This window comes from Macrotis lagotis, chromosome 1, assembly GCF_037893015.1.
Source record: "Macrotis lagotis isolate mMagLag1 chromosome 1, bilby.v1.9.chrom.fasta, whole genome shotgun sequence".
NCBI classification, from domain to species: Eukaryota; Metazoa; Chordata; class Mammalia; order Peramelemorphia; family Peramelidae; genus Macrotis; species Macrotis lagotis.
Window position 1 is genome coordinate 243,768,952 of NC_133658.1, and position 266,410 is coordinate 244,035,361.

Consider the following 266,410-nt stretch of genomic DNA (forward strand, 5'->3'; position numbering starts at 1 on the left):
TATTTGAAGAATTTTACATGGTTATTGATACATTGTATTTCTTCCTTTTAAAGTTGCCTATTCATATCCTTTAACCATTTATTAATTGGGTATTACTATACCCAATTTGATAAATACCTTTGCTTTGAGCTAATTGTGCCTTCTGGTTGACTGTTGACTGTTCAATGGGGAATTATGAGTTATAGTTTCAGGAGTGCAGACCCATAAAATATATGGAAACTGGGATAGTCAAACCCCACCTACCCACCCACCCAACTTTGAAGGGGTAGGGTTGTCCTCGGGTGAACTGTGTATGTTCATTTGAATGTATATGTAGATACACATCCCACCTCCCCCACAGATGTGATGGGAACATGAAAAGATCCTGCTATAATGCAAGTCTTATTTTTTACCTGTGGGTTCCTGAAGGAAATAAAAGGCCTAATTGTTGAGGAGAGAAAAACTTTCAAGCAAGATATCAAAGTTTCATGTTTATTAGTATTACCATATAGGAGAAATTCGTTCAATGTAACCTTTATGGAAAGACATATTAATGACTGCTTGCAAATTCACTTATGATTAGAAATTTTATAATTCTTGTATGATATAAACAGTACAGGCAGTAAATCCCTCTTTTTTTAAAATAAGGATTTAATAAGGGATTTCCAATTCAAAGGGAACCTTAAATTCATGGAATATGTATTCCAACTACTCTGGATTTGGATTCCAAGACCTCTCTAAACCTAGCCCTTTACTGCAATTCAGGCATATATCATCACCCCTAATTAACATCAGTCCATCAAGTTACATCCTTCCTATAGACCAAGTTCATCAAATCAATCAAGAAAGTTTTATTAAACAACTGATACACATTACCCACTGGGATGCAAGTATAAAGAATAAAAAAATTTCTATTTACCAGACATTTAACTTCCAATAGTGGGGTGGAGGAGGCAATAAGTAAATATTTAAATACAAACTAGTTAGTTAATCAACAAGCATATATTAATATTTAATATGTGCCAGTCATTAAATTAAGCTAGAGAGATATAGAGTTGCTTTAAAAAAAGACCTGTCCCCAATAAGCATTCTTTGTAATGGGAGAGACAATATGTGAATGCCTAGTGGTGTGTGTGTGTGTGTGTGATAAATGGAAGGCAATCTCAAAGGGGAAGCATTAATATCTGGAAAGACCAGGAAGGACCTCTCTTGGTGGCTTTGAACTGATCTTAAAGGAAGCCAAGGTATTAGTACAAAGTAATTGAATACAAAATAGTTTAAGAGATAGAGCAGGGGCATTTGGGAAATCAGGAATGATGTCACATTGAAGGTGATTCTTGAACTTCATTTGGTAAGAAGAGTGGGATTCTGAGGTAGGGGTGAGGGGGGGGAGTACATTTTATTTGTAATAAAGGATTAGCCAATGAGTCCAGGCTTTACAGACATGCACAGAATAATACTGATGGAATTCTTCTCATGGAAGAGACCGGGGAACCTGTATAGGAAGAGTTGGAAAGATTTTTAACCAGGTGCAGACATTTTATAACCAATTCCAATCTGCTAATCATGTGGTATATAGAAGGTTTTTTGATTGGCCACAGAGGAATTAAAAAAGGTTGTCCTCTACTCCATTCTCATTTTTTCCTGGTAGGCTTCTTCCCAGTAGAGTGTCCAGTGAGAGTCAATGCTGTCAAAGAAGTGATCTTGGGTATGCTCCCCACTTAGATATGTAGCCTATGAACACAGGTTTTGGGTTCTTCGACATTTTTTGTTTTTATTTTTATTTTAGGGCAAGTAGATTAATTTGTAATCTGTGACTTCATGAGTTTCAAGAGGACCAGATTTTGTAGCCAATCTAGCATAAATATTTGAGAAGTAAGCTTTAGGATTGAGTCTATCAGTGGCTGAGATAAGGATTCATCTATCAGTGATACCATATTTGGACATAAACTTGGTGGGATTAATGTTATATAGGAACTGTGATAAATCTAAGTCAACTCTCCCCAGGGATTGAGGTAGTATAGGAGAAGGTCACCCCCCAAAAGTCTTAAGAGCAAGTATTTGTTCTTCTCTTCTTATTATAATGCTAAAATAAATATCCCTTTGTAAAAATTAATTGATGTGAAGTGGTTAAATGGAATTGGGGTGCTAGTCACTGCTAGAGAACAATGTGAAGAGTATACTTGGATAGGAGACTTAAATTGACATTAGAAAAAGTTCCCTCAACCCCTCATTTAAACACTTCATATTTATTTGTATTCATTTAAAAATATTTATTCAGTTAATACATAATATAATATAAATATAATATACAATAATATATAATATATTATATATAATATATAGAAATTATATATACAAATATATATACATATATTATATATATACATACATACATATATATATATATATATATATATATATATAAACATCATGTTATATCTATATTTACTTTTGGTCTCCCCTGTAATTGTTAGATACTACCTCACACCTATCAGATTGGCCAATATGACTAAAAAGAAAAATGATCAATGTTGGAGGGGATATGGGAAAATTAGGACACTAATATATTGTTGATGGAGATGTGAACTGATCCAACCTTTCTGGAGAGCAATTTGAAATTATCCTCAAAGGGCAATAAAACTGTACATACTTTGATCCATCAATAGGATAGTTAGGTCTGTATTCTGAAGAGATCACAAAAAAAAGGATAAAAGCCCTATATGTACCAAAATACTTATAGCAGTTCTTTTGGTAGTGGTAAAGAATTGGAAACTGAAGGAATGCCCATCAGTTGGGGAATGGCTGAACAAATTGTGGTGTATGAATATGATGGAACACTATTGTTCTATAAGAAATCATGAGGGAATGGGACTTCAGAATAGCCTGAACAGAAACAGAAGAACATTGTACACACTAACAGCACTGGGTGATGATCAACTGCGATGGACTTGTTTAATTCAGCAATACAATTTCAAAGACAATTCTAAAAGACCTGCAATGGAAAATACCATCCATATCAAGAGAAGGAACTCTATCTTCAATTTTTAAAGTTGTCTGGGGTGGCTAGGTGGTGTAGTGGATAAAGCACTGGCCTTGGAGTCAGGAGTACCTGGGTTCAAATCCGGTCTCAGACACTTAATAATTACCTAGCTGTGTGGCATTGGGCAAGCCACGTAACCCCATTTGCCTTGCAAAAACCTAAAAAAAATTTTTAAAGTTGTCTTATGTATTACATTTTGTGGGTTGCATTTTTATTTCGATTTGGTTCTTCTTTCACAGCATGATTAATATGGATTTATGTTTAACATAGTTATCCATGTATAAACTATATTAAATTGCTTTCTGTCAAGGGGAGGGGAAGAAAGGGAGGGAGGGAGAAAAAGGTGAAACAACCCCAAACTTTGCAAAAAATGTTTATTGAAAGCTATTGTTGTGCATGTAGTTGGAAAAATAAAAATATTTTTAAAAAAGATCAAGATTGTTCCATTCTTTGTCTTTGCAGTGCCAGTGTCTTGCACACAGTAAGTGTATAATTAATGGTTGATAATCTCTTTTTGATAAAACTGGGACTAAGAGAATTAATTTAATGAACTTGCCCAGGGCCATATAATTAGTGTCTGAGGCAGGATGCAAACTCATTATTCCTGAATTCAAGCTCAAACCTCTGTACAATGTCTTCTAAAATAGAGGTGATAATTGAAGCCATATAAGGGAATGAAATCGGGAAAGGAAAGAGTATAGAAGACCAAGCCTTAAGAAACACCTAGAGATCAGAGGTCGAAGACAAGATGAGCCAATGAGAGGCGACAGAGAAGTATTAATCAGACAAGGAGAAAGACCAAGACAAGCAGTGTTAAAGAAGTAGAGTATCAAGGAGACAGTGGGTGGGTGGGGGGGACTTCCAGCCAAGATAGCAGAGAGAAGACAGGCACAGTTCTAAAGTCTCCTGATCTTTCCCCATCAATGATATGAAACAAACCTTTTAACAGAAATATGACCCACAAAACCTAGAAAGAAAAGCCAGGAGAGAGAACCCACAGAGGGACCCAGTGAGGCAGTTCTCCTACTCAAGGTAACCTGGAAAAGAACAGAAAGGCTCTGCTCCCCAGGGTCAGAGGGGCGGCCACCAGAGGGATGGCCCACCAGAGCAAAAGAACTTCAGCCTCCTGGAGGCAGCCCCAGGGTGCTGGGAGCCAGGTCCCACAACAGCGGGGGAGTCTCCTGAGCAATGCCCCGGGGAGCACCAGGCACAAAGTGGGGGAACGACAGGGACCTCTGACAAGCAAGCATATGGAGCCCAGCCATCAGGGCGCACAGCAGCCCAGATCCCAGAACAGAAGCAGGTGAAGAGGGTAAGCAGGAGCCCCCAACCCATTGAACCTAAGGAGGAGAGTGAAGAGAGAGAGACTCAGTCTGAAGATGAGGAAGCACAAGCTCCTGCATCTAAAGACTCCAAGAAAAACAGAAATTGGGTTCAGGATATGACAAAGCTCAAAAAAGACTTTGAAAATCAAATGAGGGAGTTAGAAGAAAAACTGGGAAAAGAAAGGAGAGAGATGCAGGAAAAACATGAAAATGAAGTCAGCAGCCTAGTCAAGGAAATCCAAAAAAATGCTGAAGAAAATAGCATGCTAAAAACCAGCTTAAGTCAAATGGATAAAACAGTTCAAAAAGTTATGGAGGATTAGTGGGGGTGGAGCCAAGATGGCAATATGAAGGGATCAAGTCTTAGGAGCTCTCTGATAAAAACTCATAAACTAAGGACTCTAACTAAACTTTCGAGAGACAGAACCCACAAAGGGACCCAGTGAGGCAGTTCTCCTACTCAAGGTAACCTGGAAAAGAGCAGAAAGGCTCTGCTCCCCAGGGTCGGAGGGGTGATCCACTGGAGGGGTGGCCCAAGCAAAGAACTTCAGCCTCCCGGAGGCAGCCCCAGAGCGCTGGGAGCCAAGGCTCACAGCAGCAGGGGAGTCTCCTGAGCTGCACCCCAGGAAGCACCGGGCACAAAGTTGGGGAACAGCGGGGGACCTCTGTCAGAGTGAGCATGTGGAGCTCAGCCCTCAGGGCACACAGTGAGCAAGTGGTCTTTCCGAAGCCCAGATCCAGGAAACAGAAGCAGGCGGAGCCAGTAAGCAGGAGCCCCCAGGGCATGGACCCATTGAGCTGAGGGAGGGGAGTGAAGAGAGAGAGACTGCAGAGCTCTGTCCTCTGCCCCTGAAACAGGACTCTGGGGCTCTGACCACATTCAGATCCTGATCCCAGTCTAGGCCTCCCCATAGAACAACAGGGCCCCCCCACCTTGGCCCTGTGGCAGAGGGGGGCACTTATGGTCATTCACAGACCAGGAAGGAGGACAGAACCTCACACACTGAGACCCTTGTGGGAGTGTCCCAAAAGCTCAGGAAGCACCCCCAAAAAACAGGCTTAGGCTGGGAAAATGAAAAACCAAAGAAACAAGAGGAAGACCATTAAGAAATATTTTGCAAATGAGCCCAAGAAGGATCAAAATACTCAGTCTGAAGATGAGGAAGCACAAGCTCCTGCATCTAAAGACTCCAAGAAAAACAGAAATTGGGCTCAGGCTATGACAGAGCTCAAAAAAGACTTTGAAAATCAAATGAGGGAGTTAGAAGAAAAACTGGGAAAATAAATGAGAGAGATGCAGGAAAAGCATGAAAATGAAGTCAGCAGCCTAGTCAAGGAAATCCAAAAAAATGCTGAAGAAAATAGCATGCTAAAAACCAGCTTAGGTCAAATGGATAAAACAGTTCAAAAAGTTATTGAGGAGAAGAATGCTTTAAAAAGCAAAATTTGCCAGATGGAAAAAGACATAAGAAAACTCTGTGAGGAGAACAAATCCTTCAGACAAAGAACAGAATTCAGGGAGATTGATGAATTTACCAGAAATCAGGAATCAATACTTCAAAACCAAAAAGATGAAAAATTAGAAGAAAATGTGAAATATCTCATTGAAAAAACAACTGATATGGAAAACAGACTTAGGAAAGATAATTTAAAAATTATTGGAATGATCAGGAAAAGAGCCTTGACATCATTTTCAAAGAATTACTACAGAACAATTGCCCTGATATTCTAGAAGCAGAGGGCAAAATAGAAATGGAGAGAATCCACCGATCCCCCTGAGAAAGAGATCCCAAAAAACCAACCCCCAGGAATATTATAGCCAAGTTCCAGAACTCCCAAGTCAAAGAGAAAATATTACAAGCAGCCAGAACGACACAGTTCAAATATCATGGAGCTGCAGTCAGGCTCACACAGGACTTAGCAGCAACTACATTGGAAGCTCATAGGGCTTGGAATACAATATACCGGAAGGAAAAAGAGCTTAGAATTCAGCCAAGAATGAACTACCCAGCAAGGCTGAATGTCCTCTTCCAGGGAAAAAGATGGACTTTCAATGAACCAGGGGAATTTCAAATGTTCCTTTTGGAATGGACAGAGTTAAACAGAAGGTTTGATCTTCAGATACAGGGTTCGGGGGGAGCATGGAGATTGGAGGAGGGGGGGGAATATGAGGGACTTAATGAGGATGAACTGCATGTATTCCTGTATAGAAAAATGACATGGATAATACTCATATGAACCTTCTCAGTTAATAGAGTACGTAGAGGGAGCTTTTATAGTTGAAGCACAGGAGAAAGCTGAATTCGAAGATAAAATATGGTGTAAAAATGGAGTCAATAGAAAAAAAGGGAAATTTAATGGAAGAAAGAAAAAGGAGAGGGGGAGTAGGCTAAGATACTTCATATAATTAGATTTTTCTTTATTACAATGAGCTATTACAATATTATGGAAGGGGGGAAGGCAAGGGGGAATGAGGGAAACCTTGTTCTCATCAGAGGTGGTTAGGAGAGGAAACAGCATATATAATCAATGGGGTATAGGCATCTGGAGTAAGAAGGGGGGGCAGGGGGAAGGGGGTGATGTGAGTGATGGAGGAGAGGATGGACCATGGGGGGAGAGTGGTCAGTTATAACACATTTTCTTTTTTACTTCTTGCAAGGGTCTGGGATTGGATGGCCTGTCCAGGACCAGATGGATGCTAGGCCTAAGGGGTGGTATGGGGGCTCAGGGCTTCTTGGCCCCAGGACCAGGGATCTGTCTGCTGCACCACTCAGCAACCCTACAGCAGAGTCAGAGTGAAAGGAGAGAGAAAATATAGTACATGGTAGTGGAGAAATACAAAAGGAGGGACTTGTGATCAGCAATGGCAAAGTTGGAAAAATATAGAAGTAACTTTTGCGATGGACTTTTCATAAAGAATGTGATCCACCCACGACAAAGTTGTTGGTGTTGGAACAAAGACTCAAGCACATTTTTTTATTATTATTTGGGGGGGGTGCAGGGCAAATGGGGCTGGGTGGCCTGCCTGGTGCCATATAGCAGGGAGATTGTTGGGTGTCTGAGGCCAGATTTGGACCCGGGTGTTCCTGGCTCAAGGGCCAATACTTTGTCTGCCACCCAGCCACCCAGCCACCCCTACTATTATTACTATTTTATTTTATTTTGGGTCTTTTTTTTCTTTTGTTTGGTTTTTGCAGGGCAGTGGGGTTCGGGTGACTTGCATGTCACACAGCTGGGTGATTGTTGGGTGTACGGGCCGGATGTGGGCTCTGGTGCTGGTGGTTCCAGGGCTGGTGCTCTATCCATTGTTCCACCTGGCCATACCTACTATTATTACTATTATTTTTTTTAATTTTAATTTTTTTCTCTCCCCTTTACTTCATCGCTCAAGCAAGTCTATATTTATTGGGGGTAGGGGGTATTTCATTTACTCTTAAACAAGAATATTTTATTAATATAAAAAACATTATTTGTACAAAATGAGAATAAATATTAAAAAAAAAAGAAAAGGAAAGCCAGGAGAAAGAACATCTACCTCAGGATTTGTCTTCTGCAGCCGTGGGTGAGTCTGGGTGCAAAGGGCAGATCAGCAGGGGATCAGCCTGATAAGGGGCTGGATTGGGGCCTGAATGCAGGACCTTCTTGATCAGTGATGGCTAGACTGTGAGGGCTTGGGTCTACTAGGGAGCAGAGACACTTGGTGTTAGTCCTGACCCTTTGGAGCTTGCAGACCGGTCTGGGGGGAGAGTTCCGGTGCAGAAGAGTTGAGGACACCATCCCTGGGCTCTTCGGGTCTGAGGAACTCTGAGTTCAAGTCTCCATTGCAGCTGAAGACTCTTTCCAGAACAAACACAATTACAGACTACTTTTGCCCCAGGCATAGGTGTGTGAGCAGAAGAACCAGCCCAACTGACAATAGGAAAAGGGATGGCCTCATCCCAGGGTAAAGCCTCCATTGATTGAAGGCAAAAGTATTCAACAGCTGCAATTGCTTCCTTCAGGCTAAGGGAGTAGGCCTCAGTCAAGGTCACAGACACTCCAGAGAAAGCAACCAGCACCTCCTACTGGCTAGAGGGAGTAATTGCACTCAGTGAGTAAAGCCCCTAGGGATCCCAACACCAAACCTCTGTGAATCAGCTCCTCCTCAACTCAGGGTCTTAGCAAAATGAAGAAAGGTCAGCGGAAAGGTGGATCCATAGAAAAATTCTTGGAAGGAAAAGACCCTAACTCAAAGAGACCTAGAACTTCTGAGGAGAATATGATCTGGTCTCCAGCACAGAAAGCCTTCCTTGAAGAAATAAGGAAGGAGTTTAAAAATCAATTGGAAGGGGCGACTAGGTGGCACAGTGGATAAAGCACTGGCCCTGGAGTCAGGAGTACCTGGGTTCAAATCAGGTCTCAGATACTTAATAATTACCTAGCTATGTGGACTTGGGCAAGCCCCGTAACCCCATTTGCCTTGCAAAAAACCTAAAAAAAATCAATTGGAAAATTTGGGAAAAGAAACCCAAGAGAAGATTAACACCTTGCAACAAGAAAACAAATCATTGGAAAATACAATTGGACAAATACAAAATGTGACTAAATCTCTCAGATCCTCAATTGAGCAAATTAAAAAAAGAAAATAATTCTCTCAAAACCTCAACTGGTCAAATGGAAAGCTCTTTCAAAAGTAGAATTGACAAAGTGGAAAAGGAGTTGCAAAAGGTAAATGAAGAAATTCCTCCCTAAAAAAAAGAATGGAGTCTGCAGAAACTAATGACTTCATGAGACAGCAAGAGTCTGTTAAACAAACCCTAACCCTAACCCTAATTTAAAAAATAGAAAATTAGAAGAAAATGTAAAATACCTTAGCAGCAAAACCACTGACCTCAAGAATAGATTGAGGAGTGGTAACCTGAGAATTATTGGATTTCCTGAAAACATTGAAGAGAAAAAAAAAAGCCTGGCCTCAATATTACAGGATCTAGTGATGGAAAATTGCCCTGATATCATGGAACCAGAGGGCAAAGTAGTTATTGAAAGAATATATTGATCCCCTCCAGAAAGAGATCCTAAAATGAAAACACCAAAGAATGTTGTGGCCAAATTCCAGAACTATTAGATAAAAGAGAAAATCCTGTAAGCAGCCAGAAGGAAACAATTTAAATATCAAGGAGTCACAGTAAAGATTATGCAGGACCTGGCTGAATCAACATTAAGGGATCAAAGGGCCTGGAATGAGATATTTTGAAGAGCAAGGGAGCTTTAAATGCAGCCAAGAATCCACTAACCCGCAAAGCTGAGCCTTCTTTTTCAGGGGAAAAGATGGACATTTAACAAAATGGAAGTATTCCAAAAATTCCTGATGAAAAGACAAGAGCTAAATAGAAAATTTGGACATCAAACAGGAGGTTCAAGAGACACATGAAAAGGTAAAAAAAAAAAAGGTGGGGTAAAGAAAAAAAAACTGCTATCCAGTAAGTTGAAACTGGCTATATCCCAGCATGGGGAAAAAGTTTCTCATAACTCTTGAGAATTGTAACTCTAACAGAGAGAATAAATACCTAGCCAGAAGTGATGGACACTTATGACTTCTCCATGAGACTGCTATCCAATGGGATGAAACTGGCTATAACCCCACTTGGGAGAAAGACTCTAATAACTCTCCAGAATTGTAACTCTATTAGATAGAATGTACCTAGCTAGATGATGGATACTCAGAATTTTCAATGACTCAAAATGATTTCAAAAACACTACCTCCTTAAAAAGGGGGACAGAAAGAAGACAGGAGGAGGGAGGGGATTGGAGTAAATTTCATTACCCTAAGAGGTACAAAATACCGATGGTAATAGAGGGGAAGAAGGGAGGAGATGAGAAACACCTGAATCTTCTCATCACACTTGGCTTAAAGTCAATTTACACACATAGTTAACTTAAAAAAAATCTAACCTTTCAAGTATTAAAAGGGGAAAAGGGGAGGGGACAGAGAAAGGGGGGAGAAAAAAGGGGGAACTAACAAAAAGAAGGGAAGGGAAAAGGGAAAAAGCGAAAGGGGAAAGAAAGGGGAGAGGGTGGATATAGGAGGACAAACACACTGAAGGGGGTGATATTCAGAAACAAAATACTGGGGAATACGGATAAAGTGAGGGGAGAAAGGGGAAAAACACAAACAGAGGGAAGATAGCATGGAGAGCAATAAAGAATTAGTAATCATAATTTTGAATGTGAATGGGATGAACTCTCCCTTAAAATGTAAGCAAATTGCAAAGTAGATTAAAAACCAGAATCCTACAATATGCTCTCTCATCACACTCAGTTTGGACCAATGTACAACATGGAAACAAAGTAAAGACTGACAAATTGCTTTTTGTGGGGGTTGGGGAAGTAAGATGGGGGAAAAATTGTAAAACTCAAAAATAAATAAAATCTTTAATAAAACAAACAAAAAAGAGACAGTAACCAATAGCTTGAGCTGCTTTAGAAAGACTAAACTTGATAAGGAAAATAAATCATTGAATATGGCAAATGAGATTATTGGTGACCTTTCAAAGAAGAGTTTTGAAAAGTGGGTTGGAAGCCATATTGCAAAAAATGACATGACTGGTGATGAAGAAATAGGACATTTTTTTTAATGGCAGGGAAAAACTGAGCATGTGTATAACCAGAATGAAAGGAGGTAGTGAAAAGGGAGATAGAAGGATCAATGAATTAAGAAAGGAAAATGGATGAAGCATTTATTAAGTGCTTACTATATACAAAGAAAGAACCATCCCCGCTGGGTGTACATTGTCAAAATATTTTGTAGATACCCTCTTTCCCAGAACTAAGGCCCAGCAAGCATCTGTGCACTAGGAATAACCTCATCCTCTTGCAAAGTGTTTTGCTTGGACCAGCACCAGGTGTTAACTGAGGCTGACAGTTGGTGAGGATGGCTGGCCTATTTTTCACAGGAGATTTGCAAAGCACTCAATTATTTTAACTGCTTTAGTCTTCATAATCATCCTATAAGGTTAAGTCCTATTATTATCCCATTTTATAGATTTGAATGTAGTGAGATGTTCCTAATGGTTCTTGTCTCCTGCTTCACACCCTGGAAGTGCGGACTGGGAAGGAGACAGGTGATATACTGGGGAACTGATGTGGTCACCATTAGTCCAAACACAATTGTTATAAGTGGTTGCTAGGAAGAACAAAAATAATTAAGGAATGCACTGGAAATACACAGGGTGAATGAACTGAGGAAGATTCAATTTGCATCAAGGCCAGCTATATATCATTTAGAGGCCATTGAAACAAAGCAAAGGACTTGCTTTAGTGCAGTCAGGTGACATAATGGATAGATCTCAGGGTTTGGAGTCAGGAAGATCTAAGTTCAAATCTGGCATCAAACATTTATTAGCTTTGTGACCTTGGGCAAGTTACTTAACCTGTTTGCCTCAGTATTCTCATCTCTAAAATGGGGATAATAATAGCACCTACCACCATTTGCAATGATCAAATGAAATAATAATTGTAAAGGGATTATCATAGGAAAAAATAAACAGTACACAGCAGAGAACAGAAGAAAACCTACAAGGAAGCAAAGAAAAGATGGACAATTTTGAACAAAGTGTTTAATATTTATTATATGGACTTTCTTGAAATCAAAATTTACTGATTTATATTATGAATCTTCTCTTATGTTTCACTATGCACATGACAATTTTTTTATTTTGCAAAATAAAATATAAATTAAAAACCTAAAAAAAAGGTGGCCCTTCCAGAGTGTTCCCTGAGATTATACTATAATTGAAGATTGTTTAAGAAAATAAATTATAATAAAAAAATATTTTTAATTTGTGGTTTTCTATGTCTATATGCCATTTGTGGAGATTCTTTGAGTTTGACACCACTTATCTATATCACAATGTAATATTTTCCTAGACCATCCCTTCAATAAAGATATATTTAGAAAAAAAGAGCTTATTCTTGGCATGTAACAAGCACTTATAAGTGTTAGTTATGATGATAATGATGATTACTTCACACTGATTCAAGGGCAGTGAAAAATAAAAAATAAAACTTGTTAATAGCCTGGAACAAAACCATTCCATTGGGAAGATAAAAGATCAGGGCAGCAGAGGACAAAATAAGCTGGTTTAAAATATCATCAGCAGAGATTTAAAAAAAATCTGTTACTACTCTGGCCTGGCCTGGATGGACATATAAATAATGGATGTACTTGAGAGAAGAATGCAGAGTTCATATGTCAGAAGCTACATTCTAGATAACAGGTTTGGGAAGTAGAATGAAAGGAATGAAAGATTACCCTGATCCTCCAAAACAGTGAATCTGATTTCATCAGTTGTAATGGGTATGTTTCATCTTGACTTCTTGTAGAAGTAAAAGTGGAAATAAAAAGTATATATGCACATCTACATTTGAGTGGCCTCAAGTGAGCATGGTGTGACAATTATATTACATATTTCTGTGGTTAACAGAAGCTAAGGGAAAGAAAGGGTACAGACAGTTGGCACAGTTTGAAGCCATTGGTTCACTAAAGAAATTAGCAGCAGCAGGAATAGATAACATAAAAAGAGGTATAGGGGCATGAGAGGTTATCCGCAAGTGGGTTGATCTCCCAAAGGAAAATGAACCAGACCAATCATTTTTAAAGGAAACATGGAAAAAAATACTTTTATAACCTCTGGGAGGATTAGGACTCCAGGGTTTTAGTGACAAGGATTATGCATATTTGGGATATATCAGAATAAGCCTGAAATTTCCAACAGAAGTTATCATTTTGACTTTGGTTTTGTTTAGCCCCACCAATTATCTCTGGAGTATAAGCTTTGACTGGAAGCAACTCTAATCTATTCAAGGTATTAGCTGGATATTGAAAGAAAAAGCTGGAACTTGATACCTATATAATTTAATCATTCAAGCCTCCTGAAGAGACAGTTCTAGGAAGATGGGAACAGATTGTGATAAAAACACTTTAAGAGCACGGGTTCTTCCAACTTAGAGCTGGACCCAAAGAATTTTAATGTTTGTGCCTGTGTACCTGAAGAGTGGACAGACCAGTTGAGTGAGAAGCTGGACAAGAGGATAGCAGCATTTTCTATCTTTTAAAAAAAATCTTTTTTTATTGATATATTTTGTTTTTTTATATATAATGTTAATTTCTGAATATATTCTTATGTGTTCTTTACCTTAAAGAAAGGGTGGTTTCTCTACTACTAAAGAACGGAGAAAGGAATGAATGAAGGAAGCATTTATATAACACTTATCATGTATCAGAAACTGTGCTAAGGACTTTACTAATATTATCTTATTTGAGCCTTACAACAAACTTGGGTTATTGCTCAAGTCTTTCATTTGCCTGACTCTTCATGGTCCCACATTTGGGATTTTTTGGACAGAGATAATAGAGTGGTTCACCATTTCCTTCTCCAACTCATATTACAGATGAAGAAACTGAGGCAAACAGGGTTGAGTTACTTATCCACAGTCACTCAGTTAGTAAGTGCCTGAGGTTGGATTTTGGATTTTGAACTCAGGTCTTCCTAACTCCAGGCCCAGCACACTATCCATTGTGCCACCTAGCTGGCCCATAGCCCTAGGCAGGTACTATTACTAAGTCATATTGTTAAGGAAAGAATAAAGAAATAAAGAAAAAAAGAAAACAGTTCAACAAGACTAGCACCTCATCTTTCTGACCATATATATATATATATATATATATATATATATATATATATATATATAACATTTTGCTCCATAATTCACCACCTTTACAATGAAAGGAAGGGAATATATTTTCTCAATTCTTCTCTAGAGTCAAATGTGCTCATTATTTTTACATAACATTCAGAGTTTTAACTTCCCCTCCCCCTTGTTGTTCCTTTCATTTACATTGTTGTAATTATTATGTATATTGTTTTCCTGAATCTGCTTAATCCAATCTTCCTCACTTCTCTGAATCCTTCATGTTTGTAATTCCTTCTGGCACAGTAGCATTCCATTACATTCTTGTAGCACAGTTTGTTTTACTATTCCCCAACTGGGGATGGGGATCTACTCTTTTTCCCCCTAGTTTTTTTTGCTAACAGAAAAAGTGTTGCAATGATTATTTTGATACATACAACTTCTTTCTTTGCCCTTTGACCACTTTGTGTGTGTGTGTGTGTGTGTGTGTGTGTGTGTGTGTATATAAAATCTAACTGCACAATCTCTAGATTAGAACATTGGTGGTCTAGTGACTCAAACTTACCATATATCTAAAGATGAACATGTTGTCTCCAATCTTGAGGGCAGGAATGTTTTCCACTTCTTGTTTTTGTATTCCCAGTGCTTCACCCATGGTAGGAGTTTAATAAATGTTTGTTGATTGACTGATTCTATCTGGGAGATGATTTTTCAATTTTTATAACAGGTTTGATTATAAGTTCCTCTCATTCAATCAGTCAGTTAGCAAACATTCATTAGGTGCTTACTATGTGTCAGACACTGTGTGAGGGGCTGAAGATGCAATAAAGAGCAAAAGTATAGTGTTTGCTTTCCACTAGTGGAAATGACATGTAAATAAATTGTTACATGCAAAATATAAACAGAGTAGATAGAAGGGAGCTTTATAAGAGAAGGCACTGGAAGCTGGGGCAATGTTCATGTTCTAATTTCCAAGACTGTAAAATAGGGAAAAGTAGTCCTTGCTTTCTTTTATTTAGGCAGAATTGAAACTGGAGATGAGGTTGGTACAAGTAACTGGACTTACTCTGGTGGACAATTTAGAGGGTGATAGCAAACTCCCCCTGGGACACACCACCTTATTCCTTCTGGTATTTCTATTCTAGGAGTTTCATATACAGATGGAAGCACATATTTGGTTATAAAAAAGGGACCATGGACAATTCTCAGTCCTCTAGACTTTGTTTACTCATCTGTAAAATAGGAATAATTTTTGTTCTATTATCCCATCAGTCAATCAAGTATTTATTAAGTGACTAATATATGCTAGGCATTGGGCTAGGCACTAGGAATACAAAGATAAAAGTTCAAACAATTCCTGTCCTCCAGGAGCCTATGGTCTAGTTAAGAGTAATGCCAGGTAAGTGTTTTTTGTTGTTATTGAGTTGTTGACTTGTTTCAATTGTGCCCAACTCTGTAGGATTCTATTTGGGGTTTTCTTGGCAGAGATACTGGAGTGGTTTGCCATTCTCTTCTTCAACTCATTTTATAGATAAGGAACTGAGGCATACCAGGTTAAATGACTTGGACAAGGTAGTATAGCCGGTAAGTATCTTGAGACCAGATCTGAACTCAGGAAGATGTCTTCCTAATTTCAAACCCATTGCACTATCTGCTGCTACTATCGAGGTACCCAGGCACATGCATAGTTACATGTAAAACTTTTCATAGGGAAGGTTCTAGCAATTTGAAGGAACAAGAAAGGCCTCATGCAAAAAGTGGTGCTTGAGTTGTACATTGATGGAAATTAAGAATTTTGAGAGATGGAGGTGAGGAGAAAATACATTTCAGGAATGGGGGATAGCCAGTGAAAAGAAATGGAAGCAGGAGATGAAGGGCTGTGTATAAGAAAAAATAAGTCAGCCTATTCCCTCTCTCCCATTATTGGGGAGGAGGGGAGCAGGATCCCAAACTTTATATTTAAGGCTTCACTTCCTTCCTACCATATATTAGTACCACAATGAATACACATAGCATTTACTTAGTCAAGAAACTCATTTAACCAAATCAGTAGCAAAACAGAAACCAGAAAATCTACATATGAGAATATATAGCAAACAATGTAGAGTGAAGGAACTTTCTCATTGAAAGCTAGATAACTCAATTCAACTCAATCAAGGAGTGCTGGATCCTACCCAAGGAGAAGTTTGGTGGTCTCCAATACAGCAAGCTGGAGATAGGGATGTGATAAAAATGCCAGCTCCTCTCCTGCTGACTTTTTTCCAGAGTGTTTTTCTTTAGCAGCCTGAAGTAGAGCTAGAATATTCCTTTTTTTTCAAAGTTAGAAGACAGATTTATCTAAAGCCCAAAGAGATGCAGTGACTAGAAGAGAATTTAGAGAAAACTGAAGAGACTGGAGCTCTCCTACTCTTACTAACTCTGCTCTGTTCCTTACTTACACAGGTGCAGGGCATTGATCTCTACCAATTGGGAGAAATTCTCATATCAATGGGCTTTGGACTGGGTTACATTTACATTTTGTTTCCAAAGTGGGAGGAAGGGAGTATAAAGATAATCAATGTACAATGTAAATCAGGTATAGTACAGCTATTTATTTATTAAATACAAAGAAATATTTGAAGACAAGTGTTCATTGATAGAAAAACTTAAACAAAGAGCAATAATAACCTATTAGTACCACTATACTTTTCTAAGAGATACTTAACTTGAAGCATTTTGTGGGACTGCCAAATAAACATTTCACATTTCACCTAAACTGCATTGTGCTTGCTCCTTCAAAGTACATATCTTCTAGTAAGCCAGACCAGATGTTGAGCTCATCTTTCTGCCATCTTCTTCAAGTTCTTAGATAGTTGCCTCTTCCCACAGTTCAACTAGCTACAGGTAGAGAACCTGAGTCAGACACTGCCCAGGAGGTTCTTATTAGTATCACCATTTAGTCACCTACAATTAGACATGGAAAGAAACATATGAAGTGGTCAGAGACCCAGGATAAAGCCTGTCTAACTGAGTTCCTGTTTCAATTTCCATGAAGAAGAAGTTATCACACTGCTGTAGTGGGCAAAGGGCAGTCAAGAGAGGCTTTAAAAATAATGACTCAGTTGCTTGATGGGAAAAAAAGACAAGGTTGACCCACACTTTCTCATCAACTATATCTATGGACCAACAGAATGAAAGAGATAACTAGTTAATCAGATTCCCTGCTGGGAATTGAGCCTGTGGTCCCCATTATCATAGATTTAGAATTCACTTTTTAATGTAGACTGCATTGGGTCAATCTACTTGGCTTAGGGGTCAATGGCTCTGACATGATTTTGACATGCCATCAAAGTCCCCTGATATGGGGATGATACCACCTTCCTTCAGCTATCACGGTGGCGAAGGACAGAGGAAGACTAAGCCTTTCCTGCCTTAATCTAAACCACAATTCTCACTGGTGAAACATATGTTTCCCTCTAAGTGGTTCTGGGTGGACTGACTCCATTCCAACCCCTGCTACCTAAGTCTTTGACTCACCACCCCTACTAAAATATAACCTCCTTGAGAACTTGGATTATGTCCTGATATTTCTTTGCAACTCCCTCCAGCAGCTGGCCGGGTACATTTTCATTTGCTATAGATATTCAATGAATATTAGGTGAATGAGTGACAATATTAATCTGGAGTTCCCTTTATTCTGGCATCTTAAAATTCTAAGAGCTGAATTAAATTAGAAGGCAGATATAGGGTCAAGAAGATAGCAGTACTTGAAATTATGACTTGCTAGCTTAATTGGTAGATAGAATCATTGTTCAGTAGAAGAGACTATATTTTGAGTCAGAGGATCTAGGTTTGAATACCAGCTCTGCTAGCAGTACTGTGTTTGACTGTGAGCAAGTTTCTTTGAAACTTATTTTCTTCATCTATAAAATGGGGAGAATGATATTTGGACTACTTGACTGAAATAGTTGCTGTGCAGCTTTACAATCCTTGAAGTAAAAGTCTGAGAAATATGATACTTTCCCTCCTTAATAAACACCAGTGGCTCCCTATCATTTCTAGAACAGAGGTGAGGAACATCTGACCCATGGACCATTTAAGACCCTCAAAATCATTTGGTCTGGTGTTGCCATGATAACTGTAGGAGGGACTCAAAATTCAATAAATCTAGGAACTTTTAAAGGGTGAATTAATTAACAATTTGACCAAATATAGGCCATGAATGATGTTATAAATATCTAAATGATCCTTGGTAGAAAAAAAGGTTCCCCAGCTCTGCTCTAGAATAAAATCTTTGTTATTTATAGTCCTGTCTCTTTTCTACCTTTCTAGTTTTCTTAAACCTCACTCTCCTCCACTCACTCTTCATGCCAGACAAAACTGATCTATTTTTTTTATTTTGCACAGAGAATACTGCTTTCCATCTCTTTGCTTTTGTACTAGCAGTCCTCTATGTCTTTAAATGCACTCCCTTAATGACACCTGTACTCTAGCCTCCTACTCATGCTCTTCCTACTGAAACTGGACTCCCAATCACTGGGACCTAGGCTCAGAAAGGTGAACTTTTGGCTTACTTTTCCTTAATCCCTGGCTTTTCACACCACTTCCTTGGCCAAACAGACCACCAAGCTTGGGTCAGCTTCCATGCCCTGTCCTTGTTTATTCTTGCTCCCCTAAAAGTGCTGTTTTCCCCAATTAGAATATAATCTTGAGAGAAGGGACTGTCTTACTTGTAACTGTAACCCCAGCTCTTAATGGTGCATCTGGCATGCATTAAGTGATTAATAAATGCTGTTTTTTTCCTTTTATTTCCCCACCTCTGTCTTTTGGAATCCCTAGTTTCCTTCAAGATCTGATGTCCTCCAAGATCCCTTTCAGCTCCTAATCTAGGATCCCATGTCCTGTGACTCAGCCCATTCTCTACTATCTACTCAGAACCTTTCCTCATCCTCCTAAGTCACACTGGTGCTTCTCTAGTACTACCTTATATACATTTTGTATATATTGAGGAAACTGAAGGAATTGAGAGATTAGTACAAAAACTAGTATGGGAATTTAATGAACCTCACCCTGACTCCATCAGTTCTGGAGCTAGTTCAGTTTGCTTTTTAAAAAATTATAGGTCTATTTCAAATTCTCTCCTGTGAGAAAACTTTATTCATTTGTGTGGAATGGGGGAAAAAAACCTTTCTTGCATTGTTTGAACCCAGCATTGTGTAACTGGGAAACTGGCCATCCTTTCCTTGCTGCTTAGAGACCCTTAACCAAGGACCTCAGTTATGCTGACCAGATCCAGTCAGATCCAAAGAATGATACAAGGAATTTTCTCATAGTTGTAAATCTTAAGTAAATCTAAAACTAGTCTCATACTGATCAATTACTTGTTGTTTTCATGTTACTTTGATTGTTCATGGACCCTTTGAAATGGAGTATGATACCACTTTTTCTGAATTCAGAGAATTTCCCTGATTTACTCTCCCCCTCCCAACTTGGAAAGTACAAAATTAGATCATTAGAAATTAGATCACCTAATGTTGTATTTCTTTTCTTTTTATTAATCAAGCTTATTTGAATAATTGTTTTTAATGTATAAAAGTTGGTCTCCCCCAGAGCTTGGGGTCCAGGCCTAAGTTGAGTTGGCAATTGCTTCACTTGCTAAATAAATTGATATATTCAGAAGATCAAACCTTTCTTTCCTCAGTCATTTCATCTTTCATCTATCAAAATACTATGTACTTATAATATGGATATAATACTATATGCATAGTCATCCATCATAATATACTTATATGTGTCAGTCAGTGAACAGTTATTGAGTATTTACCATGGGCCAGGCATTGCCTATGCTGGGCAGGCATACGTGTACCTGTAGATTGGTCCCATAATTAGAATATGAGCTCTTTAATGGCAAGAACTGCTCACTTTTGTCTTTGTATCCTGAACTTTTAGCCTACAGCTATAATGGCATACTACTAAACACTTATCAAAAATATCAAAACTTGATTAATGTGGGTGGGAGACAACTCTAACCAGAGTCCATTGTTAAAATTTCAGCATGAGCTATAAAGAATAATTCTTTTGTTGAGTGTCTAGACTTAAGAAAGTGATGAAAAAATTGCTGATGAAACTTATTACTTTATTTATTTATTAGATTTACATTCTTATTTATTTATACATTACTAAAATAATCCTGTAAGAATAAACATAATCCCCCTCACCCACAAAAATAAAAAGCCTCATGAGAAATAAAGTGAAAGAAAGAGGAAAAAAAATCTGTGTTCTGATACCATCAGCTCTGTCTCTGGGGTGCATAGTTTTTCCCATAGTCACTATTGCTGATTGTAATTCCTTCCATCCATTCCTTCCCAGCCCCCATTTATTCTATTTTCTCTCTCCTTTCACACTATCCCTCTTCAAAAGTGTGCTATGTGGCAGTGGAGTGGTGCAGTGGACAGAGCACTGGCCCTGGGGCCAGGAGGCCCCAAGCCTACATCCTACTCCAGAGACCCAGCAACTACCCAGCTGTGTGGTCCTGGGCAGGCTACCCAATCCCACCATCTTGCAAAAAACAAAAAAAATGTGTTGTATATGACTCCTTCCTCTCTCCCATCCCCTTGCCCCATCCCTTTCCTCTCCTTTTTCCTCTAGGGTAAAAGATTTCTATACCCTATTAAGTGTGTTTGTTATTTCCTCTCTGAGTCACTTATGATGAAAATGAAGGCTAACTCATTTCCCCTCACTTCCCCCCTTCCACTCCATTACAAAAGCTTTTTCTTGACACTTTTACATGAAATATCTTATCCCATTCTACCTCTCCTTTCCCTTCCTCCCAGTACCTTCCTTTTTCAGCTATTGACTCCATCTTTACAATATATTATACCTTCATATTCAGCTCCCTCCTGTTCCTTGCTAAATATGCTCCTTCTAACTACTCTATTAAGCGAGAAAGTTCACGTGAGTAATATTAGGAATATATGCAGTTCAACATCATTAAATCCCTCATAATTCGCCCTTCCCATCTACCCTCTCTATGCTTTACCTGAGTCCTGTACTTGAAAATCAAACTTTCAGTTCAGTTTTGGCTATTTCAACAGGAACATTTGAAATTCCCCTATTTCATTGAATGTACATCTTTTCCCCTGGAAGAGAAAGTTCAGTTTTCTGTGTAGTCGATTCTTTGCTGCATTCCAAGTTCTTTTGCCTTCTGGAATATTCTATTCCAAGCCCTATGAGCCCTTAATGTAGATGCTGCAAAATCTTGTGCAATCCTGATTGTCACTCCATGATATTTGAATTGTTTCTTTCTGGCTGCTTGTAATAGTTTCTCTTTGAAGTAGGAGTTCTAGAATTTGGCAATAATATTCCTGGGGGTTATTTTTTGGAGGATCTCTTTCAAGAGGAGAATGGTGGATTCTCTCAATTTCTATTTTACCCTCTGCTTCTAGGATATCAGGACAATTTTCCTGTAGAAATTCTTTAAAAATGAAGTCAAGGCTCTCTTTCTTGTCATGACTTTCAGGTAGCCCAATAATTTTTAAAGTGACTCTTTTGGGTCTGTTCTCCAGGTCAGTTGTTTTTCCAATTAGATATTTCATGTTTTCTTCTAAAGTTTTTCATTCTTTTGGTATTATTTTATGGTTTCTTTATTCCTCACAAAGTCATCAGCTTTCTTTAGCTCCATTTTGAAAGAGTTGTTGTCTTCAGAAAGCTTTCTTATCTCCTTTTCCATCTGGTCATTTCTGGTTTTTAAGGTATTCTTCTCATTAACTTTTTGGACTGCTTTTGTCCATTTGACCTAAGCTGATTTTAACATGTGGTTTTCTTCAGCACTTTTTTTGTATCACCTTGACTAAGCTGCTGACTTGGTTTTCATGTTTTTCCTGCATTGCCTCTCATTTCTCTTCCCAATTTTTCCTCTACCTTCCTTACTTGATTTTCAAAATCTCTTTTTGAGCTCTACCATAGCCTGAGCCCAACTCCTATTTTTCTTGCAGGTTTTAGATGTGGAAGTTTGGACTTTGTCATCTTCTGAGTGTGTGTTTTGATCCCCCAAGGAACCAAAATAATTGTCTATGGTTAGGTTCCTTTTATTCTGTTTACTCATTTCCTCAGTCTGTGCCCTGGTTTTGAGGTGCTTCCTGAGGTTTTGAGTTGTTATTGGGGCACCCCTGTAAGGACCCCAGTTCTTTCAATGTCTTATGAGAGGCTATGACTGCTCTCCTGACCTGTGCTTTGATCTGTGGATGACTCCAAGCACACCCCTGTTCCCTGGAACTGTGAGGGGGGGTCCCTGCTCACAAGAGGGTATACTATGGTAGTATGGGGGCCCAGACTGTGACCTATATGGACAAAGCACAAGAGTCCTGTCCCAGGGAAAGAGAAGAGACTTTGACAATCTCCCACCACTTTCTTATCTTCCATGGGCTGAGTGCTCCAGGAGCATCTGCCAGGTGACTCCCTGTTGGGCAGTTCTGTGGGCCTGCTTCCCTTTCCCAGGACCCAGGCTGCATGGAGGGCCATGTCTGTGTGGAGAGCCATGTTGGTCTGGGCTCTGCACTCTGGCAGAGGTTTCCTTGCTAATTTTCCAAGTTGTGCTTAGTGTTCCCTGGTTGGCAGGTCAGGAAACTGCTTCTGCTGCCACTAGCCAGTGCTCCCAGGTGCCTTACAGGCTGTTCCTGGAAGGCTGGAGCTCCTTTGCTCTGATGTGGTTATCCTGACTGCACTGTCGCCCACTCCAACCCCATGGAACAGATCATGATCTTCCACGTTACTTTGGGCTGGAGAATTGCCTCACTGGATCTTTATATGGGTTCTGTCTCTTGACAGTTAGAGTCATAATTTTAAGGTTTTTGGGATATTTTGGAAGAGAGCTCCTGGGAAATCCTGTCCTCATGTTGCCATCTTGGCTCCACCCCTTTCATCCTCTCCAGATAAACTTAAAAGTATATTAGGTACACATTTTTTCAGAGGCATTTGTTAAACATTTATCAGCATATTGGAGACCATAAAGCACTGCATTATTAATCATTATTTATATTAATAATGTATGTAATATGGAATATTATTAATATTAATGATATTATAAGTGCCATTATTAATAAATGTTATTAATTGTAATTGTTATAATTACTTATGAAGTGTGAATCAAACTGTGATGTAGTACAGGGATCTGTATTTAAATCATATCTCTTGCACTTACTTATGTGACCTTGAGCAAGACACTTAACGTGCCTTAGTCTCATATACGAAATGAGGGAGTTGATCTAGATGATTTCTGAGACTGCTTTCAGTTCTAAATCCATGCCTGATGGATGACTCTAGGTCTAGTCCTCCTTTGTTTACCTTGCTCACTGTCTCTTGAATGGAAGCTATTAGTCACTAGGTGGAGCTGATGATGAGAAAGTGTGACTGGATGAAAACAAATCCATTGCTTACCTGGAAATCTTGCTCAGTAATTTCGCCTTCAGATATTACAAAAGTATCATTGAGCACTTACTAATATTGCCTCTCAAGGTGCCATCTTGTGGTCCCTAAAGAAACTACCACAGTCATATGGGGAAGTCTACCCAGATAGATTTCAGACCCATTCCATTCATCCCATTCCAAGCTATGCCTGCATATTTTGTTTTTGTGCTAGCATATCATTGACCCTCCTCCCCCCCTTTAGTGTTCCCTGGTTGGCAGGTCAGGAAACTGCTTCTGCTGCCACTAGCCAGTGCTCCCAGGTGCCTTACAGGCTGTTCCTGGAAGGCTGGAGCTCCTTTGCTCTGATGTGGTTATCCTGACTGCACTGTCGCCCACTCCAACCCCATGGAACAGATCATGATCTTCCACGTTACTTTACAATCTCTAACTCTGTCCAGTGGTACCTGTCCTCAAGGAGTTTACTCCAAGTAGTCCTTTGGTATTGAAGAGCACTACACCAACCAACCAAATGATTGGAGGTGTGAGTCAAATAATTATATTTATTATTGTGAGGGGTGTGTTGTGCAAGATATCCTTCTCACTTGCCTTTACCAGAATCATTCCACCTGTGGCCTGATTGATAGGAAGCAGGACTATTGGAGATGGTTTGGCTGCTATGGAATTTTCTTGGCCTTGAATTAGTTTCATTTCCTTCCATATCAGTGAGGCACCATGGTGTATCATCAACATTGGGTAAGCACCAGAAGATAGCATCTGGTGACAGAATGTGACAACCCAAATTATTCAAACCTGTCTCTTGATGTTCAGAACTGCCTTTCGCTTCTCTTCCTCCCATATCAGTGAGGCATCACAGCACACCACCAACCCTGGGTAAACATCAGCATATGACATCTGGCAACAAAATGCAACTATCAGGCACATTCCAACCTGCCTCTTGGTGGGCTAATCATTAGGACTGTCTTTCCATTCAAACCTTCCATCTTTGAATTGTCAAAGGGCTGGAGGGGGCCCTGGAGTCACTTAATCCAACTCCCTTATTTTATAGATAAGAAACATGGGTTTAGATATGCCAAGTAATTGACTTCAGGACACACAGCTAGTAAGCAACAGGACCCTCTTGTAGGGGCAAGGTTAGAAGGTTCTAAATGCATATGAGAGGTCCAACAGAGAGGACTGAAAGATTTGGGAGAAAGGGAGGAATAGATTATTTCAACTAATGGGGCAGGAACAGGGAAGACTTTAAGGAGAAGGTGGCTGGAACCTGAGCAGAGTCTTCAAGGAAAAAGGAAATTTCAATGGGTGGAGATGTGGATGGAAGCCATTCTAATTAGGGGGGGCAGTCTGAGTAAATGCTTTAAGGTAGCAGAAAGCAGGTTGAGTATGGAAGCAGGACTTGTAGTTTTGTAAGGATAGATTATGTGAAGGGGTAAAAGGCAGTTTGAAGCCAGATTATTGAGAATCTTGTGCGCCAAGATAAGGAGTTTGTGTTTTACACTGTAGGTAATGAGGAACTACTGAAAATTTGTGAGGCCCCTATTGAACTTATACACTAGGCAGGCTATTTTGACAGAAGGGTGGAAGATGTACATCATGGTATAATAGAAGTGTAGAATTAGCAGACTGCAATCCTAACTGCAATTTACTACTTGCATGACCCTGGGCAAGTCATTAAATTCCCACTTTATAAATATTTCAGTGAATTAATGAATGAATGAATGAATGGTTTTCCTCAGTACCTTAAGGACTAAATACTACCCCAATATGCTTTTGCTCTGATGGTAGCAGTGGCTATAAGGCATGGGTATAGGGAATGCAAGGTTCCAGGTTTGTGGAGAATGGGTTTAGAAAATTGAGATTATTCTACACTTTGCATTTTTAGTTCCAGTTCCCAGAATAGTATTTGGTACCTAATAGTCACTTACTAAATGTTTGTGGATTGATTGATGGGGACGGGGGTTATATTGGTGACTGGGGAGGGTGGCTGCTGTAATGATCCTGCCTCCTTGACTTGTATACTGCCATTTGAGTTGTATTTCTTTGGCGGGAGGGACTGACTGGCTAAGGGACGTGTGCTGCAAGCATGTCAAAGGATGTTATCAGCACCTCATTCCATTAGGAAAAACTTCTCCCTCCTTCCCACCCACCTAAGCTTTAAATATCTCAATCTCCTGGGAGAACTGAACACTCACATCTAAGTGGGGTGGCAGAGCCTGAATTCTGGAAGCTCTCTTCAAAAAAAGAAGAAATCTGAGTTGAGGTTTCCAGGCACTTGGGGGAAAGATGTCATGAGCAGGAAGAAATTGTTACTTTCTAACTTGTCCCCCTGCCTTGTTGCTGCCAGAACCCAACCCCTCTCATTAAGCAACTCATAGAATAGAATAAAATGTTAGACCTGAAGGGAATGCCAGCGATTAGCATCCAAGTGCAATACATTCATTTTACAGATGAGGAAACTGGGTCTTCAGAGAGGTTTCCCAAGATAACATAGCTAATCATCAGGTTCTGAGCAGGGACTAGACCCCCATTACTTTGGTCTCCTAATTCTTCCTTCTTTTATTGTATCTGGTTGGTGTCGAAAGAAAGAGAGAGGGCTCTAAGAGGAGCAAATTTTGCTGTCTTTTGAAGGGGAATGAAAACTGGCCCCAAAGGGATCTCCAAAGAGTATTGAATTAGTTGGGAGCCAGAGGAGCTGTGTTCAAACCTGAATATTTTCTTATCTCTGTGACCATGGGTAAGTCATTTAACCAATCTGTGCCTTAGTTTCATTATTTGAAAGTAGAGACTAGATTGTCTGTGAGGTTCTTTTCAGTTGTAAAGCAATGTTATTATGGAAATAAAAACAAGGGCACAGAGGGGGAAATGGGGGTGGGAGGGTTTAGAACCCAGGAGTCTGCCATTCCAGTTTCTGATTTGAAATGTAAAGCGTGGTGATAGCATGAATCCAATTTGGAAAGTGGGTTTTGCAGAGATCAGAAGTGTGGGGTAGAGGAATAGAGGATAGCATGGTGAGAGCTAGGGGGCCTGCTCACAAAGAAGGAAAACTTCCGAGTTTCCCCTCCTTTTGAGTGAGTGGCAGTGGCAGAATTTCCCTTCAGGTCGCCGTTAGCAACTCAGGATTCGATAGCAGCTTCTATTTCAGAGTTTATGGTAAGTGGCTGGTGCAGTCACACACTCACACTCACACACACACAAACACATACAACACACCCAACCCTTTAAGGAAGTGGGTAGCAGAGCAGCAGGGGTGTGGTTAGCAACTCAGAGGAGGAAGGGGGGGACCTGTCAGCCCTCCTCTCACTCTGCAAAGGCAGCTACCCGCTGAAGCAACTAACTGCTCAGCCCTTACCTGTCCTGCCAGCATCCCCCACCTGACCAACTCCAGCTTAGACGAGAGCCCACGAAGAAGCAGACTCTGCTACTTCTGCCTTCCACGTGAGTCTCCCCTCTCTCAATTCCAGTAGGTGAGAGGGGGTGCTGGTTGGCGGGGAGAGGTGGGGTTGGGAAAAGTTGTCTGCTTTGCCTCAGTGGGCTGGGCTGGCCTGTGGCTCTGGCTCCCTGACTGGGGCTGAAAGGGGGGTGCAGTGCAGAGGAACTGGGAGTTCCTAGGAGGAGGAGGATCAGGAATTCTGAACTGAAAGGTACTGGGTGTGTGTGTGTGTGTGTGTGTGTGTGTGTGTGTGTGTGTGTGTGTGTGTGTGTCTGGGGGTGGGGGCTCTATGTGTATGTGTGCCTGCATCTGGGTGCTCCTGAGGTGTGCTCCACAAGGGAAAGGTGAGTCTATTTTGGGAGGGGAGTTGAGACTGTGAGGTTAGATATCTTTTTGGGCCATTTGACACACATGGAAGGAGAAAAAAGGCAATATATATATATATATATATATATATATATATATATATATGTATGTATGTATATTGTTGAAGGCTCAGAGACCCCCATGAGTCTATAGAAGTTTGGTTTGAGAGATGGTTAAATTCTGTCAGGGATTTTCAGGGCTCTATCTCACCAGCTTCTCTAATCATTAATGCTCCCTTTTTCTCACTCTCAAATCCCTTTGGTTTTCTTAAAAAGCTTTCTAGCTGTATTTTCTACCCCACTCCCCCCCCCCCCCCCCCCACAGCTTCCGTCCCCATAGCTTACAGCTCCTTGTTTCTTGTTGGCCTTTGACAGGGAACCTTATAAATATGGTATCATAAAGCAGGTAGTATCTAAGGGGCTTGATCTTTTTGATGGGGAACAAAGTTAACACTTGATGGGCCAGTACTTTTCTCATTCCTTCTGGTAGTTGTTAAAGGGTTAAGTTCTGAGCTCCCATCTCTTCTGGCTGTCAGGCTGTGCGTGGGCAAAGCCCAGGGCTGCAGCCTCCTGGTGGGGGAATGCAGAACATATGGGTGATATTCCATGCCCACCGAATTCTACCACCTGCCCTAGCCCTCCATCATATGACATGAAGATCCCTTACCTCCTGGTCTCTCTCAGAGAGAAGATGGGCTTTTGACACACCTGGGATCCCTCAAGGTGTTGGAGTACAGACTGGAGCCAGAAGGATGGCACACTATGCATGCTGGGTCAGCATCAGGATGTGGATATAACATTTGTTATCTCCTTGACCAGAGGAGTGATGACTTAAAAAAACAAAACAGTTATACTAGGCACAGTAGTTTAGGGGGAATAAAGAGCTTCCCCCCCTTCTAACTTCTTAACAAGTCCAGGAAGACTATTCTGATCTAGAAGCCAGAACTGATTCATATTGCTGTTAATACTTTGGCCAGGGTGAACATATGATACTCGAAGCTCTAGTTTGAAGAATCAGAATCTCAAAGCTACAGAACTGGAAGGGACATGTAGTGGTTCTTTAGACCAAACCTTTCATTTCACAGAAGAGAAAACTGAGACCCAGAGATGTTCAGTGACTTGGCCAAGGCAACACAGACAGGATTCACTCCTTTCCCTGTTACTCCTAATGTGACAGTACCAGGACATTTTGTACCAGATCCAGGTATATTCTGTTTCTAAGAATAGCTATTCATTCAGGGTAATAATGTGGTCAATTCAAGGAAAGAGATTCCAGGAGAGAATTAAATCCCCTAAATTCTTCTTTAAGCTATATCTTTGATTTTCCATATGATCTTTGATAAGATACCACTGGGACTGGACTTCAGTTAACCCATGTAAACTATTATGAGGATCCTTTAGGGTTGGAGAAAAGACCATAGGGTGATGGACCTATAGAATGTCATGGCAACATCGTGTTCCTGTCTCCCAAGGAGGAGATGACTAAAATAATAAGTACCAAAAAGTGCTTAGAGTGCTTTAAATATAATTCATACATACCTTTCAGAGGATTAATGACTCTTTACTAGGCACATGTACTAGGCACATATTACAATATTATTGTTCCCCTTTGAGTAGTGGGCTGAGCCTTGACTGAGGAGAGGATAGGTTATGTTGAAATCTGGAGGCAAGAATTCTTTCTTCTCTTCTCACTCTGCTTCAGTTCAAAAGATTCATCCCAGGCTCTTTTTTGGAGGGGATTAGGTGTGGGTGGGACCAGCAGGAGGGAAGAGGAAGCTTATGGTTCATTGGAAGAAGGTTGAGACAGTGTTTAATTATACAGAGGTTATTATACCTTGTGGAACTATTCTTAATTTTGAATATATAACTTGTGATCCAGTACCAAAGGTTTTTGCATTTATCCAGACTGAGCTCAGTCTTGGTGGCTGCCAAGGATTTCTTGGTTCATTTTGCCCTTACCTTGATTTGAGTCTTGGAAATCTTAAAATATAAAGTGTATCTTGTTTAGGTTTGCACAAATGTGGGTAAAAGAGTTTTCAACTTTTATATAAACACTCAAGGTAATGATTCATAACAAGAATAGGACAGCCTTTATTTCACTCCATAGTAAAAGTGGAAAACACATAAAGGATGTATAGTTATACAATTATTCCTCTTTCATTAGTGAATTCCAATCTTATATAGTTCCCCTTGATATATAATGCCCCTATCTTTGCCATGGATTCTCTTTGGAAAGGCAGTAAACTTGGAAATCCTAGGGAGGCAAGTTCCCAACATTCTGATGAATTCTATTCCTCAGAGATACATAACAGTTTCATGGTATAAAGACCTATGATTTTGATTCTTTATAGGATGTTTTTTAACAGATAAACTTGGAAAGGGTCTATTGATCTTATAAGAAGAGCCAGAAGAAATTAAACATCATCATCATCATTTTTGTCTCTGGGGGTTTTCCTTTCTTTGAGATTGTTGTTTTTCGGTTGTTTCAGTCATGTTCAACTCTTCATGGCTACATTTGGGGTTTTCTTTTTTTATATAACTTTTTTTTTAGGTTTTTGCAAGGCAAATGGGGTTAAGTGACTTGTCCAAGGCCACACAGTTAAATAATTATTAAGTGTCTGAGGTTAGATTTAAACTCAGGTATGCCTGACTCCAGGGCTGGTGCTCTATTCACTGCGCCACCTAGCTGCCCCCCATTTGGGGTTTTCTTGACAAAGACACTGGAGTAGTTTGCTATTTTCTTCTCCTATTCATTTTATAGATGAGGAAACTGAGGAAAACAGGGTTAAGTGACTTGCCCAGGGTCATATAGTCAGTATCTGAGTCTGAATTTGAACCCAGGTCTTTCAGACTCCAGGCTTGGCATTCTAACTACTTCAATACTTAGCAAAGAAATTAAAGAACTTTACCTCTAAATACCCTATTATTCCTTCTCTTTATAAAAATGCCATGAACATGAATATTTACATTCCTTTCTAATTCTATCTATTCATGCCCTTAGTTGTTTTGTAATTTTATTTTTGTTACTTCTTTTTAGGTTTGAAAGGGGTATGTTGAGAGCACTAACTACTATATCTTTGCTGTCCCTGAAGTTAAATTAGTTTTCCTTTCAAGTACTTAGGTCTATATTCAGTGCATATATATTAATTATTGATATTATTTCATTATTGATAGTACATTAAAGTAAATATATTATCCCTATTTATTTTAATGCTCCTTATTTTTTAATTATTGCCTTATTTGAGAAGAAATTGAGCACTCCTTATGATTGCTATACTTTCTGTTTTCAATTTTTCTTGAAACATAATGAATTCTATCCCTACCCTTCTGGGTAGGGATCTTAGAGACTATCACTGAACTCCAGATAGATTATACCTCACTTATTCTTCATATTTTTTTCTGTTAGGAAATTCTTTCTGGTGTCTACCCACATGCCTTTGTAATGTAGTTTGACATTAGTTTATTCATTCATTCCTTCAATAAGCATTTATCAGATACCTTATTTTGTGGAAGACATGACAATTTACCTCTTATTCAGAGGAAACAAAGAATGAATACCCAAAATCCTGACCCTTGGGAGGACATTATAACTTCTAGCCTTTCAGTCCATCAAAGTGGGGACTATGGCTCCATTGTATACTGTGTTGAGTATTGTGTACCCACTGAGGACTATGAGTGGACTGCAAGAATGGGAGAAGGTAGAAGAGCCTTATATGATCACTTCCATTTGTGACTGAGCCAGTGCCACTTTTGAAAGTAGAAATGGATAGCCCCCCTCCCACCCCAAACTGAGTTTTCCATGAAGGTTATGTGATCATTTAATTTATGCCTTACATACTAGTGAGGGCTATTTCATGATCACAAAGGGTGATTAGAAATCCAGAATGATTATTGTCATTACTATTAAATATTTTACAAATATTGATCCATTTTATCTGCACAACAGTCCTTAGAGTCATATTTTATTATTAAGCTAGAATTTATTTTACTAATTTACTACTTTATAGATGAGAGAACTGAAGCTGAGAAGGATTAAGTGACTTATCAGGAGTCATATACTATGTTTTAAAGCAGGATTCAAGTTCAAGTGTTTCTAACTCCAATTCAGCCATTCCAGTCATTACACAGTCAACCATAATTAATGCAAAAGTACTCAAGGTTGACAATACAGAGTTAAACCAAGCCCAGTAGAAAGAGCACTTTGGCTTTGTAGTCCAAGGTTTTGTTGTTTGTCGATTCAGTTGTATCTGATTCTTTATGACCTCATTTGGAGTTTTCTTTTAAAAGATATTGAAGTAGTTTACCATTTACTTTGCCGTATTTTGCATATTTTGCAGCTGAGGAAACTGAGACAAATAGGATGAAGTGACTTGTCCAGGGCCTTCCTAACTTCAAGTCTGGCACTGTTTCTACTGCACCACCTAGCTGTCCAGGAGTCAATTCAAACCCCATGTATAGTGTTCTGTTATCTATTTGACATTGGGGAGGCTACTTAACTTTCCAGGGCTTTCAGTGTCCTCATCTATAAAATGAAGGGGTTGAACAAAATGGCCTCCATGGTCCTCCCAGATTAAGATTCTTTTTGTTTGTTTGTTTGTTTGTTTGTTGCAAGGCAATGTGGTTAAGTGGCTTGCCCAAGGCCACACAGCCAGGAAATTATTAAGTGTCTGAGGCCAGATTTGAACTCAGGTACTCCTGACTCCAGGGCCGGTGCTCTATCCACTGCACCACCTAGCCACCCCCAGATTAAGATTCTTAATTGTCACAATGGCAGGTTTGAGAGGAGAAATTTTGTGTCTTTGTGTGTGTGTGTGTGTGTGTGTGTGTGTGTGTGTGTGTGTGTGTGACAGATGACAGATAGACAGAGGGAGGGAGGGAGAGAGAGAGAGAGAGAGAGAGAGAGAGAGAGAGAGAGAGAGAGAAAGAGAGCTTGCCCAGTGGCTAAAACAGGTGTTCCTAGAACAGAGGATCAGAAACATGAGGAAAAAGTGGAGTTTCTTCCTCTGAGGCTCAGAATGGTCTGCCTTAACCAAGGCTGTCCATTGTCCTTTAGAAGAAATTGAGCAATCCTTATGCCCTTTCAAACTCATTGGCCTACTGTTATTAGTAGTAATACCTTGACTTATTCTCTTCTCCTCCCCAAGCCCCCATCCCCACCTTCACTCTCATAAGGAGCTTTTCCCATTGATGGGAACAATCCTTTGAGTTCTGCAAGGCAGAGAAGATGGTAGCTGTACCTTTGTGGCTTTGTTCTGGTGGCTGCTCTCAGGGAGAGGTCTGAGGGGGTGGAAGTGGGGGATGGGGCAGCCTTTTGAGTCACTCAGTTGTTTCCCATGGTATAATTATTAGTCAGATGGCAGTTTGATTAAGAGAACAGAGCCTTAATATGAGTTTTCACTATTTTTTTTCTTCCAGAGTACACTTTTTATTATCAATTATGGCGCAGAGGGATATTCAGAGGAAAGCAGATTTCTTGGGTTTCGGGAACAGGGAGTTAGTGTGGTAAAAGTAGAATAGGGTAGTGGCTCAGGTTCATGTTCTGGTCCTTAGGCATGTCACTTAATATGCCTGGGTCTCAGTTTCCCCAAGTCTAAGAAGAGGGGTTTAGACCAGTTGATCCAGGAAATTTTTGCCAACTTTAAATGTTTTCCTTTGTAGCAAAACTTGTAGCAAAATGGGATCCTGGAAATTCAGTATTTTTTTTTAATATCTGGGACTTCTCTAACTTGTCCTTTTCTCTCATAAGAGCCCCTTGATTTGTTGTTGCCACCAACTAGCAAACTATAGGAGGATTCTCTCTCTGTCCTCTTTTTGATCATCGGATTCATGTGAAGCTCTCTCTCTCTCTCTCTCTCTCTCTCTCCTCTTTCCTCTGCCCCCACCTTTTCTTTTCCTCTTCTGTGTAGATGATGGTAAAATGGTGGGTAAAAGAATGTATTCCCAGTAGAATTTAGCTTCTTCAAGAACAAGAACTATTTCCTTTTTGTGTATGTATCTTTGTCATCTAATACAGGATCTGGCTTTATAAATGTCTTTTGAATGAATGAATTAGGAATTCTGATTCTGTTCTGCCTTCTGTCATGTGTCTCTGAGCTATTTGTAGGCATGTTCTCTTGAATATTCCTACCTTTAATCAGTCAACAAGAACAGATTATGTGTCTATTATGTTGCAGGCATTATGTTAGATTAAGGATTTAAAAAGAAAATGAAATAATCACTGCCCTCAAGGGGCTTATCTTCTAATGGAAGGACCATCATTTGTGCTATTCTGCTCCCTGCCCAATATTATTCTCCTTCTTAAAGATCCAGGTGACTCACTAATACTGGGAAACAGATAGGAAATGGATAACAATAGGAACTGGAAGGGACCCCAGGTCATCTAATCCAAGACCTTCACTTTACAGATGAGGAAACTGGTGCCCAAGCTAGTTGTGACTTCCCAAGATCATATGCTATTAAGCATCAGAGACAGTATTTGAACCCAGGTTTTCGTTTTCTAAAGCTAGTGCTCTTCCCATTGTAGCTCCTAAACCATCCCCACCTCCCTTCCTGTCTCATTCTAGATTAAAATAACCTTCTTTAGGACTCTTAGAAGTTCTGGACCTAAGAAAATTCATTTAACCTCTCTTTACCTCAGTTTCCTCACCTGTGTGAAATGGGGACAATAATATTTGGAGAATTTTCCTCACAGGGTTATTGTGAGTCTCAAATGGGCTCTATCAGCCTATAGGAATTTCAGATGTTATTATAAATAACAATGTTATAATTTTTCTTGTTTTTTTTCAAGGTTTCTTCTCCTTTTTTTTTTTGCAAGGCAATGGAGTTGAGTGATTTGTCCAAAGTCACACAGCTAGGCAATTATTAAGTGTTTGAGGCTGGATTTGAACTCAGGTCCTCCTGACCTCAGGGCTGCTGCTCTAGCCACCACACTTCCTAGCTGCCCCTTGCTCTTTTCCCTTGTTCTCAAGTCTCAGTTAATGTTGTTTGCCTCCACCATTGAGGTTTTGAGCTCTCAATACATTTTCAGTTCCTAATTTTGTGGTTTTGGGGCCTTTGTTCTCTAGAGTGCTTCTCTTTAACCATTACTTAATAGACTTGATAGAGGCTTGGTACTTAATAGTTTTCAAAGAAGCCTTTAAAGGTCTTTCCCCAGGTTTATACATAGTCAAAATCCCTCCAATTTAGGGAACAAGGGGATAGCTCATCAGAACCTCATTCCTAACGTCCTTCAAGGCTCAGATCAATTGGGTTCTCTGGATTCTCACAGTTGGGTTCCTAGTTCTTTCTCTTCCCTTCTCCCATATTACTTTGTGTTTTCTTTTTTTTTTTAATTTATTTTTATGGGAAAATGTACGAACAATATAAAGAGGAAATACATATATATCACAAAGTAATTATGGACAAATATGTATATACTTTGTAGTAGATATGTATGTGTATTATATATAGTAGTATATATAAAACACAATATAACATGTAAAGAGAATGATTCTCTATTTATACATACACACACACATACAAACAGAACTGAAACATTCCTCAGACTTTTCTCTTTCCTTGAGTTGTGGCCCCACCCCTCTGGGACACATGCAAGTTTATATATGTACACAACAAATAGTTATGTTTGTGTAAATATATGCACACACATACATACACATGCTTCTTATATACATGCTTCTTGAGGACACAGATTATTTTTTAAAAATTAGAATAATAATGTGATATAATTCAGGTAGCAAAGGATTGTGCCATGGATCAAACCGAGCCTGGTGATCATTTGTTTTTAGCATCTTAATCTTGGTGATTCTCCCCCTTCTCCACCTCCTCCTCTAGCTCTTTATTATGCAGATCAAGGAAAATGGAGTTGGGAGAGTAGCCAGTCATGACTCATAATACCAGGTCCCACAGGATCTCCCTGGTGAAAACACAATAGATAATGTAGAATTATTATCTTCCTATCTCAAGCATCATACACAGGTAGATTCTTTTTTTAAAATTTTATTTAAGGCTTAAGTGACTTGCCTAAGGTCAGTGCTCTATGCACTGTCATGCCTAACTGTACCCACAGGTAGATTCTTCATTAAGTGTTCTTTTCAGTGAATTGAATGAATGAATGAATAACCTTTTGACCTTTTAGACAGGCTTCTAGCACAAGGTAATAACTTCAGTTGATTACCTTTGGAAAGAATGGTAGGGTTATCATCTATGTCGTGGATGCTTCAATGGATAGAGTACTGAGTCTAGAGTCAGAACATCTGAGTTTGAGATTGTCTCAGGCATTTACTACCTGTAGGACCCTGGGTAAGGCACTTAACCTGTTTTTCATCATTTTCCTCATCTGCAAAATGAATATCATAACATCTACTTTAAGGGGCTGTCATAAGAATCAAATGAGATAATATTTGCAAACACACCACAGTAGGACTTAGTAGGTGCTTAATAAATTCAGGTTCACTAAACATTCCATTCCTTCCTTCACCATGAAGTATAATGGAACAGGCACCAAATCTTTTACCTTCCTCTGCCTCTACATTAATAGTGAGTTCCTTTAAATCAGGGAGTTATCTTTTGCTTCTTTTTGTATCTCTAGCAGTTAGCACAGTGACAGGAACACAGTAGGAAGTTAATATATGTTTATTGACTGACTCCATTTTTTTTTTGACATTGTATATGCAATTATCCTCATCAATTCATTCCTTTGGGTAAAAAAAACCCTAAAACTTTATTTCCAAGGAGACTCTGTTAAAATGCAGAGGTTCAGGGGTGGCTAGGTGGCGCAGTAGATAGAGCACCAGCCTTGGAGTCAGGAGTACCTGGGTTCAAATCCATCCTCAGACACTTAATAATTACCTAGCCGTGTGGCCTTGGGCAAGCCACTTAACCCCATTGCCTTGCAAAATCTAAAAAAAAAAAATGCAGAGATTCAGAAAATTGTGGTGTAATTCAGGTAGCAAAAGATTCTATCATTGACCAAATAAAGCCTGGTGATCAGTTGTTTTTAGCATTTTAATCTTGGTTATTCTCTGTCCCCCTTCTCCACCTCCTCCCCTAGCTCTTTATTATGCAGATCGTGCAAAATGGAGTTGAGAGAGTAGCCATGACTCATAATACCAAGTCCCACACGATCTCCCTGGTGAAACTGGGATTCAGATTCTGAGACCTGAGGTTTCATTCTGTTTTTTGTTTTCTGGATTTCTCTGGAATTTTTGACTGAATTTTAAAGGTTAGCATGTTAGATTCCAGTAGAAAGAATGGCACAGCAAGAAATAGGATTCTTAGTCACTTTTATGCCATTGACTTTTTTTTTTTTAGTTTTTGCAAGGCAAATGGAGTTAAGTGGCTTGCCCAAGGCCACACGGCTAGGTAATTATTGTCTTAGGCCAGATTTGAACTCAGGTACTCCTGACTCCAGGGCTGGTGCTCTATCCACTGTGCCACCTAGCCGCCCCTGCCATTGACTTTCTATGAGACATTATGAGGCATTTAATTCTCAGCCTTTGGCAAAAACAGAAGAAAAAAAATAATAATCAATATTTGTATATACCCATAAACATGTATGTGTGTATGTATATTATGCATATATATTTATCATTTTAAATTATACAGGGCAATTTGTCTATATTATCTCATTTGATCCTCCATAATGGCTTTGTGAGATAGGCACCAAAGGTCTGCTATTTTTATTTTACAGATGAGGAAACTGAGATTCAGAGAGATCAGACAGCCAATAGTGGAGGAGGAAAAATTCAAATTTAGGTCTCTCTTGGCTCCAATTTCAGGATTTATCATAGTAAGTGAGGGGAGGATAGGGAGGAAAAAACTGAGACAATATAATTTTTTTCCCTAGCTCTAAAGCTTTACTTTTTTGCTTTTTAAAAAATGTTTAAGGCCAAAGAACAATGTAACTTAGCAGCAACGTATGAGTCAGGGTGTTCTAGGTTAAAGTTTGACCTCTGACATAGGATGACTGTGTGACTCTAAGCAAGTCACTTACCACTCAGGAAACTTTCTAGGATTACAAATTGCAGAGAAGATTCTAGTTTGCCCTGGCACAGAAAGTTCTTAAGTCACTCCCTTCCCCCAAAAGATTGAGGTTAGGTACTGATTTCTAGGAACACAGACATAAAATCCTGTCCTTGCCTTCAAAGACTTATATCTCCATGAGAGGTTGTTAGATTATGAAAGGTATGTTGTTTTGTTTGATAGAATTTTTTAATTTTTTAAAGGAAAGGAGTTAAAGAATTAAACTATATAGCCTGAATCTCAAAGCCAGTTGGTGTGGGACTCTCTTCTCATCCGCAGCAATAAGCCTTTGTAAGGGACAAGGCAGACTTGGTGAAATCAGGATAGAGAAGAGAGCCAGGCTCTTCCAATATCTTTGTCTTTTAGAGTCACTTCAGGTGTTTCTCACTTCCAGCTTTGAGCAAGAAGATCACTTCAGGTTACTGAAGGAAAAATAGGATTCTTGGAAGAAGCTGATATGGGAGGCACTAACATCTCCATCATGTCCCTATCCTCAGCTTGCTACACTAAAGACTTGGGGAAGTTTCTTTTGGTTGAGATTTAGAATTTCTCTCTTGGTTGAATAGAGCTATTTCACTTTCAGTGCAAGAACTCCTTCATTCTGTATTATCTAGTTTATATTTTCCTACATATATTTTCTCTGATATTTGATTTACTATCACTTGGTTAATGGATTTCTTGGTTGTTTATGTGTAATCATTATGGAACTGGCATTTAGTGAGAATGGAGCTTGGATATAAAGCTTGGGATCCTGCTTCCCCCAATGAACAGTGATCAAAAGTTTAACTTGAACCTGAAAACCACATCCCCTAGACTGAGGAAAGCATAGTGACTAGACTTCTGAAGCCAATCTCTTGCTTTTCCTCTTGGCTAGAAATAAAATCTTTCCACCACTGGTAAAGGTTGGGGGAGAAGAAACTAGAAATATCTACTCTGCCTCCCTTTAAACCACAAAACAAAATTCCATGCTCTTTGTGGGTGATGGCATTTGCTACAAAAATATTCTGTGATAAATGTTGTAGAGTAACCCCAATATAGAAGAAATGGAAAGCATAGACTTTAAGTCCTTGGAGAGTTGACTTGTTTAGGAGATAAACACTAATTTTAAACATTTTCTTGTTGGTCAATTATTTAATTTGGGATTTTTCTACTGGGTGGGAAGAAATTGGAATACATCTATTGGCTGAGGTAGGGGCATGAAGAAGGGTTTGGGTCACCATTTTCTATGTTCAGTGGACTATTAACTTGGAGAAGGGATTTGAGGTCACTATTGATGTAATATAGGATTTGTGGGTGGGGGTAGGAAAGATTGTTTAAGTTATATAAGAAATTTTCCTCTACCTCCCCTTTCCCACCCTGCTCTCCTCTTTCTCTTCTTGGTTAATAAAGTTTTTCTCCAAATAATTTACATTTCAATTTTGTTTCCTCTATGCCATCCTATCTTTGTCATGTATGCATTGAAAGTCAGTGTTTGTGGTCTATTACAGGAAGAAGATCTGAGACTTTTAGTGCATTGTGAGTTTAATGAGTCAGTTAAAACACGGCATCATAATGATTAAAAGGTGATAATCCTGTTATGCTATGCCTTGTTCTGTTAGAACATATCTGCAGTATTTTAATCAATTCTGAGTATCATATTTTAGGAATAACATAAGAAATGTGAGAGATGAATATCCTTAAGAGGGCGACCAGGATGGTGCCTTGAAAGTAGGCCATATGCAATGCAAAAATGCAGAAGGAGCTGAGAATGACTAGCCCAAGAAGGAAAAAAATGTAGGGGAAAAGACTTTAGACTACCTCTATTTAAACACAGAGGGAACAATTAGGGACAATGAGTAGAAATTGCAAAGAACTGCAATGCTCAAACTTGAATTTGGCTAAGAAGGAAAAGTAGAATTAACCCTGAATGGGGTTGGCTGCTTTTTTGATCAAGTAACTTTCCCCTCTTAGGAGAGCTTCAAGTGAAGGCTTGATGGCCACTCATCTACAGGGGATTCCTGTCCAGATATAGGTTGGAATAAATGAGGTCCCATATGACTCTGACATGATGTGATTATATAGGTTCATTTAGTGCTGTAAGATGGACTTCTACCATTCTGATTTGCATTCCTTATTTTTTTTCCCTTTCCATATATGTCTTCAGAGAACTTGCTACTATGAAGATGACTTTTCCATGTATGGTTTTAGTTTAGGCCTCTCTCCCAAACTCTGCTCTCAAAATTTCAATAACAAGAACAACATCAATTACAGTCAGCATTTGTTTTGTGCTTTAAGGTTTGCAAAACACTATACATGTCTTGTGACTCATTTGATCCTTACAACAACCCTATGAAATGGGTGCTATTATTATCTTCATTTTATAGAAGAGGAAGCTGAGGCTGAAAGAAATTAAATGACTTGCTTAGAGTCACTGGTGTCTGGCAGGATTTGCAGTTAGGTTGTCTGAACTCCAAATCAAATCTCAATTCATAGTTCTACCTAATTGACTCAAGTAGTTTGTCTTTTGAATGCCTGACATTTCTTTTTGAGTGACCCAGTGTGGCTTCTCCTTTTGAACACTCAAATTCAACCTATCTAAAAACCAACTTGGCATTTTCCATAACCCAATCACCAAGACAGTCTTCTTGCGATCATACCCATTCCACTGTCCTCAGCCAATCAATCATTAAAGGTTATATTATTTTTAATGATATATTTGGCCATCTCTTCATTTCCCATTCCCATCCACACTCCTCTAGATTAGACCCCTATTTCAAATGTCTCTGGTCTCTCTGCCTTGAATTTTGTCTATCTCAAATTCATCCTGTACTTAGGAATGCCAACAGATTTGTGGTCTCCTGATGGGGGTTTTCCCTCCAACAGTGCAGATCATAGCCCATCTTTTTCTGCCCATCCTGTGCAACCTTTATCCATGCCTCCTTATATTTACATTTACCTCATGGGATCCACCCAATGTGCTGGGGACTTTATTGGTTTCCTATTGACCTTATGAGGGAACCTGTGGAACACCTTGATTATCCTCACCATATGTTACTCTGGTTTTTGTTACATGGGTTACCCTTTCTTTTTTGCATAAAAGGTGCTTTGATGACATCCTTTCCTCAACTTCTTGTTTGGAATGTATTACCACTTGCTCACACCAATCCTGAGCCTTTCCACTGCCCTCTGGGTAACCATATCAACTCTGAGCCTCTTTCCATTATGCTCTGGGTGATTTCTCATGTGATTCCAATATTCTTTGATTTACAGAAACCATTCAACATCAGGAGAAGAATATTAACATCAAAAAGAATGACCTTTTGTCAAGAAGTTCATAGTCTTTAGAGGAACTTTTTCCACTTTTCCCAAAGCAATCTAGCCCTTCCTCCTCCTTCTGCTCAATTCTGGACCCAACTCACTATTTTCTCAGTCTGTTCAAGATATGACTACTGTTGGGGGAATTCTAAAACACTCAATCCAGCTAACTCCAGAAATCAACCACAAATGAATCTTCTTTAAACACTGCTTTTTTCTAATCATTCCTCTGCTTTAAAACCTTCACTGGGGTCTCTTCTTTGCAGTATGAAATCCAAAATCCAGGGCCTTCTACAATTTTCCTTTATCCTTTCCTTCCTGGTTGATCACTCACAATCAAACTTCTGTCCTAGTTAGCTTTGTCTAGTTATCATCCTCTGACAATGACTTTGATATTCTTACCTCAGTCAATTAACAAGCACCTAATGAGGGTCATCTAGGCTAGATGGCATAGAAGATAAATCTCTGGACTTGGAATCAGAGCAACCCAAGTTCAAATGTAGTCACTGTCTCAGTTATTTCTTCTATAAAATGGATATAATAATAATAATAATAATAATAATGATGATGCCTACCTCTCATGATTGTTGTGAAGATCAAATGAGATACTATTCATAAAGTACTTTGTAAACCTTTAAATTCTCATATAAATGCTTCTTTCTCTCTTCCTTCTCCTCCTCCTCTTTTTCTTTTTCTTCATCTTCTTTGACAAAGGAAAGCAATTCCTACCTTCAAGGAACTTATATTCTAAGGCCAGAACCATTGAAGAATAGGTAGCAGAATGGTACCTGCTACCTGACTAAATCTTACCTATTCTTTAAAGACTAACTCAAGTTCTTCCTTTTCTGTGACCCAATGTGGCTTCTCCTTCTTTTGAATTCTTAAATTTATATATATATATATATATATTATTAGCTGTGTATATATATATATATATATATATATATATATATATATATATATGTATAGCCTGCAGCACCCTGCATTTCCGGGTTTATGTCCTATGTCATCAATTAAAGTGTAATCTCCTCTTGGGCCAGGATTGTATTAAAAGGCAAACAAGTAGCAACAGACCTCTGCCCTATGTCACTCTAGACCCTGGTCAGATAGGGGACAAACAGTTCTTGCCCACTCCCCCCCACCCCAATTTAACTCCATGAAGTGCTGGGAAAGTGTGACTTAATATTTTATAGTCATGCACTACTCCCTCAGTCCAGACACTCCTCATTCCCCAGACTTAAGAGTCATGTGAACTAGTTACTGGAAGTGGAAGATCATGGATTAGAACCCAGGCCTCCAGGCCTCCAGATTCCTAACTCCCCTAGGTTATAAACTGCCTTCCCAAGAAAGCAACAGTTTAGATGATAAAAGACAAAGGAAAGGAACCAGTGATTCCTCAAGGATCAACCTACTCATTTACTCCATTAATCCTGCTGAATTCTCTTTCCTTTCCTTTCTGTCAGTCTTCCATATTACCTGCTGCCTGACAAGTCTGGGCTGGGCTGGAGAGCAAAAGAAAGGCAATATGGGGGTGGGGGAGAGATGGTTGGCATAAAGAATCTCTGGCGTGGATAGTGACACACAGTTTGGGCAGAGGGAGAAGGAGGAGGCCTTTACTGAGTCCCAGAGCTTAAATTTTTTCAATAACTTGGACTTTGTCCCAACAATTAAAGATTTAGTTGGTGATAGTTTTTGTTTAGGGAGTGGACTTTGAGCTAAATTTCTGCTCTTCCGGAATCTATTAACTCCTTCAGTCCTGTAGTGTCATAGGGAGGTAAATGGCCCTAACTGCACTCCTTTTAAAGCTACTTACTGCCCCCTGATCTATTCCTAGCCCTGTTATCTTCTTCTCCAATTATTCCTGAGTCATTATTGTTGTTTAGTCATTTTCAGTTGTGTCCAATTTTCTGTGACCTCTTTGGAATTTTCTTGGCAATTATACTGGAGAGGTTTGCCATTTCCTTACCTAGCTTGTTTTATAGAAGTGGAAACTGAGGCAAGTAGGGTTAAAACACTTGGCCTGGATCACACAGCTAATAAGTTTCTGGAGTTGAATCTAAATCCCCATCTGGCCCCCTAGTCAATGCAACACCTAGCTGCCCCTGAATATCTTTGTCTTTGTTGCAGTCTCCACCATTTTTGCCATCATCTAAATTCCTGACTTGGGAGTCTTTCTTACTCTTCTTTCTTCCTTTCCCTCCCCTTCTAGGGCCAATCTTTTAACAAGGCTTGTTACTTTTACCTTTGCAGCATCTCTTGCATCCTTCCCCATCTTTCCATTCATGCTGCCAGTGTGTGCACTGTCCCCTCCCCCATTGTTAAATTTTCACTGTGTATCTGCAAGCGCTACAAATCCAAGCTTGATTTATTGTTTTGTTGATTTTTAGGCAAGAAAATGGTGGGAAAACCTTAATAATGCAGGTTAAATTTAAAGTAAGTCTTGGAAACATTACTCCCACCCTGCCCACCCTCAAAAGTCATTTGTTAAACATTTCTTGGCACACTCCTGCCACCACCTTAGTTTAGGCTCTCATCACCTCTGTCTTGGACTGCTGCAACAATCTCCTAAGCCTAATGTCTGCTGTACATTTCTCCTGTATAATTAATCTTCTACACAGTGATCAAATTGATATTGTAGCATCATGCAGGTCTGATCATATCACTCTTCTAGGCAAGAAGTTTCTTTTTTTAAAAAAACATTTTACTTGTTTCCCAATAATATACAATAGTAGTTTCTACACATCATTTCCTGTAAGGATTTGAATTTTACTGTCTTTCCTCTACCCTCCCTTCCCTCCCCCATCCCCCACAGAAGGCAGTGTGGTAATCTTTACATTGTTTCCTTGGTATATATTGAACGAAATTGAATGTATTGGCATTTTCTTTTTTACTTTTTTGCAAGATACTAGGATTGGGTGGTCTGTCTGGGCTACAGGGCTGGGTGGTTGCTGGGTGTCTGGGGTGGGATGTAGGTTTGGGGCCTCTTGGCCCCAGGGCTGGTGCTCTGTCTGTTGTGCCACTCCACTGCTCCATGGCATATTTTTGAAGAGGGACAGAGTGAAAGGAGAGAGAAAATATAATAGATGGTTGTGGGAAGGAATGGATGGAGGGAATGACAGTCAGCAACAGCAACTGTGGAAAAATATGGAAGTAACTACTACTATGGACTTATGATAAAGAAAGTGATCCACCCGAGACACAGCTGATGGCATCAGAACAGACTAAAACACATTTTTTTAATCTTTCTTTTACTTTATTTCTCATGAGGTTTTATATTTTTGTGGGGAAGGGGGGTATTATGTTTACTCTTAAACAAGAAATTTTAGTAATGTGCAAATAAATTAAATAAAAAAATAATGCTAAAAATTGTCTTGACAGGTAATTGGGAAAAAATAAAATACTATAAAAATTATATATATGTATATGTATACATATATATATATATATATATATATATATATATATATATAAATTGAATGTGTTGGTGAGAAATCATATCCTCGAGGAGAAAATAAAATATTAGAGATAGCAAAATTAATTCTACTAGGACAATAGTGTTCCATAACATACATATGGCACAATTTGTTGAGCCATTCCCCAATCGAAGGACACTCACTTGATTTCCAATTCTTTGCTACCACAAACAGGGCTGCTATGAAATATTTTTGTACAAGTGATGTTATTACCCTTTTGCATGATCTTTTCAGGGTATAGATCCTGGATCAAAGGGTATGCACATTGTTATTGCCTTTTGGCAATAAATCTGGATTCCTTTTCTGAAAGGTTGAGTTTGGATGAGTTTGCAACTCCACCAACAATGCATTAGTGTCCCAGATTTCCCACATCCCTTCCAACATTGAACATTGACCTTTCTGGTCATATTGGCCAATCTGATAGGCATGAGATGGTACCTCAGAGCTGCTTTAATTTGCATTTCTCTAATCAGTAATGATTTAGAGCAATTTTTCATATGACTATGGATAGCTTTGATTTCTTCATCTGTAAATTGTCTCTGCATATCATTTGACCATTTGTCAACTGGGGAATGGTTTTTTTTATAAATTTGACTCAGTTCTCTATATATTTTAGAAATAAATCATTTGTCAGAAATACTAGTTGTAAAAATTATTTCCCAATTTACTACATTTCTTTTGATCTTAGTTACAGTGGTTTTGTTTGTGCAAAAGTTTTTTAATTTAATATAATCAAAATTATCTAATTTGTTTTTAATGATGTTCTCCATCTCTTCCTTAGTCATAAACTGCTTCCCTTTCCATAGATCTGACAAGTAAACTATTCCTTGATCTCCTGGTTTGCTTATAATATTGTCTTTTATGTCTAAATCCTTTACCCATTTTGATCTTATCTTGGACAAGGATGTGAGATGTTGGTCTAATCCAAGTTTCTGCCATACTAAATTCCAATTTTCCAAAAAGTTTTTATTGAAGAGAGAGTTCTTATCCCAGAAGCTAAACACTTTGGGTTTATCAAAAAGCAATTACTGTAATTGTTTCCTGCTGTCTCTTTTGCACCTAATCTATTCCACTGATCCACCACTCTATTTCTTAGCCAATACTAGACAGTTTTGATGACTGATGCTTTATATTATAATTTTAGAGCTGGTATAGCTAGGTCACCTTCTTCTGCACTTTTTTTTACCCATTAAATCCCTGGATCTTCTTGACTTTTTGTTTCTCTATATGAATTTAGTTACAATTTCTTCTAGCTCATTAAAGTAATTTTTTGAAAGTTTGATTGGTAGGGTATTAAATAAGTAGATTAATCTAGATAGAATTGTCATTTTTTATTACATTAGCTTGGCATATCCATGAGCAGTTGATACTTGCCCAGTTACTTAAATCTGATTTTATTTGTGTGAAGAGTGTTTTATAATTGTTTTCATAGAGTTTCTGAGTCTCCCTTGGCAGGTAGACTCCCAAGTATTTTATATTGTCTGAAGTTACTTTAAATGGAATTTCTTTTTCTAGCTCTTGCTGCTGTATCTTGCTATTAATGTATAGAAATGCTGAGGATTTATGAAGATTTATTTTATATGCTGCAACTTTGCTAAAGTTGCTAATTGTTTCTAGTAATTTTTTAGATGACTTTTTAGGATTCTTTAGGTATACATCATGTTATCTGCAAAGAGTGAAAGCTTTGTTTCTTCCTTCCCAATTCTAATTTTTTTCTTTTTAGGTTTTTGCAAGGCAAATGGGGTTAAGTGGCTCACCCAAGGCCACAAACTCGGTAATTATTAAGTATCTGAGACTGGATTTGAACCCAGGTACTCCTGACTCCAAGGCCGGTGCTTTATCCACTGAGCCACCTAGCCACCCCTGAAGCTAACATTTCTAATACAGTATTGAATAGTAGTGGTGATATTGGGCATTCTTGTTTCACCCCTGATCTTTTTGGGAATACCTTGGGAATAATGCTTGTTGATGGTTTCAGATAGATACTGCTACTCATTCTAAGGAACAATCCATTTATTCCTATGCTCTCTAGTGTTTTTTAGTAGGAATGGGTGCTGTATTTTGTCAAAGTCTTCTCCAGCATCTATTGAGATAATCATATGATTTCTGTTAGGTTTGTTATTGATATAGTAAATTGAACCAACCCTGCCTTCCTGGGATAAATCCTGTCTGGTCATAGTGTATTATCCTAGTGATACCTTGCTGTAATCACTTTGCTAAGATTTTATTTAAGATTTTTAGGCAAGAAGTTTCAAGGGATCTCTATTACCTCTAGTATGAAATATAAATTTGTTTGTTTGGCATTTAAAGTACTTCATGATCTGGACCCAGCTTGTCTTTCCAGACTGCACATCACTCTCCTTCATAGACTCAACCTTCTGGCTTAACCGCATTCCATCTCCCACCTTAGGTCTGTAGCTGTGGGAAACATCTAACCAAATTAACTTCCCCTTTCCCTAGAGAAACATCTCCCCAGACCTCCCAAGTTCCCATCTGAGATCCATTCACAAAGAAATCTTGAAAGGATATAACCACAAAAGTGCCCCACCCCCATCAAATCACAGGTGGTATGGTAAATAAAGTGCTGGACCTTGTGTCAGAATGGCCTGAATTCACATCCAGTCTTAGAATCTTTTTAGCTGTGTGATTCTGATTATGTCACAACCCCTACTTCTCTTTGAAGCCCTGCTGAAGATGGCAGCATGACATAAATGCTTTAGTTTGATGGATACTTGCTCTGCAAGTATAGAACCAAAGCCACCCATACCCTCAAATGTTGTGAGAGTATTATGTATGTCTTTTTAGAAACCTGCTATAGGAGATTTCCAAAAACAGTCAAGGCCACCTTCAGGATTTTTTCATGTTTTGGGAGTATTGGTACAGTTCTCAGACAGACAGCAATTACTTTGAGTCAGTCAATGTGTTAAAGGGATAGGGATATAAGAAAGTCAACCCCTGCCTTCAAGGAGTTCATTTTCTGATAAGGGAGACAACATCAAAATAACTATGTACCTACAAGTCAGGATATTGTTCAGTCATGTCTCACTCTTCATACCATTTTGCATTTTCTTAGCCATTTCCTTTTCCTGCTCATTTCACAGATGAGGATACTGAGACAGGGTTAAGTGACTTGCCCAGAGTTATATAGCTAGCAAGTGTCCAAAACCAGATTTCAACTTAGGAACATGATTCTTTTTTTTTTTTTCGGCAAGGCAACGGGGTTAAGTGTCTTGCCCAAGGCCACACAGCTAGGTAATTATTAAGTGTCTGAGACCGGATTTGAACCCAGGTACTCCTGACTCCAAGGCCGGTGCTTTATCCACTATGCCACCTAGCCACCCCAGGAACATGATTCTTCCTGATTTCCAGCCCAGTGCTCTATCGATTTATACCATCTAGATGGCTACATACAATATATATATATATATATATATATATATATATATATATATATATATATATATATATAGTTGTAAATGGAAAGTAATTTCCAGGAAAAGACAATAGAAATTGGGGGCAACAACAGAGGGGACAGAGATGATGTCCTGCAGAACATAGGCTTTGGGATGAGTCTCTCTAAGGAAGCCAGGGAAACCAAGAAGCAGGTTTAGGAGGGAAAGCTTTCTAAAATTGGAGGCCCACCAGTCAATACAAATCATGAAGTAGGGAGATGTTTGAGGAATGACAAATTGGTCAGTATTGATGGATAATAGAATTCATGGAGGGCTGTAAAATATAAGAAGATTAGAAAAGTAGGAAGGTCTCAGATTGTAAAGAGCTTTAAATTCCAAATCAATGATTTTATATTTTATCTTGGAGGTAATAGGGAGTCATTGGAATTTATTGAGTAGGAAAGTGACAGATCTGTCTTTTAGAAAAATATTAGAATTTCTCATAAACTACGGACAGTTATCAGTGGTAATTTGATCTAACACAAGACAAAAGTATTTAACAGGATAGAATTATAACCAAAAGCTTTTAATTATGAAGATTAATTTGATATCTCTTTTTCCACTCAACCAATCCTAACATATCATTTTCTTATCCTCAAATTTATTCTTTGCATCTCAAGTCACATCATCCTCAAAATCCCTATTTCTTCCTTTTAAGGACATCTTCCTTTAAACCCTTTCACAAATTTTCTCTTCTATACCCTTTATAATCTGTTTTTTTTTTAAATAATGCTGAAGCTTTTGATTCTTTTATATTGCTATTCCTTCCTAATGCCTCTATCCCATAGAATCCTCCCTTGTAACAGAGAAATACAGTTAAATAAAAGACCCAACACATTGGCCACATCTGACAATAAATGCCTCATTCTGCACCTATAGACTACCACATACCAGCTAAACATATCTTTTGCTTTTAGTATTCTAAAGTCAGTATTAGATCCTGACATTGATCAGAGTTCTATGAGGGCCTTATTTCTTTTTTTTTAGGTTTTTGCAAGGCAAATGGGGTTAAATGGCTTGCCCAAGGCCACAAAGCTAGGTAATTATTAAGTGTCTGAGACCAGATTTGAACTCAGGTACTCCTGACTCCAGGACCAGTGCTCTATTCACTGTGCCATTTAGCTGCCCCTAAGGGACTTATTTCTTTGTTTTTTTTTTAAATGTTATTTTCCTTTGCTTTGTTGTGGCCTTTGCCTTGTTTCTTCTCTTGGTTCTATTCTGTACATTCCTATACCTATCGTTAGTCTCCCTATGGCTTATTTCTTCTGAGATTTTTCTGGTTTGCTATCATAGGGAATTGCCAGGAAAATTATTGGTATTAAAAGGGCTAGACCTTTCTGGCAATGATCAATCTGAGACCCCTCACTATCTTATTGCTGACTATGAAGTACCAGTACTAACTAGGTACCTCTCCACTACAAGCCTGCTAGATCTCTTCCTTCTATTTTTTTCTGGACCCATTTTTCATGCACTTGGTTCTTCCAGCTAAGATTATTCAGCCAACCTCTTTTCAAGACCAGTTAATTGAAGGAAGCATTGTAGGACACTTGAGCTGGAATCCAGCAGCACAATGTCATTCATAAAAAGGAGTATGCACAGAATCTCTTCTGTCAGTAGATCACTTTTCTATTTGAACAGCTCTTTGAGATAATCGTGAATACTGTTGGTGAATATCTGTCTGCCTATTGGATCCTTGAAGTCACTTCTGCCTGTGGTTGCAACTGTCACAGAATCTTGGGCAATCTTTTCATATATATACAGGAGACATTATGTTTGAAAATAGCCTTCAAAGCTGTACTTTTGTCTATGGAGTTCAATTCCGCCCCTACCTCAATAAGCATACAATAGATACAGTGAGATTTTGTAATTACAAAGTCTTTCAGTCAGTTGTGTGATTAGGAAGATGTGATCAGAATCATGAAATCATAGGATTGTAAATTTAAAGCTGGAAGCAATCTTAGGGGCCATCTAGTCCAAATCCTTTATTTTACAGATGAAGAAACTGAGACTCTGAAATCATAGGATCATAAACTTAGCTGTAAGGGTCCTTAGAATCTGTCTAGCGCAACCCATCCATTTTACAGATGAGAAAACTGACTATTAGGTTAAGTGGTTTACACAAGATCACACAGGTAGTAAATAGCAGAAACTACTTATGAACCACTAACTTCAAAAACTATTATTTCTACTCTAAGCAGAGTTATCATGGCAGCCTTTTCTAGAACCAAATCATTCTCTCTTCTCAGACCTCTTAAAAAAAATTCTCATGAGCTGGAGAGGAAGATAGTGGAGTTTTCTGTCTATATTCTGTGTATACCTGTTAGCGTACAAATTATTTCTTCCATTAGAATGAAAATTCCTTGAGGGCAAGGATTGTTTTTGCTTTTTCATTGTCTCTGGTACTTAGTAAAAGGACTGAGACATAACAGGCATTTAATAAATGCTTGCTTATTGATAGCAAGAGGTGTGCATTTAGTTCTGAATGTCACTGATTACGCAGGGTAACTTGGACAAGGGGCAGTTAGGTAGCACAGTGGGTAGAGTCAGGAAGAGTCATGTTCCTGAGTTCAAATCTGGCCTCAGAGACTTACTAGCTGTGTGATCCTGAGCAAATCACTTAATCCTCTTTTCCTCAGTTTTCTTCACTATAAAATGAGCTGCAGAAAGAAATGACAAAGTACTTCAGTATCCTTGTCAAAAAAATCCCAAATGAGGTCATGAAGAGTCAGACATGACTGAAAATAGCTAACAACAAAAATAACTTGCACAAGTCTTTCCCCATTGCTTTATAGTTTAATTTCCTCATATATAAAGTGAAAGTGTTAAGCTAGATAAATCTAGAGATCATACAGGTCCCTTCTAATACTAGCATCCAATAAATCTAGGATAAGATGGATTTGGAGCAATGAGGTAAAAGAAAAAAGAAAGTGATGTATTGAACTTAAAAGTCACAGGACCTGAATTCAATTCTCAGCTCTGTTGCTTTCCATGGTGCTTGTGTGTTCTTTGTCAAATTATTTAATCTCTATGGGTCTCAGTTTCCTCATCAATAAAATGAAGGTATTGGACTAGATGGTTTCTCAGTTTCAGGTCAATTTTATGATCCAAGAAGATATAAAAAGAGAGAATGAGATAGCTAAGGCAAGAAGCAGTAGGGGAAGAAGCAGTCTCAGGGAAGGAAACTAGAGGGGATGTTATTTCAAGTTTCTCGCTCTAGGAAAGGGGAAGGAGAGAGAGAAAAGAAGAAGTTAAAAACACATTCGCCAATGAGTCAAACAATAGGTTAGGCCAGTGGTAGTCAGAGCAAAGGCTCATGGGAAATTTATCTCTGAACTGTGACAAAAAAAAATAGACTGAGAGCTTTATGTCACTCCTGATGGAAATCATTATTTAGTGGTTGGAATATTAGAAGTGAAATAGACAGACTCAGGTTTCCATACCCACCTCTAGAGTTGACTTCATTCTTAGACTTTAACACTCTAAGTCTGGAAGGGAAATTTTAGAATGCTTTAAACCTGCATTCAAATCTCATATCTACCATTTGTTAAATTGTATAACACTGGGCAGAGTGACTCCACTTCTCCAGGATGAATTCTAATGTTCTTTCTAGCTTTAAACCTATGGTCCCATCATTCTATGATCTTTTCATGATATCTCCTTATAAACAAGACTCTATTAATAGAGGCCCAGGGTCCAGATCTTTAGAGGTCATTGACTGTGTTTTAATTTTTGGCTTGGTTCTAGATATCATGTTTTAGGAAGGATATTGACAAACTTTGCTGTGTCTAAAGTAGGGAAATCAGAATTGTGAGGATACTGGAAACCATGTTAGGAATTTGGGAATATATAACTTGGAGAAGAGAAGAGTTAGGTAGAATGGGGATCAGGATGGGGATAGACATAATAACCATCTGCTAGTCACTAAAGATCTCAAATGGTTGGTCACAGAGATCAGAGGTAGGAAGATTGGTTTGAAGTCACAGAAAGATTTTGTGTGAACATAAGGAAAAGCATCCTAATCACTAGATCTGTCCAAAAGTAGATGAAGATTCTCCAGAAAGTAACTTTTCATTATAGCTTTTCAAGTAAAAGCTGTGGTTAGAGGGAATTTTTATTTGACTAAATGTCAAAGTCTAGAATTTAACTAGATGTCTTCTGAGGTCCTTTTTTATTTAAGTTTTTGTTAGGCAATGGGGTTAAGTGACTTGCCCAAGGCCACACAGCTAGGTCATTATTAAGTGTCTGAGGCCAGATTTGAACTCAGGTACTCCTGACTCTAGGGCTGGTGCTCTATCCACTGTGCCACCTAGCTGCCCCATTGAGGTCCTTTTCAATTCCTTAATTCTATCATTCTGTGGCAGATTCTAAACCAACTAACTGAGGAATTAATGTCATCCAATTTGAAATATTTCCAAGGTATACAATTCCATAGCTTCCCTTGGAGAGCCATTGCATATTTCCTCTTTTAGATTAGCAATCCGGTGGCTTTTATGTACTTTTTCTGTGGTCTTGATTGCCAGAAATAATGACATGACTGAAGGAAGTTGCTAGAAATATAAGGGGAACAATTTGCAGCATTCCTGATGCCATCCATATGGTCACAGTTTTCTGGCGAGAAGAGATGGTCATAGCCTACTTTCTGAGTCTCATTTCATGTTGCTCTCTCTTATGAACTCCATGTTCCAGTCAAAATGGCATATTTGCTATTTCCTGAATATGGCATTCACTCTTCCTCATGCCCAGAATGCACTTCCTCCTAATATGAATTTTAGAATGCCAGCTTTCTCAGGAACTCTTTCTAAGAGGAAGCCTTTCCTGATTTCTTTCCTTTACCCAGTTATTAATGTTTTTTTCCTTCCTCAATTTATCATGCATTTATTTATCTGTTTACATGTTACATCTATCCCAGTAAAAGGTAAGATTAAAGGACAATTTTTCATTTTGTCTTTATATACTCAGTACCTAACACAGTGTCTGATATATAGCAAATATTTAATAAATGCTTTTGGATTAGATTAGGGATGGTATTACCCCAAAAAGGAGAGCCCCTGCTTCCCCAGCCCTTGTTGATTAAAGGGGGGTCTTTGAGTTGGGCCAAAGTCACCTACTCTTAGGAATGAGGATGGCTTGAGGTCTGGGGGCACAAAAGATCTTTGAAGTAGATCTTCACACTACTGAAGGGGGGGTGTCTGTCTTCTGGATAATAGATGGAATAATAGAATCACAGAAGTTGAGTTGTAAGGAACTTTAATGACATCTAGTCTAAGTCATGCATCAAATATATCTATATACATATATATATATATATATACCTAATTCGACAAGTGGTTTGTCTAGCTTTTGCTAGAAGACATCCTATAATAAGGAGCTCATTTTTATGTAGGTTTTTAAAATTTGAAAAATACTTTACATAATTGTCTTTTCTTATCCTTACTACAATTCTGGGAGGTAGATACTACAATTATCATTATCTTCTTTTTACAGATTATGAAACCAAGGTACAGAGTATCTAAGTAGCTTGTCCAGGGTTGGAAGTGGAATTTAAACCTAGCTCTTTTCTAACTCCAAAGTCAGGGTACTTACTACTTGGACAAATAATCACCTTTCATAGACTATTAAGGAAAAATGTTTCCTATCCTGGGAACTGTAGACTCCTAGGATCCATGGAAGGGTTCCTGTGACTAAGCATTTTAGTAAAATAAATAAATAATCAAACATACCTTCTTTGAGCTGAACAAATGATATGTTTTACATTCATATATGTGATTGATAAAATATGAATTCAGGTAGAAAGCATGTTCCTTGAGGTCAGGGACTGTTTCATTTTTGTCTTTGGCAGCACAGCAGAGTGCACAGAGAACTGACCTCAAAGCCAGGAACATGTGGGTTTAAAATTTGCCTCTAACAGAGGTCAGCAAACTGTGGCCAAACAAGTCATGCCTGTCTCCGTTTTTGTACAGTCTCTGCAAAGTTTATATTATAACAAAACTTTATTTAAAATTGTAAATGTTGAGTGCTGTACAAAAACAGGAACATGCTAGAGTTTGCCAACCCCACAGTTAACATAAACTGGCCAAGAGACTAGAGAGATATTGTTTAACCTCTTGGTGCTCCAGGCAACTGAAAGACTAGAAAATGCAGAGAAGGTGCTACTCTACTTTAGCAGAGAGACTTTCCTCATTTGGGAATTTTCCAGATCATTGAAATCACAGGTTTAGTCTCTATCCTATCTCTGGAGCACATGAAATGTAATAAGTGTTTAATTAAATGTTTGTTGATTGATTGGGTTCAAATCCTGATATGGACATTTAGCTTAGTTAATAAATGCTTGTTGATTGATGATTGAATTCATAGAAGTCTTTTCTCCTGGAAGATTTTCTTAATTAAAGGATACAACTGCTATCCTATGGGAGAGTTTATGGATTTTTTTTTTTTTTTTTTGGCATTTAAAAGGTTTCCTTGTAGTTAAAGAGCTGGAAACCATTTGTCTAAGGAGGGCCTGGCATATCTGCATCCTCGCGACCTGAAGATGCTTTTTCTATAAGAAAGACAGGTAACAGGAGTAATATATAAAGGAGTTAGAAAATGCCAGATTTTCATTTTCTTTCTCTTTTTTTTTTTTCTCTCTCTCTCTCTGTCTTCAATTTCCCTGCCACCAGCAATTACCTCTTGTCTCTCTTTTCTTGTTTCTTTTTGGGGTTTTTTTTGTAAGGCAATGGGGTTAAGTGACTTGCCTATGGTCACACAGCTAATAAGTATTAAGATCCAAGGTTGAATTTACTTCTCTTTTCTCTTTTCTTTGAGCCCTTAATATTCTCTTTGCCCATCTCCAACCCCCCCCCCATACTCATCTGAGATTTACATTTATATCCTGTTCTGCTAGATGTCTTTTTGTTTTGTTTTGTTTTGTTTTTTAGGTTTTTACAAGGCAAATGGGGTTAGGTTAAGTGGCTTGCCCAAGGCCACATAGCTAGGTAATTATTAAGTGTCTGAGATCGGATTTGAACTCAGTTACTCCTGACTCCAAGGCCGGTGCTTTATCCACTGTGCCACCTAGCCGCCCCCGCTAGATGTCTTTTTGAGAGTATTTATTTTATTTCCTCAAATAAAATTTAAGCTCCTTGAGGACAAGTCAGTAGTCTGATACTTCTTTTTAAACTTTTATAGAATCATAGCAGAATGCTTCATATAGTAAGTGATCTGTAAATATTTGTTGAATGAATGAATGAGTGAATGAAGTTGAGAACCTTAAATTAAACCATTGGACTACAGATTAGGAAACTAAGGCCTAGGAAGATATACTGACTTGCCCAAAGTAGTAGTGTTAGAGATTTGAATCTAAATCCTCTAGTTCTAGATCCAGAAAATTTTCCATTGATTACTGTTTCCTTAGGTCTATTAAGTGCTGGGAAGGTGACTGGCAGGTATGTCTTACACAGATAATTTAGAACTGGGAGGAGACCCACAGGGAGTACAAGAGGCTAAGATGGAAGAGTAAAGAATATCAAAATTTGATTGAAACTGTGATTGAAATTGGTTAAGTCTGACTTTTCAAGATCAATGTTTAGGGAATCTTTCAGCCCTGAAAATTCTTTAGAACTTTTTCTCAGGTCAATATCTCTGAATGTTTTTCACCTTTAGTATCTGAGTCAACTTCATAAACCCCCTGGCATGAGTAATAACCATCAATTTCCTCTTTTTTTTCTGATCCTACAGACTAGATTTCTTTGCATTTACATGAATCTTTTTACTTGTCCATTCCCATCCCTCAAATAACCAATAGCCATTGCCCTCTCCCCCTTAGAATCATTCTTTAAGTTCTTGTTCCTTTCCCTCACATCGTCATTCTGTACCAAGTATCTTTAATTGGTTCCATAAAAACATGATATTGGATGAGAACAACAATAATTGGGGTGGGGCAGTTAGTTCCATTGGAACCATATATAATTTAAAAATTTTTACATATCTTTTGTTTTTCCTCATCTTCATTTTCTTATGTATCCTTCCCCTTTTCCATAGCCAGAGAATCATCCCTTGTAATAAATAAGAATTAAAAAAGAAATAGATCTTAAAAGAAATACATTTCAGCAAAATTAACCAATATATCAATTGATCCTGACAGTATATGCAGAATTCTCTACTCATAGTCTCCCATCTCTACAAAGAATGGAGGGAGGGAGATGTAATTATTTCTCTCTTCTTCAAGGATAAATTTGATCATTATCCTTGCACAGTGTTTACTTGGGTTTCTTTTGAAGGGGGACTGGTCACAGTCATTATGTATGTGGTTTTTTTGGTTCTGTTTATTTTGGTCTAGTTCATGTAAGTCTTCCCATTGCTTCATTAAGTTTTTCTTTTAATGTAAATGTATAGAGAAAGATTCAGGTATTGCAAATGAGCCCAAGAAGGATCAAAATACTCAGTCTGAAGATGAGGAAGCACAAGCTCCTGCATCTAAAGACTCCAAGCAAAATGGAAATTGGGCTCAGGCTATGACAGAGCTCAAAAAAGATTTTGAAAATCAAGTGAGGGAGATAGAATAAAAATTGGGAAAAGAAATGAGAGAGATGCAGAAAAAAACTTGAAAAAGAAGTCAGCAGCTTAGTCAAGGAGATCCAAAAAAAATGCTGAAGAAAATAGCAGGTTAAAAACCAGCTTAGGCCAAATGAATAAAACAGTTCAAAAAAGGTTATTGAGGAGAAGAATGCTTTAAAAAGCAGAATTGGCCATATGGAAAAAGAGATAAGAAAACTCTCTGAGGAAAAAAAAATCCTTCAGATCTAGAATGGAGATGAAGGAAGCTGCTGACTTTACGAGAAGTCAGAACACAATACTTCAAAACCAGAAGAATGAAAAATTAGAAGAAAATGTGAAATATCTCATTGAAAAAACAACTGATCTGGAAAAGAGATTCAGGAAAGATCATTTAAAAATTATTGGGATAGGGTGGCTAGGTGGCACAGTGGATAAAGCACCGGCCCTGGAGTCAGGAGTACCTGCGTTCAAATCTGGTCTCAAACACTTAATAATTACCTAGCTGAGTGGCCTTGGGCAAGCCACTTAACTCCATTTGCCTTGCAAAAAAAAACCTAAAAAAATTATTGGGATACCTGAAAGTCATGGTCAGGAAAAGAGCCTTGACATTTTAATTTTTTTAATTTTTGTTTTTTATTTTTTAGGTTTTTTTGGGGGGAGGGGTATTATGTTTACTCTTAAACAAGACTATTTTTTTTTAGATTTTTCAAGGCAATGGGGTTAAGTGACTTGCCCAAGGCCACACAGCTAGGTAATTATTAAGTGTCTGAGGCTGGATTTGAACTTAGGTACTCCTGACTCCAAGGCCAGTGCTCTATCCACTGCGCCACCTAGTTGCCCCAAACAAGACTATTTTAATAGTGTATTAAAAAACATCATTTGTACAAAAATAAAATAAATATAAATAAAAAAACAGATAACAGAGAAAGTATACATTGGAGAATATATATGGGACAATACAGAATGAAGGAGCTTTCTCTTGGGAGATAACTGAGCAAGATAACTCAGCTCAACCAAGAGAGAGTGTCCTGGATCTCAACCAAGGGGAAACTGTCTGAAATCTCTCAAGTAGCAAGCTGGAGAAAGGGACATGATGGAGTCTGCCAGTTATCTTAATGTCTTCTCAGAATCTTCTTCTTCAGTAACCTGAATTGGGGTTGGACTCTTTCATCTTCCCTCCTGAAACTCAGTAATATTAAGATACAGAGTTTGATAAATTCCAAAGAAGAACTGGTTCCCAAAAGGGGGACTGGCAAAGACTGGAACTCTTTCACCTCTCTTGCCCCATCCCTTCATTTTCACCAAGAAGGAGAGAGTCCCATACCAATGGTCCTTAGGAAAGGTCTTATATTCATATTCATAGCTTTTTTTGGTATTGTAATCTTCCTTTATTTTGTGTACCATAAGTTGTTTTACTATTTCCTACTCAATGGACATCACTTTGTCTAATTTTCTTTTATCTGTAATATTTATGTGATATTACATTGAAATGACATTATCAGGGCTAAATTATAACTTTGTCTATAATAATTGGGTTCCTCCTATGATATCAGATTCAGTGCTTTTAGGTTTATAAAGTGATGAGGAAAGTAGTATGAGTAGCAATGTCCCTATTTTACAGATGGGAAAACTGAGGCTGAGAGGTTAAGTGAATTGCCCATAGTCATCTTGTACACTGTTGTTGTTCAGTTGTTTCAGTCAGGTCTGAGTCTGTGATCCCATCTGAAATTTTCTTAGAGTGGTTTGCCATTTCTAGCTTATTTTATTGATGAAGAAACTGAGGTAAACAGGGTTAAGTGATTTGTCCAGGGTCATATAGCTAGTAAGTATCTGAGGTTGGATTTAAATTTCGGTCCTCCAGACTCCATGTCTGGTGCTCTATCCACTGCACCACCTAACTGCTTCCATTTTGCACATACTAGGCCCTTACTTTGTTGAATTTGAAGTGTCAGAGCAATAATTCAAACCTAGGTCTCCCAAATTCTGAGCAAAAGTTCATTCTACATTACTAACTTATCTCTAAATTACCATCACTTCTGAATTACACAAGGACATTTCCTCAACTAACATAAGGAATTACAGAGCCCCTCACTAGACCCCAAACATATCTTTTGGAAATACTGCTCTATGGTTTTTTCCCTCTTCTTTTCATGACTTGGTCAAAGGTTTTGAAATTTTTTTTGTTTGTGTACTTCTAACAGTGAAAAAAATTATGGGGAATACATATATATATATATATATATATATATATACTTACATATATAAAATGTATGTATTTTATTTTTATATATTTATTTAGTATTTCTTATTGTACTATACTGACATATAAACATTATGTAATATATACAAACATAAAAATTAAAAAGGAATTAAAGATGAAATAAACATAACATTTAATTTTTTAATTTATTAACAGAAAAAAAATCTTTATCTTTTACTAAAATGCTATTGGGCAGCTAGGTAGTGTAGTAGATAGAGTGCTAGACCTGGAATCATGAAGACCTGAATTCAAATCCCACTTTAGACTATTCCTAACTCTGTGATTCTTGCCAAGTCACTTAATCCTATTTGTAAAATGAGCTGGAGAAGGAAAAGGCAAATCATTTCATTCTCTTTGCCAAGAAAGTCCAGAGCCAGACATGACCTAGATGATTGAAGAACAACAAAAATTATAAATGATAATAACATTTAGTGAGAGCAATGTAATTGAACATGTTATTGTTTTTGAAAAATCCCTATTTTATCCTGGGTGAACATGTAAATTCCTTGTAAATAACTATTTAGTTAATTTAATCAATGTAGGTAGGCATGCAGATGAATTTCTTTCTTTTGGATGCTTGTTAAAAGATATACATATATCAATTTAATCAATTTAATCAATTCATCAGGAATGATATTTCTACATAGAGATATTCTTAAAAAACAATGCAAAAGAAACAAATAAAAACAGTTTCTAATTTGAATTCAACAGAAAGTTTTCAATGTAAATCCATTCCTCTCTCTTTATGTGATCTGGCTTACTTAGATATTTGTGGGGAGGGTGATTATGAATATGAAGAAAAGCAAGGAAGGGGTCTAGTTAATGGGGAGGTGCTGGGGTTAATGGAGTTGAGAAAGGGTAACATTGTCAGAGTTAAATTTTAGGCAAATAACTTTAGAAGCTGAGTGAGGAATTCTTTGGACTGAGGAAAGACTTGAAGCAGAGAGAAGAGAGCCTCAACCAGGGAGTTGGAATATGTGAATAGAGAGAGGGGACTGGATGCTAGATGTTTCAGACAAAGAAAGACTAAGACTTGACAATCCAAGGTTGGATAGGTCTGATGAGTGAGAGTGAGAAATGGAAGATATCACCCAGGTTGCCAACCTAGGTGACTGGAAGAAGGATGCCCTTAATTGAAGTGGGGAGGTTTGGAAAGTGGGTGAATTTGGGAGAAAAAGATGAATTAATGATAACTGCATTGAAATTGATATCCATTCACATCTCTTCATCTTGTAGCATTCACTTTGTGCCACTCAAAATGAGAAAAAGGGGGTGGGGATCTTATTCCCTGACTCCAGAGCACAGAACTATAACATGGGGTTATCTGAGGGGTGGGGAGAGGATTCGGTTGTGGGGGTAGTCCTCATAGTTGCTATTGGGAATGTCCCAGTGACTTAGATTATAACTGTCCTGAGAGCTGAAACCTGCTCTGAGGATGGGCAGTTAGGGGCATGCACAGTGGGGAGAGGTAGAGGATTGTTTGGTGAATGGTATGAAGAGTAGATGTGGTTGCGTTGGATAAGTCCTTTAACTGGCTGGCTATCAGTTGAGGAGATGTCCCAGAGAGTCTTGGGCTATACATTTGGAGACCATTGCTCTAAGCATCACTGATTCCTTAAAACCTGTCTTGAGAGATAAATACCTCATAGTTTTCAGGGAATTGGTCTTACTAGTATCTTCTCCCTATACCACCTTTTTTAGTCTTATTTTTGTATCTTTTTATTTTTATTTTTTATTTTTTAACCAATATAATCAGATTGTTATGTCTTTCGTGTTCCACCTTTCCTGTCATCCTTTTCTCTGAGCATCAGGAGCCAATGGAAAAGAGATCAAATTGAGAGAAAGATTCCTGGGATCTTCTGTAACACCCATTTTCCTGCTTTTACCAAAATGACTTCTGAAGTATCTTCCAAATCTAAGATTCCAAAATTTTCAGACTTCATGTTTAGTGATCTGTTCCCATTATCCCCTTCTTCTTTGTCACCTCTACTTGGCAACAAAATCACATTGTTTCTCTGTCTCTGTTTCCGCTAAAAGAAAAGGGGAAGAGAACAAGCAGTTATTAAGTACCTTCTATGTTTCCTAGAACATACTGTGCAAATTGCTTTACAAATATCTCATTTGATCATCACATTACATTACATTACATTACAGGCAAGAAAACTGATATAGACAGAGGTTAAGTGAATGACCTAGGATCAAACAACTATTAAGTGTCTGAGATCAGATTTGATTCAAATATTTTTAACTCTATGAAGTAGAATATGACTCTGTATATAATTTCCCTGTTTATTACTAGCATTTAGTGGGGGTATCCCATCTCTTCTGTGCTCAGGAGAAGTTCCATATAGACCAAAGATGATATTCTCGCTCTGTTACATACATGGGATTATTTAAGCCACCAATAAAAGGACTGAGGAGAGACTTCCATAGAGAAGAAACTTTTCCTTTAAAAATGTTCTTTATTAAAAATATATTTTATTTATAATTTTTGTTTCTATAACACTGTCATTACCGGAATAGGAAAAAACAAACCTCCTACTTCTCTAGGTTGAACTTTCCCTTGTAACAAAGAAAATAAATAAACAGTGACTACATCTGGCAAAGTGTACAACATTTGCTCTAGTAGTCCTCTACCCTTCTACCACCAGAAGTATGTTTCACTATCTGCTCTTTGGAGCCATCATTAATTATTCAACACTATTATTCTTCATCTTCAAAGAACAGAACCACAGTAAAGAATGGGTTTAGTTTCAGCTCTAACTTTTCTCTGCTTGGGCCCAGAAAATATAGGATCATAGATTTAGAGGTGGAAGGAATCTTAGAAAATGTTCTAGTTCCACCCTCTTGTTTTACAAATGAAAACTATGATTCAGAGAAATTAATATGTCTAAGATCACAAAAGAAGTAACTAGCAGAATCAGGATTTGAACCTAGAAGTTCTGACTACAAATTAAGCTTATTTTACTCTGAACTCCCCTGTCTTTAGTAATTAGAACCAATAAGGTGGAAGTTTAGAGAGGCATGTTTTGATTAAAGGGGGAAAAATTCCAATAAAAGCTCTCCTAAAGTAGAATGATCTCCTTTGGGTCATCATTAATTCCTACTAGAAAAAAGGGGGTTTCAAAACAAAGATGAAATGGCCACTTTTTGATATGGTTTAATGGGGATACTTAAGCAGATACTTTAATGGATCTGTGATCTCACTGATTTGAATTTTTATTCTTCCCAATGATGCAGATTGCAGCTTATGTGTATATATATATATATATATATATATATATATATATATATATGTATATATATATGCCTGCTTATCCTATGCTATTTTTGTCCATCTCCTCTCCTTAGTTTTTTATTAATTTATTGTTCCATCAAAACTTACTCTTTGACTATTATAAAAAAAGCAGTTGATTGGATAGAGCAAACACCTTCTAAAAGGGCCTCTCTCAACAAGGGGACTCCAATCTATCTTTCAAAATCATCCAAGTTGATTAGGAGATATGATTAGTGATTCCTTGTAAACATCAGATGAGTCATGAAACAGGGTGATGACTTTTTTGCCAAAGATGTTTATCACTGTGATAGAGGAAACCTAGAACAGAGTCTAAATTAAAAGGAGTACCCTATGGGTAGTAAGGTCTTCTAGACACTTCTTTCTTTTATATCAAGACAGAATTCACCTCCATATAGCTCCCATTCATTTGTCCTAATTTTGGCCTTTGGAGCCATGCAAAAAAAGGCTTCCTCTTCCAAATGACAAACTTTCAGACACTTGAAGGTAACTAACATGATCTCCTAAGTCTTCTTCAGACTAAAAATATTTTTCCTTTTAGTTATTTCTCATGATTTATTTTTGAGGTTCTTCAACCAAATGGGTGGTTCTCCTCTACATGATCTTTAGTTTGTCACTATCTCTTTTAAAATGAAATACCAAGAATTGAACATAGTATTTAATAAATGATAAAGGCTAGAATTTGACTTGAAAACCTCTCTCCCTGCTCCCAAGTGGCTACAAAAGGGAATTTCGTGACTATTTTCCGAGGAAGAAAGACTAGAATGGAGGGATGGTAGACTCTTTTGGACCAATGACTAAGCATCAGACTGAAAAATTAGGAATTGGGTTAGATGATAATACATGCCTGCAGTCCCAGCTACCTATTGAGGAGGGCTGAGGCTGATGGTTCTCTTGAACTTTGGAAGTTTGAGCTGCAGTGGACTAAATTGGTCACGCAGCCCGAATAAGCTCAGCATTAATATGATGAGGTCAGGTGATATCATGGAGGGGGCGGGGGTGGAACAGGTTGTCTAAGGTTGGAAATGGAGCAGGTCAAAACTCCTGAGCCAGAGTAGGACTGGGCTCTTGGGGAGCTCCTCTGTTTCCAGGTTGGGAAAGAAAGTGAGACTTAGTTTTTTTTTTAAAGTTAGAAACTGAGTAATTTTACATTATGAGTTAGCCCTCTCATCAGGGGGTTCTGTATGTGTTGCTGCTAGTGTGTCACTTAAACTTCCTAGCCTCAGTTTACTCATTTATAACAAGGAGAGTCACACAGCCCCATCTATTGCCATCTTCTGAGGACTAAATAAGATAAGGTTTAGTCATTCAGTTGGAAAGCATTTATTAATGACTTACCATGTGCTAGTAAGTAAAAAGATGAAGTGCTATCCTATCTATTTAAAAAAATATTTTAACTGAATGAGGTGAATTTAAACCTTTAAGAAATTCTTGAAGCAATGATTTTGGTAAAGTGATGAGTTCAAGGGAAGAAGGGAAGTCCATTAATGATATCTCCAACACTAACATTTCATGACTGGGACTCTGGATTCATACATCTTTGGTGAGGTCAGTTCTTCTCTATGGTCTCAGGAAGGTAGCAAATATAGAGGGCAGCAATTCAAAGGAGGAAGTCTGGACCCGATTCCTGCTATTACATCTTTCCTTGTATTTCTCAGAATTCAGATCTCTTATATCTTCTACCATCTCACATATTGGTTTGGCCCTCCCAAGACCCCACCTGCTTTGATTCCCCAGCCAAATCAACATCAGCAGGTCCTAATTTTAACCTCATTACTCCCCCCACCCCAGCATCCATAGAGAGCCTGAAATTTCAGCCTTGCCCTTCATCTAATTTTGTTGCTTAGCGACCATGTACTTAGCAACCAATAAGGGAAGTGGGATCACCCCTCCTCCTGCCACGGCACAGGTGTCCTAACAATACAAACAGTTCTCTGGTCACTCTCCAACCAGAAAAGGTTGCTTTCAGAGGTGAACAGCATTATGTTCTGGAAATAGAGGTTCCTTTTCCTGGGGCCTGGACCGGTTACTGCGTCATTTACCTTTTGAGTTTGGCAATATTTGTGTGGGGGCGTCTGGGTAGGTGGTTCTCAGAGCCTTGTATTTCTCTACTTGCTCTTGATTTCTTGATGCTGTGTGATGCAGGCAGGGCATCGTAGATAATTGTCTATGTTCCCACGCAGTCTTGTCATTGTACCCTGTCTGCCCATGGTTTACAGAGCCCCCTCATGTTCCATTCTTGGGGTATTTTTCTATGTTCCATCATTGCAATCCCTTCCTTTACCCTTTATCTTTGAGATTCTTCCTGACCTTGGTTTATACACAACTTGCTAAAAGTGAGATCTATTGAAAGTATGAGGCATCATGATATACTGGAAAAGAACATTGGTTTTTGATTGAGAGGTGTATTCAAATCCTCACTCTCTAATATCTGGGTTAAGTCAGATAATGGGACAGTTAGATGGTGCAATGGATTGAGGACTGAGCCTGGAGTCAGGGAAAATTCATCTTCCTGAGTTCAAATCTGGCCTCAGATATTTACTAGTTGTGTAACTCTGGGCAATTGGTTTAATCCCTATTTGCCTCATCTATCAAATGAGTTGGAGAAGGAATTGGCAAAAACTCTTCCTATATTTCTGCCAGGAAAATCCCAAGCAGTGAGACATAACTGAACAACAAGAAGTCAGATAATATCTCCTGCCCCCAATTACTCATCTGCAAAGTAAGAGGGCTGGACTAGATGACCTGTGAGGTCCCTTTTCACTCTAGATTTGTGATTTCATAAATTTAGCAAAGGACTCGAAGTAAAACAACCTCATTTTAGTCCTGGTATTGCCTCTTACTAGTCAAACAAATTTGGGTGGATAAGCTAGAGGGGAACTTAGACATCATATAGTCTAACCCCTTTACTTTTCAGATGAGGAAATTGAAGCCCAAGAAAATTAAGTAATTTGCCAAAGTCACATGAATACTGAGTAGCAGAGTCAAAATTTGAATTCAGGCCTCCAGTGTTGTTCTACTGTATTATACATTTACTTAACCTCACAAAGTCTCAGGTTTCACATCTGAGGAAAAATCATCCTTGTATTGTCTCTTCTGCCTTGTGAGAGTTAAATGAGATAATGTATGCAGAGATGTTTTATAGGTAGTGACTTGCTCCATAAATGTGTGGAGTTGTTTATCCCACTGTCTGTTGGTGTTTTCTATATTTTGAGCTCAGAGTGCACTCCCCTCCCCCTTCCCAGTCAGTTTCTGGACTGTCCCTTGAATAATCTCCATGTTCTTTTGGGGTAGTCCCAGGGCAATCACCTTCACAGTATTTGTAACCCCCAAACCACAGTTTTAATAACCAATTACTGTGTTTTCTTAGCTTCTCTCTCAAACCTTCCTATACTCCCATACAGGTTAGAACCATACCAGATCAGGTCCTGTGAGATTCCCTGATATGGTAGAAAGAACACAGTCCAGGAGTTGAAGAAACTTTGATCCATATCCCATTGTTTCCACCATTTCATTGTGACTTTTGATCAATAAGTTTCCCTCTCTGGGTCACAGTTTCCTCATCTACAGAACAAAGGGCTGAGACAGAATCAGATTTAGAACTGGAGGGGATTTTTTTTCTTTTTTCTTTTATTAAATATTTTATAGAAGCAACAATAGTTTTCAACATTCATTTTATTTTGCAAGGTTTTGAGTTTCAGATTTTTCTCCCTTCCTTAATTTCCCCTCCCCTGACAGAGTCATCTAATATTGACTATACATGTTTAACCATGCTAGACATAGATCTATATTAATCATGATTGAAAGAAGAATCAAGGGGCAGCTAGGTGGTGCAGTGGATAGAGCACTGGTCCTGTAGTCAGGAGTACGCAAGTTCAAATCTGGTCTCAGACACTTAATAATTACCTAGCTGTGTGGCCTTGGGCAAGCCACTTAACCCCATCTGCTTTGCAAAAAACCTAAAAAAAAAAAAAGAAGAATCAAGTCAAAATGGGAAAAACATTAGAGAGAGAGAGGAAAAAAATAAGACAATTTTCAAAAACTGAAGGCAGCAAATTTTGATCTGCATTTAAATTCAGTTCAAATTGAAGATGAATAGTATTTTCTCTCACAAGTCTTTTAGAGTTGTCTTTGATTATTGTGCTGCTGAAATGAACAAGTCCATCACAGTTGATCAATACCCAAGGTTACTGTTAGTGTGTGCAATGTTCTTCTGGTTCTGACCACTTCATTCAGAATCAGTTCATGCAAGTCTTTCCAGGCTATTCTGAGATCCCATCCCTCATCATTTTTTATAGAGCAATAGTGATCCAGCACCTTTAGATACCACAATTTGTTCAACCATTCCTCAATTGATGGGCATCCCCTCAGTTTCCAATTCTTTATCACTATGAAAAAAATTTCTATAAATATTTTTGTATATGTATATTTTGATACTTTTTTATGATTTCTTTTGGAATATAGACCTAGTAATAGTATTTCTGGATCAAAGGGTATGCACAGTTTTATTGCCTTTTGGGTGTAATTACTGGAAGGGAATTTTAAAATCTACTCATCAGGTTCAATGCCTTTATCTTTCAGATGGGGAAAATGAGAAACAGAGAGATTAAGTGATTTATCCAGTGTCACAGAGATAGTAAGTAATAATAATGTTATTTGGACCAGGTCATCTTACTCCAAATCTAGTATACTTCGAAGACCTCCCTTAGGGAGTAGTTTCCAAACTTTTTGGGTGTGTACTTCTCTTAGCAAAATTTATGTATATATACATATCCTCCCTAGTTCCCTTCAAAGTTCAGGTCTAATATCACTTTCTACATAAAGCCTCTCCTGACCCTTTAGCTGCTAATGGTTCTCCCAATAATGATCTTGTATGTGGACTGTATAAACCTATATACTTATGAATTGTCTCTTTCAGCTAGGTTATAAGTTTCTCAAGACCAGGTTACTTCACTTTTGCCTTTGGAGTCTTTAAGCCTAATAAAGCCTAATAGGTACTTAATAAATGCTTGTTGATTTTCTTACCCCTTTTTTTATTTAAGGCAATGGGGTTAAGAGTGACTTGTCCAGGGGCAGCTAGGTGGCATAGTGGATAAAGCACCAGCCTTGGAGTCAGGAGTACCTGGGTTTAAATCCAGTCCCAGACACTTAATAATTACCTAGCTGTGTGGCCTTGGGCAAGCCACTTAACCCCATTTGCCTTGCAAAAACCTAAAAAAAAAGAGTGACTTGTCCAAGATCACACAGCTAGGTAATTATTAAGTGTCTGAAGTTGGATTTGAACTTAGGTTCTCATGACTCCAGGGCCGGTGCTTTATCCACTTCACCATCCACTTTGCCACCCAGCTGCCCTGATTTTTTTTTACCTCTTTCCAGTCCTTGGGTTCGGTATCTTGATGTCTCTTGGTTGCTCTGACCCCTTGCTCAGCCTTCATCTGTAACCCCTCTTCCTCATCCCCAGTATCAACCCCCTCTCCCTCCATTGGCATTATTCCATAACCAAAAGTTAATGGTATAATGAATAGAGAACTAGCCCTAGAGTCAAGAGGATTTGAGTTCAAATCCAGCGAGATACTTCCTAGCTGCATACTCTGGATAAGTTATCCACTGTTTGCCTCAGTTTTTTCATCTGTAAAATATGGATTATAATAATATCTGCTTTCCTGGTCCTGCAGCTACTCCCTTAAGCCTTTCAAAATTATGGGTCCTGGAGTCCTAAGCATCTTCCCTAGCCAGGTCTTTGAGTCAACATCTATCTTTCCTTGCTTCACAGGTCCTCACTTAGTCTGACCCCATCTCCCTCAGGCTCTATCCATCTTGTCCTCCAGGTCCCTCATATAACCTGCCTTTGTCCCCATGGTCTCTGCCATAGCCTAATTCTTGGAAGGAGATAAATAGGGAAAGAGAAAGGCATCCCATTGCCACAGTGGCCAACCAGATGTGTCAGAATAGGGAGGGTCTGGGTCTTTATGTCCTTCATGTGCCCCTGCCTACTGTCTTATGCATTCTTGTATGGCATTGCTCCCACTTTGGAGACTCATTGAAGGCCTCTGACAGCTTCATCATTTGATAGTTCATGAATTTTAATTTAATACACACAGTTCTCTGTCTCCAAACTGATGTCCCAGATGCTGTCTAGAATTAAAGATTAAGTAAGTCAAAGATATCACCAGGTGAAAAACCTGACTAGGAACATTTAGTGTCTAGCCTGAAACTTCTAGTTGTAGCTTGTATGTGTGTATAGTCCTCCCTACTTGAAGAAGAAAAAAAACACCACACCAGCAAATGGGTTTGTACATGCCCTAAATGCAGCTCATGTGCTTGGGAATCAGTCCCTAATCTCTGTAATAAATCCTTCCTCCAAGGTTTTAAGAGTAGGAAGTTCTTGGTTACTGGGGACTTTTTAGTGGTCTTTAGGAGTTAAGTAACTTTCTAAAAGAGATGGACCAGTAGCCAGGGTTTCCTTTGGGAGGGAGAATCTAAGACATTTATATTCCATGGCAAAATGGCAAGCTAAATTATAGTTGTAATAACAATGAGAGGTAGTGTAACAGAGTGATTAGAACAGCAGTTCTCAAACCAAGCAACTCCTATATGCATATGTGATTGCAAGGATAAGTTCCATATGACTGTAACACACCCTTTGTAAACTTGTGGGTTCAAGGTCTGACTTACTCTGTAGTCTTAAGAGAGTTGACTCTGGTACTGAGTGATTTACCCAGAGTCTCACAGCCAGGATGTTTCAGGGTTAGGACTTGAACCAATTCTTCCTGAACCCAAGGCCAGCTCTTTATTCACTATGCAAAACTACCTATTCTGTAAAACAAAGTTACAGGTATACATACCTGCACACACATGTTACACAGATACATATTCCTACAGTGTATCAAGAGATCTATTCTTTATCAATGTAGCAATGTTTTTATCTAAGATGCTTCCTGACTCCATACCTTGGAGTAGACAGTCCTTATGTATGACCTACTTAAGCCAATGGAACTGACTACATTAAGTGTCTCCTGAATTCATGATGGAGAAAATGTTAATAAGACTGATGAAATTTAAAATGTGTGTCTTGTGGGCAGCAGGTGGTGCAGTGGATAAAGCATGGGCCCTGGAGTCAGGAATCTGAATTCAAATTCAGTCTCAGACACTTAATAATTACCTGCCCCATTGATCTAGGGCAAATCACTCAACCCCATTGTCTTGCAAAAACTACCAAAAAAAGTGTAACTTGCATATGCATTGTATATACATACCCCCTTCTTAGATGGTTGTTAAACATTTGTCAGCATTCCTATGGTAAACCTCCATACCATAACAAGGCATAACAAGGGTATCAATAGACATTTAGCAATAGACACTTATTTTTTTGGGGGGGGGGGACTAAGAAATAAAACATCTGGTTTAAAACATGCTCAGAAGGAGAATGTGGAAACTGAAGCTATATTGGATTTCCTTAGCCCTCCACTTAGAAAGGTATATATACACTTGACTAATGGTACTGAAAAGTAGAGTTAACTCCTACTATCTTGCCATCTAAGACTTTTCTTCTATTCTCAGTAAATATGATTCATATTTTTGTTCAGCAGGACCCAACTCCATGCCTTGGAGTGGGCTATAGTTAGCCCACTATATCTAAGCATTTTTAGCTATGTTCACTGTAATTCACTTCTCATACACTGCCTTTTCCAGGTACTTCACACCTTTTTTCCCTTCCAAGTCTGAAATAAAAGTCAGCTCAATATATCATTCTTACTGGAAGGAGTGTCAGTTTTCTCCTCTGTAGCCTCATATACTATCCAGATGACTTTCCAAATTAAAATAAGAGTCCCTGGCCACCATTTCTCTAGATGTATTGTCTACTTGCTAGAATCACTCACTCACTCAATCAATCAATATTGCATAAGGTTAGAATTATGTCAAACACTGGAATGTAAACTACTTGAGGGAGTATGACCTCCTTAACTGTCTTCATTTTTATATTGTATATATATATATATATATATATATATGTATATACATACATATCATAATTCTTGGCTCATGATAACTTTTTGATAGCTATTATTATTATTATTATTATTAAGGAAAATTTACTTCATCAGTAATATGTAGACTAGTTTAGAATGGTGATACCCTGGAGGCAGGGAGATCGATTATGTTGTAATAATCCAGAGGAAAGGTGAAGAGGACTTCACCTAAGGTGGTGGAATTGAACATAGAAAAAAGGGATCAGATGGGAGAGATGTTGCAGAAGTAAAAAAAGGCAAGATTTGGCAATGACTTGGATATGTGGGGTGAAGGAGAATGAGGGTTAAGATTACAAATCTTGGGTTCTAGAAGGATATTGGCATCTGTGACAAAAATAGGGAAATTTAGAGGAGGAAGGGAGCTTAGAAGGAAAGATAAAGAATTCTGATTTGTATGTGTCAAATATGAGATGTTGTTGGGAGTAGTTAGATGGAGCAGGGGATAGAGCACTGGTCTTGGAGTCAGAAGGACAGAAATTTGAATCCAGCCTCAGACATTTGCTAGCTGTGTGACCTTGGGCAAGTCACTTAACCCTGATTGCCTCATATCCAGGGCCAACTGCAGTTATCTTGATTCCTATATGGCCACTAGACCCAGAAGACTCTGGAGGAAAAAGTTAGGCTGGTGACTTAGCTTAGCACTCCTCCACTCAAATCCAATCCATGTGCTTGTTATGGCATCACTTCCTTGATGTCATGGTCTTCTTCAAGAATGAAGGACAAACATTGTTATTATTATTATTATTGTTGTTGTTGGGACACTTCATTTGAAATGCACAGTAGACAATTGAGAAAGAAGAATTGATGTTCCAGGGGAACAGAGTAGGATGAAACCCGAATATTGGTCATCATTTCTATAGCACTTTAAAATTTGTGATGTGCTTTAAGTTATACATTTTTATTTGATACTCAAAATGACTCTAATGAAGTGATTCCCAAAGGTAATATTATTTTCATTTTCTAGATGAAAAAACCAAGAATCATAGGTTAGAATTGGAATGGACCTGAAATGTCATATATGTCAAACCCCTCATTTTTCACTTGAAGGAATTAAGGCCTAGAGAGATGAAATGACTTGGCCCAAGCTCATACAGAGGCAGGATTTGAACTCAGATTCTGTGACTTGGGGATCTGTGTTCTTTTCACTGTACCACCCTATCTCCTCTAGGTTCAAAAGGGTTCATGAATTTGCCCATGATTGGAGAGTTTGTGTAGAGGTTCAATTCAAAGTGAAGTCTTCGCCAAACTCTATCCCTAAGTACTCTTTTGTTTTTGTTTTTGTTTTTTTTTGCAAGACAATGGGGTTAAGGGGCTTGCCCAAGGCCACACAGCTAGGTAATTATTAAATGTCTGAGATTGGATTTGAACTCAGGTACTCCTGACTCCAGGTGCTCTATCCATTGTGCCACCTAGCTGCCCCACTATCCCTAGCACTCTTTCCCTTATGCCAAATTGGAAATCACTCCAGCAAAGTTGATGAACTTTGCAAATGGTAAATCAATATGGCATTTAACTAGCTAAGAGTTATCCTGGTTGCTGGGGATATATTAACTGAATAAGATATAACCCAAAACAATTCCTTGATCTGTTCCTATCACTGCTGCTTGGATTTCAAGTCCATTTCCAAACAAGAAACTCAGGACCCAGGACAAAGCCAACTTTTTCTCCCCCTACTTTAACCACTCCACCAATGAGCTGTCCTCTTAATTTTAGAGATACTCAGAGTAAGGATCAAAGAAATGTCTACTATTATGGAAAGATCACTGAACTAGGAGTCATTATACTTGGATTTGAGTCCCATCTCTGCTATTAACTAATTGTGACCTCCTCTCTGGGTCTCAATTTACTTATAGGACGAGGGACTACATCAATGATAAAACAAACATATGGCCTATGGATCACAATGAAGCCTGTACTCCACTCCTAAGTGTGGATCATGTAAAATGCAATTGGGAAATATTGGACAAAATGAAAATGCAATAGAACATAATGTTAATTTATGGCTTTTCAAGTCAATAAGAGGTCTATAGAGATTCTTATGTATGGTTTATTTTCTATAATTTTATACCATAAAACTAGATGACCCCCAAGGTTCTTTTCATCTATAACCCTTGGTATATCTTAATTCTTTCTTTCCACAGTACCAGTGAAGCCAGACCTAACTGAGATTTGAGCTTTGACCTCTTGGTGCCAGGTAAGGGAAGCCTTTGACTTATATATATACTACACACATATGTACATGCACACACATGCACTTATGCACTCACATTACTACACCTTACCTCTTGCTTCCATAGTTATTTCTCTCATTTCTGTTCTTTCCAAAGTTCTCAAACAAATTTTTTCCCTCATTTAGACATGAAATTTTATGTTAGCATTCTCTCCATTACTCTGGAGTCATACCTAAACAGCAGCATGCAAATGTCCCAGGGTTAAAAAACTCAGGTGAGAATCAATGCTTAGGATTTGATCATTGGAAGGGAACTCGGTCTATGACTATATCCAGAAGAAATTGTAAAAAATGGTACAAGTCCTACATGTTCCAAAATATCCATAGCAGCTCTTTTTTTGTAGTGGCAAAGAATTGGAAATTGAGGGAATGCCCATCAATTGGGGAATGGCTAAACAAGTTATGGTACATGAATACTAATGGAATATTACTGTTCTATAAGAAACTATAAATGGTTGGAATCTAGAGAAGCATGGAATGACTTATGGGGTCTGATGCTGAGTGAAGGGAGTAGAGTCAAGAGAACAATGTACACATCAACAATAACATTGTGAGATGAACAACCTTGATGGAAGCAACTCCTCTTGACAGTCCAGAGAGCTAGGACAACTGTATTAGACTGGTAATGGTCTATATTATCCCCACCCAGAGAAAGAAAAACAAAACAAAACACACAGGAAAAAAAAATCACCACTACCAAATCTGATGGACACCTTATATAAAAATTATTTCTTATGTATCTCTTTCCCTTAACCCTAATTCCTCATATCCAAAATTAGTAATTTGTAAATATGTTTAACAAAATATGTATGTAAAATGCTAACCTGACTGTTCCCAACTGAGGGGAGGGGGGGTGGGAAAGAAAGGTGGAGGGAAATTTTGTAACTTGGAAATATACATGTACAATTGGATGAAAATAAAAATAAAAAATAAATAAATTTTAAAAAATAAACAAAAAAAGGAAGGGAACTCAGCAGCCATCAAATTTAAATTATTCACCAAAGGTTTTTCACTGTACCATACCTGATAAGTGGAAGCCAATGAGTTGTTCTTTGAAGTAATCTATGAGATGAAGGTGAGGCAGAAAGGCATTACTGGCATAATGGATAACTTCGGTAAAGACTTAGTGAGGGAATGTTGCGAACAGCAAGCAGATCACTTTGGCTAGAACGTAGAGTTCATAGGGAGAGAAATGTGCAATTTGTTCAAAAACATAAGCTGGCATCATATTTTGAAAGACTTTAAATATCAAATAAAAGCATTTATAATTTATTCTAGAGGCGATAGGGAACAACTAAAATTTCTTGAGTAGATGAGTCAGACCTAACCTTTAGGGATAGTAATTTAACAGCTATGTGGAAAATAAATAGCAGAGTGTAGAAGCTGAGGGCAGGAAGACTGATTTGGGGGCTCTTGAAATATTACAGGCAAGAGGTAACAAGGATTTGAACTAGGATGTTGCTCATGTAAATAGAGGGGGCGAATATAAATAAGTAGAAATAAAGGAATGAATGTCAAAGATGTTGGATTTGGCAATTGATTGGATATGGGAGCTGGTTGAGGGTAAAGAGTCAAGGATAGATGATTTCATGATTGGTGACCTGGGTAATTGGAAGGATTGTGGTACCCTTGATGGAAATAACAAAGTTAAAAAAAATGATGCCTGAGATTATAAATTATACCTAGCAATGCAAATAAGTTTATCAGATAATTTCTTAAAGTAAGTTTAGATGTGGGGAGAGAAGGGAGAAGATAAAATTGAATAGACTGAGATAATGTGTATTGCTGAAAGAAAGTGAGGGAATTTCTTTTTTGCTTTTTTGTAAGGCAATGGGGTTGTGACTTGCCCAACATTACATAGGTAATTATTAAATGTTTGAGGTTGAATTTGAACTCAGTCCTCCTGACTCCAGGGTCAGTGCTCTATCCACTGTGCCACCTAGCTGCCCCAAGAATTTTTTTAAAAAATTTTTTTAATATTTTATTTTCCCCAACTACATATAAAAACAATTTTAACCTTCATTTTTGGTAATTTTGAACTCCAAATTCTCTCCCACCTTTTTTTCCTCTCCTAAGGTAGGGGAATTTTCAAACAAATTTTATTGACTTCACAAATTTACCAAGAGCTGGTCATGTGTAGTGGACCATGATAGTTTAATGGAGATGCAAGAAGTTTTTGGGCTAATTGTTCCCATTGGTAAAGGGCAGGAATATATCTTTGTTGGGAAACATGAACCTTGGTCAAAGAAAGCAAAGCAAAGGACAGATCTGGCTTTCTTTCTGTCTAGGAACTAGTGAGCTTACCCTATATCACTGTTGTTACCAATTCAGTTCAATCATTTAATAAACATTTATTGAAAAAATGTTATATGTCAGTCACATAATCCACAAACATTTACTAAGTGTTTGCAATGTGGTAGATTCTAGGGATACAAAGAAATGTAAAAATTTGGTTCCTGCCTTTAAAGATCTGCCATTTTAATGGGAGTCATATTTTAATATGCCAAGCAATAGACTAAACCCTGGGGAAACTAAACAATCTCTGCCCACAAGGAGCTTGTATTCTAACAAGGAGACAACATGTGCAAAAAGACAAGAGAAGAGTATGTGAGAGGAAGATATTAGCTCCTGGAAGTTGAGGAGAAACTCCTGCAGAAGGTATTGAACTGATCCTAAACCCTCGTCTGAAGAGCAGGACATCAGGTCAGAAAAGAATGTTAACATTTTTGCCTGGCTCTGAAGCCAAGGGTTTTGCAATGGGCCAGGTCCCACATTGTTTCTCCCTATCTCTTTCTATTCTATGCTTAAAGGATTCCTAATCCCGTGAGAAAAACAGCTAGGTGGTACAGTGGATAAAGCAACGAGCCTGGAATCAGGAGAACCTGAGTTCAAATATAGCCTCCGCCACTTACTAGCTGTGTGGTCTTGGGCAAGTCACTTAACTCTGCTTACCTCAGTTTCCTCATCTGTAAAATGAATTGGAGAAAGGAAATGGCAAGCAATTCCATATCTTTGCCAAGAAAACTCCAAATGAGGTCATGAACGCTCTGACTTGATTAACAACAGAACTCTAGTTACATAAGAACATAAGAACAACAGAAATAAGTCTCACTAGAATGATATTACAGAAGTTCATAGAATCACAGAATTTGTACTTGCATAGAACCTTAGAGATAATCTAATTCAACACCCATTTTACAGATGTAAATTGAGATCTAGAGAGATTAAATGAGTTGCTCAAGATCACATAGCTAGTTAGTGGCACACCTCAGACCAGAATCTATGACACCTGATTCCATGCCTATCATGCTTTCCATATCATATTTTATTATTCGTTTATTTGTTTCTAGCACTTAAAATTTTGATTTACAAATTTCCCCCTTCATCCAGCCTTTCCCCCACCCATTTAGAAGGCAAAGGAATATAATATCAGTTATACATGTAAAATACATGTAAAACATACTAACCACACACATCTTATTCTTTCATTGTAGATTTTTTTAAATGAACTAAGATAGAGGAAGTTCTTTTGAATGTTGAGTAGATCCTCAACAGAGAACTTACAGAAAAACATAGAAAAAGATGAGAAAGTATAGATGGACAGTGAAGGGTGTGTCCTCAAGAGTGAGATGAGATCATGGAGCTATTAAAATATTCAATTATATATATATATATATTTATATATATTGAAGCAGATGTCAGGGACATCCCATAGATTATATGATCACAGATACAGAAATAAAAGGGAACCTGGAGGTTATCTGGTCAAACATATTAATTTTAGATAAGGAAACGGAGACTCACAGAAGTCAAGTACTTTGCCCAAAGTCACAGTTAAGTAGCACAGAAGGGTTTGAATCCATGTCCTCTGACTCAATGGACTGATTCCAAGGGAGATCTGGTTGATTATCTTGTCTTACTGCAGGGGAAGGGAGAATGTGTTGGGTTTTTATGTCAGAAATTAAGCAGACTGATATATGGAAGAACATTTGGAAATCTAAGATGGTAAATGGCCTTAAGCTGGTTCCATGTGAGGATCAGATGAAGGAACTAAGGGATACACACACGCAGACACACACAAACACACACACACACACAGATCTATCTATAGATATAGATATAGTTGATGAGATAGAGATAGAGCTAGAGATACAGATGATACAGATACAGATACAGATACAGATACAGATACAGATACAGATACAGATACAGATACAGATATATAATAGCCTGGAGAAGAGAAGGCACCAGAAAGAAACTAATTCCTTTCCAACTATCTGAAGGGTTGTTGTGTTCAACTTGGTCTGTTTGAATTTATAAAGGAGAAACAACCCATGGAACTAGAATAACAGGTAAATTTAAACTTCACATCAGGAAGAACTAGAGTTGTCCTAATGTGAAACTGGAGGTAATTAATTGACTGTCTTCAAGTAGAAGACATATAAACTTGTAAAATAATTTGTAGAGGGGGCTGCTTTTAAATATAAGGATTTCAATTGACTAGATGTCTGCCAAAGTCCCTTCCAGGATTAAAATTTGTGAATGATTTACCCTAAAATCCAGTGTTTTTTTCAATTGTATTATAAGTAAAATAGGAGAGGGAAATGGAAAATCACTCCAATATCTTTGCCAAGAAAACTCCATGGACATTATGATCCATAGGGTCATGAAAAGTTAGATGTGATTGAATGACTTAAAAAATAATTAAAAAGGAATTTTATTTACCCTGGTTAAAGTGTAAATATAGGGAAGGAAAGAAGAAGGGGTCATGTAGCAATCATGAAGAATAAGTTATTGTTGCTGTAATTGTTGATCCTTCATTCTTGAAGAGGACTAGTGACAGTAGTAGGATGATGTCTTGACTTGCAAGTGAATTGGATTTAAGGGATGAAGGGCTGTGCAAAGTCATCATCCTCATTCTATTCTCCAGAGTCATCGGAATCCATTGGCAAGACATAGGTCAGGACAACTGGTGATGGATCCCTATAGATACTTTATCATAAAATAAAAGACCAAATAAAACTTTTATCAACTGAAATACAATTAGTAGATCTATAATTTATTTAGTAATATTTTATTTACATAAATATATATTTTATTTACATTTATATAAATATATAGATATATTATTTATTTAGTAATATTCTTTGACTTGATTATAGATGTCATAAATTATTAACAAAGCATGTTTATCGGTTAATTTCTTATGTGCTAGTTCATCTGCCTGAAGTATAAACAGAGGACAATATATTTACTAATTATTCTTCCCTTGACTTCAAATATATTATATTTCTCTATATACGTACATGCACATTTAAGTCTTTTTTTTCCTCCAAGGAGTTTTTCCTATTAAAAGATAAGGTTTTTTACTATTCTGTTTGTGGGAATGGCTGAAAAACCATATTATTCTTTAGTCTGTGATGATTGGCTGAATATGGTAAATATCTTTTATCTTTTGGAATTTTCCCCTTTCACCTCACAGGTTGAGGTGAATTTGCTTGAATAAAGTCTTTCAGTTTCTGAGAGCTACACATCAAGTTGTTCATATTGTCATTAGTACATGTGAGTAAATCTTTTTATGAATTTATGGATTTTTGAGTTGCTTTGGTTTTTTTCCTCTACTGATAGACTGTAGGTTCCTGAAGGCAAGTTCAGTGTCTGTTCTTAACCATGCATCCACAGGGCTTTGAACTCTGCACCTTTTAGGCAATCATAAATATATGGCTGATTCCTCAGACCTGAAATGTATGTCAACATTAAAGCAATTTGTCATAGAAAATTAGAAAACAATGGGACCCATGAGGTTACCTAGTCTAACTCCTCCATTTTACATAGCTGATCCCTAGATTTTTCTTCATTTATTCCTATTATCACTTCCCTGCCTAAACACAGTTCTAGTCTACTTCCCTTCTTTTACAAACATAGATACTATAACAGGAGACATTGAAGGAGACAGAGACATTAGATGCATTCTTGCTCTAAATTGATGATCCTGTGAAATCCAGAGAGGTTTAGTAATGTGCCCCAGTGTCATTACTGACAGATTAATGATTATGGATAAGAGCAAAAACATTAATAATAATGATAAGAAATAATTTAATATCACAACAGCATTATTGTTTATTATGGTATTATATAATATTATCATAACAAACCTGCAGCAAGTTGTAATAAGTAAAAAAAATCAGCCACAAAGCCAGGAAGGTCCAGGTTTATATCCTGCCTCTCATATATACTGTTCATGTGATCCCAGCAAGTTCCAATCTCTCTGAGCTCTAAGCAGTTCTAAATGGCTATAATTTGAAGAGAAGGTTCTGACCTGTATAGTTTCTTAACCTAACAATTCCCTACAATAGTGAACTCAAAGTTCCAGTCTTTATAGTAATATTATTAAAAGTAATAAATATGTTGTTATTGACAGAGGTTAGGAAGAACATAGTATGTGTATGGATGTATTCCAGGTCATCTTATAATTGAGATTACAGTATGAAAATATAATTAGATACTAACTAAATAATGTCAAATGTGCTAGAAATATAAGATAGATATATGAATTTTGGGACAGAGGGAACAGAAGGAAAAGGAAGGGAAGAGAAGGTTTTAGAGTTAGGTTGACTGACTCTAAATCTCTACTTGGCCACTTATCAGTTGGTGTTCTTTAGAGAAGTTGCTCACCATCTCTGGGCCTCAGTCCTCATTTGTAAAGTGAAGGTTGTTGGTTTAGATAGTTTCTGAGGTTCTTTCTAGCTCTCCGTCTAATGTCTCCTATTATAGTAGCTATGTTTGTAAAGTAGCTATGTATAGTATATTATAGTAGCTATGTTTGTAGCTATGTAGTATAGTAGTTATGTTTGTAAAGTAGCTATGTAATAGTATAGTATAGTAGCTATGTTTGTAGACTAGAGCTGTGTTCAGATGGGGAAGTGATGATAGGAGGAGATGAAGAGAGATCTAGAAGAAGAGACCTGATAAATGAACACTGGGGCAGAATAGGACATAGGAAGAAGCTGGGAAAGAAGAGACAAGAATATTGTTTTCATTTTTTAAAAATTTTATTTATTTAAAGCAATGGGGTTTAGTACTTGCCCAAGGTCTCAAAGCTAGGTAATTAAGTATCTGAGGTCATATTTGAATTTAGATCCTCCTGATTCTGGGATTGGTGTTTTATCCACTGTACCACCTAGCTGCCCCCTAGGGTATTGTGTTTAAAGAAAGAAGACTTGGGTTTAAAATCCTGATTCTGTTACTACCTGAGTGATCTTGTGCAAGTTACTAAGATACTTAAACTTTGTGGCCCCCATTCCCAATCTGTAAAAATTGGAGATTAGATGAGATGACATCGAGGGCTGGAATCTACTGTATGGTATTATATAATTATAATGAAAATATATCTCAAATTAAAGAATGAAATGTCTTCTGTTATAATAAATATTTTGTAGAATTTTTCTACTGTTTTGGAAGGTTTAGCCATCAGGTAGATAGTTTCTTGTGGGGGCAAGAGGGTCCTCTGAAATGACAGATCCTAGATTCAGAGTTAGAAAAGACCTCTGGGTCATCTCATCCTATTTCCTTCTTTTACAGATGAGGATTGAGGACTTAGCTTTCTGAGTTCAAATCTGGTCTCAGAGATGATGAGTCAGACTTGACTGAAAAAAAATTGACTGAAAAATGATAATTGAAATGGTTGAATTGACTGAGCTTGAGTTTTGGCCTGAATATTTTCTAGGGTTGTGACTTGGGCAAATCATTTAACTGCTTTGGACCTCAATTTTCTTACTTATAAAATTGGAATAGTAATATCCACACTACTAGATAATAATATTTGCACAATTAGTGGGAACAATGAATAGAGTACTAGAAAATCAGAAAGACCTGATTAGACACTAGTTGTGTGATTCTGGGCAAATCACTTAACCTCAGTGTGCCTCAGTTTCCTCAGCTGTAAAATAGGGATAATGATAATAATGACATATATGTAACAAAATATGTGAGATAGGAATAATAATATTAGCATCCATTTCTCAGGATTGTTGTGACAATAAAATTGTAAGGAGATAAAATTGTGAGGAAATAACTGTAAAGTGATTAAGCATAATAGGTATATAGTAGGTCTGATAAAAAAATCTAATTCATAGTGTTGCTGTATGGAAAATGCTTTTAACCCGAAAATACTATATAAACTTATACTTCAATAATAAGAATAATGATAGTGATTATATCACTTTAAGGTTTACAGATTGCCTGACACTTCATCTCATTTGATTTTTACAACAACCCTCTGAGATAGATTCTATTATTATTATTCCCATTTTAGAGATGAGGAAATCAAGTCGGGGGGGGGGGTTATGGTGACTTGCCTAGGGTCACACAGTTTGCAATGGCTACTAGATTCCAAGTCTAACACAACCTAGCTGCCTATTGATAATGTTATTGTTGATTGACTCTTAGACTCGATAGAATGCAACCAGTCATTCACTGAATATTGGTGACTGATGTCTTAGACTTTTTCTGAAGATGTTTTGATGGGGGAGCTATGCAAGCAAAGAGTAGGACACTATGTGCCTTCAGTAGGGAAAGCATCACTAATGAGAGAAAAGGGGAAAGGGGCATGTAGGTATAGGGAACCAGTGGGACAGGCTCTACAGCATTACTGAGGGCAAACCTTCTTGACCTTCCACTTAGGGACCACCAGATATTAAGGTACTGCTATCTCCTGATTTTAAAGAAATCAGCCCTGTTTCAAGTGGTTTATGAAGTTTTTTTTTTGTTGCTTTATTATTAGTATGAGATTTCTTTATTTAAAAAGGCTTTTGATCCCAAAGGAGAGCACTGAATTTGGATCACAGTAATATGTATTTAGTATTGGAAGGAATCATTCCATAGTCTAGCTAGTCCTGAGTTTAAATCCTGATTTTTCCAGTGACTAGAAGGGTGACATCAGGCAAATGACTTCTCAAGCAAGCCTTGGTTTCCTTTTGTACAAAATAAGAGGACTGAACTAAATGATCTTTAAGGTCTTTTCCAGATCTAAGTCCTATATGAATGGAGGTATTTTCTTTACTTCAGAATTCTATTCATACTTAGAAAGCTTTGTTTATACTTCCCTAATTTGTAATTAAATATCATTATCCTAAAAGTTGAAAGACTTTGGTCTTGCCTGCTTTCCCTTTTTCATATGTACTTTTCAGACTGCAAGATGTCTTTTTTTGGCATTTTCTTAAACTGTTGGAATATTCCATCATCCATTAGTATGCCTTTACATGATTTGTTTCTAATCTAGAATGTATTTCCTCCCCAGCTTCTTAGTAGACCTAGCTTCCTTCAAAATGGTAACCTGAGGGACCACATTCTACCGGAAGTCTTTCCGGCTTTCCACCCTCACCCCTCTCCACCCAGAGGTTACTGCCTTCGACCTCTTTACCTCATAATTTCTTTGCTTATATTTTGTATTTATTTCTATGTGTACCTGTGATTTTCCTGCTAAAAAGTGACTTCCTTGAAGGAAGAAATGTTTCTTATCTATGCATTCTCAGAGATTGACACCTAGAAAACATTTAATAATCACTTACTGATTGGTTGATTAGAATTGAGGCAGCCAGGTGTGACTAGAGTGTTGGGTTGTTACTTCTGTGTGACTTTGAACTGATCATTTCATCTTTCTGGGTCTAGGCTTTCTCCATAAAGTCAGAGGTTGGGCTAGGCATTCTCCAGGTTTTCTCCAGTCTTTTGGAGTCTTTTTTCAAAGCTACCTGTTCTTGCTCTTCATTGACTAATTGCCATGTCTTCCTTTATTCACCCAGCATTCACATCATAGATTTCAGCATCCTTTTAGCACATTGAAGCAACTGCTCACATTTAGTCTTAGTCTGGTTTTTAACAGTCCTGGGGGAGGATCATTCACTCTTTACGTAGCTGCTGGGAGGTACTTCCCTTAAGGGAAAATCAAGTAGGTGAGATGACTCATATGCAAATAACTACCAAAGTGGAAGTGAGGAAGCCACCAGAGAGAGCTCAAAGTGAGATGAGGATTCAGAGGATTCAGAGCTCTCTGGCAGGATCTGAGGTTTCCTGAGAAAGGTAATATTTGGACTGGGCTCTGAAGAATGAGTAGAAACTAGACTCCATGTTGTGAAGCTCCCTTTTAAAAGTCTATGCCAATTATCTGGTAAGTGTTTTTATGTCTTTCTAATGAAGTGTAAAATGTTCCGCTAAGTTAGAAAAAAAGTATCATTTCCCCGGGCAGGGAGGGCTGAGAAAGAGTGACTTTACAACCCTTATCATTTCCTGGTGACACTCTTGGATAAACTCCTACATTTATTTTTTCCCTTCAGGAATTGTTTATTTCTACTTTTTTTTTTTAAAATCAAATGTAGATTCTACCTTTCTCAAATGAAGATGACCTCAATTTCACTAATTCTCCTGCCTCTTCCTTCCCACTAAAACCAGTCAAGATGTACATGTTTGAAGGTCTAATGGAACCATGAGACTACCTAACTCTTGACAGAAAGCTGATAAACTGAAGGTATAGAATAAGACATATTTTTGGACACAGACAAATACAGGAGTTTTTGTCTGACAAGGCATATTTGTTACACCAGTTTTCCTTTTCTTTTTTTTCCCCCTAAAGAAAGGGAAGAAAATTTTTATTTAAAACATAAAACAAAATATATGGTCAAACTAGAGACCTAGGTTTTTCAACACATTATAACTGTTGCAGACAGATTAGTTCTGAGATCTAGGTAGGTCTTAGATTCAGGATTCTAGAGTGTTGAACTTGGAGACAAGAAGATCTGAATTCAAATATAGTCTCAAATACTTACTAGCCATGTGATCCTGAGAAAGTCACTTAACCCCCCCTATTTACCTTAGTTTCCTCAACTGTAAGTGAGAATTATAATATTGTCTACCTACCAGGATTGTAGTAAGGATCAAATGAGGTAACATTTGTAAAACACTTAGCACAGAGCCTGGTACACAGTAGGGACTTAATAAGTCTTTTCTTTCCTCCCTCCTTCCCTCCCTTCCAGCAAAAAGACACAATTCTGTACAATTCATTTCCAGCATTGACTACAATTCTGGAAATCCAATCTCTTTAAGGGGAAAACCCAAAACAAAATGAGAAATAAATGCGATTCCTATTTCATCAGAGGTTACTATGTTTATCTGCTATTCATTTGCTATTCTTATATAAGGATAAAGTTTTTCAAGGGAAGAAATCCCAATATTTTCATCAACCAAAAATTTATATCAAAGCAGTGTAGATGGTGTGGGCAACTGGGTGACGTAGTGGATAGAGTACCAGGCTTGCAGTGATCGACTCATCTTCCTGAGTTCAAATCTGGACTCAGGACCTAACAACACAACCCTGGGCAAATCACTTAAACTCTTTGCTTCAGTTTCCTCATCTGTGAAATGAACTGGAGAAGAAAAAGGTAAACCAATCCTGTATCTTTGCCAATAAAAGCCCCCCAAAGTCAGATGTAACTGAAATGACTGAATAACAAATTAGTACTGAATCTGGACTTGGGATCTGGGTTCAAAATCTTAGCTACCTTGAGCACATTTGAACTTCAGCATGTTTCTCAACTTTAAAATAAAGTGTGACAAATGATGGCAAAGAATATAGTGGCATGAGTCCCCCTGAAAAAAGTTTGAGACCACTGAATTAGATGGTCTCTAAGGTCCTTTCTAGCTTCAAGTGCTTAAATCTCTATGCTATTGAAAGTATTTACCTTACTTCAGAGTTTCTGTTTATATGCCCCTAAATTATATTCATACATATCTTCTTTGCATATAAATGTCATTTGAGGGCAGTGTGATGTTGTGGACAAAGTGTTTAATTAGAGTTATATTTCTGATATGACATGCCGGCAGGTCACATAACACTCTGGGTTTGATAGACTTCAAAGCCTCTTTGGGCTCCAAATGGATGGTTTTGTGATCACTGGGGAGAAGAGGATATGAGCAGAATAATGGGGGAGGAAAGAGAGAAAGGATTTCATGTTGAGGGACGATGCTGTTACAGATGGGTGTTAGGCTGGATTGGTAAGTGGACACATGCAGGGCTGTCTTCTCAAGAGACAGATAGATCTCTCTGGGTTTTGCCTCCCCAATGCTGATATTTTTATATAGATTAGACTGAACAATGAGGGCAACTTTAAAAGGAAAGAAAGGAAAGGGGCAACTCAGCACGGTGGAAATAGAACTAATCTTGGAGTCAGGGTATATGAGTTCATATCCTAATTCCACTAATTACTAGCTATGTGACTTTGGGCAAGTCACTTAACCTCTCTGGGCCTATTTCCTTAAATGTAGAATGAGGGATTTGAATGAAATGATAATTAAGATGTTTTAAAGCTCTAAATCTATGATCCAGATGGTACAATTGCTTCTAAAGGGGAAAGCTAAACTCTTACTTCTATTTCAACTCTTTCCATTTATTAGCTGTGTGACTTTGAGCAAGGCACTTGACTTCTCTGGGCTCTAGTTTCAGTTAAATGAATAGGTTAGACCAGATGGTATCTAAGATTCTTCCCGGTTCTAAAAGGTTATATCCCTAAACACAAAGTTTCTGTGGTTTCATCAAGCAGAATTCCCTGTGGGGAAACTCCCTGAACTGACTCAGATCCAAATTTAGCTGACTTTAGTAGATAAGTCTTAGGGTAGTGCTTGAGGAACCCAGACAGTATCAAAGGCCAAATTTAAACTCAGGTCAATCTTATTTCACACCCAACTATCTATCTATATCTTCTTTTCTTACAATTTACAAGATATCACAAGTAGTCTGAGTGGGGTGTGGGGAAAAGGTAAGGAAGGCAAGACAATGTCCTATTTTTAAGCTTATAAATTTAAAATAGAAAATGACCTTAGAAATTGATATATACAAAGCTTCTTTGTGAGGAGAATTTTTAAAAATCATATTTTGTTTTTTTCAATTACTTGTAATTTTCATCATTCATTTTTTGAAAAGATTCTGAGTTCTAAATTTTCTCTCTGTTCTCCCCCTTCCAAGATGGCAGTCTCATACAAGTTATACATGTGCAATAAGGTAAAATATATTTTGAGGAAGGTTATTTGAACCCAGCTCTTCCTGAGCTTGCCAAGTATATTATACCTTACTGAAGTTACCCCAACTTCCACCTCTCTGACCTAAAATCAGCAAAGAGGAGTGAGGAAACAAAGCAAGGTTAAGGTGACGCACTAAGGATGTTTTACAACTTGATGCTGTCCTTACATATTTGTTGGGAAATCATGAAAACTGTTGTGAGGTGGGGAAGGAGAGAGCTAGATGTTTTAGAGACAAAGTGATTCTTTGACTCTACATCTTGTTTCCACTTGCTAGATTCTCTACTCTTCTCTGAATGACCTGGAACACATATCTGAAGAGCAACAATCCAATCCAACCCAATGAGCATTTATTAAGTATCTTCTGTATGCCAGGCACTATGTTGGGTGTTAGGAATACAAAGAGTATAGTGAAATAACCTCTGTCCTTTTTGTTGTTGCTCAGTCATTTTTGTCTTGTCATATTCTTCATGACTCCATTTTGGGGTTTTCTTGGCAAAGATACTGGAGTGGTTTGCCATTTCCTTTTTCATCTCATTCTACAGATGAGGAAAATGAGCCAAACAGGGTTAAATGATTACCTAGGGTCTTTTAGCTAGGTATCTAAGGCTGGATTTGAAATCTCACCTTTTTGATTGAATCATCTAGCTGCCCCTAGGAATAATCATTGTTGTTTAGTCATGTCTGATTCTTCATGATCCCATTTTGGGAAATCTTGAGAAGATACTGTTTTGTTATTTTTTTTCTTCAAAAATCATCTTCTAGATGAGAAAACTGAGTCAAATAGTTAAGTGGGAGCCACAGAGCTTATAAAGGTCTGAGGTCAAATTTGAACTCAAGACCATTAGTCTCCCTGACCCCAAGCCCAGTATGCTATCCTTTGGGCTACTTCCCTGCCCTTAAGGAGTTTACATTCCACATGGGATACAACAAACCACTGTTTCTGAAGCCTATTTTGTATTTATGGTACATTGTATAGAATGCTATCTTTGGAGTCAAACTGCTTTCAAGTATTGGGCTTTGCCTCCAAATCTTCTCTTACAGAATATAGGTTCTTTGAGGGTAGAGACTGTTTTATCTTTGTATTACCAAGGTTTATAACCTTGGGCAAGTCAATCTCCTTAGGCTGAAGTTTTCTTCTCTATTAAGTGAAGGGTTTGTACTGATTGAGCCTATTTTCTATTGAATTCTATTCTATTGAATTCTATTGATTCTGTTGATCTGTGATTCAATGATGTCACATCTGTTCTGGGAAATGGGAGAATTTTCTCAATTTTAAAACTGAATTTAATATTTTTAATGCACAAATTTGAATGCCTTTTCTCACCCACCTCCTCCTTAGAAATAGAAAAGAAACATAACCATTGTAACAACTACACATAATAAAGAAAAACATAATGGAAGAATATCCCCGGTCTTGACATGATTTCTGTGGCCAGGGGTAGTCTGGGGCCTCTGGAGTAATGTTGAAGGCTAGGGTGGTCTGTATATTTTAGAATCAGAAGGGAAATTAAAGGTTATTTGGTACAATACCTTGATTTTTCAGATGAGGAAACTGAGGTGTGGAAATAAGCATTTATCCCAGATGAACACCAAGTTGTGTTTTTGATTGACCATAACATGCTACCTCTTTATAAAAAAGTAATGCTACCATGAAACAATAAAGACTGTTGTGACTCCCTCCTGCCATCTTTGGGGTGTGTTTTTAAACATCATAAAGTGGTGACAATAGGGTAGCTGGGTGGCACTATTAATAGAGTGCTGGGTCCAGGAGTCAGGAAGATTTCTCTTTCTAAGTTCAAGTCTGACCATAAATTAGCTGTGTAACCCTGGGCAAGTCACTTAACCCCTTTGTCTCATTTTCCTCAAATGTACAATGAGCTGGAGAAGGAAATGGCGATCCACTCTAGTGTCTTTGCCAAGAAAATCTCAAATGGAGTCACAACTAATCGGACAGGGCTGAAATGACAAAATATCCGATAGTGACAATTCCTAGTTTCTTTAACAGCTTGGTCATCCTGAGACTGGTGACTATGCACAACACTCCTCCTGCTCCCTTAAACCCAATTCACTTGCATCTTATGGCATCACATCCCTGATATCATTATCCTCTTCAAAAATGAAGGATAAACAATAACAAGAAGCATGAGGTGGTTACCAAGATTTGTCATACCTCTCCCAGGATTTTTTAGCAATTTCTTGGGTATGTTATTACTTTAAAAAAGAAAAAAGTTGTGAGATGCTAGTCTAAGAAATAGGACTCCTTGTGATATTTGGTCTTTAGAAAATGAGGTAGTAGGAAGAAAGGTATTAAACTTTCCTGTACACTCAAATCCTTCAGAAATTGTTAGAAAAATAGCACACTATTGAAGTCCAGTTATCTTATATTCTCAATTTTTCTAGTCATCTACTTATTCCTTGGGCCTTTAGGCTCTGACTGCCAGGAACTCAGAGTTGATTGAGACTAGAGGTTCTAGTTAAACTGTTACCATACTTTGGACTGGCCAGCATATGTCTAAAAGGTCATACCCAATTCTTAGAATTGCATTTCTAGAACCATGCTGACAATTTGTAGCAAGTCTAGAGGACTTGCCTAAGTTGGACAGTGGGTAACAACATCGGATGGAGGAATGAGTGACTTGGGAGCCATATGGGTTCAAATATGACTTGATGATCTTAAGCAAGTCATTTAATTTCCGTAGCCCTTAGTTTTCCTGAGGTTCCTTCAATGATCTATGATGTAATACTCAGGAAACCGTGACCTGTGAAAGAAGGTTGAAGGAACTGAGAATCTTGGTAACCTAGAAAAGCACTGAAAAGAGGAAACAGGCAGAATTTGATAACCATCATTAATTCACAGAGGGGTTGTCTTAAGAAGATTAATTAGACTTGTATCATGTAGCTCCAGAGAAAAAACAAGAATCAATAAGTGGTAATTATTGGGAATATAAATAATAATGATAATATCAAATATTATATGATATAATCAACATAATATATTAATGTTATTAATATTAATATAGAATAAAATTATATAGCAGCAAATAGATAGCATTTTTAGGTTTGCAAAGGTATTTTACAAACATTATCTCTTTTTATCATCATAGCAACCTTGGGAGCTAGATTATTATTTATTAATAAATGAAAAAACTGTTATAAACTGAAGTTAATTTACTTGTTCAGGGTCACATAATCTGAGCTTCAATTTGAACTCAGATCTTTTGGATCCAGGCCCATTACTCTATCACTGCACTATCTGACTGCTCCAGGGAAGTAGATTTGAACTCAGTATAAAAAACTTCCTAACATTTATATTGTTCAAATCTGGAACTGGCTGCCTTGTGAAACAGAATGTTCTCCCATGTAGTTGTGTTGTGGATGAGAGATTAGGATCACCTAATAAAGATTGAGAGTGAAAGAGAATAGTGGATGAATTCACTTATATCTTTGGGATTTAAAACTGCTCATGATTTATTATAGAAGGCTACAAAGTGTACAGATTAAAGACTTTGCCTAGAAAAGCAGCAGGTACTTTGAGGCCAGAAGTGAATATGACTAGAAAAAGTTTGAGAGAGAGAGAGAGAGAGAAGACAGACAGCCATAATGACTGCAGTCTGGCCCAGTGTTCTTCAGCAGGCCTAGGCCAGAAATATGTGATGAGAGAGAGAGAGAGAGAGAGAGAGAGAGAGAGAGAGAGAGAGAGAGAGAGAGTCATCCTTGCAAGGCAAAAATAGAGTCAAGAAGAGACAGAAGGGAGGCTGGTGCTTTTCTTCTGGAGTGGTCTAGCAATTGGCTCCAGGTATTTTCCTACAGGCAAGTTACATACTGGTCCTTCCTGTTCCAAGGTATATGACCTCTGAGTCCAACATGTCATTGCCTGTCATGCCAAAGTAAGCTTGACCCATTAGTGGGCAAGGTCAGATAGCTAAAAACTGGAAATTGGAGGAAAGGGGAGCAAGCAAAGGCTACTCACATCCTGGAATGGAGTCACTTGTTATAAACAATATTTTTCCTTCTATAAAATTTGTTTCTAATCACAATTATATTATATTTACAATTTCTTGCATCAGTTGAACTGATTTCATTAAGCATTTATTAAACATTTTGTAAATGCAAAATACTGTGTTATACATAGGCTGGGACAGCCTCATCCAAAGGTTGTTGACTGTGAGGCCACCATCTGAGATACATAGTTTGTAGCCTGGGAGAGACAAATCTCAGAAAAAAGATTAAATAAAATCAGAGGGTCATTTAACAGAGGCCCAGTAAGGAGAAAAGCCAGGAGATATATAGAGAACAAAAATCAGATTCCATGATCCTAAACCAGTATCAGTGTACTTTCATAAGAACATGAATTTTACAAACTGATTCATTAATGATTGCCATATCAACTTGAGTTGTAATGAAGAGCTCAAGAGTGGTATAAAAAATACATTGGATAATCATTTTAGAACAGCACATGTCCAATAAGTGATTTACAATAAAATTTTTCTGTTTTAACTTTAGCCATGATTAGAATGAACAAAGAACCTATAGTTGTTTTAAACAGTTTTAAAATAGATCAAAGGTCATTCTTCCGATGTAACTCATTGAGCTGATAATTCTTTTCCTAAAAACTTGTTGTGATAAATCATACCCTTATGATACAATTCTTAAAAAACAAGCCCAGACTAAATACTGGTAAGGATTTAAGAGGATGATGGAGCCAATGGTTCACTTTTATACTTGATTAATGAGCATCTGGAATGATTATAGTAATTTGCTATAAAGCACATATAGGGACATAAAAGGACATGTTCCCTTATGTATTTAGATGTCTGTTCCAGGCAGAACTCATGGTGACAATCCTTTGCAATGAGCTAAGTCTGACAAATGAGGCATTCTGTTAAGGGAATCCTGTCTCAGTTAATGCTAATGGCTCTTCCTTCAAAGGCCATTCCACCTGCAGTATTAACTGTCAAATCCCATTGGACTAGTGGCCTCATTGGCATATTGTGTTGTCTTTTTGTTTAACATATCTGATGTCAGACAACCCAGTTAGTAGCAACATATACTGTAATATAGCAATTTCCCAAAATCAGAGTTCAGATAGGTACAACTTTAAAGAATTGGAATGTTCTATGTGATGATTATGATAAATATGATATGATAAATATCACCAAAGAGAAAATTATAACTAATTCTATCAATCACTGTACATGCACCCAAAGACTGTGCTATAAATGAAATAAAATAAACAAAAACTTGGGATGTAAAAATATAATAATCCCAAATCTCATTTAGAACTGTATTTTTTTTATAAAAATAACTCTTTACAGCAAATCTGTTTAGTTATTAACCATGCTTAAACTAGATAGAAATACAAATCATTGCTTTTAGAATTCTTTCACACCATTAGAACATCTTAGGTGATTTAAAATTTTCAACATGTGTTATTAATTCCAAATGTAGCAAAACAGTAATAGGAACAATCAGATGCATTTTTATAATCCCATAGAAATGAAAAAATAATCCTCCAGTTCAGTCAAAAATTTCAAATAGGTACATTTTCTCTACCTTATTTTCAAAAAACAAGTTACTCTAATCATGTATCTACATATATATATACACACATATGCATGTATATATGTGTATGTGCATATATATGCACACACAGATATATTCATATATTCCCTTTTATAAACACATGATGGAAGACAAAAGTTTTACAAGCTTTCTGGACCAAAAAGACCCAGAGAAATTGTTGACAATATAATCTCCTGCCTTCTACAGTTAACATGACAAACCTTTACAATCTGATGGTAAAGGACTAAATTATTAGATGTGCTATAAATAGCACAATTTTTATTCCCAAAAGTTTGGTTTGAATCTGTCCTTAATACAAAAGTTTTTGATTACCTTGAACAGAGAATACAGACACTATAGCTTACCACTCATTTTCCAAACCCCATATCATAGCCCTCCGAGAGAATAGTCCCAGAGTCTCATTAATTGACATATTTTGAAATTGTTATCAATATTAGATTAACAGTACAATAAATTAGCTTACAGGTGAAAATATTTCACAAAAATATTTATCACAAAATTTCCAAATTCCACTTTCTCTTGGTCAAAGTAAGATTTTATACACAAAGTCCCATACTTTCAGATGTAAACCATCATAGTTCAGAGATAAATAGAGATTTTAGGGAATCTGGACAGCCCACTAAACCCCAGGAAAGTCCATTAACCACTTCTCAGTTCTCTAGATCAGTGGAAAGAGAAGGACCACTGGAAGCCACATACAGAGACCTCTGATTTATATATACATATATTATTGTTATTATTATTATTATTATTGAATCATCTAATTAAGACTGGTCAGAAAATAATTTTAGGGTCAATTATAATTTCTTGAGGAACCTTATATTGAATATTAAGATTTTAAACAGCCAATCAGTTATTAAAAATCCTTGTTGTGGTTAAATGCAATCTTAAGTTACCTTGCACAGAAGATTAAACCCAATTATCTAACTGCAGAGATAATAATAAAAATGCCAATATTCATATAGCAAATGCTTCACGTTTTAAAACATTTATTTCATTATGCTAATTAACTACTAGGATTTACAAATGTAGAAGTCTGGTGTTAGGATTTAGCTTTTCATATTAAAACGCAACTTAATAGAGTTTGAATCTGAATTTCCCAGTCCAGAAGGAATCTATAAGTTAACTTTGGATTATCAGTTTCCATATAGTTCTTTTCATTTATTTTAAAGATAAAGTTAGAAAAACCCCCAAAAGAGAATTTACTCTTTCAGTCAATTAATGACAAGCTGTTAACTTACAGAAACCCTTTCAGGCACTCACAAGCTACCTGACTTCACCCATCATCTGGGCTTTCCTCCAGTTTGAACTCCTAGACATGTGGCAGACTTACTGTAAAACCCTAGTGATGGAAGCAGGGCTGAGTGACCATGTGGGTGGATGGGGAAAGGTCGTTCCACTAAACCAGGGAGAAGATAATGTGGTATTCCTTCAGACAGCCATTGGACTAAGGGCAGGTTTGAAGAATTTACATTAGGTACTGGAAAAATTCAACCAGGATGTTACTTCAGCTGAGGCAAGGATTAGAATCTTCTGGGACCCTGGGGTGTGGACCCTTCCTCTCTCTCCTCTCCCCCTCCTCTCCTATCATCCCAGTAGAGGGAAGGAGAGTTTTGTATAAAGAAAGACTCCATTTCTTCCCTCTCTCAGTGAGGGAAAGTGGTGGGGGGGAAGAGATAGCAAAGACAGAACAGATTAGCCAAATGAAAGTAGGGGATGTTGTCTCTGGGAACTCCAGAGACAAGAGGAGAAAAAAACCCTTAAAAAACCCAGATTTCTTAAGAGAGAAAAAACCTTTTTTTAAAATAACCATTCACCAGTCAAAGGGAAAAGAAGGGGAGGATTCCTGCTAGTTTCCCTAGGGTGAACTCCCTCCCTCAATTACTGCAGATGGATAGGATCACTGAGGGGAAAAAAATCATCTCTTAAACTCTAGCTATTGAAATCTTCACACCAAGTGGACTTTATCCTAAAAAAAAAAAAACTTGTAATTCCAGCTCAGAGTTGAGATAAACGTTTTTCTATTATCCTATAGAAGCGCACAAAAACTGCTTCAACTAGAAAGAGGGGAGCCTCAATAACACACACACACACACACACACACACACACACACACACACACACGGACTAGGGTGCTGTAATGATGGCATCCCATCTATTGCTTCTAGTCAGGCCCAAACACATTCACAACATGCCATTTCTCTCAAAATTCCCCAGAGGCAAAAGAGGGGTAAAGTGAGATGGCTGGCTAAAAATCCAGTTTAGTCTAATCTGTAAGAGATGGTCCTGGTTCAGAGGACCCTCACCTTCTAGAAGGCTGAGTGAGTCCAGGGTCAGATGTGTGTCCCTTTGTAGTCAACAATAAGATGACAGGGAAATGAGTGGAATTGCCTTAAAGATGAGGGTTCTTAGAAGTGAAAAACTCATGACTGGTCCTGGAATGGGGAAAACTTAAGATTTTTATTTTACAAACCTGTGAAGTTTATAGATTAAACTTTTCCCTGGAAAGACAATAAGTTGCTTGAGGACAGACTAAAAAGCAAAGGTCTAGATGAGAATGATTGAGAGAAGAGAAAAAGGAAAACAGAGATAAGAAGAGGCTGGACTTAAACGCAAATGAGTCTTAGTGATCTCAAGAGGAGTGTAGGTCAAATGTGGAGAATAAAATGAGTTACTGCTTATATAACTTGAATTGTAACTGCTCTCTGAACCCATAGTTACACTGGTAGCTCAGGGGCCCAGAGTAATTCATTGTATTTCCTTTCAAGAATTTAGAGGTAGCCTTGAGTTTATGTGTGGAATGTGAGGAATTGATTATGGCTCATGATGCCCCAACTGTATGCTTCCTCTATGATTATCAATTGATGACATTTGGCCCACCTGGCTTAATTAATAAAAAAGTGCACATTTAAGCTAGAGCTAAAGTCAGTACAAAAAACTGCCATTCTTCTGTCTCTCCTCCCACTGAAAATTCTGTGAAAATCTTTCCCCCTTTATAGTCTCTGGAAGTTTTCAGTGTATAGAGTGGTCCTAGGGAGGTGGGAACCATCAGAGATGAAGACTGAGTTCTCTGGACTCTTCATGGGCTCATTGAACTCTACAAGCAGTATTAAGTGACTATAGTATGTTAGGCAATGTGCTCAAACACTTTTCCTCTTGTATTTTCCATCAGGTAAAATAAAGTTTGTCCTATATTTACAAAAAACAAGTAGATACAAAATATATGAAGTAAACAAAAGGTAGGTTGTAGAGGAGCCGCTAGCAGTTGGAGAGTGGTAGTATGGATTAGGATAGACTTTCATATAGGAAATGGTACTTTAGTTAAACCTTAAGGGAAATATGGATTCTAAGATGCATAATTAAGGAGAGAATCTGTCTCAGACATGGAGGCACAGAGGCCAGAGATGGAATGCCAAATTCATGGAACAGAAAAAAGTCAGTTTGTAGCTAACATCAGGTATATGGAGTGGACTAGAGAATGGAGCCAGACGGTGAAGGTCTCAGTTACTGGAAATACTCCAGAAGAAGCTGGATTATCTCCGAGTAGAGAGATATAACAGAGGGGGAATTCATGCTTCAGTTAGGGTTGTACTAGGTGACTTCTGTTTTATTCTTGAATTATGGGAGTTTCTATTCATCCAAAAGTGCTCTCATGGTCTCAAGAATCAAAATCACCTCACTCAGGAATTTCCCCCATTTCACATTCAAGGTCTGATTAACATGTCAGAAAATAATTTCTTTAATATTATATAATGCATATAGTGAAATAATAATTTATGTCTAATATTCGCTAATATAACTGTCTTTGGGAAGGTGAGGCATCTATCTCACTCTGAGACTTGCATGTGGAGAATGATCAACCTACTGGCAGTAGACTTTCTCCTCACCCCATCAGACTCAGGTTTTCTACCTCAGGGTAGAAGAGTTGGGCCTGCAGGCTGTCCCATGTCTAGTATGATTCTCCCAGGGCCTTACCCATTCTCTCTCCTCCCTGAGGACCTCTTCTCTCCTTTTGCCACTTCCTGGGTATGATTCATGCCTCCCTGTTCCCGACTCTGCCTGGCTGCTATGTGTCATTTCCTGATGTTGGTGAAACTCAGATCTATACCAGTCCCCATGTGACTGGCCCTTGGGGTGTGAGGGCTGAAGGTTGTGTTCTTCCTGTCCCCCTTCCCTAGAAAGAACTCAGTAGCTGTTTCAACTATGTAAGGAAGAGTTCTCTGTTTTCTTGACAAGATGAATTTTTTGACTCTGGGTATTAATAAGTTTAGGAAAGTTAAAACTCGAACATTATAGGCATATTTTGTTTCACCCAGAAACCTCTAGCTCTTTCATTCCCGAGAGCCCTAGTTTCTTCTACTCTGTAGCCCTAAGTCTTCTTCCTCCTTGCCCTTCAAGGGGCCCCTTCTATCTTGCATTGTTGTCTATCCTTCAGAATTCCATAGCAGCAACCTGATCTGTGGTTTTGGAGATTTTGTGAATTTTTAAAATATATATTCAATTCAATTCAATAAGTATTTATTGAGATTATCTAGTGCTTAGCAGAATGCCTGGTCCTTAGAAGGATGCTTAATGAATATTGATTGAGAGGCACATAGAAAAATTAGACAGTCTCTATCCTTAAAGAATTTAAATTTAATTACTAGGGGGAAAATAATATATACATAGATAAAATAATGCAAGGTAATTTCCAGAGGGAGAGAGTGCAGGGAGATCTATTACTGAGAATGGAAGGAAGATAAAAATAATAAGTAGAGATGAGGAGTTAGCCATACATTGAGTTTTAGATATTCTCCTATACTTTTTACATCTCCTATAGGCTCTTATATACATGGAAATACTTTTAGAGTCAGATGACCCAGATTCCAATCCTAGCCTCGTAATTTCTACTTAATGTAGATTTGGGCAAATGTTTTGGCCTCAGTTTCCTAATTTGTAAAATAAAAGAGTTGGTTAGGTGATCCTTAAGGTCCTTTCTTTGATTCTATGAGGATAGAAAGCATTCCAGGAATGGGGGGAGGAACAATTTAGGCAAAGAAAGGCCTAGAGTTTGAGTTTGATATAGTTTTACTGGAAAAATTTCCTAGGGCTGGGATTCTCTTTCTTGCAATGCTGAAGGTGTAAGAGAATGAGAGCCAGTAGGAGATGTAAGAGAGCAAGTCACCAGACTCCCCTTGAATGCCCCTCCTGGGTCTGCAAAAGGAGCAGTGTTTTGGGAGTGATTAACCTCAGATAATGGAGGTGTGGCCTGTAGGAGGGACTCCTATTTGGTTTAAGGAGGTATTCTACCTCACCTGTTTAATTTAACCCCACCCACAGGTGAAAGTGAGACTGGGGTTAAAGTAAAGGTCAAGAAAGGAAACATTTTGGGCAGCCAGTGGCAGTGGATGGAGCACTAGTCCTGGAGTCAGGAGGACCTGAGTTCAAATCCTGCCTCACCTAGCTGTGTAACCTTAGGCAAGTCATTTAACCCCATTGCCTTGCAAAAAAAAAACCTAAAAAACCAAAAAAGGAAACATTTCAACAGTACAGAAAAGATTGCAAACATCAGTTCACAATTTATAAATATGTGCATATATAAAAAATTTAAATACTTTAACAATGCAGAAAAGATTATAAAATTTTGTTTCCAATTACAATATTTCTCTTTACCCCATTTCTCTGCATCATATGAGGCTGGTTAGGGGTTAGGGTCAGCTTTAAGCTTTAAAGATTTTTTTCTCCCTAGGATCATGGTCTCTTGTAAGCCCTCATTCTAACTGATCTGTGAAACTTTTGCTCATTAAAGATGAGTCTTTGGGGAAAATACTAACTGATATTTATATAGAACCTTAATATCTACAAAGAGTTCTGCATGTAGGTCTTATTTTTATCTAATCCTTAAACAACCCTTACCTTGGTAAATTCCAGATCATAGGTTCATAGAATTAAAGCTGGAAGGGACCTCAGAATTCAATGAGTCTGTCCCTTCCCCTCCATCATGATGTTCTAGAGGAGAAAACTGAAAAGACATATAAGGTTGTTTCTCCAGAGTTGACCCTTGCTATTCAGACACTTTCTATTAAGTGTCTGAAGCAGAATTTGAGCCCAGGTTTTTCTGATTCCAATTGAAGAACCATAGCTACCATGCTACACTTAAAAAAAAGTGTAATATGTAGATGGAATTTCAGGTTTCTTCAAACCTTGCTATGCATACAAATAAGTGGAACAAAGGATAAGAGTGTTGGACTTGAAGGAAGACCTGAGCTCAAATCCAGTTATTGAGTAAGTCAACTCTTAGTCTCAGTACCTACCTCAGGGTTGTTGTGAAGAATAAGTTAATATTCATAAAGAGTTTTTCAAACCTTTTGCTAGTTATTATTGTTGTCATTGTTGGAGTCCAGCTCCAAAGTTGGTGAGATAAGTATACCATGACACCAGTTCACTACATAGAATTTTCAGGTACCCTCTCTACTAAGGAAAATTTCATGTAGCCCCTCATCTTACCTCCATTATATAATACACAGACCTCATCTAGAAAATAATTTTCATTTTAAAGAAACTTAGATACACTGGAGCACCTTCAGAACAAAGTATATGGAATAGATCTGGAATATTTTATTCATTGGGGATAGTGGGAGGATTCTAGATAAACTGAAACACCTTTAGAACAGGTATATAAAACATCTGGAATATTTTATTCATATGGGGGGAGCATTCTAGATTGATTAAAGCATCTTCAGAGCAGGGTGACTAAAATGGTTAATGGTTAGAAACTGAATGAAAATGAAGTGGTCAAAGGAACTGGAGTTATAGCCTGGAAAAGAGAGGAAAGATATATGGGCTGTCATCAAATACTTGAAGATTTATCATTTAGAAGAGACTTATTCTGCCATTTTGGAGGGCTGAAAAGGTCCAGTGGGTAGAAATTTCAGGGAGACTGATTTTAGCTCGGTAAATGGAAGGGCTGTTAGAAAACAGAACAGGTTGCATTGTGAGATAGTAAGTGAAACTTCCTGTACTGGAACTGTTCAAGCAGAGGCTCTCTGGACATGAGCCAAGGATACTAGAAGTAGGGTACTTGCCTGAAGTTAGGAGTTGGGTTAGATACCTTCCAAGGTCCCATCAAATGCTAAGATTCTATCCTCAGATTCTCCTCCCTCTGCCTATTCTTCCAACCTATCTCCTTCTTCAGACTATGGCCTTCCCTTCTTTTTTTTTTTAGTTTTGTTTTTTTGCAAGGCAAATGGAGTTAAGAGGCTTGCCCAAGGCCACAGGGCTAGGTAATTATTAAGTGTCTGAGGTCAAATTTGAACCCAGGTACTCCTGACTCCAGGGCCGGTGCTTTATCCACTGCGCCACCTAGTCACCCCTAGGGCCTTCCCTTCTGAGTCAGAATGGTACTGTTAGTCATTCCTGCCTGTGTCCATGCCTGTGCCTGTGGTAAGCTGTGTGTTGATTTTTGGCATAAGCATTGGCAGATGCCTCTTGATGAACTATTCAAGCCACTTTAGTACTTCAGTTGTGTTTTAAATATACATTTTTATTGGTTGATCATTCTTACCCCTGTTGGTCCTAGAGGTCAAGATTATTCTTCCCTATGTCACTGTCTGGGCAATGGAGATAGACAGAGGCTACTTTTGGATGGAGATTAAAAATCAGAGACCTCAGTATCTTAGTGACTGAAGCCTGCCCCTCAGTTCTGTTGTTTCTTTTGCCTGAGGTAGAAAAGTAAATTCCATATGAGTCAAGTTACAGATGATGGTGACACTGAGTCTATGAACTTTATGATTTGCCCATCTCCAGCCAACTCTATTCAGACTTCAATAAGATCATGCCTAGACATTTTTGTTACTGTTTTAAATAGCTTCATAGGATCATGTTTTAAAGCTGGAAGGGATTCAGAGGTCATCCAGACAAGTACCCTCATTTTATAGTTGAGGTCCAAGAAAAGTAAATGCATTATCCAAGGAAAGGTAGTTCCTTGCTTAAGGTGAAGAGCAGTATCAAAGGCAGTATATGAATACAGATCATTGGATAACAGTCTTTTAAAAAAAATAAGCCTTTATTTTTTAACATTCATTTTTTAAAAATTTTGAGTTCCTAATTCTCTTCCTCCCTCTAGTACTTCCTTCAACCATTAAGAAGGCAAACAATAGGATATTAATGACAAATATGAAATCATGTAAAACAGTTTCATATTAGCCATGTTGCAAAAAAGAAAAAAACAAGAAAAATAAAGTTTAAAAAAAGTATGTTTCAATCTACACTTTGAGTTTATCAGTTATCTCTCTTGTGGTGGATGGCATTTTCCTTTATGAGTCCTTTAGAATTTTCTTGGATTATTGTATTGATTAAAGTAGCTAAGTCTTTCACAGTTCATCATTATAACAATGTACAATACCATTGTACCATGTAAATAATCTCCTGCTTCTACTCACTTCACTTTGCATCAGTTTATATGTCTTTCTAGGTTTTTCTGAAATTTTCCTCTTCATCATTTCTTATAGCACAATAGTATTCCATCACTATTATATACCACAACTTGTCCAGCTATTCCCCAAATGAAGGGTTATTGCTCTGATTTTCATTTCTTTGCCCCCATGAAAAGAGTTGCTACAAATGTTTTTGTACATATGGAACTCTTTCCTTTTTCTTTGATCTCTTTGATATATAGACCTGTAATAGGATTGCTGAGTCAGAGTGCAGTTTTATAGCCCCTTGAGCATAATTCCAGATTGTTCTTCAGAGTGGTTGGAACAGTTCACAATTCTACCAATAATGCATCAGTGTTCCTATTTTTCCATATCCCCTCCAGCATTCTTTTCCTGTCATGTTAATCAATTTGATACATGTGACATAATACCTGAGAATTGTTTGGGTTTTTTTTGCAAGGCAGTGGGGGTTAAGTGACTTGCCTAGAGGCACACAGGTAATTATTAAGTGTCTGAGGCCGAATTTGAACTCAGGTCCTCTTGACTACAGGGCCCGTGCTCTATCTACTGCACAACCTAGCTGCCCCTCTGAGAGTTGTTTTAATTTGTATTTCTCTATTAATAATTATTTAGAGCATTTTGTCATGTAGTTACTAATAGCTTTTATTGCTTCTTCTGAAAACTGCCTTTTCATATCATTATTCATTTATCAATTGGGGAGATGTTTTTATTTTTAGTAATTTGGTTCAGTTACCTATATATTTAAGAAATGAGGCCTTTGCTAGAGAAAGTTGCTGTTGGTTCCCCTCCCTTCCCCCACCTCACTCCCTACACCCCCCCCCCCCCCAGTTTCCTAGTCTCCTAATTTTGGTTCCATTGGTCTAGTTTATGCAAAAGCATTTTTTTGAAAGATTTTATTTATTTTGAATTTTACAATTTTTTCCCCTAATCTTGCTTCCCCCCCCACAGAAGGCAGTTTATTAGTCTTTACATTGTTTCCATGGTATGCATTGATCTAAGTTGAATGTGATGAAAGAGAAATCAAATCCTTAGGGAAGAAGCATAAAGTATGAGATATAGCAAAATTACATAATAATATATTTTTTAAAAAATTAAAGTTCTTTGGGCTTTGTTCAAACTTCACAATTCTTTCTCTGAATAAAGATGGCATTCTATTTCATGTACGCACAATTATCCATTTAACTTTTTGTGATTCTCTTCCTCTCTTATTAGGACATAAATGCATTCTTTATCCATAGATGTGAACAGTCAATGTTGTTTACATTATGCCTTCTGTGTGTGTGTTTCTCCATTAGTTATGTCTGACTAAACTCTCTCCCCACTCCAGTCTTGTAACTGCTTCTTGTAATAAAGGAAAAAAAAAAACCTCAAAAGACACTGGGACTTTACCCAATAGTTTGTACCACATTCAGCACCCATAGTCCCTCACCTCTTTACTGAAAGGAGAAAAGTATAACCTTATCTTTTTTTCAGGGCAAAGATAGGTAATCACAACCACATAGCATTCTTATGACTATATTCTTTTTTTAGTTTTTGCAAGGCAGATGGGGTTAAGTGACTTGCCCAAGGCCACACATCTAGGTAATTATTAAGTGTCTGAGGTCGGATTTGAACTCAGGTACTCCTCACTCCAGTGCCGGTGCTGTATCCACTGCACCACCTAGCTGCCCCCATGACTACATATTCTTAAACCCTCAACAAGACCATATGACTTTGCATTTCCACTTTCCTTTGCTCCTAGATCCCATAAATGTCAGGCACAGACTTTAAGAGATAGAAGACATATTAGTGTTTGTCCAGTTTGCTCCAGGATAAATATAATAGCTGCCCTCAAGAATTTGAAGGAATTCTACTGAGCTCCATTAGACAGAACAAAAATCAGTAGATGGAAGTTGCAAAATAAGCAAATTAAGTTTGAATGTCAGGAGAAACAGGCCTAGAATTAAAGCTTCCCTTGGATTAGTTAGCCAGTGACATACCTTCTGACAAAAGTTGTTTGATTTAATTAGAGGGAAACTAGAAGGAAATGGTGGGCTATCTTTTGGACCAGTGACTTTAAAATTAAAAATATGTTTTCCTCACTTCTTCCTAGTTTTTGAACACGGCAAAAGTTTGTCTTGGTGAATTGCCTGCAAGACAACAATAAGAACCAAGGTCAGGTTTCAGCTGTGGAGGAGGAGGAATATGTCTAGGGGATGTTACTAGGGAAAAATGGCTTTATACTTGTCAGGTCTTGACCATCAGCTGATATAGGGTATCTTTCCCACAGGAAAAACACCAACAAGGGACAAAATAGGACTCACATGATATCATGAAAAGAATGCTGAAATTGGAGTCAAAACTTGGGTTCAAATCTCTGCCAGTGAACGATCACAAGTTTGAACTTTACTCCCTCCTCCCCGAAATGGACACTGTGTTAAATATTAGAGATACACAAACAAAATTTAAAAAAAGTTCCTATCCTAAGGAACTTAGATTCAGCTGGAACTTGTATATTATTAGAAATAATAGTAATAGTTCATATTTTATGTAGTTATCCATACCAACTAAATTTCATCTACAAGGTCTTGTTTGAATCCTACAATGACTCATGAAACAAGTAGAATGACTATTTTTTTTAGGTTTTTTTTTTTTTTGCAAGGCAAATGGGGTTAAGTAGCTTGCCCAAGGCCACACAACTAGGTCATTATTAAGTGTCTGAGACCGTATTTGAACCCAGGTACTCCTGACTCCAAGGCCAGTGCTTTATCCACTGCGCCACCTAGCCGCCCCTAGAATGACTATTATATACAAATACATAATATTTTTGTAGAAAAAGGCAGAAGGCACACAGCGATGGTCAAATAGGAAGTAAATGGAGATACTTTACTCAGACCAGGTCTTCTGACTAAAGAACAGTGTTCTTTCTATAAAATGCCATTTGTTGCTTCAATCCCACTATTGAGTAAGAGCCAGATTGTGGTCAAGTCTGTCAGGGGGTAAGAGCTTCTCTGACAAACAGTGAGTGACTGAGGTCTAAAACAGGTCATGATGTTGGTCAATCCTTTATTGCAGTTCATTCCATCTCTGTTAAAGTTCTTTCTAAAGATTATTATGACATTGAGGTGGGCAATCCCTATGAAGGGGGGTCTGGAATCCATCACCAATATTTACTATTGACTACCTGTGGGCTCAGATCTTTGGCCCTGATGCCAGAACATTTCTTAAGAGTCTAGGGGAGCAAGCCTCATGGGGATATGGAGAAGGGAAGAACCTGCAAAAGCAGGTCTCTCTGCTTCCTTCTCCTCTGTAGTTGCTAAAGATCTAGATAAGAAAGTTCTTATCACTAAAGTCATTGGCACCAGCAAATGACTCTATGTTACAAATAGATGGGGTGTTATCAATGAAAATAACATAGAAGACACACTGGCACCTTCTTTGCCATTATTCCCTAAGGATCATTAAACCTGGCCATCTGGCTTAACACTGAAACTTTCTCCATGAGTAGTCTTCCTCTTATTAGAATGTGAGCTTCTGGGGGAAGGATCAATTTTATTTTTCTTATTAGGATCCCCATCCTTCAGGCCTATAACATGAGGTTAAGAAGTGCTTTTTTAATTAAATGATTATTTCTTCTGGCTCTTTTAATTTTCCTTACCCTCTGATTGCTCACTTCCTACCTGTGTGGGAGGCTGCTTCCTGACTGAGGTTCTGGTTTTTGGTCTATAATATTCAAATTTACTTGGCCTTAGTTCTAGAGTTCCTGAAGGAGGCAGGAAGGTCTAATTGAAGTTGTACACCCCTAAAAGGGTAGAGCTTGTAAGAGGATCCTGGCAGCTCTTCTGCTGAGAGTGTATGAGTCTGTTTGTGGAGGAGAGACTGAAGTAGAGGTGGGGTAACAGGTTTGTTTGACTTTGGCAGAAATGAAGTTAGGTGGGTGAGAGTATTTTAGGCAAGGAGCGAAGGCTATGATTCTAAGAATGATCATAGAACCACAGCATTTTTTGAGCAAGGACAGACTAAAAATAGTCAAATATTTGTAGTTGGTCCAGTCAGATATTCTTATTCTCTGTAGACAGAATTTTAGTCCAGCACTTTAGATGTTCAGGGACCATTTTGATCTTTGCTTTCTTCTAGTTGAAGATGAGAGATTAGAGAAAATCTGCTATGCTGGTGTCTAGGCTTGCCATGGGAGCTCAGTCCTTCACAGTATGGCACCAGCCTACCATGCCAATTTTATTTCACACTATGATTCCCTTTCTCTGTGCTCTACATTCCAGCCAACTGAACTGAAACCTCAATTAAAATGAGCCCTTCCATATATATATATATATATATATATATATATATATATATATATATATATACAGAGTAGGAATCAAGAGGATTGGCCATGAAACTGAGAATCTCTATTATGAACATTTTACTTTTCTTATTAAAATATTAATAAATTCATTATTATTTTCAAAGTTGTTCAGGGTCTTTTTGTAATCCAAGTCAATGAGTTTGGACACCAGGAAGGACTTTGGTAACCAAACCTATGTGCTAGACTGCCTTTATATTACTGTTGGAATTTCAGTCTGCCAATTTTCAGAATTTCTAATCTATCACATGATTTTATGATGCTTTTCCAAAGTATCCTGGGATGACCTTTAATCCATCCTCCTGTCTTTCTTTCTTTCTGCTCTCTGCCCTTTCCTACTTCCATTGCAGAATGAAAGGGAGGTTGGGAGGAAGCGGGGAGTGGTAATGATTAGGATTTGATACTTGGAGTAAATATTTTGGAGGGTCAAGAGGCAGTATGAAATATTGAGAAGATATTTTAGTTATGAACAGGAAAATCATTTCTGTGGTTATAGTCTGATTCTTCACATCTATATATTGAAGATAATTATCTTTATACTATCAACTTCATAAAGTTTATAGGAATGTGCTTTGTAGAGAATTATAGAGAAATGTAGGCTGTTATTATTAGTCACAACAGTGGGTATGGGAATCAGTTACTTTCTGGAATATGCTATTTTCCCATCACTCCCATATAAAGCAGTGTTCCTAGTGAGTCTTTTCGTTTCATTGTCTTCTCACTAGAGACAGCTAGGAAGTGCTCTCCAACATGTTGGCATCCAAATCAAGCCTCAAACCTATCTCATTCTAGCTATGACTCTGTTTCTCCCACTGATTTTCTGTCCTTTATTGGAGCCTAGAGTGACTGTCAATCAATGACTCAATCAACAAGCATTTGTTTAAAGTACCTAGTTGGTACTGAGTACCTGGAATCCAAAACCAAAATGAAACTGCCCTTTGCCCTCAAGGATCTTACATTCAATCTAGGGTAACAAGGTATTCACACACACACACACACACACACACACACACGCACACACACATTTATATAAAATAAATACTGTACAATGTCATTTCACTGCAGGCCCTCGTACTGGAAAGATAGGAAAAAGACCTTATGCAGGAGGTTGGCATTTAAGTTGAATTTTAAAGCAAGGGAGGTCCCATTTCTTCCCTGCCTTCAGAAAAATCAGATAGGACTTGGTGATAGGACTAAGCATTTTTAGAGTCTGCTTTCCATGATGAGAACTCTCTCCCTCCTCATTTCTGCCCCTTGGCTTTCCTGGCTTCCTTTAAGACTCACTTAAACTCCTACCTTCTTTTCCTAATCCTTCCTCCCCCCTTATTGCTAGGGTTTTCCCTCTGGCTATCTATAATTTATCCATAGCTGTTTCCATTTTATTTCATCCAATTATGAAATCCCTGAGTTAAAGGATTATTTTTTTTTTACAAATTTTCTTTCTATCCCTAACATTAATTTGTCACAGTAATTAAGAAATGTTAGCTGACTCAGACTTTAATCCTAAAACCCAGTAAGATTGAGGCTGAACATGGGAGAATGCCTGGGAGATCACCCCTCCACCTACCTCTTAATTTTAAATCTAGAATTTTTAGGAAAGATGCTTTGCTTCTGCAGTGGAGATAGATCTAATGAAAGGTCAGTAAGATATTAGAATGAAGTTAAAAATGTCCCAGGAGTGCCATCCCCCCCACCCTCTTTTTCCTCTTCCCCCATCCGTTGAAAAGGGCTGTCTAACCTTGGCTCGGATCTCCCTATAGCACTTGCTGTCCTTTGAGATGTTCCTCAGCACATCTATTTTGAACCTGCAGCTGGTGCTGCTGAGAATAACCAGAGTTGTGATATTGGGATAAGGAGAGAAAAAAATTATCTTCTCTCAGTACCCTCCCCCTTCACTATGTTTATCTTTCTGGCCTCCTTCTCTTTCTCCCAATCTGCCAGGTCCTAAGGATGCTTTCCCCTCCTCTAGTTTTCCTTCTGTGATCTCAGAATAATAATAAAATATAGCAGATGTTTTTATAATTCTGCAAGTTTTTTGAAGCATTTTACAAACATTATCTCATTTGTTTCTCAAAAAAGCCCTTGAGGCATTACAAGTATCATTACCTTCATTTTATAGCTGGGGAAACAGACTCAGTAAGATCAAGTGACTTATCTGCTATTGAGGGGGAATTTGAATAGGTATTTCTTTTTCTTTTAATTCTCTAAAATTTATTTATGAGTAAATATAAAAAAAAACCCAAATGCTACCAGATTATAAACCTTGATCATTTCCACATCAAATAGAGCTGTCCAGGAAAACCCTTAAGTTCCATAATAAACAATAGGGACATAATAGTCTGTGTCCAAGTCTTTAAACAGACCAATCTAAAGTCTTATATATCTCCAATAAAAGCTAGAGTTTTTCTTACTTCAAGACTCTTTACATTAACCCCTTTCTGAGTTGCAAGTGACCTTAGAGATTACTGGACTTGACTTCCTCATTTTACAGATGAGGAAAATGAGTCTCAGTGAGAAGTGATTTGTTCAGTATTTCACACAGACAAAACTGGGACTTGGGCCCAGATCCCCTCAATCTTGGCTCTTCCTTTTTGCATCATGCTTATGTCTTTAGATAATTGCTATCATGAAGTCAAGCTGTTAAAATGGAAGCTTATTGCTATAATACACAGAAAAAGCCATTGTAGCTGCCTTTGTACTTAAGATACTTTTACTAAGGAAACAGATTGGCCAGTAAAGATAAACTCCAAAAACCTTCATTATAGACAAATATTAACTCACAGGATGGAAAGCTTGAGGACTAATTTGGAATACTGAGAATGATGGGGTAGGGCAGGTAAGAAACAAAAATAGATTCAGGACTAAGGATGCAACTAGATTCCTGGGGACAAGGTCTGGAGAAGAAAAGGAGTTCAGTCACTCTATGAGAGGCTGCTCCTTTAATTTGCTTCATCAGGTTCCCATTAGTCTTGTTTAATGGGTAGGGTATTTGGATCCTTTGATTAAGAACAGCTGGGTGACAGAGTAGCTAGAGCTCTGGACTTGGAGTTAAGAAGATATAAATTCAAATTTGGCCTCAGATTCTTATAAGCTATGTGACCTTAATGAAGTCATTTAACCTCTGCTTCAATTTCCTCTCTGTAAAATGAGGTTAATAGTATCTCCCAGGCTTATTATGAGGATAAAATGAAATAATATTTGTAAACCTTAAAGCACTATATAAATGCTAGTTATTATTATTAATAATCATGATATTATTATTATCTTTGACACATCAAGGTAACTAAGGGCAGTAGAAAACATATGGTGACTCATGTATACTAGGGTGGACCACTCAGTAGGGCAACCTAATATATCAGTCAAACAGATCAGGACCAGGGAGTTTTTAGAGACAAGGATTCTCTTGAGAGAATCTGGTTAATTTTCCTGCCTCTGATGTCACAGACAGAGAGATATCATTCAGAGAGGTTGAATACATCATAGGACATGGAAGATTGTAGATATAGGGGTTTCTGGAAAAGAGGCAGGGAAGGGTTGGCAGGTAGGAGGAAGGGGATTGTTTAGAGTAGATGCAATTCATCCCAAGAAGGTTTTAGATTTCCACATAGGATATAGGCAAGTGGTCTTAAATGAAGTCATTGTTTGTTATATACCATAATCACAAAGAGCAGTGGTTTCTAAGATGGAAGAATACAAATGGGGATACTTTCTAGTTTTCTTGGGATCAGTAACATGAGCTTCTTTACAAATCTTAATGGCTAAAGAGCCTTGGAAAGTAAAAGGGCATACAGTTGTGCCTTTATTCATTACTTTTGCACTAATTGTAATTAATTACTATGTGAAAATACTAGACCTACAAATAGAAAAGTAAGATAGGTCCTGTCCTCAGAGATTTCACATCTGAATGCAGGAGACAAGATATGGAAGGTTTCTGCTACAAGTCAGATGGAAAGGGTCCATGGTCTTTAGGATACAACAGCAAAGCAAATGGTAATGCATCTTCTGTTAATGTCACTTCCACTGATAAAGTTATATGAGTTTCTGATGTTGAGCCATTTGACAGTTCCAAGGACTTGGATGACAAGAACTTTCTTTTCTAGGTGTGGTTGTAGCACCTGTAGGAGTAGTTGCCAGGTTGTATCTCTGCAGTGATTGCTCTTGAGAATAATGGTTATGGGCACTGGGCTATGAAGCATTGTCATCCCAAAGGCTTTTGGGCTCAGCTTCCTGGGCTGTTTCCACTGTGATCCAAAGGAAGATGGTGGCCAAGTTGTTGGTGGTGGTTTGATTTGCCTGGCATGTGCTGCTTCCTTTCTTTCCCTAAGGGTATCTTATTACTTTAATGAGTTTGAAGTCTCTGTCCTTTGAATGGAAGCTCCAAAAAATCTAATAAACATTTAAGTGCCTATTATGTCCTAGGCATTGTGCTAAGCACTGGGGATCAATTAATAGAAAGGAACTTAAAGTTAATGAATTATAAGATGGACAACAGTTGATGGGATGGCTGATTCCTCCACAGGAGTTGTTTCTTTGGATGGCAGTTGCGAGGGCTAAGCTAATAGTTTTGGAAGGGTCAGTTCTGCCATTCTTAGGACTCTTGTGGTTTTTGCTAGAAGCTGGTTAGTAGTTGTTACTGGTAGTGATGAGGAAGGTGGGTCCCTTCTTCATAATGATTCTTCCATTCAGTGATAATTGTGAGGTATTGAAGCAGTTCTCTTGTTTTAGGGGATGCTATTATTTCCAAGGCTATTGGGCCCAGTGTCCAAGGCTGTCTTTGTCAGAATTTAAAAGACTAGAGTTTATTTCATGTGCCTGATACATGCTGCCTTCATGTTTCCCTCATATGCTCCTCTGCATATGAAGGTGTTGGAAAATAAGTGACTTGCCCAGGACAATACAGCTAGTAAATATCTGAGGCAGTGTTCCATCTATAGCTTTCTCCTTCCTACTTCTTTTTTCTGGATTTGACTTTGTCCTTTTTCATCCTTACTGTCCTTACGTCTTCTTCCATTTCATCTTCCTGCTGGGTCTGCTATTGAACTTGGTTCTTTTGGGGTTAAGGGAATGGAGCAACATTATGGGAGAGATGGCTTCAGGAAAGAGGACACCTTGTTTTGAAACATCTGTGCCCTTCCTGTTCATGGCTCATCAAACTCTATCTTGCATGCTATTTTTAGATGTTTCTGTTGTGGTCTAGTTTTCTAGTCTTGGTGTTAAATCCTTTGTATTCTTCTGACTTCTATAGCAGCTGGGAGAAAGAGGGGGAAGGGTATCTTGTACCCTTCTCTTTTTATGGTCCTCATCATGACAGTTTCCTTCATTTTTCCCCTCTAATTTTTAAATAATTGTTTTTCAGTTAACAAAAATCTATTTTCTCCCCTTCCACCTCCTACCTCCTTCCCATTAGAAAGAAAAAAAATCCTTACAAATATGCAGCCAAACAGAACAAATTCCCACATTCACCATGTCCAAAAAATATGACTTATTCTGTTCCATCACATCTCTGTCAGAAGGTAGGAAACACACTCCATCAATAGATCTTTGTAATTATAGTTAGCATATAAAAATGATCAGAATTTTTAAGTATTTCAAAGTTTTATGTTGTTATAATGTTATTGTTACTGTAGAAATTGTTCTCGTTCTGCTTATTTTATTCTGCTTCAACTCACAGAAGGTGTCTCAGGTTTTTCTGAAATAGTTCCTTTTATCATTTCTTATAGCACAATAGTATTAAATTATATTCATATGGTTGGTTGTTGTCATTCCCAAAGAGGATCACTATTCATATAACATACTTAATTAAGCTACTGATTGGGTAAACTTTAAGTTTCTAGCTCTTTGTCATTACAAAAAAGAACTATTTAAATATTTTTATACATATAGGTATTTTTCCATTTTCTTTAATCTCTTTGGGGTGTAGATTTAGCAATGGCATCACTAGGGTCAAGGGGCAGCATAGTTTAATACATGTGGGACATAGTTCCAAATTATGGAATGACTATACCAATCTATAGCTTCACTAAGAGCATTTTCATCTGGTTTTTTTTTTTTTAGTTTTTGCAAGGCAATGGGGTTAAGTGGCTTGCCCAAGGCCACACAGCTAGGTAATTATTAAGTGTCTGAGGCTGGATTTGAACTCAGGTACTCCTACTCCAAGGCCAATGCTCTATCCACTGCGCCACCTAGCCGCTCCTTCATCTGATTTTTAAGGGAAGACAAATAAACATAATCCTACCATTAATTGACCTTTGGAACTTTTTCGGAAAAGTTCACTTGCTGAACTGTCTTTAAATTGTCCTAATTAAGCTTCTGGACTCTTTGGGGTTTGACAGGTTTATTTCTATGTAATTAAGATGTTGGAGAATGTAGATGCAACCTCTTCTGTACCAAAGCTGATCTGAACCATTGAGCTGGAAACAAGAATTCATAGGGAATTGGAAAGGTAGCCTTGGGCAACTGAATTTCAATTTTTTTATCTTGTAATTTTGAGGAGCCCATTTAATTCAATTAAGTAATTAAATTTATTAACTGTCTACTGTATGCTGTTGGCTACAAAGAAGAAAATAAGAGTCCTCATTCTCAAGGAGTTAATATTCTTTTGAGGAGAAACAATATTTACACAGCTAAAATATACAAAATATTTTTTAACCATATCAGTTATTTTTCAGTAAAGGAAACAAAGTGAAGAATTCTTTTACCAATGCAGGTTATCACTTTCTCTTTTTTTTATTCTTTACTTTATTCTTGTGGTCCTGAGAAATTTTTGCCCAGTCACCTAGACAGTGTGTGTCAAAGTTAGGACTTGAGCCCCAGACCTGTTCTTTATCCATTATATCATATTATTTCTCTATAAAAATATATTCAGAGTAAAGGGGGACTGCATATACAGAGTATATGGATGGACTCTGGATTTCACTTTGTAAGGAATTCCCAGGGTGTGACAATTCCTTCTGTCAATGCAAGTCAGCACCTTTCTGCAAATTCTTATCTTGGAGTGTTGCCTAGAGAACACACAGGGTCACACAGCAAGGAAATGTCCAAGCCAGGACTTAAACTTAAGTCTTAAGGCTCTAGAACTGGGTTTCTATCCACTACAGACAAATACAGAATATTGGGGAGGAGAGAAAAGGAGGTAAGACTAACAGTAGGGAAAGGCTTCCCCTACAAGGTTACACCTAGAATGTATATTAAACAGTTTATGTGTATGTGCATTAAATTGTCTATGTGTATTAAATAGTCTGTGTATTAAACTGTCTATGAAACAAAGGTAAGGAGAGATAAAGCATTTCAGATCTAGGAGATCTATAGGGTTTGTGCAAAGGCATGGAAGCAGAAGACAAAATGTGTACAGGAATCAGCTATATTCAACTGGAATATAGAATTCATGATGGGGTGTAATAGATGATCAGTTTGGAAAGATATTCTGGAAGCAGATTGTGAAATGCTTTTAATGACAGAAGCAGTTTAATTGATCCTGGAAGCAACCATAATTTGATTCTTGAGAAGAGTAGCATTTCAGGACCTATGATTTAGAAATATCCATTTGGTAGCTGTGTGGAGAGATTGGAGAAGAGAGAGTCTTGAGGCAGGAAGACCAATTAGGAAACCACTGAATTTTTTTTTTTAGGTTTTTGCAAGGCAAATGGAGTTAAGTGGCTTGCCCAAGGCCACACAGCTAGGTAATTATTGTGTCTGAGATCGGATTTGAACCCAGGTACTCCTGACTCCAGGGCCAGTGCTTTATCCACTTACACCACCTAGCCGCCCCTGAAACCATTGAATTATTAAGACAAGAGATGACTTCTATATTTAGGGACTTTTAAAATTATTTAGACAAGAGGACCTGGATTGGAATGGTGGCCTTGTAACTGGCTAGAAAGGGAAAAAAATAGGAGAGATTAATGCAGAAGTAGATTCAATAAGATTTGGCAAATGATGTACTCTTGGAAGAGGATGAGTGAGAATGTGGAGTAGAGGATGACCCCCACATTATAGATATCAGGAAGTATAATGAAATATAAAGTTTCTAGACAGAAGATGTAAAAATGCCTTGGTCTTTCCAGATTATATTGACTTCAAAGACTTCCTCATGCTGCTAGAGGTTAGAAGAATAAAGTCCCTAATCTGAAGACCAGTTTGCTGCAAATGGAACATATGTGTGCTATGAATGCCAACTGATTCTGGGTAGGGATGGAACATGGGCTAGAGACAAATTCCCAGGATTCTTCAGTTGTTCTGCCAGCTGGTCCTTTGCCCCAAGCTTCTCCAGCAAGCTGCCTTCCTCTAGGCTCAAACAGAAGTGGGGGTCACTCATCTGTACATTAGGATCACTGTGGACTGCATATTGACTTAGTTTTAAAATGAATAAAACCAGCTCTGGAATGTTGGAGCTGGGCAGGAGCTTAGAGATCATTAAACCAATGGTTTTCAAGAGGACTAGGGGAGAACATAGCCTCCTTACCCCTCCCCACCCCACCTCACCCTGGGGTGGTGGCAGGGGATACATAAGGCTGTTAGCAGAAGTTTGCAAAGAAGATAAGGAGTCCATACCTCCCTTCTCTGTTGCCCCTGGTTTTTGGCCTAGGTTACTCTGTGGTCTCTTTCCAAGGGCTGGGTTGCAGCATAGGCAGCTGGGAGGAGTCTAGGGGAAGGTGCAAGACTGAAGGCAGAAAGAGAGGGACCATGCATTGTGCTATGAACTTTACAAATGTTATCTAATTTTATCTTTACAACCACTCTGGGAAGTAGATGTTATCATTTTCCACATTTTGTAGCTAAGGAAACTGAGACAAAGGTTAAATGACTTACCCAGGATCACACATCCAGCAAATGTTTGAGACTGCATTTGAACTCCATCCACCACAGATATGGTAATCAGGTATAGACTCAGCCTGAGCTAGGCCTGGGGCATCCAGATGGCAGTGGTTTCAAGAGGAACAGGACTGAGGTGGTCAGGGGCTAGGGGTAGCAGCAAATCTAAAAGGTTGAGGTGACAGTGGTGTTGAGGAAGACTCAAGGAGATTATCAGGGAAGCCAAATGGGTTTTCTATTTTCCATCTTCCTCCAAGAACTTGAGTGCTTTGTGGACAGGGAGGGCAAATGAAGGCTGAACAAGGACTTGGGACAGTGAGGAGAGGTCGGAGCAGAAACAGAAGCAGAAGCTGACATGTTTATTGGACTGGTAGAAGGTGAAAGTCATTCAACAAGTATTTATGAATCCACATCTATGTGCTGGGGACTATGCCAAATATTGAGATTAAAAAAAAGTGAACCAGCTTAAGATCTGGGGAGAAACAACATATACAAGTATTCAAAATATATACAAAACAGCTATCCTCTGGGTAGGAAGCACTAGCATCTGAGCTGAGAAAGTGGTTACAATTAGATTAGATTAGATTGTGAACTCTTGGAAAACAGACTGTCTTTTTAGCTTTTTGTATCCTTGACACTTTAACATAGTGCTAAAGCATAACAATTTTGTTATTCAGTTGTTTCAGTTCTCTGACTTTTCTTAACCCCATTTGGGACTTGACAAAGATTCCTGGAATGATTTGCCATTTCTTTCTATAGCACATATTTTACAGATTTAAGAAACTGAGACAAAATAAATGACTTGTTCAAGGTCACACAGCTAGTAAATTAATGCTAACTTTGAATTCAGATTTTCCTGACCCCAGGCTCTATCCACTATACCAACTGATTGCCAAAGATAGATTGATAGAGTGATCAATAGATATATATGTGTGTATATATGTTAAAAATGAGTATATATGCAGACATGTATATCTACACATATATATGTGTGTATGTATGGAGATATTAAGAACATCCTTTATAAATACAGATTGTTATAGTTATTTTAAGAAGTGGTAGGGAATGGGACAGAATTTTTCAAGCCTCTCCTTCCTCTGATCAGAACATGACCCTCTTGTCCTGCTTTTCAGGTATGTGGAACCCTTGAAATCACAGTCACTGAATCTAAAGCTAAGAAAGAACACACAAAAAATGTAAGCATGAGAATACACACTGTCTGTGACTTGGAATGACTCACCTTCTCTATGCCTCCATTTTCCCATCAACTAAATGGGGATGATAACATGGATATGACTTACCTCATAGAATAATTGTGAGGAAAGTACCTTATAAACCTTCAATCATCATAAATAAGGAATATAATTTTAATAAGGCAAGTGTAACATAATTATAATAATTAGGCTTATTATTGAGAGAAGCTTTCTAAGAACACAAATTGAAGAAAAGGTAAAGGAAGTTCCTTACTAGACATTCTTATGCCAGTGACATCCTAGGTCTACTAAGAAGAAAAACAAAACTGAAAGGCAGTGGTAGCAACTGGTCTAGAATCAGAAAGACCTGGGTTCAAGTTATGGCTCTCACACATACTGACTGTGTGACCCTGAGAAAATCAATTAACTTCTCAGTGACTCTAGGAAACCACCTAAGAATATAGAATGTAGAAAGGAAACTATTTTCTACTAATGACCAAATTTAGAGTTGAAAGGGACCTGAAAGTTTCAAAACTTAAATTTGATGATGTTACACTCTACTGAATCAACTCCAGTGACTCCCCATTGCCTCCAGGATCTAATATAAAACCTGCTTCACACTCTTCCTACCTTAATCTTACTCCTTCCTCTCCATGTACTTTGAGATCCAGGGATGCTGGCCTCCTAGTTGTTCCTTGCACTAGACTCTCTATCCTTTGATTATGGGCACTGTCTCTGGGTGTCCCCTAATCCTAGATTGCTCTTTCTCCTCATTTCTGCCTCCTGGTTTCCTCAGTGTCTCAGCTGAAATGCCACCTTCTTCAAGAAGTCTCCCTCAGTCCTCTTCAATCACAATACTTTCCCTCCGATGATTATCTCCCATTTATTCTGCATAGAACTTGTTTATTGTTTGTACATAGAATTGTTTTCATGTTGCTTCCTCCATTGGACCATGAACGCGCCTATTTTTTTCCTTTGTATTCTTGGTGTTAGTCAAATACCTAGCACATAGTAGGTACTTAATAAATTCTAATTGACTGATTGACTGATTTAGTTCAAAACCCTTATTTATTGAATGAGGAACTGAGAAAGGTCACACAGGAGCCTGTGTTCAAACCTAGGCCCTGATACCATATCTAGCCCTCTTTTCTCTAGATTCCATTACCTCCAGAACTAAAAATCAGTAGTATATCAGTATATCTTCTATGTTGAGATATAGTAAAATATTATTAATTAGGATTATCATCATCATTAATTGATCTAGCTTACTGCCTTGAGCAAGTGAGGTCCAGGTTCAGTGGCAAGAATATTGACTCTGGAGTGAGAGAATGGGTTAAACTTATCTTCCTGTGTGACTTCGGTTATATCATTTTACCTCCATAGAACTTGGTTTCCTTATCTGTAAAATGAGGGAATTTCACAGAGGACTCCTAAAATCCCTTCTAGTCTTGATGTAGAGAATTGTGAATGTAGTTTTAATGTTATTAAAATCTTATTAATTGTGGAAAGCTGTTTGCTCCTGAGATGTAAAATGACCTTGATTGTTGATTGTATTCTGTCGTCCATTGACCTCTTGTTTGTATCTTGTCCCCCATTTTCCCCCTTTATCTAACCTTGGTTGTAGACACTGGCATGACAGGAAATGACATGTTGAACAAGTGGGTTCAGCACCTTGGGACAGGAAGGACCAGTATGTAGCTTGCCATTGGAAGATACCTGACCCAAGGTGTAAGACCACTCCCTAAGTGCCACCCCTTGCCTAACTACAACAGAAGAGTATTTAACAGGAAGCACAGCTTCTTTCCTTTCCTTCTTTGACTCTAGCAGGATGGATTTTTCTCATGTTCTTTCTTAGACTCACATGGGCTCCCCCCCTTAGCATGTGGCCAGACTGAACCAAGTCTCATTGGCTGCCTGCTCTTTTCTCTCTCTCTTTATCTCCTTCTTTCTCTCACTCAAACTTCACCTAGTCTATTGTTAGAGTGCTTACTGCTTTTCTAGGAGTTTTAACCTGTGTGTTTGTAATGATTTGCTATAATAATCCTGAGCAGTTTTAACATCCCAGAGAGCACACATTCTTTTGTCATTTCAGTGGCTCTTGGTTTCTCAGTTATCCCAAATTCTGTCTTTAATTGGTGACTCCCAGGGGCAACAGTCTGAGACCTAGGATGCTAAGATTTTTATTTTTACGAAGGAGACAACTGACTCCAGAGATAGGCATTTGACCAGGGCCATCCAGTTAGAGGTAGTGGGAATGAGATTCCCAGACTTCCTGCATGTTCCTTCCATGTCTCTCCCACAGCTGCTCTCCCTTTGCCCCTCACCCATGTGATCTGTCAACTCTAAGGTGCCACAGAGGCACCTACCCATAAGATATCATTTGTTTCTTCTTTGGTAAGATGGTCCAATTCTTTGGTGAAGATTCTTTTGTTCAGAAATATTGTTGGCTTAAGAAGGCAAGCTAAGTCCATGTTCCCTATTTCCCCTCCTCCAGTTTTTTGGTTTTGCAAGACAGTGGGGTTAAGTGACTTGCCCAAGGTCACACCGCTAGGGAATTAAGTGTCTTGAGGCCAGATTTGATCTCACATCCTCCTGACTCCAGAGCTGGTGCTCTATCCACTGTGCCACCTAGCTGCCCCCCCCCCACTCTCTTTTGACTTTTTTTTTTTACATTTTCTACATATACTTAGGTATGTAATCAATGGTTCTGAGGCTAGCCCAGTGGGGCAACCAAGAACAGAATCCTGAGGGTTGAAGGTTAAATGGTGCTCAATTTATCTTGTGAAAGGCAATGTAGGGACAAGGGAAGAATCATCAGTAATTCATGGCAGGGTGTAACAGCTAGAATGTTGGAGTGGAACTCAGGAAGACTTGGGTTCAAATCTTCCCTCTCACATTTAAAGACTGTTCAACAATGGGTAATCACTTAACCTCACTGAGTTCAGTCTCTTCATCTGTGAGATGGGGATAATAATACCAGTAGTTCCTATCTAAAAAGATTGTGTTAAGACTCAAATGAGATAAGGTAGGACAAGTGCTTTGTAAACTTGAAAAGCACTTTATCAGTGTCAATTTTGTTGCAATTTGTGAAATATGGGGACCTGAAAGGTCTGAGGGGCTGCATTTGGGTGGAAGAGATGTAAGAAAATCTTGCTGAATGCTTTCAATAAATAATTGCACCTCTCTAAACCTCAGTTTACTCTTCTGTAACATCTTTTGTAACTACTTAATGTTAAAAGGCCCTCTTAACACAGAAGTGGATAGAGAACTGGTCTCAGATTCAACAAAACTTAAGTTCAAGTACTGATTCTGACTCACACTGGTTGTGTGACCTTGGACAAGTCATTTAAGCTTTGATTTCCCTAGGATGCTTTCTAAGACAGAAACCCTAACCCTGCGAGGGAAAACAGATTCTGAATCTTATCAGAACAGTGAAGTCCCTATCCTTTCCATGTCCTTCCCTCTTCTCTCTCCTTTATTCTGTTCCTATGTCTCCTTCCCTCCAACCTTCCCTCCCTCCTCTCCCTTCCCCTCCCCTCTATGTCTGATGCTACGGATTCCCCTGTCTCCCATCTCCCCACCTCCCCTGCTTTGTGTCAATGGGAGAAAATGTGGGAAAATCGTTTTTCGTCTTTTATGCTCTGGCTTCCTGTATGCTTTAGAAATCTCCATCTAAGATCTTGGGGTCAGAGGGGTTGGTAACGTTCTGCTAAACATAGCCTTGTATCTGGTAAAGCCCAAAGCAGAGTATATCTATAAAGACATACTTTAAAGAACAACCAGAAATAGAACCCAGGTGTGGTGAGAGCAGTCATTTCCTCCCAAGCCTTCTCCTCTTTCTCAATGCCTCCTACCTTCTACAAAATACTGCAAAGGGCGGCCCCTGTGTGTGGGGCCCAGCCAAATTCACCCATTGGGTGGTAGCTAAAGAACCTTGAGCACAGGTGACTATGGAAAAAGGAGAATGCCACGGCTGAGGGAAGGACTTGGTTCATTTTTATTTTGAAACTTTTCAGTGCCTTTTGCTCATATCCTTCTTGCTTGAGAAATCTCCTTCTTCTCTAGGATGTTCATAGGATCCTAGATCTAGAGATGGAAGGGACTCCCCAGAATCATCAAGCCTAAGCCCCTATCTTACAAATGAGGAAAATGAAATTAAAGAAGGCTAAGAAACATCTCCCAGGGTCACATCACTAGTGTCAGAAGAGAAATTTGAATTAAGATCTTATCAAGTCCCATAACCTTCATCTACTGTGCCACAGGCACTGGAAATTAGAAGTTGAATTTTTCCCTTGGTATTTGATTCCCTCCAGTCCTTGAAGAGTGTAAGTGAAAGCAGGGACTATTTTCAGTTTTGTCTTTGCTTATCACACTGCCTAGTAGCTAATGGTGCTTAAAAAGCATTTTTTTTTCAATTGAATTGAATATTGTTTTACTCAGTGTAGAAAACTTTTTGAAAATCCCATTGCAATCAGGTTGGAAAGCTTGAACATTTTTTCTGCTTTTTCTCCAGCAGTTGACATCCTAGTTATACTTCCAGGTCCAACTCAGAAGGCACATTGTCCAGATAGCCTTCCACACTCTGCCCCCACCTCACCCTGGCAGAAATGATTCCTTCCTCAATCAATCAACAAGCATTTATTAAGTATTAATTCAGCAAGATGGCACAACAGATAGAGTGCTAGGCTCATCTTCCTGAGTTCAAATCTGGCCTCCAACTCTACCTGGCTTAGTGAAACTCTGGCAAGTCACTTAACCTGTCTGCCTCAGTTTCCTCATATGTATAATGAGCTGGAGAAGGAGCTGGATTCTTTTCCAAGAAAAGTATCTTTTCCAAGAAAAGCCCAAATAGAGTTGAGAAAAATCAGACACAACTGAAAATGACTGAACAACAAAGTACTTATTGTTTCAGGTACTGACTGGGGGCTGGGCAGACAACATGAGGAGTTTGCATCCTATTAAAGAAGAAAGATGTATATAAGTTTTTGTATAAGGGCAGCTAGGTAGCTCAGTGGATAGAGTACCAGTCCTGAAGTCAGGAGGACCTGAGTTCAAATTTGACCTTAGACAATTAATAATTATCTGGCTGTGTGATCTTGGGCAGGTCACTTAACCCTATTGCCTTGCAAAACCAAAACAAACAAAATGAATTATGTAAAGAATAAAAAGAAGATAATTTTTTTTGGGGGGGTGGAGGAAGGAAGGAATAAAGGAATTAGTATTTGAGCTGAGCTTTGAAAGAAGCCAGTTATTCTACAAGGCAGAGGTAAAGAGGGAGTGCATTCCAAGCTGTAGGGATGGAGGTAGGAGATGAAATTCCAAAAGCATTTTGCTTGGTCTTCTCTTATGACCTTTCAGCCTCTAAACTATTTCAGTTATTTGTGGTTTGAGGTAGCAAAGTTGATTGAGCATCAAACTTACAAGTAAGGAAGTCATGGCTCAAATTTTATCTCTGATATTTCCTAGCAGAGTGACCATATCAAGTCCATTATGCTTCCTGATGTTCAATTTCCTGATCTGTAAAGTGAAGCTCACACCTGTAGTACCTATCTCATTAGGTTACTGTGGTTTCAAATGGGGTAACAGATGAGGAGTTCTTTGCAGACTTTAAAATGTTATTTAAATATCAGTTATATAATTATTTCCCTTATGAAAATGCCATTGCAATCAAAAAAGAAGCTTGGGCATATACTTCTTCTACATTTTCTCCAGTGGTTGAAATTCTACCCATTCTGTAAGCTGTAAGCTCTTTGAGGACAGAGGTCAAATCTAATTTGTCTCTACAGCACCTGACCATTGTAAGTATGCCATTAAATATTTATTGAATTAGACTGTGAGCTCCTTGAAGGCAGGAATTGTTTTTTGCTTTTCTTTGTATCCTCAAAACTTAGCAAGGTGTCTGGCACACATTAATAAATGCTTGTTGATGACTTGAATGTCAGTCATTCAAGTAAACATTTATTAAATGTCAACTGTTACCAGACTCTGTGCTAAGTTTTGGGGCAAAAAGAGGCAAAAGGAACCTTTAAGGAATGCAAGATTTAATGAACTAAACTCCCTAAGGTCAAGGACTATTTCATTTTCATCTTCATCTCAGCATTTATGCCAAAGCATTATGCCTAGCATTTATGCCAAATTAATTAAAATAATGATAATAATAGTAATGAAAATACCACCTAGCATTTATATGGTTAATTAAGCTTATCCTGGAAAATCTCCCAAATGAGGTTTGAAAAAAATGGGGTCTTCCAGAATTTTCAGAGTTCTGCAAAACTTCTTCCTTTGACAGCAAGGAAGGGGGTTGGGTAAGGAAATAAAACAAGAATGAGTATGAGTGAAAACCTAAATATGTTAAAGAAAGTGCATCAGGTTGGAAAGTCCTGGGTCCCAACCTCTTGGTAGCCTTTCTAAGGATGGTAAATGTCATATCTGACAGACCTTTCTTTACCCATTTATTAACTCCCCCAACATTCAGCACACTCCTGCTATGTGTAGAGAGTATCATATCAGACTCTGACAGAGGTCAGCAAGACTGTGGAGTTTACAGTTTAGAAGAAGGAGAGAGTATATACACTTCTAACCATAATAATCAGGTTAAATGAATCAGGGAGTTGCAATGTAAAATGCTTTATTAGGTGCAAAAGGAAAGATTGGAATCAGCAACAAGAGTCAGATGGGCATTCATTTTAAGTTATGTTTCATAGTCTTCATTTTATATGATCCTCAAAACAGGGACTGGTGGTTGGTTCAGTGCATACAATGCTGGACCTGGAATTAGGACTCTTCTTTCTGAATTCAAATCTAGCCTCAGGCATGTATAAGCTGTGTGACCCTGGGCAAGACACTTACCCCTGTTGGCCTGTTTCCTCATCTGTAAAATAAACAGGAGAAGAAAATGGCAAATATCTCCAGAATCTTTGACAAGAAAATTCTAATGGGGTCATGAAGAGTAGAACATGACTGAAAAATGACTTAACCTCTTAACGAGTGACTCCTATATGAGGCTTTTTGGATCCCTACAACTGCTAGGAGTTGCACCTTGCTAGGGCTTCACTTTGTAGAAGTAAATTCCTTGAGAGCAAGGGTGGCTTCACTTATTTTTTTATAGCCTTTGAGTTTAGCACAAAATAGACCCGGATCAATGAATGAGGTTAATGAAGTCTGCATAGAACCTTTCTGTTTTTTAATTGATAGTCTATGAGGATGGAGACCAGAATAGTACCATTATTTAAGGCCTAATCTGATTTTTTTTAATGTTTCAGTGGCTAGAAAGGAAAGAGTAGCTATGAATTTTACTTCAGACCTGAAAACAAGTTTCTTCATTCAGCTATCTTTATCTGCAAGTACCCAGAATGACCTCCTTTTCTCTTTACTATTCAAACCGTACCCCTCCTTCTAGGCCCTACTTGAATCTAAGAGTCCTCTATAAGTCTTGCTTACCACTCCTTATATGATTCCACTGTCTGTCTTCTCAATGTAATTCATTTATTCTTTGATGAATATTTATTGAGATACTATTATAGATATAAACCCTCTCATTGACTCCAGGATTTAGAGTTGGAGGGGGCCTGCCTCAACCCTGCCCCCCCCCGTCATGTTATAGGAGCTTCAATGACTGGTCCCATATCTTCCCATTAGTATCAAAGCTGGGACTTGAAAGTCCATCACCTGATTCCAGAGTCAAATCTCTAGCCACTACTAGCCCCTGTGTGAGGAGAGATGAAGGGTTACAAATGGCCTCTGCTCTATGAGAATGAAGAAATGAAAAGCATTTATTAAATGTTTACTTATCCTATACCTGATGCCATTCCAAGCTCTAGAGATCAAAATACATAGCACAAGATATTTTCCCTCAAGTAGTTTACATGCTTGTTGGAGAATAAAAGTGGGTATATATCATTAGTGGACAGGTAGAAAAGTAATGGAAGACTGTTTAAAGCATAAAGAATGAAGTCTTGACAGATGGGAAAGAACTGGAAAGGTTGGGGTAAGGAGGAATAAAACATGAGCAATGTTGGGAGGCAAAAATAAATGTCCCATATTTGGGGATGGGCCAACCCTATTGGAGTGTAAGGGTCATATTAGAGAGTATTGGGATTAAATAATAGGAGAAAATAAGGAAAGATGGAAAAACAGACTGGAGCCAGATTGTGAAGAGCTAAATACCAAATTGAGGGACATATATTTTTCCTAAAAAGCCACAGGGACTCCCTAAGATGCTTGAGCAGGGGACTGATATAGTTCAAGCTGACCTTTATGAAGATTATTTTGGCAGTTAGAGGATGTATTAGACAGGGAAGAGATTGGAAGCAAGGAGACCATTTGGGATACTGTTGCAATAATTTGTGATCGAACTGAGACAGTGACTGTGTGAGTTGAGAGCAGGTAATGTGAAAGATGGGAGTTAGGATTGATGACCTGGCAACTTATTGGATATGAGGATGAAGGCAATCGATGATGATTCCAAGTTAAGACAAAACACAAAATGAGGGTAAAACTAGTGATATTGTAGCAAGGACAAAGCCAGGGATAGATTGAGTCAGGACCCAAGAAATCAGTAAATCTTAAAGCCCATGGCAAGGTAAAACATTCAAAATCCAAGTAAACGATCCAGATTTTCTCCCATGCCCTTCTATGAAACTGAAAAACCAATCCCAATTAATTGACTTGAATCCCCTTTCTGAAAGAAAGAACTTCATTTCAGAAAACACAGAACCCAAGAGAGGAAGTGGTTCAAAATTAAAATAAAATTTATCATACCATGATCTGTGCTCTGCCCACAAGACAGCTTTCATAACCAAAATTCACATACTTCATGTTCCCTATACTTAGTCATAAAATACTACTAGATAGAGACAATAGAAATTGAAATAGCATTTCATTTATTCATTTTTTATCTTTATTGAAATTTTTATATAAATTTTCCAAGTACATGCAAAAGTGGTTTTTCAACATTTGTTCATTTGCAAGTTCATGAGTTCCACATTTTTCTATTACCTTCCCTTCTGTCCCTCTTCCCCATGGTGGCAAACAAACTGGTAAAATTGTACATACACAAATGTGTTTAACCTAATTCCATATTAGTCATGTTTGAAAGAGGAATTAGAATTAAGGAGGGAAAAAATCATGAGAAAGAAAGGAGAAATAGTAGTTTTTAAAAAAATGAACATAGTATGCTTTGTTCTGCATTCAGAATCCATAGTTTGTTCTCTGAATGTGGATGGCATTTTATTTATGGTCTCTCAGAATTGTCCCTGATCCCTGAATTGTTGAGAGTTGCTGCATTCATCATAGTTGATCTCACAATGTTATACTTACTATGCACAATGTTCTGTTGGTTTTGCTCACTTCACTTAGTATCAGCTTATGCAAGTCTTTCCATGTTTCTCTAAAGTCTGACTGCTCATGATTTCTTCTTCTTCTTCTTCTTCTTCTTCTTCTTCTTCTTCTTCTTCTCCTTTCTTCTTCTCCTTTCTTTTTCTTCTCCCTTCTTCTTCTTCTTCTTCTTCTTCCTTCTTCTTCTTCTTCTTTCTTCTTCTTTCTTCTTTTTTTCAGTTTTTACAAAAGCAATGGAGTTAAGTCTCTTGCCCAAGGTCATGAAGCAAGATAATTATCCAGTATCTGAGGCCTGATTGGAACTCAGATTCTCATATACCATAACTTGCTCAGTCATTTCCCAAATGATGGGCATCCCCTCAATTTCCAATTCTTTGCCAGTACAAAAAGAGCTGCTATAAACATTTTTGAACCTTGAGACTTTTCACATTTTTTTATGATCTCATTGGAATATATACCTAGTAGTGGTATTGCTGGATCAAAGGGTATGTATACACAGCTTTTTTGCTCTTTGAACCTAATTACAAAGTGCTCTCCAGAACTGTTGAATCATTTCAGAACTCCACCAACAATTCATTAGTGTCCCAGTTTTCCCCACATCCTCTCCAATATTTATCATTTTCCTTTTTTGTCATCTTAGCCAATCTGATAGGTGTGAGGTAATACCTCAAGAGTTGTTTTAATTTTAATTTCTCCAATCAATAGTGATTTGGAGCATTTTTTCATATGACTATAAATAGCTTTAATTTCTTCATCTGAAAAACTGTCTATTCATATTATTTGACCATTTATCAGTTAGGCAAAGACTTGTAATCTTTTATATTGATTCAGTTCTCTATATTTTAGAAATGAGTCCTTTATCAAAAACACTAGTTGTGGAGTAGTATTTTATTTTATTTTATTTTTTTAAAAGATTTTATTTATTTTGAGTTTTGCAATTTTCCCTCTAATCTTACCCCTCCCCCCCACAGAAGGCAATTTGTCAGTCTTTACATTGTTTCCATGGTATACATTGATCCAAATTGAGTGTGATGAGAGAGAAATCATATCCTTAAAGAAGAAACATAAAGTATAAGAGATAGCAAGATCAGACAATGAGATATCAGTTTTTTTCCTAAATTTAAGGTAATAGTCCTTGGTCTTTGTTCAAACTCCACAGTTGTTTCTCTGGATACAGATGGTATTCTTCATTGTAGAGAACCCCAAATTGTCCCTGATTGTTGCACTGATGGAATGAGTGAGTCCATCAAGGTTGATCATCGTCCTCATGTTGCTGTTAGGGTATACAGTGTTTTTCTGGTTCTGTTCATCTTACTCAGCATCAGTTCATGCAAATCCCTCCAGGCTTCCCTGAATTCCCATCCCTCCTGGTTTCTAATGTCTAAGTCAGAGATCTGAAAGGGATCTTAGTCAATATTCTCATATTATAGATGAGAAGTTCAGAGAGGTAAGTGGCTTTGCTTAAGGTAACAAATACTAAGTGTTAGAAGATGAGATTTGAACTGTCAACCAAGTGAAGCTCATCCCTCAAAATACAAAGGAGTTCAAGCTGTGTTGGAAAAAGAAAAATTTTATTAGGAAGAAAATCAGATACTAGTGCTGAGTCCCCCAGTACAAGATATAAAGGAGCTCCCAGCCCAGTAAAGACAGGGGAGATTTATGCTTGAAAACCGCAAACAAGAGGTTGAGAAAAGAAAAGGTGGGGGAAAAGAAAGGACATTCTTTCACAGAAACAGGTGAACATAGAAACATTATGTTTTGCAAGAACAGTTGACAGTAAAGCAGATAAGAGCCAGTTTTGGTGTAGGAGTAAAGGAGAAGGGGCACAGCTCAGTAAGGTCAGCCAGTGAATACCAGCAAAGGGGTCTGTGAGTGAGCAAGATTTTGACACATTGCAGGCTCCTGATTGACACCTTTTACCAAACAGACTTATTTTATATCTAGTGCATCTGCCTAGCTAGGTAACTATAGAAAACAGATATATTAATCTCAGGTGTACTTCCAGAGAACTAGGTCTTTCTTCTCCAAAGACATATTTCTTTCTACTGAACCACATCTAATGGAAATGTGGAGGACCTGGTCTAAAAGTAAAGACTGGTTATTTTCAGAGACAAGGGGATAGAGGGGATAAAACATTGGGATAAAGATAGAGTTTCATTATTTGGGTAGTATGGAGTTGATTGGTTGTCCAAAGACAACTCTATCACTCAATTCCTAATCCAGTCTGACATTTACCTGACTGCATAATTATTTTTTGAGAGGGACCCATTAGACCTACTTCATTTTGGAATAACTTCCATAAGTTTGGGCCAGATCTAGAAGCCTGGGTTCATTATGGATACTTCCTTCAGGCCCACTCTGGAAACAAACATGGCTTCTTGGAGTGTCCTCTAAAACTGAGTTGATCTGACCCTCTTAAGCCAGACTTGAGCAAAACCAAACCTAGTCTGTAAGATAAGAATGGTTTTTACATTTTATAATAATGTTTTGCTGTATTTTAAAATAAAAACCACAAAATTTTCTTGCAGACCACACAAAAAAAAGTCAGGTTGGCTTTGGCCTTTGGTCTACAATTTGGTGATCTCTTCTCTAACTCACAGCTAATGAGATTAGACTGGACTTTGCCTTTATCTGGACCTCCATGCTTGGAATTGATTAGAAGATGGGGGCGCCATTAAACTTTGTAGTCCTAGTCCTGTGTTTTTGGTTGTTGTTCAGTCATTTCAGTTGTGTCTGACTCTTCATGACTTCATTTTGGAATTTTTTGGCAGAGATAGGGAAGTGGTTTGCCATTTCCTTCTCTAGCTCATTTTACAGGTAAGGAAACTGAGACAAATAGGGTTAAGTGACCTTCCCAGTGTCACACAACTTGTAAGTGCCTGAGCTAAGATTTGTCCTCAAAAAGGTAAATCTTCCTGACTGAAGACCCAGCACTATAGTCTCACCAACACTTAACTGTCCCTAGTCTTGTATTTGCTAAGTAGTAAAATACAGAAAAGTTTTTGAGTGCCTATACCAGTCTAGTTGTTGGAAGCATATTAAATTCAATGCAACAAATTAAGTGCTATGTGAGGCAGTGTGCAAAAATATAAAAGTGAAGTAGACATGGTCCTAGCCTTCAGAGTTTATAACCTAGAAAGGACAGTAAGACACAAAATGAATTGTAATAAAATACAAAATGGATTAGGCATCCTTGGAGAAGGATACAGAAGATGCCATGGGAGCACAAAAAGATAACAAAACTAACTGTTGACTGGGATGGATCAGAGGTGGCTTAATAGCATGAGTGACGGTCAGGATTTTGATAGGAGGGAGTGGGATGGGGTGGGATGGGCAGCTGGAAGAAGAAGACATTCTAGGCAAAGGGAAGAGTAAAAGCATTGATATTGAAGGAAAGAAAAATTTCCTGAATATAATCTACCTTGATTTAAATGAATGGGAATGAAGAAAGTTATGCCTCCCTAATATCAGTGGAGTAGTAGAAAAAGCATTACACTTTGGAGTCATAGGAGACAGGTTCAAATACCACCTTAGACACTTGCTAGTTTGGTGACTATGAGCAAGCCTCTGAAGCTCAATTTCTTTTTCTATATAATGAATATAAAAGTTATTATGGTACTTACCTCTTACAGTTGTGAGAATCAAGTGGCCTGATGCACCTAAAGCATTGAACCTTAAGCTAAAGGCATTAAACCATAACCTTCTGAATAAATCCCATCTATTATTATTAATAAAGAATCTAAGGTCCCATCTGACTTACTTCCCATGAATTTTGAGTAAAAGATATTGAATTGGCTTTTGGACTCACTATAGATTTAGCATATATACTTATATAGCACCCCTTCTATTATTCCCCCAACTTTCACTGTCACTAATGGTTTGGGTCTCTAGAGAGTATCTGTTACTCTCAGGTACAAAGGTGTAATTTATGGATCTGGAGATTTCAAAATCTATAGCTCATGAGCCCCCAATGTACTTCATACTAATGGTCACCCAGTAGATACAATTAGCTCAAAGTAAAGGCATTTACTAAGGTATTATATAAAAACAATAGCTACAAAACATATCTTAGGGGCATACTCTTCCACAGATGTACACCACATTGAGGGGAAGATTTGGGTCTAACCTTAAAGTGAAGCATGCATGGAGGGAACAAATATGATCAAAACAATGCACACTGGTAATTCTGCAAAGCCTTGTTTTCCTTTCTTGCTGGAGTTCTCACAAAGCTCACCTCTTGACAATCAGAGTTAATTCTTCCTTCAAACTACAGTCATTTTTTTTCCTTCTTCCAGAGGACATATTTTTCAAGTTGAAACAACATTGTCCCTTGATTAATATGTCTGTGCCTGACTGTAGAATATGCATCTTCTATTCCTGATGGATGCATCTCAATGATACCTTTGGATTCAAGAATGTTTCTTTCTGATCAAGTGACTCTGCTGATTAGGTCATAGGGAAGAAGAGAGTAAATTTCATTGACCTCTATTATGAACACAAGGATCATACTACACAAAGTTGTTTCAGTCTGGATTCACTCATGTGACTACATTGACTAGAGTGATGGTGAGGGAATTTAATTGGTCAAAGAACACCTATCTGTTGACCCCATATCCCCTTGCTCATTGAAATATATGTTGTCTCACTGACAGACAACATAGACCTAGAGGGATGGATGACTTCACTTTTGTCTTTGTACCTGTCTCCAGTGTTTAACACAGTAGACACAGAATTACTTGAAACTGAGTGAGAGGTATCCCTATTGGGCAACCCAGATGATGTTTAACAGGCAGAGATGTTCAGTGTGGCCTCTCCCACCTGCCTTTTCTTCATGGCCCTTCCATCCTATTGTTTGACTTTTCTTGTCTTCTCCCTTTCCTGTGTCCTCTTTCCTTGTCATTTCTTCAACTTTCTCCTGTTTCTCCTGTCACTCTTTCCTCATCCTGTTCCACTATCTTGAAACTGCATTACATGCTGCCTCCTTTCCTGGCAGCTGCCACTGTCAAGCCTAGCACTTCTGTCTTTGGGTACAGTGTGGGAGTGGGAGTTACTGTGACAAAGCTAAGTCATCAGTATCTGGTGGAGAGATGAGAAAGCCTGAAGGCAAGAAGTTCTGTTTTTGTTCATTCATTCAACAAGCATTTATTAAACATCTATTATGAACTGTGCTGAGAACTAGAGATACAAAAACACAATGGAAAATAGATCCTGCTTTCAAGTAACTTCAGTTGTTAAATTGGGATGCGGGGGGAAATAACACATTCATCAACAATAGATGATATATCCAAAAAGGGGAGGCAGTAATAATTGGGGAAATTAGAATAGATTTCAGGTTTCTCTTGTAGGAGTTGGCATTTGAGCTGAGCCTTGAAGGAAACTTGTGAATCTAATCAATCAATCAAAAAAGTATAGTGTACCAAAAGTCTCAGTGCAGTTTTTAAGGTCTAATAGTTTATGAATACACTAAGACTTTTGGAATACCTGATATTTATTAAGGTAGGTGCAAATAAAGTACAGTTAGGTGGCTCAGTGGAGTAAGGAAGATGAAGATGAGTTTAAATCCAGCCTCAGGCACTCACTAGCTCTTTTTTGCCTTAATTCACCAGAGAAGGAAATGACAAACTATTTCAGTGTCTTTACCAAGAAAACTTCATGGACAGTAAAGTCATGAAGAGTCGGACATGACTGAAGAACAACAACGTACTTCAGGCACTAAACAAAACCAAAATGAAACATTTCCTGTCCTTAAGATTTTTAGACTCTTTTTGAGGAGCCAGTGTAAACAAGCAATTGAATACAAAGTAATTGTGTGTGAGAAATACTAGTTATTGGGAGGATCAGGAAAAACTCTTAGGTAGATGATTGAGCTTGAACTGAGCCTTGAAAGAGTCTAGGAATGCCAGGAGATAGAAGAAAAAAGGCGAGTAACTTAGGCATGAAAGACAACCCACAGAGTTGGGAAGTAAAGAATGAGGAATAGTAAGAAAGCTAAATTGTAGAGACAGAAGAATAATGTATAAGGTTGGAAAGGTAGAGAGCAGCCACATTGGGAAGATTTTTAAATGCCAAACAGAAAAGTTTGCATTTGATCCTCGAGGAAATAAGAAGCCACTGAAATTTACTGAGGAGGGCAGTGAATGATCAGACCTATTATTTAGAAAGATCACTTTGGTAGCTGAGTTGATGGATAGACTGGAAAAGAAGTCTTGAGTTGAAAACTAGTATGGTGACCTTGTGAGTGGAGGAAAAGGGATACTTAAGCAAGACTTAGGAACTGGTTGAATGTGTGGGATGAAGGGGAGTGAGGAACTGAGGATGACTCTAAGGTCCCAACTTGAGTGACTGGCAGGTTGGTGATGTCTCCTCAAGAGAAATAGGGAACTTCAGAGGAGGGTGAATTTGGAGTGAACGCAGGTGCTCCAGATATGTTATTTTTGAGATGACCTTAGGACATTCATTTTGCAATGTTCATTTGGCAGGTAGTAAGACTGGAGCTCAAGATATAGGTTTGTGAGGCATCTTTATAAAAGTGATATTTAAATTTAATGTATTTGTTAAGGTCACCAAGAGAGAAACAAGAGAAGGAAGGCTCAGGACAGAGCCTAGGGAATCTACCCATAGAAAAGGAGTGGGATATGTATGATGATCCAGCAAAGGAGATTGAGAATCATGAAAACTCAGAGAAAAGAAGATCCTAGAAAACAAAATGAAGAGTGAGTGTATTCCAAGGCATAGGAGGCAGCTAATATAAAAACATGGACACAGGAGATAAATGTCATCAACAAGGCAAATCAAACAGACCAGTATGTGTAATCTGTAGAATGTGTGAAGGGTGGAGATGTACAGTACTTGGGAAAGTAGACTGAAGCTAGAATGATAAGGGCTTCAAATAGCATAAAAACAAAGTCATTGTATTTTATCTTAGAGGCAATTTTAGAGCCTCTGGAGGCTCCTGAACAGGGGCGTAACATGGTGAGAATTGTGCTTTCAGAATATCAATTGATAGTTGTGTGAAGGATAGATCAGAGACAGAAGAAGGACAACTAGGATAGAGTGTTGACCATGGAGATGAGAGAACCTGAGTTCAAATCCCACCTCAGACACTTAGCTGTGTGACTTTGGGCAAGTTTCCAATTTGAAAAAAGAGAGAGAGAGAGAAGAGACTCAAGGCAGATGAGAATTATATACACAGGCTATTGTGTAAAAATATTCAGCAAGTCACTTCAACTTTCTGGGTCTCAATTTCCTCATATAAAATGAGGATGGAGCCCAGAACATTCTCTTCTAGGCTCAACTTCTAAGTTTTCATGACTTATGTTGTATAATGTCCCTAATCTTTAAAGTAGAAAGGATCATTCAACACTTCTCTGCTTTCTAGGGGATGATTCAAGGGCAAGAGATGGCCTTTGTGTGTGTAAAGCATTGGGTTTGTTCTTCATGGGGGGGGGGACTACTCTGTAGCAAGTCTCATGCAGACTCTTCCCTTTGCTGTCTCCTAATAGGACTGAGATGTGCTGGCCCTAGCTGTCCTCTGGCAGCATGTCTGGGGTGTCTGAGCCCCTGAGCCGGGTGAGGGTGGGCACCCTGCGCCGACCTGACATCCCCCCAGAGCCTGTTGTGGTGGTGCCTGTGGATGTGGAGAAGGAGGATGTGCGTATCCTCAAGGTCTGTTTCTACAGCAACAGCTTCAATCCTGGGAAGAACTTCAAGCTGGTCAAGTGCACTGTGCAGACAGAGATCCAGGTAAGAACTGGACGTGGGCAAGATGGGCCAAGCTAGTCCTTGGTTTAGAGTTAGAAACTCTGGGTTCAAATCCCACCTTTGTCACTTGATAATTGTTACCTTTGATCAGATTCAACCATTCTGGGTCTCATTTCCTCATCTGTGAAACAGGAAGGAATGGACTGGATGACCTTTAGGATTACTTTCAACTCTTCAACCTATGATCCTATCTTTCATACAGTTCAACTGTCCTGGCTTGGTATTTCCATACCTGGGAAGAAGTAAATAGAATTTCCTTAGGGCACATCTCTAGGCTTGACCTCCATTTTTACCAGACTGATTTCTTTTCTCAGCTTTGATATTACAGTAGTTCAACTACTATAACATACTGGACAGCCATTACCTGAAGACCTCAAAGGAGAGTGAACACAAGTTGCCTTGAGGCAACTTGCATTGTTAGAAAAATTTTTCAGACATTTTGTTTATATTTTCTTCTTTGTAACTTCCACCTTTTGTTTCTGGTTCTGCCCTTCTGGAATTAAGCACAAGATTGTTCTTCCACTTGATAGCCTTCCACATACTTGAAGACTGCTATTATGTGTCCCCTGAGGCTTTTCTTCTCCAGTTAATCAGCTAACAAAACCTCACTGGATACAGCCATAAGGTCCTTTACAGTTCTAGTTGTTGTGTCTATACAGATGACTTATGACTCAGACCTATACACATATATGTATATAAATGGTATGTGCATAATTTTCTCTTATTAATTCATTTATTCACTTGGGTTTTTTGTTTTGTTTTTCATTTCTTTTTTTTTTTTTTGCAAGGCAATGGGGTTAAGCAACTTGTGCAAGGTCACAGAGCTAAGTACTTATTAAGTGTCTGAGACCAGATTTGAACCCAGGTCCTCCTGACTCCAGGGCTGGTGCTTTATCCTCTGGGCCACCTAGCTGCCCCCATTTGATTGATTGATGAGCTTGCTTTTATTCCATTGGGATGCAAATTTCTTTCAAGAAAGGACTGTTTCATTCTTTATATCTGTATCTCCAGTGTCTGGCACAAAGTAGGCATTTACTATGCCTACTATGCCTATTATTTTATAATAAATCCTTGCGTAGTCAATTGATTTGGGACCCTTCAGCTTATCAAGAGCTTATTTAAACTGAGGTGCCCAGGAATAAATCACATGCTCCAAGTGTGGTCTGAAGAGGGGGTCAATCAACTTCCCTATTCCTGGAAGCTATACCCCTCTCAATGTAGCCCACACTTAGAACTTCTATGACCTTGGACAAATCATTTTACACTTGGATATTCTGGTTGGTCTCAACCTTAGGTCTCCCCCAACTCTAGTCAATCATCCACTCAGCTGACGAGATGATCTTCCTAAAGCATAGATCTAACCATGTCATCATTCCCTTTCCTCACTCAATAGACTACAGTGGCTTCCTGTTACCTCCACAATCAAATATAAAATCCTCTCTTTGAGAGACTTAAAGTCTTTAATAACCTGGCTTCTCCACGTACTTTGCTTTTCAGCTATATAAGCCTCTTGGTATTCCTCAGACATGACTCCATGACTTTCCCTGAATGTTACCAATACCTGGGATGTTCTTCCTCCTAACCTCCACTTCTTGACTCCCCTGGCTTTCTTTAAGTCTTGGCTCAATGTTTACCTGCTTCAAGAGGCCTTTTCTGATCCCTCCTACCTACTGAGCTTTATTCTGAGATCACCACTCATCCTCACAGCATATATTTTGTGCATACATTGTTGTTTCATGTTTTCTCTAATTAGTAATTGAGCTCTTTGATGGAAGATGGGGCAACAAATAGGGCTTTTAAGGTTTTTTGTTTGTTTGTTACTTTCTTGGTATCCCCAGGGAATATTATAGTATCTGGCATATAGTAAACATCTAATAGATCCTGGTTGTCTTGATGAATTGTTAATGGAAACTCTCTAATCTCATTATCCCCATCTGGAAAATGTACTGTTGAGCCTGTGAATGTCCCCTGTAGGTTGAGTCCTATTAGCAGACCCAGCCCTTATTTCCTAGCATCTTGGAGTCTCTCCCTGCTTCTAGTCTCTCTTCACATATATGACTCCATCAAATAATCTCTACAGATAACAGTCAATTTGGCTATTTGGGATAATAGGATTCAACTTTCTGCTAGCTGTATAAACGTCCTAACAATGAGAGCTTCCTCAAGGAGTGATGGGTTCACTCTCCTTGGAGATCTTCAGGCATATGGACCATTTGTCCATTACTCTATAGTAACTGAACTACCTAGAATCAAATTAAGGATTCATACCTGAAAAAACATAGTAGGGAATGGGTAGGGATTTCCTCAGGGTACAACTCCAGGCTTGGCCTTCTTGTTTATTAGGTTAATTATCTTTTGGGTAGCCTATTTTACCTTTAAATTGCTTTAATTATTAGGATTTTTTTTCTTTCATCAAATTCAATTTTTTTTTCTTTGTAACTTTATTGTAAGGGTAATGCGGTAGAAAGAGTGCTGGGCCTGAAATCTGGAAGAATCATTTTCCTGAATTCAAATCTGACCTTAGACCCTTACTAGGTGTGTGACCCATGGCAAATCATTTCACCCTATTTACCTCAGTTTTTTTTAATCTGTAAAATGAGCTGGAGAAGGAAATGGCAAAGCACTTCAGAAACTTTTCCAGGAAAATGAGCATCTATGTGACAGTGGACTTGGAATCAGGGAAAGTTATCTTCATGAGTTCGAATCTGACCTCAAATATTTACTATGTGTGTGACCCTGGGCAAGTCATTTAACTATTTGCCTTGATTCCGCATCTGTAAAATGAGCTGGAGAAGGAAATAACAAAAGATTTCAGTAGCTTTGTCAAGACAACTTCAAATGGTGTTAGACATGACTGCACATAAACTAAAAACTTCTACCAATTTCTGCCTTAGTCGAACAAGTAAAATTTCTCATGTGCTTGAAGAATATGAGCAGCTCCTTAGAGAATGACCAGAGTAAATTATATTTGGCAAATTATACTTGGTAAATATCCTTAGAGTCAGTGAAATCATGAATGCTACATTATGAGAGTGTACCAAAGACAGAGACACAGATTTCAAATAAACATTTATGGTAGTATTTGTGGCAGAAAAAAATAGAAGCAAACTGAGAAGTATATTTGTAGTCCCTGTCTACATTTCCAGCCTGTGGTACATGAATGTAATTGAATATTAATGAACTGTATGAAATGACAAATGCAAAGAATTAAGAGAACCTTTGAAAGATGTATGAACACAGGGGTGGCATAGTGGATAAAGCACCGGCCTTGGAGTCAGGAGTACCTGGGTTCAAATCCGGTCTCAGACACTTAATAATTACCTAGCTGTGTGGCCTTGGGCAAGCCACTTAACCCCATTTGCCTTGCAAAAACCTAAAACAAAACAAACAAAAAAAAAGATGTATGAACATGGAAAGTCAATTCTACACAATGGTAACAATAATAAAAAACTTGAAAAACATTAATATTCTGATCATTGCAGTTAAAAAACATAGGAGGACTGTTACTTTATTAGTCATGGGAAGGTTTGAGATACTTTTTTTAGTTTCAGAAAGCTTTAATTTGTGACTCCCCTAAAGGGAAAATATCAGATAACAGAAAATTATCCATTGCAGAGAAAATATGTTGTAGTAAAGAAATGTTATCTTTATCCCTTCCTTTCTTTCTTACATACATTCTTTCATCTTATTATGAACGTTTAAGAGCAGTTTTCCATGTACAGATAAATGACTTGTTTAAAAAGGCACCATAATTATGGCCATCCACCACTCTACACATCACTAGCAGGCGTTGTGCTACTTATCGTTGGTATCAACCACACCCACATACTGTAACATAATTAGAAAGCTTTTTTGCCCAGTCGAACAAAAATATTTTAAGGTTGCATCCTGCTTCCTTGTTATCTTCTGGAAAGATAAGAATCACCAAGTTTTTCTTCACTGTGATTAGAACACTCAACATTTAAGAAAAAATATACTATCTCAAATACCTAAATCATTACAAGTTGTTGGTCATAATCTTAAGGAAGGGGATGATGAAGAAATCAAATATATATGTTTCAAATACTTAGCAGTTCTGGTGAGATGTTCTACAATGTTTCATCTACTGTTTCTTTTTTGCATCTTGGCTGATAATTGAGTTCATAGGTCTTTGATACTAAAACTGGAAAAAAATAGCTTAAAATTCATTCTTATTTGCCAATAGAAAAATGAATTCTATTAGCACAAATTCTGCTACTTCAACCATTATCCATAAAGGCTGTTGGATGGGGGAACTGTTTACTAAAGTAGTAACCAATCTTTACTAATAAGGACTGGCATTGATGGTTACCTCCTTTTCAGTACAAGGATGATGGTCTATGACTATAGAAGGAGGCACATGTTATCACACATGGTTTATATGTTTGTTTTGTTTGATTTTGCTGCTTTGTCATGAAGCTACAAATTCTTTTGGAAAGAGTGAAAGAGGGTGACATAAATTAACAACATTATAGGAAAGAAAAAAGCATCAGTAAAACATTTTTCAACATTGCTAATGTTGCTGAGGGAAAAGAAGGCATTTTAGACAAAGGAATGGGATGGCTAAATTTGCAGAAGCAAGAATAGGCACAGCATTGATGGTGGTGGTGGAATGTCAAGTCACAGACTATTTGTGTAGGGGATGGTAAGATATGAAGCTGAAAATGTAGATAGGGACCAAATTACAAAGAATCTTGGATGCAAGACTGTAGAGTTTGGCTTTATTCTAGGAGTACTTGGAAAACTGAAGATTTTGGCAAGGAAAAATGTGATGAAATTGTTATTGTTGGAATATTAATCAGGTTGTGACATTCAGGATGGATTGCAGTTGGAAGGTTGAGAGTGCAGTTAGGAGGTTATTGCAAAAGTTTTGGTATGAGAACCTGAACTAATGTGATGAGGTAGGAGCAAAAAAGGAAGAGGTATGGAAAGAGAGCAGGATTCAGTATCAAGGGACCTGGATTCAATCCTGATTTTTTTCACTTATCAATCAATCAACAGATGTTTTGCCAGACATCTATATTTAGATATAGTGGGTGTTTTCTCAAGTTTAATAAAGCACCTACTGTATCTCAGACACTGGGCAGGAGCTGGAGATACAGTCAAAAGTGAAACAATTCCAGACCTCAAGGAGCTTACATTCTCTCAGGGGTGACAATATGTATAAAAACATAATTATATAATATATACAAAAGAAATGTGAGGCAATTTTAGGAAGGAGAAACCACCAGCTGGAGTGAAGAAGGGCAGAAATAATAATGCATCTTGTGCAGAAATAGCATTTGAACTGAGATCTAAAAGAAATTTAAATGAAATATGAATTCTGAGATATAAAATACTTTTTGAATATATTCTTGGAATGGATGGAAGAAATGGAACAGTAAGGAGGCTAATTCGGCCTAAAAAAACATGGACAAAAATACTTAACCTCTAATTGTAAAAATAAGGAGGTTGAACTATAAGATGTATTATGTCTCTTCCAGCTCTTAAGCTATGGTTTTATGACTGTATGAAGGAAGTTTTGAAATAAGAATCAACAGGTAGGGTTTTTTGTTGAACACAAGATGGCAAGGGAATGAGAAATGTGATGACAATTTTAGGGAATGGGGAGATGGTTTGGAGAAGAGGGCAAGTTCAGTTTTTGATGGTGGATTTGGAAATATGGTCTAGAGTTCAGATGAGATGTATAGTGGGCTGAGTCTTCAAAAAAATGAAGATAGAAAACTGTAATACATCCTGATTTTAGGTACAGGAGGAAGTTGAAGCACCAAAAAAGTCAGAGGAGAAACAACCAGAGAGATTAAAAAAACAAAAACAAAAACAAGGCAATAGTAGTGTCACAGAGATCAAGGGAGAAAAGTTTCAAATTGAGAAGTGGTTCGACATATCAAATCTAATAGCTCTGTTATCTCATATTGTGAAAATTGTCGCTAATGGTATAAGTTGCAACCCATCTGCCCATTCTATGCAATTTTCATCTATTACTGCCCCCTTTCCCCATAGATACAAAATAGGAATTCCCCTCCTAGTGTTCTTAGTGCCTTCCTTGAGTTTTCTTGATTCTTTGTGGATAGTGAAGGGGACATATGGGTTGTCCATTTCTTCCTTGTTCTCATTGCATAGCAAGCCCAGCTTTGATTTTGGTTGTTTTTGGTTTTTGGCCACATTTTTCTCTAATAACATCCATTATCTTGCTTCTCTTTAATAATTTCTTTCTTTTTGGTCAGCAAATAGAATTTATTATGTGCCAACTTTGTGGTTATGTATCGAGGATATAAAGAAAGGCACAAGACAGTTTCTGTTTTGGAGGAGCTCATAGTCTGGGGTGGGGGAGGACAATTTACAAACAAGTATGTAAATATGTAATAGTAAGTTCTAATGCCAGAAGCAAATGTCTTTGGGTTTGTCAAACAATAGATTGTGATAGTCATTTATTGCTATTTCTTTTGTACCTATCCTAATCCACTGATCCATTACTTTATTTCTTAACCAGTACTAGGTGGTTATGGTCACTGCCACTTTATAGTAGTTTTTAGATCTGTTAGGGCAAGGCCACCTTCCCTTACAATTTTTTTTCATTATTTCTCTTGCTATTCTTTATCTTTTTGATGCTCTAGATGAATTTTTCTACCATTTTTTTCTAGCTTTGTAAAATAATAATGTGATAGTTTGGGATGGCGCTAAAAATTAATTTAATTAGGGGACAATTGTCATTTTTATTATATTAACTCAACCTAACCATTAGCAATTGACATTTTCCTAATTGTTTAGATCTGACTTTATTCACATGAAAAATGTTTTGTAATTGTGTTCATACAGTTTCTGGGTTTGTCTTGGGAGGTAAGATTCTCAAGTATTCTAGGTTGTCTGCAGTTACTTTAAATGGAATTTCTCTTTCTCTCTCTTGACCTTGGGCTTGGTTGTTCATATATAGAAATGTTGGTGATTTATGTGGGTTTATTTTACACCTTGTCACTTTTCTGAATTTGTTAATTGTTTCAAGTAGTTTTTACAGTAATTTTCTAGGGTTCATTTGTGTATACCATCATAGCATCTGCAAAGAGTAAAAGTTTTGCTTCCTCATTGCCAATTTTAATTCTTTCAATTTCCTTTTCTTCTCTTATTGCTAAAGCTAGCATTTCTAATACTATATTGAATGGTAATGGTGATAATGGGCACCCTTGTTTCACCCTTGATCTTATTGGAAATGATCCTAGTTTATCTCATTGCATATAATATTTGTTGATGGCTTCAGAAATACTGCTTATTATTTTAAGGAAGATTCCATTTAGCCCTATACTCTTTAGTATTTTTTTAATAGAAATTGATGTTGTATTTTGTCAAACACTTTTTCAGCATCTATTGAGATAATCATATAATTTCTGTTGATTTTGTTATTGACATATTCAATTGTGTGGAGAGTTTTCCTAATATCGAACCATTTCTTCCAACCCGGTTGTAAATCCTACCTGATCATGGTAATAGTAATAATTTAATGCAATCTCTTTGCTAAAATTTTATTTAAGATTTTTGCATCAATGTTCATTAGGGAGATTGGTCTATAATTTTATTTGTCTATTTTGACTCTCCCTGGTTTAGGTATCAGCACTATATTGGTGTCATAAGAGGAATTTGGCAGAACTCCTTTTCCTAATTTTTAAAATAGTTTGTATAGAAATGGAATTAATTGTTCCTTAAATGTTTGGTAGAATTCACTTGTAAATCCATCTGGACCTGGAGATTATTTCTTAGAGAGTTTATTGATGATTTCTTTAGTTTTTTTCTCAAATGAAGATATTTAAGTATTTTATCCCCTTTTCTCTTAATCTGAGTAGTTTGTATTTTTGCAAATATTCATCCATTTCACTCAAGTCGTCAGATTTATTGGCATACAGTTGGGCAAAATAGCTCTGAATTATCTTACTTTACTTTCCTCCTCATTGGTGGTGAGTTTACCCTTTTCATTTCTGAAACTGGTAATTTGGCATTCTTTTTTTTAAATAAATTAGTCAAAGATTTATCTATTTTATTGATTTTTCATAAAACTTTGTTTTATTTATTAAGTCAATGGTCTTCTTGCTTTAAATTTTATTAATCTTTCCCTTGATTTTCAGAATTTCTAAATTGGTACTTAATTGAGGATCTTTAATTAGTTCTTTTTCTAGCTTTTTTAGTTGTATACTCAATTCATTGATCTCTTCTTTCTCTATTTTATTCACATAAGCATTTAGAGGTATAAAATTTCCCCTAAAAACATCTTTGGTGGTATCCTATAAATTTTGGTATGATTTCTCATTGTTTTCATTTTCTTGAATGAAATGATTAATTATTTCTATGATTTGTTTGTTTGATCCACTCCTTTAAAATTAAGTTATTTAGTTTCCATTTAATTTTTGGTTTATCTTTTCATGGTCCTTTATTACATGTGATTTTTATTTTATCATGATTTAAAAATGTATTTATTATTTCTGCCTTTCTGCATTTGACTGTAAGGTTTTTATGCCCTAGTACATGGTCAGTTTTGGTATAGGTGCCATTTTGCAGAGAAAAAGAGTATATTCTTTTCTAAACCCATTCAGTTTTCTCCAGAGGTCTATCATATCCAAGTTTTCTAAGATTTTATTCACCTTCTTAACTCCTTGTTTATTTTGTAATTAGATTTATTTATTTCTGGAAGAAGGAGGCTGAGGCCCCCCACTATTATAGTTTTGCTGTCAATGTCTCCTTGTAATTCATTCAGCTTCTCCTCTAAGAATTTGGATGCTAGGTGCATATATGTTTAATAATATAACTATGGTGTCTTTCAAGAACATGTGGTTTCCTTCCTTATCCCCTTAATTGAGATCTATTTTTGCTTTTGCTTTGTCTGAAATCAGGATCATCACTCTTGATTTTTTAACATCTGCTGAAGTATAGTATATTTTTCTCCAACCTTTTATCTTTACCCTGTGTGTATCTCTCTGCTTCAAATGTGCTTCTTGTAAACAACATATTAAAGGATTCTGGTTTTTAATCCATTCTGCTATCTGTTTCCATTTTATGGTAGAGTTTGTTCCATTTACATTTACAATTTAGATTGCTAATTCCACATTTCTCTCCATGCTGTGTTTCCCCATTTGAACTTTTCTTTTTCCTTTGCTCTTATTTCTTCTCACCAATGTCTTGCTCCCTTTCCCCCCTTAAACTTTTCTTTTAAATTTTAACTTTAAGTTTACTTTCCATTATATCTTTCACCTTCCTTTTTATCAATACCTTCTTCCCTTCTCTTCCCCCCACCCCCTCAACATTCTTATAGGGTAGGATAGATTTTTAAATCCAATTGGGAATGTAGGTTATTCCCTCTCTGGGCCAAATCTATGGAGTAGGATTTACTGGGTGTTCACACCCTCCCATCTTTCCCTATACTTTAATAGGTCCTTGTGCCTCTTTACCTGGTGTTATTTATTCACTAATGCCTGTCCTTCTCCTAGTATAGTCCTTCTTTTTATGATTCTATTGCTTTATCCCTCTATTATTCTTACATCCCCTTTGTCAAAATATATTTTTATTTGAACTGATAAAAGTACTATTCTCAAAGGTTGATTGATTGCATTGCCTCATAGTCACTGAGTACTCTACCATATTCTATCTCATTTTAAATACACTTCTGAAGAGTCATGAATCACATCAAATTATAATCACTTTACACTTTATCCCTTTTTCAAGTACGCACCATGGACACACAATCCTCATTCGCCAAAGCTTCATGCAAAGTCAAATCATTTAATGAACCATTTATACCACCCTCCAAAGCATACTTCCTCCAATTATAGCCAAAATATCAAGCAAAGCAAAATTTATTCATGATGTTTTCATGTCCAGTAACTCTTAAATATATATATACATATATATGTATATATATATATATATATATATATATATATATATATATATATATATACTCTCTCCCTCCATTTCTATAGTATTTCAGTCATAGCCCTACAGTCCTTCCCAACTAAAGTTATCACGTGCACTCTCTCCCATTTTACCTTTAGAGCCCCAACCATGGCCCCAAAACCCTTACTAACTAAAGTATGGATTAAGACAAGATTACTTCCTAATCTCTTTTTGTCCAACCCTTCTAAGTACCTCCCACCTTCTGCCTCTACTCTAAGTACTAGGACATCTTGAGGGATTCTCTTAAGAACTTTAGAATTGATTGTAAGGCACGGGAGACATTGACTCAGGACCGTTCAACATAGGATGCCCCTATCAGAGAAATTCATCAGCTTTATGACCCCCATCAGCTCTATGCCCCCATCAGCCCTATGAGCAAGGCAGAATTAAAGTAACTCAAAGGAAACTTGAAATATATAAATTTAGAGTATTTCAGATATTCACCTGGACTTATTTGTGCCAGACCTGAGTAGAGTATTCTCAATCCATATTGGTCTGATCAACCACAATTGGACACACTGTATTTTGTCTTAAACACAGAGATATCATTTTGGTCTTCTTTGATAATGAAGGACAAGAACCAAGCATGCCCATGTCCTCTAAGTACAATCTATTCAGCTATATTCAACTCTAACTATCCTGAGAGAAATATAATTCTCAAGAGTTATGATTGTTATCTTCCCTTGTATATTTATATACAATTTAATGTTCTTGATTAACATTTTTTCCCTTCTGTTTACTTTTTTTATGCATCTCTTGAATCTTGTGTTTGGATAGAATTCTCTGTTCAGTTCTGATCTTTTTATCAGAAAATTTTGGAAATCCTCTATTTCATTGAACATCCATCTTTTCCCCTGACAGAATATATTGAATTTTTCAGGATAACAAATTCTTGATGGTAATTCAAGGTCCTTTGCCCTCTGAAATATCATATTTCAGGTCCTCATATCCTTTAATGTTGAAGCTGATAAGGTCCTATTTAATTCCGATCTGCTTTCTTTGTATTTAAATTGTGTTATTTTGACTGCTTGCGGTATTTTCTCCTTTTTTGAGAATTCTGAAATTTGGCTTTGATAGTCCTTGGAGTTTTTAGACTAGGGTCTTTTTCTGAAGGTATTCTGTGTATTCTTTCAATGACTATTTTTATCTTCTTGATCTAGTATATTAGAAAAGCTTTCCCTGATAATTTCCTGAAAGACATTTTTCAGGCTCTCTTTTTTTTTTTTTTTTTGATTTAGGCTTTCTGGTAGATCAATAATTCATAAATTATCTCTCCTGGAACTATTTTCCAGGTTGTTTGTTTTTCCTAAAAGGTACTTCAAGTTTTCTTCAGTTTTTTCAGTCTTTTGATTATGGTTGATGGAATCTTGGTATTTCATAGATTATTAGTTTCTATTTGTCCAATTCTAATTTTTAGGGTTTTATTTTTTAGGTTAATTTTTGTGTTTCCTTTTCCAGTTGGTTGATTTTATTTTTTGAAGAGTTACATTCTTTTTCCACTTGGTTATTTCTGCTTTTAAAAGACTTGATTTCTGTGGTCAATTTTTCATAATCTTCCTGCATGACTCATTTCCCCCCATTTTTCTTCTTCTCTTCTTTGGTTTTTAAATTCTTTTTAAAACTCTTATATGAAGTATTGGATTTGAGTCCAATTCATAGATGCCTTTGAGACTTTGCATGTAGGTAATTTGTCATTGCTTTCTTCTTCTGAGATGGCATTTTGTCATTTCTATCTGCATAGTAACTTTCTATGGTTAGCACTCTTAGTTTTTTTGCTCAATTTGAATGTTGAGCTCTGTTCTTGGGGTATACAGAGAATAGTTTTGAGCTTTTAGTGCTGAGGGTGGGGTATCTGATCCCTGGCTTATCACTGGTCAAGATGTTGCCTTTGCAGCCTAGATGTTGCCTCCTTTATGTCTGGTCTTTGCCTATGCAGTGGTTTGTTCTCAAGCCTGTCTTTTGTCCCAGTGTTCCTAGGGTTCAGACTTTGTCTGGGGTTGGAACCCTTCCTAGCTATCGCAACCTGTGCTGCTATTTAGCTGCTGAGACCTGGGCTATGCTGTGACCAGATGCCTCCTGCTGACTTTCCTGCTCTCCAGCCTAGCTAGGCTTTACTTCTCCTTTCCCCCCCCTCCAAACAGAGAGACCTTCACTGAAGGTCCTCCACATTGTATATAGTTGAAAATTTGTCCTTTTTTTTTTGGTGGAATTTGTAGCTTTATGTCTGTATCGAGGGTTCATATAAGTTTGTATAGGGAAAAGCTCTAGGAGCATGCTCACTTCACACCACCATCTTGGTTCTTGTCTTAGAAGTCCAAGTCATCAAGGGCATTTTTTTTTGAAGTGATCAGTAGAATCTATATTTACCTTTTCCTCTGGTTTTAATATATCTAAGCAGTTTTTATTTATGACTATTTGAAATATAATGTTCAGATTTTTAAAAATTCATTGTTTTTAGAAAATCTGATGATTCTGCTTAATAATTTATTCTACAAACATTTATTAAATACTACTTTTTTTTATTAGAACCATTATAGATGTTGGGGAGATAAAAATTTGAGTCCCCACCTTAGAGAAACTCACAATGAAATGAAAGAATGAGAAGACATAGCTATAATATGTTACATTGCATAAGTGAATTACAGGGGAAAGCAGAAAAGAAGAGGGCCTTCAAGTAAGGGAACAGATCATTGTCTACACAGTACTAGGGATATTATATAGAACTGAACAAAACATGAGGGGCTTAAAAGTCCCTTGCATATCTTCTTTCACCTTTGTGTTCCTAGTATCAAGCATCTGTCACAATGCATTGCCCAAAAATGTTTGTTAGATTAAGAGATGGGAAGGAATTTGGCATTTAGGAAGAATTCGTTTTTGTAATGGGGGAGTTAGGGCTCTCATCCCAGTCTTATTTTCCAGTTTCAGGAGAATGTCATAAGTGCTTTAAGAGGAATAAATACAATGAGATTACTTTTGACTGGAAAGGGAGGAGAGGAGGCTGGAAAATTTTTTAAAAAAAGGTATTTGAACTACACCTTGAAGGATCTGCAGACTATTTCAAGGGCATTTCAGGCAAAAGACAAAGAATTTTGTTGTTGTTTTCATCAATATATGAAACTTCTATTGTGAAACTTCCTTTCACCAGTACAAGCATGTAATTTACCCATAATTTATAATCTTAGGAAACTGTCTTAATGAAATAATCTTTCATGAATATACAACCATTATTTGTTTATTTATTTATTTTTATTAAAGATATTATTTGAGTTTTACAATTTTCCCCCCCAATCTTACTTCCCTCCCCTCATCCCCCCCCCCCCCGCCAGAAAGCAATCTGTCAGTTTTTACTTTGTTTCCATGTTGTACCTTGATCCAAATTGGGTGTGATGAGAGAGAAATCATATCCTTAAAGAAGAAACAAGAAGTCTAAGAGGTAACAAGATTAGACAATAAGATATCTGTTTTTTTCTAAATTAAAGGGAATAGTCCTTGAGCTTTGTTCAAACTCCACATCTCCTTATCTGGATACCGATGGCACTCTCCTTTGCAGACAGCCCAAATTTGTTCCTGATTGTTGTACTGATGGAATGAGCAAGTCCTTCAAGGTTGATCATCACTCCCATGTTGCTGTTAGGGTATACAGTGTTTTTCTGATTCTGCTCATATCACTCAGCATCAGTTCATGCAGATCCCTCCAGGCTTCCTTGAAATCCCGTCCCTCCTGGTTTCTTTTCTTTTTTTTTTCTTTTTTAAATTTTGCAAGGCAGTGGGGTTAAGTGGCTTGCCCAAGGCCACACAGCTAGGTAATTATTAAGTGTCTGAGGTCGGATTTGAATCTAGGTACTCCTGACTCCAAGGCTGGTGCTCTATCCACTGCACCACCTAGCCGCCCCCCTCCTGGTTTCTAATAGAACAATAGTGTTCCATGACATACATATACCACAGTTTGCTAAGCTATTTCCCAAATGAAGGACATTTACTTGATTTCCAATTCTTTGCCACCACAAAGAGTGCTGCTTTAAATATCTTTGTACAAGTGATGGTTTTACCCTTTTTCATCATCTCTTCAGGATATAGACCCAGTAGTAGTATTGCTGGGTCAAAGGGTATGAACATTTTTGTTGCCCTTTGGGAATAGTTCCAAATAGCTCTCCAGAAGGGTTGAATGAGTTCACAGCTCCACCAACAGTGTAATAGTGTCCCAGATTTCCCACAACCTTTCCAACAATGATCATCATCCTTTCTGTTCATATTGGCCACTCTGAGAGGTGTGAGGTGGTACCTCAGAGAAGCTTTAATTTGCATTTCTTTAATAATTAATGATTTAGAGCATTTTTTCATATGGCTATGGATTGCTTTGATCTCCTCATCTGTAAGTTGCCTTTGCATATCCTTTGACCATTTGTCAATTGGGGAATGGCTTTTTGTCTTAAAAATATGACTCAGTTCTCTGTATATTTTAGAAATGAGTCCTTTGTCAGAATCATTAGTTGTAAAGATTGTTTCTCAATTTACTACATTTCTTTTGATCTTGGTTACAGTGGTTTTATCTGTGCAAAAGCTTTTTAATGTAATCAAAATCATCTAATTGGTTTTTGGTGATGTTCTCCAACTCTTCCTTAGTCATAAACTGCTCTCCTTTCCATAGATCTGACAGGTAAACTAGTCCTTGATCTTCTAATTTGCTTATAGTATTGTTTTTTATGTCTATGTCCTGTAACCATTTGGATCTTATCTTGGTAAAGGGTATTAGGTGTTGGTCTAATCTAAGTTTCTTCCATACTAACTTCTAATTATCCCAGCAGTTTTTATCAAAGAGGAAGGTTTTATCCCAATGGCTGGACTCTTTGGGTTTATCAAACAACAGATTACTATAATCATCTCCTGCTTTTACACCTAGTCTATTCTACTAGTCCACCACTCTATTTCTTAGCCAATAGCAAACAGTTTTGATGACTGATGCTTTATAATATAATTTTAGATCAGGTAGGGCTAAGCCACCTTCTTTTGTACTTTTTTTCATTAAGCTCCTGTCAATTCTTGACTCTTTATTTCTCCATATGAATTTACTTACAATTTTTTCTAACTCATTAAAGTAATTTTTTGGAATTTTGATTGGTAGGGCACTAAACAGATAGTTTAGGGGGGGTTTTGTGTGTTTTTTTTTGTAAGGCAACCGGGGTTAAGTGGCTTGCCCAAGGCCACACAGCTAGGTAATTATTAAGTGTCTGAGATAGGATTTGAACCCAGGTACTCCTGACTCCAGGGCCAGTGCTTTATCCACTGTGCCACCTAGCCGCCCCCAGATAGTTTAGTTTTGATAGAATTGTCATTTTTATTATATATTAGCTCTACCTATCCATGAACAGTTGATATTTGCCCAATTATTTGAATTTGATTTAATTTGTGTGAGAAGTGTTTTATAATTGTTTTCAAAAAAGATTCTGAATCTGTCTTGGCAAATAGACTCCCAAGTATTTTATATTGACTAAGGTTACTTTGAATGGGATTTCTCTTTCTAGCACTTCCTGCTGTATCTTGCTAGACATATATAGAAAAATTGAGGATTTATGAGGATTTATTTTATAACCTGCAACTTTGCTAAAATTGCTAATTGTTTCCAATAGTTTTTTGGATGATTTCTTGGGATTCTCTAGGTAGACCATCATGTCATCTGCAAAGAGTGAGTTTTTTCTCTTCCTTCCCAATTCTAATTCCTTCAATTTCTTTTTCTTCTCTAATTGCTGATGCTAATATTTCTAATACAATATTGAATAGTAGTGGTGATAATGGGCACCCTTGTTTCACCCCTGATCTTATTGGGAATGCCTCTAGCCTCTCCCCATTGAATATAATATTTGTTGATGGTTTCAGAGAGATACTGCTAATTATTTTAAGGAATAGTCCATTTCTTCTTACTCTCTCTAGTGTTTTTAGTAGGAATGGATGCTGTATTTTGTCAAAAGCTTTTTCAGCATCTATTGATATGATCATATGACTTATGATAGGTTTGTTGTTGATATAATTGAGTATACTAACAGTTTTCCTAATATTGAACCAACCCTGCATTCCTGGAATAAATTCTACTTGATCATAATGTATTATCCTAGTGATAACTTGTAATCGTTTTGCTAAGATTTTATTTAAGATTTTTGCATCTATATTCATCAGGGAAATAGGTCTATAATTTTCTTTCTCTGTTTTAACTCTTCCTGGTTTAGGTAACAGAACCATATTGGTTTCATAGAAAGAGTTAGGCAGAGTTCCATCTTTCCCTATTTTTCCAAAGAGTTTATATAGAATTGGAACCAATTGTTCCTTAAATGTTTTGTAGAATTCGCTTGTGAATCCATCAGGACCTGGAGATTTTTTCTTAGGGAGTTCAATGATGGCTTGTTGAATTTCTTTTTCTGAGATAGTAAGTACAACCATTATTTGTTAGAGGAGGGGTATGAACCTTGAACTCCCTGACAAGAAGCCAGGCTCTTCACCTACTATGACATGTTACTTCTTAGGACATACACAGGTGAACATTTGGAATTGTGTGATAGGAAGGACAGGTTGGACTGGTGTGCTGGAATGAAAGGTGGCATGAGATAACACTTCATAGATAGATCCAAGATAACTCTTTTGGGTCCTGAAGTATAAGGCTGAGGAGTTTAGACTTTATAAACAAATCCCCTGAGACTTCTTGTTTAGCAGATGCTATGAATATGCATTGTCATTTTCCTCCCCTGTCAGCCATGTGCTTCATATTTCCCCCTTTTCTTGGGCCTAGTTTAACATCCATCACCCAGTTCACAAGCAAATTCTGATACATTTTTACTCTAGTTAATAGACACCTTCTTTCTGTTTAAAATGAAGGGCCTGGACTAGGCAACCCCTAAGGTCCCTCCTAGCTCTAATTTATGATCTCATTAATCAGCCAATAATGATCCTTAAGTACCTGCTATCTGCCAAACATTGTTCTAGACTTGAGAATGTTGTTGTTGTTGTTCAGTTGTTTTTCTAGTTGTGTCCAATTCTTCATGATCCCATTGAGGTTTTCTTGGCAAAGACACTGCAGTGGTTTGGCAAGACACTACAAAGGTTTGCTGTTTCCTTCTCCAGTCATTTGACAGATGAGGAAACTGAAGCAACATACCCAGAGTCAAATAGTTAGGAAGTATCTGAGACCAAATTTGAATTCAGGAAAATGAGACTTGGGGCCCAGCACTCTATCTACCTCACTACCTGGCTGCCCTCAATACTCTTTAAGTACCAGCTGTGTGCCACACACTGACATATATATATATGTATATATATATATATATATATATATATATATATATATATATATGGTTATGATAAAAATGATAATAACAATAACAATAATAATGACGATGATGACAGAATTTTAATAGTGCTTGAAGGCTTGCAAAATGTTTTATATTTGTTCACTCATTTAATCTTTACAACAACCTTGGTCAGTAAGTGCAATTATTATCCTTATTTCATAAATAGGAAACTGAGGCACAGAGCAGTTATGTGACTTGCCCAGAGTCATCCATCTAGTAAGGGTCTGAAGGGTATGAACTCAAATCTTTCTGACTCTAAGTCCAGCACTCCATCAATTGTATCACCTAACTGCCTCTCCAAAAATGCCATCAGTACTACTGTCATGTTCTATTACAAAGAGTAACAAGGTCACAGATTATGAAATACAAAATATATAAACTGGAGATTTTTTTTTGTATGGAGAGGGAAACAAGGCATTAACACCTTGGGGGTGGGGTGAGAAATCAGAAAAGGTCTTAGATAGACCCTTTGCTATCTAATATTTATCTAATAATCAGTACCTATAAATTCTATGTTCTGAACATTTTTTTAGGTTCTGGGGTAGCTTTGGGGAGATAGGGAGGTGAGAGGACACAAAACAGTTGTAAAGACAATAGTTTGCATTTATGTAGTATTTTAAAGAAAGTCTGGAAGACCAGGTTCAAGGTCATTTTCTGACACACATTGGCTAAGAGAGCTTCTGTTATTCAGCCATTTTAGATTTTTTCAACTCTTTGTGACTATATTTGAGGTTTTCATTTTTCAATCAATCAATTAATTAATTAATTTGTATTCATCCATTTGTTTGTTTGTTTATTTATTTTAGTTTTTGCAAGGCAATGGGGTTAAGTGGCTTGCCCAAGGCCACACGGCTAGGTAATGATTAAGTGTCTGAGGCTGGATTTGAACTTAGGTACTCCTGACTCCAAGGCCAGTGCTCTATCTACTGCACCACCTAGCTGCCCTGATTAATTTATTTTTTCCAACATATTTGGGGTTTTCATGGCAAAGATACTAGAGTGGTTTGCTGTTTCTCCAGTTATTTTATAAATGAGGAAATTGAGGCAAATAGGGTTAAATGACATGCTTAGAGTCTTACAACTAGTAAGAGGCTGGATTTCAGATCAGGTCTTTCTGATTTCAGGCATAGTGCTCCATCCACTGCATGGTGGATCCATCCATCTGCCCATGAGAACCTAGGGAAGACATTTAACTTCTCATTTCATTAGCCAGAGGATTCAAATTAGCCTGCTATATACAAAAAAAAAACAACTTCCCAATACCATCTGAGCCAGATTAAAAATACAAGTAGGAAAAGTTTAACAAAATAAATAAAAACACACAGAAATAATATTAATTTCTGGTTTTCTAAGTCAATATGCAGTCCATAGGGATCAATGTCTCTTTGAGTTTGATACCACTGTTCTAAGCAACTAGCTGACATTCTAAATTGAGGATGCCTACCTGAACTGGAAGGGGGAGCTCCTTGTACCAGTAAAATCATGGATCCAGTCTCTATCCATAGCTTTTATTCACAATAATTTTGAGCTAAATAGTTAAAACATGTCAAGATAATAGAACATTAGCTTAAACAGAATGTCAGAACCCCTAACCCAATCCCCAATTTTACAAATGAGGAAATGAATGCTGAGGAAAGTTAAGTAACTTGCTCAAGGTCTTAAGAGGTAGTAAGAAGTTAAAGATGAGACCTAGGTCTTCTGACTCAGCATCCTTTCCAACATGCTACATATCCTTTTTACAAATGAAAACAAAAACAAAAAAATTAAGCTAGGATTAAAACCCATGTCCTCTGACTCTAAATCCAGTACTCTTTGTATTCTAACTTTGCTTCTTTGGAAACCAAGGAAATTCAGATAGAGAAAGGATGGTTACCCTCATCAGAAAAGGAGGGAGTTGGAGGTTGAGTCAATAGCTTCAAAAGTCCTGCCAGTTCCATCTGACTGGCAGAAAGTGAGTGGGTGGAACTGAGTTTAGATTCAAAGCTTTTATATCTTTCTATTTTTTCAACTGCTGTTTAAGGTTTCTTTTCATTTAGTGATCAGAGTAAGTGGGAGGGGGGTTGTGGTGTGGGGTTTTCAAATTGAGACCTAAATTGGGACAGTAGGAATTGAGGTAATATTTCAATTTTATATTCATAGTAACCATATTGTAGAAGATAACAAGAAAAATAAAATTAAAAATATGCTTCAATCTGCGTTGATTCCATAAGTTCTTTCTCCGCAGGTAGATAGATTTTTTTCATCATTATTCTTTTTTTGAAATTATCTTGGATCATTATATTATTGAGAATAGTTAAGTCATTCACAGTTGGCCATTATATAGTATGCACTGTGTACAACATTCTCCTGGTTCTGCTCACTTCACTTTGCATTGGTTCATGTTGGTCTTACCAGGCTTTTCTGAGAGCATCCTGTTCATCAGTTCTTATAGTATAATAATATTCAATCACAATCATATATCACAACTTGTTCATTTTCCAGTTGATGGCCATCACCTCTATTTTCCAATTCTTTGCCATAAAGTAGTATTTTTAATTGAAATTTCCTTTTATTTTTCCAATAACATGCAAATATAGTTTTCAGCATTCAACCATTTTCAAATTTATGAGTTCTACATTTTTATACCACTTTTCTTTCCCTTCCCCCTTCCCATGGTGGCAAACAATCTGGTAAAAGTTGCACATGGACAATTATGTTTAACATATTTCTGTATTAGTCATGTTGTGAAAGAGGAATTAAAACCAAGGGGAAAGGAAAAAACCATGAGAAAGGAAGGGAAAACATAAAAGAAGTTTTTAAAAAGCAAATATAGTATGCTTTGCTCTGCATTCAGACTAATTTTTTTTTTCTGGATGTGGATGGCATTGCCCATAATGGGTCTCTCAGGATTGTTCTTGATCTCTGTACTGCTGAGAGTAATTGTGTGTATCATAGTTGAACATCTTACAATGTTGTTGTAATATGTACAATGTTCTTTATAAGGCAAGAGAAAAGGAGTCAGGACTGTTAAGGGTGCCACTTTCCTGCCTGTCACCCAGATTCACAATTTAGATGTCATCCTTTCTCACCCCCCACCCTAACTCCATCCAATCCAAATGCCAAGGCTTCTGTTTTCTACCTTTGTGATCTCCAATGTGCTTCTTTCTTTTCTCTGACATTACTACCACCCTGGAATAGGCGCTTATGACTTTGCACATAGACTAATAGTCTATGTGTTGGTTCTCTTTGTCTGAAGTCTCTCCCTACTCTAGTCCATCTTCCACTCAGCTGCCAATAGCACCTGCCTAAGGCATAAATCTAACCATGTTGCCTTCTCATTCAGTCAACTTTAGTGACTTTGTGTTACCTCCCAAATCAAATATAAAAATCCTCTATTTACATTCAAACCCCTTTATAACCTTACCCCTCTAACTCTTTCCCCACCTCACATGGTGTGATCCAGTGACACTAGCTGGCTAGTTGTTTCTCAAATTAAACAATCTAATCTCCTAATTCATACATTTTTCTTTGTTGTCCCCCTTGTTGGGACTTTCCATCCTCCTCTCTGCCTTCTAGCTTCCTGACTTCCTTTAAGACTCATCTAAAGTCAAATCTTCTGCAAGAAGTCCTTTGTAATACCCCTTAGCTCCACTTCTTTCCTTCTGCTTATTACCTCTAATTTCTCCTATATAAATCTTGTTTGTGCATTATCTACCCAAAGAGAGAAGAGAGAAAAAGGGGAGAGGGAGAAGAAAAAGAGAGAGGGGGAAGGGGAGAAGGGGAGTAAAAATAGAGGGAGAGATAAAGGATGCAATGAAAGCACACTAACAATCCTCCTCAGTCTGTAAACTCCATGAAAGCAGGAATTGCTCTTTACTTTTCTTTATATCTTCAGTCCATAATAGTGCTTAATTCTTGTTGACTGATGTACTGATTGACCAACCTAGGATCATTGTGGGATCTTCAGCTCAATATACTCACTTTTCAAATGTGAATCCTAGGGGAAGGAAAATGACATGCCCAAGACCTTACCGACAATAATCTGGACTTAACTTGCTCGGTTTTTGAGAACAATGTATGTAGCATGAAAAACAAACAGACAACAAACAGAACAGGAGTCCTGCCTCCTAGTGCTTAGAGTTTTCTCCCTGGCTTGTCCCATTTTCCCAGCTTCCCTATCATTTGATTCTCCTGTCTGGAAGCTCTTCCTCTTCACTTTATGGGTCCTTTTCAGAGGCAGCCGTCTGGCTTCCTGTGGTTTTACTGCCAAAAGACCAGGGCCCTGCTTAACCACATACACTGCACACCCCTATCCACTTCAGACTACTCTCAGCTTGGCCCCAAGAAGCTCGACTCCAGGCAATGGAAGCTCTCCATTCTCTCCATAGTTAGATTAAACCCCAGGTCCTGGTCAACAAAAAGAGCTTGCTCCCCAAATTCCCCACACTGGACTTCTTTGCCATAAGCAGCCCTCTAGTTTCTCACTTCATCTCTGTTTATGACTTCCACATCTGTCCCTTATCTATCTGAACACTCTGTACCAGGAATGTGTCTGAGCCTTGCCAAGTTTGTCCAACACTCCTCCTCCCCTGATGGATCTCTTGAAATCCCCACTCCCCCATTAGGAGGTTTTTTCCCCTTTTTCCCTTGATTAAAAAGAAACAAACTGAAGATACTGCATTATCCCACAATTCAGTATCACCTAAGTGCACCACCTAAGTGACACCACACTGGTGTCAAATGATAGTGTTTAATAAAATAATTGTTGATTGTTGTTTTCTTTTCATCCTTTTTCTCTCCCTCCCACCCTCCCTCTAGTTCCTTCCTTCCCTTCTTTCTCCTACCTTTGTCTCCCCTTTCTCTTCCCTCCTCTTTCCTCAGTTTCCTTTTTCTATTCCCCTCTCTCTCCTTCCTCTTTTTCCTTCTTTCTCCCCTCTCTTCTCTTCCTCTTTCCTTCCTTTCCTCTCCTCTGTGTTCCCCTTTTCTGCCCTTCCCTCTGCCTCTTCTCTCTCTTTCCCTTGTCTGTCCTCCCCTCCCTCCAATAGCATAATTTTTAAGTAGGATCCTGGACTACACATTAGACGTTTGCTATGTTACTTTGGGCAAGTCAGACTCTCTGAGTCTCAGTTTTCTTGTTTATAAAATTGAGTAATAATAATACATCTCATAGAGTTACTGTGATGATCAAATGAAGAAATGAATGAATGCATCAAAAATATTTATTATACTCTTACTATACAAAACATCCATGCTAGGCACTAGGGAAGCAAAGAGAACAGTGGAATCAACTCCCAGTTCTCAAGGAGCTCTCATTCTAATGGGAGAGATAATACATTTGAGAGGTTTTGTCTATAAGTTATATATTGTATGTGAAGCCTGTATAAACCTTTAAGGCTGTATAAATGTTTGTTATTATTATATCAAATGAGGAGGTTGGATTGAATGACCTATGAGGCAGCAGGTGATACGCTGGGTAAAGCATTGGACTTGGAGTTAGCATGACCTGCCTTTGAATCCTGCTTTCAGTCGCTTACATCTGGATGATCCTGGTCAAAGCATTTAACCTTTCAGCCTCAGTTCCCTCCTTTTAAAAAGGGTGGAGAGCTTGATGACTGTATTGATTGACCCATCAGCATCCTTAGTGTAGCACAATGTATAGAACTCTGGACTTGAAATCAGGAATAATTGGATTTGACTCTCACCTCACTCACCCAGACAAATCACTTAGCTTCTCTTCATTTGTAAAATGAGGATAATGCTAGCATCTGCCTCACAGGGTTGTTGGGTGGATCAAATGAGATAATCCATGTAAAGTACTCTGAAAATTTTAAAATGCTATATATGTGTCAGATATTATTATCTTGTTGACAGTGGTTTGTTCTAGGCATATGCCTGGTTGATATCTCAGGTGATAATTGAGATGTTTCAATAGTGGGGTGGCTAGGTGGCATAGTGGATAAAGCACTGGCCCTGGAGCAAATCCGGTCTCAGACACTTAATAATTACCTAACTGTGTGGCCTTGGGCAAGTCACTTAACCCTGTTTGCCTTGCAAAAACCTAAAGAGAGAGAGAGAGAGAGAGAGAGAGAGAGAGAGATGTTTCAGTAGCAATTATGCTCCAAACTTGGATCTTTTCTTGCTTGCTACAGAAAAGCAGGTTTCTGGTCACCTAATTAATCAAATTAGTTAATGAACTGATAATCTCTAAAGTTCTTTCTAATTTATAATCCTTTGAATCATTAAGAGAATGGAGTGCATAACCTGTACCACCAGGTGGTGATACAATCAAACCACTGGCCATATGGTCTCTTCAGATAAATTTATAACCCCCCCTCCTACTGCTGATACTGCAGGTTTGGTTGCCTGGCTAGTTGGATTTGAAAGAGTATAAGGGAAAAGAAATGAACTTTCCCTTTGAATTCATAGACTATTTGCAGTATGTGCCTGAGAGAGAGAGATAGAAAGACAGAGACAGAGACTGAGGGAGAAAGAGAGACAGAAACAGATATAGTTATAGATGTATGTATATATGTGTTAGTGTATAATATATGTATACATTTATACAATATGTGTCTATATGTCTCTCTAAATATCCCATATGTCCATATATGCATGTATGTGTATATACATTATTGTTATTGAGTTATTTCAATCATGTCTGACTCTATGATCCCATGTAGGGTTTATTTAATGAAGAAGGAGATGAGTGTCAAATCCAGTTGTTCTTGACTTCACTGTCCTGTACTGTGCTACACAAAGGAAACTGATGAGTCAATCTATAAAATTGTCAATTTGTTATTTCCTTCTCCAGATGATTTTATAGATAAGGAAACAGGCAAACACAAGCGGTTTGCCAATTCCACATCTAGTGCTCTAACCACTGTACCACTTACCTGTTCCATATATTTGTATATATGCATATTTACACATAGGTAAGTTCATGTGCAAAATATGAATACATTTTTGTATACCCACATGTGTTTTATATAATGCACACATGTCTTTATGTAATACATACACATTTAAGTCAATATATTTATATGTGTGTATGTTTGTCTCTATCTCTAGTTACCTAGCTTCCATTCCAAACCTATGGGACTCCTGGATGTGAATAGGTACTGTAGGTTATCTATGTATTTTTTTTTAGATTTTTTTTTCAAGGCAATGGGGTTAAGTAGCTTGCCCAAGGCCACATGGCTAGGTAATTATTAAGTGTCTGAGGTCAGATTTGAACCCAGGTACTCCTGACTCCAAGGCTGGTGCTCTATCCACTGCGCCACCTAGCCGGCCCGGTTATCTATGTATTTACAAGTCATAATCTTGCTTTTTTCATGTATAAGATGGTTAGGGTGGTTATGAACTTTATCTAAGAGACTTTAGTATTCTAGGACTTAATGAAATTAGCATAATATTATCTGTGAACAGCTATAAAATGAGGATAATAGATCCTATCTAGCAGGTTTGAAGGGAAGCTTAGAACAAATAATATCTATAAGTATTTTTTAAATCCTAATATATATATATATATATACATATATATATATATATATATATATATATAACAGTTATTATTATTGGGGAAGGCTGGCTACAGACAAGGAGACTAAGACAGGAAAGGAAGAAAGTAACTTACTTATCAGTCAGTGATGGAATCAGCACTAGATTCCTAGATTTCTGATTCCTGATTCTTTTTCTCCACTGAGGCATGCTACTTGTCACACCTAGTCTATAATATTTAATTTATTCATTCATCATCAATAAATGAGTTGAGTACCTACTATGATAAACTATTACACTATATAGGGGTACAAAGATGAATAGGGACTGGTCTCTAATGAATTTCACTGTCTAGTAGAGGAAATAAAGTTATAGAATTTATAATTATCAATGATAAAAGGAAGAATATGACAGGCAAATAAAGTATTATAGGCAGCTAGATAGTACAATAGAGAGAGTGCTGAATTTGGAGTCAGGAGGATCTGAATTCAAATCCTTCCATAGACACATTCCTAAGAACCTGGGCAAGTCACTTATCCTCTATCAACCTCAATTTCTTCATCTCTAAAAATAACATCTATTTCACATATCTAGGAAAAAAAACCTAAGAAGTATTTTCAGATTATCCAATGAGGTAATTTACTTTATAAACCTTAGAGCAATACATAAATTTTATTTATTACTGGTTATCGTAGATGTTTACAAGAGGGAGAGATCATATTTAGTAAGCAGTTATCTAATATCTATCACATACTTTTTGAACTCAATTCAATTAGTACTTATCTAGTACCTTCTGGGTATCAGGCATTATCCTAAGTGATTGAATGCTACAAGGACAAAAACAAAATAGACTCTGTGCCTTCAAGGAATTTTCCTTCTACTGAGGGGATAGTAAGAGATATGCTGGCAAATGTTTAATTACCAACTCTCCAGAAAAACTGGATATACTTTTAAGTGTAATATGCATTATTAACATTTTCTCCATCACTTTCTGAAATCTAGATAGTCAACAAAACAATAAATCAAGCCCTGATCTGTAGCATTTTGTTGATTTTCAAGGTGTTAAGTACACACATTGAAAATTTAACAGTCTCATCTCAGCAGCTTTTTTGACTGGCGCCAGCACAATCCTGGATATAGTATTATACAGTGAAGCACACACATATACATAGTATATACAAAATAATTAAAAGTATTTCAGGAAAGGGAAAACAGGAGCACTTAACAACTGAGGGCATCTAGAGAGTGCATATTGGCCCCCCTGAGTTATGCTTTGAAGGAAGTAAGGGATTCTCCCAGGTAGAAATAAGACAAAAATGCATTCCAATCAATCAATTTATTAAGCATTAATAAGCAGTAAGCATATAACAGTCAATGTAAAAAATGCTGGGGATACAAAGAAAAGTTAAAGACAGTCCCTGTCCTCAAAGAGTTCATAGTCTAAGGGAAAAAAACACCCAAACAGCTATGTCCAAACAAACTATATATAGGAAAAAATATAGGAGATAATAAGTAGAAGGACAGCACTAAGTTAGGGAGGATCAGGAAAGACTTCTTGTAGCAGATGAGATTTTAATTGGAACTTGAAGGAAATAAGAGGGAAAGAAGAGTGGTCAGGCATGGGATATAACTAATGAAAATATTCAAAGTTGTGAGATGAACTATAGTCAATTAGACCTGACCTGGTAGTAATTCATAGTAAAAGACATCTGGTTCAATCCCTTCAGTTTACAGATAAGGAACCTGAGACCCAAGGAGACTGGTGACATGTCTATGTCAGATTTCAGGTTTCCTGACTCGCAGATTACTACTTCTTCTGCCACAATGAGGATGCCCAGTTCAATTGAACTTAATCTAATAAAGTCTAAATGGCTTCACTTTCAATCCCTGCCCTATTCCACTTTCCATTCCTAATATTTTCCTGTATTCAAGGAAGTACCTTAGATAATATATGGACTCAATAAATATTTGACATTTTGATTTAAATCATTTACCAATGAATCCCTTTCTTTTCTCCTCTCCAAGTCATTCTTTCTTATTTCCATATTTCTTCTTTCTGTTCCCTCCCTTATGGACAGTGAAAAGAGTCATAGAATGTGGGTTCAAATGTTTATTCTGCTACTTACTGCCTGTGTGACATTGGACAAGTTGCTTAACTTCACCAGGACCTCAGTTTCCTCTGTAAAGTGAAGCCATTAGACCAGATTACCTCTCCTTTATCCCTCAATCTATGATCCTTACCTTCTCTTCTTCAGGCTCACATTCTCCCTCTCATCTCTTCTATAGGAGATCATCACCTCTATCCTGTTAAGTGGGCGGATTGGGCCTAATATCCAGTTGACTGAATGCTATGGTCTGAGACTGAAACACATGAAATCCGATGAGATCCACTGGTTGCACCCTCAACTGACAGTGGGCGAGGTGCAGGAGAAGTATGAGTGTCTACATGTTGAAGCTGAATGGAGGTAGGAGAGAGAAACAAATCCTATGGGTAGAAATGGGCTGCTAGGTAGTACAGTGGATAAAATGTCTGGAGTCCAGAAGACTCATCTTCATGATTTCAAATCTGGTTATAGTCACTTACTATATGTGACCCTGGACAAATCACTTAACCTTCAGTTTCCTCATCTGTAAAAAGACCTGGAGAAGGAATGGGAAACTACCCCAGTATCTAGGCTAAGAAGACCCCAAATAGGATTATGTAGAGTTGCTCTTGAATGAAAATATCAAAACAATGACAAAGTAGAGAATGTATTGGAATGGACTGACTGGAGGTCTAGGGAATTCTCTACCATCCCAGTACTTACTCTGAGACTCTGAAATAGTAGATGCCCCACAGAAAGAGGATGCTGGTTTAGGAAACTCTAATCCAGAAGTGTTCTTCCTTCTGCAGTCCTAACTTCAGAATCAAAAAGAAACAGTGTAATCCAATGGGTTTGAACTTGGGTTCAAATTCTAGCTCTGCCATTTATTTCCTCTATGATCCTGGGCAAATAACTTGACTTCTCTGGACTTTACTTTCCACAACTATAAAGAGAAGGAATTTGCCTCGATGACCTTAATGGTAGCTAGCATTTCTATATTAATAGCTAATATTTATATAGTGTTTAAGGTCTGCAAAGGACTTTGTCTATATTGTACTATAACACAATGTCTCCAAACCAATGATCTGTAATCCAAAAACTTCCTCAGTTGGAAAGATATTCCATAAGGACTCTTCAGGAACTATTGAAGAATGCTTGAGATAGAGATAATTAAATAGATGTAAGAAACATAACATGGCTTAATGAATAGAGTATTATGAGAACTAGGGTCAAATCTTGCCAGAGACACTAAGTGAATGAGCCAGAGCAAGTCACTTAAACTCATTGAGCCTTAGTCTGTTCATTTGTAAAGTGGAAATAATAGCATTTTAACATCTCCCTCATGGGGTTGTTTTGAGGCTCAAATAAGGGAACGTATGAGAGGTTATTTGAAAATTTTACGTTGGTTATTATTATTATTATTATTATTATTAGTAGTAGTAGTAGTAGTAGTAGTAGTAGTAGTAGTAGTAGTAGTACTAGTGGTCAATGAGGCATTCAACATACAATGGATCCCCTGAATCTGATGACCCTGACTCCGTCATTCTCTATCTTCTGCCCCACCCTAACTAAATCATTGGATGATAAATCTAGCCCTGGAAGGGACCTCAGATCCCATTTATTACAATCCCCTCATTTTATAGGTGAGGAGACTGAGGTCCAGAGAAATCAGTGATTTACCCAAAGTCATACAGGTAGTAAATGGAAGAATTGGGCTGTGATTCCTGTTCCCTTGATTTCAAATCCATCCCTCTTTTCACCACCCCCTGCTCTCTTCCTGAGAGGGAATAGGCTTTGATTTAGAGTTCAGAGAAAGCCCAAGAGAACCCCTATATGCCAGGCTCTTTGTCTGCCTCTGCCCCTCCTCTGCTGGCCCCTTTACCCACTTCAGGCACCAGCCACCCCACATCAGACCAGAGGTTCTGAATTTCCTGCCTCAGGTATGATCTGCAGATTCGCTACTTACCAGAGGACTTCATGGAGGCCCTGAAAGAAGATAGAACCACGCTGCTATACTTTTACCAACAGGTGAGTCTTCTGGGACTTTGTCCTTACTTAGGCCAGCATTGAAGGATAGCCACTTCAGCAGCTCTGCAGTGGCATTTATTCCCTGGCCTCATAGTTTCCTCATTCTGACTCTAGATTGGAATCTTAGCGTGTTAGAGCTGGCTCCCCAGGCAGCTTCTGTGCTATCATTTTTTCTGTCTCCCTTATCTAACCCTATATTCAAGGTTTCCACTTCATCTTCTGCTTTCTCAGGGAACTTTCTTACCTGGAAAATCAGGCTCTTGAAGAGAAAATAGGTTCTAGGAAAGAGTTTCTTGCCCCAGTCAGTGGAACAACTGAGTTTAAATCTTATACTCTCAATGAGTGTGGATATGAGAGAGGAAGAGATTGGGGGTCTGGGTTCATTGTCTATCTCCATACTTTTTCTTTTCTTTTCTTCTTTTTATGGTCTAAGTTCCTAAAGTGGTAATGAAGAGTAGGTTAGAGTAGGTACCCTTTTTTTTAACATTTAAATTTTTTTTTTTATTTTCACATTACTATAATAGTCTTGCGTAAAAGTAAACATAGTTCCCCCTCCCTCTATAAAGATACAGAAACCTCAAGAAAAATAAAGTAAGAGAAAAAAATAAGTGGACTGCAATCACTGTTCAGATACCATTGGCTCTGTCTCTGGGATGGTTCACATCCTTTATCATAAGTCCATCAGAGAAGTTACTTCAGTATTTTTTTCCCCACAGTTTCTATTGCTAGCTGTAATTTCCCTCCATTCTATTCCTCCCCACTCCCATTTATTCTATTCTCTCTCTCCTTTCACCCTGTCCCTCCTCAAAAGTGTGTTGTATCTAACTACCCTCTCCCATGATCTTCCCTCTCTTCTATAACCTACAGCCCTCCTCCCCTCCCCCTGTCCCCTTTCTCTCACCCCTTTCCTCTTCTTTTTTCCCCTCTAGGGTAAGATAGATTTCTATACTCTATGTTATCTCCTCTCTGAGGCACCTAGGATGAGAATGAAGTCTCACTCATTCCCTCTCATCTTCCCCCACCCCTTCCATTCCATTGCAAAGGCTTTTCCTTGCCTCTTTTATGTGAAATAGTCCATTCTACATCTCCTTTCCCTTTCTCTCAGTATATTCCTTTCTCACCCATTGATTTGATCTTTGTATTATACTTCATATTCAACTCCCTCCTGTGTCATATATATATATATGTGTGTGTATATATATATATATATATATACTTTCTATCTATTCTAATAAATGAGAAGGTTCATATGAGTTAACAGTTATCTTTCCATACAAGAATACAAGTAAACATTATTAAATTCCTTATAATTTTCCCTTTCTCTCTATGTTTTCCCTGAGTCCTGTATTTGAAGATCAAACTTTCTGTTCAGCTCTGATTGTTTCAACAGGAAAGTTTGAAAGTCCCCTGTTTCATTGAATATACATCTTTTCCCCTTAAAGAAGATGTTCAGTTTTGTTGGGTAGTTGATTCTCAGTTATAATCCAAGTTCTTTTGCCTTCCAGAATGTCACATTCTAAGCCCTACAAGCCCTTAATGAATATGCTGTTAAATTCTGTGTAATCCTGATTGTAGCTCCAAGATATCTGAATTGTTTCTTTCTGGTTGCTCATAATATTTTCTCTTTGTCTTAAGAGTTCTGGAATTTGGCTATAATATTTCTGGGAGTTTTTATTTTAGAATCTCTTTTAGGAGATTTCTCTCAAGTTCTATTTTTACCTTCTGCTTCTAGGATATCAGGGCAACTTTCCTGGCTATCACTATACTTTTTCACTGGCTATTCCCCATGGAACTCTGATTTTTCTCATCTCTGCATTTTAGAATCCCCTGCTTCCTTCAAAGTTCAGTTGATTGCTTCATATTGCATCCCACTAGCTTGATCCCACTAGCTGCTAATCCATTTCTCTCCCCCATTACTTAATCATTGGGACACACACACACACACACACACATATATTTAATTTACATATGTGTGTATGTGTCCTCTAATAGAATATAAATTCCTTGAGGCCAGGAACTGCTTGCTTCCGACTTAGTATGCTAGTTCAGTGCCTAATACACAGTAGATACTAAACAGATGCTCATTGATTGATTAATGTCCCTTTTTGCTCCACAGTTACGGAATGACTATATGCAACGTTATGCCAGCAAGGTCAGTGAAGGCATGGCACTCCAGCTGGGCTGTCTGGAACTCAGGTATGTGACTTTTAGTCTCTTATTAAGGCACCATCTGGATATGAGCCTGATACCATGGGCAGAGACTGTTCATCTCTTCTTGGTTTCCCTGTACACAGGTGACTCAGACTTCCTTTCTAGAGTCAAAGGGACAGAATAGGAGAAAGAGAGAAGTAGAACAAGATATGACACTTGGAAACTAAGATTTGACTACTTGTTAATTCATACTGGCCTATTTTTTCTGTCCACTATCCCTACTTCTCTCCTGTGTTACCTTGTTTCTTTATTTAGTTCTTTAGCATTCAGCCCTAAGCTGTCTCCTTACCTAAAATCAGCCTTTCTTATCCACCCATTTTTTCTAGTCTCATTTACAAACTATACTAAGCAAGGCATTCTATTCTTATGGGATAGACAGAGCTCTAGCCTAGGCAGGCAGAAGATCTGGGCTTAGTTTCATTACCCTTGCTGGTTTTGTCACTAAATCCTTCAGTGACCTTGGGTAGGTAACTTTATTTTTATGTGACTCAGCATCCTCACCTCCACAATGGAAGGGTTTGGACTAGATGATTCTAGGGTACTTCTTATCTCTCATATTCTCTCCTCAAGTGCTCTTTCACTGTTTGAATGCCTCTCCATCCAGTAGGCCATCTTTGTCTTTATTCCCAATTGTGTCTAGGCATTACCCTTAGCACTGTATAAGGATAGAGACAGAAAAACATTGTCACTTAGCTACATCTCCAAGTTATTACATATTCTATTCAAGATTATCCCAGCCTCTTGAAAAGGGAGGGAATCATGGGGAATAGCATTGGAAAACCATTCAGCTCACTGGTCATTGCAAAGCTGTGAGAGACTCTGGAAATCTTTCTTACTGTTCCTACTATTTGGAGAGAAAGAAAGGGAATTCTGGCTTTGTTTCTAGAAAATAGAGTGTAGGATGACCAGAGATGGACACAGGGGTATAGCAGGAAGAGACCTTAAAGACAATCTAGTAGTTTTTATTCCCTCATTTTACAGATAAGAAAATTAAGGCCCTAGGTTAAATTTGGATATACAGGTAGTAAATAGCAGAGCTAGATTTCAACTTCAGATCTTCTAACTTTAAATTCAGTATTTCAGCATCATACCTGTAGATGATTTGAACTTCCTATAAATTGCAGAGAGAGATGAGTGTTAGGAAGAGTTAGGATCCCCTCAATTTTTCTGAGGGAACTGTTTCTGTGACAATGTGCCCAACAGGATGCAGGATATAAGATGTTTCTCCTCCAAGAACAATATGCTTGACCTTCCCCATAATTTTTCCCTGGTTCTCTTTCTCTAGAATATTTTCAGCATGGCACACATTCATTTAAACAGCAACAAAGCAGCATAATTCCTTAAGTTAGAATATAAAGTCCTTTCCTATAGATCTGAGAAATCCAACTCTCCCAAAAAACTAATGATCTCTTAATGGACATTCTCCATCCTCCTTGACCTCTCATTTGACTTTATTCACAACCTTCTCCTCCTGCATGCTTATTACTTTCTGGGGTTTCATAATTGACCTCTCTTATACCTCCTCCTACTTTTCTAACTATTCTTCATCAATGTCCTTCACTTGATCTTCATCTATCTTATGCCCTCATTAACTGTGGGTGACCCTTGAGTTTCCAGTCTGAGCCTTTTTCTCTTCTCTCTTACTTGGTGAACTCATCAGATCTCAAGGATTCTGTTGTTAAGATCTATGCAGATTGCTTCCAGATTCATATATCCATCCCTAGTCTTTCTACTAAGCTCCAGTTCTGCATTCCAAACTACCCATTTGGACATTTTGAACTGGATGTCTCGTAGGTATCTCAAACTCATCAAGCCCAAATCAGAATCAATATCTTCTCTCCCTGGACCTTCCTTCCTCCCACATCTCCTGCCTTCTAAAACTTCTTATTACTATCAAGGGTGTAGCATCCTCTAAGTCAGCCTCTATAGACTTTGCTATTCAGCCATTTTGGCCATCCTAGTTGCTTAAGTCTATTTATTATTCCTCATATACAGTGCTTCATCTCCTGGCTCCCTGCCTTTCTGTCCCTATGTCTGAACTGCTTTCCCTCTTCATTTGTCTTTTAATTCATGTTTTCTTTCAAGTATTAACTCTTTACCACTTTCTGAATCTACTTGCCCTGGCCCAATTGCTAATGCCTTCCTTTCTAGGGCAACCTTGTATCTGCTTGCATCTTATATATGTATAATTTGTCTTCTTTGTTAAGATGTAAGCTCTTGAAAGGGAGGAGCTGTTTTTGCTTTTTTGTCTTTGTATTTCCCTCCTTTCAGACAGATTTGATATATAGTAAGTGCTTACTAAATTCTTAGTGTTTTGATTGGTGGAGTGATTTATACCAGACCCAAGACTGTTCCCTCCATCTCCATTTCCTAAAAGGTTGAAAGCAACCCAACAAGTTACTGTATAAAGGTATTACATGTCCTAGAATGAATGAAATAAAACATTAACTACCTTAATAGATTATGTGACACTGGTTGCAAGAGTCAGAGTACATGGGTTTAGAGTCCATCTCTGTTTTTTTCTTATCCATGTGATCTTGGGTAAATATTTTAACATTTCCTTAGATAGCTTCTAAAACTTCTTCTAGTTCTAAGTCTATTATCCTAAGAGAAAATTTCTTTTCCAGAAAAGATAAAGCTAATTTATATTATCGTTTGCTCAGTTAATTATGAATTACTTGTGTTAGCTGCTGGGGGTGAGGTGAAAGGGATTATCTATAAGAATCCTCTATGTTGACTACAGGGCAACCTCCAGCCTCAGACACTTACTAGCTATGTGACCCTGGTCAAGTTACTTAACCTTGTTTGTCTCAGTTTCTTCAAAATGTCCTAGAGAAGGAAATGACAAATCACTTCACCAATAAGATCCTAAATGGGTAACAATGAATTAGATAGGACTGTATTAACTGAACAGCAACAACAATAACAACAAATGGTGAATGCATTTAAATGAACTTATCAGCTATGAAATTATCACTTTTTCTTTTCAACTTTTTCTTTTCAGTTGCTCAACTGAAAAAAGAAATATATATGTTATTTGTCTTTATATCTGTCTTTTTCTTCTCCCTACACTCAAATTGTGATTTTTAAATTGTTGTTCCTATCCAGAAACTTTCCTATTAGAAAATAAGAATGCTTCATTTTCTAATGGTTAGATGGGCTCTGTGCAAGTTTTGAAATATAATGTAAACATTAAGCTGATTAAACAAAACAATAAGACCTTTAGTAAGCACTTAAGAGATGGGTTGATTTTGATATTTTGAAAGCAGTGACTAATCAATTCCCATTTCTGTTGGAATTTGTTTTACTTAGATCAAATAAGAGATAAATTAACATTTGTATTATTTTATGTGATTTTTTCTTTATTGAATTTTAATTGTTCATATATCTCCAGATATATGTATGGGTGGGTAAGAAGTGGAGGGCATCTTCAAAAAAATACATATGAGAAAACATAGAAAGGGAGTCAGATTGGTATAATAGAATTTAGAATAAGAGGGACCTGATTTCCTAGAATCTATTTCCTAGATTTGTAACCTCATGCAAGTCAAAATTCTCCATGCCTGAGTTTTTTCATCTATAGAATTAGAGGGTTGGACTAGACTACTTCTGAGGTTTCATTCAGTTCTAGAACCTCTGATTCCATCATGAAACTAAAGAAATTTATTTCTGACCATTTATAATACATTTAGGTAATTCAGGAAAGTGGGAAGGGAAGAAATGAAGAAAGTAAAATATTTTTTATAAACCTACATTAGAAATTTTAAAACAAACAAATCTCTAGACATAGTAGAGGAGGGTAATTGGCTTTAAAATAGGTATACAACAAATATTTCTCATATGTTCTTTCACTATTCACAAATAGCATATTTCAGTGGAAGAGTTTAGTGATGGAAGAGTAGGTAATCAACAATATGGTCAGCCAAGGAATTACCCTGACCAGTGGGGTCCAGGGATTTGACTGCCAAATTGCCAGGGCACAGTCTCAGAAAACTTTTGTCCTAGAAAATCAACCAGATTAAGTTTGTGCCTCAATTTCATTAGTGACTGATTACAAAGATTAGAAGAGGCAATTTAAATCAAATGGTGTTTTCTCTCACTACTGTTATAGCTTAATTACATTCATATTTACATGAATATTTTAAGATGGTATATTTTTAATAGAAAAAGTATAATTTAACACTTTATTGCTATCATTTTCTGTCTGTTACTAACATTTGAGAATAATGTAACTCAGTCTTAGTCTTCTTCTGCTCTGTGTTCCTCCCAACCTTCACCCAGCAGATTTATATCCAAGTGAAATTTAGTTAAAATGAACATCAAAGGCATTCAAAAAGTCAGTAGTTTTGTAAACTAAGGGGCTTGTGAGGGCAGGGAAAACAGGGCAAGTCCATAATATGTCTTTCTAGTCTATTCTGTTCCTCTCTTTTCTTTTTTTGTTTAGTTTTTCTGTTGTATCCAATTCTTCATGACCGCATTTGGGGTTTTCTTGGTAGAGATCTTAGAGTGATTTGCTTCTCCAGCTCATTTGACAGATGAGGAAATTGAGGCAAACAGGGTAAAGTGACTTGTCCAGGGTCACATAGTTACTAGATGTCTGATACCAGACTCAAGTCTTTTTGACTTCAGACCCAGCACTCTATCCACTGAGCCACCTAGCTGCCCTTCAGTCTCTGTTATTATGTTTTATTCTTTCTTATGGCCCCTTGTCATGGGGACGTTTAATCTTGAGAAGAGAAAGTGTACAGTGTTATTTGAAGGTTGTTATATGTGAGAAGGATTTATTTTGTGCTATTTGGTTCTACCTGTAATGGATATGGAAGAGGAAATTCCTCTTGAGCTGAGAGGTAGAGGTTGGACTACACAAGCTCTAGGGGTCTTTCTAATCTTAAGAATTCATGACAAAAGTCATCTCAGACAAGCTTCCTACTTTGGTTTAACTATTTCTCTTTTCCATAGTGACAATTTAAAAAAAATTTTTAAGGCAATGGGGTTAAGTGACTTGCCCAAGGTCACACAACTAAGCAATTATTAAGTGTCTGCGGCTGAATTCAAACTCAGGTCCTCCTGACTCCAGGATCGGTGCTTTATCCACTGTGCCACCTAGCTGCTCCTGACAATATTGTTTTAAAAAAATGGAACTGTAGCATGGAAGGATTTCCAAAGGACTTCTTTAAGGAGATGAAAGAGACACATACGAACATAGCAAGAGAAGCTATGTGAGGCCCATGGAAAAGATACCTACTTAGATGGGTCAAAATGAAGCAGCCATCTGGTACCAGGAAAGGTCAAGGTCATATCATCAGCTACTGTCTCCTTGGCTATTCTATATAGAAATGAAGCGTTCTGTCAACTGGGATAATCCAACTTTGGTTGGGACCTAGGTGTTCCTTTGACATATTAGGGGCTGAATATAAGAAAGACCTAGCTGTGGATGTGATCTGGGACTTTGCAGTTCTAAGTGGCTCTCCAAAAAAAAAAAAGTAGGTGAAATCAAATTAAAATCAATATAAAGAGCAGCAAAGAGAGCAAAAACCATCGCAAAACATGATTGAGAGAAAGAGGAAAGAGAACAAGGAGTTCTGCTTTTTTTCTTTAAATTCATTCAGATTTTTATTATAAATTTAACAAACACTAAATAAAATGGACATTTGCATACACACATATCAGAAGGGGGTTAAATATGAAGTTTTAACCTCTATTACATATAGTTTCTTTTTCTTTGTAAGTATATAAGTTCAACCTGTACCTTTCAAAGCTATCCTTTTTGTCTGTCCTTTCTGTTCTCTGAATTTTTTTTAGGTTTTTTTTTTTGCAAGCAGTGGGGTTAAGTGGCTTGCCCAAGGCCACACAGCTAGGCAATTATTAAGTGTCTGAGGTCAGATTTGAACTCAGGTACTCCTGACTCCAAGGCTGGTGCTCTATCCACTGAGCCACCTAGCTGCCCCATGTTCTCTGAATATTTAAAAAAGACTACCCTGCAACTTTCCTGTCTTTCCTTGCTTCCCTCTATCCTTCCTCTTATTTCCTGCTCACCCACCCTGGAAAAACATAAAGGAAAAATAAAATTCCTGTAACAAATATTGCTATTATGAAACAAAACAAATCCACACCTTAGCTATGTCTGAAAATATCTATCTGCTTCTCCTTGGTTATAGGAAGAAGGAAAAATTCTGTGTATATAAGAATCTCAATTCTTTTTTTTCAAATTAACTAATAAAACTGCCTCTTTTTCTCTTACCAAATGTGTGTGTCCTTCAGTCATTGTCTATGGATCTAGTCATAATAGAGTGAGGACTTTGCACCCTAGAGCTGTAGACAATGGATCTAATTTTAGGGATGGCCCTGGGTGAAGAGTCTTTTTTTTTTAAGTCAGACTTTGGAACTTTGGAACTGTTCAATCAGGGTTTCCCCAAGATACTTGGAATTCCTCTAGGCCAATATGCATCAGTAAGAGAGATTTAGTTGCAGAGCTGCTCTACTAACCACCATCTATCCTATTCTTGACTTCTCTTTCTCCATAGGCGGTTCTTTAAAGACATGCCCCATAATGCCCTTGACAAGAAGTCCAACTTTGAGCTCTTGGAGTAAGTATCTACAATCCTTCCCTACTTTGCAAACTGTATCTTCATTCCCTTTTGTCCCTTTTGCTATTCCCCAGATACTTAACTTTTATCCCATTTTGATGAAGCAAATTGACAGAGTTCAATCATTCCTGGATCAAGTGGGACCTTCCACCCTTTACCCCCAAATCCAAGCCTTCTGTTCATTTATGATTGAAAAAGAAGTTTGGGGTTTTATTAGTTGATTTCTCTTTTAGGAAGGAGGTGGGCCTGGACCTATTTTTCCCAAGGCAGATGCAAGAGAATCTGAAGGTGAGGAAGAGGAAGGAAGAGAGAATGTCTCCAAATTGTCTAACAAAGGGAAGGGTAGAAGTGTTCTTTGGGAAACTAGTGAATATTTATTTTTAAGGTCATTTATGGGCAGGTTAGACTGTAGAAAGGGGAAATTTTCTCAGTTTGGTTTTATTTAATGCCATATGTTTAAATTTGTTGAGTCTAGTGGGGTCTTGGGGATTTTTCTATAACAGATGGCATCTTCTCCTACCATATTTATATGGTGGTTCTTCTTTTATCTGGCCTATGGGTAGGTAGCCTAAAGGGTAGGGTGGGAATCAGGAGCAGCAGAGTTTCAATGAGCTCCACTCTCCTCTTCCAACTCTTACTGTTTCTCCTCTACAGCCCAAACAGTTCCGAAAGATGATACAGCAAACCTTTCAGCAGTATGCCTCACTGAAGGAAGAGGAATGTGTCAGGAAATTTTTCAACACACTTGCAGGGTTCGCCAACATTGACCAGGAGACCTATCGCTGTGAACTCATAGTAATGACTTCTCCAACTTTCTTCATCTCCAAATTAGATTTTATGTCTCTCAGTGTCTAGGCTCCATGAGGTCTGCAGAGAGAAAAACAAACAAATCAACCCCCCAGCTTAGGGTGTTCTGGAGGGTCAGAGCATCCAGAAGAAGTATATCTACTTTAAGTAGATTACCTTTGTTTCCTTTATAAAATAAGGTTATCTAATACTTTACTTATTTGAATCTAGGGGACTGAACCAGATGATTTTTTTAAAGTCTCTTCTGATATCTATCATTCCCTCTGTTGTTGTTGTAGTAGTATCTGAGTTAGGTGGTTTAAAAGCAGGATGGGGACTCTGCTTGGGGAATAAAAGGACTTCAGGAATCTGACAGAACTAAGGAAAAACTGTCCCACCTACTCTTATAGCAAAACAAGTCACAACCTATTGAACCCCTACTACATATCAAGAAGAATGCTGGATGGGGGCCATAAGAAAACAAAAGTAAAAGCCCCTCTGTTTAAGGGGCTTATATTTTAAACCAGTAGAGGGATTGAATTCTAATTTAATTGGTTTGTGCCTACAAGGGGACTGAGGGGTATAAAGACAAAACCAAACCAAAAGCTGATCTATTTTTAACAAATTTTCATCTTGTCCAATTGGAGACCTGTTCTTGAATTGTGGCTTTGAAGGGATTGAGTGCAATGATTTCCTTTCTTTACCTTTCTTCCAGCAAGGGTGGAATATTACTGTAGATCTGGTCATTGGTCCCAAAGGTATCCGCCAGCTGACAAGTCAAGATGCAAAGGTAGGTTATAAGAAATATGTGACAAGGAGGTGAGGGGGGAACCCTTTAGGACAGAGCAGTCAGAGCTCCCCTTATATTCTTCCTCTGTCTATAAGGTCATAGAAGGAAAATAAAAATTCAACAAACATTTAATAAGTGCTGCCTACCATGTGCCAGACAAAAAAACAGAAATAATGGACTTCATACCATTTAAAAGCAGCTTATACAAAGATAATTTAACAAATTACAAAATAGTTTCTGAAGAAAGAGCATGTATCTAATATGATGGGTAATTTGTTAATAATAGAGCAGTATTCCAGTGAGCACAATGGAAGGGAGAGTGAAAACAGGGATGGATGCTATGGAAGGATATAAAGGAAGATGTGGTTTAAAGAAATAAGGGATATAGAAGAGTCTTCAGGAGATGACCACAAGAGAACTTTAATTCATTTTAATATAGCTAGTATTTAACTGATCATCTTCATCATGGTATGAACTCTACTCAATGCCAAGCTACAAGGACAAAACATTGTCTATAAAAGCATCCCAGAAGGAGAACTCTCCCTTCCTTTTCCCTGCTCCTCCCCATACCTCCCCAAGTCAAATGTTCTAGTTGGGCCTGGTCCTTGGGTTCTGAGTGACCATCAAAATCTAGATGGTGTTTCCTTTCTCTGAATGAATGTAAAGAGTCACTTATTCCTTCTAGCCCACCTGCCTGGCAGAGTTCAAGCAGATAAAGTCCATCAAGTGTACACTGGTAGAAGATGGACAAGCACTACTCCAGCTGGGGATTGAAGGAGCACCTCAGGTAAAATCTCTCCCCTAGAGCATTGGTGGCTCTATAAGAGTCATCAAAAACAATTAGGTAGTAGTACTCTTCTAAGTCCAATTTAGTTGTGACTAGAATAGAAAAAAGAATCTGTGATATCCTTATTGTGGGTGAATTCACCTATGAAGTCACTTGTCTATTCTCTATATATTGTATCTGCCTACATATATGCTGTCTCTCCCATTAGAATGTGAACTCCTTGAGGGCAAAGGGAATTGTTCCTTTTCTTCAGGTTCCAACCAAGACTTCTTGACTTTAAGTCCAGTACTATAACCATGATGTCATGTTCCTTTTCAATTTCCTGTGGTCAGCTTAGGCAGTATAGTAGTTAGGGTTCTGGATTTGCAATCAGGAAAACCTGGGTTCAAATTTCATCTGTAATTCTTACTAGTTACATGCCTCCTTCCTCACAAGTTTTTATAAGAATCAGATGAGAAAATGTATGTAAAGCTACTCTGGATTGGGTGCTCACTAGACCCAAATTGGTGAGATTGAGTCAAACAAGGCAGATGACAAAAAAAGACCAAAAGCAATCAGATCCTGATCTTGAAGAGTTATACCCACTTCTCAGTGCTGGTTTATATAGACCATCATGTCACCTACCACCAAGTGGGCCTTAGCATATTTAGTCTTACAGTGAAGCAGGTTCTTTTACTTAATTTGGGATTTGAATAGGTCAGATATCTTCAAAGAACAAGATCCTATTTTAGTGATAATGGTAACTTGTTCTGGGGCTCCCATGTTACATAATCATGACCAGAGGCTGCACATGAATACTGAATTTCTAATTATACCATTGGCCCAGTTAGCCCCTTAGGGCCCATGGTCTGGGGAAAACATATGGTATCGACTACAAAAGCCCTTTGCAACTCTTAATACACTAAATAATAACAATATCTAACATTTATGCATTTATGTAGCACTTTTAAGTTTTGCAAAGGACTTAGCCTGTTTTCTCATTTGGTCTCCTTTTTTTTCCTCTGTTGGTCTTTTAAGGTAAATACCATTATCATCATCATCCTCAGCTTATAGATGAAAATAATGAGGTTTGGAGACGTAAGTGACTTACCAAGAGTTACATGTCTAGTATGTGTTTAAGGAAGAATTTGAACTCAGGTCTTCTTGACCTTAAGCCTGCACTCTACCCATGGTTCCACCTAACAATATGAATAAAATTTGAGCTGTTGTCATTATTGAGAAAAGAGCATCCAACTCTTTCATAGTGTTTCAGGTTGTCAGAGTATCCAGGAAGCAGGGTCTCAGAGGATAGGTATTTATGTGGAAGATAACAGTGTTTGAATTTTAAGGTTGGTGAAGGTAAGTAGGACTTAAGGCTAGCAGCAGGTGGTGAAATAGAACAATGGGCCTGGAGTAAGGAAGACCTAAGTTCAAATGTGACTTCAAATGCTTAATAGCTGCATGACTCTGAACAAATCACCTAACATCTCTCTGCCTCAGTTTCTCCATCTGAAAAATGGGAATCCTAATAATTGAACCTATTTCCTCCAAGGGTCGTTATGAGGATCAAATGAGAAACTATTTATAAAATGTTTTTCAAAACTTAAAAGAACTATGTAAAGGCCAGCTACCATTATTATTAGAGGGCTAGTCAAAGGAACTGATCCTGAGAAGCAGAAGATAGGTCTCAAGAAACTCTGAGAGGGACAGCTAGGTGGTACAATGGAGAGAGCATTGGCTCTAGAGTCAGGAGGACCTGAATTCAAATGTGACTTCAGATACTTACTAGCTGTGTGATCCTGGGCAAATCACTTAACCCAGATACCTCCAAAAAATAAGAAGCTTTGAGAAACAGCTGGAGAAACAGGGGAGTAGCCTAGGTAGCATATTTAGAAGCCATACACTGCTCCTAGCTCTTACACAGAAAGATTCTGGTCACTGTGCTATACAGGCTCAACTCTATATACACTGAATATATTTTCACTGTGGTCCCCTTGGATCTCTTCCTCTCTGTTTTTCCTTTGCAGTCCTTGTCCATCAAAACTTCCTCCCTGGCTGAGGCAGAGAACATGGCTGATCTGATTGATGGCTATTGTCGGATACAGGGTGAACATCAGGGTTCCCTCATTATTTGCCCCAAGAAAGGTGGGTACTTTTAGTAATCAGGAAATGGGAGTGGAGCTGAGGAATCTCTGGGTCAGGCCTGAAGGAAGCTAATAGAACAATGGGAAAGAAGTCTTGAAGAAGTAGGACTGTTCTTGGGTTAGACCCTGGCTTTTATCCTGAGATGCACAGGCTCAGAAGCTGTTGAGTTGAATGGACCTTTTAGTCCAATCTCTTCATCTTTTTGGTTCCTTCTTCCTTGACCCCCATGCCTAGAATGCTCTCCCTTCTCACTTCCACTACTCTCTTCAAGGGTCTGCTCAAATGCCATTTCTTACAAGAAATCTTTTCTGAAACCCCAGGTTGCTAGTGCTAACTCTCCCAAAATTACTTTGTATTTATTCTGCTATTATTTTAAATATATATATATATATATATATATATATATATATATCTGTTGTTTCCACCAATAAAATAATAAAATGTAAGTTCCTTTGGGGCAGGACTTGTTTTATATCCCTATTATCTACCTCAACTTTTACTTATTTTTAAATTAATTTTAAATGAATCTATTAGTTTTATTAGTATTTTATTTATTATAATGATTATATATCATTATATAATATTATAATAATGAATAAATAAATATTGTTTTACTGTATAACCTTAGGAAACTCACGTGACTCTCTCAGTGTCAGTTCCTTAACCACTGAGATTGGACTGGTTAGCTGCCTTCTCCCACCCCAACACCAAATCTGTATTCCAGGATCTGTAGACTCCATGAAAATTAGGATAGGAATCAATCTAACAAACAGAAAAAAAGCTTCTAGGAGTAGTGGAGCTGGCCAATGACCACCCAGTACCTAGACTCTTTTTCTCTCCCTTTTATCTCTTTTAGATGGTGAGAAGCGGAACAGCTTGCCTCAGATCCCTACCCTGTGAGTAAAATGGAACAGCTTTGAGTGAGAACTGGAATGGGTCCTGTATGAAAAAAGGAAGGACAAATAGAAACTTCATCTCTTAGAGATTTGTTAGTTTAGGTTCTATTTCATTCATTACTGTGATGTTCCCATGTCTTAATGGTAGCCTGGATTGTTTTAGCAGGGAAACTTGTCACCATACCTGACAGTGGTAACTGAGAACATTACTGGGAGAGAAGAAGGGAAGTACTGGCTGCCATTTTTCATACTAGAAATTAGATATATTTTAGTATTGGGTAGACTCTCTTGGAAACTCCTTTCAAAGCTCCTGGATCAGGTCATCTGGAGAGGAAACTAGTTTAGAGTGGAGGAAGTTGGAATGCAATGGTGGGACTTAATCCAAAGGTCTATTCTCAGACTAACCTATAATTCTGACTCTTTTGATGCTTCCCCTTCTATAGACACTTCGGAGAAAGGAGAAACCAGTTCTCAGAAAGCTGCAGCATTGGTAAGCCCCATATATTCATCAGTCTCCTCCTTACCCGGCCTCTTTCAAAATTCTTCCAATGTCTCCCTCAGGATAGAAATAAAGACAGTTTTAATCCATTGCTAGTTCTTCCCATGGCACACATAATTTCAGTTAAAGGCCTTAATCCAAGGGGTTACTTTCATTCTTTCCCTAGGTTTTTGGCCTATCTGAGGCTAATGAAGAGGAAAAATACAGGGTGGGGACTGGGAGGTGGTGGTGGAGGGTGAGAAAGCCCTTCCACATTCTGACCCCACTCTAAGGATCAGTTTTGATAATAAAAGCAAGGATTGCTGGAAAGATTCAGCCCCAAGGGGCAAAAGACTTAGAATAACACTGTCCTTTTTTCACCCATACCCACCAGTTTCATTCTCCTCTCAGTACCTCTTGCTGGCTCAGTTATCAGACAATGGAGAGAATTACCCCATAGGAATGTTTCTGATCCTCTAAAGATCCAGAGACATGGCTCATGGAAACTCCATTGTCCCTGAGCAACAGGGTGTAGAACCACCCACTGGATTCTTGATTCATGTGGTTCGGGAGCATCTTGACAATGGGATGGGCCCTCCCTTTGTCATTGCAGAATCAGACATTTATGCAGAAATTCCTGATGACACCCTTCGGAGATCTGCAGGTAGGTCCTGGGCAAAATTGCAAACTTTCCCATACACCCCCAAAAGAAATCTCTAGTGCATAGCACAACACATGTTACATAGTAGGTGTTTAATAAATATTTGTTGACTGAATGAGGAAAACCACACAGTGTCCAGGCCTTGACTAGAATGTTAATAAGAAAATCTCCTTCATTCTTTCCTATATTTGGCACCAACAGTCCTATGCAAAGACAGAACACCTGAGTTGTCATTCATTTGAGTGATATTAATGTTAGTATTTATTCATTCAATTTTTTTCTTTATTTGTTTCTCAAGGCAATCAGGGTTAAGTGACTTGCCCTGAGTCACATGACTAGTACATGTCAAGTGTGTCTGAGATTGGATTTGAACTCAGGTTCTCCAGACTCCAGGGCCAATGCTCTATTTACTGCTCCATCTAGCTATACCTTATTCAACAATTTTTGAACTTGATTCAAGAAGACAACATGCCCCAAACCTTCCAAGGGGAAAACTCTTTTCTGGGTCTGAGAAAACAGGGAAACCCAGATATATTAAAAACTCCTGAGGGAGATAGAATAGAAAAATGGAAAGATACTAGCTTTGTGATTAAAGGATGAGATTTCTAATCCCACCTATGATATTCGATTGCATGACCTTGGATAAATCACAAACTCTCTGAGCCTTCATTTCCTTCTTTCTAAACTAAAATGATGTACTAAATTGTCTTTGAGCTCCTTTCTAGCCTTTGATATCTAAGCCTGTCAAAACTATGAAGGTCAATCTCTTCATTTTCTAGGACAGAAAACTAAAGGCCAGAGAGATTAAATTACTTATTCAAGGACATATGATCACTTAGTGAATATCCTTGATGTTCTGAAGTGATCAGAATTCCTTGCATTTTCCATATTACTATCCTGATTCCAAGCCCTACCCTATCCCTCCCTGAGCCCTGGTCAAGGGTACTATGGCTAGGTCATTGGGAAAGCCTGGAACCTTCAATTAACTGGCAATGGGTATAATGTTTAGGGAGCTAGACTTGGAGTTCAGAAGATCTGGGACCAAATCCACCTCAGATACTTGCTAGCTATGTGACAAATCTCTTAGCCTCTCTGGGACTTAGATCCGTTATCTGAGAAATGCAAGTACTGGTCTTAATGGCCACCAAAGTCCCTGCAGCTCTGAATTCTACTTATTTCTTGTACCTTATTTTATCTTATAAGTATTCAGATTCCTGGGAAGAATCATTAACATGCATTTAACCCTCTCTGGGGCTCATGGTTTTCTGCCTGTCTTCAGGTCTGGAGTATGGTATTGCACGTGAGGATGTAGTTCTGGGTCGCATCCTGGGAGAAGGTTTCTTTGGTGAGGTGTATGAAGGTGTCTACCAGAATCACGTAAGTACTAGTCGATCTAACATCTTCTCTCATTTCCTTAACCATTTGATCCAGGATCCAGGCCATTAAGATGTAAGAGGATGTTGGGATGGGAGGGGGGCAGCGGGAAATAAGTAAGGAAGGATTGTCTGTGCCCATTTGGAAGCAGAAATGGTCATGAAATTTTAAGGTAGTGGAGGTAATGAGAAAAGAGAATAACTTACTATCACAGCACAAAAGTCAAGAATAGAACAGAGGCACGCTTTGAAGGAAGAGGGGAAAAGAAGTGCTAAGTGGAAGAAAGAAATGGAAAAAATATTTATTAACATCTTTCTATGTACCAGACACTGTGCTAGACACAAAAGCAAAAGGAGCTTCTCTCAAGAAGCTTACATGCTAATAGAGGAAGGAGATAGAAATCATCTGATTCAATATTCTAATTTTACAAATGGGAAATGGAGGCTCAGCTATATATGACCAAAGTCATAGAGGTAGTAAATGGCAGTATTGGAATTTGAGTCTACATCTTTTGAACCAGACACAGGGTTCTTTCCACTGTATCATAATGCTTCTCATAAGATAAGATAAGGTATTGGAGCACCCCACTGAGTCCATAATACTGGGGTCAGGACCGACATGTCTAAAGCAGATTGAGAAAGAGCAGGGATGGGGTAAAACCAGGGGTGTGACCAGAGAGCCTCTGCCTTAAAATTCTATATGTACCTGAAATCTATCCTTCTGGGCAACTTGGGGATCTTCTGGGAAACAAGGAAGTTCCAAATCACTTGGCTATTTTATGGAGAGAGGGTAGGTTCTGTTCATCCTGGTTTGATTGATTTCCTTTTAGGCCACAAACAGAGATACACAAGTCAGTAGGAAAGTGGATGTTTCTATAGAAGATCCCAAAGTGGAAGGGAAGGTTTCCAGAAGTTAGGGAGATAGCAGTCAGAAAAAAGGAGGTATAGCTATGTTTAATCGGATTGAGAAACACTAGGACTGAAAAACCAAAGCTTTTTTCTGGACTTCATCAGGGCACAGTCTTGACGGGAAGGGCCCAGTAAAGCATGGGGGTCATGCCAGGGGAAGTGGGCAGGCAGAGACACTTTACCTAGACTACCAAACTGTACCAAGAGGCCCTGAACATATATCTCTGGTTGCAGAAAGGAGAGCGGATCAATGTGGCTGTGAAGACCTGTAAGAAGGATTGCACTTTTGAAAATAAAGAGAAGTTCATGAGTGAAGCAGGTAGGTTAGCTACCTGATGGATCATAGGATCATAACTCTAGACATCATTCAGGTAATAAGCCATACAGACTGAGGTCCTTTGACTCTGAAGTTCTTTCCATTAAATCACCCTATCTCCTTTGATGATGATCTTGCTTAGAAAGGCAAACAGATGTTGACAATAGAAGGAAAATCCTATTGGGCCCAGAGCCCATAGTGAAATGAAATCTCTGAGTTGGGAAGGCCGAGAGGAGGAGGAGGAGGAAGCAAATGGGGCAGAAGGACAGGGAGGGGATTACTAATGAGGCCCAAGAAGGGAATCTTGGGAAATAAGGAAAACTAGTCGCCTCTATCTGAAGCTTCCCCCCAATCATCTCTACTACCCCCCCCCCCATTTGGGGCAGGATGTAGACTTTCAAGATGGATTTTTTCAATTTGTATTTATAATTTTTGTTTTAATATTATCTTCAGTTTCTAATATATATCCTTCATTTCTCTCCTTCCCAGAGATCCATCCAAGTAAAAAGGAATAAAAAAGGAAGGTAGGGGAGAGGGTAGAAGAGTAGTATAGTAAAATCAACCAGTGTATCAACTTATGATTCTGACAACATATTCTTTGTTCTATACTCCTAGCCCCCCCATCTCTATAAAACAGGGAAGAAGATATATTTTCTAATCTCTTAAATTTGGTTATCATAATTACTCCATATTCAGTTTCTTTTCTTTTCTATTTCTGCCTTCAACTTTCTGTAACTTTGTTCTCTCCTGGCCCCACCCTAGTGTTAATGAAGAACTTGGATCATCCCCATATTGTGAAGCTGATAGGTATCATTGAGGAAGAACCCACATGGATTATCATGGAGCTATACTCATATGGAGAGGTGAGCACAGAGAGGGAGAGGAAAGACTCTTCTGTAGGGGCAAATCAATCACCTGGTGATTCGTTGGTCCAAGACTGATCTGGGTTCCTCAGGGTGAAATATTTTAAGATTATAGGTTCTGAATCTCAGCATTGTGTTTTCTTTTTTTCAGTAAGAGCAGATGACTAGATTCACAGGTGTTATCAGAAAAAATGTATACTTTAGGTAATCATATAGGATCTCATTGCCTGTCACTTAAACTTTTGCAGTAGCCTCCTAACCGGTGTCATTGCCTTTTTTAGTGTCTTGTCTTTCTAATTTACCATCCATATAACAAGTTAATATTTCTAGAGTACTAGTTTGCCTATATGGCTCCTCTGGTCAAGAAGTTTCAGTGGCTCCCAATTGCCTCTAGAATAAAATACAAACCATCTAGATGGCATGTGAAACTCTTCACAATCTAACCAGTCTATCTTTCCAAGATAATTATATATCATTCCCATTCTCATATTCTAGCTTGATATATTCCCTAACAGTATACGACATATCATATCCAACTTCTCTGGGTTCCATGTCCAGAATGGCTTTCCTCTTCCCCTCTTCCCCTTGGAACCTCTAGCTCTTTTTAAGTTTCAGCATAAGGCAGCATAGCCCACTGAGAAATTGTATGATGTCATAGATAGGAGGACTTTGAATCAGGGAAGATTATGGGCTGGCTATATGTCCCTAGGTAAGCCATTTAACCCCTTTGTGCCACAGTTTCCTCTTTTTAAAAATGAGAGGGTTGGATTCCATGACCTCTGAATTGCTTCTAGCTCCCAAGTCTATGATCCTTTAATTACATGTCATATACATTCCACAAGAGGCATTTCCTGATCCCTTTAATTGGCATCCCCCCCCAATTACTTTGCATTTATTTAGTCTATAATTTGTGTGGACTTTTTTATGTATATGTCATTTCCCCTAGAAGCATGTAAGCTCCTTGAAGGCAGGGACTGTTTCATTTTTGTCTTTGATTCTCCAGTTGTATCCCCCTTTGTATTTGGAAAAGAAAAGATACTTAATTAATACTGTTTGGATTAAATCAGATAATCAGATGTAGCCTTTGGCCTTAGCTTAGACTCTGACAGCCTGGAACCTAAAGACCAACAATCGCTTTTTTAGAAGCCCAAACTTATTTTTCTGATAGTTTGTTTTTCCCTTTTCCCACAGCTTGGACACTACCTGGAGCACAATAAGAATTCCCTAAAGGTGCTCACCCTCATCTTGTATTCGCTACAGATATGCAAGGCCATGGCTTACCTGGAGAGTATCAGCTGTGTACACAGGTAGTTGGGGGGAGGGGAATGACACCACCAAGGTTTTGTCTAACTATGGATTTGTCATAGTTAGCACTGGATTGGACCCCAAAGTTCCTTGCTCCTTGGGGCACCAGTGCAAGACTGATTGCAAAATCTGGCATGAATTCTGACTCACAGATCCTTGTATTCCTAGATTCTTTATTTCCCACATTTAGGTCAGGGTTCATTCTTCTGACCTTTGGAAAATCATAAGGTCACACCTTGAAACAACAAATGCTAAAGCAGGCAAGGAACTTATCCTTATATTCATAGACACCATGTTGGTTTCTGTGGGGACCTAATGGCTTTCCCATCATAGCATTGTCTCTCATTGAATTCTGTGGCAAAGGTATCAAACCAAGGGAGAAATCTACCAAGAGAAATCAGTCAAATAAAATCATTAGAACTCCAATTAGTGCTTTTTGAAGGCTCCCCCAGTTCTGACCATACAGACCATCAAACGAGCTTTTCCTAACCTCATGGTTAGGATCAAGCTGCAGAATGCTTATAAATACTCCAATGTAAGTCTCTTACATATCATTTCAATTCTCTTAGAAATAGAAGCTCCCCATTCTCCTCCCCCCTAAAAAGACATTATCAAATACATTCTAAGTCAGTTCTGTTACATATGCACAGTTATTGCACAGTGTTTCTCCCATTAGAATGTGAGCTCCTCAGGTGCAGGGATTATATGTCATTATATCCCTAGGACTTAATACAGTTCTCACTATGCTGTAAGCATTTAATAAATGTTTATTGACTTGCTTGTTAAAATTGTAATGGGAAAGAATATACACAAGAAAAGGTACATACCTGATACATACAAAATAGAGGGGAGTTAACATGGGAGATAGAAATGTGGTTTCCATTCACGACATATTAAATGAATGTTGGAGCCAGACACTGAAGTTCTGTGTACTTATTTCTCTGGAGTGAAACAAGTGGCTATGGGATCCTGCTTTAGCATAGGAAGCACAAGTCAGAGGGCTTGATCAGAATTCATTTCCATTCATTCCATCCTAGGACAAAACTATTATGAAAAGGATTGTTGAACTTGGAGTGAGGAAGACCTAAGTTCAAATCCCTTCTCAGACAATTACTAAATATGTGATCCTGGAAAAGTTTCTTCAGCCTCTTAAAGCACTATGTCAGTGTTGACTCAAAATAATTCTTCTTCCTACCACCACCATCATCATCATCATTATGCTTTTTATAGGGACATTGCAGTCAGGAACATTTTGGTAGCTTCTCCTGAATGTGTGAAACTTGGAGATTTTGGCCTTTCTCGGTACATTGAAGATGATGAGTATTACAAAGGTGAGAAGTAGCTGTTTCTAATCTCTACTAAGAGTTGTTGATGAAACCCAGAATCAGAATAAGTAAGATCTATGTTTGAAAGATGGATGGGTAGGGAAGGAGTTCAGGTTGAGGGACTTTAGAGTTAAGTATTGTCATCCCTGATTTTTCCAGTTCTGACAAAAACTCCTATTCAATATTCATTCCCGCTCAAGCCTCTGTGACTCGCCTCCCAATCAAATGGATGTCTCCTGAATCTATCAACTTCCGTCGGTTCACAACTGCCAGTGATGTCTGGATGTTTGGTAAGGGAGCAGGGGAACACAGGCAGGTATTTCTTGTCTCTTCCTGATGGTGGATAATTTCTCATCCCTGTGCTGCCTGCTTAGCCATGCCAGCTAAAGAATCCCAGAAGGTCTGAGGTCTTGAAGTGAAGCACTAGCAATGAGCAGTGCCTTCTGATATTCCTGGAAACAACTATTATGAATAGAAGGTCATTTTGAAACTAAGTTAAGGTTCAGGAATGCTGTGAGAATTCAAAGTATCTGAGACTGAAAAATGGAATCATGTGACTTTGGAAAAGGTAGTTGAGCATATAAATTAAGCCCTCAGAGAAGGAAGCCTGAGATCTTATAATCATTCCTTTTGACTCCCTATTACTAGCAACTACATGTTCAGAGATCACTAAGAGATTATAGAACTTGACCTTATAGGTCATCTAATACAAATCTCCTTGTCTCACAGATGAACAAATTGAGTTTTAAAAAAGTTAAGTGATTTGCTAAGTAAGCCCAGCACAGAGACATTGGTAAAGAACAAGAAATCAAAAGGTCTAAAGGCTTTATTTGTTCATTAGGGCTTTTCCCCTACCTTCATTTTTCTTTCATTCGAATTTTTCTCCTACCCCTACTCACCCTTTTCAAATATTTTATTGATGCCCTTTTCTTCTTTTACATTGCTTTCTTTCTCCAGTGACCATCTTCCCATACCCCTTGTAACAAACAAATATGATAAAACAGTACAAATTTACACACTGGTCATTTTAGAAAAGGCCATTTCTCAATGCACATTTATTTTGTGCAAATAGACCTAAAGATAAGAGATTACATGTAGAAGGAACTGGTTGAACTTCATCTTGAAGGAAGGGAGAGATTATATGTCAGCAAGGACATATTTTACAACATGGAGGCTGACAAGTACAAAAGCAGAGCAATAGAGACAGAAGACAAGTTGTATGGAGAACAGGGAGAACATCACTTGGCTGGATTTCAAGGTACAAGAGGAGTAATGTCTAGTGAGACTGGAAAGACAGATTTGGGGCAGGTTAGAAAGGACTTTTAATGTTGACTTGGCTTTATATTATATCTTAAAGACACTGGAGAGTCACTAGACTGGAATGGCATGGTCACATCTACCCTTACCCATCACTTTGACAGAGAAAGGTTTATGGCCTGGGGTGGGAGCTGGGGGGAATGACTTGAGGACCTGAGGGACACCAATTAGGAGACTATGAAAAGAACTAGCAAGGAGTGATGAGAACCTAAACTTAAATGGCAGTTGTATGAACAGAGAGAAGGGATTACATACAAGAAATATTATAAAGGTAGAAAAGGCAATATTTGGCAACTAATTATGTACATGTAGAAAGGGAGAGAGGATTTGATGGTTAATGCCAAGGATAAGAACCTGGAAGACTGGAAGGATGGTGGTGTCATCTTAAGAAATAAAGAAGTTTGGAAGAAAGATGAATTTGAGGAGAAACATAATGAGTTCTTTTCTGGACTTGTTGAGTTTGAGCAATCTATAAAATCCAAATTTGAAATGTCCACTATGATATGGGACTAAAACTCAGGGGAGCCTGAGGCTAAATACATACATATATATATATATACATATATATATATATATATGTATATATATATATATACATATATGCAATTTTTGGCAGAGATGATGATTAAACCCATGACAACTGATAAGTTTACCAAAAGAGGGTAGAGAGGGAGAAGAGAAGAGGGTCCAGAAAAGGGCATTCAGACCTACCCACAATCAGAGAACCAGAAAAGGAACCTGAGAAGGCTTGACAGATCAGAAAGGAGAAGAGCAGAGTCATTGAAAGTCATAGAAGAGAATATCCAGGAGAAGAAGGTCTTGAATAGTGTAAAATTTTGCAGAGGACAAGGATGAGGATTGAGAAAGGCCATCAGATCTAACTGGCCAAGAGATTGTTGACAGCTTTGGAATGAGTAATTTGAGTTGAGGAACAATATCAGAAGTCAAAAAATTAAAGAATGAGAAAGTGGAAACCTCTTTTTCTAGGAATTTAGGTGAGAAAAGGAAAGGAAATATAGAGTAGTTTGAAGGGGTAGTAAGGTATAATGAAAGTTTTCTAAGGATAGAGCACACAGGATCATGTTTGAAGGTAGAAATAAAACCACCCTGATTATCTGTGTCTGCTTTTGAACTTTCTTCTACTTTTTTTTGCATTCTTATAGCATGTTTTGTATCAAATATAAAACTTCTATAGGCTTGTTCATATTCAATAGTTTCATTGACACTCCTTTCTTCTGTTTTTTTCCCCATCTCTAATCATTACCCAATATTTGCATAATTACCCCTAACCTCTCCCAATAAAAAACCCTTTCTTATAACAAATAAGTATAATCAGGTAAAATAAATCCATACATTGGCCATATCCATAAAAGTATACCTCATTCTACACTCCTAGTCCATCACCTCTCTGCCAGAAGGTGGGAGGAATGCATCATTAGTCTCCTAAAGTACTGATTGGTTAAGAGTGAAATCTATTTTCTATTATTGTAGTCAGTAGGTAAATCATTCTGACTTCTTCTCATTTCCCTCTGAGGTTCTCATTTTTGTCATTTCTTAAGGTGTTTTTAAAAATTAAATTTATTTTCAATTAATAAAAGTCTTATTCTCTCCTCATTCCCCACCAGCCAACTTGAGGAAGGGAAGAACTAATATTAATTATCATAACATATAGCATTGAGGTATACTCATTCAAAACAAATTCCTTTATTGTCTATGCACAAAAATAAATTTCTTGTTCTCTACTTTGAGTCTATCATGACTCTATCAAAAGGTGAATATAAAAATTTTCTTCATCACTTCTCTGGAATAATGAATAATCATTGCATTAATCATAGTTCTTAAGCCATTCAAAATTGTTTTTAGAGTGATTTATTGTATAAATTGTCTTTCTTGTTCACTTAATTTACTCAGCATCAATTCATACAAGTCTTCTCAGGCTTCTCTGAATTCTTCATAGTTTTCTTTTCTTATGGCCTATTAATATATAGTAACATTTATCTACCACCATTTGTCTAGTTACTCCCTAATTGATGGGCATCTCCTTTGTTTTGGGGACATTCAGCTTGGAATGTTTCTATCAGTGATCAGGGCAGTTCTTGGGGGAGTCTTCATGAGGGAAAGCCTTCCTTCTAGAGGCCAATTTCCTTTTTTATATCCCTTTTTCTTTCTAGCTGTATGCATGTGGGAGATCCTGAGTTTTGGAAAGCAGCCCTTCTTTTGGCTAGAGAACAAGGATGTAATTGGAGTGTTGGAGAAAGGCGACCGGTTGCCCAAACCTGACCTCTGCCCTCCTGTCCTTTATACTCTCATGACCCGGTGTTGGGACTATGATCCTAGTGACCGACCTCGCTTCACAGAACTTGTGTGCAGCCTTAGGTAAGTGGGAGTCAGGGAGGCTTTGGGAAGAGGATTTGTAGTGGCAAGGGATTTGGGGAGGCAGCAGTAGACTTCCAAATGACAAGATTGTCTGGAAGCCAGTCCAGAACAACTAGTGATGGTGAGACTTCCTTGAATGAAACTGACCAATGGTTCTCAGATAAAACATATAATTATTGTTGTTCAGTTGTGTCTAACTCTTTGTGACCCTATGAAACATAGCAAACCAATGTGGTCCATGCAGTTTTCTTGACAAAGATACTGTAGTAATTTGTCATTTTCTTCTCTGGTGGATTAGGGCAAACAGGTTAAGTGACTTGTCCAAGAGCACATAGCTAGTATGTGTCTGAAGTTGGACTTGAACTCAGATCTTTCTGACTCTAGGCCTAGTGCTTTATCCATTGAGGCACCTAACTGCAATGCTAGGTAACTTGCCCAGGGTCACACAGCTAATAAGTATCTGAAACTAAATTTGAACACAGGTATTCTTGACTCCAGTTTCAGCACTGCATCCACTGAGCCACCTATCAGCCTCTTTGGCTAAAATAGGCATACAATAAATGAGCAGTAATTTTATAAAGTTTTAAAGAGATAGATAAAGCATTTTAAAATCAATTACTATGTCATAGACACATGTCATATATCATTTGAGGCTCACAACAACTCCATGTCAAAGATACCATAAGTGTTATTATTCCCTTTTATTGATAAGGAAATTGAGGTTCAAGGAGATCACTTGCCCAGATTTGCACAACTAGTAACAATCCAAAGCAGAATTTGAATCCATATATCTTCCTGAATCCAGGCTCAGAACTCTGTCCCCTGTTATAATACTATTTGTAGAATGTAGCTTACCCTCAAATATTAGTGCAAAGAAAAATAAATGAATAAAAATATAAACCAAAAGATGTTCTGCCCCACATCCCTGGAAATGATCCTTTCCTTTGCCCACTGGCAGTGTGCTAATACTACAGAACAATCATCAGGTTGTCCAGCCCTGCCTGCCTTACAGACAATAGCATAACTATGGTTTTTGAATCATCAAAGGTGATTCAAAAATCATCAAGCTCACAAGGTTAGTTTACCAGTAGTAGTAATAACTAGCACTTATTAATTGACTGTTTTACTTGACCCACACTTTCATTGATGTAGGGCAGTGGTATCAAACTCAAAAGAAATGGGGGGCCAATAATCAATACATAATGATCTCTTGTGGGTTACATATTGAATTCATTTTAAAATGCATCTTTGTTTTGTTGTATTTTTAGTATTTCCAGCATTTCCCAAAGACATTTTTCAGAATGTACTCAGGAGTGTTTTGGACCATATGCAGATTTTGGGCCACATGTTTGATACTTCTGTTGAAGGGAACTCTTAGAATGGAATAAATATCCCTTGATAATTGAAAAAGAAATTTTAATTAAAAAATAAAATGGAAGTAATCACATTCACAATACCTGTCTCACTGTTTGTTGTTTGCTTTGCAAAACAAAAAATACCATAAAAATGTAAGTTTTTAATACAGTGATCAAAGACAATTCTAAAAAATTTGTGCTGGAAAATGCCATTCACATTCAGAGAAAGAACTATGGAATCTGAATGCAGACCAAAGCATTCTGTTTTCACTTTTTAAAGTTTGTTTTTTGTTTTTTCCTTTATTGTGTTTTTTCCCTTTAGTTCTGATTCTTCTTTCACAACATGACTAATATGGAAATATATTTAACAAGATTGTACATGTAAAACATGTAAAAAAGGTCACTTGCTATCTTGGGGAGGGGGAAGGAAGGGAGAGAGGGAGAAAAATGTGGAACTCAAAATCTTATACAAAATGAATGTTGAAAATTATCTTAACATATAATTGGGAATTTTTTAAAAATAAGCTAGAGAGGAAAACAGAATATGAGTTGTTATTACAATAATAAGTTTATAATAATTGTGGTCATTGAAGGCAAACTTCACTTTACAAATACCTGGTTCTTGGACTAGATCCTCGAGTACATATGGGGAGTCTTTATTTCGTTTCATTATTGAAGTAATACATTTTTTCACCCAATTCTGCTTACCCCATTATGATAAGTTCATGTTTTCTGAAGTTTCTCACTTACTGGTTTTTTTTTTTAATGGCTCAGTGATTTTCCATTGTATTTATGTACCACACTTTGTTCATTTCTGTTTTGCTTATGGGAAAGGAGACCATTCTAGAGCCTACAGGTACTAATCAACCTTGATGAGCATTGGGGGGGGGTCTCTTAGTACTGTCACTTTTATAGGTGATTTAACTGAGGATATACTTTGTGTAAATGGGAAGGGAATTAACATCTGGCTCTAAGTCCTTCCCTGAATTTAGGGGGAGGCAGAGAATATTTACACAGAGCAAGAAAGAACTTCCATGATTGATAACTTGTCTTCTGATCTCATCAACTCCCTGGCAGTGATGTTTACCAGATGGAGAAGGATATTGCTAGAGAACAAGAGAGAAATACCCGCTACCGGACACCCAAAATATTGGAGCCCATGGCCTTCCAGGATCCTCCACCCAAGGTAAGTCAGATCATACTGCTTCTAGGATGGAAAACACAGTCAGAGATCACTTTGGTTCTTAAATAGTTTGATTGATCAGTCTACCTCCCTCTATAGCTGTTCTTTTTCTTAGCCTTTCACTCTCTTGTCTGCCCTCAGTTCCTCTCATATGAGTAGTTTGGGACCAATTGAATCCAGCAGGTTATAGTATGGGATGATTAGATCAGTAAACTACATGGGATCAGTTTTGGGTTTTTTTTAAGGATGCTGGAGAATCTTTCTTCCTAGAGACCAATAGGTACTAGTTAAATAGATTAAGTGGACATTAGGCTCCTGAACTGTGAGGCAAGAATTGACCAGATCCCCTGACAGATCAGAAAGGTTAGATTCCCTCCTCTTCTACCTTGACTCACTACTTTATCCTGATCCTTTATGCCCAGCTCATTTAAAAAAAACTGGCCATGAGATTTTATTTGTATAGGGGATTGTTGTTGTTCCGTCTTTTTGAATTGTGACCAACTCTTCAGGATCCCATTTGGAGTTCTTTTGGCAGACACTGGAGTGACTTCCTGCTTCCTTCTTCAGCTCATATTACAGATAAGAAAACTGAAGCAAGCAGGGTTAAATGAGTTGCCCAGGGTCACAGGTAGGAAGTGTCTGAGGCCAGATATGAATTCAGGAAGATGATCTTTCCTGACTCCAGGTCCAGCATTCTACCACCTAGCTGCCCATACTCTATCCTGTTTTATGGTTCTTTTATATGTTTCCTGTCTTCTTAAACCTTTTGAGGGTAGGCATCATGACTTTGAATTATTTGTATTCCTCCCCACAGCATATTATTCATGCTGCATGTTTAGTGAATATTTTTTCATAATGATGATGACCCCCTACTGATAGTTATTAATACTACCCTCATCTCTCCTAAATCCTCCCTGTATAGCAGGTACCCTTTCACCTAGAACCCAGGATTCCCACTCTCTTAGTGTTCTACCTTCCTACATGGTTCAATTCTCCCTCTCAAGGAGCAGGAAAAACACTGGAATTAATTTATCTATTTCTTCATTCCAGCCAAGCCGGCCCAAGTACAAACCGCCTCCACAAACCAACCTTCTGGCTCCCAAGCTTCAGTTCCAGGTAAATTCAGCATTATAGCATCTGTGGGGGATATGTTAGAGAATTCGGACTCATTCATCTCTGAGTCATGCCTGAAAATCTGACTTGGTGTCCTTGAAGAGCTGAAGTCACCCATTAGGATGATGCAAGAAGAGATGTGTGTCTGATCTGTTTTGTTTTGTGTGGGGGAACCCAAGGCAGAACTTGATTATGAGTCATCCAAGCCCCAAGAGTGAACAATTGGTAGTTACCAAGTCCCTTCTCTCCCACTGAGTGGTGACTGGTTAGGTCTGATGGGGCCTCACATTAGAAAGCTGTATCTTCATTTCTCTGCCCTCAGAGAACTCTTGCAATGTTTGCTTGCTTTAATTAAGTGCCTGCCTCCATTCGAGCTTTGTTTTTTTTAATCATGAAAGATCTTCTGTAGTAGGCCTCTAGTACATGTGAAGGAAAAGAACTAGGTCATATATTTTCATATTTGAAGATATCTAGTATGGTTCCCTTGTTTTGCAGATGAAGAAATTGATATTGAGAGATTGTCCAAGGCCACACAAGTAATAAGTGATTACAGGATCATAGATTTAAGTTAGAAGGAATCACTAAGACCAATCCCTCATTTTATAGATGAGAAAACTGAGAGGGTCAATTGATTTACCCTTGGTCAAAGCAAGGTCTGAGGTAGGACTTGAATACATAGCTTCCTGATTCCAAGTCTAGCACTCTATCTGGCTGGTATTCAGATCGAATATTCCTTCTACTTCTCTAACCTGCCTCTATAATAACTTATAATAAAAATCACTGTAAGCTTTATGAAATGCCTTTCTCCCAAATGCTGTATAAGATCAACAATATAGACTTGGAACTGATGAGACAGAGTGAAAGCCAGTTACAAAATAAAGTTGATTGGTATAAGATAGGCAACTGTGACCTTGTCCCAGGACACCAAAATTTGGAAGGACATGAAGTATTTGTATTCCAGCTAGTAACAATTGTAATTAGTAACAAAATAACCAAAACAATTAATTGCAACAAGAACCTACTTAGGATAATGAGCTACTTTCCCAACTTTATCCCATATTATTCCCTCCTCTTATTGTAGCCTTTCCAATTGCAAATAATAGGGTTCCCAGTACCTCTGCTCATGACTTCATGATGTCTTACGTTCAGAGGTACAAGAATTGCCCTAAGATTTCTCCCCCCCCCAAAAAAATTATTTAACTCAGAGAGTTGATTCAAGTGCCTTCCATTCCCTGGATACATTTTGGGGTCTTCACTGCAGGTGCCAGAAGTACTAACTGCAAAGCTTAAAGAAGTATAAGAATCATTGTCCCCATTTTATATGTGGGAAACTGAGACTTACAGAATTTTTCACATATACTCAAATTCTCACAGAAAATGTATTGAGAATAGGGATTCAAATCTAGGCCTCCTCAATCAATGGATCAATAAGTAGTTATTAGATTTCTACTATGTACCTGGATAAAGAGAGAATAATGAAATAATACCTACCTTTGAGGAGCTTACTGTGTACTAGGGGGATAACAGAGATACAGGATATAATTTTTAAAAAGTACACAGTGATTGGAGACAAGGGAACTATTAATAATGATAATGATAATAACTAGCATTTACATCATGCTTTAAGATTTGCAAGACCCTTTATAGATATTATCTCATTTGATCCCACAATAACCCTGGGATGTAGGTGTCAAAAATATTCCCATTTTATAGATAAAGAAACTGAGGCAAACTGAGTTTTAAGTGACTTGACCAGGTAGCAAGGCCTGAGGCAGGAATTAAATAAGATCTTCCTGTCTCTAGATCCATTACTCTATCTTCTGCATAGTCAAGTTGTACTGATTCCTAGGGAAATCCATTTCTCTTGAGAGCATTTGAGCTCAATCTTGAATGGAGTTAGGGGCTCTTTCCCATTATGCTCTCATATTAGCCCTGATGCTTCCTAAAATTCCCAGTTTGGTTTGTGCTGTAGACTAGATAGTTAAAATGATCAACCTAGGGGCATTGGGTGGTTGGGCAAAGAATGGGAAGTAGAAAAGGGGGACTCATATTCTCTTCTCACCTTTACTGCTAATCTTATGCCAATCACATTTTCCTGAGGATGTGATTGACCTTTCCTACCTTTCTCTTACCTTTTGGTCCTGAGCACATTGGTGGCTCTAGCAAACATGATTGAGTGAAACAATATCTATTCCCATAATCTGCTTGGAAGAATGGCAGCAAAATCTCACCTAAAATATCTGTCTCTACTTATTCACAGGATTCTGTCCATTGGTCCAAATCAACAAGGTTAGAAATTGATGTGTCTAAAATATTTTAAAGACATATCCAATGTGGGATTTTGCTTAACTAAGCATATTTTCTTTGGGGGGTGAAGTCACACAATTTTTTTTCTTTTTATTTTCTTTGGGGGAGGAGAGAGAATGGCAAAGAAAGAAAAAATATTATGTTCATTGAATAAACTAAAATTTTAAATAAAAAAGCATCAGTGGGAAATCAATTGTTAGGTCTAACTTGCGTTTGGGAAGAGAAAAGCTTGATTTAGATTCATAACTAGATAGGAATTTAAAGTTCTTCTAGTCCAACCCCCTCATTATATAAATGGGGAAATTCACGGAGGCCCAAAGAGTTGAATATGCTCCATTAAAATGTAAGGTTTTCACAGAGAGACACTATTTCATTTCTTTGTCTTTGTAATAATACCTTTCCAGTATGGGCACAGTGCCTGTCACAAATTATTCTGTTAATAAATGACCATTGAATTGAATCAAATTGCTCAAGGTCACATAGACACAGGAGGTAGACAGACCAGCTGGAATTTGACCAGGATTCCTTGACTCTCAATGTTGCCCTCTTCCCTCCGCTCTTGGGTACCTCCAACAAAATGACTCATCAAAAGTGTTCTTTTATTCACTTACAGTGGAAAATCAGAGAATCATAAAATTTTGAGTTGGAAGGGACCTGGGAACTCATCTAGCTTAGCATTCTAATTTTACAAATAGGGAGAGGCCGAGAAAATTGAAATGTTTGCTCAAGTTCAAATAGATGCTAATCAATAGGATTTGAAATCAGGTTTCCCCATTTCCAAAGTCAATGTCCTTTCCATTATTTCAGGTCTTAAAAATAAACAAGACTATTAAGAAAATGTTTGGTTAAATTTAAAACAAAGTATCATTATTTTTAAAATTTGTTTCTATGGTGTTTGAAGTCCTGTATCTGAACAGACCTAGTTTATGAGGTTGGAAAAGGATTTCTGCACCTGTGGGATTAAGAAAAACTGCTTCTTAGGAGTGCTGAGAATGCAGGCAGCATCTCTTTGGATCAACAACATTTAAGGGGCTCCCACTGTATACAGAGTCCTCTGAAGATGGAAAGGAGCGGAATAAGGTTTCTTTGTTCTTTGACTAGGGAGAGGCAGAGATGATGTTGCTTTTCCAAGTCCTTGAGGAAGTCAATGATAAGGGCTGGAAATGAAACATAGGTTCCGACTTCTAGGCTAATGAGCTCTGGTCTTGACCCTGATGCTTCTGATATGTTGAGGCAATAAAAATGTTCTTTCTTGGCTCCCAGGATTAAAGTCCTTGTTGAGAATTATCCTGGAGTTTCTTCTTGGCTTGTGTTGGTTTTTATGTATGTGACTTGTGTGCCTGTCTGTTGCTGCTAACTCTTTTATGTATGATTGCCTTGTCCTTGTGCCTTTTGCTGCCTTGCTTTCTCAAACAGGTACCGGAGGGTCTATGTGCCAGCTCGCCTACGCTCACCAACCCCATAGAGTATCCGTCACCACTTAATTCCTTGCATACCCCACCTCTTCAGCGACACAATGTCTTCAAACGCCACAGCATGAGGGTAAGAACAATCTGCATGCTGGGACTTGGTATTAGATGTGGATGTGACTTTTAAGAAGGAGTATAATGCCCTACAAGGCTTCCCACTGAAGCCCTTCACTCTGGGGAGTACCCAAAGCCTTGAATGATACCCTCTAGCAGTATAAGTTCTGAAATCTAGGATATGAGTCAACTTCTCTCAGGGACATGCCTTGTGGTATATGGCCAGTCAAATGCCATCCTTTCACCATTTTTGCATCTCAGGGCCATGGCAGTGTCCAGGGAATGGCTCTCTTTCCTAGGGCAATGGCATAGGTTCAGTGAGCCATAAAATCAGCCAAGTAAGGAACTGGCTCCAGAGTAGCTGCTCTTCTTTGTCCCAAGGGGCAAACCCTCTCTCACTTCTTTCCTTTGATTACCTTCTGCTGAACTGTCCAAAGAAACTTTTTCTTTGGTACTGCTGCCTCCTGCTTTCAAGTTCTATTTGTGGAGGAACCAGTGGGAATGCTGATTTCTTAAGCAGCAGGGTCAATCGGTGGAGGCCAGCAGGGTGGCAAAGCGGCTCTCCTGGCACTACACATTAGGGGCATCTCAGTTATGAGCTGCTTCTCTGAACATACTTGCTATCAGTTCTTGCAAATAGCTTACATAGATCTATGGAATGGTAGAGTTGGGAGTGTCCATGGAGATGATCTAGTCTTAACTCCCTCACTTTGTATCCAAAGACATTTAAAGGTAATTTTAAATACATAACAATTCTACCAAACTACACAACAGCCTCCTCCTAAGTAGCACAAGCAGCACTTCAACTAGAACAAACAAATGAAAGTAGCCCTGGTTTTATGAAGTGCTTGTAGATATGTTCTAACAAAATTCCTGTAAAGAGGTTTTGCTGTCCCATTGACTTTTGTTCAAAAAGGATTGGGAGAGATATGGGTGGGGATTGAAGGTCAGGGAAAGTAAGGTCAATGGAAGGAGGGGCTTAGTCCAAGTTCTAAGTGAAGATCCAGAAAGTGTTGTTAGTTCAGAATCAGTAATGGGGAAATCTAGATATGCCTAGGAGGCCATCATAATATAAATTAGGTTAGGATAACTTTTCAATGGGATCAAGAGAATGTGAAACCAGGAGTCCAGCCTGTAACATCAAAGACATGGACTCAGGATGAGAGACACTGTAATGTGTAAGCTCCACTTCACTCCCAGCTAGACTAGCTGAGCACTCTGTACAAAATAACTTGAATGTCAAAAAGAAGCTCAAAGGAAGAGAAAGGAAAAGCATGTAGCCCTATTTGTCAGAAGAACTTCTATCTGGTTAAAACAGAAACATAAAAGGTTCTTATAGCTTATGTAGAAGAGAAAGTCAGATGGCCATTGTCTATATGTTCTGTTGAAGGAAATGGGAACTGAAATGCTATGGAGCAAATAAAATTGCCAAAAGGAATGAGAATCAGTTCTGGGCTGTAAAGAGAGGCAGGTGGAGAATGGGGAGACTGGATTGATTGCTACAATATTAATCTCAATGAACTTCCCCTAAGAAGCTAAGAAGCTAAACTGGAAAAAGGTACAAAGCAAAATTAAATGAAAATTAAATCAGGATTAGATTAAATTGAACAATATTTAATTGTGTCTAGGAGAAAGGGTACTTAACTTGAACTTAAATATTGGATGGTTTTTGAAATCTTGCTCTATATTACATATCTTAGTTTATACATTTATTTTAGGGTTTTAATTAAGCAATGCTGCCATTTTAATAAAGAATTCTATTTTAAGGAGAAAATGTATTATTTGGTAAATCATGTGCTTCTCAGCTACCCATGCCTAACATTAGACCTACATAATCATTAATAGAGTCCATTATGTCACCCAGTGGCAACTACTAGAACTGTAGGTATGGTGTCTAAGTGGACTTTTGATAATAATAATAATAATAATAGCAGACATTTATATAATGCTTTAACCCATTAAGTTGCAGTGCTGATTGAAAAAAGGTGACATGTAAGTAACTATCTGAGCATGGGTCACACAATGTTCTCTAATGCTAATCTTCAGTAATACAACCACACAAGCAGGTATGTGGTTCCCGGGAATGCTAGTAATGGGTATATATCAGTAGCCCAACTTTTAACAACCCTTAAAGCAAACAAACAAAAGCAAAGCAGCCTCCATGGAATGGAATAAAAGCAGGCATTCAGGTAAGGGAGGACTTGCCAGCTTGTTTCCTAGGCTCTGCATCTTGCTGCTGTCCCAGGATGAAGGTCCTCTACAAAGGTTGTGGCTTGAACCTCTGTGTTGTACAATCTGAGGCTACCCTTCACCAGACTTAAGAACGGGTTCTCAGAATTCCTTTCTGTCTCCTTATGGTCATCTCAGGAAGAAGACTTTGTCCGCCCTAGCAGTCGAGAAGAGGCCCAGCAGCTATGGGAAGCTGAGAGAGCAAAGATGCGTCAGATCTTGGACAAGCAACAGAAGCAGATGGCAGAAGATTACCAATGGCTCAGGCAGGAGGAGAAGTCCCTGGTAAGTAGAAATTGAAATGGGAATTGTCCCTCAGGACCTCTAAGGAGGTTGTTTTACCTTAAAAAAAATAATTACAGAACCAGAGTTAGAATGAGTCTTGGAAATCATTTGTCTGACTTTCTACCCTCTAATAGGGAATAAAGGGGTTTCAGAGAGCCTGGGAAAGGGGAGAAATATGAATTGAATTGTAGTGCGACAAGATTGAAAGAGACCTTAGAGATCATCTAGTCCAATTCTTGTAATTATTTTTATTTAAAAAAAAAGTTTTACTGACACCTTGTTTTTGCATTACAGTCATTACCTGGTATGTCCTCAACTCCTCCTCCAGCAAATTATCTTCTTCAATTAAAAAAATAATTTAAGCAAAACCTGCCAACAAACTCAATGTCCAATAGCTTTCACTATGTATCACATTCATTGTGCCTTACTTTTCCAATGAAGAGGGAGGTATAGTTCCTTATCTTTTCCAGAGAGTCAGCAACCTTCTCATTTTATGGTAGAGGAAACCAAGATCCAGAGAGGAAAAGTGACTAGCTTTGGGGTCATGCAGTTCTTAAATGTCAGAGTTAAAACTCAGACCTTTGGATTGCTAGTCCAGGGTCTCCTTTTCTCTCCTCCTCTTTTTCCTTCTCCTTTTTTTCCTTCTCCTTCTCCTCTCTCCTCTTAATTATTTATAGTAGTCACTAGATGATAGAGTAAATAGAGATCTGGACACAGTTAGGAAGACCTGAATTCAAATCTTGCCTCATTAACCAGTCAAGAGACTTCAGGTTTTTGCTGTTTAACTCAATAAGTAACCATGTCTTCTTCCTTTGAAGTAAAGGACTAAAAAGACCTCATAAAAGATACTATTACAGTTGTGTCCATCACCTAAAAAAAAGTAAAAATCATTTCAATCCAACCCTAGTTTACCTCCCCATACTTTGTAAAAGGTTATCCTCTTTTGAAAACTCAAGTAAACTGAAGATCTGAAATCTTTCCTTTGGCTCTCTCATTTGTAGGACCCCATGGTATATATGAATGATAAGTCTCCATTGGTAAGTGACAAGCCATTACCCTTGCTACTTGGACCCAAGAGCTAGAGTATTGCTATGACTAATCCAGGAGTTCTATCAATCCAAGTACAGATGGCTAACAAAGCTTCTCTTTCCAAACTTAACAATGCAACTTCTATTCCCTTGATAGAATAAAAGAGTCTTCTTTTAATCCCTAATCTTCTATTAAGGCCTCCTCTTGGAAAACTTCCTCTAAGAGCCTTCCCTGACTTTCCCTAATCAAAGAACCTCTTCCTGGAAAAGGAAATGGGGGAGGGAAGTGGAAGACATTGTTTTCTCAAAGTTACATTCAGAACACTGATTTTCTTTTTCTTTCTTTACAGACCCCAGAGAAGGAGGCTGGATATAGTAAGTTTCTAACCAATCATTATTATCTTCTTGCCTTTACTGGCTCTGCTCCCCATTATTAGCTTCTTAATGGAACCTGCTCTAGTGACAGCTTGATGGACTTAGTAGTGACTATTTCAATGATCAACGGATCTCATTAAAATTTATAGGAACAGCTGCCTTGTTTTTAATTCATTATTTTAAAGTATAATTTTGGAAAATCTGTCTGCACTTGTAGTAATTTCCAACTCATCTTTGTCCATTATTTTCCATTCATCTTTCCTTATGTCTTCCTGTTCCCTTTCCATTGTGCCTGAATGTCCCTAAATTCTCTTCTCTCACTGAGGTCTCTGTTTGGTGTTTATTTCTCTCTTGTATTCTTTCTATTTATCTTCCCTCCTTTCTCTATTTCCCTACTCCTCTTTTTTTCACTCTCTCTGACTTCCTTCTTCTTTCCTCTCTCTTCCTCCTCCTCTCTCTTCTGCTTTGTGTATGTCTATCTTCCCCTCTCTGTTTTTCTCTCTCTTTATCTCTTTCTCTCTATTTCCACCCCCCCCCCCACCGTCTCTCATTCTGTCACAGCCTCTCCCCTATCACATCCCTATCTCTCTCTGTCAAAGTAGTGAGGGTTGAGGCATGATCCCCTGCTCATGCTCTTACATAAGCCCACAGGGTATGGGAGAGAAGGAAGTGGTGAGAACCTGAACTTCCTGTCTACAGAGTAGCCAGTAGAAGGAAACTCCTCCTTCTTTTTCTTACATCATGTGAACCAGTGTGAAAGATAAGAAGAAAACCAAGAATAAATGGTATACCCCTTATCTTTCACCAGAGCTTAGACTACAGTTAGAAATCAAAACAGAGCATATTAAATCTTGTAAGAAACAAAGAAAGCATCTGGTCAAAACCCCACCATTTCTAAATGCAGAAGTCCAGGATTCATATGAGAAAGAGGTTTGGATTGGAGTCAAGGAGTCTGACTGCTTTTTGCTGTTTTTCTCATTTGGGTTACATTTCTGGAATTTAATGGAAAAGGATAGAGGGTGAGGGAAGGGTTTCAGAGTTAACTCAAATGAAAAAGAGAATGGAGTGTAGATCACGGACTTCCCCTCCACTTATTTCTCCTTTTCTCTTTCTGTGGTCACAGCTGAATTCACAGGGCCTCCTCAGAAGCCACCACGACTGGGAGCTCAGGTTGGTGAGGAGTACAGCAAGAGTTGGTAAACTTCCTTAGGGTCAGGCCTGGAAGGGACTTAGAACTATGTACTTTTTTTCATCACAAAGAGCTTTAGAGATGACCTAATCTAGTCTCTTCATATTACAGATAAAGAAACTTAGGCTTAAATGGATTGTAGTGACTTGTCTCAAAAATTGAGAAATCTAAAAGGGATTTATAGGAAATGGGGGAGGGAAGTGAAAGTCATTATTTTTAAAGCGCAATTTTAGAAAATTGTCAGCATTTGAAATTTCAACTCATCCTTGTCTATTATTTGCATCTATATTTGTGGATTTAAGCTGTAAAGGATTAGCTAAGCTAGTTCAACTCCCTCATTTTGCAGATGAGGAAACTGAGGCCCATAGAGGTTGTGACTTGCCCAAAGTCATACAGGTACTATGTAACATGATTCACACCCAGATCTTTAGACTCTCAGCCCTAGTGTTCTTTCCATTATACCACAATACCTTCTTTATCAGGGAAGATAATTAAGTCAAGAATTTGTTACTGAGCAACAATGATTGACCAGAAAGATGACAGTGAAAAAGTTAAGATCTTTTCCCTGAACCTGCCTCTTTTTCTAGTACCCCCAATGCCCATTACTTGCACAAGAAAATGATTTTTCTCCTCTGTAGCAGATCAGGAGGAAAGGGTGCCATATACAAAAAATTCTCTTCTTGAATTCAAATATAACCTCACATACTTAGTGGCTATGTGACCCTGGACAAATCACTTACCCTGTTTGCCTCAGTTCTTCTATAAAATGAACTAGAGAAGGAAACAGCAAACCACTCTAGCATTTTTGCCAAGAAAACCCTAAATGGGGTCATGAAGTGTCAGACACTACTGAAACAACTGAGCAGTGACAAAATAAGTCTTTAAATCTGAAACAGTAACTTCATGCACAATGAATTCTAAACAGCTATTTGGTATAATGATAGAATATTAGCCTTGAGTTTGATTCCTAACTGAAACTTACTATGTAAACTTGGGTAAGTGATTTAAACTCTTGGCCCTAGTTTCCCCATCTGTAAAATGAGGAATGATAGCATCCCCCTTAAAAGGTTGTAATAATGAAATACATACATATATGCACATGCATATGTATGTGTATATATATTTAGGGAGAAAATCCTTTGCAAATATGAAAGCATTATAAATTTTAATTATTATGATTATTATTCATATCATAATAATGGCTATTAGTCTGAGTCTGACCTTTTTGTTCAAGGAAGATGCAATATCCCTAAGGGAGACATATATGATGCCCCAAAGAGGGATACTTTTTTGATTAGAGAGGAGATCAACTTTTTTTTTTTAGGTTTTTTTTTTTTGCAAGGCAAATGGGGTTAAGTGGCTTGCCCAAGGCCACACAGCTAGGTAATTATTAAGTGTCTGAGACCGGATTTGAACCCAGGTACTCCTGACTCCAGAGCCGGTGCTTTATCCACTGCGCCACCTAGCTGCCCCTGAGATCAACTTTCTAAGGGGATTAGTAAAACACTCAAATGGTAGAAAATAGAGACTGTCAGGGTCAAAGTACACAACCCCAGCAATGAAACATACCATTCCAAATCAGGCCAGTCCATCAGAAAGTTGACTAGGGAACAGAACTGGGGGCTAGGCAAGATAATATGATCTGAGCTTAGGAACAAGGTCTAAGATGTCCCATAAGAATAGAGTAAGGGGGGGGGGGGCGGCTAGGTGGCGGCTAGGTGGCGCAGTGGATAAAGCACCGGCCCTGGAGTCAGGAGTACCTGGGTTCAAATCCGGTCTCAGACACTTAATAATTACCTAGCTGTGTGGCCTTGGGCAAGTCACTTAAACCCATTTGCCTTGCAAAAATCTAAAAAAAAAAAAAGAATAGAGTAGGAACAAGCACCAAGAGTGAAAGTTGGGTTTATAATAACTGACAATTTATTTGCATCATGTAAAGATAAAAAAAAAACAGAATGACAGTGAGGCAGCCTCATTTGGCTTATAGACCTTCAAATCTTTGTCTTCCCTTCCTCCTTCCCATTCATGGAGGTAATGTAGCTGTGGGTTCCTATACTATCCTCCCTCATAGGAATTCACTCTTCATCTCTTCTTGACTTCTCCCTCAGTCAATCCTGCCAACAGCCAACCTGGACCGGACAGATGACATGGTGTACATCAATGTCATGGAGCTGGTTCGAGCTGTCCTGGATCTCAAAAATGAACTCAGCCAGCTGCCCCCTGAAGGCTATGTTGTCGTGGTGAAGGTGGGAAACCAAAATAGGACACTTGGGTCAAAAGAAAGAGGGACAGGAGCAGTGCTTTAATGAAAATGCCACAACCTGTGATGCCCTATGATATTTGCAAAGTCGTAGTCCTTTGCCTTCAAGGAGCTGGTGCCCTAGTAGGGATAATAATACACACATGAATAGCCAGAATCTACTTTAGAATGTGTTAAGTGAATAGAAGAGATAGAAACAAAACTTTTCAGAAGAAAAGACTTAGGGAACACTGGCATTCTAGTCAATTATCCCTGGAGCTACCTCCCAAGGTGTTTTGCTGGGGATATATTTTCCACTTTTGCTACTGAAGCGAAAATATCTCAACTCACTGCAGTCTAATCCAACAAACAAAACTAGCATCTAGGGCAAATTTAATTGGGGAGGGCATTAATAGTGGGTGATCCCAAGCTCTAGAAAGAGGGCAGAGGAGAGAGAATGACAGACCAAGATCAAGCACAGTGAGTTTGGAGAAGGTAGGTTGAAGGAGAAGGGAGGAATCCTTGAGGACTGAATGCCATGGAATAGGAACCACTGTAAGGTATGGAGCAGTAGACAGATGGTATTCTGGGAGTGAAGCAGTTCCCACCCCAACTGTTGGTGCCCTCAGGTAAAGTACTAATCACTCTGCCTTACTTTTAGTCCTGCATTCATTTAACATCTACTATATGCCAGACTTCATGCTAGGGATTGGGAATAAAGACAAAACAACAACCATTGTTTGCCCTCAGTTATTTAACATATTACCAGGAGTCTTTGTCACTTTTCAAGATGAATATTGGGGTAAGTCCTTGGATTCTGACTGATGGGATATTCTACCTTCACAATGGGAAATTTCTTTCCCTAGAATGTAGGCCTAACCCTGCGGAAGCTGATTGGAAGTGTGGATGATCTTCTACCCACTCTACCTCTGGCTTCACGAACAGAAGTAAGTTTTCTAGTGCCTGGTTGGACTGCACACTTTGCTATTTAGTTCTCCTTTGTCCTGGGATATATTTTTTCCCAAAGGAAGATTCATGAGGTTCATATTAATTTGCTTCATTCCTTCCCCTGGGCCCTGGGACTGGTCCATCTGAAGAGCATGCCTAGGAGGGCAGTGGAAACAGAGAGGGAGCTGGGGATCATGTACGCTCTCCAGAGACTTACAACCTGGGAAGATGTTTTCTAGAGACCAAGCTTCAGGTTCTACAAGTTCTTTGCTTTCTCTGTCCCCTCTTTCCTTATCTGTAAAATGAGGAAATTGGACTCAGTTATTTCTGAGATTTTTTCCAGCTCTGGTTTTATGCCCTATTTGTTTATCTGATACCTGTTTGCCTGTCCATCAAAGGCAGGAGCATCACTTAACAGGCAGATGACTGATAACAAGGGGAGATAATGAATATTTCGAAGTGTCTTGTGGCTTAATGGATGGAACATTGTACTTGGACTCACACCCTTGTCTTTCTGAGCTTCAGTTCCGCATCTATAAAATGGGAGTCCTAATAGCATGTGCTTCAGAGTTGAGGATCAGAGGATAATGTCTATAAATTGCTTTGCTAGTTACAATGCAAAGAACAATGTCTCTGGAGTCAGGAGATCTGATTCAAATTTTGCTTCTGATACTACCAGTGTGATCTTGGACAAATAGTTTAGCTTCCTTAGACCTCAGATGCCTCATATACAGAGTGTAAATGAGGGAGTTGCTAAAGTGGTCTCGGAGGTCACTGCCATCTCTAGGTCACTGATTGCATGGTTTTTATTGGACAAATATAGAGAATAAGTGGGAGATTTTAATCCTCCCAGACTCCCATCACTCAGCCTTCCAAACACTGAATTGTTCTTTCTTACCCCTTGCAGATTGAGGGGACGCAAAAACTGCTGAACAAAGACCTAGCAGAATTAATCAACAAGATGCGTCTAGCACAGCAGAATGCAGTGACTTCACTGAGTGAAGAATGTAAACGTCAGATGCTCACAGCCTCCCACACCCTGGCCGTGGATGCCAAGAACCTACTGGATGCTGTGGACCAGGCCAAAATGGTTGCAAATCTGGCCCGCCCCCCAGCCGAATGAATGGCAGACAGCATCTGCCCAGTGGCACTGGTCCTGGATAGGGTGGTTCCCCCACCTGTGTGCCCTTACTCCCAAATTCTGTGTCATGCATCCCCCTTCTCCTGTTCCTGTCTTGCCTATAGTCATGCTTATTTTCATAGGGAGTTGACCTGGGGGCCATTTTGCACGATCTTTCCCCCTTTTCCTGCCCCCCATTCCATTAACCCCTGACCAGATTAGGGCTCCCCACACCTCACAGACTGTTAAGCCAAATAGGCATTTGTATATACAGGACATTGGACTACAGAAATTGGGATGGTAATAGCAATGGGAGCTTGAGGGTAACTGGCCCTATGCCCCCCAGCCTATCCTTCCCGTCTCACCCCCCTTCTTTTATATGGTGTGGGGGTGATCCCCAGTAACAGTCCTTCATGCATGGACATTATAGGCAGGGACTGGAGTTAAGCTGTTCATTCTTATTTTAATGTGATCTTTTAGGGATTTCCTGGAAAGCTCCAGGGTTAGCAAAGGTACCAGTTGTACATAGGCAGGGGAGCCCTGTTCTAGGGACTAGCCTTGCGAGGATGCAGTCTGAACTGATAATTATGTACGCTGTATAGAGATAGGGTTTATTTAATGTATGGATTGGTTTGTACTGACTGTGTCATCTGTCTTAGAGTGAATGATACAAGCACTGGATCTGGAAGGTAAAAGAAGAAAGAGGTCAGAATGGTATTTCTGACTCTAATTTACCTCTCTTCTCACCTTCCTTCTTTTCTTCCTTCCTTTTTATATCTATCTCTTTCTGCCTTCCCTCTCTTCCTTATTTCCTTTCATCCCTTTTTCCTTCCTCCCTCCCTCCCTCCCTTCATGCCTTCTATCCTTTCCCCTCTTTTTTTCTCCCTCTTCCCTTCTTTTCCTTCCTTCCTCTTTCAATTCCTTCCTTTCTCCCTTCCTCCTCTCCCTTCTTTTTCTTCTTTCCTTTCTCCTTTCCTTTTCTCCCTCCCTTCCTCTTTTCTTTTCTTCTCCCCTTTCCTCCCTTTTTCCTCCTTCACCCTCCCTTCCTTTCTCACTTCTTCCCTTATTTTTTCCTTTCTCCTTTCCTCCATTCACCCTTCCTTTTCTCTTTTCCTCTCCCTTGATTTTTTTGGTTGTTTACATAAAACATTCCACCATCTTCTTTCTAATGGGGTTGAATTAAAAATGTACTATGTATTTTGCTGTTATATTGATTCCTCTTCTCTGCCCACCCCCTCCCACTCTATTCCATTCATTTGTATTGACATTGAACTATCCTGGAAGAAATGGATTGGTTTGAATGTTTAGTGTATCTCCCTTCTCTGTGGGGGGGAAGATCAGAGGTCAGGCACTGATCCTGGGCAGGGAACAGTGCATTAGCCTCCAGCTTTTCAGGGGTTCTTTGACCTTTGGTCCTGAGACTTTTTTTTTTAAGGAAATCAGTATCAACTCAGTTGGAATTCTAGGAATTGATGCTGGACTAAGGGCAGAAACAGGGGAATATGCCATCAAATAACATTGGGAAGGAATGAAAATGATTTACTAAGATGATGGGATTTGGATAATTTATAAAGATACATCATCTGAAGATAGCATCAAAATAGGCATGCGAGTTAGGTCTGCTTTGAGATCCTTTATTCACAAACCAGAAAAGACATCAAATATGAATGAAATCATGGAGCACTTCAGAACTAAGAAGTGTAAGTAAAGGGGCTAGAATGGACATCCTTGGACAGCTTTAAGGATCATACAGCCAGCATGTTTTGGGTACAGGATTAGATCCCAAGTCTTTCTGGTTTCAAGATTGACTCATTCTTGACTATACTATGCTGCCTTTCCACTAGATAAAGCTTCCTAAAGCACCAATTTCTTCATGTCACTCATTTGTTTAAACATTTCTGATGTTTGTTCACTGTTTACAGAATAAAGTCCAAATTTCTCAAAATGAATCTTATGAATCTCCTACCTTTTCAATGATGCTTCTGGTTATTCTTCAACATTCACTCTCTACTCCAACAGGACAATCTCCTTATTGACTCAGAGAGGGTTGAGTTTCAAGGCCTTAGGTTCAAACCTTCACTTGTCAACTATCTATATGACCTTGGACAGGTAGGCCTCAGTTTCCTCATCTATAAAATGAAGATGTATGTACAAGGTGACTTTGAGGTTCAACAATTTGATCCTATAATCCATGCTTGTTTTGACAATGAGTCTGATCATTTCTGTTTTCCCTCACACCAAACAATATTAGAATTTCCTCCCTCCACTTGTGCAAATCATCTCTATTTTTTCAAAGTCCAACTTTTGTCTTCTCTTCCCACATCAGCCTACATTTATAGTCTTTCTCCCCCTCTATTAGTATAAAACTTGTAGTTGGTTTAATTCATTTCCCCAATCTAATCAATATCTTGCATTATATCTTAATTTTTTTCATTTATATTGTGTCTGCCCAACTAAATTGTAAGCTCCTGGAGAAGAGGGAATGAATACATCTTATTTTTTTCATGTTCTCTTGATACCTAGAATAATTCTGTGCTTTAGTAGGGACTCAATGATTACTAGATGAATGAATGAAATAATTAGCATCTTCATGGCAGATAAGTCATGATGGAATAACCAATGGTCTTATTACACCAATTCTCAAATGACTGGTTGAATTAGTGCCTCTTATTCCCCCAGTGTCTTAGTAAAATTACAAATATAGTTCTAAATCTCCAGAGAAACTACAAGACATCAGAAATGTCACCCTTGGATTAGAACTTGTGCTTTTAGATCATGCCAGCTATAAGTGGAGGGAGAAAGAGGCCAATGGTTCCAAGAAAGCAGACAATAATAAACATCCAGAGGAATATCCGGTCGATGACCATGGCAACATATTTCCAGTCTTCTTTCACCTGTGGTAGGAAAACAATGCATCATGAAAGTGGCAGAAAGTTACAGAAAGATTGCACATGAATGTTTCCCCAAATGACAGTGAAAGTAAAAGGTTAACTTGACAACAGCCTAGGAGAGTGCCTACCATATTGGAACCTTAAAAGATAAAATTTAACTTTAACTAGTTAAAGAAGTATTCAAAAGAAGGTCCCAGAAGCCAGGTTTTGTTAAAGAAGCCTCCAATATTCCAAGGCTCAAATAGCCTAACAATCTCTATATTCAATCCTGAATTTTTCATAAACACCTCAGACTCAACCCCCACCACATCCTAGAGAAAAGGTTCTTAACCACATTGGAGTCAAGGATCCCTTTGGTATCTGGTGAAGCCAATGGACCCTTCTTAGAAATGTTTTAAAATGCATTAAAATATATTACAAAGGAAATCATTTACTGAAATATAATCATTAAAACATTCTAAATAACATAGGCTCCCCAGTTAAAAACCCATGACCTAAAGGATTTAGCAATCAATTCCAGCTTCAAAATTCTATGATTTCAAGTTTTAGATGAGAGAAGGTCAAGAGATATTATAGTGTCATCTAGAAGTACCAATATTCTTTACAGGACACAGATGTCAAGGTGAGAGAAAATTCTAGCAATAAACTGAAATGTAGAATCAGGCTTCCAATAATGGTATATAAAATTGAGTATTCTTCATTCTCATGAATGGTAGAGACATCATATTGTACCCATTTATATATAATTGTCTTATGGCCATTGGGTTATTTTGTAGTGGTGTTATTAGCTTATATTTAGATAGCTCTATCATGAAACTGATTGGTTCAATCATTCTAAAAATATTTGTCTAGTCTTGCTAAGCATGTGACACTGTATTTGATGCTAGTAGATATACAAGAAAATGTATGCTATGATCACTGCCTTGGAGAAACTTACAATCTGGTTGGGGAAATGAGACATAAAAACAGGCTGTAATGTAGGTTTGTGTATAATTAAGTACAGAAGTGAACCCCAAAGGAAGAGATTGAGAATGAAAATATCAATGCAATTGAGAGTCTCTTTAAAGGCAATGTGATGAAATGGAAAATTTGAAATGCTAAATTTGAAGTAATAGAGATCTCTTGGGGAGATCCTAGTTCTGTCACTTATCTATGGAATCTTGGGCATATCAATTAAAATCCCTAAGGCTTCATTTGCTCAACTATAAAATGAATACTTCTAAGTTGAACTCCAAAGAAACTATGAAATCTGAGCTGGTGGTGCTTTGCCTTTCTCTTGTTCCTGACTCACCGAAAAATCAGCATCTTCAGTCCTCAGATGATCAGCAATATAGTGCACACCTTCCAGGGCTTTTTGGATGCTGGGAGGCAGAAAGAATCCAGTCTCTGGTAAATTAGTTCCTGCCTTGGAACATGGAAACACATGGTGATGGTCACAGTGACAATAGAGGGTATCTATTATTGGTGATGAATGGCCTGAAAATTCCCAGCTTTCTTCCTCCTCTTCACCCTCTTTCTCATCCTCATCTACATTGGTTTCCAGCCAATGATGAGTGTTATTGAACTTTTGGCCAGGACTTTGACGGAACTCCAAGATAGGAAGGGGCCGATTCATCCAAAGCCATCGGGGTATGCAATTCAGAAAGGCAACCCTCACCCAGTGAGGCATAATATGGGTTCCTGGAGATCGGTGATGGACGTTAAGGACAAAGACTGTGATGACAATAGAAAGTGTGACAAAGATCATGGTGAAGAGGAGGTACTCACCAATGAGTGGAATGACTAAGGAAGTGGAGGGAATGATCTCAGTGATGAGTAGCAAGAAGACAGTGAGTGAGAGCAGGACTGAGATACAGAGGGTGATCTTCTCCCCACAGTCTGATGGCAGGTAGAACACCAGGACAGTGAGGCAGGAGATGAGGAGGCAAGGGATGATGAGGTTAATAGTATAGAAGAGAGGCAACCTCCGGATAATGAAAAAGTAGGTGATGTCAGGGTAGATCTCAACACAACAATCATACTTCTTAGTATTGTAGGTTCCCACAGCATTGATGATGGCCCATTCCCCACTCTCCCAGTAGTCCTTCAGGTCTACCATCTGTTCCATCTGCTCAAGGTCAATTTTGGCCTTGTCATAGGTCCAGGAGCCAAATTTCATCTTGCAGTTTTGCTGGTCAAAGGGGAAGAAAGTCACATCAATACTACAGGAACTCTTATATATTGCTGGGGGTGCCCACTTCACTGTGCCAGTGAAGAACAGGTGAGCCTTAGTCATGTGAGTCACTGCAAACTCCCCATCAGCACTGGTAAAAAAAAAAAAGGAATGAGAATTAGAAAATCATCTACACTTCTTAGGATCAATCGGTTTGAAATAGTTGTGTAGGATGAGGGAAGAGGTTAATATTCATTCTGGCTTTGTATTTGGAATTTTCTACAAACATTTAAGAATGCCAGATTCCTAAATCTTTGATTTTGTTCTTAACTTTATATAAGGATTTTCCAATTTTATACTCTGAAAGAGGTAAGTGATGGAATAGATAGAGAGAGAATATCTTGGCATCAGGAAGACCTGGTTTCAACTCCTTCCTCTGAAACCTATGGGTTGTATGATGCTGTACAAATCACATATACTTTGTTAAAGAGGAATTCCTTATTTAGGGTGTTAGAAAGGACATTTCTTCCCCAGAAGTTCTTTGCCCTGATAAAAATCACAGTTCCAGAACAACAAAAAATGTTCAGAGAGACAAAGTAGTCTAGACTGGCCGGTATATGGAATACCAGAGTGTGTAGAGGAACATCATAAGATCAGGTTGGAAAGACAGGGTAGAGCTTTGGGGAGAGCTTTAAGAAGCTAGACTTTATTCAGTAGGTAATTAGGAATCATTAATGAAGTAACTTGAGCCAAGTCTTATTTCAAAATTTATTTGCAAGGGTGTATAGGAGACATTGGAAGGGAGAGATTGTAGATGAAACAGGAAGAGAGGGATACAAGTAAGAATACACAGTCAGGAGATGGAGTTGTCTTAATCTAGAAGCAAGTGTCATTAGAATAAGTGAAGGAAAGTAAGATGTAGGGATACTTAGTTGTTAGATCTGAGTCCCAATCCGCTAGCTATGTACCCCTAGGAAAATCATTTAACTGTTTACCTCAGTTTCATCTCATGTAAAATAAAGTGGAAAAGAAAAGGGCAAACCACTCCAGCATTTTTACCAAGAAAAACCCAATGGGGTCATGAAGAGTCAATTGTAATTGAAACAAATGAACAACAAGAATGAGTTGTTGTTATGAGTTAGAAGAAGACTAGAAAGGTCTTTTATATTTGTATTTGATGTTTGATCCTGAAAGTAATAGGAGACCAATGGAATTTATTGAATGGAAGTGGGGCAGGGTATGTGCTTTAGAAAAATCATTTAGTGGCTGAATGAAAGATGAGAGACTTAAAACAGGCAGAGCAGGCTATTGAAATAGTCTAAAGAGATGATGAGGGAGTGTACCAAGGTAGTGGCAATGTCCCAGGAAAAAAGGAATAATATATAAGAAGTGGTAGGAAAGTAGAAACAATAGAATTTGGTGGCATATCATATGAGGAGGGGGGGGGAGAGGAATTAAGAAAAACTCCTGTTGCCAGCCTGGGGTCTAGAAGGAGGATGATGGAGTCCTCCATATGGGGGGGGGTGAGAGGGGAAGAGTGATCAAGAGCTAAAAGAAAACATAATTCCATTCAATTCTTTTGTTTTACTGAAAAACTGAGACCCAGAGCAAGGAAGCCACTTATCCAAGGCCATATAAGTAATGTGTCATAGATAACATACAATAGGATGCCCACTTTTCCTCAGTTCACAAGCTCAAGAGTGCCTGGGAAGTGACAAGCAAAGAAAAGATCCTCCTTCCCTTTATATGAGAATAGTGCCAGAAACTATGAAAATGAATATAAAGATGAACTATCAAAAAAAAGTGTTAGAAACACCAGACTCAGCTTTTCTACCATTAGGTGGCAGCTTATACCCATTTTTGATTAGGCAGAAACCTTTCAGTATTGGCATGGTTCAATGGAATGTCATACATTTCCCCTTCAGACCTCATTTTAGCTTGGGCATCAACAAGGCCATGCCCTCAAAGTCCAAACCATAGTAGAATCTACCTATGTGGAAAGATTTTAAAGAGAAGACTGTTCACAGACCAAACATTGTTAACCCAGAGGGAAGCTCCAATGGCTTTTGGTCTCTAGAGAAAGGATAGGTGACATGGTGATTAGGATGCTGGACTTAGAGGCAAGAAGACCTGGGTTCAAATCTTGCCTTAAACACTTAACTAGCTGTGTGAACCTGAGTAAATCACTTTAATATTCTCTAACCCTCAGTTTCCTCAACTGTAAAATGAAAATATTATTAGCTATCCCCAAGAGCTGTTGAGAAGATTAAATGATTCTTAAGGACTTTGAAAAACCTCAAAACCCTATATCAGTGATTGTTAATATAATTATAGGCAAGGGAAGAGGGGAAAAAGTATAAATTCCTTTGGGTCAATCCTAGAAACTTGAGTACATAAATCTGAAGTGCCATATTAAGAACTCCAGAGACTTTATTAAATAATAAAGATTGTCTAGGGCAATTGAATGTCAGAATTAGTGTCAGAAGAACTAGGTTAGAATCTCAACTCTGCCACTTAATAACAGAGTTCTTAATTCAATCATGCCCAAGTCTTTTGGACCCCATTTGGGGTTTTCTTGGCAAAGATACTGGAGTGGTTTCCCATTTCTTTTCTAGATTATTTCACAGATGAGAAACTAAGATAAACAGAGTTGAATCTCATAGCTAGTAAGTATCTGAGGCTAGATATCAATTCGGGTCATCCTGACTCCAGGCCCCAGCTCTATCCACTGCACTGCTTAGTTGCCCCACCACTTCTCTGGGATTCAGAAGAATAAATAAGGAGACTGAATTTGATGCATTTTAGGATACAATAAATTTAATCTAGAAGTGAGAGAGAGAGAGAGAGAGAGAGAGAGAGAGAGAGAGAGAGAGAGGACTCTTCCAAAATTCTGTCCAAGGGGTTTTAGATGTACAGTTTTGCTACTTTTCCTCCTGCTACCTCTGCCTCCCCCCCACACCCCTACTTAAACAGGCCACATTTAAAGTCAAAGTATATTAAACAATGCACATCTCACAGGTGACCCTGTTTCCTTAGGGCTCCAAGGGAGTCAGCTCTGCTGCCACGGATGTGTCCTTCTTTTTGCACTGATTCTGGGATTAGAAGTGAGAAAAGCTCAGTGAGGCTATAGACCTTCAAGGAATGAAATAACTCACAAGTGGTTGGACTGATTCCTCAGTTTCTTCATCTCTGATGGCTAAGCCCTGATTATCATCATCATCATTAACCAGTGTTTATTGAACACCTATTATAAACTCTTACTATACACTAGGCCAACTGTTATATACTTAAAGGAAATGCAAAGATGAAAGATTTTCATCAAGACAATCTAATTGTAGGAGATCAAGGAATAGTTTACCTGTCAGATCTATGGAAAGGGAAAAAGTTTATGACCAAGGAAAAGATGGAGAACATCATTTAAAAACAAAGTAGATAATTTTGATTACATTATATTAAATTAAGAAGTGTTTGTACAGACAAAACCACTGTAACCAAAATCAAAAGAAATGTAGTAAATTGGGAAACAATTTTTACAACTAATATTTGACAGACTCATTTCTAAAATATACTGAGAACTGAGTCAAATGTTTTTAAAAAAACAAGCCCAATTGACAAATGGTCAAAGGAAATGCAAAGGCAATTTACAGAAGAGGAAATCAAAGTGATCCATAGTCATATGAAAAATTGCTCTAAATCATTACTTATTAGAGAAATGCAAATTAAAGCATCTCTGATGTATCACTTCACACCTCTCAGACTGGCCAATATGACTAGAAAGGACAATGATCAATGTTGGAAGGGATGTGGGAAATCTGGGATACTAATACATTGTTGGTGGAGCTGTGAACTCATCCAACCTTTCTGGAGAGCAAATTGGAATTACACCCAAAGAGCAACAAAAATGTACATCCTTTTGATCCAGCAATACCACTAGGGGTCAATACCCTTGAAGAAATTATGAAAAAAGGGTAAAAACATTACTTGTACAAAAATGTTCATAGCAGCCCTGTTTGTGGTGGCAAAGAATTGGAATTTGAGTGAATGTCCGTCAGTTGGGGAATGGCTTAATAAACTAAACTGTGATATATGTATGTCATGGAACACTATTAGTCTATTAGAAATGAGGAGGGAGGAGAGGACTGCCTCTTAGTTGCTCTGGAACAAAACTTATAAATCAAGGACTTTACACTTTTGAGAGAAAGAACCCACAGAGGGATCCAGTGAGGCAATTCATCAACCCAAGGCAACCTGGAAAAGAGCCAAAAGGCTCAGCTCCACGGGGTCAGAGGGGTGGCCCACTAGAGGGGTGGCCTACCAGAGGAAAGGAACTTCGGCCTCCTAGAGGCAGCCCCAGGGTGCTGGAAGCTGCGGCTCACAGCAGCAGGGGCAGTTACCTGATTTACAAACTGGGGAGCAACGGGCACAACTTAGGGGAACAGCGGGGGACCTCTGCCAGAGCAAGCACATGAATCCCAGCCCTCAGGGCACATAGCGAGCAGCATGGCCAGGGCAGCCCAGATGCAGGAACCAGAAGCAGGCAGAGCAGGTAAGCAGGAGCCCCCAGGGCATAAGTGCTGAACCTAGGGAGGGAAGTGAAGAGAGGCTCCCGAGCTCTGTCCTCTGTCCCTGGAACAGGACTCTGGGGCTCTGACCACATTCAGATCCTGATTGCAGTCTAGGCCCCCCCCCAATAGAACAGCAGGTCCCCCCACCTCAGCCCCATGGCAGAGGGGTGCGCTTGTGGTCATTCACAGACCAGGAGGGAAGACAGAGCCACACATACACACAGAGATCCTTGTGGGGGTATCCCATTAATACTAAGAAGCTCAGGAAGCACCCCAAAACCAGGCACAGGCTGGGAAAATGAGCAAGCAGAGAAAAAAAGGGGAACACCATTGAGAAATACTTTGCCTGTGATCCCAAGAAGGATCAAAACACTCAATCTGAAGATGAGGAAGTACAAGCTCCTGCATCTAAAGACTTCAAGAAAAACAGTAATTGGGCTCAGGCCATGACAGAGCTCAAAAAAAGACTTTGAAAATCAAGTGAGGGAGATAGAGGAAAAACTGGGAAAAGAAATGAGAGAGATGCAGGAAAAACATGAAAATGAAGTCAGCAGCTTAGTCAAGGAGATCAAAAAAAATGCTGAAGAAAATAGCATGTTAAAAACCAGCATAGGTCAAATGGATAAAACAGTCCAAAAAGTTATTGAGGAGAAGAATGCTTTTAAAAAGAAGAATTGGCCAGATGGAAAAGGAGATAAGAAAGCTCTCTGAGGAAAACAAATCCTTCAGACAAAGAATAGAACTCAAGGAGATTGATGATTTTACGAGAAATGAGGACTCAATACTTCAAAACCAAAAGAATGAAAAATTAGAAGAAAATGTGAAACATCTCATTGAAAAAAACAACAGATATGGAAAACAGATTTAGGAAAGAGAATTTAAAAATTATTGGAATAGATGAAAGTCATGACCAGGAAAAGAGCCTTGATATCATTTTCAAAGAATTATTACAGGAAAACTGCCCTGATATCCTAGAAGTAGAGGGCAAAATAGAAATGGAGAGAATCCACTGATATCCCCGAGAATGAGATCCAAAAAAAAAAAACCCAACTCCCAGGAATATTATAGCCAAGTTCCAGAACTCCCAAGTCAAAGAGAAAATATTACAAGCAGCCAGAAGGACACAATTCAAATATCACAGAGGTGCAGTCAGGATCACACAGGACTTAGCAGCAACTACATTAAAAGCTCGTAGGGCTTGGAATATAATATTCTGGAAGGCAAAAGAGCTTAGAATACAACCAAGAATCAACTACCCAGCAAAACTGAACATACTCTTCCAGGGAAAAAGATGGACTTTCAATGAATCAGGGGAATTTCAAATGTTCCTGTTGGAATGGCCAGAGCTGGTCTTCAATTACAGGAATCAGGTGAAGCATAGAGAGTGAAGGAGAAGAGGAAAATATGAGAGTCTTAATGATGATGAACTACATGTATTCCTGTATAGAAAAATGATACTGATAATATTCATATGAACCTTCTCATTTAAAAGAGCAGGTAGAAGGAGCTTTTATAGATGAAGTACAGGAGAAAACTGAATTTGAAGATATATTGTGTTGTAAAAATGGAGTCAATAGATAAAAGGGAAATGTAATGGGAAAAAGAAAAAAGAGAGGAGGAATAGGCTAAGATATTTCATATAATAAGATTTTTCTTTATTACAATGAGCTATTGCAATGATATGGAAGGGGGGAAAGTGAGGGGGAATGAGGGAATCTTTGCTCTCATCAGAGGTGGCTAGGAGAGGAAACAGCATATATACTCAATGGGATATAGGCATCTGTAGTAAGAAGGAGAGAAGGGGGACAGGGGGAAGGGGGGGAATGTGAGTGATGGAGGAGAGGATGGACCATGGGGGAAGAGTGGTCAGATATAATACAATTTCTTTTTTACTTCTTGCAAGGGGCTGGGATTGGATGGCCTATCCCGGATCATAGGGCCGGTTGGATGCTGGGTAAGGGGTGGTATGTAGGCCTGGGGTCGCTTGGCCCCAGGGCCAGGGATCTGTTTGCTGCACCACTCAACTACCTTACAGCACAGACAGAGTGAAAGGACAGAGAAAATATAGTTCATGGTAGTAGAGAAGTATGAATGGAGGGAGTTGCAATCCGCAACGGTGGAAAAATATGGAAATAACTTTTGTGATGGACTTATCCTAAAGAATGTGATCCACCTGTGACAGAGCTGGTGGTGTTGGAACACAGACTGAAGCACATTTTTTATTATTATTATTTTCTGGGGGGTGTTGCAGAGCAAATGGGACTGGGTGGCCTGCCTGGGGCCACACAGCTGGGTGATTGTTGGGTGTCTGAGGCCGGATTTGGACCTGGGTACTCCTGGCTCAAGGGCCAGTGATCTGTCTGCCACCCAGCCACCCCTACTACTATTATTATTATTACTATTTTATTTTATTTCATTTGGGGTCTTTTTTTTTTTGGTTTTTGTAGGGCAATGGGGTTGGGGTGGCTTGCATGGGGTCACACAGCTGGGTGATTGTTGTGAGTCTAGGGCCAGATTTGAGATCAGGTGCTCCTGGCTCCAGGGCCAGTGCTCTGTCCACTGCATCACCTGGCCATACCTACTACTACTACTACTACTACTACTATTATTATTATTATTTAATTTTAATTTTAATTTTTTCTCTCCCCTTTACTTTATTGCTTATGTGGGCCTATATTTTCTTACTCTTAAACAAGAATATTTTAGTAATGTATAAAAAAACATTATTTGTACAAAATAAGAATAAATAAATAAAAATAAATTTAAAAAAAGAAACCAGGTGGGGTGGGAATTCAAGGAAGTCTGTAAGGATTTGCATGAACTGATGCTGAGTGAGTGAGATGAGCAGAACCAGAAGAATATTGTACACCCTAAAAGTAACATGAGGGTGATGATCAACCTTAATGGACTTGCTCATTCCATCAGTGCAACAATCAGGCACAGATTTGGGGTATCTGAAATGGAGAATATCATCTGTATCCAGAGAAAAAATTGTGGAGTGTGAACAAAGACCAAAGACTATTACCTTTAATTTTAAAAAAAAACTCATTATCTTATTATGTAATTTTGTTATCTCTTATACTTTATTTTTCTTCCTTAAGGATATGATTTTCCTCTCATCAAATTCAACTTAGATCAATGTATATCATGGAAACAATGTAAAGACTAACAGACTGCCTTCTGTGGGGGGGTGGGGAGGGAAGCAAGATTAGGGGAAAAATTATAAAATTATAAATAAATAAATATTTTTAAAAGGCTATCTAATTGGGGAGACAAGTCATAACAGCAGCAGCTCCAGTGGGAGCTATTACATTCACTAATGCCTCCCAGATTCAGTAGGGCAAAGCCTGATCAACAAATCCAGATCTGGCTTAAAAAGGAAGGAAGAGCTGCCTTACTTGTTGTAGAGGACAATGTCAGGAATCCAGATCATCTCTGAAGGGACCCGAATTGATGTGATGTTGCCATAATCGGTTGGATTCCAGCGTAATTTATAGTCATTCCACTCCTAAACAGAAAGAAAAGGAAGGTTCAATTCAACTTAATTCAACATTTATTAAGTAACTACTATTTGTCTGGTATTGTGATAGGCCCTGAAGCCAAAAAAAGGAAACAGTTGTTACCTTCAAGGAACTTGCATTCATCAGGAGATTTGAGAGGATTAACATGTATACAAATAAACAAATAGAATATATGTAAAGTTTAAAAAAAAAGGGAGGCTCTCCTTGAGAATCTGAGTATGTGGAAGTAGACTAACCCTCTCATATTATTTCAGTATGGATAAGTAAAAATATCACCAGACAGAGAAATGCAAGAAACCCAAAGAGAAACTACAGTAAGTGCATTTTGTCACCTCAAGTCCATATAAAAAGACCATGGGCTCTAGGAAAGGATTTCAACCAGAATAGAATGTTCCAGTCAAGGAGCACAGTACACAGAAGTCTTCTAGGATAGAGATGAGTCGTCTATACTATGTTACTTTGACCCTAAGTAGGGGCTGATATGATTGTGGAGTTTAGATCAAGATGTCATCAATCATGGCTCTGACTGAATCAGGCCACTCTGATGCAAATCCAAGCATACTGCCCTGTGAAAATCCATCTCCTTTCTACTAAGTAGACTTCCTAGTGCAATGCACTGAAGTCCTTGAAAGACACAGCATTATCCATACCCTAGATAATATTCTCATTTTTTTCTAGAACTATGTAAAGCCTGGCTCCACTATAGAGTTTTAATTGATGAAGTAAGATTGAAGAAACAAGTAGAAAGAAGAAAATATTGGTAATAAACAGAGGTTTTAGAGTCAGGGATGTTCAAAGCACAAACTCAGGAGAAGGAAAGAATAGTTTAATAAATAAAACTTTAAAGAAAATTATAGATTTTGTATAAGATATATTGGCCTTCCTTGAAGAAATGAAGCAAGCATTTTAAAATGATAATATAAATTAAATGAGAGCTCTAGGGAAAATGATGAGTAAGAAAAAGAAAGCTCTAGAGAAAAGGAAGGCTACTAGACAACTCAGTAAAGAAAATTCAGTCTTGACCAAATAATAGATTCCTTGAAAATTAGATTGAATCAAACAGAAATCAATGACTCAATAGACAGCAAGGAATATTAGAACTGAATTAAAAGGCTGAATTAAACTGAATTAAAAAACTGAAAACATCTGAAAACATAAGGAATTTCGTACCCAAAACAGCTGATCTGGAAAAAGGGCCCAAAGGAAGATGATCTAGAAATCATCAGATAACCTGATAACCTCTACTAAGAACAAAAACAAAAACAAACCCTAGATGCCATATTTCAAGAAATCATGAGGTAGAATAATCCAGAGGGTAAAGTGAATTTAGAATATACTTGTCACTTCCTGAAAAAAAACTCCCAGAAACATCATAGCCCAAATCCATAATTTCCAGGTCAAAGTAGAAATAATATAGGCATCCATCAAGAATGAGTTCAAGTATTTTTTTTTAGGTTTTTGCAAGGCAAATGGGGTTAAGTGGCTTGCCCAAGGCCACACAGCTAGGTAATTATTAAGTGTCTGAGACCAGATTTGAACCCAGGTACTTCTGACTCCAGGGCCGGTGCTTTATCCACTACACCACCTAGCCACCCCATGAGTTCAAGTATTAAGGAGCCAGACTCAGGAACATATAAGACCTCTTGGCTACCACTATAAAGAAAAGTAGAGTTTGGAATATGACATTGAAGAAGGCAAAATATAAAGTTTTAAAATTTTAAAAAATAATAGTGAATACTGAACATATTGTAGAGAAGTGAGGACAGATCTTTAGGGAATTAGAGAACTTCTAGATATTCCAGATGAAGATATCAGAGCTGAATAGATATTTTGAAATGCAAAGATATGAATTAAAAGATAAATATAAGATAAATACAGTAGGGATGGGATCACTTGTACAACTAGAAGATAAATGTGAGTATGAAATATTTATCTTCAAGAATCATGTAAGAGGGGCAACTAGGTGGCACAGTGGATAGAGCACTGGCTCTAGAGTCAGGAATACCTGACTTCAGGTCCTCAGACCCTTAATTACCTAGCTGTGTGACCTTGGGCAAGTCACATAACCCCACTGCCTTGCAAAAACTAAAAGAAAAAAAGAAAAAGGATCATGTAGGAGACCAAACAAGGCAGAATAATTATGTTATATTTTGATGTGTTTTTTTTGCAAGGCAATGGGTTAAGTGACTTGCCCAAGGTCACACAGCTAGGTAATTATTAAATGTCTGAGGCTGGATTTGAGCTCAGGTCCTCTTGAATCCAGGGCCGGTGCTCTATCCATTGTGCCACCTAGCTGTCCCCTATTTTGATGTTCTTAAAAAGAGAAAAATAAAAGAGAAATAAGGGAGAATGAATTAATAAAAATGAAAGAAGGGGATAGAATTTATTATCTCACATAATTAGGTCTATATTCAAGGAGGAATTCATTTTCAACTGAATTGGACAAAGGAAGATTAAATACATACAAAGTCACAAAGAGTTGGTATAAAATTGTATTAAACTTAGTAGGGAATCAGATAGTTTACAGGGAGATAGAAAGAGAACTAAATGGGAGGGTAGTTTTAGTAAAGAATTATGAAAATAAATTTCACCTTTGGAAAGAGATGTATGAAGCACAGCATAAAAGGAAAGAAAGACATAGCAAGAGCCTATGATCAAAGAAAGAAAGAGAAGATACATAGTAAATAGAAGCAGGTTTCAAAAATATATAACAATGTTCATTAGATTGTTCACTGCTGAAGGAAGGGGAGTGAGAAGAAAATTGTGTAATTTATAAATATGCAAGTAGATGTATGTTGAAAAACTTTTATAACATGAAATCAGAAAAATAAAATAAAATGTCAATAAAAATCATATATATATGCATGTATATATATAACAAAATATGAGGGAAGAATATACACAAATAACCATAATTATAAATGTAAATAGAACAAACATCCATAAAATGGATAAAGTGATATCCGAAGAGATAGCAGAATGGATTACAAAGGAGAATGTAACAACTTCTTAGTTACAAGAAATATACTTAAAATAAAAAATTCACATAGTTAACATAAGGGACTAAAGCAAACCTATTATTCTTCAAGTGAACTTAGACAAACAAGAATAACAATCATGGTTTCAGACTAAGCAAAAATAAAAAATTAGCTTCATTAAATGAGATCAAGTAGAAAATGTTATGATGTTTTAAGGTTCTATAGACGTGAATTGTATAAAAAAAATATATATGGACTGAATGGCACAGATCTCACCTGGAGAGCTGCCACAAAATGGAAGAATCTAAATAAAGAAAAATTAATTGATTTATAGAAAGAATCAGACAGTAAATCTATTAGTTTGCCCTTTCAGATATAGAAAAATCTAATTAAAAGAAAATGAAACTACATTAGATCTCTAGAAATTACTGTATGAGAATAGAAAAAATAGCTATAATTTACCATTTCCTGGGGCATGTAAACCACATAAATAAATTCAGAAAACCAGAAATGTTAAACATAACTTTACCTACTATGCAATACTATAAAATATATTCAATAAAGGGTCTTTTAATAAAAGACTAAAATTAATTTGACTAGTTTACTTCAAAAAATTGTGGGTAAAAGCATAGATCTTAGAAACAATAGTCTATTTCACCAAATAGCAAGGCAAATTAGCAAAACCAAAAGCAACCAAATTTTACTAAGAGGAAAATGTGTATCTCCAAACTTTTTCCTTCAACAAAAAAGAGAGAGAATATATCAATGAAATAGGTATGCCATTAGAAAAAAACAATTAGAAAATTAGAGAAAACTATTTCAGTAGAATGATGAGGTCCATAGCCAGACTACCGAGAGTTGAGAGTCATAGGAAAGGAAGTGAATGCAGTATCTGAAGACAAACTACTAAAGAAATTTATTCCTCAAAAGGAGGACACATAGAAGATAATAAATAGCAGGAATTTTTGCAAATATTTGTAGTTAGTGGAGAAATATCCAGTATGTAGGGATTGAAGATTAGCAAGACAGTAATGGTTATAGAAGGAGAAATCTTTTGGAGAAGACAGAATGGAATGGGATCACTTGTACAAGTTTGCCTTGGCAAATTTCATTTTTTTCTTGTGAAACAGGGGTGAAGAAGATAGTAGCAGATGATAGCAGAAGGCATCTGAATAGTATGATATGAAGAACAGGGGACTGTCACTGAAATATAAGAAAGGATGGAAATAAGAGGGCCATGAGAAGTTTTAGAAAAGCTGTTGTGATTGACAAGCTAATTAGGGAGGGATGACTGTTGCCTTTTTTCAGTGAGGACCCAGTCCGTAAATTTGTAGTGATCACAGTCATCATGGTTTTGTAATTTTTCTCTAGCTTCATTCAGTGATACATAAAGGCAGTATATAATGGAAGTAATCCAAGGCTGAGGTTTAGTAGGCAAGGGCATATCTGGAAAATCATGAAAAAGACAAGGGATTCAAGAGAAGAAAAAAGTGTAGAGATGAATTGTTCACCAAGAGGCCAAGATTGGGAAGGGAGGAGAATGTAGCCAGTGCTTTGGTGATGTCCTGGGAAAAAACTGAGGGATCAAAGGATTGAAGGTTTTTGTTAGGATGACAAAAGGTATTTGGAATTTCAAGGCAGAGGAAAATAACAATAGATTATCATTAGATAAAGGAATTTAAGAATTCTTACCCATGGAATGGAATACGTATGAATGATGAAACACAATTCTGGATGTGACCTATAACCTTTGGAAATTAACATATTGAGGACCTAGGAGATCAGGGTGTTTAAGGCACTGTTAATATGTATATAAAAACCGTAGTAGGAGGGTGTAAGTTATGAAGGAGAAAAATTGTGATCCAGACTCCTGAAGAAAGTGTCTGGGAGATTAGTAGATAATAGCTATTAGAATCTTAATTGGGTGATAAATTTAGATTTGTATGGGCCTCAAAGGAGGAGAGAGATTACTGAGTGATCATGGAAGGGGGAGAGCCTGGAAGTGACAATGGGAAGCAAGTAGTATTCCAGTTCCCCAACCATGACCCTCATCATATTGGGGGATATGGATGAAAATGCAACCAGTGTTGAAAAGGATGGTCAGAAAAACTGCCTTCAGGAGAAAGCTAATTGTCAGTGAGTACAAGAAGAGAAGGAATTAGAAAGGAAAAGATGAAAATCAGTTTGTTAGCTATGCAGCAGACATTCCAAAGAGCACAGAGGAAAGGGTGGGTATCTTGAGAGCAGGTTGTTAAGCCACAGAAGGTTAGGTCAAAGATGATGGGAATATGGGAGCAGTTAAAGGGGAATAGAAAAATAGAGCTGGAACAACTCTGGGGTTCAGAATCATTGGGATGAAGAGGGTATGACAGGATGGGAGTTTGTTAATATTAAGAAATGAATTCATGAAATTTATCTCTAGGGACTTAGACAAGGTAGAGTTATCCCAAAATGTCAGATAGCAGTGTATATCTGGAAAAGGGAATGGCGTACTTGCTCCAGGACAGACTAAAACAAAGCGACTGAAGGAGTGATAGGAAGATGGAGGGGATGCTGGGAGGGACTGAGATGAAAGGGCTGGCTTGGGAAGGCTAGGATGTTTTCCTCCTTCTCTGGACTCTTGCTCATCTAGTAGGCACAGACAAGGAAACTGATGAAAATGGTATCTTGCTTGTATCCTCAGAATTAGTACAGTATTTTAGCACATGTACTTCTGAATTGAATTGAGAAATTAGGAATAGACTTGCATGATAGCACGGATTCATACAAACTCCAAAAGCTTTCCCTGGAGATTCCCATCTTTTTCTCTACCAGGATAAATTGATCTCTGAAGAGGAGAGAATCTCACCTGTTTCAGCCAGACATTGGTTGTCATCATCTGATTCTTCTCATCCTGGTTTTGGGTGGGGAGAAACAAGAGTTCATTTAGTGTGAAGTGCCTGAACCAGACTGGGAAAAGGGGGATAATTGCTGATAGTAGGCTCCAATTATCAAAGGTTACACCTATTAGTTCTCAGTGACCCTGTTACTCCCTAATCTCTACTTGCACAGATAATCTTTAATACAGTGACAATATTTTCTATCCCACTATTGAGTACAATCAAAAGAGTAGATATGACAAGGAATTGCAGACTTCTCTGCCACTTCTCTGTATTTGAATCCCTTTTCTGTTCACATGACCATGCTCACCTTCCCTCACCTTCCTAAAGTATGTTTCCAAGTATTAATCTTTTTAAAAATTTTTATTTATATCTTTTGTTTTTATATCACCTGCATGCACAAGTGTATCCATTAACCCTTTCCCTTCCAGAGAGCCCCCTTTATAATAAAGAATAAAAAAGAGAAAAACAATTGAGCAAGATTAACTACATAATATATTATATATTATTATATATTAACTACATAATACATAAAGGTCAGACATCTTTTGAAATGCTAGCTCTAGTAATAAGACTAGAAAAAGAAAAAAAGAAGATGATTTCTCATTATATGTTACATTTTTAAGGGGAAAGAATTCAAGCTGAGTGACTCTGAGTTGTAAAGTTAGCTGCAACTGGGTGGAGCTGGGGAAGGGAAATGGGTCTAGAATAAGGACAGAAAGGACTGAAAAGAAAAAGAATGTAAGAGGAAGGACTCTGAAGGAGCAAAGAATCTGGTTTGGGTGCAAAATAGAGGGTCAGCCTGGTAGAGTTGAGCAGGAGAGTCCCATGTTGGAAATAACCTTACCACATCAATCAGTTGAGCAATGGAGAGTCCAAAGTGGATGATCACCACATCTGAGGTGTTCTGAACTGGGCGTGACCAGCGGTTGTAACCCCTGAAAAGGTGTTTGAAAAGGCGATCTTCAGCAAGAGCATGGGAGCTATGCTTTCCTGGGGCTATAAGGGAAGGGAAAGGGCATAAACTCAGAGTTGGAAGAGAGTTTATAGTTTAACTTCTTCAACTTACAGAGGAAATTCCAAATTGAATGGCTTTTCTTCATACCTCTAGTTCAGCATCCATGCTCTCCTCCCTCCTTAGTGTGGGTACTCTTCAGAAGCCCAGAATCTTCTTTTCATCTCTATCTTAGCTGTATTATACACTTCCATGGGTTCAAGTATCACCTCAACCCATATTACTCCTAGTTCTAGATCTTCATTTCTTTCCTAAATTCCAATCTTATATCATTAATTATCTGCTAGATATCCCTTATTAGATGATTTATGGGCATCATAAACTCATATGATCAAAATAGAATTTAATTTCTTCCCCTAAAAAACTTGCTATAGTTGTTGAGAGCACCACTATTCTTCCAACCAATCAAATTCATTTGTAGTTGTCCTGTGCACTATCCTCTCCTTCACCATGGCTCTGTATACTTGATGAATGTCAAATCTTGTTGATTATATGTTCTCAGTATCTCTTGTATTTCATCTCCTCTTCACTCATGTGACCATGACCTTGGCTCAGGCCTCATCACTTCTCTCTTGGACTGTTTGCAATAACTCCTAATTGGTCTCTTTGCTTCCATCTTCTCCCCTCTCTAGTATATCCTCCATTCAGCTGCCAAATGATCTCTCTTGCTCATAGTTTGCCTTTGTCAGGCCCTAAAGATCTAAGTTTAGATCATCATTATCTTCCATATATATGAGTTTCCAGAGAATATCCAATAAGGCTCACATCTATAGGATTTATTACAGTTCATCCAAATCCGTTCCTCTCAATAATTTTGAGAGATAAATGACATAAATATTATTCCCATTTTAAGGATGTGAAAAGTGGCTCAGAAAAGCTAATTGTCAGTTAATAAACATATATTAAGAACCTATTTTATGCCATGCAAGGCAGCTAAGTGGCTAAGTGAATAGAGAACTGGACCTGGAATCAGGAAGACCTGAGTTCAAATTTTTAAAAAAATATTATTAATTTTTTCCAATTATATGGAGAGATAATTTTGAACTTTCATTTTTAGAAAGATTTTATTTATTTTGAGTTTTACAATTTTTTACCCTAATCTTACTTCCCTCCCCCACCACCCAACAGAAGGCAATTTGCCAGTCTTTACATTGTTTCCATGATATACATTGATCTAAGTTGAATGTGATGAGAAAGAAATCATATCCTTAAGGAAGAAAAATAAAGTATAAGAGATAACAAAATTACATAATAAGATAACGGTTTTTTTTAAATTAAAGGTAATAGTCTTTGGTCTTTGTTCAAACTCCACAATTCTTTCTCTGGATACAGATAGTATTCTCCATTTCAGATACCCCAAATGTGTGCCTGATTATTGCTCTGATGGAATGAACAAGTCCATCAAGGTTGATCAACACCCCCATGTTGCTGTTAGGGTATACAGTGTTCTTCTGGTTCTGCTCATCTCGCTCAACATCAGTTCATGAAAATTCTTCTAGGCTTCCCTGAATTCCCATCCCTCCTGGTTTCTAATAGACCAATAGTGTTCCGTGACATACATATACCACAGTTTATTAAGCCATTCCCCAAATGAAGGACATTCACTCAATTTCCAATTCTTTGCCACCACAAATAGGGCTGCTATGAATATTTTTGTACAAGTGATGTTTTTACCCTTTTTTCATGATCTCTTCAGGGTATAGACCCAGTAGTGGTATTGCTGGATCAAAGGGTATACACATTTTTTGTTGTCCTTTGGGCATAATTCCAAATTGCTCTCTAGAAAGGTTGGATGATGAACTTTTTTTTTGTAAAGTTTTCTCCCTCCCACCCTTCTCTTCCTCAACCCTAAAATAAAAAATAATCTAACCTTAACCATACATGTACAATCATATTACACATATTTCCATATTTGTCCCACTGTGAAAAAAGAATCAGAAAATAAAGGGAAAATCCACAAAAAGGGAAAAGCAAAAAACAAAATTAAAAAAGTGAAGATAGTGTGCTTTGATCTACATTCAGATTCCATAGTTCTTTCTCTGGATGTAGATGGCATTTTCCAATTCAGGTCTTTTAGAATAGTCTTTGATCATTGAATTGCTGAGAAGAGATAAATCTGTTATAGTTGATTGCACAATGTTGCTGTTAAGGTGAACAATGTTCTCCTGGTTCTACTCACTTCACTCAACATCAGTTCAATCTTTTCAGGTTTTTCTGAAGTCTGCTTGCTCATTGTTTCTTATAGAAATTATATGTCACAACTTGTTCAGACATTCTCTAATTGATGGGCAATCCCTTAATTTCCAATTCTTTGCCACCACAAAAAGAACAGCTATGAATATTCCTGTACATATGAATCATTTTCCCCTTTCTGTGATCACTTTGGGATCCAGATCTATACAAAGCACTTTCTAAGTTTTATTGACCTTACCATGGCAGAGCAAATTCATTGCATATTTTTATTGTTTGCCTTTAAAAGTCAAGTTTGTGTTGCAGTTATGCCTCCAAACCATAATGGAAGTCCTTTGACCTCTAAGTGCAAGAGTACAAAGCCATGCAATTTAAAAAAAAATGAGATGTTAGATAACTTTGTTACAGAATGTCTTCAGTTGCTATTGTCTTCTCTACCAGCTGGCTAGAGACAATTAAGCTACATTGGCACTGATGGTAGTCTCAAGGTTGAATGTCCACTTCTGTTATACAGAGATCTCTGATACCCTTAAATATCTCAAATGGCACATTAGGGATATGTCATTGACAGATAATTTTAAGCTCATGTATTCTTCACAAGGGGAAGTGGCATGAGGAGGAGAAGGGGAAGGAGAAATTTTGCTCAGACACTTACTATCTGTATGACCCTGGACAAGTCACTTAACCCTATTTGCCTCAGTTTCCTTATCTGGAAAAATAAGTTGGAGAAGAAAATGGTAAACTACTACAATATCTTCTCCAAGAAAACCCCAATGGGATCACAAAGAGTTGAACACAACAAAAGCAATTGAACAACAACAACAAACATGCCAGACTCTATGCTGAAGTCTTTGGTCCTTTCTTGTAGTCACAGACCTAGTAGGTACTCACTGTAAAGATTTTTGCTGCTGACTGGCTCCTTTTTAAGGAGAGTTATATCCAAACTCTTGGTCTGAGAGCCTCTGATTAAACTCTGGCCTCTGTGTGATTCTGGGCAGGTTTCTTCCCCTTTTAGTGCCTCAATTTAGTCATCTATAAAATGAAAGGATTGAACCCAATAACTTCTAAGATGCCTTCTAGCCCTAAATCTAAGATTCCATGAGGCAGAGCTAAGACACAGACAGGGGCCTCCTGATTCTAAAGGCAATGTTCTCTCTCTCTCTCTCTCTCTCTCTCTCTCTCTCTCTCTCTCTCTCTCTCTCTGCAAAGCAGTGGGGTTAAGTGGCTTGCCCAAGGCCACATAGCTAGGTAATTATTAAGTGTCTGAGGTCGGATTTGAACTCTAGTCCTCGACTCCAGGGCCAGTGCTCTATCCACTGCATCACCTAGCTGCCCCAAGGCAATGTTCTCTTAATCACACACCTCCACCACCCCATCCCAACCACCACCCCAAGAAAAAATAAGCTCTAACAAAAATAAATCCTTTACTTTCTGTTGGACTCTAGGTGATATTCACCTTTTGGGTCAATATATCATTAGCCTCAAAATGATTACTAGTTGATATAGCACAAATCTGAAGTTGTTAACTATGGGTATATTTATGTAGGTAGCTCTGAAGAAATGAATGATTGTCTACATATATACATGCATGCATTCACACATATACATATACACACAAACACACACATATTCTACACCTGTAATTTCATCATTCCTAGTGGAGAAACTCCCTCTATCAATGTAGATGGACAGACAAGCATGTTGTAACCTAAAATCTCTAAGAGTTCCCTGGGCCACTGTATTAATAGATGTAGGATTTGAACCCAGATTTGTCCTATAGTCAGGGATGATTTTTTGCTATTCCACATGGCCCCTCAGGAAAGCTCAGTAGTTTATTAAGCAAAGGCAGTTATAATATAGTAGTAGGAAGAGTGACAGACCTGGAGCTGATTTTCAAATCCTTTGGATGCTTCCTGGAAGGATAGTCATGGGCAACTTATCTAACTTCAATGAGACTTCGTTTGCTCAAATATAAAGTGGAGAACATTAATTCTGATTCCATACCTACTTCACAGGATTCTTATTTTAAAAAAGCACTCTGTATATTTGATTTGTCTCCACCTGTGATTACATGAGTATGTGGAACTCTATCTGAGTTTCTGTGTTCCATATGTTTTCAATGAGAAAACTCCTTTATCAAAGAATATATATATATATATGTATATATATATATATATATATATATATATATATATATAAAACTATTTTGTACCTTATATTCTCAGAATTTTCTAAAGGTCAGTAAGATGTTAAAAGATTTGTTCATAGTCTCACAAGTGATGTTAATCCTTCAGAGTTGAAGAGGACCATGCCGTCATATACATGATGATGTGACTTACACATTTTGTTATAGAGAGAGAAGTGTGAACAAAGACATCCCTCTCACTTGCCTTTTCCAAAACTGTATCACTGTATCACTAATTTTATAGAAAATAAGATTCCTTGTGAAAGTATAAATGCTGCAAGAATCCTTGGCCTTGTAGATAAGGTTTCCTTCCCATATCAGCAAAGCACCATGTTGTCAGTATACCAGGCAAAGCACCAGTACATGATTTTCTAGTGTAAGTTGGCAACATTATGTTGTAGGTGAAATTTGAAGCCAGGTCTTCCTGAACCTGACACTAGCTTTCTATTTATTATTGAATAGATGTCTCTCAAATGTGAGTATAGCTAATTAAGACCACTTACCTGCCAAGGTATAGAATGTCAGAAGGAAGTACCAGATCACAAGTTTCATGATAGATGGGAGTCTAAAGTTGAGGTGATTCATAGTTTGGAAGGTCCGAGAGCTGGTTTCTCCTGCAGACCAGAAAATGAATTAATTGTTGGGTGGATAGGTCTTTGCTAGTAGGCTAAACTTGAATCTAACTTTTCTAGGTAATCTTTGGGAAACTCTGGAGCAGGTTGTCTCTGGAACCAGAAGGTTAGGTAAAGGATGACTCAGAATACTCCTCCAGGAGAGTTCAAGGACATTTTTCCTGGAAAAATCAGAGGTCCTATTTGGTAACATCTCCTGAATGTATCCCCTCCTGTCTAGTCCCATAGTCACTGACCTACTTCAAACCCTTATCATCTCTTTCTCTTTCTCTTGGACTGTTTATAATTTTGTAACTGGTCTTCCTGCCTCAAGTTTTACTATAGTCCATTCTCCTCATATCTGCCAAATTGATATTCCTAATTACAGTTCTGACCATGTCATTTGCCATTTAAAAAGCTTCCATGGGTCCCTACTAACTCTAGGATAAAATATAAACTCCTTAAAATTTAATATTTATTTTTGTCCAAATAGTATTTTAAAAAATATTAAAAATTTGATATTATCTCTTCCATAGAAAAGAAAAAAGTATTATGTATGAAACTGTGAATCTCTATTATATATATATATAATTTGTTTTAGAGTGTATTAAATTAAACACAATATTATCAACACTGCCCTTTATTTTTCTGTCCCCTTACGATCTCCCTTTTGTTCTCTATTGTACATTTTAAATGCTTCATTGATACTTTTTTCTTTCTTTTTTGTCTTTCTATCAATATCTTCCCCAGTACCCCCTCTACAATTCTTCCCTGCAAAAACAAAAATCATCTCTTTTAGCAATATAATAATAGTAGTAGCAATAACAAATTCACTCATAATTATTTCTAAACATGTCTAAGGGGCTGCTAGGTGGCACAGTGGATAGAGCACCGGCCTTGGAATCAGGAGTACCCGGGTTCAAATTCGACCTCAGACACTTAATAATTACCTAGCCATGTGGCCTTGGGCAAGCCACTTAACCCCATTTGCCTTGCAAAAATCTAAAAAAAAAATAAAAAATAAACATGTCTGATACTGCACCTGTACTCCTTTCTGCCAGGAGGAGGAAAGCATTGCTCCCTTGGAGTTGTGATTGGTCTTTGCATTATTCAGAAGTCTTAGGTCTTTCAGAATTGATTTCCTTTATAATATTGCAGTTATTATTTGCTAAATTTTCTCTGATTCTGCTCACTTCAGCCTGATTTTTTTTCACACAAGTGTTTCAAGGTTTTTCTTAAAGATTTTATTTTCCAAGGTTTTTCTGCCTTTCATTATTTCTTACTATTGCAATACTATTCCATCTTACACTATTCTGTATATTGCATACAATATATTACAAACTATAATTTGCAAAACCATTAGCCAACTGGTTCACATTCCTTTAATTTCCTGTTTTTTGCTATAGCAAAAGGTATTATTTTATTTTGTATATATAGGTCTTTTCCCTGTCTTTGATATATCTTTTTTCTAACATCATTTCCATTTCTAAGTAGCTCTCTTTTCTCTCTTAGTTAGCATCCCTTGTAGCAAAGATGAGACAGGGCTACAGTGATTGAGATATAGAGAGGGACAGAGATGGGAAAAGCAGGTCAGCAAAATTGATACATCGGCTGAATCTGATAGTATATTCAGGGCTACACACACACACACACACACACACACACACACACACACACACACACACACACACACACTTCTATGAGGAAGGAAAGGAAATCCATTTTCTCATTTTTTTCTGCAAGAGCTGTTTGGTCATTATAATTACAGTTTTAGTTTCTTCTTTTTTCTTTTTGTCCTTTCCATTTGTATTGGCATAGAGCCCTGTATATTGTTTTCCTGACACCATTTACTTTACTCTGAGAAAACATTGTTATACATTTCCTTTAGCTTGGCATTTAAAGATCTGGCTTCAGTCTCTCCTGGCTGCATCACACCCCAATCACAGGACTCTACCCATTCTGATCAAACCATTCCTACTCTTACATAACATTCTCCCTCCTCTTTGCAGAAGCTGTCCTTCATGCCTGAAATGCTCTCTCCCATCCCCCCCACCTCATTTTCACCTCCAAAAATGCCTAGTTTCCTTCAAGGCTCAGCTGAAGCATTATCTCCTATAAGAAGTCTTTTTTAAAATTCCCCCAGCTATTAATATCACCCCCTATACTCCACTACAATGAGCCTTCCTCAAGTAACCAGAAAATGTTGAATCTGGGAGCAAACTTTAAGAGCATTCAGTCTTCCAATGCCCTCATTTTACTCACAAGTTCCTGAGATCCTGTTCAATTCACAGAAGGATCAATGTTTCTCTACCTCCCTCCTTCCATTCTTTCCTTCCTTCCTTCCTCCCTCCCTCCCTTCCTCACTCCCTCCCTCCCTCCCTTCTTTCTTCCCTTCCTTCTTCTGTTCTGTTCCATTCCTTCCTTCCTTTTTTCCTTCCTTCCATCCTTCCTTCCAACCTTTCTTCCTCCCTCCCTTCCTTCTTCCCTCCCTCTGACTCTTCCTACTTCTTTCCTTCCTTCCTTCCCTCCCTCCCTCCTTCCTTCCTTCCTTCCTTTCTTCCTTTCTTCTTTCCTTCCTTCCTCTATCCCTCCCTCTCTCCTTCCTTTCTCAGTTTCTTCCTGCCTGTTGTCTCTCTCAGTAGCTGAATCTCCCTATCTCTCCCAAACTGGAAATGGAGTGGTTATTCACCAACATGATCCCACTGCTGATCCCCATGAAAACTCTGGCCTGCATTGTTTCCAGCCAGAGCTGGTTCATCCTTCTCCTGGTAGCCTGGTGACTTCCCATTCTTGGGGGCTTACCATGTTTGTGCCAGACTTAGAGTGAATGCTTCTTCAGTTTTAACCCTATTGTAACTCAGAACTTCTGAGTTCTAACAATGCCATAGTCTTGCCCTCCATCAGTAAGAGTTATAGGCATGCACTACTAAACCCAGTCATGTTATTTTTTCTTGGCATCTAACATTGTGCTTGGAACACAAAGGGTACTTTCTGTTAGATTCATTCATAGCAGCTCCAAACTTCTCTCATGTCTAATTGGAAGGTGGTCTTTTTTTTCCATAGGAACGTAGATTTAGAACTGGAAGTATCTTGGAGACTTTAGTTCAATATCTTGATTTTACAAATGAGGAAACTAACACAAACTGAAGTTAAAGTGATTTGCTCAGTCACAGAGGTAATGAAATAACAGCCAGGATTTGAAGCCAGTTGTTTGATTCCTCCTTTTCCATTGAAAAACAATGTCCTGGGGCAGCTAGGTGGCAGGGTAGATAAAGTACTGACCCTGGCTAGAGTTCAAATCCAACCCCAGAAACTCAATAATTGCCTAGCTATGTAACCTTAGGCAAGTCACTCTTAACCCCTCTGCCTTAAATAAATAAAATTTTTATAAAAGAAATGCAATATCCTTCCAGTTTGCCTGGGCCAAATTTTAACTCATTGTGGGAAAGTCATTTGTTAAGTCTATGGTTGGGTTGATTCTACTATTATTCTGACACCGAACATTTCCTTTCTCCCAGTGTTTTTTTTTTCTGGAGTTTTAGATAGTTATTGATCTTTCAAGATACTTCTAGAAGGACAGGGAGCCAGAAGACCTAGTATGAATTCTGCTACTTACCTAAATGTGTGTGACCTTAGGAAAATCATTTTCATCTCCTCCTACCCCAATTTCTTCAACTGAGAAATAAACCTGTCTTGCCTAGCTCAAAGGATTGTTATATAGTTTAAGGAGAATAATAGATGTGAAAAGTACTTTTACTTTTTCCTTCTCAAGCACACACATCCCTTGCCAAACTCCAATTACATACCAGATGGAGTAATGACTTTCCAAGAGTCACACAGCTAGTAAGTCTCTGAGGCAGGATCTGAACTCAGTGTATTTGACAGATGCTCAGAACGCTAGCCACTATGCCACTCAGTTATCCAGAGACTTGGATTAGAATCATCAGGTTACAACTAAATATCTCTTTGACCTCAAGTAAGTAATTTTGTTTTATTTCTCTAGTCCATGACTGCTCCCTCTCTAAAATGTTACTTCTGCTAAAGGACATTGTTTCTTTTTCTTTTTGTCCTAGAAAAAAACCTATGATTTCCCAGGCATATACAAATAATGAAGACATTTCTTCCATCCATGCAAATTATTATTTGCTTGGCAACTTGAAACCCAAATTTTACTCTTTCCATTGCACTATGCTGAATCTTATCACGATCAGGATGAGGATCAGAGACAACATGATAAAGGGGATAGTCAGTCTCAGACTCAAATTCTGCTTCTAGCACATAATGATTGTTAGAGGACTCTTGGCAAATCACTTAACTTGTCTATGTGCCAACCACCTCTCTCAACACTCAAAGTTGCTAAACAGATGACAATTTGCTTTGGTGGTGGGAATTTTCTCATCAGGATTCTTCAATGAATCCACAGATCTGGACAAACAAAACACAGAATTCAAGAAATAACAAATGATTAGATTGCTCTATTGATATATTTTGAAATATTGGGAGAAATCCAAATTAGGCTCTAATATTTTGGACAGATTTCCTGTGCCAGAAGTACATGGACCTGAGAAAGGATAGGAAGGCATGAATGGGGTGACAAACTGCATTGCTGGAGGAAATGTCTAAGTTGAGAAGATCACATATCCACTTAAATGTTTACCTGAGGGGCAGCTAGGTGGTGCAGTGGATAGAACACCAGCCCTGGAGTCAGAAGGACATGAGTTCAAATCCAGCCTCAGACACTCAATAATTGCCTAGCTATGTGATCTTGGGCAAGTCGCTTAACCCCACTGTCTAAAATTTAAAAAAAAAAAAAGTTTACCTGAGGCCTATGCCTGTAGAGAAGGCAGGATTGAATTATTGACCAAAGGCAGATTCGGTAAAGTGTGGTAAAGTGCAGTGTGGTAGACTTGGATTCAGGATGCTACAGGGATAACACTCCTTCAACAGATAATTTCTATCTGTGTAACCCTTGGAAAATCACTTGGGAAGAAGCTTTCTTTCCTTGTGCTGGAAGAAAGGCTGAGTGGAGAAGAGAAAAGAACCTTTCCTCAACTCAGGGGAATTTTCCTATCCTTGACCAGTCACACAGGAGGGAGAAACTTCCCCTGGTTCTCAGATATTGTGAGCACATGCTAGTGAATTGAAAGCAACTTAGAAGTACTAGGAATTAGAGACCCTTGCCCAGTAGCAGGTGGTTTAATTTACCTGAGGTAGCTGTGGAGAGCATGGATATTATAGCTCCAAATCAGAACCATCCTGTGTGCAAAGTCAAACTACCAGTGCCTTCATATAATCTATATTCCTTTTGGATTGCTCTGAGGAGTTTTCCTCTACCCGTGATCCCCCCTTCCCCTTCAGACATGCATACACTTCACCCCCATTTCCCTCAGCAATTGACTTCACTCTGGCTTTTTAATTGTTATGTGATAAAATTTACCTGGTTTACAGGGAAATACTGGTTAGGAAGGAAGAGAGAGAGAGAGAGAGAGAGAGAGAGAGAGAGTAGTGAAAGTTTTGTAATTTAAATTTATGTATCATTATTATGTTTTTAATATAATTTAATAATTATATATTATTATTTATTAGGTTTATTAGGTTCAGGTGAAAATGATGGCTAAAGATTGATTTTTTCAGGGGGCCTGCATTAATGAATAGTTAAGAATAATAGGTCATGTGACTTTTCAAACACGTTAGAGCCCAAGATCCTCTCTAAGACCCATGGGGGCACACAGCAGCAGGCTGCCTCCTCCTGAGAATCTAAGAATGTTCATGGATGATGCCCTCTTCTAACCCTCATGCTTATCCTTCCCTGTATGTTTCAGTCAAGTGAATAAGTCAGCTCTCAAATTAGCCAATCATCTCTGTGCATGTGATGTTAGAGGAAGATTTCACTAAAACCCCTTTTCCTCATATAAAATCCATGACCTTCACCTGACTTACTGTGCATTCCTTCTTTGGAAGTGATTGCACTCCAGGCATTCTTTGAGTTCTGGAAGAGCAACAGAGATCTTAATGGAGTTGGGGGGGCTACGTTGAAGCAGGCTCTATGAAGGACATAGCTACTTTATCTCAGCCTGAAGCTCATTGCCCCTGAGGTACTATCCATGATCCTCTCTGCCTCTTTCCTTTTCTTCAATCCAACATGTGACCACAGGATCACAAATCTTCTATTATCAGAGTCTGAATTTAGGAGATTTCACTGTATGTTAGTCAAAGCAGGGACAGCAATGCTGTGGATCCTGGCTCATGGGATCATAAATTTTTAATGATGAGTGACTTTAGAGACCATGTTGTCTAAGCCCCTCCTATTACAAATGAAGAAACTCAGTCTCAGAGATGGAAAGACTCTTACAGGACAAGGATTTGAACACTTTTTTTTGCAGATGAGGAAACTGAAGCAAAAGCAATTAAATGACTTGCCCAAATCACACAGCAAATGAGAGAGACATGTGATAGCAGGTACTTTGACTCCAAAGTCATTGCTTTTCCCATCATACTGTGCTGTTGACTTAGAGAACAGATTCCTTAGAACTGCCAAAGGATGCTGAGAAGTCTAGAAACTCAATGGAATGAAAAAGTGGTCTGAATATCTGGGAAGAGACTGGAGCAATAAACACAAAAGACAACACTAATTCATTGGGTCTGTCTACTCATGCTGATAGATGAGGACACACCTGAATGTGAATATAGGCACAACCTATTGTCCATCAATCTGACTTCTAACCTTCTTGGAAAGAACCTGAGCAAACTAAGCTGCCTTTTCTCTAGAAAACTGTCTCTCAGTTCCCACCTGAGAGGAATTCATGGATGGCATCTTGACAGTCATTAGCTACAGACTGAGAAATGGCACCAGAACCAAGTGAGAGTGGCCCAGAGAGGTTAATCAGGGATTAAAGCAAAATTTTAAGACTCAGGATATACCTATACAAGCCATTTCCTCCCTCTTCACCACCACTTCTTAGATGTGCTATCTCTCATTAAGGTTTAAATCAAGATTTACAAGTTACACTTTTTCTGGTTCTTCCAGTCTTTGGCCCCACACCCATCTCCATTACTTTGTTTTTAATTTTGTATCTATTTTGTTTTGAATTATGTGTCTCTACATTGTTTCCGTCCAATGGAATATAAACTCCTTGAGGGCAGAAAATGTTTTTTTTTTTGTATCATGGCACAGAGCATACATTTAACAAATTCTTGTTGAATTGAGTTAAATGTATTTTGACAGTCATTCTGCAAATGGTTAGCTAAGGCAAAAGAAAATATTAAGTTTTCCTCTAAAGCAGTCTCCCGTCCCTCTCCCAGATATAAATTGAGATCACCCTTGTCTGAATCTGGCATGAATAATAACTGAAAAGTGAATACCCCCCCCCAATAATATTCTGTTGCACTTCAAAGATGTGAAATCTGAAGATGTGAGAAATACCTCCATGCCATCCATACCTGCCATCCAGGGCATGCAAAAAGAAACACAAAGGAATTTTTATAGTGAACTAGGAAATGAGAAGGCATAGATTCATAGCTTGCAAATAGAGAATTTGAGACCCAGATATATTAAGTGACTTGTTTGGGATCACACAGGTATTAAGTAGTAAGGGCACAAATTCTCTGACTCCAAAGCCACTTTTCCTCCCTACAGTATGATTGAGCACATGATAGCACTTAGGAGACCCTCCTCTTCTGTGCCCTTCTCTTGAACCACTCTCCCAGTATCCACAAATAATGGCATTTCAGGTTCTTAGAAGGCAATGACTATTGCTCCCATCAGATATCTAGGAGGCATCCTGAGCAATTAGGACTTTTAATATTTCTCAAGAGCTCCCTACTGTAACAGTAAGAGCACAAGACACCACTTAGGAGACCCTCCCTGGGCCCCTAGCTCTGGATTTCCAAGAAAGGGGAAAACTGGTTCAAAGTAATTTTGCTGTTGTCATTTTTCTGTTGTGTCCTACTCTTTGTGATGCCATTTGGAGATTTCTTGGCAAAGATACTGGAGTTTACCATTTCCTTCTTCAGCTCATTTTACAGATGAGAAACTGAGGCAAACTATGTGTATTTGATGATAGGAAATTCCAGAAGAAGAAAAGGAAGGTTTCAAGTTTCTGCTTGGTGATTTTGACAGCATCCTGTAGAATGCTTGCTCTGACCCTAAGGCTTTGACTTTACCATTTATTTAAATTCGTGAAAACAAATGTTACCATATTTCTCATCTGCTTCCCAGAAGATAAGAAAAATTCAGATTGGGAAGAAAATGGCCTGCAAAATCACTATCTCTCAGATTACCTGTCTATACACAGCCAAGTCTGCAAGATACAAACAAATACCTTGGTGTTTACAGCTGACTGTAGAATCAGAAGATCCGAATTCAAATCCTACCTCTTATACTATCACTGGTGTTATGTTGGGTGAGCCACAACCTTCCTTGGCCTCAGTTTCCTTAACTCAAAAATAAAGAGGTTGGACTAGTTGAACTCCAAGATCTTTTTCCAGAATTCCATATATGAAATCTACATATTCTCTACATTTTATTTAAGAATCAAGTCTTCAACTGTACAGGTTTTCAGACAGAATAAGGTTAGACATGAGGGAATAATTCCTTATCATAGAACTAGAGGTTCAGAACTAGGAAGGGAAGAAACTATTGAATCCTGCTAGGATCATATAAGTAAGAAGAGGTAGAGATGGAATATTAACATAGGCCCACTAATTCTAAATCCAGCCCTCTTTTACCACATCAAATTAAAGATGCTGATATATTGTGACCAAGGAAAATGGCAGAATGAATTTTTTCTTCAGAGAATTTTTGGAAAAGGATAAGATATATCAACAGAAAAGAATAGATTTTAGTTTTTTCTTACAAGTTCCATATACATTCCATCCTTCAAGCTTTTGCTTAAATCATTTGTCCCATGCTGAAATGCTCTTCTTTGCTATCACCCTACTGTCTGCCTTCTCAATTTCTACCCATCCTTCAAGATCCAAATACTGTCCTTCCTATTCTGAAGCCATCTGACTAATCTAGCCCTCCCCCTGATTAACATCACTCTTTTGGCATCATTCCACAAACCATATAATGTGGTTAGTTATTTTTTCAAGGGAGTAGAGCCTTTCTCCCTAACTATAGTGTAAGCTTCTAGAGGACAAGAACAATGCTGTTGCATGCCTAGTATAACATTTAATAGCTATTAAGAAAATTTCACTGATAATAGATTGTAAAGTTGCTTAAGGGCAAAGACAACTTTATTTAGTCTTGGTCTCCCTAGCACATAACATGGTACTTTGGAATGCATTGATAAACTAGAGGATAGATGGATGAATAGTTGATGAATTTTCTGAAAGTTCTCAAATCTGGAAACTCTCTCTCCTCTCACTTCACCTCCAGATTTCCTTCTTTCTCTACCTTTTCCCTCCCCTTCTTTTCTTTCCACTCTTCTTTCTCTCTCCTCTCCTCTCGTGTCCTCTCCTCTCTCTTGCTCTCCTCCCCCTTCCTCTCTTCTTCCTCTCCTCTCCCCTTCACATTTTTCCTCCTCTCCCTTCCCCTCTCTTCATTTCCCCTTCCCTTCTCTGTCCCCTTCTCCTTTCTTTCCCTTTTCTCTCTTTTCTACCTCTCTTCCCCTGCTCTCCCTTTCTCTCCTGTCTTTCCCCCTTCCCTCCTCTTCTTTCCTCTCCTCTCTTGTCTTCTCTCTTTTTAACTCTTCCTTCCCTTCTCCTCTTTCCTTTCCTACCCTCTCCTCTCCTTTCCTCACCTCCTCCTCTCCTCTCCCTTCCTCATTAATTCCTCTCCCCTTACCTCCCTTCTTCTTCCCAACTCACTCCTCTCATCTTCTTTCTCTTCTTCTCCCTTCTTTTCCTCTCCTCCCCTCCCATTTCATATCTTATTTTCTCCTTGGAAAATGGGGTTAGTGAACTATTTCTTTACCTGCCTTGGAGAAAAGAGGTTCCAGTACCCCTTTTCATGTTGATTAAAAAAGCCCTTCATGTGTATTGTACCCTGCAGAGAAGTAGCTTCCTTAAATCTCTGGGATGCCATTAACAGGGAAGACAGTTCTTCAAACCACTCATTTTCTTGAGTCTGCTTTATAATTAATATCATCTGAGACTGTTCTCACTGAGCACAAGAAAGAAGGGGAAGGGGAAAGGGTCATGCTAAGAATGAAACTGGAAGAGATTTGACTCTCCTGGGACCTAAGTTTGAATCCCAATTCTGCAACTTACAATTTGTGTGCCATTGGGTAAGCTGCTTTATCTCCCTGGGCCTCAATTTATTCATCTGTAAAATGAGAGGACTGGATTAGATCATCTTTTGGCTCTCTTCTAGCTTCAAATCTATGATCAGTTGGAAAAGTTCACAGAAAGACACAGTAGTACAAAGCTAATAACCTGAGTTCAAATCTCAGCTCTGTAATTTGTGTGACATTGGGCAAATCATTTAATTTTTTCTATGCCTCAGTTTCTTCATCTATAAAAATGAAGGGGTTGTTATATGTGACTTTCAAGGTCTCTTCCAACTCTAGATTTAGAGTCCTTCACCCCAGACTATCATTCACAGAAATCTGAATTTATAGAATTTCCAGGCTTAAAGTCTGTCAGGTCTGGATCAGACACCTTAGATTCAGCCAATCCATCTCTTCTCTTCACCCCCACCTCTTGATTATAAAGCTGAGCAAATGATTTGCTCATGGTCACACAGCAACTAGCTATATTAGGGGGAAGCCTAGGAGCCCTGGCTTTCTGACTCTAACACCAGTGTTGTCACAGTCAAATTAGAATGTGGATTTCCTTCCATATCTGTATATTGTGGGAAGAAGGGTTAGAGCTTGTCAGAAGGGTAGGATGGGATGAGGAATAGCAGAGTCAAATAAGTTAATTACATTTTAATGGAACCAGCAAAGGTAAAAAGTCCAAATGCTTCAAGAGGATTAATAAAGAAACAAGTTTCTGTTCATACAATCCCAGTCTGAAAATCATGGACTCCCAAGATACCACAACAAAGCTAGAGGAAACCTTAGAGATCACCCAATCCAACCACCTTCTTTTACAAATGAGGAAAGTGATGTATTTATATAGAACATTTTGGTCAAATCTTTTCCCTCTCCCATCTCAAATGATTAACCTATGAGGGCAAGTCATTAATTTATAACTGGAAACCAAAAGAAGAAATTGTTCCATATCTTTGGCAGTAATTAGAGCTGCCCTTTTCCTAAGTACAAGAAAAATATAATGAGGGGAAAATATACTTTCCTTTGAATTTTAAGGAGAGATCCTGGACTGGCTAGATTCTGCACACGTATGGATGGGGGAATATGAATGTGAGCAGACATCGTACTTTATATAAGTAAAATAAGGTCCTATCAGAGTGTGAAAGTCACCTTCCACAGTTGGGTTTCAGTGATCTCCACCCCATCCCCAGTCCATCAGTATAGCCTCCTGACTTTAGTCATTTTCCTCTTGATTTCTAGTTTGCCTTTGTTCTATCCTTTTTGTATTCTCCCACACTGGTCTATATTGTAAAAAATCTTCACTTCTTCATAGGATTACAGATGCAGAATTAGAAGGAACCTCAGGGGGTCATCTAGTTTAACCCTACATCCCCATACTCCCTGCTCCCATCTTACAGCTGAGGAAATAGTCACAAGAAAGGAAAAAAAAGACCCTTCTCAAAGGCATTAGTGTAATGGGGGATAGTGCTTGCATTTGAATCCAGGTCCACTGGCTTTAAATTGAGTCTTAGAGTGGGGTAATGGAGAAAGTTTGGGGTCCAGAGACAGGAATAATAATAATAACACAATAATCAATAGCACCTCCATTTCAGGATTGTTGTGAGGAATATTTGTAAAGTGTTTATCATAATAGGTGATACATAGTAGGAGTTTCATAAATGCTTCTTACCTCCCTTTTCCCCCCATTCTTTTCTTCCTTCCCACTGTGATGCTGAGCCACATTCTACTTTGATTTAACACTGCCTTCAAATTCCATTTGCCCCAAGAAGCTTGTGTGGAGTGAAAGGTAAGGAAGTAATATCAACCTCACTTAGAGTATGATTTAGCTTAATTCTCCCCCAATTTCCAGTCTGTTGTAGAAACCAAAGGCAATGATGAGGGAACAAAGAGCATTCCTTTTCCATTATATTTTTGTTCTATTAGCACCTTGGGGACAAGGAAGAAGCAGTGTGGTATCAAGGATACTAGGGGTGGCTAGGTGGCATAGTGGATAAAGCACTGGCCTTGGAGTCAGGTGTACCTGGGTTCAAATCTGGTATAAGACACTTAATAATTACCTAGCTGTGTGGCCTTGGGCAAGTCACTTAACCCCATTTGCCTTTCAAAAAAAAACCTAAAGAAAAGGATACTAGATCCAGAATTGGCAGTCCTGGGTTCAAATCCTGCCTCTTCCAGTTCTTGGGCATGTGACTTGAAGCATGATACTTCATTTCCTAGGATCTCATTTTCCTATCTGAAAAATAATGATATTGGATCTCTAAGCTCCCTTTCTATGTGCCAGTCATATTTAATTGATTGGCCAAAATCTATTTGCTTTCACTAAGGTGCATTAAAACATTAAAGATGCATAGAAAATGTTAATTAAAAGACAAATGCAGATGTGCAGTGGAGATGCAATCCCTAAAGCTGAATGGTTTAATTTGTACAGGAAAAAAAGTATTATCATACAGACACTCTGACATTTTGCTAGGAGCAGTCTGAAGCTGATTTCTCTCCCTCCCCCAACACCCCTATCTCCTTATTAGCTAGAGGTCAGAACGCTAGTGCTACCCTTCTGACACCAAACCCCAGCCTCTCCCTCCTCACCATCTGGAAACTGTACAACTATGAGCATCCTCTTGATGTCAGTCTCTATCTGTTTACAAAAGGAAAGGGGACCTAGGCTATTATTCTTACCTGGGGACATCAAATGGGGTTGACTATTGAAAGAATGTCAATGGCCTGGATGGTAGCTGCCTTCTAGGCTGCTGCTGAAAGTTCTTCTAAGAGGCAGATGTCTGGTGGAAGATCTCTCCCTCCCCCAAAAGCAGCAAATGGTAAGAGATCAGGGGTGAGGCTGGGGGTGGAAGGCAACAAATTAGGAGAAGATAGATAAATCCAGTGGTCTGCTGTTCTTTTCTCTGGATTCTTTGCTCATCATCCAGAATGGCCAGTGAAGTTTCATGAAATCAATTTTCCTATAGCTGCCCAGGGCCTGCAGAGGGCATGAGAAGCTTCTTTCCAGATGTTACAGATGTTTATTCATTGACTTTCAGCAGTTAGAAGGAAAAACCGAGTGCTCTCAATGGAAGACATTCCCTAATCCATGCATTCTCTTTAGTCATCTTTCTCTTTTTCTTTCTCTCAGTCCCTCTCTTCAACTAGCATCCCAGGATGGGGAGGAGGAGAAGGAGAAGGAGATGGAGGAGGAGGAGTCACTGTAGCTATTGGGTCTGTGGGAACCAGTTAGCAAGTGCAGAGGGAGAGCAGGAATTGCTTCCAATTCAGTTGATAGATTTCCCTATGAAAGAAGAACCTAGCATTTCAGGATTTAATAGGTTAAATTCTTTTTCACAAACACTGCCCTTAATGTGTTAATCATGGCTAGGACTTGAAGTATCTAGGAACAATTAACTTGGTGATCAAATAACAAGGGTTAGTAGGTATCAGAAACTTAAGTGATAGGAAGGACTACAAGGACAAAGTAAAAGCTCTCAAGGATTTTATATTCTAAGGGGGGAAGGGGACAAGATGTAGGCATATGAGTATATAGAAAATAAACACAAAGTAGCCTTGAATGAAAAGTCTCCAGAAACTGAGCAGACCAGGAAAGGTCCCTGAAGATGGTGTCTCTTGAGCTGAGTCTTGAAGAAAACTAGAAACCTCCAAGAAACAGATGAACTGGAGACCATTCCAGGCATAGGCAACTGTGAATGCAGAAGCATGGAGACTGGAGATGGTATAACAAGTAGACCAGTGTGACTGGAGGGTAGGTTGCATGGAGAGAAGCAATGTAGAAGATGACTGGAGGGGGAGCAAGGGGTCAGGTTGTGAAGAACTTTAAATGCCAAACAGACTTTGTATTTGATACTAGAAGTAATAGTAAGCCACTGGAGTTGGTATGTTAAGTGACTTCTTCAGGGGTCACACAATTTGTGTCTAAGGTAGGACATGAACCAGTTACTCTCTTCTTCTATCTGACCGAAGACTCCTTAGTATTCTTCTCTAGATCATTATCTGTATTAGGCTAGATTGCATGAGTGTACCCCAAAGTGCTCTCCTGGAACCTCTTTTCACTCTGTAGATACCTGGTGATCTCATCATTCTCTTGGATATGATGATCATCTTCATGACAATGACTCCAAACTAGCCTCTCCCTTGCCTATTGGGCAATTGCCTACTGGGCAATATCCCAGAGACTTCTCAAACTCTTTATGTACAAAACTGAGTTCATTACCTTTCTCCTTAAATTCAATACTGATCTCAACTTAATTATTTCTGTTGAGGTCACCCATTCTTCATCTCCATCTCCTAGAACACCTAGTTTTCCTTCAAAAATAAGCACAAGCATTACTTTCTTCATGAGACCTTTTTCTCATTTTCCAGTCTTGTGCCTCCAAGAATATAACTATGTGTGTAATTGTGGTGCAACAGGGAAACTCTGGACATAGAAGACATCCCCTTTGGAGTATAGAACACTACTCATGAGCAGTGGGTGCTGTTTTAGCCACTCCTTGGGGACCACACCTGTGGTATGCACATTGGAGAATTTCTTGAGGCAGATGCCAAACCTCTTCTCAAGTACCACCCTTGTCCCACCCACTAAGGAAATGCATTTAAACAAAAAAATCTATCCAGATGAAGTCTCTTTTTTCCTGGACTCCTTGTCTCCTCACTTCTCTAAGCTGAATCCATGTGATCTGACCCAAGCTACTGAATCAATATGACCCCAGCTCCATGTGGCTGGATCTATGTTGATCAAGTTACTTTTTAGTAACTTGTAAACTTTTGAGCAACCTCTGAATTAAAATCTATACCTTTTTCTAACCCTCTGGAGTCTGAGAGATTGGTGAGTTTTTCACCCCCCAAATGAACCACAGTTGTATATCCTTATACCAATTTCTCCAGCAATATTTTTGATACTCCTGGGTGGGCACAGCTATCCCTCTCTCCAATTTCAGAGAGAATGACCAATGGGGCCAGTTCTTGAAACATGTACAGATTTCCCTTATTTGGTTTTAGTTCTTAGAGCATGCATTGATATTTGCCCGTGTAACCTTGATAAGCCTATTTCTGGCCATAAAAGGGTGCCGTGGGATGACCAAAGTGTCTTCTAATTGGCTATGGAAATGAAAGAGGCAATTGATCCAGGATGTACTGAGCTGAAACTAAGCGTTCCTACAAAAAATATGTTTCACCAATCTCTCAGTCTTTTCCCTTGGTCACTTCAAATGAAGAGGGTTACTTTGAGCTACTGGATGGAAGAGGGGCAACTGGTCAGACACACTCTTTTGCTGAGTGCTCTCTTCTTCTCATCTTTATTCTTTCCTAATATTAGGTAAACAATTATTCTGAGATGGACATCCAGAAAGTGACTTTATGAGTTTTCATTGGTTATCAGAATAGGTAGCATTGGTCACAGTAGTTTAGGAGTTCAGAGATGACCTAACAGTAACTTTACTGGCATTACCATTCCTAGAGAGATGACAATGTGGCAGAGTCTAGTCCAGTGGCAGTTGAACCAGTAAGGAACGAGTCCAGTAGCTAGTTGATGGCTTGTCTGTTGGCCTTGCCCAACACATAAGCAGGAAGAGGGAAAGAAAGCTACCCTCTGGCAGCAGATAGCATCAACCTGACTCAGAAAAAGAGCCCAATCTAAATAAAGGAAAGCAATTTATCTTCTGTCCAGCCAAGAGCTATATCTAAGGGGAACTTCATGAGGTCTACATAATTCCAAGAATAGAGTAATGCCCTAGGATCATATGTACCTCAATACAATCATACTGTACATTTGAGTCCATTACTCTATAGTGTGTGTGTGTGTGTGTGTGTGTGTGTGTGTGTGTGTGTGTGTGTGAAAGGAAAGAATGCTTCTGTCTGGGGGGGCTTTTATATAAATTTCCTTGATATATCTCTTCTTTAAATCCTTTTCCTAAAAGCTAATGAGGTTCAAGTGGTTGATTGTTGATCCAGAGCAAATGATGTTCAGAAGTATAAGAAATCCCAGCTTCTCCAGGTAACTCCCAGATTCCAAGGGGGAGAAATAAGTAGTATTCCAAACCCCAAGTTTGAATAGGAGTTTGAAAAATTGTTCTATAAGGGGTGCTTTGTTTTTGCTGAGTTGTTTCAGTCATGGCCAACCCTTAGTGACACCATTTAGGATTCTCTTGGCAAAGACACTAAAGTAGTTTGTCATTTCCTTCTCTAACTCATTTTATGGCTGGGGAAACTGAGGCAAACTGTATTAAATGACTGTTTTTTGCAAGGCAGGTAGTAAGTGCCTAAGGCCAAATTTGAACTCAAGAAGATGAGTCTTCTTGACTTCAGGTCTGGTGCTCTGTGTACCCTGGCACCATGTAGCAGCCCTATGAGGAATGCTGCTTATATATTATTGTATCCTTGTGAGGAGATGATAGATAAGTCACCTTGATAGGAAATAAGCTCTCAAGGATTATATGTCAGGCAATTGCTCACAGACAGACAAACAAGTAGCTCCCTGGGCTTCAGTCAAAAAGCAAGCACAATTAGCAGATATATGGTGGGATACATGCTGGTCAAGAGACCACAACTCTAGGTCTCATTGCTATACCTAATTGCTATTGCTCAGTAGATTTATAGGGACCAAGTGGGAGAGGGAATTTAGGGTTAGTTCATTAGTAAGTGACTGAACTGAGACTCTTTCCCTCCTATTGATTTCAAGGACATTGTGATTAGGAATTTGCTGATGTGATAATGATTGAGAGAGTCTTGAAGATCTTGCTGAAATGAGGCTGGCTTAAACCAGTTATTGGGTACATAGAAATTTCCTGGTAATAAGTTTTTATTGATGTCTTTAGTATTTTACTTTATCATTGTTTCTTCTCTCCCTCCTCTCAGAGTCATTCATATTTTTAAAAATAGTTTTTTTTAAGAAAAAAAGAGGAAAAGGGAAAAAAACCCCAGCAAAGCACAATCATTGAAAAAAGTCTGAAAATATGTGTGGACCTCTCACCTCCCTAAAGAGGTGGGATAAAAGTGAATTCTTTTGAGCCAAAATTTTTCTCTATTATTTTCAATATTCACTTTTAATTTTTCTTCTGTTTTTTTATTTACATTGTTGTAGTCTTGTGAATATTGTTTTCTTTATTCTGCATTATTTCAGATTGATTTTTTTCTTGCTTCTGTGTTTTTATCACATTCATCATTTCTCACAGCCCAGAAATATTCTATTACATTCAGGTACCACAATTTGTTAAACCATTCTTCAATCAATGAACATCTATTTTGTTTCTATTTCTTTGGTTCCACAAAGAATATTATTACATTTTGTTATATGTGGGAACTTTCTTCTTATCAATGGTCTCCATGATGTATAAACCTAGTAACTGCATCTGTGGGTCAAAAATTACGCACATTTTCATTACTTTATTTGCATAATTCAAAATTGCTTCATCACAATAGCAATTGTTTATTTTGTTTTTCTGATTTTGCTCATTTCATCATCATCAGTTTCATAGTTATACTTTTTTGTGGTACCAAAAGTAAATGTCCACTAATGAGGGAATGACTAGCCAAACTGTGGTACATGACTAGTAATAGTGAATATAATAAATGCATGAGAAAAATTATATAAATTTATACAGAATGAAAAAGTCAAAAACAGAAAAACAATATACACAAAATGGAAAGAGTGAAAAAACTAAAACTGAAAGCTGGTTATTTGAATTAACCAAGTTGAGAAAATATACTTCCTGCCTTCCTTTTTGCAGTGGCAAGAATCTAAGAGATAGAGAGTAATGCATATATTGTTAGAACCAATTGATGTGATCATCTTTTTGAAATCATGGAGAACAAGAGAATTTATTAAAGACTGAAAATGGACCAATTATTCCATCAAAAAAAGAGGAAAGGATGGATCCAGAAGATCAAAGCTTCTTAGTTTAACATCACTCATATAGAATAAATCATGAAAAATATCTTTTTTATCTCTAACAAGTCTATATATTAATGAAAATTGCATAGGGAAATATATAGAGGGCCTGTCTAAGAGTCAAGAATAATGCAATTCAAGTCCTATATATACTGCCACATAACTTCATCTCTCTTCACCATGCTTAGGGAATCTAAACATTTCTCTAAAAGCAACTATAGGAGAGTGCCATGCTTATTATGCATTATATCTTCAGCCCATCCAGTCCATAACTCACACTTTAAGATAACTGAATTCTGAATTTTTCTTGGAGTTAAGTTCTTCCCTTTATCCCTTACATGATCCTATGATCTAGGTCCTTGAAGGGTGAAGGGTTAGATTGAGATCTTCCCTATCAGCTGTCAAAGAGAAAGACCACACTGAACCAAGGCATGATTGATTAAGACATGTTATGGGGAAGGGAGTGCTGGGGAACATTCCTAAGTATACATGTTTTGGAGTCCACACCTGGGAATTTGATGGGTCCCTGGGTGTTTACCTCAAGACACCTAAAGAAAGTGATTTTACTCAGAATCTGAGAGTATTATGGCCTAAAATTCACTGCATTTAATCTTGTAAACCCTTGGACTTGTGCCACTGCTATGTGAGCACTATAAAGGTCTTCCTTGGGAAAGTGGGCTTTGGAAGTCCAACACTTAAGAGAGGACTTTCCCACTCCAGACCCTGGAAACTGTGTCCTGTCATCTCAGGACTTACCCAGACAGATTTTCAGGCTTGTTGGAACCTCCTCAATTGGGAAACTGTTCTTTCTCTTTTATCGCTTATCTCTCCTTTATCTGCACTGATGTTTTATTTTTATATGTGAGTATAATCTTGGATAAGTATATTAGTCATTAAAATTCTGATTTAAAGATTTAAAACAGTGTGTGTCCTCAACTTGGATCAATGTATACCATGGAAACAATGTAACGACTAACAGATTACTTTCTGTGGGGGGTGGGGGGGTACCAAGAATAGGGGAAAAATTGTAAAACTTAAAATAAATAAAATATTTCTTTAAAAAAAGTGTGTGTGTGTGTGTGTGTGTGTGTGTGTGTGTGTGTGTGTGTGTGTGTGATTGTGGGACAGATTCTGAGCCATTAAATTAGGATCTTGTACTGCACTTAACCCTTTCCATTACAATTGATATCATGGACAGAATCTGTGCCACTATGCCATTCTTAAAGAAATCAGGGGGGAAAAAGGTCAGAGAAAGTTAAAAGAAAAGAACCAGAGATTCCCCAGTGGGAGGATCTCCACTACTCCTCATTAGCAAAGGAGTGGACTAAAAAATACTGGCCTATGTGAAGTTTGGAGAAAATGTTTAAGATAGGATGAACTTTAAAATGTTGTCAAGTGTTTAGAAGATATTCCCAATGAAAAATGGAAAGAGATAAGTGGGGTAAGTAGGAGAGGTTGGGCTTTACTTATTGTCTATAAGAAAATGTGTGAGAACTGGGACAAAGTGCTGGAGGATAAGATAGCTTTGGAGAAAGACTTAATAGAATCACAGAGCAAATTTTCAATGTCGCAGTGTCAAAATTTTATCTTAGAGATTCGGGTTAGGAATTTTCAGGGAGTGACTGAAAAAAGCTTCAATTTGAGTTGCCCAGTGTAAGTACAAAAACTGAAAGGGGAAGGTGAATAAACGGAAAGTTTTTGCAGTTTAGCCTGAAGCCATGCCAGATTGGGACCCTGACAAATGGCATAGAGATGTCTGGGACAAATCTGATGAGGATGAGATAGATGAGGGGTGGGAGGAGCCCAACAAGAAAGTCCCTGGAGAAGAAAAAGAAACGTGACCCATTAGAGGAAGAAGAGGGAGATCAGAGAGGGAACAGCGTTTTTAAAACTGTTACTAAGGATTTTACCCAACAGGAAATTACAGAGATTATTAGCAGATTTTCACAAAATCTAGGGGAAGCTCTGCTATTCCTGGGTGGTTAGAATTAGTGACAGAGGAGCCATAGGTATATGTATGAAATTTGTGGAAATAAGCAGTAATGCATTTGTGCAGCAAGCCATCCGTGAATATGGCTGCTAGCTAATCAACCGTCAGGTCCTGCAAATATTCATTTGTTAGTTTTGGTAGCTGAGGGTTGTAACAAACAACGCCAGACTGTATCCATGTGGTCCCGAGGGTTCTGTCCCTGGTTTTCTCTTAAAGATGGGATTCAAAAATCAAAAGAGGAAGTAATGAAAATGGCAGAAATGTTGGGGGAAGCAGACAACTGCTTTTAACACCTGGGGGACCCCCATCGAAATAAATTGGTAAAAATAGCCCCTGACTTTGCTATTAAGAGAAGCTAGAAAACCTCTGAATGAAATATTAGAGAAAATCTCACAGTTAGGAGACTTGGGAGAATAGGAGGCTCTGTCCTTTAGGGAGAAGATAGTAATTTGGGAAAGAAAAAGAAATGAAGAAGGACATCCTGAGAAAGAGATGTTCCAAAAAGATTTGTTTACTGCCTTACTGAGGGTTGGAGCAGATTGAGCAAAAATAGATGGGTAAATTCACTAGTGAATTAACTAAAGCTATTTAAAGAAAAGAAGTTGGGAAATTCCCAAGTGAGAGAGTTGAGGCAAAGGCCCATGCCACCACCTTCCAAAGGACTTTATTCTAACCTTGATCTCCTGAAAGGAGATTAGGAAAAGGGCCAAATTCCAGTGCAAATGAGGGTAATAAAGAAAAGAGATTACAGACCCCATATCACTATTTTTTTTTTGCAAGGCAGTGGGCTAAGTGGCTTGCCCAAGGTCACACAGTTAGGCAATTATTAAGTGTCTGAGCCCAGATTTCAACGCAGGTACTCCTGACCCCAGGGCCAGTGCTCTAGCCACTGCCACCTCCCACCCCCATATCACTATTAGTATTTATTAGAAAATTGGTTCCACTACTGTGGCTAAAGCATTAATTGACATAGAGGCCTCTTTAATATGTGGGAACCCTAATATATTTAAACAAGGGAGATCTATGACGATCACAGGATTAGGAGGAAAGAGATACTTGCCAGACAAGTAACACTGGCAATTAAGACTGGACAGTTACCTCCTAGGGAATATACAGTAGTGATTGTACCCATTCCTGAGTATATGATTGGGATTGATATATAAAAAGGAAAGACTTGATGGATGCTATCACTTTGCAGTCCATGCTTTGACCATCAAGGCTATGTTAGTAGGAAAAGTAAAAATGCCTCCATTGACATTGCTATCCCCCTCTAGAACCATAATTTTAAAACAATAAAGAATACCAGGAGGACAAGAGGAGATTACTACTACTACTAAAGACTATGTGGAGGCAGTTAGATGGATCAGTGGATAGATTACACCCCCCCCCCCCAGGACCTGACTTCAGTTGCTGTGAGACCTTGGGCAAATCACTTAACTCCATTGTCTTGCAAAAAAAAAAGACTACATGGAAGTAGGAGTGCTAACCCCTACCACCACTGAATGGAATAACCCTGTGTGGCCTGTAAGAAAATGTGATGGCACTTGGAGGTTGAGTAGATTAAAGATAGTTAAATAAGGTGACTCCTTTATTTGCTGCCCTTCTTGACACTATTACTCTGAATAAACATATACAAAAGTGTCCAGGACATTGGTACTGAGTGATAGATTTAGCTAATGCTTTTACAATCCCCATAAACCCCTCCCAGTGAAATCAATTTGCTTTTGCCTATCATGGAAAACAATTGAGATTCACTCAACTGCCACAGGGCTATATACACAGTCCTATGATTTTCCATAGGGTAGTGGCAGAACATTTAGATGAATTAAACCCTGAGGGAACACAAATAACTCACTACACTGATATTTAATACCAGGAATGGATCAGGACATAGTAGAAGAGCAGTTACAAAGGCTAATGGAGAATATGAAAGGTAAAGAATGGGAAATTAGCCCCCCTGTCCAAGCAGTAAAATTTTTAGGAATATACTGGAATAAGGGACATAGAGGAAAAATTCCCTAAAGCTAAGCAGAATATCTGGAATTTCTTACCCCACTAATAAGACTTAAGCACAAAAATTTATAGAATTATATGAGTACTGTACTAAAAAAAAATTATTTGAGTACTGTAGAGCTCACACCCCCCATTTAGGACAAATATTTCGGCCATTTTATTGGGTTACTAGGAAGAAATATGAGTTTAGAGGGGCAAGAGGAAGAAAAGGCTTTTGAAGAAGCCAAGGCAGCTATACACTGCCCTTGATTTATGACCTCAGGGGGAGGGTTCCATGGAATTGCAGATCTCTACTCTGAAAGGTTCTGGACTGGAGCTTGTGGCAAAAACAAGGACAAAACATGCCCCTTGGCTTCGGGTCAAGAAAACTACTGGGGGGGAGGGGCTGGGAATTATTCTCCCTTTGAACAGGAAGTTTTAGCTGTCTGTTGGGCAATGGTTGAGACAGAACAACTTATCATAAGGCATGAAATGATTTTGTGGCCAAAAATTCCTATTATGCAGTAGATAATGAGTACACCTGCTTCATATAAAATTGGACATGCTCAAGAAGTTAATGTTATTAAGTGGAAATGGTATATTCAAAATAGATCTAAGACAGCTAAGTCAGGAATTTCTACCCTACATGAAAAGATTTTAGAAATGGGAGAGAATCAAAATGAGGTGCCACCAGCCAAAACAATTGCAAATGCATTAGTAAAATGGGGAGGTTATAACTACTTGAGTAAAGTAGAAAAGAAACATGCTTGGTTTACAGATGGGTCAGCTAAGTATGTTAATGCAGGTGAGGCATTGGAAAATGGTGGCATATAATCCTATCATGCCAGTGACTTTGGAAAATACCGGACAGGGAGGAAGCAGTCAATTAGCAGAATTAATAGCAATTCATGCAGCTATTAAAACTGAACAAGGAAAAGAATGTCATATCTTTACTGAATGATGGGCAGTAGAAGCTAATGTTCTGACTATATGGATAACTATATGGAAGGAAATAATTGGCAAATTCATGGGGAAAATGTATGGGGAAAAGAATTGTGGTGAGATATATGGGTCACACGTTACTAACATCTCAGTTTTTCATGTAGATGCTCACACCACTGTGGACCTACTGGAGTGTGAGTATAATGATCATGTGAATCAACTAGCAAAAGAGGACAGCGAAGATTTCTCCTTAGTACAATGAGTGTTCAAACAAGTGGGACACCTTAGAGTCTAAGCCTTATGCAGTTGGGCACTGGATCAGGGAATTTTTCTTCTGATCTCTCTTTTGAAACAAATACAAACTGAATGCTCTATTTGTCAGATGGAAAAGGAGCAATCAATCCTCCAAGCTGTTAAAGGTAAACTGACTGGGGGAAAATTAGCTATTCAGATTTCACAAATAGATTATGTAGGACCACTCCCCTCTGATAGAAGATGTAGATACATGTGCACATGTATGGACATTTACTCTGTCCTTATAGGAATGCCTCACAAAATAATACTTGTAGAACTATAGAAATCATTACCTTGTACTATGTATGGATCCCCTGTATGGACACAAAATGATAATGGTACACATTTTAAGGGAAAAGAGATTGAGCAATATTGTACTTATCATAATATAGGGGGGTATATTATAAACCTTATTAGCCTCAGGCTGCAGGATTAATAGAAAGAATCAATGAGTTATTAAAAGAGAAACTAAAAAATTTAGTAATAATTCAAATGCTCATTGGAAAGACAATTTATTTAGGGTCCTACAACAATAACCAGCCTCTTAAAGATGAATTGACCCCATAACAATGGTGGGTGTGAGGAATGTAGGGTGTTGGTCTTTGGGAGCCTTTAGGGAATCCATTACAAAGGGGGAATGGCCCGGCCAATCAGAAGACTGGGAGAGTTTTTCTAATCCCAGTCCAGGGCTAGCAAACCCAAAACCAGATCAAGAGTGACCTAGAGGTCTTGAGCTAATGCAACTGAGTTTGCGCAATTAGGTAATTGAATATTAACCCACACACCCCCTGTGATTGGGGTTCATTAGCATATCATGTGCAGTATGATGTGTGGGGGGATCATATTAGAGGCATGTCATGGAATGCGTGGACCTCTTAGATTGTAACTCAAACTCTGAGAGCCTATGAAAATCCAAGAGGGTGGGGAAAGAGTTTCTGAAGACTGTATTCCAAGACCATTTCCTGCCTCAGGCCAGGTGAGGTACCCATATCTTGCAAGGTTCATGAATAAAATGTACAATTTTCTCTCACTCTAGCAGGTTTTTCTTTTCATTCACTTATAACAATTTGGGGGATTGTGTGCAGGATCTTCAGAACCCCCTTTGGGGAAGCCCCAGAAGAGACTGGGGGAAGGAGCACTCATAACTTGATTTCAAGCCAGATCCCCATTTCTTTTCCAGGGTTCTCTCGGGTGGATCTCTGAATGGACATGAAACCCTGCCATTGACAGGGAGAGTGATGGAAAATTGTGGAAATGACCCAGAAAGTAGGGAAACTTTGGTTATCTTTCAAGGCTGAGAAGTACTCATTCTAGACAATTCCAGGGAAAGGAAATCCTAGATGGGAGGCCAAGGGTTGAAAAAGGCACCTCAGGGAGGTGAGGAAGAGACACCCTCCTATCAAATACCCAAGGAGAGACCTTTGGGTAGGAAATGAGCTAGCTGGGATGGAGAGGATGCTGCCCAGGGTAAAAAAGAAGAGTTAAATTAATCAGATACTGCTGTTCTGAATGGCCACAAATCCCCATCCAAGGAAAGTCTGTCTGATGGCCAAGGTTTGGGTCTGATGAACAGTGAACAATAAGGTACCTTTAAATAAAGAGGAGGTGGAATATGCAGCATGCTGGATAATTGGGGATGCTAAATTTCTAAATGGATGGTGCCAAAACCACCACCCGGGGTGCTGATCAAAGGTGGTACTGATAATCTGTTCCCATTGTTCTTTATAGTGGGTAGAAATCACCAACTGAGCTATTTGGGAGTCCATAAAGCACACTTCTGTTTCTGGACCAAGGTTTTGTAAAATAACTAATCTCTCCTACATAATCTGAATCTATTACTCCTCCCAACACATGTATTCCCTTTATAGCCACACTAGATCTGGGCAATATGTGTCCAAAATGGCCAAGTGGAATTTTTATTCCAGTCCCTGTAAAGACAATTATTATTTTTCCAATTGGCAAATCCACAAGAGTCCTCATATGCAAATCGTAACCAGCAGAGACTGCAGTCCCTAAATAGGGAAGTCTTGCATGTAGGTTGTAAACCCACTGTTATAAAGAACAATGGGAACAGATTATCAGTATCACCTTTGATCAGCACCCTGGGTGGTGGTTTTGGCACCATCCATTTAAAAGTAAGATCCAAGGTATGGATCAAGAGTATATCCTGGGGGTGGCTAGGTGGTGGCAGTGGATAGAGCACTGGCCCTGGAGTCAGGAGTACCTGAGTTCAAATCCAGCCTCAGAATCTTAATAATTACCTAGCTGTGTGGCCTTCAGCAAGCCACTTAACCCCATTTGCCTTGCAAAAACCTAAAAAAAAAAAAAAGTATATCTTGTGCCCCTGAAATAATAGTGGAAGGAAAGGTTGGCCTTATTGTAGAAGTTTCCCAACTGTTCTTGCATACATAGGGTCTTGCAGTCTGTGTAGTACTTTTGGAAGGAATGTGTACACAGTGGGAAAAGAATTCTTTGGTACAATTGGGAGTGGCACTGGAGAATGCTGGATTTCAAGGATGCTGGGTCTGCCAAGAATATCCTCAGACAGGGCAGAGACCCCCAACTGGACATGGACTTAAGACTGTGGAGAAGATGCCTCAACCCAACCCTATGTATTTCCTCCATTGATTGTTTCCCTGGACTTGAATACCCTTTCTAATATTTTTTGTTTCTCCACTGGTCTGCCTTACTATAATGTGACAAATACTGATATACAGTATTTTGGGAGCATACTGATATCCTGTTGAGGGCCAACTCCTGAAAATGAAATACACATATTTTTGGTGACCTTGGCCACCAGAGATAAGCGTGTATTCTTGCTCATTAAATGGATTTGTTGGCTCAACTGTGAACCCCGACTTAAACATCTGTAGATATCCAGGGAGTGAAGCAGCAGTGTTTCATCTAATTTTTCATGTCTAAGATAAATTTTGTTATCAAGTCTGAATTTCAAAGAATAAAGGTAATAGAGTTTGTATCACAACCTTATGTATACATCTCTATTCAACCTGACTCTTGTCAAATGTTTGAACACACACTAGAACTATCGTGGGCGATAATATCCATGGAAGCAAAGCCCAAATTGGTTTTGATAACCTTAGTTATTCCTCACCCAACTTTATCCATATAGCCTGTAATAATTGTACTCAAACCCCTACCTTGTTTCAGTCAATGAAAGTGTATATGTATGTGCCTATAAATTGTTCATACTGATTCCCCAATGCTACTACATTATACTCTGGCCAAAGCTTTAAAAATGCAGATAAGGCAGTGTGGCCAAAAGATCCTCCTCTTTCCTGGGGAACTTTACAACAACTTTTAAAGATAGACCTCAAACCCTACCCAATCCCAGGCTATAATTCTACAAATGAATGGAGTGACTTGATAGAGCATTTAATGAATACTACCTTACTTAATTCAGTATGTACACTTTCTGGAAATATTTCCTTTTGTGAGAAGTACAATCCTCTCTGGGTATATGAAAATATGGTAAATAAGAACATGACTCCTTGGGATGTAATGACAAACTGTGACTGCCTTTTATTGCCTTAGTCCATACCAGAATTATGGACAATGCGCATCAAGGAGTACAAGCATTCAAATATACAATCATGCTATATACCCCTCACATTACATCATAGATCAAAGAGAGGATCCTGGGATACTTTTCTTTGGTGGATTAGAAAGACTATCCTTTTTGCTACCTTGGTCAGGCTATATTGATCATGAGATAATATTGACCAATATTGCCAGGATAATCAAATTGATAGCTAATGAAGCTGCTTGAAAGGTTACAAAATCAAGATTTTGGACTCAATGGCAAATGTTGTTCTTGATAACAGAATTGTGTTACATTATCTACTTGCAGCAGAGGGTGAAGTATGTATGGTGATTAATATTTCCTGTTGTGTATACATCAACAACTCTAATAAGGTTGAAACCAATATACATCAGTTACATGACGCAGCCTCTTGGATGAAGGATGCTAGGCAGCAATTGTTCCCCTCTCTATCTATACAGGATACTCTTTGAAAATATTTTTATGCTATTCTTCCAATCATTATATTCATTTTGATATTGTTACTTTGTGGACCTTGTCTTTTAAGCTATATAACTTCTTTTTGCCTCTTCTAAACCACAAGTTGTGAATTTTATAACAACTTCTTGGAATTGTTTCTACAGGAGTTATCTCCATTTTACAGTTGGATAAAGTGAATCTCAGAGAGGTTAAATTAATTGCCCAGAGAAATACAGATAGCAAATGTCAAAGGTAGGATTGGAATGGGGTATTGCCAATTCCAGATCTATTAGAAAAAAATTTTAACTTTGATTCAATTTTGATTTGACCAAAATTAGAATATATATAAAAATTCTTATCTTTGCCAGCTCTTAGAATTTCCAGCATGGACAATCTCTCCCCAATTTCACAAAAAAAGGCACAGATTTAGCAAAATATTGCACAAAGTTTAAGAGATTTTCAACCTCATTGAGATTAGAGAATAAGTAGATTTTCATGTATAGAAAAATGCTTGTTTCTCTGTTAAGAAATTAAGTTAGGGATGTGGCTAGGTGGCACAGTGGATAGAGCAAAGGCCTTGGGGTCAGGAGTACCTGAGTTCAAATCTGACTTCAGACACTTAATAATTCCCTAGCTGTGTGGCCTTGGGCAAGCCACTTAACCCCATTGCCTTGCAAAAACACTAAAAAAACAAAAAAACAAACAAAAGATCATTTTTAGAAGCAGCATTAATTTGTTGAGCTAAATCATATAAATCTTCAATTTGCATAGAAATATTACCATTATCTATAATCCCATTGAGGTCCTGTCCTATGAATGATGTGATTCATTATATTGTAATTTTATCAAACAAAAAGAGGAATATTGATAATCACATGCTAAACTAGCCTTATATTCTATCAATTCTGCTTTATCCCCAACACTTTCCATAGTATCCCTTAGTGCTTTGATAGCCTTATAAAACTCTTCATCTATAATTCACTGTTCTTTAAACCCCAAAGAAACATTCTTAGCTAATTCTTCAAAAAATTGATCCTGTACTATTTCGTTTCTTACAGTACTTACAGACATTGCTAAGGAAATTGAAGCAGCAATAAGAGATATTAATACAGATGTTCCCAAGATAACACATGAAATACACCTTTTCTCTCTGATGGCTATAGGAAAGTGAGATATTCTTTCTTCCATTTCTGAAAATACTTGATCAGCCCTACTTTGATACCAACCCTGGGCTTTTACAGGTATCATGACATATCTTGGTCTAGTAACTATGAATATTGTTCCTTTCACTTTTCTACCTACACATTCTGATACAGCATAATTCATGCATGATACATTATAATAATCATCAATCATAGTTATGTTTACTTGGGATCCAGACATAAATGCATAGTTATCCCCCAAACAAGCCCTTCCCATTAGTACATCTGTTGAGGTAGTCCTGTTGGATGTATCCCTCCATGTGATCTTGTTCCATCCCATAACCATAGCTATTTTCCATCCTTCCCCAAAGTCTTTCCCACCTTATTCAGGTATAATGGAGCAGGAAATCCATGATAAAGTGTTCCATAACTCAGATATAACTCTGGATGCAGGTATCTAGATCCCATAGTACAAGGAGAATAAAATCTTTTTCCAGTGACATTACAAAATGTACCATTGACCCCAAAAGTATTTTTTGCATAGTGGGTTTGTGTTTTCCTGTTCCCCTTCTATGTGATCATCTCCTCTGTGTTTTGCATCTTTGTCCCTTCAAAGACAGTCTGTGCATTCTGTTGAAGAATCCAGCATTCAGTTCCTTCATCTGCAGAAACACAAAGAAAACTTGGCCCTTTTGTTAGTACCTTGTTAGGCCCTTTCCAAATTCCACTGTGATTTTTTCCCAGAACCTGTCCATTGTGCCTCGGTTGTACAATTTGTTTATGTCTCTTGGCACAATTCTTTGTTAATGGAAAACAGTGATATTTCATGGCCAGGGTAATATGGTCTTCATTAAAGTTCAGGTAATTGCATGTCTGTTCTTATCTTAGGTTTACTCCCAAACTCCCCTTTCTTTTGTTTTTGAAGAAAGGTCTTTAGGGTCCTATTGGCACATTCCACTATAGCCTGACTGTGGGGATTGTAAGGAATTCCTGTTATGTGTATCACATGAAATTCCTCACAAAAGGACTTGAAAGACTGAGAAACATAGGCCAGGCCATTATCAGTCTTAATAGAAGCAGGGACATCATGAATGGAAATACAGGATATTAAGTGACAAATGACATCTTTAACTGATTCCCCAGACAGTGGTGTGACCATAATAAATGAAGAAAAGATGTCTACCATTACATGAACATACTTCTGTCTGCCAAAAGAGGACTCATGAGTAATATCCATTTGCCATAATTCATTAGGGAAGGTACCCCTAGGGTTCCTAGGGATCAGAGACCAATCAGGAGGTTGAAAGGGACACACTGAACACACCATTTTACAATCTACCTGGCTTCTTCTTTGGAAATGTGATATAAAAGCCTAAGAGAAGTGAAAGCATTCATGAGCTCCACAGGCCTCCCCCACTACACTTACCAACAATTTATCAGCCATATCATTGCCTTCAACAAGCCCTGAATGTGAACGAATATGCATGCAGAACATAGGACAAGATTGTGCCCTAATTGAAGACTGTAAATGGTGAAACAATTGTAACATTACATTATCACTTTGTTTAATCAATGCAGTTTCTATTCGGGCTATTATACCTGCCACATATTGACTGTTTACAATCAAATCAATGGGATGGGGGAAGGATGAAGCAAAAATAGTAGCATAGAGTTCATTCTTTTGAGTAGAATCAAAAAGAGTTTCTATGGTTTTTAACAATTTCAATGCTGGGCAATAAATAGAGGCCCTATGTTTCTTTGTGGCATCAGTATAAACATTATAACTTTGCACAGGTTCCGTTTTCATTATATTTGATTCATCCCAAGTCCACATCTGAAATAATGACTTTTTTAACAATGGGATCCCAGTACAAAATTTATTATTAACAACTATTTGCCAAAAAGGATCTTCCCTAATAAATCCTTTTATAATATCTAATGAATATGATGTGTAGGTGTTATTAGGTGTTCTTCCACTAATTTGTAATACTCAGGAGCTGAGCTACCATAGTGGCATATATAACCAACATTTTTCCTTGGTTTTAAACCCTTATATATCCATTCAACAATTCCTGTGACTTGATGAATGAAACCAGTAGGCATATAAGAAGTATTAAGTATAGTAATGTCAAGTGGAATACTGTGATCAATCCTTATGGTATAAGTGTTTTTCAGGGTTTCAATGAACTGAGAAATGGCTTGAACAGCCTCAGGAGTCCATTCTCTTAGTGAATTTAAAGCTGGATCACCTTTTAACATTTCATATGGGGTTTCAAGGTCTCATAAGGCAAATAGATTTTTGGTCTTATCCATTTTATTTCTCCTAGTAGTTTTTGTAAGGTATGCATTGTATTTACCTTACTTATGTCTAAATGTGGGGGTGTAATATTTATTTGTGTAGGATTGATCAATTGTCCCAGATAATTAATAGGTGGATGTTTCTGGATTTTTGCAGGAGCTACCTTGAGGCCTTGACATGCTAAAGCCTTTTCTAACTCCTGTAAAGCTGTCTCTAAAAGATTAACATTATGATGAGATGCTAGTATATCATCCATATAATGGAGAATAATAATATCCTTAAAAGTATTTCAGATAGGCTGTAATATCTTGTCCACAAAATATTGACACATTGTAGGGCTGTTCTTCATCCCTTGTGGCAATACCCACCACTGAAACCATTTCATGAGTGAATTTAAATTGACAGAGGGTATAGAGAAACCAAATCTAATAGCATCCTCTGCATCTATGGTTACAGAGTAAAAACAATAATATCAATTACCCATAGAGGCCAATTTTCCAGAATCATGCTGGCACAAGGGAGTCCAGGTTGTAAAGCTCCCATTGATTCCATAGAATTGTTTACAGCGCTGAGATCAGTAAGCATCCTCCATTTTTCTGATTTCTTTTTAATAGCAAAGATTGGAGAATTCCATGGGCTGGTACTTTCCTCTATATGCCCATCCTCAAGCTGTTCTTTAATCATTTGTTCTAGAGCCTGTATTTTTTCTGAACTAAGAGGTCACTGATCTATCCAAATAGGCTCATCTGACTTCCATTTTATCTTAGGAGGCATCAATTGTTCTTTTTGTTCTTTTCTACAGTGGCCCCTATGAAAAATCCATGGAGACTGTGAATCCTGTTTGTGTGAGCAAGTCCCTTCCCCCAAAACTTGTGGGAAGCCCTTGTACCACATAAAGTCTAATTTTATCTTGTTTATCTTGAAGTTCCCAGTCTAAATAATATTTTGGTATCTGAGTGTCCTGTAATCCACCTATGCCCAATAGATCATTATCTGGCCTCCAGAGGCCAAATGCTAATAGGAAAAATCATTTTATCAGCATTAGTGTCTAGCATCCCTTTAAAGTTTCTTTTTCTTACTTTTATAGTAATCGTTGATCTTGAGACTTGTGTCCTCTCAGTAAACATTCTTAAGGTGTGTGACTTACTGATTATAGTAATACTCTTTGGGCCACTACCTGATTATTATCAATTTCTATATGATTTTGTAAGGGATTAAAAACCGAAATCTCATTTCCGTTTAATATAGCTACTTGAACATGTAAGCCAGTACAGTCTGTACTTGGAGCATCTATTACTAAATATTCATTATCTGTTCGAATTGCTTGTATGGGTAAAAGAACTGTAGTCTTGGCACTGATTAAATAGTTCCCTCAAGAACAAAGATCAATTAAAACTGTTCCCTGTGAGAGTTAACTCCTGATATTTCTGTTTTAATTCCTTTGTCTCTTAATTCACTTCCATTTCTACCCCTAACATTCCCCATTTGCTTCCCTGGGCCAATGGGGTGCAGCTCGACATTGGTATTGATTTGCCCAATATCCTGGTTTTTTACCTTTAGGACAGGGTGTGGTCGGTCTATTCCCTCCTTTATTGTGGCAGTCTTTCTTCATAAATCCAATCCTGCCACACTTGAAACATTTTATTCTACTTTTATTAAAGCCCCTTGCCATAGCTCGAGCCATGATTTCAGCTGCAAATGCTTCAGAACCTATGCTAGAACATCTTTGAATCATCTCTTTCAATGAGGCATCCCGTCTGCTCCCTATTAAGGCTTTTTTACAATCCGTATTACAATTATTTTTTATCAATTGTTTCTATAGTTTCTGTACCTGGGGTAACCCCCATACTCTTAGCTAGAGCATCCTGCATTCTGGCCACAAAATCAACAAAAGATTCATCAGGTTTTTGTATTATAGTGGCAAAGGGTTTTTTACTTCTCCTGATACAGGGACTCTACCCCAAGCCTCTATTGCACATTTTGCAAGTCTTTCCTAAATTTCCAAAGTATGGGTGATTTGCTGACCATCTGTACAATACAGTCCAGTTCCTGTCATTTGCTCAAAGTATGTGTTAGCATTGATCGGATTACCTGGATTTAATGAAGCTGCTATGTTCCTGCAATGTTCCGTCAATTCTGACATCCATGCTACTGCTTCACTAGGTGTTAGACAGACCCTGATTACTACCTTTCCAATCATTTGGTGAATGAACATAAGTTTCCAAATTTTTTAACTGAAATTTTACATATGGTGATTTCACCCCATACTCTTTAACTGCCTTCTTTAACTCTTTTATTTGACTAATAGGAACCACATTATGTCTTCTGATTCTAGCTTGTTGTCCAGTATTAGGATTCACTTGAGTGTCTTCTTAGACAGGCATCATTATTCCCAAGTCTGTAAGGTTTTCTCCCTGTTGGAGTTCCTGAAATAACCCCTTTTTAAGAGGAGATAAGTTGAATTCCTTATTTTCTGAACTTGTTAATGAATTCTCGAATCCTTTTGGTCTGTCTATGGGTTTGTTCATAATGCTCTTAACCAGTTTTTTACCTATTAAAAGCTTTCAAATCTATCCTTTGTTTCCTTGTTAACCCTTTCTCTTTCATTTTTAAAGGGACCCAAATCCAGATACAATAAGTTATTAAGGACCAGAGAACTGGGGTCTCTTGACCAGACCTAGGAGCAGAAGTTTGCATTTCTGCATTCCTAGGGCATTATCAGTACCATTCATCTGCATAAACAGATCTAACCAAATTATGCATAAAAATATTCCTTCAGTTCATGCTTATGAAGTTCCATCATTTGTTCCCCTTCTATGATCCAATCATTCATGTCACTGGGCATTCTTTCTAGCACCCAGGGGAATGCTTTATAAATTTCTTCTAAATATTTCCTAATATCTCTGATTTGTACTGTACAACCCTGTTTCTTTTTTTTTTTTTAGTTTTTTTTTGAAAGGCAAAGGGGGTTAAGTAGCTTGCCCAAGGCCACACAGCTAGGTAAATATTAAGTGTCTGAGACCGGATTTGAACCCAGGTACTCCTGACTCCAAGGCGGGTGCTTTATCCACTATACCACCTAGCCACCCACAACCCTGTTTCTTTAAGGCTTTATATAATAATCTCATGTGCATGTCTTTATCTGAAACCACCTAATACTTGTCTCAAAATGACAGTTCATCTAAAGTATGAAGTAGTTGGAATCATGTAATATTTAAAATTTGGATTTATATTGGGTTTGATAAATTAGTTGAGGAAAATTATTATTCAAACATAACTGATCTGTGATCCCATGGTAACTGCTTTTGCCACACCTTTGTAGCTATGTAAGCAAAATAGATAATTTCTCCATAATGGATTTTGAATGCAATTAGCATAGGACACTAAAATTTGTAGATGAATAGAATTTTTTCCATGTATCATAATTTAGAAATGCATTCATTCAACTATACTAATGTTGTTATCCTGGGAACAAGGATTTTTTTTATCTTCTCTTTTAAATACATGATATTATTTTATGTTAAAATTATGCTTATAATTTCTTGAACTGTCATTTTGGGAAATCATTGAATAGAAGACCTTTTAATTCTTGGAATGATATCTATAGTGTAATATATTAGCATCATTAGGAAATTAGTCTCTTTTTATTTGGATTCTATGAAATTATGAACTTTTGCATTATCATTTATTAGACTTTTGTCCAAAAGACAGTGCCTCTTCTGGTTAAAGACTGTTGAATACTCACACAAGTCTATTTCTGATTTGTAACAACAGCAGTTTGAAGTTTGGGAGAAGGAAAAACAACTTTGAGAGTTCTCATTATCTATAAAGTTCTGTGAGAACTTGCCAGATACTCTGGAGTTTTTCAACCCCAAGCAAAGCCATAAATCATCTCTGTGAAAAAACAAACAAACTGAATAAATGTGAATGAATAGTAAAACCCTGATAAATTCTAACATGAAATTAAAAAGAAAATTGGCTTGCAGAGTAACTAAGACTTATTCACTTAAAAAACACTCATGATCAAAGGGGAGATAGTGAAAAAGTTTCCTTACGGTTTAGCAATGTAGGTGAAGATGTGTAGGTCTCTGTCAGATATGTAATGAGTGAATAGTATACTGTAGCCAGAAGCCTATAATTAAGCAGATAGATTTGAGCAAGCAACTTCCTGGTTGAACCACAGGTCTTCACTTGAACTTTTACTGTCACTTGTATCCATGGCCATCTCCAGTCATCCTGATCCATATTTGGCCATGGAACCCAGATTGCTTTGGAGAAGAAAGTAAGTTTGGTGACTTTGCACAATTTCCTCTCCTCCCCCCCCCCCCCAATTCATTTCCATGTCAAGACTTTACCTTCCTGGTATCACGGTCTTCTTCAATAAAGAAAGACAACAACATCAACAGCAATAGTCTACTATCACAACCTCTTTCTTTATTTTTCTTTCCAGAGCAATTCTAGATTCTACATTCATTTTGAAGACAATTGGCAATTAAAAAAAAAACACTAAGATTTGTAATTCTCTGTGTATTTTGTAGATCTATTTCCTTTTACTATCCTAATAGCTATTAGTTTATGGGTCCTAGTTACTTGATAAGATTATTTTCAGTAAAGATGATATAATTTGCTTGGGCAAATAGTTTGAGCTTTAGTTTGATGGAAGGTGACCCAAGGGTTCAAGTGAAATAATATAGTATTGAAATATCAGATGGCTGTGAAATTTTTCAATGTAATTCCAGACTTATTAATTTAAAATAAGAAAGTCTTATGGAATAGAAGAATCACAGTTTAGAACCATGTATATGCCAAGCACAGTTTTTAAGAAATAAAATTACAATTATTGAAAACTGTAGGTTGCCTTTCACAGGTTCTGATGAGTTTTAAATGGGATAGGAGGGTAGAGAGAGCAATTAAAGCTGGAGATTTTCACAGGAGGCTTTTTATCTTCAGATTGAAAAACAGAAAAATGTCATTATAGTTGACTTTTTCTTTTTGCTCTCTGTTTCTGGAAATATCAAAAAATACAACCAACTTTCTAAGATAATGTTTGTAGAACTCTTGCATCATATAAATATTTGGCTTCTAATAGAATTTTGGTCACTTTAAAATAGAATATTTGGCATGGAAACTTTTGTCAAACAAAATGCCAGAATGTGTTTTAAACTTAATGAGTGGGATAAAGTCTGAGATTTCTTCAGTAGAGTATTATAGATTGGAGAATAGTTAACTATATGTCCCTCCTCCCTTGACAAAGCAACCTCTGGGATATTGGTGAAGAGGCAACTGACCTCACCTTATCTGTTAAAGTTCGGAGTATCATTCAATTCCTAGGGCTAAAGAGATTTGGTTTCGGTTTGAATTTTATGCTCTTTCCCCTAGGGTAGTTTTCATGTTTAGATTGTAAGACCACATTCCTTCATTAATGAGGGTGAGTCAGTGGTGGGGGAGTTCGAGTTAGGATAAATGTGATTCTTGGACCTTTCGATTTTGCCTCAATCTCTCTAATTGATTGTGGCCTGTTCCTCGAGAAACTAATAAAGCTTTCTCTTCATACCTTGAGAGATCTCTGAAATTTATTTAAGTGGCATTTGTCCCACACACTTAATATAAAAGATAAATGGATTGTCTTCTGCTATTAACATTTTACATCTATCTTCAAACAAAATTGAATTCATGGATCAAATGTAGATTTATGTGTGTCAATTTTTTTAAAGCTAGTATAGCATATATATTCTGGTTTGTTAGCACCTGCCACTTAATGTAGCTGACAAATGGACATGTGATTTAATTCAGAAACAGGCCAAAAACTAATCAGGAAAGAGCTATAGGACTAGCAAAATGGTTTATCTAAGGGTAAGATTGATTACTTTGTGATTTCTTGGTGTGATTTGGTTTCCTAGTCTTGTCAGAATTTAAGAGATTTTTTGGAAGGAGGGAAGCCATGGAATTAAATTCTTGACCCAGTTGTTAATCAGAGTTTGTCTTAAAGACTGATCCTGTAACATCCCTTCTCTCCTGTGGCCTTGTTCTGTCCTCATCCTATTTGCCTCAGTTTCCTCATGTGTAAAATGAGCTGGAGAAGGAAATGGCAAGCTATTCCAGAATATCTGCAAAGAAAACCTCAAATGGGATCAGACATGATTGAAAGAACTGAAAAACAACATTTCAAGACAGAGAAAGCAAAAAGCAGAAGTACGAGGAATTGAATGTGCTTCAGTTTTGTAGCATAGGTAAGTGTTGCTGCTTAATTCTTCCTGGGATTCTGTTTTTCAGTACCCACTACATGCTTTTGCCTATGATGTTATTAAGTTGGGGCTAGTTGGCAAGTTAGCACAATATAGAGAAATCTGGTAAATAATAAAACATATTCAGTCAGTGTGAATGGTAATTCAAATGACAAACAGGTCAGGGTCCAAGTAGCAAATTAATTTATTTAGCATAAATTCTAAGCTATTATGCCCTATTTTTTCTGACATGTTAGATTTCACATAAGTACATTTCTAATTGCAGTATAAGAAGGAAAAAGTTCCCTGTATTCCTAACTTAAGACTCTTGAATGGCAAATGCTATATTTATACAGCCAGCATTTAGTTTTTAATATAACATTTCCTTGAAGTATTCCCTATAAAGTATCAATACTTTCCACTGTTTTATGTATAATCTATATAGCTATTTTGAAGCTATTGGCACCATCTAGTTCCACATAGCTAGGTGGTACAATGGATAGAGAACTGGATCTGGAGTCAGGAAGATCTAAGTTCAAATCTTAACTCAGATACTTACTAGATGTGTGACCCTAGGCAAGTCATTCTTGGTCTCTGTTTCCCCATCTATAAAATGAGCTGGAGAAGAAAATGACAAACCACTTCAGTATCTCTGCCAAAAATAAAATTCAAATGTCTTCATGATGAAATACAATTTTAAAGGACTCATTAATAGCTACAATTGCTTGGAAGCATTAAAACTTCTGTTATGGTATCAGTGAAAAGGTAAAAAATGATGGTCTTAAATAATATATTTAAAAATTAATCTTAGAGATAGGGGAACAAGACTAGAAAAGGTGGAGTAATCTCTCAAAACTCAATAAATCTAGCCACAAAATAAATAAAAAGGAGGTTAAGAAGATGAATAACATCTTAAAAAACTTAGAAATGATAGGCCTCTAGAGAAAACTGAAAGGGGGTAGAAAAGAATATATTTCTCTCTGTTGTACATGTTACCTGTACCAAAATTGACTATATACTAGGGCAAAAAAAAAAATCCAAAACAAACCTTACAATCAAATGCAGAAAGGCAGAAATAATAAAGTCATAATTTTCAGATCATGATGCAATCAATGAAAATTACATGGAATACAGGGTCATGAAAGATAAGCTAAAAATTAACTGGAAACTAAATAACTTTAAATAGTGAATAGATCAAACTACAAATCATAAAAATAATCAATAATTTATCTAAGAAAATGATAACAATGAGACATCATACCAAAATTTATGGGATGCAGCCAAAGCTGTTTTTAGAGGAAATTTTGTATTTCTAAATGCTTATATGAATAAAATAGAAAAAGAAGAGATCAATGAATTGGGTATACAACTAAAAGATGCTAGAAAAAGAATAAATTAGAGATTCTCCAATTAAATACCAAATTAGAAATTCTGAAAATCAAGGGAGAAATTAATAAATTGAAAGCAAGAAAATCATTGATATAATAAATAAAACTAAAAGTTGATTTGATTTAAAAAATAAAATAGATAAAGGGGCGGCTAGGTGGTGCAGTGGATAAAGCACTGGCCCTGAAGTCAGGAGTACCTGGGTTCAAATCCGGTCTCAGACACTTGATAATTACCTAGAAAGCCACTTAACCCCATTTGCCTTGCCAAAAATCTAAAAAAAAAAAAAAAATAGATAAACCTTTGGTTAATCTGACTTAAAAAAAAAAAAGAAAGAAGAAAACCAAATGACCAGTATCAAAAATGAAAGGGGTGAACTCATCATCAATAAGGAGGAAATTAAAGAGATAATTTAGACCTATCTTTCCCAACTGAATGCCAATAAATTTTATAACCTGAGTGAAATGATTGACTACAAATGGCCCAGAAGAGGAAATAAAATACTTAATCTCATTTCAGAAAAAGTAATTGAAGAAACCATCAAAAAACTCTCTAAGAAAAAGTCTCCAGGTGCAGAAGGATTTACAAATGAATTCTATCAAACTGAGGAACAATTAATTCCAATTCTACATAAACTGTTTTTAAAAAAGAAGAAAAAGGGGAGGTTAGGTAGCACAGTGGATAGAGCACCAACCCTGGAGTTAGGAGTAGCTGAGTTCAAATGTGGCCTAGCTGTGTGGCCTTGGGCAAGTCACTTAACCCCATTGCCTTGCAAAAATAAAAAAAAAAGAAGAAGAAAGAGTTCTGCCAAATTCCTTTTATGACACCAATATGGTACTGATACCTAAACCAGGAAGAACCAAAACAGATAAAGAAAATTGTAGACCACTATCCCTAATGAACATTGATAGAAAAAAACTTAAATAGAATTTTAGCAAAGAGATTACAGCAAGTTATTACTATTACCATGATCAGGTAGGATTTATATCAGGTGGGCAGGGATGGTTCAATATTAGAAAAACACTCAACATTATTGAACATATCAATAAAAACCCAACAGGAATCATATGATTATCTCAATGGATGCTGACAAAATGCATCTATTCCTATTAAAAACACTATAGAGTATAGGAATAAATGGAGTTTTTTCCTTAAAATGATAAACAGTAGCAATCTAAAACTATCAACAGAAACTCTCATCTTCGTGTGTTCAAATCAGACATTTGATTGCTGTGTGACCCTTAACATACTTGCCTCAGTTTCCTTATTTGTAAAATGAACTATAAAAGTAAATGGCAAACCATCCCAGTACCTTTACAAAAAGAAAAAGAAAAAAGAATGAGTTAACCAAAAGAGTACCTAACTGAATAACTATTGGATAAAAGTCTAAATTGCAGAGAAGGGGTCCAATTACACAACAAATCATAGATTCATATACTTTATTTGGACCCGGAGGTGGAGTCTAGTCTGTGTTTTGATTGAGTAAGGGGCATTTTCCAGCATAAACTCCCTCCCCCAAATGCAGTACCCACTACATGCTTTTGCCTATGACATTATTAAGTTGGGGCTAGTTGGCAGGTTGGTACAGTATAGAGAAATCTGGTAAGTAATAAAACATGTTCAGTCAGTGTGACTGGTAATTCAAATGACAAACAGGTCAGGGTCCAGGTAGGAAATTAATCTGTTTAGCACAAATTTTAAGCTGTCATGCCCTATTTTTTTCTGATATGTTAAATTTCACATAAATACATTTCTAATTGTATGACTGAAAGAACTGAAAAACATTTCTTCTTTATACAAATCTCTATCTAACCTTACC

The 266,410-nt window shown here is 37.9% G+C and overlaps 2 protein-coding genes across 11 annotated transcripts; one reads left to right on the forward strand and one right to left on the reverse strand.

Moving 5' to 3' along the window:
- Positions 1-26,620: 26,620 nt before the first annotated feature.
- PTK2B (protein tyrosine kinase 2 beta) lies at positions 26,621-204,605 on the forward strand. 10 transcript variants are annotated; one of them, XM_074209984.1, is made up of 33 exons: positions 26,621-26,854; positions 66,128-66,182; positions 71,718-71,770; positions 130,077-130,317; positions 157,389-157,567; positions 159,127-159,214; positions 161,331-161,410; positions 167,950-168,012; positions 168,246-168,300; positions 168,667-168,807; positions 169,514-169,588; positions 170,274-170,375; positions 172,382-172,499; positions 173,356-173,395; positions 173,839-173,885; positions 174,487-174,537; positions 175,814-175,911; positions 177,051-177,135; positions 177,895-177,995; positions 179,187-179,302; positions 180,531-180,631; positions 180,826-180,915; positions 184,114-184,318; positions 186,751-186,859; positions 187,907-187,972; positions 191,693-191,818; positions 194,167-194,313; positions 195,315-195,350; positions 195,692-195,716; positions 196,840-196,886; positions 199,014-199,151; positions 200,011-200,091; positions 201,000-204,602. In XM_074209984.1, the coding sequence occupies exons 4-33, from the start codon at positions 130,114-130,116 to the stop codon at positions 201,213-201,215; spliced, it is 3,030 nt and encodes a 1,009-aa protein (XP_074066085.1). In that variant the 5' UTR covers positions 26,621-26,854; positions 66,128-66,182; positions 71,718-71,770; positions 130,077-130,113; the 3' UTR covers positions 201,216-204,602. The 10 variants fall into 10 exon arrangements, with proteins under 10 accessions (XP_074066085.1, XP_074066086.1, XP_074066087.1 ...); XM_074209985.1 differs by lacking the exon at positions 66,128-66,182 and adding an exon at positions 113,179-113,241; XM_074209986.1 differs by lacking the exon at positions 66,128-66,182 and having other exon boundaries at positions 26,621-26,883.
- CHRNA2 (cholinergic receptor nicotinic alpha 2 subunit) lies at positions 203,935-226,173 on the reverse strand. The gene is made up of 6 exons (XM_074209993.1): positions 226,092-226,173; positions 221,046-221,197; positions 220,168-220,212; positions 214,219-214,328; positions 205,395-206,406; positions 203,935-204,106 (listed from the first exon to the last, which is right to left on the reverse strand). The coding sequence occupies exons 1-6, from the start codon at positions 226,171-226,173 to the stop codon at positions 203,981-203,983; spliced, it is 1,527 nt and encodes a 508-aa protein (XP_074066094.1). The 3' UTR covers positions 203,935-203,980.
- Positions 226,174-266,410: the final 40,237 nt, after the last annotated feature.

Bases quoted from the DNA above. Each gene is read 5' to 3' on its own strand.
- PTK2B (XM_074209986.1), top strand. From the start codon at position 130,114: ATGTCTGGGGTGTCTGAGCCCCTGAGCCGGGTGAGGGTGGGCACCCTG. The intron at 157,568-159,126 runs GTAGGAGAGAGA...TTCCTGCCTCAG, and splicing joins CATGTTGAAGCTGAATGGAG to GTATGATCTGCAGATTCGCT. The intron at 170,376-172,381 runs GTAAAATCTCTC...TTTCCTTTGCAG, and splicing joins GGATTGAAGGAGCACCTCAG to TCCTTGTCCATCAAAACTTC.
- CHRNA2 (XM_074209993.1), bottom strand. From the start codon at position 226,173: ATGAATCACCTCAACTTTAGACTCCCATCTATCATGAAACTTGTGATC. The intron at 206,407-214,218 runs GTAAGGCAGCTC...TTTTTTTACCAG, and splicing joins GACATTGTCCTCTACAACAA to TGCTGATGGGGAGTTTGCAG. The intron at 204,107-205,394 runs GTGAGTCAGGAA...TTCCTACCACAG, and splicing joins CTGAAGATGCTGATTTTTCG to GTGAAAGAAGACTGGAAATA.